The following is a 263,247-nucleotide window of genomic DNA, read 5'->3' as shown; positions in this document are numbered from 1 at the left end:
CGATCGCCGCCGCCGCGCGCCAGATCGCCGCTATCCGGTGCGGCGCGCCCCCCCCCCCCCCCCAGACCCCGAGCGCTGCCTGGCCAATCAGTGCCAGGCAGCGCCGAGGGGTGGATCGGGTCTCCCAATGACGTCCCGACGTCGCTGACGTCGGTGACGTCATCCCGCCCCGTCGCCATGGCGACGGGGGAAGCCCTCCAGGAAATCCCGTTCTTTGAACGGGATTTCCTGATCGCCTATCGGCGGGGCTGGGGGGATGCCGCTGAGCAGCGGCTATCATGTAGCGAGCCCTCGGCTCGCTACATGATAAAAAAAAATAAAAAATAAAAAAAAACTGTTGCGCTTCCCCCTGGCGGTATTTTTCATACCGCCAAGGGGGTTAAATGATGGTATGTGACAAGCATGCCAGCCAAGGCTAATATTAAAGTGATTTTGTATGAGACAGCAGTCTTATTTAAATTGTTTTTGGCTATGAGGTGGTTAAGCTGCTGGCTCCTTGCAAGCAAGTTGCACATTATATCCTTAAAGGGGCGTCTCTCCTGTTCTGTTTTGTAAGTACATGAAAAATTATCTCCTAGATCTCCTAGGAGAAAACTCAGGAGAAAATGTTAATTGCATAAGGGCCAATGTATGGACTTTTACAGAGAGAAAGGAGATTAAGAAAATGGTCCATGTGCAACAAACTTTTTATCCTTTCTCTTAGCAGTTTTTTTCATCTTCTATTTTAAACAACTTTTTAGCACTTTGCAATTGAAAAGGTACCAAAAAGTAGGTGAAGTAGTACTATCAAAATTATTTTGAGTATTTTCTTGCTTGTGAGTGGTTTAACCTCTTGAGGACCAGTGGTTTATACCCCCCAGTGACCAGGTGATTTTAATTTTTTTTTTACAATTCAGCACTTCGCCACTTTAACAATTTATTGCTTGGTCATACAACTTAGCACCCAAAGGAATTTTACCTCCTTTGCTTCCCACTAATAGAGATTTCTTTTGGTGGTCTCTGATTGCTGCTGCATTTTTTTAAATAATTAGAATTGATTTTTTCTTTAAATAAAAAACCCTATTTCTTTTAAATAATCCCCCCCCCCCCTAAATTAGCCCTAGACAGTGATCCATACACTACACTACCCATATATAGGCATCAGCCCATGTATGGGATCAGGTTGTGAGTCGTTGGGAGGGACAGTTAAGTGACAAGGCTGTCCCCATACAGTGCTGCGCTAGACCGCAGCACTGTACAAATGTTTATTGCTTTTTTTCAATCTTTGTTTAAGCCTGCCAGCTCCAATCGCGCCTGGCAGGCCGATTGTGTGGCCCCACTTTGTTTACATCTCGCAAGGAGTGAGATGATGCCATTCGGCATTAAGCGCTCCCCAGAGAGCCATGCTCCCACTGCCGATCGACGTGAGGCGGTCAGGAGCAGGTTAAAATGCATTTTATTAACAGGTTTGAAAATATCACCTTGGAGAACACTCAGGAGAAAAAGTTGATTGCATATGGGTCTACAGTAGTCTATAGATACAGCCCAATATAAGCAGCATTCCCTTCATTTAAACTCCATCTAAACCCTCCAAAAAGCTGAAGTATGTTTACAAAGGTAGGAAATATGATGTCTGATGCTGGCTACACCTGTGCCTTCATCTCTGTAGCCAGGGCTGCAGCACCCCTTCTATTTCCAGTGCATCTTCCTGAGATCCTGAATGACATCGACTAGCAAAGGTGGTGTGTGGAAGGTAAGTCTGAGATGGCACCTTTTTGAGGTTTTAGCTGTGCTTAGTCCTCTTAAAAACATAATTACACTATCTAAAAGCATATGTCATGAATATGGAAGCTGAACCCTGTCTGAAAATAATTGGAATTCCGCTCCATTGGCTACAATCAATTCCTCCAAGTATACAAAATAGGGCCCTTATTCAAATAACTTTTAATCCTGAGTTTTCTTATAGTTAAAGATAATTTGTATTATCCATTTAAAATAACTTGTCAGTACTTTGCAATTGAAAAAGTACCAAACAGTAGGTGAAAAAGTACTATCAAACTTATTTTGAGTATTTTTTTGCTTTCTGGTGGCTTAAAGAGACCATGTAATAAAATTTTGAGCCTTATTTCTTCTATCCTATAAGTTCCCATACCTGTTCTAATGTGGTCTGTCTTACTGCAGCCTTTCCTAGTTGCACAGTGGCTGTATTATCTCTGTTATATCATTTAATCTTCTTTCCTTTGTCAGCTTTGTCAGCCTAGGCTGGAATGTGCTGCTCTGCTTGTGATAGGTAGAAGCTATACACACCCTCTCCAAGCCCCCTCCAGGCTCTGTATGAGTCACAGACTGAGCTTCTCTCAGCCTATCACATGCTGGTTAGCAGCCGTGTCTTTTGTTTGTAAACACTGCCTAAAACTGGCAATTACAAGCCAGGATCACAGCAGGGAGTGGCAAAAACAGCACAGAGGGGCCCAGGAGAACATAATGAATAGAGTGGTATGCTTTTTATTGTAAGAATTTTAGAGAACAGATTCTCTTTAAAGTGCATTTTATTGATGAGGTGTGAAAAGATCATCTAGGAGAAACAATGAATTGAATAAGGGCTAAGGGCCCATGTGCAATATATTTGGATCTGGCGCACAGATCATTCACTTCATTAGTAAACCTCACCATGTGAGGGAAGGCAGGACCAATACCATTCGATCAACAAAACACTTGAGGACCGCCACTCATCTACCAATGCTTAATTTATTAATCACTTAATCAAGAACACAACAGTATCCCTCCAATATCCCCCCACCTATTAAAACCTCCCAAATTCCACGCTAGAACAACAAGGAGCGCTCCTGGTCACAACCATGCTCACACACCCACATTCATCCAACAAGGATTGATCAAACCGAGACCTAGATGAATTGAGGCTGATGTGCCGTTTCTCGGTCTGTGATTAGCAAAAGTCCACTCTAATATTCACTCCGGATTATAGCTTTTAGACAACTACTCCTGTAGCATCAATACACAGTCCAGATTTTTAATCTTCAATGACTGCGGCATTCACCTGCATAGCTATGCTTCTTAGTACTTCCTTATGTGAATGTCTATATACAGCTCATCTTCTGACAAGCATGCCATTAAACTACTTGCTGGTTTCTGCGCAGCTAGATGATTTCCAACAAGTTTTCCCTTCAGCATAAAGGTATTACCTTCTCGCCGCCGATTCTAAAGGCAATGGCTTCATTCTGCGGCGTCCCGCAGTATACAGGTACCTGTACTTGTGACTGTTTGCCGGCTGACCGTAGATCACGCATCCCTCATCATGGACGCCAAAGCTGCTCCTCGTGTCCAGCGTGTAGGCCACGCCCACACCCATGTGCAATTAACTTTTTCTCTTGCGTTTTCTCCTTGGAGATCTTTTGTCATCTTCTATTTTGAATAACTTTTCAGCACTCTGCAATTCAAGAAGTACCACAAAGTAGGTGAAAAAGTATTTTAAGTATTTTCCTGTTTGTTGGTGATTTAAAAGGCATTTTGTTGACAAGTTTGAAATTATCACTTTGGAAAAAACTCAGGAGACAAAGTTAATTGCATTGGGCTCTTGTCAATAAAAATGTCTTTTACACCACCAGCAAGAGAGAAAATACTCAAAATCATTTTGATAGCACCGTTTCGCCTACTTTGGGTACTTTTTCAATTAGAAAGTGCTGATAAATCTATTCTAAAAATAAGTAAAAAAATTATCTTCAAGGAGAAAACTCAGGAATAAAAGTTAATTGAATATGGGCCCTAGGTATATAGACACTCCAGAGCTGTATGTGTGTTAAAGATAAGGCAAGAAAGTACTTAGCCAGAGCATCACCACTGCAACTAGGCAATTACATTAGCTTTTATACGTCTGATATTATGATTAGTGATGAGCAGAAACTTTGCCCAACATGCAAATCTCTACTGACCCTGGACATGACTGAAATGTGGCCTATCAAAGCCAGTAGCTTCTGGACCGTTATCTGGCAGCTAGTTAATTTGCTGATAAATAGAAGCTTTGATTAGATACATTACTGGATACATTTCTACCCTCCTCCAACATACTTTGTCGATGGCAGACTCTGGTTTGCATATTAGCCCCTACTGAGTAAGAAAAGTAGGTAAAGGCCATAAATGCACCAGTTTACTGATTTCAACGACTTCTTTGTGTAAAAAATATATATTTTATATATTTTATTAGGAAAGTATAGTGCTTTCAGAAGTGTTGGAATGGACACATCATGTAAGAAAAGCCTCTTGCTTCAAGTGACTGGCACTGATAAATGACCCAACAACCAGGTGACCTTAATGAATGAATTGATTGCAGGCAAGCTGGCACTGTTCTCATAGCTGTAACTTGTTATCCACATAGCCAGAGTTGAAATGGACAGTATGTGAAGGAGTCTGTCTCCGCTGTACATAGCAGCATCGGGGGATGTTACTGGGCGCCTGCTGTGCAGTCATCATTTGACGGGTGAATCACTGAAGACATGTTCATTTCAGAAGCTGTTGTTTTGCCTAATTAGTAAAACGTTGTACTATAAAGTCATAAGACTCATTTCCCGTGTTTATCAAGTCATTTGTAATCTCTTTAGACTTCAAACCAATTTTCTTGTCAATTTATAATGCGCAGCACAGCTAATATACTCAAAATCAGACCATTAATACTGTGGATTAAGTATCAAAAGGCAAACTTTAATTATTGCTGTTAAAACTCTCCTGTTGCATTGGCTAATTAGCAAAAATGTTTAAGTAAGGGTATACATTGCATAACATTTGTAATAGATTAGATGTGTGATTCATTGATCTGCATGCAAATCTTTAAAAACTAGGTCCTTTCTTACAGAAAACTGAATTAAAATTGATTGGAAAAGGAGGTAAATTATAGATCAAGCAGGGATGTAATTAGAAATCACTTGCCTCCTTACGCCCCTGCATAACTTTGAATGGGCCTCTACTTAAAGGGAACCTAGCGCCACTTTCTTTCCTGGTTTCTAATAGCTATAGGAGCTGCCATGCTCCCCCTCCCCTTCTAGCTGCCCATTATTTATCCAGGGGAAGGTGTGAAGATAGCATCTGTGACTGCTCTAAACTCTTTAACCTCCTTGGCGGTAACCCCGTGTGTGACACGGGGTAAGCCGCCGGAGGGTGCCGCTCAGGCCCTGCTGGGCCGATTTTCATAATTTTTGTTTTGCTGGACGCAGCTAGCACTTTGCTAGCTGCGCCAGCACTCTGATCGCCGCCGGCCCCTGCCCGATCGCCGCTATCTGCTGCGGCGCGGGCCCCCCCCCCCCTCCAGACCCCAGCGCTGCCTGGCCAATCAGTGCCAGGCAGCGCCGAGGGGTGGCCCGGGACTCCCAATGACGTCCCGACGTCAGTGACGTCGGTGACGTCATCCCGCCCCGTCGCCATGGCGACGGGGGAAGCCCTCCAGGAAATCCCGTTCTATGAACGGGATTTCCTGATCGGAGATCGCCGAAGGCGATCGAAGCGGGCGGGGGGATGCCGCTCAGCAGCGGCTATCATGTAGCGAGCCCTCGGCTCGCTACATGATTAAAAAATTTTTTTTTTTTAAAAAAACTGCTGCGCTCCCTCCTGGCGGTATTTTTCATACCGCCAAGGAGGTTAAAGAACTGTGTCCTATCTAACTGCTGAGGAAAGCTTGTGTTTTTGTTTGCATGTGCAGAAGACCCAGACTGAGCCTGACTAAGCCCTTAACAGGGGTTGATTGTGGCTGAATGGCAGACCGCGGGAGGACAGCGTGGGACTCAGATGTGTTTATGGGGCAGGAGGAAGCCCCAGGTAAGTATCAAATCTTTACTTAAAGAGGTCTCTGGTACACTTTAAGTCTGGACTCTGTGGTGTCCAAACCACTGCCCATATTCAATTAACTTTTATCTCAAGTTTTTTCCATAGAAGATATTTTCCCACCTTATTATTAACCATTTCTGCCGCCCGGACGTGAAGCTCACGTCTGGGCGGCTGCTCTGCTGCGGTGCTGCGCTTCGGCGCGCTCTGCCCAATCGCGGGCGCGCACCCGTGGTGTCCCCTGGTAGCCCTGGGATCAGTGAACGGGAACATGGCTCCCAATCACCGATCCGTGTCCCCAGCAGAAAAACCAAAGCGCTCTTACTAGAGGCTTCAGTCTTTCTGCTCATAAAAATTTCCGCCTCCTCTTGTGCTTCCGCTTAGCAAGAAGCACAAGGAGGGGAAAAAAAATTCAAGGTGGCCATCTTGTGGCCAAATAGTAAAACTACATCTACATATTTTTTACATTACAATTTACACATATAATAACATTAAAAATTAACTGTTTATTTCCCACACCAAAATATTACCCAATAAAATTTTTTATGGGAAAAAAAAAATTACAATAAAAAACAAAAACAATATATACACACACATATCACTTCCTGGTTAGCGCCCATGTCTTTTATTTGTAAACACTGCCTAACACTGTTGATTAAAAGCCAGGATTGCCACGGGGAGCAGCAGAAACAGCAAAGAGGGATCCAGGAGATTACAGTGACTCGATTGGTATGGTTTTTGTTGAACAAATTGGACAGTACAGATTCTCTTCAACCATTTCAGCCGCCCGGACATGATTCTCACGTCCAGGTGGCTGCTCTGCTACGAAGCCTCGCGATTTCGGGTGTGCCCCCATGCCCCCATGCTGTCCCCCGGTAGCCCTGGGATCAGTGAACGGGAACATGGTTCCTCGATCACCGATCCATGTTCCCAGCAGAAAAACCGAAGCTCTCTAACTAGAGGCTTCAGTTTTTCTGCAAATAAAATTTTCCGCATCCCCCTTGTGCTTCCGGTTAGCGAGAAGTACAAGGAGAATAAAAAACTCAAGGTGGCCATCTTGTGGCCAAATAGTAAAACTACATCTACATATTTTTTACATTACAATTTACACATATAATAACATTAAAAATTAACTGTTTATTTCCCACACCAAAATATTACCCAAATAAAAAATTTTATGTGAAAAAAAATTACAATAAAAAACAAAAAACAAAAAAGACAAATAGTTACCTAAGGGTCTGAACTTTTTAAATATGCATTTGAAGGGGGTATACTACGAACGTTTTTTAAATGATAAGCTTCTAAATAGTAATGGATGCAAAACGGAAAAAATGCACCTTTATTTCCAAATAAAATATTGGCACCATACATTGTGATAGGGACAAAATTTAAATGGTGTCATAACCGAGACAAACGGGCAAATAAAATACATAGGTTTTAATTATGGTAGCATGGATTATTTTAAAGCTATAATGGCCGAAAACTGAGAAATCATGAATTTTTCCCATTTTTTTCTTATTAATCCTGTTAAAATGCATTAATAAAAAAATAATTCTAAGTGCTGAAAAGTCGACCCTGCCATGCATCAACCTGAATCACAGGTTGCTGATTCAGGGCAGCAGCATGTAGGGGGCAGCACATGAAGCAGAGAATGCAGGACATCAAAGTGGCTGGTGATACACAGCAACAAGCAAGGCAGAGAGAGGAAGAAAGATATAGAGCAGTGTGGTGAAAGACACGACGGCCAGTGGGTGAAGAAGACATGCCCACTGGCAGGAGGAAGCACACAACAGTTACACAGACTCTGCGTGAGAGTCCGATAGACAGTAAGAGAAGGATGTGGCATGGAGAAAGAGAAGGTTAACGGCCATCAGGAGGAGACACTAACAGGAGGGTAAGTGAGTATGTAATTGCATTCACTGAGGTCTGAATGACTGCAACTGTCTGAGCATGTGCAAGTCTGTTCTTATGTGCTCTATGTTATAATCACGTCTCATGCAGAAAGAGGGATATTTCCATGTAGCCCATACTCTGGAGTACAGATTCCAGGCTGGCAAAGAAGTGTATTTTAACCACTTAAGCACCAGCGGTCTCTGGTCACTTAAAGAGAATCTGTATTGTTAAAATCGCACAAAAGTAAACATACCAGTGCGTTAGGGGACATTTCCTATTACCCGCTGTCACAATTTCGCCGCTCCTCGCCACATTAAAAGTGGTTAAAAACAGTTTTAAAAAGTTTGTTAATAAACAAACAAAATGGCCACCAAAACAGGAAGTAGGTTGATGTACAGTATGTCCACACATAGAAAATACATTCATACACAAGCAGGCTGTATACACCCTTCCTTTTGAATCTCAAGAGATCATTTGTGTGTTTCTTTCCCCCTGCAGCTATCTTCCACTGAAGTGTCAGGCTGTTTCTTCCTGCAGAGTGCAGACAGCTCTGCCTGTATGTAATTCCTCAGTATGTGAAAGCCCAGCCAGCTCAGAGGAGGATTTATCCAGCTTGTAAAAGATAAGAGAGAAGAGAGAAGCTGCCCTAATCTAAATAATACACAGGCAGTGTGCAGAGAGGGGCCTGGAGGGGGGAGATGCATCACAGGACCACAACACTGAAGAACTTGGCAGCCTTCCAGACACAGGCTGACAAGTCTGACAAGAGAGAGATAAGTTGATTTATTACAGAGATGATGATAGTAGAACGTGCTGCAGTAAGCCAGAACACATTAGAATAGCTTTTGGAACTTGTAGGATGATAAAAAACAGGATGCAATTTTTGTTACGTAGTCTCTTTAAGGACCAGAGACCGCTGGTCCAATCCCGACGGAATCCCGACGAATCGCCACACATACCCGCCGCAACCGCCATCATCGCCGCTCGCCAGGACCCCTAGGACATAGACTCTGCCGTCTCTATGACGGCAGAGTCATGTGAGCCGGTCAGGAGCTGCTTTCATTGGCTCCTGACCCTGTTTTTCAATGTAAGCCAATGGGAACGGCTTACATTGAAAGACTGGGCCAGGAGCCAATGAAATCGGCTCCTGACCGGCTCACATGACTATGCCGTCATAGAGACAGGGAGAGCCTGTGAGATGCTGTGAAAATCGTCGGGTTTGAGCGGCGTGATCGGCGGGGAGCGGCGGAAACGGCAGATGCGTGCTGCGGACAGTGATTGAGATCTACGCCCTGCCAGCCAAAAGCCCACCAAAACAGGGCATAGATTTCAATCACTGCGGTCCTTAAATGGTTAAAGAGCCGGACAGTGTACACACACCAGATGAAACTCAGCTGCCGAGAATCCAGCATGTGCATGACGGCCCCCCAATGCCTCCCAACCACTTTGCCAGTGATCCTGGTTGATCCCTTTGGTTGAGCAATGGAAGATAGCATTGTTCTCCCCAACTTACCCCGTCTGCATTCAATGTCACTCCTGCGCTGCCCCCTACATAGAGCAGAACATGTTGCTTGCTTGCAAGCAAGGTGTCTGCGCAACCTCTGCCCTGCAATGTCGAGGTATTAATTGAGTGTGTGTCTGGGCATTAGCTTCAAAGTCAGTTTGAATTTCCATAGATGGCTGCAAACTGAAATGGGAAAAATATTTTGTAAAAACAGTAAATTATAAATAGATGTGCAAAGCACCGGTCTATATTTATAGCATTATTATTATTTTTTTTTTACTAAATTGAAATTTCACTTTAAGCAATTGGACTGCTCAAATAAAAGACACTTTCATAAGAAGGTTAATTCTGTTTACTTCAATGTTCCTGCCCTTTAAATGAAAAGGTTAGTTGTGGTGAGGACAACATGTGTGATTTAAGTTCTGTCAGAAAACCCAGAACATTTCCTGAAAATCTTATTCATTCTCTCAAGCCAAGTTTTGTGACAGTAACAGAACGATGGTAACATTAATTTGTTTAATGGGGCTTCTTTTTTCAGTGGCATTCATGTTGTTGCTGTCAATGACTTTCCTGCGTAGGTCTCTGTTTCTAACATCAGTGGTATTTATTTTTAACTGTCGAGGAACAAGGCTCCTCGATCCATATTTCTGCCCGCAGGGACACGCAGCGTCACACGATGGCACACAACGGGGCGCAAACAAGAGTTTAAATGATTGCGGCACTTTTCATGTTGTCGGGGATCTTAAAGATCCGATCCACCATGACAGTCGTTATCACCACACAACACAAAGCGTTGTTCGCCTAACGGTGCACTCGAACACGCCTCACGAGATCACAGAAACGATCGCTCGTGCCTCTAAAAAATCACCATCGTCAGAGAAATCATGTGAAGAAGGGCGACGTGGGTGGGAGCCTTGGGTTTACAAAAACCTGCATGATCTGAGTAATTGTGAAAGTAACATAGAGGAGCATTTGTATGTCTGTGTGCTAATACTAACCCTGCAAGAGTAGGTTCACACTTGTATTAAAAACATATCCGTGGCTCCGTTTTTTGGCCCGGATCAAAAACAGAGCCACGGATAGCAATGTTAACAATAGCAGTAGTCTTCACTCCTAAGAAAAACGGATCCGGCTGCATTCCAGTGGAATGCACGGTCCGGATTTGCATGATTTTCACGGACCCCGGATACATGGAGGGGTAGTGAAACTCAATGGCAAAATGGATCCCCCTCTACACAGGCGAATCCGTTTCTGTGTCCAAGCCTGTGGGTGGGGATGGGGCCGCCATGCTGGAGGGGTAAGCCGCCAGGACGGGGTTGACAGCAGGTGGCTGGGAGGGGGGGTTACTGCCCCTCCCTTCGCTGGTTCCCCCGCTCCCCCTCCAACTATTTGTGCAAAATATGTTAAAATATAATGACCGCAGTGAGGATAAAGGATAAAACCGGAGGGGGGGATTACCTAACCGGATCTGTTTGAAATGGATCCGATCCGTGCATGGACAAGTGTGGACCTACTATAACATGATTTCAGGAAGAAAACTTTATATATGCACTGGGACAGAATAGCCTCTGTGTTTATGACTATACAGAATCTGGCAAGTATTAGAGAACAAATACTGGTATATTTTACTTAGTTTAGTGACATCTGTTTACAGCAGTGTCATCCTATCAATACTGCTCTGTGGTAACTTCTCTCTTTCCACGAAAATCCCAAATAAACTGGCATTTTATGGTTGTATCCAGAAACTATGATGGAGAAACCTCTTTACTTGATTCCTCAGTCAATATAAGAAGCCAACTGGAGAACTCAGATTCCATTTATAACAAATCACCTTTCACTCTTCTGCCTCTTTAATAAAGCAATGACATTTGCAAATTATTCACAAATATCTCATCTAATCTGTCTGCAATAGTCAGTAACCTGAACTGCTATGTTACTTCAATGTTTTAAACAAGGCCAGCCATAGCTCCCCCCCCCCCCCCCCGAGGATTTGGCCATTACACAGAGTCATTAAGCAATACCATCAAATGAGTGAGACATGAGCACACTCGGAGATATTCACTAAGTAGAACTAAAACACAATACTAACAGAGGTATAGAGCGCTCTGCAATTTTACAGTTACTTATGGCAATTGCATAGCAGAACTTACACCAGAAATGCGCTCATTACTTAGATAACACAGGCTGCACTAATACACAACCCTCATAAGTAACAGTGCTTGGACATGGCAATTTTACTGCTATTTTGTAAATATGCCCCATTGTATTTTTGCTTACCCAGCCCCCATCAACCCACTTGTTCCTGTGCCCCTTCTCCTCTCAATACAGGCTGCTCTGGTACAGCAGAGAAGCATGTTTGTATAGCCATTGTGCCCTAAACTGTTGCCCTAACAACTGATGCACGATCATTGAAGGCAAAGTTGCTGTGTATGTGTGCACTACTTTATCGAGGGCCTGGGGGAAAGGGTGAGGGCTGTATTATGGGTGCTGTGGAACGAGTGGGAACAGAGGGGGTTGCTAAGAGGCTGGGGGACGTGGCAGCGAGGCTATCGAGGATGCAAGGGGATGGGCTGGCAGAGAAATGGGCTTATTGAGGGCCTGAAAGGGAGAGGGGCTTACTGAGTGTCAGGGGGAGGGGCTGGGCATTAGAGATCGAGGATGCTGGGGGTAGATGGGGAAAAAGAGAAAGCTTATTGTTGATCTGGTGGGGAGAGAGTGAGGTCACTGAGGATGCTGGGGGGTAGACGAGGAGAAAGTGTAAGACAGTTTTTAGACTTAATGGCCCTCAAGGTGAAATTGAAAATTGAAAAAATGTCCCCCTACCACACACCAACTGGTACACTGTTGTGATATGTCTGCCAGAGGTGCCCCCCAGTGTTAGATAGCCCCCAGTAGTTCATAGCCATAGGTAGCACCTGGTATATATACTTAAATATCGTGCCACCCCACACCTAATGTGAAAGCCACATAAGAATATCATTGCATCGTGTTGCGATATTGTCTGTTGCCCGACAATGCAGCAGACTAGGGGCTTGATTTACTAAACTATAATAACTCATATCACGGCTGTTTTCAGGCGCATTTTCGCATTTGCAAATTTGCGCTCACAATCGCAAATTTTTGCACGACAACGTGACCGTTTTCATCCAAACATTTGCTATTGCGCACAAAAAAATTGCGATTGTGTGTGCATATGCAAAAACGTGTGTGAAAACGGCCATGACATGAGTTATCACGGTTAAGTGAATCAAGCCCTAGGTGTGAAAGGGCCCTATTACTTGAGAAAACACTTGCCAAGTTTCACGTCTGTTTTCTCCTCATCCCATCTTTTCTTCTCTCACCACAGGTAGCCCCTCTTAATTGAGCTATATTTATATAGTACAGGGCTACAGGCTATTTAAATTAACAAGGTTTATAAATAGAAACATCTTTCAGTTACATAACATTGCTGGGTCCATTTAAAAACACAATTTCCCTTATTGATTAAAAACTATAATTTATAACGCGGTAAATTAATCAGATAGTTAATGAAATGCACTATTTTTATTTTCTTTCGTAGGTTTCCAATATTGCAAGAAAAAGAGGAATTTTCTTTTATCCTTAAGCCATTGTTATGCGATTTTGCATCAGCGGTGCTGACATGTAAGGAATGCAGTGATCCACAAATTCAAATGCTCTAAAGGAGATTTACACCATGCGTAATTGCATAAGGTTTCCAGAATAACCATAATTTACAGAGAAGTAGACGGTTTTGATGCCAGTGAGGTCTTATAATAAGTTCTAAAGGATGAGAGAACAACCTATAACCGGGTTCAGAACACATGTTAAAGTGCAGTCGTGAGCAAAAATAAAATGCAGTAAATATTCTGTTTGTCAAGCATTATTGAGTATGTCAGTTGTAGGGATTACATGAAATGAATTCAAACTGATTACATCTCTCTTCACAGTAACTAAGTAAACTACTGGGGCCTGCTGGAAGAAACAATATTTACCTCGAGAGCTGGTGGCTACTAGATTGGGACATTATGGCCTCAATTCACTAAGCTTTATCAAACACTTTATCAAACGTTTGATAATTTACCTCATGTGTCCTCAAATCTAATTTTACCTCATCTAATTTTACCTTTAAATCATTACCTCAAATCTAATTTTGAATTCACTAAGGTGTTATAGATGTATTGAACATTTTATAAACGATAAAACATTCGATAAATCTATAACACCTTAGTGAATTCAAAATTAGATTTTACTCATGAGGTAAATTATCAAACATTCGATAAAGTGTTTGATAAAGCTTAGTGAATTGAGGCCATATAGGTTTTATGAAAAAACTCTTGTAGTTGTGACTGACACCGTCCCTAAATTTGAGGCTATTTGGAACCCCAGAATAGACAAATACTGTGGGGGAAACATGAGACGAAGATTAGTGACCCCGTAGATTGACGTAGGACAGTCTGATGTAGGAAAAATACTGCCATTAGGGGGTGCTAGTGCCAAATAAAATCCAGCTCAGTGTTAACCCCTTTAGATCAAAGTGTCGGATTAAGTAGCGACCCGAATGGCGGCAACAGATGCACAGCAGTGCTGGTGTGACCGGCTGCTACGGACCACTGTTGGACCTCAGTCGGATCAATGTATCCATCTGGGCTATGCTGGAAAAGCATAATGTTTATTTATGTTTTTACAAATATTATTTGTTTATTTTTATAATTAATTTTGCTATTTTTTTTTCTAACACCGCCAGACAATCAGCGCGATCGGCTGTCATAGGCTTCAGCCATGACAGCGGATCGCTTTTCTGCCGCCAAGGGGGACAGCCGTGTCACACGGCTGTCCCCAACACGGCTGTCCCCAGTACAGTGCTGCCGCAGAGAAAATAGATGGCAATTTTGTCTTCTAACAGTCTCCTAGCGGGGATGGCTGCTGGGAGATTCAAGTGGAGATGCACGCGCAAGCCCCGCCCCAAGACTTCACGCCAATTGGCTCCTGGGTCTGCTGCTGCGCTCACGCCAATCGGCATTATGTGGTCGGCAAGGGGTTAAAGAGAATATAAAAATGATCTCCTAATAGATAACTCAGGAGAAAAAGTGAGTTGCATATGGGTCTGGATCTCTTTTCGTACATTGGCCATTATGCAATTCACTTTTTCTCCTAAGATTTCTCCTAGGAGATCATTTTTCATCTTTTGTATAAAATAAGTTTTCAACACTCTGTAATTGAAAAATTAACAAAAAGCTGGTGAACAAAATACTGTCAGATCATTCTAAGTTTTTTCTTGCTTGCTGGTGCTGAAGAAGGCATTTTATTAGTAACTAGTCTACCTAAGCCTGTTTAAAAACAGTGTCACCGCTGCCAGTCAGTGTGCGCGCACGTGCCCACCGCCGCGCGTACACGCCTGCCCTGCTCCCTGGTCCGACCTTCCGTCCCAACGGCTATCTGCACTGCGCACATGCACACTACAAAAAAACTTTGGACGGACAGACAGGGAAAGTGGATGATGCAGGGACACAGTGGTGTCCCTACCATAGAGTGCAGGGGGGTGGGGCGCACCGGGTGTCAGACACCTAGGGGGGTGTCGCCACGACCCCCCACAGCAGCACAGCAGGAGGGGGAAGCAGGGCTAGAAGGAGAGGCTGTGGAGGCAGCGGTGGGGAGGGGGGAAATATCCCCCCTCCCTCACCTGGGACCTCTCCTTCTGCCTCTCTCTCCCCCTCCAGAAATTAGCGGCGACAAGTGCGGGGCGGCCGGAGGCATATGGACAATTACACACCTGATTTCTGCGTTCCAAGCGTGTAGCACAGCGTCATGACGTTACAGGTCTCCGTCTTTAATGCCGCCCACTGTGCTTCCTGATTATCGGAAGCACAGTGGGCGGCATTGGAGGCGGAGACTTGTAACGTCATGACGCTGCCAGCGCTTGGAACGCGGAAATCAGGTGAGTAATTCTCTGTACGCCTCCGGCCGCCCCGCACTTGTCGCCGCTATGCATTTGCTGGATAGGGGAGAGAGAGGCAGAAGGAGGCGTCCCAGGTGAGGGACCCCTCCACAGCCCCTCCATCTAGCCCTGCTTCCCACTCCTGGGGCAACTATACTAGCTTACTGGGGGCAACTATACTAGCTTACTGGGGGCAACTATACTAGCTTACTGGGGGCAACTATACTAGCTTACTGGGGGCAACTATACTAGCTTACTGGGGGTAACTATACTAGCCATACTGGGGCAACTATACTAGCTTACTGGGGGCAACTATACTAGCCATACTGGGGGCAACTATACTAGCTCACTGGGGGCAACTATACTAGCTCACTGGGGGCAACTATACTAGCCATACTGGGGGCAACTATACTAGCTTACTGGGGGCAACTATACTAGCCATACTGGGGGCAACTATACTAGCCATACTGGGGGCAACTATACTAGCCATACTGGGGGCAACTATACTAGCTTACTGGGGGCAACTATACTAGCCATACTGGGGGCAACTATACTAGCCATACTGGGGCAACTATACTAGCCATACTGGGGGCAACTATACTAGCCATACTGGGGGCAACTATACTAGCCATACTGGGGGTAACTATACTAGCCATACTGGGGGTAACTATACTAGCCATACTGGGGGCAACTATACTAGCCATACTGGGGGCAACTAAACTATACTAGCTATACTGGGGGCAACTAAACTATACTAGCTATACTGGCTGGGGCAACTATACTGGCTGGGGCAACTAAACTAGCTATACTGGGGGCAGCTATCCTGGCTGGGGGCAACTATACTAGCTATACTGGGGGCAGCTATCCTGGCTGGGGGCAACTATACTAGCTATACTGGCTGGGGGCAACTATACTAACTGTACTGGCTGGGGGCAACTTTACTAGCCATACTTTGGGCAACTATACTAGCCATACTGGGGGCAACTATACTAGCTTACTGGGGGCAATTATACTAGCTATACTGGGGACAACTATACTTACTGGGGGCAACTATACTAGCTATACTGGGGGCAACTAAACTATACTAGCTATACTGGGGGCAACTATACTGGCTGGGGCAACTATACTGGCTGGGGAAACTAAACTGGCTATACTGGGGGCAGCTATCCTGGCTGGGGGCAACTATACTAGCTATACTGGCTGAAGCAACTATACTAGCTATACTGGGGGCAGTTATCCTGGCTGGGGGCAACTATACTAGCTATACTGGCTGGGGGCAACTATACTAACTGTACTGGCTGGGGGCAACTATACTAGCTATACTGGCTGGGGGCAACTATACTAACTATACTGGAGCAACTATACTAGCTATACTGTGGGCAACTGTACTAGCTATACTGTGGGCAACTGTACTAGCTATACTGGGGGCAACTATACTAGCTATACTGGGGCAACTATATTACCTACACTAAGGGCAACTATACTAGCTATATTGGGAGCAACTATACTAGCTATACTGGGGCAATGGCAGCAACATTCTCTAAGCACCCTTAAAGCACCCCCCAGCGTGAACTGACTTTTGGCGTCTAATAGACGCGGTGTCAGTTCACTGACAGCAGCAGCCCACAGCTGCGGCAGAGCAGGGCTACAGTAAAATGGCATCTGAAGCCCTGCTCTGGAGACTTTGAGTCTGCAGTGCAGGGCTTCGGGCGCCATTTTCCCATAGCCCTGCTCTAAGCGCGGGAGTTTCGGTTGCTGGCTGGCTGCAGAGGATTGTGGGAGCTGCGCCGGATGGAGGCCGGGACAAAGGTCTGCTGCTGCTTCAGGTGAGTAAATGTTTTTTTTATCAATTTATATTAGCAGGTGTATCGACTATTCTGGCCAGGTCTGCTACATGATTGAAGTGTTTTCTGGCCAGGTCGGCCACATGATTGCATGTATTTTCTGGTCAAATCTTCCACATGATTGCATGTATTTTCTGGTCAGGTCTGCCACATGATTGCATGTATTTTCTGGTCAAATCTTCCACATGTTTGCATGTATTTTCTGGTCAAATCTTTCACATGCTTGCATGTATTTTCTGGCCAGGTCTGCTACATGATTGAAGTGTTTTCTGGCCACGTCTGCCCCATGATTGCATGTATTTTCTGGTCAAATCTTCCACATGATTGCATGTATTTTCTGGTCAAATCTGCCGACATGATTGCATGTATTTTCTGGCCAGGTCTGCTACATGATTGAAGTGTTTCCCATCCAGGTTTGCTACGTGATGTATGCATTTTATGGTCAGGTCTGCTACATGATTGAAGTGGTTTCTGGCCAGGTCTGCCACGATTGCATGTATTTTCTGGTCAAATCTTCCACATGATTGCATGTATTTTCTGGGCAAATCTGCCGCCATGATTGCATGTATTTTCTAGGCAAATCTACCACCATGATTGCATTTATTTTCTGGGCAAATCTACTCACTTTATGCGTATTTTCTTGAGAAAACCTGCACAATTATGTGAATTTTCTGGGAAAAGGCTCACCAAAACTTGGGCCCACTGTCTTTGCGTTGCACTTTTAAAGGGAACCCGAGGTGAGGCTGCCATATTTATCTCCTTTTAAGTAATGCCAGTTGCCTGGCTGCCGTGCTGGTCCTCTGCCTCTAATTCTTTCAACCATAGATCCTGAACAAGCATGCAGCAGGTCAGGGGTTTCTGACAATATTATCAGAACTGACGAGATTAGTTGCATGCTTGTTTCTGGTGTAATTCAGTTCACTACTGCAGCCAAATAGATCAGCAGGGCTCCCTATTGTTTAAAAGGAAATAAATATGGCAGCCTCCATATCACTCTCATCCCGGGTTCACTTTAAATTAGTTAGCTCTGCACTCATCTGGTCATGGCCATGCCCATTTTTCACCGCAGTGCGCTTCGCGCGCCGTAGGTTATAGCCACACCCATTTTTTTTTTTTGGGGGGGGGTGTCTATTAATACCCAGCACCGGGTGTCAAATGCCCTAGGTACGCCGCTGCAGGGACAGTTAGATTTTATTGTATAGGATTTGTAAAAATATCACCTAGGAAAAAACTTAGGAAAAAGTGAATTGAATAAGGGCCCCTTGTGCTTTAAAAAGGCCATACTGTTCTTTGTAGTATTTTTTTTCCTTCAGGCAGGGGTCACACTTGAGCAAATCCACAGCATTTTGCAGCGGACAAAAAATGCATGCAGAATCACATATAATGATGGTCTATATGGTGCTGCTGCTGCATGTTCTGGAGGCATATGCAATTCCGCTTAGTGTTAAGAAACAGATACAACCTGCACTACTTTCCCACAAAACGCATGCAGCTTTCAAAATAAATGAATGGCTACTGTGAAAAAGAAAAGCTAGTTAAAATGCTCTGCAAATCGCACAATTGTGCAGCAAACCACTTGCAGGGAATCGTCTGCGACTCCCGCAGATGCAAGTGTGATCCCTCCTTTAGTCTTTAATGCTAGGTACACACCAAACAGTTTTCTGGTAGATTTAGCTGCCAGATCGATTATTTCTAACATGTCCGATCTGAATTTCGATCGATTTTCTGATCAATTTTCCAATCGATTTCTGGAACTTGATCAGAAAATCGATCGAAATTCAGACTGGACATGAGAACAAGGTCAAATAGCTTTGGACCGTGACCACTCTTCAACAATACATGGACGACCAAATCACAGCAGGAGGATTTAGAAAGCATGAAGAACCATTCGATTATCAAGTCGACACCAATTTTGTTAAAAAGTGGAGGACAGCACATTTAAACATGCGATCAACTTACAAATTATCATACCAGAACGGATGAAACAAGAGCATGAAAAGGTATCCAATGATATTGCAGTATTGAGAGTTCAGTACAAGAACCTAGAAAGCAGTGATGAGCGAAAATGCAAATATTCTTTTCGCCGAATATTTTCGCATTAATTTTCGCCTAAAGTCCGTTTTTTTCGCGTTGAATTTCTAAGCCCCCTTACAAGCTAGAATCACCAAATTTGCAGGATATATTAAGGAGATATGTGGGTACAAGAGGAAAAAGAAATTTTTTAAAAAGACCTTATAGTTTTTGAGAAAATCGACTTTAAAGTGTCAAAGGAAAAAAGTATACATTTAAATGCAGTAAATGACAGTTACTGTAGCAAACCTAGCAGTAGTGTAAATTTACTAATATCAAAAGAAAGGGCCAAGTGTAAGTGCCATGGGCTAAGTGCCAAGTGCAAACTGCCAAGTGCAAAGGGCTGAGTGCCAAGTGCAAAGGGCCAAGTGCCAAGAGCAAGTGCCAAGTGCAAACTGCCAAGTGCAAAGGGCCAAGTGCCAAGTGCAAAGGGCCAAGTGCAAAGTGCAAACGGCCAAGTGCAAGTGCAAAGGGCCAAGGGTCAAATGAAAAGGGCCAAGTGCAAAGGGACAAGTGCAAAGAGCCCTTGGCTCTTGGCCCTTTGCCTTTGCACTTGGCCCTTTTCATTTGACACTTGGCCCTTTGCACTTGCACTTGGCCCTTTGCACTTGGCCCTTTGCCTTTGCACTTTGCCTTGGCACTTGGCCCTTTGCACTTGCAATTGGCCCTTTGCCTTTGCACTTGGCCCTTTGCACTTGGCCCTCTGCACTTGGCCCTTTGCACATGCAATTGGCCATTTGCACTTGGGCCTTTGCACTTGGCCCTTTGCACTTGGGCCTTTGCCCTTGCATTTGGCCCTTTGCACTTGGCCCTTTGAACTTGCACTTGGCCCTTTGCACTTGGCCCTTTGCACTTGACACTTGACCCTTTCTTTTGATATTAGTAATTTTACACTACCTCTAGGTTTGCTTAAAGGGATACTGTAGGGGGGGGTCGGGGGAAAATGAGTTGAAGTTACCTGGGGCTTCTAATGGTCCCCGCAGGCATCCTGTGCCCGCGCAGCCACTCCCCAATGCTCCGGCCCTGCCTCCGGTTCACTTCTGGAATTTCAGACTTTAAAGTCTGAAAACCACTGCGCCTGCGTTGCCGTGTCCTCGCTTCCCCTGATGTCACCAGCAGCACACGGCGCAAGCACAGACCATACTGGGCCTGCGCAGTATGCTCCTGGTACCATCAGCGGGAGTGAGGACACGGCAACGCAGGCGCAGTGGTTTTCAGACTTTAAAGTCTGAAATTCCAGAAGTGAACCAGAGGCGGGGCCGGAGCATTGGGGAGTGGCTGCGTGGGCACAGGATATCTGTGGGGGACCATTAGAACCCCCGGGTAACTTCAACTCATTTTACCCCGACCCCCTCCAACAGTATCCCTTTAAAGGGAACCTTAACTGAACGGGGGGTAAAGAGTTTCACTTACCTGGGGCTATTACCAGCCCCCTGCAGCAGTCCTGTGTCCTCGGCGCCGCTCTGGAATCCTCTGGTCCCCCGCTGTCACTCAGTTTCGTTTTTGACGACTCACCAGTCGCCGGCCGCCATGCGTATTATTGGACGCATTCACCAATGCAATTAGCGCTATTGCGGACCGCAGCGCGTACAAAAATACGCGTTGCCGCATTCCGCATGCGTAGATATGCGGCAACGCGTATTTTTGTGCGCGTTGCGGTCCGCAATAGCGCTAATTGCATTGATGTACGCAGCGCATACAAAAATACGCGTTGCCGCATTCCGCATGCGTAGATATGCGGCAACGCGTATTTTTGTATGCGTTGCGGTCCGCAATATCGCTAATTGCATTGGTGAATGCGTCCAATAATACGCATGGCGGCCGGCGACTGGTGAGTCGTCAAAAATGAAACTAAGTGACAGCGGGGGACCAGAGGATTCCAGAGCGGCGCCGAGGGCACAGGACTGCTGCAGGGGGCTGGTAATAGCCCCAGGTAAGTGAAACTCTTTACCCCACGTTCAGTTAAGGTTCCCTTTAAAGAGACTCTGTAACAACAAAAACCTCCCCTGGGGGGTACTCACCTCGGGTGGGGGAAGCCTCCGGATCCTAATGAGGCTTCCCACGCCGTCCTCTGTCCCACGGGGGTCTCGCCGCAGCCCTCCGAACAGCCGGCGACTGTGCCGACTGTCAGTTCAATATTTACCTTTGCTGGCTCCAGCGGGGGCGCTGTGGCGACTTTCGGCACGGAAATAGACGGAAATACCCGATCTCCGTCGGGTCCGCTCTACTGCGCAGGCGCCGGAAACTTGCGCCTGCGCAGTAGAGCAGACCCGACGGCGATCGGGTATTTCCGCCTACTTCGGCGCCGAGAGGCATCAGAGCGCCTGCGCAGGAGCCAGGAAGGTAAATAATGACGTCACCGCTGCCCGGACTGCACGGAGGGCTACAGCGAGACCCCCGAGGGACGCAGGACGGCGTGGGAAGCCTCATTAGGATCCTGAGGCTTCCCCCACCCGAGGTGAGTACCCCCCAGGGGCCGTTTTGGCGTTACAGTTCCTCTTTAAGTAACTGTCATTTACTGCATTTAAATGTATACTTTTTTCCTTTGAAACTTTAAAATCGATTTTCTCAAAAACTATAAGGTCTTTTTGAAAAATTTCTTTTTCCTCTTGTACCCACATATCTCTTTAATATACCCTGCAAATTTGGTGATTCTAGCTTTTAAGGGGGCTTAGATATTCAACGCGAAAAAAAACGGACTTTAGGCGAAAATTAATGCGAAAACATTAATGCGAAATTTCGCCTTTTGAAACGAAAATAGTACTTATTTTCGCGAAAATTCGGCGAAATCGAAAATGGGATTTTCGATGCGAAAATGGCTTTGGCGAAAATTCGCAAGCAACACTGCTAGAAAGTTCAGAATGTTAGAACGACACATTAAAGAGAATTGATCGTAAACTCACAGTTGTACAGGAACGCAAACTCAAGAAATTCCAAAGGGATAAAGAGGACTACCTCCTAAAAAGACATTTTCATGGCAGAGGCAGGGATAAACCTCCTCTGGGCTATTGGACGACAGAGTCTGAATCCAGTGAGAAAGAGACAAAAGTGACCACCCACACCCCTGCCAACCCTCAAGAGAATCCCAAATTGAGCATGCCTGCAGTCCCTCTAGGTAGCATACAAGGAAGGGGAGGAGAAAAGCGAAAAGAAAGATGTGTATTGTGGCAGAACATGAAATATCCCAAATACCAAAAGAGGAAAAAAATAACTACATCCTTGGAGCATTACCAATCACTGGAGGTTTAGGTTATCAACCTATCGGGGAGGAGCTACCTGAAGGAAGCATACCCTTAAGCCTCCGTAGGAGTCATCAGGCTCTCTTCTCCCTGCAACCACTGCATAGTTCGCCAGATAGTGTGAACCACACTTGTGATGTATCATGCATGAGTTCTTCTATGCACAGAAGAAAGCAGTGCTAACTATTCCTTCTTTTGCTGCACTTACAAAAGACTGTTTTCCAGGTGAGAGGATACATGCAGTGTTTATGGAGGGACCTGAATGCAACTGACTCCTCCCACCTCTTCCTCCCAGTGTTAGCTGTAGGTCCAATGCTTCTCTGTTTCTTATAACTAATTGGGATCAGGCTAATTACCAAATTTTTAAACAGGTCTCCTAAATTCAAAGGGCCCGATCCAATTCACTTTTTCTCCTTAGTTTTTTCCTAGGTAATATTTTCACATCTTAACAATAAAATGCCTTTGATGCCACAAGCAAGCAAGAAAAATACTCAGAATAATTTTAACAGTACTTTTTCACCTACTTTTTCAATTGCAGTGTGCTGAAATGTTATTTTAAACAGAAGAGGAAAAATTACAGTATCTCCTAGGAGAAAACATGAGAAAAACGGTAAATTGGATCAGGCCCAGTAACTACGGTAATAAACTTCTCCAAGCTAGTTGAATAGTTATATGTTTTGTAACCACCAAAAAACCCTTTACCAGTTCACAGTAATGAAAGTTTGCACATCACTGTTGGCTAAGTAATTTTTCTTATGTTTATTCTACACGTATGATTGACAGACTGTGAAAGTGATGCAAAGAATGAATAGCCAAAAGCCAGGGTAATACATTGTCATGTCTGAGGATGTGAAATGTCCCTTTTCTTGATGTCTCTCCATTTTACCCAAACAACAAATTAGCTGCTATATTTATTGTACCTCTCGGGACTTCCAGCAAAGTTTTACAGTTCAAACTTGCTATAAAGCAATTCTCTTGGGTTTTGTAGAGCGTTCTCATTATCCATGCCTCCACAGCTATGTATCATCTGAGTAACACAACACGGGGTCTCACAGAAGGGTGACTAACTTACTGCCACAATTATTTATCAAACAGATACTCTCTACCTGCTTGCAATATTTCCCAATTTCATTTACTTTATTCCAGTTACACCGGTGTGTGTGGCATAGGCATAATTTGTAGAGACACGTTCTAAATGAATGAACCTCTGCCTCGTGAACTTGTAAATGCAGCTATTTAATTGACTGTTATCATTGTGCCTGTTGCTTACGTGTCCCTGGCTACAGTGTCAAGAGCAACATTTTTGTAGACAACCATATCTTTCTGCAGAGTTTTCATTAGCATAGAACCAGATAAATCAAAAAATTTCAGCAGCGGTGGCAATTAAATATTAACCATTTATTTATGACATTCTTATAGTATTCTGCACAGCACTGAGATAAAACAGAGGTGAAGCTGGTACACAATGTAAAGATGCAGGTGGTGTGTTTTGGTAGCAATGTCACCGGCTATGTACCCGAATGTTTATAGGAAGGGAAACATAAGGCAAGAGAAATATGGAGGCTGACATTTGTATTCTCTTCCAAGGGCAGGTCTACATAGACAACCAATTTCAGTTTAACAACAGTTTGACCTGAGTTTAAAGCGGAACTTTAGCGAAAAGGGGAAAAAAAGAAGAGAAGTTAAAAAATAGAAGAGCGATCTAGAAATGATTGATAATTGCCATGTAATTTGTTGATCCACAGTCAGTCTGCATGTAATAATTTTTACTACAGCAGATATGAAAAAAACAGACAGCACTAACTGACATAGGTCTCAATTCACGAAGCTTATCTCCTGTCTTTAATAACGTTTCTAGAGTTATCACCATGGTGATCAGGCATGTAGTATTCAGGAAACATTAAAGTTTCCTGAATACATCAAAACTCAGGCAAACCTAAAGTGAGTCTTTAAGTTAACTCTTCAATCCTTAAATTAACTCCAGAATTCTAAAGTTAAAGACAGGGGGGCCATATGCAATTCACTTTTTCACCTGAGTTTTCTCCTAGGAGAAAAATGTTCATCTTTGATTTAAAATAACTTTTTAGTACTTTGCAATGGAAAAAAGTATCAAAAAGTAGGTAAAACATACTATCAAAATTATTTTGAGTATTTTTTTGCTTACTGGTGGTTTAAATGGAATTTTATTGACAAGTTTTAAAATATCACCTAGGAGAAAACTCGGGTGAAAAAATGAATTGCATATGGCTCAGGCTGTTAATTAACTGAGTGTGAAAATAACTACAGAGGAGGTAACTTAACTACGGAGGAGGTAACTTATGGAATGAAGAGATAAGATAACTCTCTCACTATGTGGAGGTAAGTTTTCTCTTGCCTAATTATCTCCAGCATGATCTTAGTGAATTGAGGCCATTATCGTTAACCACACTCCCTAACAATGCAATAGCCTGAAAGGTTTTTTTTTTTTTATATAAATACATATGCACAGAGGGAGATACTGGCTGCTTAGCAGTGGGAAACAGCTGTTATTTCCAAAAATGCAATAAGGCTCACAGACAGGAAACTGTCAGGACATAGGTCCTGACATAACTCTGTGGTAGGGATTCCACCACAATATCAGCCATGATGATCTGTTCGAGAAAAGGTAAATGTTTTTCATGGGAAAGGGGTATCAGCTACTGATTGGGGTGAAGTTCAATCCTTGGTTACAGTTCGCCTTTAAAGTGTAACTGTCGGGCATAAAATTAAAAATCAATTTTATTTTTCTCTGGTAAACAAGTAATAAGGATGCTAACCAGGCAATCCAAACGTTAAAAATCACTATTACTTTTCTTGTTGATAAATGATCATTCCCCAGATTACCTGACCCTTATTTGGTACAGTGCCGCAGAAAGAAAGTTGCAGGGCCTGCTGGGTTGTCTGTTTTGCTTCTTTACTTTCCTCTCAGACTTAACTAATGCAGCCTGATTGGCTGAAGCCAGTGGTGCTCAAATACCCCTTTTTAAAATTCGAGTTTGGTCGAATTCGAATAGTAAATTATTCGAGGTCAGTCGAATATTCGAGTCGAATAATTTTTACTATTCGATTCGACCTCGGACTTCGAGCTGACTATTCGAGTCGGTATTCGAGCTCATTATTCGAGCTGACTATTCGAATTGGCCTTAAATAGCTTCCAACACTTGTTTTGAGGGTGAATGATGCAAGAACCCTCTTTTTTTCCAAGTAACAACAGCAAGTGATTATGTGGGGATGTTCCTTTAAAAAAAAAAAGGTGGAAAGAGAAGTTGTGTCCAGAATTTTGTTCAGTACTGTATATACTTCTTCTTCTTTTTCTTTATCTTCTATATCTTCTTCTTCTATATCTTCTTCTATATCTTCTTCTTCTTCTTCTTCTTCTATATTGTCTTCTTCGTTTTCTTCTTCTTCATCTTCTTCTTCTTCATCTTCTAATCTTCATCTTCTTCTTCTTCTTCATCTTCTTCATCTTCTTCTTCATCTTCTTCATCTTCTTCTTCTTCTTCTTCTTCATCTTCTTCATCTTCTTCTTCTTCTTCTTCTTCTTCATCTTCTTCTTCTTCTTCTTCTTCATCTTCTTCTTCATCTTCTTCTTCTTCTTCTTCTTCATCTTCTTCTTCATCTTCTTCTTCTTCTTCTTCTTCTTCTTCTTCTTCTTCTTCTTCTTCTTCTTCTTCTTCTTCTTCTTCTTCTTCTTCTTCTTCTTCTCCTTCTCCTTCTCCTTTTTCTATAGCGTCTTCTTCTTCTTCACTTATTTCTCTTTCCATTTTTTTTTTAAAGAAATGCAGCTATTTTTGAGCGTAACAAATAGCTGGTGGGCGCACGCATGTTGGAAGCGCCATTGTATGTGCTCCCTGGCAGTGGAAACACACAGACAGCAGGAGGTAAATTCAGCAGCAGGAGAAGGAGGATGAGTGTGTGGCAGCAGGCAGTCAATGAGGCAGGCAGCGTGACATAATAGCCCTGGTACCTAGCGGTGATACCAGGGCTGTAAATAAACACAACAGGAGGTCCCAGACAGCGGTCGTGCAGCCCACATCGTGTCCAACACACAACTGGGACAACACAGTTTTCAACCCGGGCACCTCAGAAAAATTAAACCTTTTTTTTTTAATGGTTTTTTGGTTTCGGTTTTACAACCAATTACACAGATATAGCTATTATTTGACGTAATAGCTGGTGGCAGAGTGGCAGCAGAAGGCAATTCTGTGTACCCTGGCAGTGGGAAACACAGACAGACAGCAGCAGGAGGAATGGAGGAGTAATTATGTGAGCAGCTATTGTTTGACGTAATAGCTGGTGGCATAGTGGCAGCAGAAGGTAATTCTGTGTACCCTGGCAGTGGGAAACACAGACAGACAGCAGCAGCAGCAGGAGGAGGAATGGAGGAGGAGCAGTGTGAGTGTGGCAGCAGGTAGGCAGTGTGACATAATAGCCCTGGTACCTAGCGGTGATACCAGGGCTGTAAATAAACACATCAGGAGGTCCCAGACAGCGGTCGTGCAGCCCACATCGTGTCCAATACACAACTGGGACAACACAGTTTTCAACCCGGGCACCTCAGAAAAATTAAACCTTTTTTTTTTTAATGGTTTTTTGGTTTTGGTTTTACAACCAATTACACAGATATAGCTATTATTTGACGTAATAGCTGGTGGCAGAGTGGCAGCAGAAGGTAATTCTGTGTACCCTGGCAGTGGGAAACACAGACAGACAGCAGCAGCAGCAGGAGGAGGAATGGAGGAGGAGCAGTGTGAGTGTGGCAGCAGGTAGGCAGCGTGACATAATAGCCCTGGTACCTAGCGGTGATACCAGGGCTGTAAATAAACACAACAGGAGGTCCCAGACAGCGGTCGTGCAGCCCACATCGTGTCCAATACACAACTGGGACAACACAGTTTTCAACCCGGGCACCTCAGAAAAATTAAACCTTTTTTTTTTTAATGGTTTTTTGGTTTTGGTTTTACAACCAATTACACAGATATAGCTATTATTTGACGTAATAGCTGGTGGCAGAGTGGCAGCAGAAGGTAATTCTGTGTACCCTGGCAGTGGGAAACACAGACAGACAGCAGCAGCAGCAGGAGGAATGGAGGAGTAATTATGTGAGCAGCTATTGTTTGACGTAATAGCTGGTGGCATAGTGGCAGCAGAAGGTAATTCTGTGTACCCTGGCAGTGGGAAACACAGACAGACAGCAGCAGCAGCAGGAGGAGGAATGGAGGAGGAGCAGTGTGAGTGTGGCAGCAGGTAGGCAGCGTGACATAATAGCCCTGGTACCTAGCGGTGATACCAGGGCTGTAAATAAACACAACAGGAGGTCCCAGACATCGGTCGTGCAGCCCACATCGTGTCCAATACACAACTGGGACAACACAGTTTTCAACCCGGGCACCTCAGAAAAATTAAACCTTTTTTTTTTTAATGGTTTTTTTAGTTTTGGTTTTACAACCAATATAGCTATTGTTTGACGTAATAGCTGGTGGCAGAGTGGCAGCAGAAGGTAATTCTGTGTACCCTGGCAGTGGGAAACACAGACAGACAGCAGAAGGGCAGTACACAGCAGCCCACTGTAGGTGTAAAATGTGTGGCTGCAGGCGACGTAATAGTCAAAGTGAACCAGGCTGGCTTAGTGAGCAGGAGCCAGGAGGTGGTAAAGGGTGGTAAGGCACATTAACGATGGTTCTAAGTTCCGGCAGCCAGTTCATGTCCCCCTCTCGCCGACAACAGGGGCCAGGAACTCGCCTTCCACCCACGCCTGGTTCATCTTGAGAAACGTCAGTCTGTCCACAGACTTGTGAGACAGACGTGAGCGTTTCTCGGTGACCACGCCACCAGCTGCACTGAAGCAGCGCTCGGACAGCACGCTGGAAGGGGGGCAGGACAGCACTTCCAGGGCGTACTGCGCCAGCTCGCTCCAGATCTCCAGGCGCTTGACCCAATACTCCATGGGATCAACAGGGGCATCGCTGTCAAGCCCGCTGTAGGACCCCATGTAGTCAGCCACCATGCGGGTCAGGCGCTGGCTGTGACCGGAGGAGGATGCTGCTGCATGCACCTCCTCTCTAGTCACTGCTGCCGGAGCCTCTACAGTCCTGTAGAGCTCGTGGCTGAGAGACAGCAGGTCTGTGGGGCGCTTGCTGCTGGATGCAGGCACCTGCTGCTGCCTCTGTGCTGGCTGCTGGACAGTGGGGGTGGAAGGCTGGGGGAAGGCTTCCTCCAAGCGCTCAACAAGGGCCTGCTGCAAGCTCCTTATTTGTTGCGCTGGGTCTCCTCCTGCAGGCGGCAGGAACTGGCTCAACTTCCCCTTGAGGCGTGGGTCCAACATCATGCTGATTCAGATGTCCTCCCTCTGCTTCATCTGGATCACCCTGGGGTCCCTGCGCAGGCACCTCAGCATGTGCGCTGCCATTGGGAAGAGGCGGGCCACGTCTGCTGGCACATCGACGGCAGTGCTGCTGTCCTCATCCTCCTCCTCCTCCTCCTCTGCCTCGTCAGCCTCATCCTCTCTCCACCCCCGCACCAACTCAGCTGCACTGTGCTGCTCCCCCTCATCAGCAGCAAGGTCAGGGACCTCCACCAAGTCCTCCTCCTCCTCCCCCTCAGAGGTGGACTGTGCAGCTGCTTGCCGCTCCTGCTGGTCCAAGGCTGCCGCTCCCTGTTCCAGCAAAGCATCGAGGGCCCTGTTCAGCAGACAAACCAGGGGCACCCACTCGCAGACCATAGCATGGTCCCTGCTCACCATGTTAGTGGCCTGCAGAAAGGGAGCCAGCACTAAGCACACCTGCTGCATGTGCCTCCAGTCATCATCGGGGACGATGGACGGGATGTTGCTGGTCTTGTCCCTTCTCTGAGCGGCGGAAACAGTGGCCAGGGCAAAGTACTGGTTGACAGCGTGCTTCTGTTCAACCAGACGCTCCAACATCGCCAGGGTGGAGTTCCAGCGAGTCGGAACGTCAAGGATCAGCCGATGGCGTGGCAGCTCCAGCTCCTTTTGCACGTCTTCCAGGCTCGCACAGGCTGCAGCCGAGCGCCGGAAGTGACGCACAACGTTCCTTGCCGTTTCCAGCAGTTCGCCCATCCCCTGGTAGGTGCGCAAGAACTTCTGCACCACCAGGTTCAGCACGTGGGCAAGACAGGGGATGTGGGTCAGGTTTCCCCTGTCTATTGCGGCAACCAGATTGGCCCCATTGTCGGCCACCACCTCTCCGACTCTGAGGCCTCTGGGGGTCAGCCAAATCCTCTCCTGCTCCTGGAGTTTGGCCAACACATGGGTTGCCGTCAGCTTGGTCTTCCCAAGGCTGACCAAGTGCAGCAGCGCTTGGCAGTGGCGGGCCTTCACGCTGCTGCTGAGGCGGGGGGTTTGGCCAGGTGTGCCGGAGGATGGCAGAGGATCGGAGGAACCTGCTGCAGTTCCCCTGACCCTGCGGGGTGGCACCACCCACTGTGTTGCTGCTGCTGCTGTGCCCGCCTCTGCTCTCCCATCCTCACCCCCTTCCACCAAGCTGACCCAGTGGACAGTGAAGGACAGGTAGCGGCCTGTCCCGAAGCGGCTGCTCCAGGAGTCCATGGTGACGTGGACCCTTTCACCAACCGCGTGCTCCAGCCCTCGCTCCACATTGGCCATCACAAAGCGGTGCAGTGCAGGAATGGCCTTGCGGGAGAAAAAGTGTCTGCTGGGGAGCTGCCAGTCTGGGGCTGCGCAAGCAAGCAGCGCACGAATGTCGCTCCCTTCCTGCACGAGCGTGTACGGCAGGAGTTGGGAGCACATGGCCCGTGCCAGCAAGCCGTTCAGCTGCCGCACGCGACGGCTGCTGGGAGGCAGAGCCCTAACCACCCCCTGGAAGGACTCGCTCAAAAGGCTCTGGCGTGGCCTTTTGCTGGCACGGGAATCAGCAGACACAGCGGAGGAGGCCATTGAGGACTGGCTGCCAGAACATGCCTCAGTGTCGGCGGGAGGAGTTGCAGAGGGGGGAGGAGCAGTGCGTTTCCGCACTCCTGCTGGTGCTGCTGGAGGAGCAGGAGGGCGGGTGGCTGCTGTTGCTGCTGCTGCTGCTGCTGAAGGCTGTGCAGTGATGGGTGTGGTGCCACTGCCAGCACCAGATGCCTTCAGCCTCTGGAACTCCTCATGCTGGTGGAAATGTTTCGCAGCAAGGTGGTTGATGAGCGAGCTGGTGCTGAACTTTAAGGGGTCTGCACCTCTGCTCAACTTCCGCTGACAGTGGTTGCAAGTGGCGTACTTGCTGTACACAGTGGGCATGGTGAAATATCGCCAGATTGGTGACAGAAACATCCCCCTACGGCATGGAAGCGCTGCTGCCTGTCTCCCTGTGGTGGTTGGGGGGGGGGGGGGCTTGGGTGCGGCTGGTGGTGGTACTGGCAGATGCTGCTGCTGCTGAGCCTGAGACACCAGCAGGCTGTGGGACCTGCCTACTGCTGCCAATGCTTGCAATGATGCGCCTCCTTGCAAGGCCCACAAGAGCATCCTCCTCCTCCTCCTCAGAGCTGCTGAGGACGACATCCCCTGGAGGTGGTGGCACCCAGTCTCTGTCTGTCACCGGGTCATCATCATCCTTCCCCTCCTGAAACATGTCCTGCTGGGATGATGACCCCCCAAACTCCTCTCCTGATGCATGGATGGGCTGCTTGACTGTCGCCACAGTCTTGCTGTCCAATCCCTCATCCCCCAAAGTGCCCATCAGCATCTCCTCCTCAAAATCGCCAACAACAGCAGACAATACCCTGATGGTGCCTGGGGTAAAAATACTGCTGAGTGACAGGTCGCCAACTTGTGACGGTGAACTGGCCTCCTCCCCAGACCCTGCTGGGCGGCTGCTGCGAACAGGGGTGGTGGTGGTGGTGGTGAGGGTGGAGGCCTCGGATGCAGAGCTGATGGCGGGCTGCTCATCCTCCGTCATGAGTTGCACCACAGTGTCTGCATGCTTTTCCTCAATGGGACGTTTCCGACCCGGCTGGAGGAAAATCGGAGCAGGTGCTACACGCTGCTGCTGTGTCTCTGCAGTGTGAGTTGCAGATGCTCCTGCTGGGCGGCGCCCAAGGCGTCCACGGCCAGTGGCTATGGGAGGAATGTTAGCCACTGACGCTGCTGCTGCTGCTGCGGAACTGTGCATGGTGGCGCGGCCGCGGCCTGCCACAATGCTGCTCCCTCTCCTCCTGATTCCCTTGCTGCCCTTCCCCTTGCCCAAACCGCGCTGGCTGCCACTTCCAGACATCTTCGATGTTTTGGGCGTATAGACAAAAGTTTTTTAAAAGGGCGGGTGAAAAGTGGGGTACTTTAATGGAGTGGGTTGGTGGGTGAGGTAACTGAGTGAGTGTCCCTAGTACAGTAAGTAAGTAGTAACAGTCAGGAAGTACAACTAGCAGTTACAATAATCAGTAGTAATCACAAGTAAATTTAGTGTGTGTACACTACAGACAGTGAGTGCACGCACGCGCAAACACAGTGACTGAGTGAGTGTCCCTAGTACAGTAAGTAAGTAGTAACAGTCAGTAAGTACAACTAACTAATTATAATAATCAATCAGTTATCAGAAGGAAATAGAGTGTGTGTAGTGTGTGTACACAGACAGTGAGTGCACACACGCAGGAGCTAGTAGCCTATGAACAGTGACTGAGTGTCCTAGACTCCTAGTACAGTAAGAGTAAGTAGTAACAGTAAGTACAACTAACTAATTACAATAATCAATCAGTTATCAGAAGGAAATAGAGTGTGTGTAGTGTGTGTACACAGACAGTGAGTGCACACACGCAGGAGCTAGTAGCCTATGAACAGTGACTGAGTGTCCTAGACTCCTAGTACAGTAAGTAGTAACAGTAAGTACAACTAACTCAGTTATCAGAAGGAAATAGAGTGTGTGTAGTGTGTACACACTACACAGACAGTGAGTGATCACACACGCAGGAGCAGCTAGTAGCCTATGAACAGTGACAGTGAGTGTCCTAGTACAGTTACAGTATATAACTACAATACTAATACAATCAGTAGTAAAGGACAGCAGAAATACTGGTATAGATGAGAGAAATAAACAGAGGACAGGAGAGAACAGCTGCCCACACAGGCAGGCCCTGAGGCCTAAAGCTGTAAGCGTGCAGCAGCTGTCTGAGTCTCTCTCTATGTAACACAAAAGCTACTAACTAAAATACAATGTCTAACTAACTAACTAACAACAATATAGGTGTGTATAGGAGGTGTATGTGAGCAAAAACGCTAGGTAAATGACCACAATAGAGCTCTTGCTAAGCCAAAGCACAAAGGAGCAACTCTCTCTCTGTACAAGTCTCAGGCAAGCACGGAGAAACCTAACATGGCGGCCGCTATTTATAGGGTAGGGGCTGGCCAGGGTCCCCCTCTGTGATTGGCTGCCGTCAGAGGGCCTGGGAGCCCTCTGATTGGCTCTAAGGACATCAATCTGGGCTATGACGCTATTCGAGCTCGGTACCGAGCTCGAATAGCGCCGGTTTGCTCGAATAGCTCGAATAGTGAATGGGCTATTCGAGTGTACTCGAATAGCCCATTCGAATAGCTACAGCTATTCGGAGCTCGAATACCGAGCTCGAATAGCTGAAAAAGAGCTCGAATATTCGAGCTACTCGAATATTCGAGCTCTGCTGAGCACCACTGGCTGAAGCCTCTTTCCCCCCTGTTTTCCCCTGCCACACCTCTGTTCCTCTCTGATTGGCCAATATTCCTCATGCTGAGACAATGCACTTTATATTGCAGAGCTGGGTGGGAGTGCCTGAAGACTGGGAGGAGGACGGGCAATGCATACACAATCAGGCAGAGGAGAGTAAGGGAGGAAATTACATCAGGATTGGCTTCAAGATAGTCACAGTTAAAATGGAGAATCCTAAGAAGGATTTTCTCTTTTTTACTAAAGAAAAGTCACTAAAATCAAAACGTGGACAGTGCAATACACATGTTATGTAAGTAGAGCAAGTATTTATCTACTGTGTTGTTTTTTTCTGAGATAGTATGACTGACAGCTCCTTTTAACATCAGCTGATCAGTTAAAACTGGGACTAAAGTGAAATCAAACTTCAACTTAAAGTGAACTAATATCAGATGACCATTTATGCGGTCCCTTAAATTGAAATGAGTGGCTTTTATTTTGGTCATCAGCAGATTCTGAATCACACACCTCAAAATCGTCACCAATTCATCAGAATCGTCAAAATCAGAATCGTATAATTGGTATAAAATATATAAATATTAATATACTGTATAAACTACACTTATAATACACTGCTAATGGAGATAATGGTACTTTACTGAATTTGCTACTGTTTGCACAGTCATAAATATAAATAATAATCAGCTCCTATCAATGCCTCCTGTCTGCCAATTATCGTAAGAGCAGTGCTAGTGATGTCACTGCTGTCTACCAGAAATAGCAGTGACGCAGATGGTGAGTTTGTTGTGTCAGATGTACATTTCACAACTGTGAGGAGACAGAAGAGGACGCTGACTGGCACTGCATGATTACAGTATACATGCCTGCTCAGGAAGTACAAGGTTTGCTAGTTGAACACCGAGCAACCTTCTCTAAATCTTCTAGTGTTGATGAGATTGTTACAGTCCTCTATAGTAATACCCACAGTGAAAACTGTTTACTTTAAATGTCATATTTTCTCCCCATACGTTATGAAAAGGTGAAAAAAGCCTTTTAATTTTTATTTGCTACTAGTAATTGCTAGAAATATATGTTTCATTTACAATTTCAGTAAACTTTGATAGTTGTCCTTTAACCTCCTTGTCGGTAACCCCGTGTGTGACACGGGGTAAGCCGCCGGAGGGTGCCGCTCAGGCCCTGCTGGGCCGATTTACATAATTTTTTTTCAAACACGCAGCTAGCACTTTGCTAGCTGCGTGTTTGGTCTGATCGCCGCCGCCCGCCGCCGATGCGCCTCTACCCGCCGCGATACAGGCCTTCCCCCGCATACCCCTTGCGCAGCCTGGGCAATCGCGGCCAGGCTGCGCTATGGGGTGGATCGGGATTCCCTGTGATGTCGGTGACGTCGATGACGTCACTCTGTTCGTCGCCATGGCGACGGGGGAAACCCTCAAGGAAATCCCGTTCAGAACGGGATTTCCTTATGGGCAAAGCGGCGCAGGCGGCGATCGGAGGGGTGGGAGGGATAGCGAAGGGAGGGGGGAAGCATGTAGCTAGCGCTAGGCTAGCTACATGCTAAAAAAATTAAATAATTTGAAAAAAAAAACTCCCACGGTCGCGCAGCCGCATTTATCATACCGCCAGGGAGGTTAAGGCTAGGTACCACCTGGGGGGTGCTGTTTCTGTGTTAGAGTGGGGAGAGGTCAGGTCATAGTGAAATATTGCCAATTTTTATTACCAATATTTCACTATATAAATTAAGTTCTAGAATATCTGTATATTTACCAATATTCTACTACCGCTATTTCCTGTGCCCTTTCCACTGTATTCCACTGTATTTTTTTACCTGTCCAACGTTACCAAGGGATAATCTAGAAAGTGGTTGAGTACAGACAAGAAGTAGGTCCAGGCAGCAAACAAAGGGTAAACCAGGTTTAGGCACTAGCTGATAAAGTAAAATTATGCAAATAATTTTAAAATCTTGCATTATTTAAAGAGACCCTGTAACAAAAAAAACCTCTCTGAGGGATACTTACCTTGGGAGAAGGAAGCCTCAAGGTCCCAATGAGGCTTCCCCTTCCTCTGTAGCTTGGGGGAATCCAGCGATAGCTACCCTGAAAGTCCCTCGACAAGGCTTGACAAGGGTGCGCGTGCGCAGGCAATATTTACCTACTGCCAGTGATGCTCGGATAACTCCCAATCACGGATTCGATAACTCCGCCGTGGTTGAAAAAAAAAATCCGGAAATGGCGTGATTAATTTCTGGAATTGAAAGAGGACTCACAAATTGACCTGGATTTTTCCTGTGAATGAGGCAATCATGGAAATTCACAGCCGTGATCACAGAAAAGCGTTTTAGCTAATAGCAAAGCCCCCATACAGTTGTGTTCAAAATTATTCAACCCCCACTGAAATTGAGTGTTTTGACCAGTTTGACATTGATTTTGATCATTTCAGTCATCTTGTTTACAATTAAATCAAAAAGGCACTTGTAAGTCAGATAAATATAACACATTTATAATGAAATAACCACAAACATCTTTTCTCTGCTCACATCATTATCAGTTTTATTCAACCCCCAAGTGACATTCAGGCCCAGTGCACACTGGGCGGATCTGCCGGCCGCATCCGCTTGAAAATCCGCGTGGCTAATGTATCTCTATGGGCTGGTGCACACCGGCGGTTTGAGGTTTTTAGCAAGCTGCAAACGTGCCTCTTGGGGCCCTTTTCCACTAGCAATCGCTAGCGTTCGCACTAAACGCTAGCGATTGCTGAATCGCAAGTGCAGGAAACTTCCCGGCGATTGCGTTCACGATTTTGCTATGCAATGCACTGCATAGCAAAATCGCGGCAAAGATCGCTCCGCGGTGCGATCGCGTTTGAGTCAAAAACGAAGCGCGGTAGTGGAAATTACCTACCGCGATTCCTATGGTAAAAAGTAAACCGTAGCGATTTCAAAATCACTAGCGGTTTGCGACTTTGCGATTCAGCATCGCAAACGTCGCTAGTGGAAAAGGGCCCTTGCTGCACGTTTGCGGTTTGCTTAAAACCTCAAACCGCCGGTGTGCACCAGCCCATAGAGATACATTAGCCACGCGGATGCTGATGCGGATGCAGCCGGCGGATCACATACAAAATCCGCTCGATGTGCACCCGGCAAATATCGGCTCTCTGCTCCCAAAACCACTAGCGTTTTGACGATCTGCTAGCGGTTTTGGTGTGCACTGGGCCTCATTCTTAGTACTTAGTACAACATCCTTTTCCAGTTATAACAGCTTTTAAACGTGAAGCATAGCTTGACACAAGTGTCTTGCAGCAATCTACGGGTATCTTAGCCCATTCTTCATGGGCAAAAGCCTCCAGTTCAGTCACATTCTTAGGCTTGTGCGCTGCAACTGCTTTCTTTAAGTCCCACCAGAGGTTCTCAATTGGATTTAAGTCTGGTGACTGCGATGGCCACTCCAAAATGTTACAGCCTTTAGGTGACGGTGACGGGTGAGGAGGCGGGGAAGACAGCGGGAGCCGGTGGCTATGCATCCTAAAGGACGCATTCTCAGCTATACTAATTAGGTTGGCCACCCCTCCCCCCAGAGCCCCCCATACCATGGACCATGCTGGCCGGTATAGCTCAGGGTGCGAAGCCCCAGTCGGCCAGGGCTCCGCATTCTGGCTATCCCAGCCTGCATGGGGGACTACAAAGGCTCGGGAAGGGGGGACCCCACGTTATTTTTTGGGGGGAAATTTCCCACTATCAGCACAATTTTTTGGTGTTGCTAGGATGTAAGGGGCCTTTGCTATTAACTGCTAAAGTCGGCGGGAATTGTTTCCCTAAGAACTGTCATTTGACGCATTTAAATGTATACTTTTTTCCTTTGAAATTTTAAAATCGATTTTCTCAAAAACGATAAGGTATTTTTTTTGTTCCACTGTTCTACCTAACATATCTGGCAAATTTGGTGTTCCTACCATGTAAGGGGGCTTTGCTATTAACTGCTAAAGTCAGTGGGAGATAATCACAAATTAATTTTGACTGTGATCCCCGCGATTAGGACCGTGATTGCATTCCGAATATTTGTAATCACGGAATTTGCGTGGCCGATTTCTGTGATCCAGAATCGATCACGGCGTTGAATACCGAAGCCGAACAGTGAAAAAATGCTTGTGAATCACGACTAATCCGTGATCACGGAAAATATCTGCCCATCACTGCCTACTGCGATCCTCCACAGGCGCCCTATTGGCTCTTCGTTTGAGTTAAGGCGGAAATAGCCGAACCCGATCGGATCCGCACTACTGCGCAGGCACAAAGGACTTGCACCTGCTCAGTAGAGGAGATCCAATCGGGTTCGGCTATTTCCGCCTTAACCCGAACCAAGAGCCGCTAGTGCACCTGCGCAGGATCGTTGCCGAAAGGCGTCAAATCCTGGGGCGGAGTTTTACAGGGGACCGCGCATCCCTGCTTGAGTGGCGATTGCCACTAGGAGACTCTTAGATGGCGAAACAGTCATCTATTAACCTCTTGGCGACCACGTCACGCCGATGGGCGTGGACGCGGCGGCAGCCCCAGGACCGCCCAATGCCGATCGGTGTAAAGTCCTGGGGCAGGGATTTGCAGGAGATCTCCGCTTGGATGACAGAGCTCCGCCATCAGTCTCCCAGCTGCTAGGAGACTGTTAGACGGCGAAACCACCGTCTATTTAGTCTGTACAGCACTGCGATCTACAATCTACGGCACACAGCTGTCCCCTCTAGAGGCTCAGGAGTGATTGGCTGTCATAGGCTGATGCCTATGACAGCCAATCACGATCACGGTGATTGGCTGGCTGGGGGGAGGGAGGGAGGGACGGAGGTGTATGAAAATAATAAAAAAAAAAAAAGCAAAATGTATTTTAAAATAAAGGAAATAAATATTTGTAAAAAAAATAAACAAACATCCTTGCAGCAAGGCCTTAAAGCTGCAGTGGTCTATTTTGTAAAAAATGGCATGGTCACTAGGGGGGGGGGGGGGGGGTGTTGAGCCTGCATCCTTAAGTGCTGCAGCGCTGTACTGGGGACAGCCGTGTCACTCGGCTGTCGCTTAGAGAGGCTCACAGAACTATTGCTCTCATAGGCTGATGCCTATGAGAGACGATTGCTTGGATTAAATGTCCAAGGGATGTCCAACGGAGTGAGACTGGGCATTTCACCAGCGTGCTAACAGTTAGCATGGCATTGTGAATCAAGCCCCTTGTCTTTAAATGAGTTATCAGGCAATGATAAGGAAAATAAGTGCTACTTACCTGGGGCTTCATCCAGCCCCAAGTTCGCCGCCGCTGCCTCCCAGTCCCCGGCCACGTGGACTGGAGCGTACTGCGCAGGCGCAGAACTACTCTGCCTGCGCAGTACGCTCCAAACCACGTGGCGGTGATTGACAGCGCCGCTCGCGCAGGCCCAGTGCAGGGCGGCCTGACATCATCGGCGGGGACCAGGAGGCAGCGGCAGCGAATGGCTGACGGCGGAGCTGCAGCTTGGAGCTGGACGAAGCCCTGGGTAAATAGCACTTATTTTCCTTATCATTGCCTGATAACTCCTTTAAGGACGGTTTTTCATATGTTTTTCGTTGCACTGTGATGCAATGCTCCTGCCGCATCCCACCGCAACACAAAAATGGACAATTAAATGACCCTGCGGCAGAGTGCGCGTCGACAGGGTTATATGCATAGCGCTGCCCCCTGGTCAGTTAAATACTCCCTGCTGGGCAGGAAGTACATCACTGGGATTCCCGTCGGTCTGCGCATGTGCGCTGGGACTCACCACGCTCTGTCATTTACAATATTTGCGTCACCCATAGACTTCCACCACCCCAAGCAGCATGTATTAAGCGCAGGGCTTGCGGTAACGCACTGCTGCCCTTGCGTTGGCTGGGATATTTCCAGCTCACTGCAGCGGATCACAATAAGTGGGAAAGTCTCCATAAACTTTCATTGCCCTTGCGGTAAAATAGGGTAACGCAACACAGGAGTTACCTGCAAGTGTAAAAGGGCCCTAAAGGGAACCCAAGGTGAGAGTGATATGGAGGCTGCTATATTTATTTCCTTTTAAACGATGCAAGTTGCCTGGCTGTGCTGCTGATCCTGTGTTTCTAATAATTTTAACCATAGACCCTGAAAAAACATGCTTCCGGTGTGTGACTCAAACACTTCTGCAGCCAGATATCAGCCAGACTGCCATGTCACTCTCATTATCACTTTAAAGGACAACTGTAATGAGAAGGTTAAGGAGGCAGTTATATTTATTCCCTTTTAAACAATAACTCCTCCTCCAAGATTGACCGCAATTGGCCACTGAAAATTCTCCAGTCGGGGGCAATTGGCGTAAGCGCAAGTCTGGCCAGTAGCGTTCGGTGACGGGAGTGCGATGAGGGCTTGCATGCGGCCACGCATGCACAGTATGTCCTAGACCTGAGGACTTTATGGGGTCAATTGCAGAGGATCCAGGCGGCACAGAAGTACGGATAGGAAGCAATCAACCTGGAGGGGCTGGAGGAAGCCCCAGGTATGTGTATATTTTTTTCTCCTGCCCCGTTTACTTTAAGTGGCAAGAAGTGAGGTCCCAGGGAAGTGATTTCTGCATCAGGAAACACATTAGGTGTTCTCAGTAGCTATGAGCCTATCATCCTGCACATCTGCCGTACCAGTCTATGACTGGGTATTCCTCTGAGGCATAAAAGTGTCAACAACAACAAACAGTCTCCAGGAGGTATCACACTGTGCACTTGATAATCTTTACCAAAAACCCACACTTAGCCAGCACATTATGAAACTCCACAGAAGACAATACATTTCACATAAAATTGTCTGATCGAGTTACTCTCTCAGCAGGGCCTGCAAAAAAATGATTCATGTTAATTTATTTCCCAGCTTGATTCCAAAGAATGACATACTTCTGAGCATGTTATAGAAAATGAGTGACACTGGAACAAAATATTTGTAGGGAAATTGCTCTTTACTAAACCAATTTTGACAGTTCTGCAATGCCTTTGCTTGAGTTTAAAGGACAACTGAAGTGAGAAGAATATGGAGGCTGTAATATTTATATCCTTTTAAACAATACCAGTTGCCTGGCTGCCCTGCTGATCTACTTGGCTGCAGTAGTGTCTGAATAACATCACAAACAAGCATGCAGATACTCTTGTCAAATCTGACAATAATATCAGAAACGCCTGATTTGTTGCATGCTTGTTCAGGGTCTATGGCTAAAAGCATTAGAGGCAGAGTATTAGAGGCAGAGGATCAGCAGGGCTGCCAGGCAACTGGTATTGCTGAAACAAAAATAAATATGGCAGCCTACATTTTCCTCTTGCTTCAGTTGTCCTTTAGATATCTTCATTCATTTTTAAGTGTATATAAACTAATTGAGTTTAGTTTTTCAGGCCATATAGGAATTTATTTTTGTACCAGTACAATTAATTATATTATAGCTGACATTTTCCTATGTTTTTAAGAGAAAACCATTGCAATGTGCATGCGGTAGAGAGCATCACAATGGATTTCAAAATTGGTATCCTCTGGCAATGTGGGCATCGTATAGTACCTAATCACCATTGATTTGTATTACAGGCGTAGCATGCGGGCTGTCCAGTAGCGCACACCTCCGCTCGGCTTGTGTTATTGTGAATAGGCTCATTGCTGTGCGATTATGCATCACGCATCAAAGCACACAATGGTATATTTTTTTTATTTTTTTAAGCAAAAGTATGTAAATCTTTTGACTTGCCGCCCTCCCAAACATCCCCCCCCCCCAAAAAAAAATAAAATAAAAATAAATTACAAAATTGATTCTTCTATATGTTTTCTGTCCTAAGAATGTCAATTTTACAAAGATTATGATTTTATTACTTACATTGCAGGGACCCTGAAAAGATGAACAATCTGACATTTACAGTAGGTATTATTATTCTGTCAGCTTTAACATTCTCACTGAGGTATTGGACTAGTACATCTCTTAATTTTCCATGACTGAGGTCCTTTACAGCTGACACAAATCCTGCAATAAATCTACATGCTTTCATGGAAGCAGACATATTGTTAACATCCTGTGTTTACAAATTAGCTGCTCTGCTGTGCCAGCCAGCTGGCACAGTTGAGAGATCAAATTACATAAAGTTTGCATTTCATTATGTTTTCGTTTTGTCCAGTGCAAAAGTTAACTGCTTCCAGACCGAAGCAGTATGGATCTATGTCCAGCAGGTGGTGCTGCGGATCTGACTGGACGTAGATTCTACTGCTTTGGCATTCAGCATCCCCGCCGATCTCGCCGCTCTGCACTTGCCGCAATTCACTCGCTCTACCATCTATAAGACGGCAGAGCTCTGTGAGCAGGTCAGGGCCTGCTTTCATTGGCTCCTGACCGCGTGGTCATGGAGAGACAATCACATTAGCTCAGACAGCATAAGGAGCTAATGAAAGCTGCTCCTTACTGGCTAACAGCGCTCTGCCATTGAGAGAGGAGCATGTGATGATTGGACAGTGTTGTGACCAGCGAGAGCGGTGGGTATGTGCGGCGATTCATTGGAAAGCAGCGTTTTATGGTACCAGCAGTCTCTGGTCCTTAAAGAGAAACCGTGACCAAGATTGAACTTTATCCCAATCAATAGCTGATACCCCCTTTTACATGAGAAATCTATTCCTTTTCACAAACTGATCATCAGGGGGCTCTGTATGACTGATATTGTGGTGAAACCCCTCCCACAGGAAACTCTGAGGACCATGGTCCTGGCAGTTCCCTGTCTGTGAACCTTGTTGTGTTGTGGGAAATAGTGTTTATAGCTGTTTCCAACTGCCAAAAAAGCAAGCCGCTGCTACATCACCTGCCAGCAGTAAAAATGTCCCCATGTGATAAATGTCAGAATGTAAATCGGGGATTTAAAAGATTTACAATGGGCAATGGGCACTGACTAAATCATTTATACATAATCATTGTAAAAATTAAGCACTTTTTTTATTATATTATTTTCACTGGAGTTCCTCTTTAAGGGAGCAGTGACTGCTGGTATGGAAATGTTTAAGGTCCACTTTAAGGTAAACAATTGCTTGATACTTTATTTTCTTTTCCAGAATAGTGGTCACATGGCTGTTCTCTCCTTTGCAGCAGGAACAGAGGCATGGTATTCCAGGCTAGGGACACATGCCCTTTACTTACCTGAAATGGCTTCTGGGGCATTGCACAGCCTGGGCTGACAGGAAATCAAACTGTGCCAGGTATTAGGACATTCTTCCATGAGCCTTATTCCTGGAGTTTAGCATTTGGCAGTGGCAGAATGATCACAGAATGTTTACAGGGTGTTTCTGCAGTCAGATAAACTGATCCAGTGCAAAGAGAGATATAAAGCCTACAGTTAACGCGGGATTGTGGGAAAACCACAACTGAGCATATACTGTACACCCTGAGCCACACTATACCCAATAGGCCGATCACACTTTTTATCTGTCTTGTTTGTGTATGCTGCCTCTTACAATGCCATTTCGTAGCTGACTGAAGGACTGTGCAGGATGATGGGGATGCAGTTCTGGAACCTCAGCAACTTTCCTTTATTGACACACTGCTCTAATTGACCTGTTAGGAACATATTTCAGCTAGAAAGTTAAAGAACATGCCTAATTGGAAGTTGGTCTGTGTCAGATGTGTCACGTTTAGTTGCCCTTTTGTTCTGTCTTAATTTAACGTAAAGCCTTACTCACTCAATACTTTGATAACAAAGGAAAGGGCAACAGAGCAAAAGGAAACAAAAGGTTTTTACACTGGCACCTCCTATATAACTGAAAATGAAAATGTCTTTTCTATTCACATTCCAGACAATAAAGTTATATGACTAATTACTTTTTATTGTCCATGTCAACAAGGCATGGGCATATTTTATAAAATAATAACAATGTCACCTCGGTTTATGTCAAAAGGTGGAAAGATTACTTCTGCAAAGACTAGGTGACTGTAACGACCGGTGAAGCACAGAGAGGATATGATTACCGGTGATCTGCAGTATCACTGGGAATACAGATGTATACCAGATTATAAGTGATCTGCAGTATCACCGATAATCCGATATACCAGCTAACCTCTGTACTAGAGTAGAGTGTGGTGTTTGGTGTAACAGTAACACTAAGAGGACTGAGCCTCAGTGCAGTGAGGAGTACTGCACGGCTTCCTTCCGAAGACCTGAACTCTCCAAGGCGGGAGGAGTCAGGCTGACAGTAGGAAGTTTAGTCTGAAAGTGACACTCAGGAGGTAGTGTCACTAACAGGACCGGGAACCGCCTCCAATAGTAAGGTCGGTTCTCGAGGTCAGACAAGCCAGGTTGTAACACACGGACAGATAAAGTACAGAATCAGAAGGCAGAGGCGGAGTCTAGGTACAGGCAGGGTTCGGCAACAGGGTATCAGAAATATCGAGGTACAAGATCAGGAGGCAGAAGCAGAGTCTAAGGGCGAGCCGGGGTTCGGCAACAGAGTATCAGAATGGCAAGGTACAAGATCAGAGTTCAGGAGGATAGTCAGGCAGGCAAAGAGTCATAACAGATAATCACAATCAAACTAGTACTTTAAGCTATCAACAGAATCTAGCTAAGTGTAGGATTACAGCTCCAGCTGGTCCCGGCACACTTAAGGATCTGACTACAGGTCTGAGTGCTCCCACGTATGTGTTTGCAACGCCAGACAAAGAGCAAGTGAACAGCCAGCAGTATATATACACAAGGACCTCTTCAGGACCTCCCTAATTGCTGGACCAATGAGAGTAGTGGAAAATGTCAGCTGACCCGCCTGGTCAGCTGACTCCCTTCTGGCTGTTATTTAAGCTCTGCCTCTGTGCGCGCGCGCGTGTCACTCTGAATTTAGGTGGACTATCAGTCCCAGCCACACCAGTACTGTTTTGCAATGTATCCAGTGAACTGAGTGCGGGAGCTGCCTCTAATGCGGATTCCGCCGTTACCAATGTGGATTCCGCCGCTCTGCCTATGCAGCATGCAGCGTTTTTTCCGCGTTGTGACGCCCTGCTGGACGCGGAAACAGCCGCCTCACCTTGAGAGGCAGCGGCTTTTCCGCGTTTCATCACAGTACCCCCCCACCGAGGAGTGGACTCCGGACAACTCCTACCGGGTTTCTCGGGGTGTAAGGCATGAAACTCCTTCCTTAATTCGTCCGCATGCATGCGACTCCCCGGTACCCATTGTCTCTCCTCAATGCCGTACCCCTTCCAATGTACGAGATATTGTACCGAGTTTTGTACAAAGCGTGAATCTAAAATCTTTTCAACCTCGTACTCAGGTTGGTCATCTACCACCACGGGAGGATGAGGAGTGGGACCCACATGGACTGCTGGCTTAAGCAGGGATACGTGGAAGGACCTTACCCCACGCATGCTGGCGGGAAGATCAACGGAGTAAGTAACGTTGTTGATCTTCTTGGCTACTGAAAATTGACCCACAAACTTGGGGCCCAGTTTATCCGAGGGCTGTCTCAGAGTCAAGTGACGAGTGGACACCCAGACCAAGTCTCCTGGCTGGAACTTCCACTCCAATGAGCGTCTTTTGTCAGCCTGACCCTTTTGACTCTGGAATGCCCTTTCCAGATTACTCTTCACCGTCCCCCAGATATCTTTAAATGCCCTGTGCCAGGTTTCCAGGGTTGGAAACGGAGAAGAGGCAACTGGCAAGGGAGAGAATTTGGGCGATCTCCCCGTCACCACCTGAAACGGAGAAAATCCGGAGGAGGAATTTCTCAAATTATTTTGAGCAAATTCTGCGAAGGGCAAGAATCTGACCCAGTCGTCTTGCGCCTCCGCAACATAACATCTCAACAATTGTTCTAAGGACTGATTTATCCTCTCAGTCTGGCCATTTGTCTGTGGGTGGTAGCCCGACGAGAATGACAGCTTCATGCCCATTAGATGGCAAAAAGCTTTCCAAAATCTGGAAACAAATTGGACTCCCCTGTCTGAAACTATGTTTTCTGGAATGCCGTGTAAACGAAAAATGTGAACAATGAATAATTCGGCCAATTCCTGAGCCGAGGGGAGTCCTTTTAAGGGCACAAAGTGGGCCATTTTGCTAAAGCGGTCGACCACCACCCAAATGACTGACATGCCTTCAGATCCGGGAAGCTCACCCACAAAATCCATGGACAGGTGGGTCCACGGCTCACTCGGGGTGGGCAAAGGCTGCAAGGTACCGACAGATGCCAGCCGGGAGGGTTTGCTTTTTGCACATATCGCACACTCCCTAACATATTCCTTGCAATCCGCTGCCAAGGAAGGCCACCAGGCACATCTGGCTACCAGATCTTGTGTTCTAGATGCCCCAGGATGCCCAGCATTCTTGTGCGCATGGAACATCTCTAAAACCCGGAGACGAAAAGGTAGGGGAATGAACATAACCCCTGCGGGCTTCCCTTCCGGGATGTCTTGTTGGAAGGGAACCAAAGTCTCCTTCAAATCTTCCCAAGTTCCAGTTGCTGCTAGTACCAACCTCTGGGGAACAATGGTCTCTGGAACGGAGGGCTGTGCTGTCTCTGGCTCGAAGTACCTGGATAAAGCATCTGCTTTAACATTTTTGCTACCCGGAGTGTATGTAATAATGAAGCTGAACCTAGAGAAAAATAATGACCATCGAGCCTGACAGGGGCTCAACCTCTTAGCCCCCTCGATGTATTCCAAGTTCTTGTGATCAGTGTAAACCGTGATCGTATGCTCTGCTCCCTCTAACCAATGTCGCCATTCCTCGAAAGCCAACTTAATGGCCAGGAGCTCCCTGTTGCCTATATCGTAGTTCCTCTCTGCCGGGGAGAATCTACGAGAGAAGTAAGCACACGGGTGCATTCTACCCTGCAAGCCTGATCGCTGAGACGGCACAGCCCCCACTCCGACCTCTGAAGCATCTACCTCAACAATAAATGGGAAAGAAGTATCCACATGTCTGAGGATGGGTGCCGAACAGAATAGATCCTTCAGGGTGGAAAAAGCATGTAGAGCCTCAGGAGACCAGTGAGTAGTATCTGCCCCTTTCTTAGTGAGACTGGTAAGTGGAGAAATGACCGTGGAGTACCCCTTTATGAACCGCCTGTAATAGTTAGCAAAGCCGAGAAACCGCTGAAGAGACTTCAGCCCAACTGGCTGAGGCCATTCCAGAACAGCAGAGACCTTGGCAGGGTCCATAGACAGGCCTGTGGTGGAAATTATGTACCCCAGGAAGGCGACAGATGTTACTTCAAAAATACATTTTTCAAGTTTAGCGTACAACGAGTTTTGCCTCAGTTTATTCAAAACAAATTTTACATGGGTCCTATGCTCAGAGAGGTTGTTGGAGAAAATAAGTATATCATCTAGGTAGACTAGAACAAATCTCCCCAACACCTCCCTGAAGACCTCGTTGATGAGTTCCTGGAAAACGGCCGGGGCATTACACAGCCCGAAGGGCATTACCAAGTACTCAACATGCCCGTCCAGAGTATTAAAGGCCGTTTTCCACTCATCGCCCTTCCTTATGCGTATCAGGTTATACGCGCCCCGCAAATCCAACTTAGAAAAGATCTTAGCGTCAGTGATCTGTGTGAATAAATCGTCTATCAGAGGCAGCGGATAGCGATTCTTCACCGTAATCTTATTAAGTCCCCGGTAATCAATGCAGGGCCGCAGGCCTCCATCCTTTTTTTTAACGAAAAAGAAACCTGCCCCAGCAGGCGACCGGGACGAGCAAATGAAACCCTTGGCCAAATTCTCACGAAGGTAATCTTGCATGGCCAATTTTTCGGGTCCCGACAAATTGTACAAATGGCAAAAAACTTAAGGACCGCCACTCATCTACCAATGCTTAATTTATTGATCACAAAGTCAATTCACAACAGTATCCCTCCAATACCCCCCCACCTATTAAAACCTCCCAAAGAACACACTGGAATAACAAGGAGCGCTCCTGGCCACAACCATGCTCATACACCCACATTCATCCAACAAGGATTGATCTAGATGAATTGAGGCTAATGTGCCGTTTCTCGGTCTGCTGTTTGCAAGAAGTCCACTCTAATATTCACTCCGGATTATAGCTTACAGACAACTACTCCTGCAGCATAAATACACAGTCCAGAGTCCTAATCTTCAATGACTGCGACATGCGCCTGCATAGCTATGCCTTTTAACACTTCCTTATGTGAATGTCTGTATACAGCTCCTCTTCTTGAAACCATGCCATAATGTAACTTGCTGGTTTCTACGCAGCTAGATGGTTTCCAACCAGCTTTCCTTTCAGCATAAAGGTATTACCTTCTCGCCGCCGATTCTGATGGCTAAGGCTTCATTCTGCGGCGTCCCGCAGTATACAGGTACCTGTACTTGTGATTGTTTGCCGGCTGACCGTAGATCACGCATCCCTCAGCATGGACGCCAGAGCTGCTCCTCGTGTTCAGCGTGTAGGCCACGCCCACATACGCGTTACGCCCACCAACGTGAGCTTCGTCAGTGTGATGACGCTGTGGCTAGATGGTAATGGGAACATCCTCTTCCTTTTAAAAGACTACGAATGTCCTATATCCACGCCTCTCTTTGGGTTTTCTTTGATTCTGCGCTCTAGATGTTTTTCCTCATTGTATGATCAGTTCCCAGACTTTAGATTAAGGGGGAGGGAATCCATATTTATTCAAACACGGCCGCATAAGATTTAAAATGTTCAATGCCTCATATGTATGCCTCAGACATGTGCATGGGATTTTATACTATTCATGATGTAGTTATTTTTGTGGCTCATGCTTAATAGTTCTATTAATACAGCAGAGCCATCACCCTTTCACATATCAATTTTTATCCATACATACATGGAGCTGCACTTATTCAATTATTCAATCATACACCCTCCATGCATACATAAATGTCTTTTTTCATGATGTTACAATAAGGCATCCCTCTTAACCCTATTTGCAGTTCTCTATGCTTTTCACAATCCTAGCTTGTCATCACTCCTGTCTACATTTTCCAGCATCCCTACGGTCCAGACTCATCTTTATCTGTCAATCAACCTGTACTTTCCCAGTTATATATATATATATATATATATATATATATATATATATATATATATATATATATATATATATATATAGGGGACTGATCTGTATGTGGTCTCATCAGACCTTAGGGGCACCTCTACCCATATTCCTTCAAGAAATGAACCAGATTTAATTCTGAATTCAGTCCTCGTGGGATCAGCGTTCCCAAAGTATATATCCACCTATTCTCTATCTGGTATAGAAATTTTTCAAAGTCCCCTCCCCTTGTGCTCCTTTTCGGTTTAATTATACATTTGTACTTCAGACAGTCTGGATTGCTATCATGGAATACTGCAAAATGTGTGCCCAATGGGCTTTTCTCATCTGCGGCGACAATATTTCCTACATGTTCCCCAATTCTTTCTTTTATCTTCCTTTTTGTTTTCCCTATATACTTCAGTCCACATGGGCAGGTGATCATATAGATCACACCTTCTGAATTGCAGTTCACAAAACTTGTGATGTCATACTTTTTGTTCCCCTTTGCATTCTCAAATTCATTTGTTTTTCTACCCTTTTGGGATGGGGCCCAAGAATCCTCTTCCCCAATTTGGATCAATGCTTTTTGAATGGACCTCAGCCCTCACCAAAGTGTCCTTCAGATTCGGGGCCCTCGTCTGTCTGTACATAGACCTATCTGCCATAAAGCAATTTTCCTGCAGAACCAGCCTCAATAATTCAATTACTGTACAATTTCTCTTATACATCCATCCTCTGTACTGTGCTAAAAAGTTCCTTACTGCTTCAATTCCTACCTCATGGGGGACTGAAGTATATAGGGATTCTATGTCTACACTTACTAACAAATCGTCTTCTTCAATTTGGAATTCTCTAATCAAATTCAGCAGTTCAGTGGTTTAATGAAGGATGGTAATTCTTCCACTAAGCTCTTTAGCACTGGCGCACGGAAGGGGTTGTTCCGGGTGTCTGGAACCACCCCCTTGCACCTAGACCGGAAGTGCCTCCGGAATCTGAGCAGCGGCAGCCACTGAATGTAATAGTGCAGCTGCCGCTTGCTCATGTGTGTGCGCAGTAGGGGGGCCCGGGGCCCGCTAGCCGTGTGGGGGGGGGGGAGCGCTGTCACTCTCCCTATTGAGGGACCCCCCAGCCAGATATGCTGCTTCTTCCCCGCAGCCCCGCAGTCTCCCGGAGGCAGATCAGGGCTACGGCAAGATGGCTGCCGAAGCCCTGCTCTGGAGACTGTGTCTCCAGTACAGGGCTTTGGGAGCCATCTTGCCGTAGCCCTGCACTCTGCCTGTCAGCGCGGGAGATGTGCTGCAGGAGGATCATCGGGGAGCTGGTGCCAGATGCCAGGAGAGGAGAAGACTTCTGTCAGGTAAGTGATTTGTTTTTTTTTTCACAGGTGCATTTTTTTTCTAGTTTCTGCTGCCCACATTACGATTTTCAGGTGTCTGCTGCCCACATTACGATTTTCAGGTGTCTGCTGCCCACATTACGATTTTCAGGTGTCTGCTGCCCACATTACGATTTTCTGGTCACTGCTGCCCACATTGCGATTTTCAGGTGTCTGCTGCCCACATTACGATTTTCAGGTGTCTGCTGCCCATATTATGATTTTCTGGTCACTGCTGCCCACATTGCGATTTTCAGGTGTCTGCTGCCCATATTACGACTTTCAGGTGTCTGCTGCCCATATTACGATTTTCTGGTCACTGCTGCCCACATTGCGATTTTCAGGTGTCTGCTGCCCACATTACGATTTTCTGGTCTCTGCTGCCCACATTGCGATTTTCAGGTGTCTGCTGCCCACATTACGATTTTCAGGTGTCTGCTGCCCACATTACGATTTTCTGGTCACTGCTGCCCACATTGCGATTTTTAGTTGTCTGCTGTCCACATTATGATTTTCAGGTGTCTGCTGCCCACATTGCGATTTTCAGGTGTCTGCTGCCCACATTACGATTTTCAGGTGTCTGCTGCCCACATTACGATTTTCATGTGACTGCTGCCCACATTATGATTTTCTGGTCACTGCTGCCCACATTGCGATTTTCAGGTGTCTGCTGCCCACATTACGATTTTCATGTGACTGCTGCCCACATTACGATTTTCTGGTCACTGCTGCCCACATTGCGATTTTCAGGTGTCTGCTGCCCACATTACGATTTTCAGGTGACTGCTGCCCACATTGCGATTTTCAGGTGTCTGCTGCCCACATTGCGATTTTCAGGTGTCTGCTGCCCACATTACGATTTTCTGGTGTCTGCTGCCCACATTACGATTTTCAGGTGTCTGCTGCCCACATTACGATTTTCTGGTCACTGCTGCCCACATTGCGATTTTCAGGTGTCTGCTGCCCACATTACGATTTTCAGGTGTCTGCTGCCCATATTACGATTTTCTGGTCACTGCTGCCCACATTGCGATTTTCAGGTGTCTGCTGCCCACATTACGATTTTCAGGTGACTGCTGCCCACGTTGCGATTTTCAGGTGTCTGCTGCCCACATTGCGATTTTCAGGTGTCTGCTGCCCACATTACGATTTTCAGGTGTCTGCTGCCCACATTACGATTTTCAGGTGTCTGCTGCCCACATTACGATTTTCAGGTGTCTGCTGCCCACATTACGATTTTCTGGTCACTGCTGCCCACATTGCGATTTTCAGGTGTCTGCTGCCCACATTACGATTTTCAGGTGTCTGCTGCCCATATTACGATTTTCTGGTCACTGCTGCCCACATTGCGATTTTCAGGTGTCTGCTGCCCATATTACGACTTTCAGGTGTCTGCTGCCCATATTACGATTTTCTGGTCACTGCTGCCCACATTGCGATTTTCAGGTGTCTGCTGCCCACATTACGATTTTCTGGTCTTTGCTGCCCACATTGCGATTTTCAGGTGTCTGCTGCCCACATTACGATTTTCAGGTGTCTGCTGCCCACATTGCGATTTTCTGGTCACTGCTGCCCACATTGCGATTTTTAGTTTTCTGCTGCCCACATTATGATTTTCAGGTGTCTGCTGCCCACATTGCGATTTTCAGGTGTCTGCTGCCCACATTGCGATTTTCAGGTGTCTGCTGCCCACATTACGATTTTCAGGTGTCTGCTGCCCACATTACGATTTTCTGGTCACTGCTGCCCACACATTGCGATTTTCTGGTGCCTGCTGCCCACATTGTGATTTTCTGGTGACTGCTGCCCACTTTACGATTATTTTCTGATGACTGCTGGCTGCTGCCCACATTACGATTATTTTCTGATGGCTGCTGCCCACATTACGATTATATATATACACTGGCTGTATGCAGGGGGAACTGGCTATATACACTGGCTATATGCAGGGGGATCTGGCTATATACACTGGCTATATGCAGGGGGAGGCATCTGGCTGCATACAGTGGGTATATGGGTATATACAGGGGGGGGATCTCTGGCTATATATACAGGGGATCTGACTATATACACTGGCCATATATACAAGGGGGATCTGGCGAAATACAAGGGGGAATGTACTAAACGGGGAGTTATCTGGCTATATACTATAAATGGGGATCATATGGTTACTTATCCTAACTGGGGGGGGGCCTCATCTGGCTACCTGTGTGATAAATGGGGGTCATCTGGTCACCTATACTAAAGAGGGGTGGGGTAATTTCGTTATCCATAATAAAGGGGGGTTATCTGGCTACTTAATCACTGCCACATTATATATATTTTGGCGAAACGCTACTGCATCATGTGTATTTTGTAGGGAAACACTGCGCATTGTGTGTATTTTGTGGAGAAATGCTGTGCATCATGTGGATTTTGTGGGCAAACGCATGCGCGGTAGTGTGCGGCTTGCCAAAAGAGACCTATCAGGAACCCCCCCCTTGAAAATCCTGGATTTGCCCCTGTTTAGGTTCTCGTCTATAAAGACCCCAACCTTTTCTAATGGTCCATCTATTGCAGCTACTATGGGCCTCCCCGGGGGATTATCTGGCATGTCCTGAGCTTGGACCCTGACTTATTAAAAATTGTGGGTCCATAACCGCTGCTGACTCCAAGAAGGGCCCCGAATCTGAAGGACACTTTGGTGAGGGCTGAGGTCCATTCAAAAAGCATTGATCCAAATTGGGGAAGAGGATTCTTGGGCCCCATCCCAAAAGGGATGTTCCCGTGTGGATCCTGCAGATATTGCAAATTGGTAGAAAAAAACAAATGAATTTGAGAATGCAAAGGGGAACAAAAAGTATGACATCACAAGTTTTGTGAACTGCAATTCAGAAGGTGTGATCTATATGATCACCTGCCCATGTGGACTGAAGTATATAGGGAAAACAAAAAGGAAGATAAAAGAAAGAATTGGGGAACATGTAGGAAATATTGTCGCCGCAGATGAGAAAAGCCCATTGGGCACACATTTTGCAGTATTCCATGATAGCAATCCAGACTGTCTGAAGTACAAATGTATAATTAAACCGAAAAGGAGCACAAGGGGAGGGGACTTTGAAAAATTTCTATACCAGATAGAGAATAGGTGGATATATACTTTGGGAACGCTGATCCCACGAGGACTGAATTCAGAATTAAATCTGGTTCATTTCTTGAAGGAATATGGGTAGAGGTGCCCCTAAGGTCTGATGAGACCACATACATACATATATATATATAAAACTGGGAAAGTACAGGTTGATTGACAGATAAAGATGAGTCTGGACCGCAGGGATGCTGGAAAATGTAGACAGGAGTGATGACAAGCTAGGATTGTGAAAAGCATAGAGAACTGCAAATAGGGTTAGGAGGGATGCCTTATTGTAACATCATGAAAAAAGACATTTATGTATGCATGGAGGGTGTATGATTGAATAAGTGCAGCTCCATGTATGTATGGGTAAAAATTGATATGTGAAAGGGTGATGGCTCTGCTGTATTAATAGAACTATTAAGCATGAGCCACAAAAATAACTACATCATGAATAGTATAAAATCCCATGCACATGTCTGAGGCATACATATGAGGCATTGAACATTTTAAATCTTATGCGGCCGTGTTTGAATAAATATGGATTCCCTCCCCCTTAATCTAAAGTCTGGGAACTGATCATACAATGAGGAAAAACATCTAGAGCGCAGAATCAAAGAAAACCCAAAGAGAGGCGTGGATATAGGACATTCGTAGTCTTTTAAAAGGAAGAGGTTGTTCCCATTACCATCCAGCCACAGCGTCATCACACTGACGAAGCTCACGTTGGTGGGCGTAACGCGTATGTGGGCGTGGCCTACACGCTGGACACGAGGAGCAGCTCTGGCGTCCATGCTGAGGGATGCATGATCTACAGTCAGCCGGCAAACAATCACAAGTACAGGTACCTGTATACTGCGGGACGCCGCAGAATGAAGCCTTAGCCATCAGAATCGGCGGCGAGAAGGTAATACCTTTATGCTGAAAGGAAAGCTGGTTGGAAACCATCTAGCTGCGTAGAAACCAGCAAGTTACATTATGGCATGGTTTCAAGAAGAGGAGCTGTATACAGACATTCACATAAGGAAGTGTTAAAAGGCATAGCTATGCAGGCGCATGTCGCAGTCATTGAAGATTAGGACTCTGGACTGTGTATTTATGCTGCAGGAGTAGTTGTCTATAAGCTATAATCCGGAGTGAATATTAGAGTGGACTTCTTGCAAACAGCAGACCGAAAACCGGCACATTAGCCTCAATTCATCTAGGCCTCGGATTGATCAATCCTTGTTGGATGAATGTGGGTGTATGAGCATGGTTGTGGCCAGGAGCGCTCCTTGTTATTCCAGTGTGTTCTTTGGGAGGTTTTAATAGGTGGGGGGGTATTGGAGGGATACTGTTGTGAATTGACTTTGTGATCAATAAATTAAGCATTGGTAGATGAGTGGCGGTCCTTAAGTTTTTTGCTGATTGAATAGTGTTGGTCCTGCCTTCCCTCACATGGTGAGGTTTACCAATGAAGTGAATGATCTGTGCGCCAGATCTTAATATATTGTGTAAATTGTACAAATGGCCCGGGGGGGGGGGGGGGCACACAACCTGAACGGAGATCGATGGGACAGTTGAAAGGGCGATGTGGAGGTAACTTATCCGCTGCCTTGGGGCAAAATACATCAGCATATTCCATATACTGTTCAGGAACCCCCTCCACCTGAACCCTGGTTTGGCCCAAAGTCACCCTCCCTAAACAGTGCTGAAAACAACGATCTGACCAGGAAATTAATTGACCAGAGGCCCAATCAATGTGTGGGAAGTGTAGGTGTAGCCATGGCATGCCGAGTATAATTGTGGAGGTGGCCATATGTAACACAAAAAACTGTAACGTCTCCCAATGTAATACCCCTATGGTAACTCCGACCTCTGGTGTTAGAGTCAGCGAATGATTCCTCTGCAGAGGAGAATCATCCACTGCCGTAACCTGCACGGGTGGATCTACCGGTGTGAGCGGAACCCCCAATTTCTTAGCGAACTCGAAATCCATGAAATTTGCCGCGGAGCCTGAATCAATAAAGGCTTCCGTGACCTCGGTTTTATCTTCCCAGGAAATTGTATAGGGAAGAAGCAACCGTCTTTCTTTTAGGGGCGTGAGTTGGGCGCCTAGGGTGTCACCCCTTACAACTCCTAGGCGATAGCGTTTCCCGGCTTATTTTTATCCGGCTTAATGGGACAGTTTCGTACCCTATGTCCCCCTTCACCACAGTATAAACATAACTGTTCAATCATTCTCCATCTTCTCTCTACTTGGGTCAGCTTAGACCGACCGATCTGCATCGGCTCAGGTGGAGGCACGACTGGAGATGATGAGACCGAAGGAGATGGAGTTACCAGGGGTGCTACGGGAGGAGCTGAATAAGATGTTGCCCTGACACGATGACTGCCCCTAGTCTGTCTTTGATAACGTAGCCTACGGTTGATTCGAATGGCCGAGGAGATGGCCTCATCGACTGTTTTGGGCTCGGCTTGGCTTAACATTAGGTCGGAGACCTCATCCGACAGCCCAGACAGGAAATACTCTAACAAAGCATAGGTATCAAACCTGGCCGTAACTGACCACCTACGAAATTCTGCCGCGCAATCTTCGACCGATCCCTTGCCTTGCCGCAAAAGCTTGAGCTTCCGCTCAGAGGTCGCAGCGAGGTCTGGATCGTCGTATATTACTGCCATGGCTTTAAAGAATTCCTCTACTGAGGTCAGAGCTGTATCTGTGGGGGGCAGGTTGTATGCCCAGGACTGGGAGTCGCCAGTCAACAAAGTCTTAATAAAAATGACCCGTTGGGTCTCAGTTCCCGAGGATCGGGGTCTCAACTTGAAATATGACAACACTCTACTCCAGGGCCGGTTCAAGTAACAATGGGGCCCTAGGGCAAAATTAGCCTTGGGCCCCCCAACAAACACCCCCGACCAAAAAGCGTCATTAGAAGCCCTTTGTTGCAGCCAAACTTCCCCCCTGGGCCCCTGAGCTGGCTGCTGACCCTCCCCCAATCACCTCCCAACTTAACAGCCCTTTCCAGAGTCCCTGGGGAGAAACAGTTAAGATGGGGAGGGACATCTTGGGGGCCCCTACAGGCTCTGGGGCCCTGGGGCAGCTGCCTATTTTTTCCTATGGTAGCTCCGGCCCTACTCTACTCTTAAAATTTCGAAAGTCAGATTTGTGGCCGGAAAATTTATCAGGTACTGACATACGTATGTCATCACTAGGAGGGGATCGCACCGAATCAACTGATGTCTGGAGGGTTTGCACAGAGCCTGTTAGAGCATCAATTAAGGCTTTGTGCTGGCCCAGTGCTTGATGGATGTTATCCACCGAAGTGGCAAGCACATTCAGGGGGTCAGCGCGTGCGTCCATCTGTCTTTTGGTCTGGCGTTCTGTAACGACCGGTGAAGCACAGAGAGGATCTGATTACCGGTGATCTGCAGTATCACTGGAAGGTTAGTCTGAAAGTGACACTCAGGAGGTAGTGTCACTAACAGGACGGGGAACCGCCTCCAATAGTAAGGTCGGTTCTCGAGGTCGGACAAACCAGGTTGTAACACACGGACAGATAAAGTACAGAATCAGAAGGCAGAGGCGGAGTCTAGGTACAGGCAGGGTTCGGCAACAGTGTATCAGAAATATCGAGGTACAAGATCAGAAGGCAGAAGCAGAGTCTAAGGGCGGGCCGGGGTTCGGCAACAGAGTATCAGAATGGCAAGGTACAAGATCAGAGTTCAGGAGGATAGTCAGGCAGGCAAAGAGTCATAACTAATAATCACAATCAAACTAGTACTTTAAGCTTTCAACAGAATCTAGCTAAGTGTAGGATTACAGCTCCAGCTGGTCCCGGCACACTTAAGGATCTGACTACAGGTCTGAGTGCTCCCACGTATGTGTTTGCAACGCCAGACAAAGAGCAAGTGAACAGCCAGCAGTATATATACACAAGGACCTCTCCAGGACCTCCCTAATTGCTGGACCAATGAGAGTAGTGGAAAATGTCAGCTGACCCGCCTGGTCAGCTGACTCCCTTCTGGCTGTTATTTAAGCTCTGCCTCTGTGCGCGCGCGCGTGTCACTCTGAATTTAGGTGGACTATCAGTCCCAGCCACACCAGTACTGTTTTGCAATGTATCCAGTGAACTGAGTGCGGGAGCTGCCTCTAATGCGGATTCCGCCGTTACCAATGCGGATTCCGCCGCTCTGCCTATGCGGCATGCAGCGTTTTTTCCGTGTTGTGACGCCCTGCTGGACGCGGAAACAGCCGCCTCACCTTGAGAGGCAGCGGCTTTTCCGCGTTTCATCACAGTGACGCACTGGATTTCTGATTCAGAACTGCCTCATGGGAAAATAGCATCATGCTAGTGTCATGACCTGTGCCTTTAGTCTCCTGCTGGTGGCAGCACTAAAGAATTTCTGTGTGAACTTCCGTTGTCTACCAGCAGATGCCTTTCTGTGCATTTTGGAAGCATGCGTTTCTTCAGCTCACCTGTGCTAATAGCCTTGTGAATCTTGTCACCTTGTTCTTTGTTACTTGTCCCTCATTATCTGACTTCTGGGTATTGATACTCTGCCAGTTGGAATACTCTTTTGCCTGCGGTGTATGACATGATGTTCTGTTTTTTGCTCACTGTATGAGTTGAGAATCCAGGGTTCTAAAGGTTTTATGCAGTAGCTCTGTACACTTACCATTAAGTAATTAGAGAAACAAAATGTATAAATTGGTTCAAAGCAGTGGACAAGGGCTTGAATAAGGACAAAAACTTTTTATATTGGTATGAGGCTGATGATATTCAAACTCTTTCTCAGTCTATATAGCTAAACTTGTGAACTCTGAATTTACGATACCTCTGTGTCAGTCCAACTCCCAGGTCTGTGAGCATGAAATAAACAAGGATCCTTATCTCAGCTAACAACCTCTCACCCCATTTAGAAGTTCTGTTTCACTTAAGGCATCTTAATGACATGTATTTATGCTTGAAAAAAATCGATGTTTTCCCATTTGATGTTGCATGTATAAAGCTGTCTGTACTATCAGCCTGCAAGCAAACAGGATTTAAGCCCGACGAAGGCTGCAAGGCTGAAAGCTTGCTTATTCTTATTCTTTTTAGTTAGGCAATAAATGGAATCATCCTGATTTAAAACTTCTTGCATTAAGTAATTAGAGGTTGTAAACCTTTGTCTGGAAGCAAAAAAAAACACAGTGTAGGAAACAGATAACCAGTTAAATATATTAATATATGTCTGTAGGGAGCTGAATAACATTAAATAAAACTATCCTCTTGTAGCCAAGACACAACATTAAATGTAGAAATTAACTATTCAATGCAAAATCAGACAACAGGATTCCAGGAAGTCCTGTTTAAAATTATTAGAATGATTCGATCTATACAGTAGATACAGTTGTTTATCTAATCAGTTCATTTTACCTCAGGTTTTCTTTACATTCTTTTTTTTTTTTTAACAATTTTTATTGAGAACCTAGGAAATGCAGATCCAGGTACAAGAAAAGAGACAGCATCACATTAAGCTGCATTTTACATGATCTGTACAATAAAGTTGACAGCTGACAACATCTCCTAGTTTCACATTTGTTTAAACAATTCTGCTCAGTTCCCTTGTTAAGATGGCCACATACGATACAATAAAATGATCCAATTTTACAGCAATTCGATAAAAACGATCGGATCTCCCGGCAAAAATGTAAAGCTTTTTTTTTCATTCGACTGAAAAATCCGAACGGATTTTCCGTTTTCTTCGATTTTTATCGATCCAGAATGCCAGATATTTTTCTTCACTCTTTCTAAGGATTGTATGGTGTGTGTTAGATTGTCAATTTATGAATATATACACCCTAGCAATTTTGTCAGAGTTTCCAATCATTTTTATCATAATTGGGGAAAAATTGAACATATGTGTGTGGTACATTGGTCACATTTTTGAAATGTTACAATCAATCAGAAAAATGTATTGCAATTCTTAAATTGAACAGATATTTAAAAAAATTGTTTAGTGTGTGGCCACGTTTACAGTATGTAGGGGTCAGGTCAGCATGGCACCCTACAAATAGACATAACTAGGTATAACCTCTCCCAAAGGTAAGTCTAGGTAGGTAGTATTCACTAATATATCGTAGTAAACTACTGATTCCCTATACGTCCTCCAGAAGAAAAAGGTAAAAAAGGGAGACCTAGTTAGAAATAAACAACATATTATAACTACAAACACATCAAGCTTGATCCTATAACCCAGTCCACAGCCACTCCATCCTTTACCACTCACTACCTGTATATATCCCAGGTCCCGACTCCCATAGATCATCAGCTGATGACTATCGTATACCTCCAAGGCTTAAGCAGACACAAAGGCAAGTGATCCACTTTCTCATTGACTTATCGGACGGTCGCTCACATCCAGGCCACCAATGGACCCCACTAGCAACTATCATGACAAATTTTAACATTTATAATGCATACATATAACATTTGCATTTCTCCCAGAGCAAAAATGCACTATAAATAATTTTTTTCCTATGTTGCTGTCACTCACAGTAGGTAGTAAAAAGCTGACAGATCTGACAGGTTTTGGGCTAGTCCATCTCCTCCTGGGGGATTCTCAGTATTACCTTTATTCAGGCAACAATCTCTGTCCATAGTCTTCATGTGCAACTGGAAGATGTTTCTCAATCACGAGATGACTCACAAGTTACGTGGAAGCTACAGTTGTGAGATGGAAGCTTCCTGGCTGTATCTGATGACTCACCACATCCAGAAACTCTCATCTCTATTGCCAGGATAAAATAACAGTACGTCAGTGATGAGAACATAATAGCTGACTTTTCCATTGGAAGCAAGCAAGGACAAATAAATAAACATACACAATAATGAAAAGCATTGTCATGCATATGTAATATGATCCTAAATGATTGTTCAAATTAATGTCTGTACCCAAACAAATATTTCTTTTTAATTTATTCTCTTTCCGCCCACCTAATACCAAAAAAGGCCTGCTGCCCCTAGACCCCTCTATACTCACCTACAAGAGTTTTAAACTTTGGGGCCATGTGACCTCCCTCCACAAGTGAAATGCACATATCCTCTCTTTGCAGCACCTTCTAGCTGTCCATGGTCCACATTTCCCTCCATAGGGAGGAGCGGGACAGAGGTTAAAGAGTAATTGTCAGCCACAAAGTCAAATTCTATTTACCCACTGCTCTGTGTTATTACTATTTAGAAACGTTTCTGCTGTAATACATATTATCTCAGTCAGCCTGGCTATATTTGGTACATTGCCGACGGTAAGGAAACTTGTCATCACCTCTCCTACTTTCCTGCTTCTCACCGATTGGCTGAGGGCAGTTAAGCAAGCTGCTGAAATCTGATCTATGCTGTGCTCACATGTGTTTACAAAGCAAGCTAGCTCGAGTGCGTCTGAAGACTGATGAAGTCTCCCCAATCCGGAAGAGAGCAGTCCACAACCAATTGGTCATGGGCTGCTGACGGGGGAGCCTACGGGGGATTGCAGAGATCAGCAGCAGAACAGGAAGGCTCTATTTGTTCCCCAACCCTGTCCTCAAGGCCCACCAACAGTGCATGTTTTGTGGAAACCCACACAGGTAGTTAATCAGTTCTGCTGCAACACTTATTACCTCACCTGTGCATGTTTGTGGTTTTCTGCAAAACATGTACTGTTGGTGGGCCTTGAGGACAGGGTTGGGGAACTCTACTCTGTAGGACCCAGATACTTCCCTTTCCTTGGGTAAGTATCTGTTTGTTTGTTTTTTTAATTTGCTTCAGGATTGTTGAAAATGTCCATCAAATAATTTACCAGTATTTAGAGCACAACAGTTGGGTAATGCCCTCAATATTTAACTCATTAAATCATAAAAATTCAAAGCATGTCTAAGGTCATTTGGACCTCTAAACCTCCTACTTTTTATTTATTTTTAACTTTTTTTCAACTAGATACTAAACTAGCTTTCTGTTACATTCTATATATTTAGTGTGATGGCAACTAAAACGTGTCGCCATACTTAAAGTAATTCCACTAGCGTTGCAATGCCTCCCAGACACGGATCGTTTATATTGCGCTTTTCTCCTGGCGGACTCAAAGCGCCAGAGCTGCAGCCACTAGGGTGCACTCTATAGGCAGTAACAGTGTTAGGGAGTCTTGCCCAAGGTCTACTACTGAATAGGTGCTGGCTTACTGAACAGGCAGAACTGAGATTCTTACCCAGGTCTCCTGTGTCAGAGGAAGAGCCCTTAACCAATACACCATCCATCCTCCCGCACAGTGCAGCTAGCTACATGTGCAGAAAACAGTAGTGTTTTAGGAGTCAGTATTTCGCTTGTCTAGGGCCTTTAAAACATGCTGCTAACTAAATTGGAAAGTACTGTAAATCTTTATTAAAATGTAATTACAAAATGACTTGTGCACCACGCATAAATGTTAAAGCAATTTCTTTTAATTTTAAATATGCGGCACAGTGCCATAGTGTCATAGGGTTAAAATCTGGTCTGAACATTTTCTGCATGGAGTTTGCATGTTTAACCCGTGCATGCACGCTTCTCATTCACGTAAACTGGTTTACTTCCACATTCTAAAAACATATCTCAACCCCCCAAAATGGCCTTTGATAACAATAGTAACATAAGATAATGGCCCACTTTAGTAGGATTAGATTTTGAGCTCTCCTGAGAGCTATTTAACAGCAACAATGTTCAGGAGGAGCACCAAAATTTGTCAAAATGTGAGTGTGCCTCGGTCAAGATCTCTGTGCCCACAGAGATCTACAGCAATCCAAAAACAAGTAGGACCGGCACCACTCCAAAAGTAGTATTCAAGCTCTTTTATTCAATAATATAAATGGCTCAGCAATGACTGTCATTGCTGAGCCATTTATATGATTGAATAAAAGAGAGAACCTCCGACTTTGGTTCGCGAACCTCGAATGCGAACACGCAAAAACAGTTCGCGAACCGGCAAACTTTCGAACCTACATAGACTTTGATGGGCAGGCGAACCTTCAAAACTACAAACATTAATTGTGGCCACTAAAGTGATAGAAAAGATGTTTCAAGGGGTCTAACACCTGGAGGGGGGTATGGCGGAGTGGGATACATGCCAAAAGTCCCATGGAAAAATCCGGATTTTACCACCTAACGCCGATTGGCATCAAGTCCTGGGGCTGCAGTTTGCAGGAGATCGCGTGCAGGATGCGCTCGCATATCCTGCTCGGGGGTGGAGCTCCACCGCCTCTTCAGTCTCTGAGCGGCGATCTGTCTCCCCCTCTTCAGTCTCCAAGCGGAGACTGTTAGACGGCGTAATCGCCGTCTATTTACATGTACAGGGCTGCGATCGGCAGCAGCGCTGTACTGGGGACAGCCGTGTCACAGGCTGGGGAGTGATTGGCTGTCATAGGCTGAAGCCTATAGGCTGATCATTTTTATTCAAAAATAAATAAAATAAATATTTGTAAAAAAAATAAACAACTGTGTGGAGTGATCAGACTCACCCCCCAACAGAGAGCTCTGTTGGTGGAGGGGGGGGGGAGTCACTTGTGTGCTGTGTTGCATGGCCCTGCAGCTTGGCCATTGAATAAAAAAAACAGCCTGGTCTTTAGGGGGGTTTAGCACTGTGTCCTGAAGTGGATAAGGGCAGAAATCACATTTTATTGCTAAATTGGAGGCCTAAAGTGCTTTAAAACATCTTGCATGTGTATACATCAATCAGGTAGTGTAATTAGTGTACTGCTTTACACTGACAGAGTAAACTCACTGTGTAACACACCGCAAACAGCTGTTTGTGTAGTGACGGCCGTGCTGGACTGGCGCGCACCATGGCGAGAGTGCGGGCGATGGCGGTTTTCAAGCCCATATGGTCGGGCTGAGGTAGCTCAATGACAGAACAGCAGTAACTGAGTGTCCAGCTGATCAAATTTGATCTGTCCACAATGAAGCAATGACCTTATTATCTTCTTGAGTCAGGTGTGTTATAATTTAAGTAGGCCTCAGTTACTTGGCCTGAGTTTTATGTAAAAGGCTTGTCCGCAGTGTATGCCTTTAAAATAAATAGAGGTTTTGTGATGCAGGCAGAGGCATCTCAGGGTCTGCGTGTAGCAGAGGATACACGCAGATACTGAGAACATGTTCCCAAAAGAAGGCCATCGGCCTATTCTGACCTCCACACGTACACCACAGGAACAGTAAACATCAGCCATATTTACTAAACATCCACAGTCCTGCATATAGGTCAAATGCCTCATTGATTATTAATCAAGTAGGTGTGTATGATGACACCACAAGTGGGTCCACCAATAATCTGATCTAGGGGGTGGCGAAGATGATGTCATATTTAACTCTTTCCTAGTCGGTATTAAACCCGGAGTGAGCGATGGAGAGAGCATTCTGCTCTTTACTTTCACACTAGCTCGCAAGGCTGACTGGGACCTCTAAGTATGCTATTCCTTTCTGTAATCTGATATAATGTCTGCTGTACATAGGTAGTCTAGATGTAACATAGAGTAGATACAAGAAGACCTGGGTATCTTCAGTAGGAAGATACTCACGCCGCTGTAACGCAACATGGAAGTCTGCTTTGCCAGGAGATGATAAACTGTATCTATCTGTATTTCTGTTACTTGAATAAATAACGTAAACCTTGAAGAAGCCTGAGGAAGTCTATCTTCTGCTTGCTGTGTGGAGAGTCAAGTGATCTCAATAGTCTGTGAGACGTAACTGTAAGAAGTTACTGGTGTCGAAGAACAGTTTATAACAGTGGTGCTGAAACCCTTCCCTGCCTAGCAAAACAGACAGACGGGGCTGGGGCCGAAGAAGTTTTCAAGATATTCCACAGCAAAACAAGCTGAATAGACGCGGACTGTTAAGCTTATCAAGCTGAGACTGATAAGCTGGTGTGAGTGTGTGGGAGCCGAGCACACGGGCTGCAATTCGAGGAAACCAGCGGCGAAACTCGTGGATGTTAAACTTTGACTGTAAGTGCACGCAGTCATAGCCTAAACCGGATCGCAGGTGACTGGAAGGCTCCGAGGCCGGCTGGCAGCTGCCGCTGGAGATTGATCCGCTGAGCCAGTGTGGGTACACAGAGATGACACTCAGTAGTTCCAGGGATCCACTCAGTTTCGTGGAGTTGCCAAAAGCTGGTCGAATTGGCAGGCTTACGAAGTCCTCTGCTCAGGCAAGTATGATTTACGTTGTTATATGGCGTTATCTGTGTTGTATTTGGTGTTATAACAAGGAGAGGATAATGTGGTCATATGTATATTCTGTGTTAATTGCAGCGTGGAGGCTGCGTGCTTAATTTTTTTCTTTTTTTGTTCCTCCTTCTATGTTGGTTTTGTTTTTTTTTCTCCCCGTCCAGAGACTGGGAGTGATGCCAGCTGTGTTTTAGCCTAGCAGAGAGCGCCCTGCAGAATGGATGGGGAGAGAGGAGAGGGGAGAGAAGAAAGAGAGAGATAGCTGAGTAGACAGGAGAGGGGAGTTGAGACAGTTGTAAAACTTAGAAGTAAGTTTTTTCTTCGGTGAGCTGGCGTTTTTCCAGAGCCGATCAGCGTGTTTTTTTTCCTCTCTGTCCGTAGTGGATAGCGTAGTGAGAGGTGCAAGCTTATCTAGTTCCAGTCAGGGCCGCTAAAAGTTCTAAATGTATATATAGGTTTAATGTTGTAGTCATGTCAGACTGATAAATGTGCGTCTCAGAAGTATTAGCTGTTAATATGGTTTAGAGTTACGCTGTGCGCTTGAGTAGTTCTGGGTTATGGCGGAGATATGCTGCAGATGATTTGTGAGGAGAGAGAGGTTTCTACGTTCCTGGGTGATGCTAAGATGTAAAATATTTAGCATTGCAGCTGTGACGCGGTTTGTCTCAAGTTTGGCAAGCATCCCAGAGAGTATAGGTAGCGGAAGGCTGACTCTCGGTAAAATGTATCGATGCTGTGTGTAACTATGCATAAAAAAATGTATGTTCTGTGTGAGTTTGTTTCTCTCCTAAGGTATAGGAACGAGAGGCTGCTATGGGAGCAGCCATCTTAGCTGGCAGTCCAGGACTCAAAATGGCGGCAGTGGAGAGAGCCCGCCCCCGAGAGTCATGGCCCCCACACGTCATGGCAGGGGGGAGGAGGGGCTGGGGGATCCACGTCACGTCAGGCTGTGCTCGCGGCTCCGGGCAGAGCAGCTGTAAGGGAGGGGGGTAGAAATACAGAGACATTCTACTGAGTGTCTCGGTTCTCGAAGTATTTCCCCAGAAGCTTTTCCCTGGGTCCATGGAAAAGAATGCCAGAATACGTGCACCAAGCTATTACTGTAAGATTAGCAGGAGCACGGACAGGAAGAGTGTCCCAGCTAGGTGCAGGGACACACGTAGCAGTGCAGGTCAGGAAAGTGTCTGTACTGAGTTGCTTACGGGATTATTCCTGTAAGTGGGGCACCTTAATGGGTGGTGCAGCATGAGTTCCCAATAGAAGGAAAGGGGGACAGTGCATCAGGGGGGTGCCGGAGGTGGAAAAAAGGGAGTTGACCAATCCGGGTTTCCGTCGCCGCTGCTGCAGAGCGGTAACGTTTTTTTCCGGTTTTTGTCGTGGACAGGGCCAGAGCTTGACTGAGAGGTCTATGCTGGGCTGGGGCTGTTTTTTTTGTGCGTTTTTTTTCGTCCACTGATTGGTCAAATATGTTTTTTCCAGCTCCTATCAATTGTAGCACAAAGAACAAAAACTGACCGCAGTTCATGGGGCAATTATACAGATGATAGAATTGCCATGTACAGAGTGACAGTGTATCAGTACGGTGTTTGCCATGTGACTACCTACCACGTGGGCATTCAGGGATCTGCATACGGGCATGTGACGCTGGTATGCTTAGCCCTGCACCCTGTGTTGTTTAAATGCTCCTTCCTACAGGGAGGCATCCATTTTTTTTGTTAAGTCTGGGGGTGGTGGCACGGCAAACATCGATCAGAGGGTACAACACACAGAACTTCTAGCAGAGCTGGTATCACAATGAAGTTCTAGATAAGTTTATGCGAAAACGAGTAAGAGCATTGCAGGCTCACCTGCAAAGCAGCAACAGGTGTGGCATCCGTAATCTGTGCATGCGACGGCCGCGCATGGACAGATGGGGGGGGATGTGGAAGGAGCTGCAATGAGGTGAGAGCTTCCAAAGGTGAAGTCTGCGGGAGCATATGTTAAACAGGTCAGTACTGAGGATAGTACTGAGGTAGGGGGGTGAAGTTTAACTCCAATCTACCAAAAAGAGTAAACAGAGTTCATGAGAACCATAAAGCAACTAGATCAATTACGATATATATTGATCAATTTAAAGTGTACAGAGTACAAGCCGCAGGGCGAATCCCAAATCATTAATAAGAATTGATTTGTTTGTATTTCGATTTCAGGAGTTGGGCAATATGGAATCGAGACAGCTGCAGTGCTGGCAGCAAAGCTGGAGATGTCAGTCGGATAAGCGAAAGGTTCCAGATGCCAATCTAAGTTTGGAGAAACACGAGATTCCTGAAATTGGAAAGAGACTAAAACACGAGATTCCTGAAATTGGAAAGAGACTAAAAACCGAGGTTCCTGTGTAACCCTGTGTGTGTGTCATTGCAACAGACACACACACACCAAGGGTTACAGATGCATTTACTTTTTGTGGAAAGTGCTGCTGTAAAGGGAGCCTGCAGGTGCCGCCAGGGGGAGCCAATGAGCCGGAAAGAGGAGAGAGAAGCTGGGCATGTGCAGGGAGGAAGTAACAGTTGAGTTTGACAGTTGAAGGCTAGTGAGGGGGAGGAGCAAAGTAGCCGTGGAGACTGAGCTGATGATGCAGCAGAAATAAATTGTGTCACGATACTACACTGTACTGCAGCAAGAAATACGCTTGATTTGCGAGGAAATTGAGGAGAGACACAAGAAGAGACCAGCCATTGGTGAGACAGTCTGAGCAAGGCAGAGCCACAGACAAGTGAGCACTACTGAAAACTAAACTAAGGAAGAGAAAGAGAGCTGCAGACATTACATGAGAGGAGAGAGACCACTCACAGCTACAGGCCAGTAAAGAGCAGCGACACTGGAGAGATAAGCCAGAAGAGAAACAGTAAGCAATAAGAAAGAAAGACAAGGACATTAAAATGTACCTGTAACAGAGAAAGAGAACAGAAAACAGCAGAGACATTACAGTGACACAGAGACAACAGGAGTCAGGACAGCAAAGCATACAAGAGTGAGACAGAGAAACAAGTGACAGGATTAAAGAAAAGGAGTGAAGACTGCAATGCAGTGTCTGAAGAGATTTGTGATAACAGCTGGCAGACAAAATACAGAGGAGACAGCAGTGCGTCTTATATGTTAAGTGATCATTCACAATCATCAATTTCACATATTCTGTCCCATCCTGGATGTTGCTAGGTAACCGCCAGACATTTCTCTACGTTTCCTTCTGTCCTGTGCAAGAATTCAGGTCCACTTTAAAAAGACAGCTGTGAAGAAGTTGCAGACAGCGGAGTGTTGTGTAAGGAAAATTCTGGCAAGTTAATGCTAATAAAGTGTATCACATATATGTTTCCTGAGCTAGCCCTGATCCTAGCAGGCGGATGTATACAAGAGGCTTACCTATACTCATCTGCTAAGAAGAAGTTTATGAATGTGTTTTGTCACTGGACTTTTTTATCCATATGATTTAATACAAATATTTCTTAAAAAGAACCTGATTGGTGTCTGGAGGATTTCTTTACAGTTAAAGCATTATAGAGGTGTTACATTTTGGCGTACAGTCGGCAGGATATTACCTAAGTGCCTTAAAACTGGAAGATGGAATCTCAGCCTACACTATCCACCAGAAATGATGCTTCAGCTACTCAGGCTGCAGGAGAATGGTCAGCAAGCTACACATCAGTGTTTAACATGACTGCTATTGGGATGTTAGCTGCATATCTACCAAGGTTCAATGGTTATAATATGGCCCTGAGAGAGTGGAGTGAAAGAATAGAGAGTGCTGTGCAGGCTTATAAAGTGCCCAGAGAGCTGCATATGGAAATAGCGGTTATAACTTTGGAGGGAGATGCTCAACGAACAGTAATTAATGCTAAACTGCCCACACCAGTATCGCTGAAACAAATTATCGAGGTATTGGAAGACATATATGGAGATCCTACAGAGCTGCATTTGTGGAGAAAGAGATTTGTTGACAGAATTCAGAAGGATAACGAAAATATTCCTCAGTTCGCCAATGCCTTACAAGAAATAATGAGTGGACTACAGATAAAAGAGGAAAAGGAAAGAGGACAAACTACCACAGATTCTGCTGTGTGGCTGAGAGATCAGTTTATATGGGGATTAAGGAGCAACTTTATTAAAAGATCCTTAAAACAGAAAGTAGAATATTATCCAAGTTTGAATTTCCGGAAACTTCAAAGCTTAGCTATCAAGCTCAGTCAGGAGGAAGAAGCCAATCATCTGGGAACACTGCAACAAAACACCACTATGATTACTCATAAAAATTCAGCAGTTGAATTCATAACCAATAATGCTGAGGGGGAATTTAGAAAAATAAAAACAACACTCAAAGAACTAAGTGAAGAGTTAGCCAAAATGAAACAAAACATGGAGAAAACTGAACTCAGAACAGAAAATCCAAGGTGGAGATATAGAAACACAGAGGAATCAGGATGTTGGATCTGTCACCATAGTGATCACACTGCAAGAGACTGTGGAAGAGGCTTTCAGAGAAAATCAAGGAATTCTGCAGTGGTGGTCCGCATGGCAGGACAAGACAAGAAGGCCTCAGAGAAATGGAAGGAAGATAAGCTAAAGATAAAAAATAAGGTAATCGCAACCAAAGTTCTAGGCATTGTCAAATGGTTTCATGTGCGAAATGGATATGGATTTTTAAATCGGAATGACACCAAAGAAGATGTGTTTGTGCACTGGTCTGCCATAAAGAAGAACAACCCCAGGCATTATCTTCACAGTGTAAGAGATGGAGAATTGGTTGAATTTGACGTTGTGGAAGGAAGGAAAGGTACAGAAGCCACTAATTTAACTGGCCCTGGTGGAACTCCAGTTCAAGGTAGCAAGGATGCAAGATGTTGGAGACCATATAAGCCTCAGGGAAACTATGGTGATTATCAAGTGAAGAGCTTCTTGTACAGCCAGAAACAAGGAGGAGCAAAATACCCTGTACAACCTACTTTATATGAAGAATTTAGACAGAGGTGTGATCAGGACTCATCTGTTCCTCAACCAGGAAGAACAACAAGTGATACTGGAAGATTTCTGGAAGCTGGAACTAATGAAGGAAAGAAAAATAAGACTCCAGAGAAACCTATTATTCATGCTCAGAGTAGAGCACCAGAAGATTTAGGCCATGAGAAGGCTGAAGAAAGCAGTCGGATAAATAAAGAAATACCAGGACCTAGTCAGAAAGTAATGATTAATGACTTCTTAGTAGGAGATGAAGTATTACAACATAGAACAGATACTTCTCAAAGAAAGGAAGTGGAATCGTATTGGCAACCGATGCCACAACCTCAACGGCTCAAGCGTTCTAAACGAACACAGTGTTCATTGGAAACCATTCAGCTTACAAACGTCAAGGTAGCTCAAGACAAAGAGTTTGAGAAGTCAGAGAAGGGAGAGCAAAGGTGCTCTACACAAACAGAACTAGACCACGAGTCAAAATGGAAAAATACTCAACATTCCCCGCTTCCTGAACAGTTCGGATTATATGTAGACACTTTGACTTGGTTTAAAGAAAAATTGTAGGGACTACAATTTGAAAAAAAGGGGGTGAATGTAACCCTGTGTGTGTGTCATTGCAACAGACACACACACACCAAGGGTTACAGATGCATTTACTTTTTGTGGAAAGTGCTGCTGTAAAGGGAGCCTGCAGGTGCCGCCAGGGGGAGCCAATGAGCCGGAAAGAGGAGAGAGAAGCTGGGCATGTGCAGGGAGGAAGTAACAGTTGAGTTTGACAGTTGAAGGCTAGTGAGGGGGAGGAGCAAAGTAGCCGTGGAGACTGAGCTGATGATGCAGCAGAAATAAATTGTGTCACGATACTACACTGTACTGCAGCAAGAAATACGCTTGATTTGCGAGGAAATTGAGGAGAGACACAAGAAGAGACCAGCCATTGGTGAGACAGTCTGAGCAAGGCAGAGCCACAGACAAGTGAGCACTACTGAAAACTAAACTAAGGAAGAGAAAGAGAGCTGCAGACATTACATGAGAGGAGAGAGACCACTCACAGCTACAGGCCAGTAAAGAGCAGCGACACTGGAGAGATAAGCCAGAAGAGAAACAGTAAGCAATAAGAAAGAAAGACAAGGACATTAAAATGTACCTGTAACAGAGAAAGAGAACAGAAAACAGCAGAGACATTACAGTGACACAGAGACAACAGGAGTCAGGACAGCAAAGCATACAAGAGTGAGACAGAGAAACAAGTGACAGGATTAAAGAAAAGGAGTGAAGACTGCAATGCAGTGTCTGAAGAGATTTGTGATAACAGCTGGCAGACAAAATACAGAGGAGACAGCAGTGCGTCTTATATGTTAAGTGATCATTCACAATCATCAATTTCACATATTCTGTCCCATCCTGGATGTTGCTAGGTAACCGCCAGACATTTCTCTACGTTTCCTTCTGTCCTGTGCAAGAATTCAGGTCCACTTTAAAAAGACAGCTGTGAAGAAGTTGCAGACAGCGGAGTGTTGTGTAAGGAAAATTCTGGCAAGTTAATGCTAATAAAGTGTATCACATATATGTTTCCTGAGCTAGCCCTGATCCTAGCAGGCGGATGTATACAAGAGGCTTACCTATACTCATCTGCTAAGAAGAAGTTTATGAATGTGTTTTGTCACTGGACTTTTTTATCCATATGATTTAATACAAATATTTCTTAAAAAGAACCTGATTGGTGTCTGGAGGATTTCTTTACAGTTAAAGCATTATAGAGGTGTTACACCTGAGATCGGAAAACGTCTAAAAAAACTGACTGAGCAAAGCATAGTGCAAATTGCTAATGTTTTTCTTTCCCAAGGTGGTGCTTTTATAATGAAGAGTACCGTGCTGATGGTGATCCTAGGTTGCCATTTCGTCCTAGGAGAACGAAGAGAGGACATTCTCATGTATAATAAGGGGTTAATGAGAATGCAAGGCCCAAACATGTTGATGTTGGGTGACAAAGGTACTGATCCTTTCACACCTCCCTCTGATTGGCACAGATGGACCAAGCAGGGATGGAAGAAAAGAGCACTTGTGCCAGGAGAAAACAAATTTCATGGCACAATGTGGGTGAAAGGTCTGAAAGGTCAGGTGTGCTGGCAGGGTGACTGGAAAGGCAGTGTAAATCTGCTATTGAAGGTCACACTCCCAGAATCGACGCACCGATCCAAAGGTTTGTTAAAAGGTACATTGCAGTACAATGGGTACGTGCAAAAGGTGGAGTGTGTGATTCAGGGGTACCTTGTCTTGGTTATGCAGAGTGAGATGGTTCCAGATTGGAGAGGAACGAGTAGGAGGCGTCAATTCTCCTGCCGGAGAAACGCGGGGGACAACATCACACTCTGGAGCTACCAACAGAGAGTGCCTCTGAAACAACTATACACACATAAAGGCTGGAAAGCCGAGGGTGGGTGGTTCTCGAAACAAGAAGTAAAAATCGAGATCAAGCCACATTTCCAGGTGACAAAGAGGGTGGGGAGAGCGGTCCCGGGGGAGGGAAAGCCAACACAGGGAACCCCATTCACACCACACGGGTCACCACAGGGGACGATATTACACAGTCCATATGCAGCCGCTTATCCTCATGCTAGGTGGGTAAGTGAAGAGGTACTCTTAATTGAAAGATTGCAGAGAGTACTGTCTTCCCGACCTCAGGTACATATTGTGCCTCAGGACGTAAGGGGGGAAGAGGTCCAATCAGGACAGTTGGGGGCATATGTTGTCAGGGAGATGCTTAAAGATCCTGTCCAACTGAGATTGGACAAGGGGAGGTATAGCGATTTTTCTGGAGAAGGATCTTTTGCATGGCAGCTTCGAGATGTTTGGGTTAACAAAGGGAAACGGTGCAACATTCCTTTAGGCACCGCCACTTCCTTAGTTCCCACCTCAACCCGTGTCTCACACCAGGACCTGAGAGGTCAACCTTTTTTGGTGCTAGACGGGGAGGTGAAGCAAGTAGAGTTGTCCTCATGCGGGCAATTCTTGCAGAAGTACCTGCGTTGGCCGGGGCAAGTCAAATTTAGTGAAAAAGCCTGCAGGCTCAAGAACGCAGAATGCGAGGATACCATTCAAAAGATCCACCCTGAAGCCCAACCGATAGTTCCGGTGGCTGAAGGAAAGGTTTGTTTTTTTAACATAGTGTCTAAGGATACATTCAAGGTATATTCTCATAATTGTTCCGATAAGGGAGATTTTCCAAGGGGAACATATTGTGGGAGCTGAGATCCCATATGGATCCAGTCATCCAGGTTGGATGACGTTGTTTCTCAAATTGTTAAAAGAACTCTAAAGTGCAAAGTTTCACGGGTAGTTCCCGTCCTAAAAGAGAACACGACATGGGACAAAGGGGAACAGGGTTTGATCCAAGACGACCACAATTTGTTACAAAGGTTAAACAAACAGTACACTAAGTTAGAGGTAAGATTTCACCATGATACAGGTGATCTTAACGAGGTAGAACACAAAAATGAGCAGGTGAGTGCCAGTCTGACCTGGTGGACAAAGGTTCCGGTGATGTTCCAGGGACACTCGGACTGGGCCTCTGCAGTTCCAAAGTTCTTTCTACACCCACTGGTCGTCTGGATGGGGATGACAACTTTAGGCATCATTATCCAGGTGAGGTTGCGTGTTAAAATTACGTAAAACAAATTAACCTGGTCCAGAGATTGGTGCCTCATAAACAATCTCCTGAACCGATATTTTCAAATTAAGGGACATACAGGGTTATGGGTATAGGTTTAGTAGTACCTGTGATGGAGCTGATTGTATAAAGGCGTTCTTTTAGAAGGCACCTGGCACTGCTCCCTTGAGTAACAACCAAACGAGTTTCACTTTTCTGTGGTCATGCAAGTTTGTGAGTGATACGCAAGTGACGCAAATGCTGAGCATGTGGTATAGAGGGATTTAGAAGTAGGGCCTCCCCAGAGAGCCTGGTTACAGGAAGACCAAGAGGTCGTGCTCTCTCTCTTCGAGGGGTAACCACCGAGAGCAGAGAAGTTGTGTGAGCACGAACATCGAAAAGTGAAACATAAAAGAAAAAAAACCAGGTACTGGGAGGTTCAGACGCTGGGATCTGCGGGTCAAGCCGTTTTAGGGGGGGTTGTTATAATTTAAGTAGGCTTCAGTTACTTGGCCTGAGTTTTATGTAAAAGGCTTGTCCGCAGTGTATGCCTTTAAAATAAATAGAGGTTTTGTGATGCAGGCAGAGGCATCTCAGGGTCTGCGTGTAGCAGAGGATACACGCAGATACTGAGAACATGTTCCCAAAAGAAGGCCATCGGCCTATTCTGACCTCCACACGTACACCACAGGAACAGTAAACATCAGCCATATTTACTAAACATCCACAGTCCTGCATATAGGTCAAATGCCTCATTGATTATTAATCAAGTAGGTGTGTATGATGACACCACGAGTGGGTCCACCAATAATCTGATCTAGGGGGTGGCGAAGATGATGTCATATTTAACTCTTTCCTAGTCGGTATTAAACCCGGAGTGAGCGATGGAGAGAGCATTCTGCTCTTTACTTTCACACTAGCTCGCAAGGCTGACTGGGACCTCTAAGTATGCTCTTCCTTTCTGTAATCTGATATAATGTCTGCTGTACATAGGTAGTCTAGATGTAACATAGAGTAGATACAAGAAGACCTGGGTATTTTCAGTAGGAAGATACTCACGCCGCTGTAACGCAACATGGAAGTCTGCTTTGCCAGGAGATGATAAACTGTATCTATCTGTATTTCTGTTACTTGAATAAATAACGTAAACCTTGAAGAAGCCTGAGGAAGTCTATCTCCTGCTTGCTGTGTGGAGAGTCAAGTGATCTCAATAGTCTGTGAGACGTAACTGTAAGAAGTTACTGGTGTCGAAGCAAGGTGATAAGAACAGTTTATAACAAGGTGTGCCCCCCAACCCCAACACACTCATTTAGCCGGTTATTGCTTCATTGTGATACGCAAGCCCCTTCACCGTGGCAAGGTAACAATCACGAAGGGGAATTGACACATGTACATGCTTTTTGTTTTGTTTTGTTGTTGCAGTCTCAGTGTAGCCAGATAAATTATGCAGGCTTGTACACGCACCAGAATTTTTTTTATAGCGGCCGCTGCTGTCCTTAAAAATTCAGGAATCCACCTGGAGTCCTGGACCCTGTTGGTGGGTGGTGGAGAAGGCAGTCAAGCGGCCTGCAGGCAGAGATGCTGTGTGGGGACCGACTTAGTCTTAGGGCAGGTAGTCACATGGCGTGCAGGCAGAGATTTTGTGTGTGGGGACTGTCTTCAGGCAGGCCTGATCATGCTTTGCAGACCAAGCATCCGTGGTCAGATGGACCCTTGACCCAATGCTGTGTGCCAGAGATGACACCACTTGCCTTTCAACATCACAGTACAGTTTGGGTATCGCCTTTTTTGAGAAATAATTGTGTAATGGTATCTTACACTGCGGTGTGTGTCTTTGCTTTTGTGTGCTGCTTTTCCTCAGGTGGTCATCCCATTGCAGTTTGTGCTTTGTAATCATGTGCCTTTGTAAGGTAGTTGTCCCTATGCAGGTCTTGGTCTTTCCACTGCTCAATTTTCGGTGGCAGAGAGTACTGATGGCATTGCTCTCATCTGAGGCAGACACACAAAAAATGTCCACACCGCTGAGCCCTGGGATGATGGCACTTTGGTGATGGCTGCCAACGGAGTGTTAAGTGGGGTGCTAGAATCAGAGCAGGAGGAGGAAGATATGTCACGCTTCCGTTCAGAAGCTGAGGAAGATGAGGTGTTCTGTGTTAAATAGTTAACTACGTCCTGACAATACAGGGAGTGCAGAATTATTAGGCAAGTTGTATTTTTGAGGAATAATTTTCTTATTGAACAACAACCATGTTCTCAATGAACCCAGAAAACACATTAATATCAAAGCTGAATATTTGTGAAAGTAGTTTTTAGTTTGTTTTTAGTTTTAGCTATTTTAGGGGGATATCTGTGTGTGCAGGTGACTATTACTGTGCATAATTATTAGGCAACTTAACAAAAAACAAATATATACCCATTTCAATTATTTATTTTTACCAGTGAAACCAATATAACATCTCAACATTCACAAATATACATTTCTGACATTCAAAAACAAACCAAAAACAAATCAGTGACCAATATAGCCACCTTTCTTTGCAAGGACACTCAAAAGCCTGCCATCCATGGATTCTGTCAGTGTTTTGATCTGTTCACCATCAACATTGCGTGCAGCAGCAACCACAGCCTCCCAGACACTGTTCAGAGAGGTGTACTGTTTTCCCTCCTTGTAAATCTCACATTTTATGATGGACCACAGGTTCTCAATGGGGTTCAGATCAGGTGAACAAGGAGGCCATGTCATTAGTTTTTCTTCTTTTTTACCCTTTCTTGCCAGCCACACTGTGGAGTACTTGGACGAGTGTGATGGAGAATTGTCCTGCATGAAAATCATGTTTTTCTTGAAGGATGCAGACTTCTTCCTGTACCACTGCTTGAAGAAGGTGTCTTCCAGAAACTGGCAGTAGGACTGGGAGTTGAGCTTGACTCCATCCTCAACCGGAAAAGGCCCCACAAGCTCATCTTTGATGATACCAGCCCAAACCAGTACTCCACCTCTACCTTGCTGGCATCTGAGTCGGACTGGAGCTCTCTGCCCTTTACCAATCCATCCACGGGCCCATCCATCTGGCCCATCAAGACTCACTCTCATTTCATCAGTCCATAAAACCTTAGAAAAATCAGTCTTGAGATATTTCTTGGCCCAGTCTTGACGTTTCAGCTTGTGTGTCTTGTTCAGTGGTGGTCGTCTTTCAGCCTTTCTTACCTTGGCCATGTCTCTGAGTATTGCACACCTTGTGCTTTTGGGCACTCCAGTGATGTTGCAGCTCTGAAATATGGCCAAACTGGTGGCAAGTGGCATCTTGGCAGCTGCACGCTTGACTTTTCTCAGTTCATGGGCAGTTATTTTGCGCCTTGGTTTTTTCACACGCTTCTTGCGACCCTGTTGACTATTTTGAATGAAACGCTTGATTGTTCGATGATCACGCTTCACAAGCTTTGCAATTTTAAGAGTGCTGCATCCCTCTGCAAGATATCTCACTATTTTTGAATTTTCTGAGCCTGTCAAGTCCTTCTTTTGACCCATTTTGCCAAAGGAAAGGAAGTTGCCTAATAATTATGCACATCTGATATAGGGTGTTGATGTCATCAGACCACACCCCTTCTCATTACAGAGATGCACATCACCTAATATGCTTAATTGGTAGTAGGCTTTCGAGCCTATACAGCTTGGAGTAAGACAACATGCATAAAGAGGATGATGTGGTCAAAATACTCATTTGCCTAATAATTCTGCACTCCCTGTATTGAGGGCTGATGGCACGTGCCTTCTTCTGAACACTGTACTTTGGTCGACGAGGGCCGCATGAAATCACGACAGTGCGACCTTGAACAAGTCTTCCGAGTGGCCTGCCTCTGACTCTGCCTCTTGTTTTGTCCATATTGGGGGGGATGAAATGAAAGGTATGCACTGACTTGACTAATACGATGTGCAGTTACACAGGTGCAGTGATAAGGTGACTGCTGTGCTGGTACAACAATGTGCGGTTACACAGGTGCAGTAAAAGGTATGCAGTGGCTGCTGGTATATAATACAATGTGCGGTCAGTCACAGGTGCAGTTACAGGTATGCACGGACTGGTATTACAAAATACAATGTGCAGCTGTCACACACATAGGTCCAGTGAAAATGAATGCACTGACTGGAATTATATAACACTGTGTGCTGTAAGGCAATTGCAGTGAACATAAACTGGTATGCACGGTCGGACTGGTATTACAAATGTGCAGCTGTCACACACAGGTGCAGTGAACAGTTATAAAGTGACTGGTATTATATAACACTGCGCGCTGACACACAATTGCAGTGAACATGAACAGGTATGTACGTTCGGAGTGGTATTACAAATGTGCAGCTGTCACACACAGGTGCTGTGAACAGTTATGCAGTGACTGGTATTATATAACACTGCAAGCTGTCACGCAATAGCAGTGTACATGAACAGGTATGCACGGTCGGACTGGTATTATAAATGTGTATCTGTCACACACAGGTGCAGTGAAAAGGTAGGCACTGAATGTGCTGGGCCTTGCACAGTATAGCAATTAGCAAGGGCCAGCTGTGACACACATGGCTGTATAATGCAGTGTCAGTGGTACACACACACACAAAAAAACTTCACAAGAACATTAGCTCTGACAAGAGCTCTTTTTGTGGTGCTTTTCAACAACAAATATCAGATAGGAGCAGCTACAAGAGCCTAACTAAGCTTTCCCTATGTCTACAGCAGGTTCCTCTCCCTTCTCTCAGTATTGCAGCAACACCGAGTGACATAATGGCCGATGCAGCTGCCTTATATAAGGAGGGGGGGGGGGCTCCAGAAGGGAGTGCAGCCTGATTGGCTGTCATGTGTCTGCTGATTGTGAGGTAGAGGATCAAAGTTTAGCCCAGTGATGTAGTATAGGGGCGGGTCGAACTCACCATAAAGTTTGCATTTTGATGCGAACGCAAACCAGCGATGTTCGCGGCCAAACCATTCAGGACAACTCTATATATAAGGCATGTAAGGTGTTGTGGATGATATCAGCACTATATACATATATAATATATAAGTACAAGATAACAAGATAATATCAGCAAATTACAGTGGTGCAAGAAATGCACACATAACTGAACAGCAATTGTTTTGAATTTCCTGTTCCTTGTATTCTAAGGGCTCTTTCATTTCGGCGCCTATTTTCTGCGTTTTTAACGCAACGGCAACATGTTGCATTAACCAAGGTAAAATAATAGTCCACAGACTTTCATTTTACTTTTCACACCTAATGCAGCGTTTTGGTGGATTGCAGTTCAACGTACCTGGGAGCTTTTAATCGTCCAGCACCAGCGTTTTCCCGTTGGGTATATTTAGATCTACCTCCGCCAATCAGCGTCGCACTGCAACATCCCGACGACACGCCGCAGATCATAACGCTTGCAGGAAATCGCCTCCTGCAAGCATTATGTAATGTGAAAGAAGCCTAAGACCACAGAGAAAGAGTGACAAACTACTTCTCTGCTATATCTTGCCTGGTTTGCGATGGCATTTGTCTTATAATTAATCGCAGGAGACCCTAATTATCCAAAGTGCTCATGAGCTCCGTGAAAAACTAATGAGAGGAAAATGTGAGGTGTTTACAACCTAAACTTGAAACTCTTCCAGTTTGTGCTGATTCTTGTATCCCAGAGGTCTAGGCAAGTGTATGGAAATCAGTGGTGTAGCCGCTTCTCTGAGGCTGCACTGGGCTCGGCTTATTAGAGTCTCAGCTTGTGTAAAGAACCATTATAGTGTCGGAATGCCAGAGCTTGTTGGATTATACTTGGCTTCATTAATTCACGCGTTACAGGATCTCACTTCTAAGGGTAGCAATCATTCTGCAAAAAACAAAATTCCTCTGTAGTGATTGTATTTATTTAGTATTTATAGATACATCGCTGTACCAGAAACAGGTCCTCTAGATGTATGTAAAAACCAGCCAACCAAGTGACATATTTATATTGGAAATGGCGAAAAACTCAGAGGTGGAAGGAGACAGTAAGGGTAAGTTCTCAGTGTATAGGGATGGAGGAGGCGCCCCAATGAAAATGACATTTATTTGTTTAAAAAATACCTGAAGGTACGAGGAATAGTTCATATAAATGAGATACAAAACTTTAAAGTGATAAGTTATTTTATTAAACAGCGCAATTCATGAGTCTTTGAACACTTCCCCGGGTCAAGTGATTAGTGTCTAAAAACAGAAAAAACCAACAGCAGCAATAACAAAAACAAAGCATACAGAAGCTCATACTAGGATTTTAAAAAGATATTTTTACTTTCCACTTTGTATTTTTTAATGCTGGTGGTAAGTATGTCCTTTTTCACACTGATGTATACCTTAGCACTTTGTAAATAAACTTTCCATTTACAGTACTGTATATAAAAAGCACACAATGGCCTCAATTCTGGTAGCTATGTGCGGTACATATTTTTTTGTCGGTACAATACCTCACGTGGTATTTTCCAGGTAATTTTGCAATTCTGAAAGAATTGCTGTTATTGGATCTCGGGGGGAGGGAGCGTTGGAGGGATAAATATGAAAAAAGGTGAATTTTAAGAAAATTAACAATTAAATTATTTAAACTAAACATAGCAGCAGCAATCAGATGCCACCAAAAGAAAGTTCTGTTGGTGGCAAGAAAAGGAGGCAAGATTCATTTGTGTGCTAAGTTGTATGGCCGTGTAGCACACTGTTAAAGCTGCAGTGTGCTGAATTGTAAAAAGTGGCCTGGTCACTAGGGGGGTGTAAGCCTGTGGTCCTCAAGCAGTTAAAAAAGCTGAGTCTCTAAATATTTTTCTTTTTTGGGTGGGGGACTTAAGAAGTGATTCATTTTATTAATTTTTAATTATATATGTGTGGTGTGTGTGTATGTGTGTATTTGTGTGTATATTTTTTCTTTTTCACGACCATTTACCAGGAAGTGTTCAGGTTTTGTTTTTTTTTACATTTTAACATTGCTTTTACTACCTCCTTTATTATGAATGAACATGACCCCTGATCGGGGTCATGTCCATTAAGTCCTGTCCATTCAGTCCAGGCACTGCGATTAGTTTAGGGAACACCTGGAACAAAGGAGGTAAGTAATTAATAGCACATTTTACTCAGGGAGAAATGTACTTTTCATGTATGTGTTTTCATGTATTTTAAATTTTACGTGATAGTGGTCCTTTAACCATTTCAGCCCGTGGGTATTTTTCACTTTATGCATCAGAGCAATTTTTATCTCCCATTCATATGCCAAAAACTTTATTACTAATTATCACAATTAATTGATCTATATCTTGTTTTTTCCGCCTTCCAATTAGGCTTTTTTTGGGTGGCACATTTTGCTTAGAATTATTTTTTTCTAAATGCATTTTAACAGGAATATTAGGAAAAAATGGAAACCATTCATTATTTCTCAGTTTTCAGCCATAATAGCTTTAAAATAATACATGCTACCATAATTAAAACCTATGTATTTTATTTGCCCATTTGTCCCGATTATTACAATATTTAAATTATGTCCCTATCACAATGTATGGGGCCAATATTTTATTTGGAAATAAAGGTGTATTTTTTCAGTTTTGCGTCTATTTACAAGCCTATAATTTAAAAAAATGTTTGCAATATACCCTCTTCACATGCATATTAAAAGTAGTTCAAACCCTTAGGTAACTATCTGTTTTTTTGTTTTGTTTTTTTTTCAACTGTAATTTTTTTTCATGAAAAATTTTATTTGGGTAATTTTTGGTGTGGGAGGTAAACAGTTAATTTTAAATGTAATAATGCGGGTTTATTTGATTAAAAAACGTATGTAGATGTAGTTTTACTATTTGGCCACAAGATGGCCACAGTGAGATTTTTTTTTCTTAGCCCTGAAGCATGTAGAGGACGGGTAACTTTTATTTTGGCAGAAAGACCGTGACCTCTGACAAGAAGTCGTTGGTTTTTCTCACAGGGACTTAGATCAATTAGAGGGAACTATGTTCCCATTCATTAATCTCCGGGCTACAAGGGGGCGGCACGGGCACGAGCAGGCGGCACAGGCATGCGCAGAAGCGCGCACCAGCTCTACAGCAGCCACCTAGATGTGATAATCACGTCCAGGCGGCATAAATGGTTAAGCAATCTCAAGTAACTGTATTATAATTAGAAACAGTTTGCTTTTTAAATGATTTCTAGCATGTACTTAGTAGTCTTAACAATAATTAGGAAAAGTATATAGCTTGTGTAATGTATATCTTAATGTTTGCATTCTGTATAGACTTGTTTTCTTGAACTCCAGTAAATTTTAGAACACAGTTGCACCTGTGAGCAGAGACAGGGTACATCTTGTAACTCAGGTTCCCGATGTTGATAAGAAGAAATACAAAAGACATAGCCTAGAGGTCCAGCAGAGAATATCTGCCCCTGTATTAAGAGACATGGGGCCATATGCAATTAATTTTCACCTGAGTTTTCTCCTAGGAAATCATTTTTTCAACTTCAATTTAGAATAACTTGTCAGCACTTTTTTTATGTAAAAAGTACCAAAAGTAGATGAAAAGTACAATCACAATTATTTTGAGTACTTTTTTGCTCATTGGTGGTTTAAAAGGCATTTTATTGACAAGTCTAAAAATATCACGTAGGAGAAAACTTTTTCACTGAAAAAGTGAATTGCACATGGTCCATGGTACGTTTTGTACCTCATGCACCAAAGGATCAGCTGGATAGCACACTGGTAAGGCCTTTGATTTGGGATTTGAGCCTTTGACCAGGGTTCTAATCCTGACTCAAGCCAGTATGTAAAACAGTGGAGTCTTTGGGCAAGGCTCTCTAATGATCCGGGTCACCCCTGGAGCTTGCCTTAGGTAGTTGCAGCACTGGTGCTTTGAGTACACTAGGAGAAAAGCGCAATAAAAATGTTCTGTGTCTTGTCATGTGTTGTCTTCAATCCAAGACTGGGAAACATGCTCCCAATGGGGCAGTTCTTGAGATTCATGTGAATACCAATCATGCATGCGAAAAATCTGTGTAGAAATTTGGTCTCTAAAAGCTCAGTAGGGACACAATCATAAAAATATCCTATATTGTATTTCTCCGGTTAATGAGAAGTTGGTAATGTTATGGACTTTAATTTTATGTACCGGGTGCTTCAGATGACCAATACTTATAAAAGCTTTATTTGCATGCTGATTATAACACTGTTCTATGTAATTTTTGGATATTCTTTGTGTATAAATACAATACATTTTTATATAAATAGATTCTGTCCTAGAACTTGAGTTATTTCATGATGTGATCCTACAAATACATATTGTTGGCATGACAGTGGCTGAGAGCCCATCTGACTGACCCTAGGAGGGCTGTGGTTTATTTGAGTTTAGTATTCTCCACAGTTGGTTCCCTTCTTTTATGTAGGCATTAACAGCATGACATTTGTATGCAAGACTGAATTATTTGATTCTTACTGACCACCTCTACTATCCAGTAGTAAGGCTGCACATTAGACAGGCTTATTACCTCAGCAGCACTGACTTCTGGCACAAGCAGTCCTCTGATCTAGTTTGATAAAAAATAATTCTGGGTGCCAATGTACACTGGCCATATTGATTGGTCTATAGACTGATGGGTCTGTAGGTTTGTCAGCAATAATTGCTCTGATTTCACAGATACATAGTTGCTTGGCAACCACAAGAATTGGTACTGTTGGTCGATTCCATAGTAAATGGCACGGGACCTGGTATCACCCCTCCTCCTCTTGGATGCTACACACCACTAGTATTATTCAATGCTACACACTTGGGTGATCTGCCTGACCTCATTTACAGTAGAACAGAAGATCTGTGGCATCATGTCCGCTGATATCAGTCAAACAAGGATGGACATCACAATGCCTAATGAAGACCATACACATTTAGATTACCACCATAAAATCTATTGAAAATCTATCGAACTGCAGTGTTGCACTGTTCGATTCAGTGCAACCTTATGGCCATCAATCTACATCCACTCTCCTGCAGCATCCAGCTGATTAAAATTTACCATCCAATCATAACTTCTATCAATACTTTTTCCATGGATTTAAATTATCATCAATGCAGCTTGTTGCATTATAGTTTCTATGGCCAGCTTTACTGATTATAGGTGAAGATCGATTTGAGAGTAACTTCAATCCACTGTGAGTTGTGCACTGTCTGTGAGGTGTTCTCATATGCTGGCAGATTTCAGCATTGCATTATGTATCCTTTGTTATGGCAGAAATGTGATATTATACTGACATCAGTTGACACTTCACTTATGCTTTACAAATATCCTGAGATCATCGAGAGAAAGGTATCCTTGTGTGGCCCTGAAACCTTAAATTGGAATTCTAAACCTGCCCATGAGGCAATAAATTGCTTTCAGCATCTTCAGGAGTGTGCAGAGTCTTAGTACCTGTGTATCTATCTATATACATATCAAGGATTCATCCCAGCCTGTGCCTTAGACCATGGCCGTTTCAGGTTAAAAACCCTGCGGTTGGCTTCATCCGTCACATGTTGATCTGTTCACTTTTGGCATCATAGATTGACATAGTTGTGTATAATTTGTATGCATGGTGGCATACCATATAGCACTCTCGCAGCGCTGGTTCGCAACCCAGCCAGAGCACTAAGGGTGTGAGCTCGATTCACAAAAGCGTTATCACGCGATCTGCAGGTGTTTTTTGTGCAGGTAAAGGATTACTCCGCGTGATAAACTAACGTTTGCGCGCGATCACCCGTGTGTTTCACATGTATGATCGCAAACATTCGTTTATCATGCGGAGTATTCCTTTACGTGCGCAAACCACCGCGCGCAGCAGATCGCTTGATAACTGCTGTGATAGCAGTTATCACACGTTTGTGAATCGAGCCCATTGTACGTTCTCCCTGTGTCTGTGTGGGTTTCCACCAGGCACTCCAGTTTCCTCCCACATCCCAAAAGCATGCAGCTAAGTTAATTGGCTTTTCTCTAAATTAGCCCTAGATTACAATGGAAATTTGACTATAGTGGGGATTAGTTTGTGAACCCTTCTCAGGGACATTTAGTGACAAGACTATATACTCTGTAAAGCTATGTGAAAGATGTTGACACTATATACCATATTTCTCGGACTATAAGACACACTTTTTCTTCCTCAAAGTTTGGGGGGAAAGCGGGTGCATCTTATAGTCCGAAGACACGATAAATAGATGCAGATTGCGCAGGGAGCACTTAACCATCCAGCGCTGCGCTTCTCTCCCCCTCGCTCCAGTCATCTACAAGTAAACAGGCTTCTCTTCTCCTCCTCCTATGGCCACCTCAGCTTCTCCGCAGGGGCGTAGCAATAGCCATAGCAGCTGCTATGGGGCCCTGGAGCATAGGGGGCCCTGGAGCATAAGGGGCCCTGGAGCATAAGGCGCCCAAGCGAATCCGATAACAAGTAACTTGTCTATATATCTTATCTAAAGTTTAGATAGTTTACACAGAAAATTTAGCTGCAAACAGCTTCAACTGTTTATGATTATTTATTCCTGTGATGCAATGAGAGCAGCCATATTCTGTTTGTCACATTACACACAGGCAAGATGATCTGTATCTCCAGCCCTCAGCCTGTGAAAACTTCACTCCCTTCTTCTCCTCAGGAGGAGGGGCAGGTGGCAATCTTTTATGCTTTTATGCTTCCTGCCAATGCCACCGCCCCCCCCCCCCTTACCCTCTCATGCGGTCTTCAGTACAGTGAACAGGCTCCTCTTCTCCTATTGCGACCTCCTCAGCTTCTCTGGTGGTCTTCAATAGGCTGCTCTCCTGCGTGTCGTGTCGTGTCGTGCATATGTGTGTGTGTGTGTGTGTGTGTGTGTGTGTATATGTATATGTGTGTATGTGTGTATGTATGGTGTGTGTGTGTGTATATGTGTGTAGGTGTGTGTGTGTGTGTGTGTGTGTGTATGTGTGTGTGTGTATATGTGTGTAGGTGTGTGTGTGTGTATATGTGTGTGTGTGTGTATGTATGTATGGTGTGTGTGTGTGTGTGTGTATGTGTGTGTGTGTGTATATGTTTGTATGTATGGTGTGTGTGTGTGTATACATGTGTAGGTGTGTGTGTGTGTGTGTGTGTGTGTGTGTGTGTGTGTGTGTGTGTGTGTGTGTGTATATGTATGTATGGTGTGTGTGTGTATATGTGTGTGTGTATGTGTGTATGTGTGTTGGTGTGTAGTATATTTCTTTTGCTATTTATAGCACTGTGAAATAGTAAGATTAAGGTTAACGATAAACATCCTCCCCATAGCAGTTTCTAACCCGATGTATGTTTCTGCTTTGTAATGTAAGTAAACAAGGTTAGAGAGGATATAGTTTTTCATGACAACCACAGCAGTACACACACGCAGCTAGACAAGTATGTTATACAATATACAATAGAGTAGATGATTCTTCACTATCAGACGGGTACAATTTAGGTGAAATACACCAACACCTTAAGGCACACAGTCACTAGTAAATAATCACTGTTTAAATCTTTTTGTCACTGCTTGAAGCACTGTAACTACAAATAGTTCTACTTCAGTACATTAATCTTAACACCTCTCCCTTATTGCTGGAGAACTATTGCAGTTTTCCATTTGAAGATTTGGCTTCTCAAGGCTTCTTAAAGGACGCATCCGAGAACACTAAAAATAAAAAAATCCACTTACATGGGGCTTCCTCCAGCCCCTGCCAGCCGTCCTGTGCCCTCGCCTCAGCTCCGCTCCCTGCTGGTGGCCCGGTGTCTGCTCCACTGCAAGATGTCCACTGTGTCTGCGCGTTGACGTCATCCGTACTGTACTGCGGAGGTGCAGTAGTTCTGCGGCTGCGCAGTACAGCCCGGATGACATCAGTGCGACTTCGTGAGCCGCACGCTGGAATGCATCTGCACTGGAGGGAACCGGGAGCCACAAGAGCTGTGGCGAGGGCACGAGACGGCTGCCAGGGGCTGGAGGAGGCCCGAGATAAGTGGATTTTTTATTTTTTGTGTGCTCTGACCTTCTCTTTAAGGGAACCTGAAGTGGAAGGGATATGGAGGCTGCCATATTTATTTATTTTTATTTTTAAAACAATACCAGTTGTCTGGCAGTCCTGCTGACCCTCTGCTTTTAATACCTTTAGTCATAAACCCTGAACAAGCATATACAGATCAGATGTTTCTGACTGGATTAGCTGCATGGTGGTTTGAAGTGTGTGATGCAGACACTACTACAGCCAAAGAGATCTGCAGGACACCTGGGAACTGGTATTGTTTAAAAAGAAATAAATATGGCAGCCTCAATAGGCCTCTCTTTTTAGGTTCCCTTAAACTGCTACACAAACTACAATGCCATAGAAAATATATTTGTCTGTGTGAAAACAGAAATGGAATACCATGTGTCACAAGGCCCCTAGTGGCTGGACCGCAAAATGCCTTCCAAAATGCCTTCCAATCGGTTTCAGCACACAGACCATGTAATCTGTGGTCGCAATCGGTGTGCAGAAACCGCTGGAATTTTGGCAGCAGACCGACTAGAAGGGAGGCTGTGAGTTACTGTAATACAAATTACACACTATTTCAGGGTATAACTGCCACCACCTCTGTTACCATTGGACAGAGGAGCTCACTAACCGACTGACTCTAGACCTGCAAATAAAACGGTTAAACACAAGTTATTTTATCCAGCTATCAACAATAGTAGCGACTCTTCAGAGACCAGGGTTCAGTTTGTGCGGCTGAATAATAGGGTAGCTGAATAAATAAAGGACGTTAGCGTCGTTTATTAAATATGCAATATGAATAATTAATATATACAGAAAATGGTTAAAATCAACAACTATAGAGACAAATAATAGCACAGTATGAAAAAATAGAATAAAATACTTAGGTTCGTGGAAATATGTCCTTTCTGGGAAAACTCGTAAAGTTCCTCTGTTTCAGTTCAGGAGCAAAGTTCAGACAAGATGGCCGCTAACCACATGGTCCTCTGGTTAGCAGCAGCAGGCTCTTGTGAAGATGGAATTTGGAGGACTGAGGGAGGAGTCCCTGGCAAACACTTTTGACTGATCCCCATCTTTGGGTGGAGTCTCAGGTCCAGCCCAGGGGATGGACAGGGTGCGATCAATAGCCTGGGTGGGTTCCTGGTGGCCACCAAATATGACTTTTATATATCCCGGCTTACATTTCCTGCACACACTTAACGGACACAAATTCATGTTCCTCAGAATATGACAGTTCATATGACATCAATCTTGGGTGCTTTCGCACGCTCGGTTACGAATAGCAGAATACCTAGGGTTCTGGGCATGTCAGTGGCCTCAATTTAATATTAAAATATTCACCAGACTCGGACCAGCAGCATGAGATAACTTTCATACCTCTCATATGAACGGTATTCCTAAACATGCTAAAAATCATATACAGCATTCACTTTCTCAATGCTGCTGACGGTGCCAGGCAGTCTGGCCTCCTGCTGAGCTGATCCTGGCTTCTTCAATCGTCAGTGACACTTTCCATTTGGTTGCTGCTGGGGCTTTCACACCTGGTGTCACTGGCCAGGAAAGGGACTCTTTGTGCTCAATTAGCATCTGAGTGAGATCAGCTAGGACAATCTTTGACACCTCTGCTAAGGCCCAGATTCCAGTCACATGGCTTCATGAAAAGACTTTCCTAGAAGCTATGAAAGTTAGATTTCCCAAAAGAAGACCGCAGGCTTGACTGCCTGGTATCCACAGACAGACGATTCTGATCTGACACGTCAATGGCAATCGGTGCAGTAAACCGATTGCGATTGCGTTCTCCTTTCTCACGGCTCTTCTGTGACACCATGTTTTCTCAAAATAAAGTCAGCATGTACTTTAAGCTGAACCCTTAACTTTTGACCCCTTAAAGAGAACCTGAACTGAAAATAAAAAGTCAAAATAACCATACACAGGTCATACTTACCTCCTGTGTAGTCTACACCTCAATCTCTTTCTCCTCTCCTGTGTCCCATTTGTCCACTTTGATCAATTGATTTCTCCATCCTCCATTTTAAAAATGTCCATTACCCCACAACAGCTTCCTGGTCAGCACAATGTTAAAATGTAATATCAGCCACTTGAGCCATAGGGAAACATGGACATTACCTTGCACATTCAGTTGTAACTGACAGCTGCTGATATATAACTGACAGCAACTGGTATATTTCAGTTCTGACAAAATCTTGTCAGAACTGGAAGGGATCACTGTAAGAAGAAAATGGTGAGCTTCTGAGAGGAACTGACAGTGAGGTTAGTATGTAATATTCATTTGCAGCTACGTCATGTGTTTATTTTAAATAATTTTACTCGCTTCAGGTTCCCTTTAAGTTGTGTAGCCTCAAGCATAAAAAAGTATAGTCAAAAGCAAATACAAAGTTAAAGGCAGAGCGGCGGCAGTTAAGCATTATACATTACCTGCTCCCGGTGGTGTGACAGGTCCTCCTCACTCCACTTCTGTGTAGCCGCCCGCCTGGCAGGAAAACACAATGCAGCTCACGATGCCTGTCACATGGTGGAAGCCGCATATTCATTGGCTGCGCAGTACGGAGCTACACAGAAGAGGGGAGTGAGGAAGACCTGTCCTGCCGCCAAAAGCAGGTGATGTATAACAGTTTGCTGCCACCACTCTGCATTTAACTCTGTATTTGCTGACAGGAGCAGGCCCCCTGTAGCCCTCTGGGAAGGGAGAGGCAGGAAGATGAGGTCTGGGGGCCCAGCTGGCAGTTCTCTACTAGGGAGGCCCGGGAGCTTGTTGTTACTTCCCTGGTAGAAAAGGAAATACACAACTCCCACCAAACAGATTTGCCTCATGGCAAATTATTGCCTCAGGTTTGCAAGGATTCCACCTTAAAGACACATTTACCACAAATCTGACTTTGCAAATTTTGCCTGCTCAGTCCCTAATGACTGATATTTTTAGTGCTTTACCACAGTGCTTACTCAGTAGGCTGGATGAGAGCTTAAAGAGAATCTGTATTGTTAAAATCGCACAAAAGTAAACATACCAGTGCGTTAAGGGACATCTCCTATTACCCTCTGTCACAATTTCGCCGCTCCCCGCCGCATTAAAAGTGGTTAAAAACAGTTTTAAAAAGTTTGTTTATAAACAAACAAAATGGCCACCAAAACAGGAAGTAGGTTGATGTACAGTATGTCCACACATAAAAAATACATCCATACACAAGCAGGCTGTATACAGCATTCCTTTTGAATCTCAAGAGATCATTTGTGTGTTTCTTTCCCCCCTGAGGGGGGAGTTCATAGCAGAACCACAACACTGAAGAACTTGGCAGCCTTCCAGACACAGGCTGACAAGTCTGACAAGGGAAAGATACATTGATTTATTACAGAGACTGTGATAGTACAAAGTGGTGCAGTAAGCCAGAACACATTAGAATAGCTTTTGGAACTTGTAGGATGATAAAAAACAGGATGCAATTTTTGTTACGGAGTCTCTTTAAACAGCCAAGAATTATCAGTTTGGAGAATGATCATGGCCAGATTTTCCATAAGGCACTGTAGGCTTGTGCCTACATGCGTCTTATGTGGGAGAGGTGCCCCCCCCCTTTCCCAAATATCCCCACAGCGAGTGTCACTTGAGGTGTCACTGCTGTGCTACCCCATATGCTAGATGACCCCTCCCTTGCTCTGATGTATGTTGCAGGCAGCAAGCATATCCCTCATCTTTCATCCTCTGTCCTGCTGCGGCTTGCTCTGCGTTAATATTGCATTAACACCGGTGGCGTTCTTCTGTATTGTAGGTCCTTGCTGTAAGCAAGGACGCTCAAAGGATGGGCGGCGAAGAGCCAGGGGTGATCTAGCAAATGAAGGGGAGCACGGCACATAATATAACCAGGAAGTGGAGGAGACACGATTGCCGGTAATGTATAATAAAGCCCCTGCCTACTCTTACAATGAACCATCCCTCTACCTACATCTAAACCTAAGACCCCACCTGGTGCCTAACCCTTAACCACTCAACCCCTGCTGCCTAACCTTAAACATTCAACCCCCATGCCTAACCTTAAACACTCCACCACCATGCCTAACCTTAACCTTTCCACCCCCATGCCTAATTTTAACCTTTCCACCCCAACTGCCTAACTACTCCACCCCTGTTGCCTATCCTTAACCGCTTCATCCCCATGCCTAACCTTAATCACCACCCTGTATAAACTTTACTACCCCCATGCCTAACCTTCAACCACCCAAACCCCCTCCCCCCCGCCTAACTTTAAGTCCCTAAACTACCCCCTGCCACCATAGGCACAATTAGTCCCTGCCCCATTAGCAGCCTTTATTCATTGCCTCTAATCCTGGATTTTATAATTGCCACCTACGGTGGCACCATCTTAATTGCCACATGTCCAGCGCAACTTTTATCTGCTCTGACTGGGTCCCCCCCCCCCCCGACCCCTGAGCCAGCTGCCCCCCCCCCCCCCAGGTGATCTCCTCCTGACTGCTCCCTGGAGCCCTTGCCTTATTTGGGGCTTCATTTAATTCACCTGTCCCAGCACACTGCTCCATTCATGCTCCATCTTCAGCTCCGCTGCCTGCCTCTTCTCCACGTGGTGCATGTTATGCGTAAATAACCTCCGCGGGGTCATGGAGAAGAGGTAGGCAGCGGGGATTAAGATGGAGCACAGAGGGAGCAGTGTGAGTTACAATGCAGTCACAAATCAAGGGCCCCAGGGAGCAATCGGTGGGATACCTGGGGGGTATGGTGGTGTGGAGTAGGCAGCAGAGGTTGGTGGCCCTGGAGCAATTTCTCCCTTTGCCTTTGCCCTAGCAGTGGAGTTAGAACACCTGGGCCCATATGCAATTAACTTTTTCTCCTGATTTCTTTATCAGACTGGTCAGTTTCATGGGCCTCAATTTCTAAGGTAGTCAATCTAATATTGTTGAAGACACAGCTGTTAAGCTCCTTTTTCAGTGGTATTACATCCCAGCCAAATTACATAAATTGTATCCTGTCGTTCTGATGGTACGCTTATACACATTTTTTGGGAATGCCCAGAGGCTATTAAATTTTGGGATAACTGGAAAACTATGGCCCACCAGGTTTTTGATTTCCGATTTTACTAGCAGCTTCCTAAGGTCTTTAATATATTCCCATTGACGATGTACCTGGTATGATTCGCATTCTGTATAGATATATGCCTCTCGCTGCTCAATGGAGTATTGCCTTCCAAAGAATTAATCTACCCTTGACATCTCTTTGGTTGCTCAGAGATTGGACATGATTATGTTATTTATTTTTTTTTACTTCTCTTAAAACCTCTTTTAGTTATCAGGACAAATATTTGATGCTATTTGACATGACATGGTTTGTCCTATTTTGTTGTTTCTTTCCTTTCTTTTTCTTTTTATACAGATTTGGTGAGCTTACGGACTTTATTGGACTTTATATTTGAAATAATCCCTGGAATCTCAGTAGGGTGGTTTTAGTCCCTCATTTTCCAGGTGGATCAGATTTGTACTTTTTCTTAAAGTGAACTTTCAGACTAAAAATCGACTCAGCAGCACTGAAAAGGCTTGGTGTTTCTTTAACAGTTTCACAGCATCAGAACTTTGTTTCTCTTATACAAGCCTCATTTTTAGCTGCACAGAAGAAAACTGCCCGTGCTTTTTTTCCCTGATGCTGTGCAAAGCATGATGGGATTTCTGATGTTGTTGTTCTCATTCTGCTGTTTTGGTGCAATTTTTTTTTTTTACATTTTGAATTTGACATTTGAAGCCTAGCGCATGCAGCTGGGCGGGGTTATCAGGACAAAGGACCGTTGGAACTGTGTCTTATGCTCCTTGTCACCTCCTTTCAACCAAAAAGATGGCTGCCCCCATGACAAAGATGGCAGCCCCCATGAATCACAAACATTTGCCTGTTCTTTTAAAACCGGGTGGGTAAGAGATTATATTACCTATCTATTCTAATTAACATAACTAATGTAACTTAATGACAGTATGTTTGTTTAGGCTGAAGTTCCCCTTTAAGCAGTATGTGTATCCTCCCCCTGATGTTTTTTTACATCTCTATGAATATTATACTGTTCATTGTTTGTTTGTTGGTATATCAGCTTTCTCTTTATGCGGTAATAAAGCTTGCTTTAATAGAAATCACTTTTTCTCCTGAGCTTTCTCCTAGGAGATAATTTTTCATCTTCTATTAAGAATTACTTTTCAGCACTTTGCAATTGAAAGAGTGCCCAAGGGTAGGTGAAATAGTAGTATTAAATCGATTTTAAGTATTTTCTTGTTTGCTGGTGGACTTTTATTGACAAGTTTGAAAATATCACTTAGGAGCAAACTCTCCTAAATTAATTGCATATAGGCCCTGATGTTCATAACTCTTTTGCCTCCTATTAGTGACTTCAGGCACTTATAGTCTAATTCCTACCTAATATCACTGACCTCAAGAGCTTGCAATTTAATACTTGTCTCATGTCCCTAAGGATGATATGAGACAGTGATTAGAGTGTAAGATTCTAAGGACAGTTTGTGACATGAGGCAGGATATTTTCAGAATATTTTTACTTGGGGGCATGGCCTGTGTTGAGGGGAGGAGTTTAAGGCACCAAGAACACCTGTGCCTACAGGCTCCTGAGTTGTAAATCTGGCCCTAAGAATGATGACGTCTGTGGTCTGTTCCATGGAGGAAAAAAACAAAAAACCTGCTGATTTAAATTATAACTAATCTTTTAAAATGTGTGAGATTGAAGAGCCTGACTGCTGTATCTGCTTCAGGACGTAATATGCATGCTGCCTAACATGCAGTGAAATCCGACAAGGAACTTGCTCTCCTGTTCTCTGCCTCCCAGAGGAGATACAGTATTTCCAGTGACAGATTACTTGCATCTCATTATGTTATGCTACAAAACTATTTTTGAGACCTACGAGACAAAATGTCATGACCTTTCCAGATAAGTAGAAATGGCCAAATCCGGGTGCAGCATAGATGAGAATATTCAATTTTTAGGTCAATCACAGACACTAATGAGCAGAAGAAACAAAAAGGTACAATGCAAAATGCCTTTAGTTATTTTCAGAAATCTTTCACATATTTAATCATATTACTTTATAGAATAATGACACAGGTTTGCTGATAATTACTTAGACTGAATATTGTAAAAGTTCACTTTTTAACTGTGAGTCCTGAAAACAATGGTGGATGTGTGGCTGATGCAGGTTCCGTAAATGCCTTTGTAATTCATTTTTAAAGGATAACTGAAGTGAGAAGAATAAGGAGGCTGCCATATTTATCTCCTTTTAACCACTTCACCTCCAAGGGTTTTCCCCTTAAAAACCAGAACAATTTTCACCTAGCAGCAGGGTTTTTTGCCACCAATTAGGCTTTCGTTAGGGGGTACTTTTTGCTAAAAAATATTTCATTCTTGCTGCATTTTAACAGGAAAAAATAAGAAAAAAATGTAAACAAATTAATTATTTCTCACTTTTCAGCCATTATAGTTTTAAAATAATACATGCTACCATAATTAAAACACACACATTTTATTTGCCCATTTGTCCCGGTTATTGCAACGTTTAAAATATTTCCCTAGTACAATGTATGGCGTCATTCCTAAATAAAGGTGCATTTTTTCAGTTTTGCGTCCGCCACTATTTACAAGCCCATAGTTTAAAGATTAACAGTAAGGCTAGGTCCACACTCCCCCCCCCCCCCCCATTTTTTCCAAAAATGCTTTTTTTGCAGCATACGTTTCCAGTCCATGGAAACCTATGCCCAGCCAGGGGGGGAGAGGGGGTGACCATACTGGAGGGGGTAACAGCCAGGACAGGGGTGACAGCGGTCGGTGGGGACCCCTCACCTGAGTCCCCCGTCCCCGCTCCTCCTCCAGCTACTTGCGCAAAACCTAATGTATTGTATAGCGGCAGTGAGCTGGGAGCTTACCTTCTTCCTGCATACTTCGGAGGGCGGCATTGCAGGAAGTGATGTGGCGAGCGGCGAAAGAAGGTACATTCCGCTTGCTGCCACTATACAATACATTAGGTTTTGCGCAAGTAGCTGGAGGAGGAGCGGGGATGGGGGACCCAGGTGAGGGAGGGGGTGGAAACCCCCCTCCCCGCCAACTGCTGTCACCTCCGTCCTGGTTGCTACCCCCTCCAGCATGGCTGCCCCCTCCCCACCCAAAGGCTGTGACAGAAACGTATCCGTTTCTGTGTCCAAAACTGCCTGTGTAGAGGGGGATCCGTTTTCATATTCCCCTGCACTACCCCTTTCGTGTATCCGAATCCATGTGCTGTCTGGGAAAATGCAGCAAATCCAGACCATCCATTCAGGTTTTTAAAACGGATGCCCCTGAACGCAGACGGATCTGTTTTTTTCTAGCCAGGTCAAGACAGCTGCTATTTTTAACATTGGTATCCGTGGCTCCGTTTTTGATCCAAGCTGAAAACCGGGGTCACGTATATGTTTACAGACCAAGTGTGAACCGGCCCTAATATAATGTCTTGACATAAATATTTAAAAAGTTCAGTCCCTAAGGTAACTATTTATGTATTTTTTTTTAATTTGTAATTTACTTATTTATTTTTTCAAAATGCAAAAAAAAATAAAAAATGAAAAAAAAGTGATTATGGGATAGTGTGGGAAGTAAAGTGTTCATTTTAAATGCATTTGTTGGTCCTTTTTAAAACATAATTGGTGTAATTTTACTATTTGGCCACAAGATGTCCTCGTGCATTACTTCCTATTGCGTACCTATAGTACGCTAAATAGTAAGTAACGTAAACAAATTATTGCTGCATCTTACTGATGCCTGCGATCATTTACACGGGGGCAAAGATTAATGAATGGGAACTGTGTTCCCAGTCATTCATCTCCCGTCTAACGATCAGGTATAAGTCATGCGGCCCCCCCAGCAAAACTTTAATGGGGCCCCCAATGTTCACACCCTTTCCGTTGCCAACCCCTTGTGACCTTCACAACCTGGGGGCCGATCATAAAACAAGTGTGGACATTATAATCTTCACACCAATTAGTGTAGCCACAAAACAACTGAACTGAAGATTTGGGTCCCTTTATCAGAAGGAGTGCAGTAGTAGTTGGGGCACCCTTGCAGCTCTGGGCTGCCCTGCTGCTTCCCTGTAGAGATGGTCCGAACGGTTCACCGGCGAACGGTTCCAGGTGAACTTTGGGTGGTTCGCGATTGCATGCGAACGCAAACTTTCCCGGAAGTTTGCCCCTATAGTGCACCATTATGGTCAACTTTGACCCTCTACATCACAGTCAGCAGGCCCGTTGTAGCCAATCAGGCTACACTATCTCCTGGAGCCACCCCTTATATAAGGCAGGCAGCGCCGGCCATTATAGTCGTTCGTGTCCCTGTAGTAATTAGTGAAGGGAAAGCTGCTATCAGACTCTCATAGGGAAAGATTAGTTAGGCTCTTGGAAGCTTCTTAGCTTGCTCCTGGCTGATTGTTATTCCTAAAATAGCACCCCACAACAGCTCTTTTGAGAGCTAATCTTGTTCTTGTGCTTTTTTTTTTTTTACCTTCCACCTTCCTCCTCCTCTCTTGTCTTGTCTTCCAGCGATTTGTAGGATGTCAAAAGCCAGCTTACATACATTGGCCGGGAATCAAACCCAGGTCAACTGCTTTGAAGGCAGCTATGCTCACCACTATACCACCAACACTACATGCTGAAGCCAGCCTAGCATGTACCATTGTGATATACCCAAGAGAAAAATGAGATTGCTTAGGGATTTGTAGGATGTCAAAAGCCAGCTCACATACATTGGCCAGGAATCGAACCCAAGTCAGCTGCTTGGAAGGCAGCTATGCTTGCTCACCACCTGACCACCAACGCTACATGCTGAAAATTCTTGGAGCAGACTTACTTCCTCCCTCCAAAAGACACACATACATCCCCATAAAATAATTCAAAAGCAACTGTATGAACAGTCTCTGTGGCACAATCAGTTAGCGTATTCAGCTGTTAACCGAAACGTTGGTGGTTCAAGCCCACTTAGGGACAGCCTTGCCTTTTGCATTCAACAGTTGTCCAAAGAAAACCCCAGATAGCCATGTAGAATCATCTCTTTCTCTCTCTGAGCTTGAACCACCAACCTTTCGGTTAACAGCCGAACACGCTAACTGATTGCAGCACAGAGACTGTGCACACAGTTGTTGCTAAACGATTTTATGTGGATGCGTGTGTGTCTTGTGGAGGGAGGAAAAAAGTCTGCTCCAAGAAGTTTAACGCCACTTTAAACAAAACCTGTATATATCAAATTTCTACATATATTTCTATGATCCTTTCGTGATGACAATGGCCAGAAAGAAGTAGGCAAAGGAGTGCCCATTTTTCCGTACGGCTAAGCGGTCTCACTCACTTTCTCCTACAATGAAGCATCTGCTACACAGCGGCAGAGTGGTGCAGCAGAAGCGTGCTGAGCCCATAACCCAGAGGTTGATGGATCGAAACCATCCTCTGCTAGGCGTTCTTTGGCTTTTACACCTAGCTTTACCACATGGGCCAATCGGTGGCCATAGCCCCATAAGAGAAAGTGTCATTAGGGCCTTGCTGTAACATAGATAGTAGTGTAACTATTTCAACTAATGTACCCTTCTTAAACTTAAAGGTTATATACAAATGTAAGCAGAGTGGTGCAGCGGAAGCGTGCTGGGCCCATAACCCAGAGGGTGATGGATCGAAACCATCCTCTGCTAGGCATGATTTCATTTTTGCACCTCGCTTTATCGCATGGGCAAAACGGTTTCCATAGCCTTGTAAGAGAAAGTGTAATAAGGACCCTGCCGTAACATAAATATTAGGGTAGCTAAGACTACTCCTGGGGCCTTTCTTGTAGTTGAAGAGATGAGTGAACTGTGACACCACACTTTAAAAAACAGCAGAGAAGCTTTTCCATATCGGAGCATTGGATTTGGTAAAGTCTTAAGCCAATGTGTTGTAAGACACAAGTAAGCTTTAGGTTAGCAGGAATGGTTGCATGGCCACCTAGCTTTTCATCTTTCCCACCCTTGCCCTGGAATCCTCCAGACTTCAAATTGCTGTCCTTTGCTGTGTGTGTTACACCAGCATTATCCAGGGGGGCACATGATCTTTCTGAAGTCTTGAATTGAAGCCTGTAAGCAGTATCACCATGTGTCCCACTGCTTTCATCTAGCAAATTAGGCAAATAAGCAAGCTCATTTTTCTCTTGGGTATATTGCAAGGGTACTTGCTAGGCTGGCTTCAGCATGTAGCGTTGGTGAATATAGTGATGAGCATAGCTGCCTTCAAAGCAGTTGACCTGAGTTCGATTCCTGGCCAATGTTTGTGAGGTTGCTTTTGCCATCCTACAAATCACTAAGAAAGCTCATTTTCTCTTGGGTATATCACAATGGTACATGCTAGGCTGGCTTCAGCATGTAGTGTTGGTGGTATAGTGGTGAGCATAGCTGCCTTCAAAACAGTTGACCTGGGTTCGATTCCTGGCCAATGTATGTAAGCTGGCTTTTGACATCCTACAAATCCCTGGAAGACTGTAATGATCTGCTCAGCTGCCTGTGCACGCAGGCAGCTTTTTGACCATTGTTTAGATTTGCATGCTGCAGGACTCTGGAAAGAAGAGCTTCTGTCAGTTTTGCTGCTTGTGCTTGCTGAGGAATTTGCATACGTTGTCATGCAAATTGCCTGGCCACATTCATTGGAGGCGTGTACTATAAGTACTATGTCTTTCCCACAATGCTGGGCTGGTCATAAGGAGTCTTCCTGTGAAACACTCTGGAGAGTGTCAGCCATGCTCTTTGTTTGAGGATCAGCTTAGAGTAATTCATGGAAACTGTGCTAGGCAGATTCCCTAATGCAGTTAGGATTGTTTATCTGTTTGTTTGTTCTGTTGCTGTTGTCCTGTCCTAGCGGTGGTCGACAGGAAATGGTTCTGATCTCTGTTCTTGGAGTATAGCTGGTGCAGCGGTTGCTACCAGCTATCTCTTCTGTTCTGTCTCCTGGGATCGCGCTAGCCACTTTTCGCTAGCGCTGTGGATCCTTCTGTTCTGTCTCCTGGGATCGCGCTAGCCACTTTTCGCTAGCGCTGTGGATCCTTCTGTTCTGTCTCCTGGGATCGCGCTAGCCACTTTTCGCTAGTGCTGTGGATCCTTCTGTTCTGTCTTCCTAGATCGCGCTAGCCACTTTTCGCTAGCGCTGTGGATCCTTCTGTTCTGTCTCCTGGGATCGCGCTAGCCACTTTCCGCTAGTGCTGTGGATCCTTCTGTTCTGCTACTCTGTATCTGGGTCGCGCTAGCCACTTTCGCTAGTGCTGTGGATCCTATCTCTCACTTGTCCCTGTTTTCGTGTGTCTGTCTTGTCTGCTACGACCGCTTGCTGAAGGCTCGGTGAGGTAACCGTTAAGCAAGCACTCGCGTCCTCTGTTACATGTTGTCTGTCGATGGTTAGTTAGGCGTGCTTGTCTCTATTGTGCATATCACGTGGAGACCGCGCATAACCGCGTGCACTGTTGCGAATGAGTGCGGTGTTCGCGGTTAGCTAGCGTTTGTTATTTTCTGCACCTCCTCATTGTATGATTTGCTGTGCCTTTGCTAACCTCGTATTCTGTTCTGATCTGCCTTGTGTCACTTCTGGCGATCGCACCTCTCGCGATCGCGTTGCTACTTCATACCTGCTGTGGTGTGTGCACAGTCGCGGGTTGGCGACTGGTTTTATGCACACACACACAATCTGTCTCTGTGCTCACTCTCAATCGCTTCTCTTGCGATTACGGTTCTTCCCTTCGTACAATTCCTGTCTGGCGTGTGTGGTAGGGCAGAGGAGCTGTTCCTCTGCACTCCACAGCTCCACCTGCCGACGGGAATTTCCCTCTGCAGGTGCATTGCACCCACTGCTGGGTTCTTGCAAATTTATACGCTTGTGGAGGAAATCCGCCGTGTCAGCGCACGTCTGGTGCGCTGACCACGGAGACGATTCCGCAACCGTTACAAAGACAAGAGAGGAGGAGGAAGAGGATCGTGGAGGGTAGGAAGAATTACACTCCCTGATTGATGTATACACATGCAAGATGTTATAAAGTAGTTTAGGCCTGCAATTTAGCATTGAATGTGATTTCTGCCCATAAAACACTGCTTTGCGTCAAAATTAAAACAATTTCTGGGACTTTTGACGTCTATCCCACTCAACCATGTCTCTCTCCAGGTGTTAGACCCCTTGAAACATCTTTTCCATCACTTTTCTGGCCAGCATAATTTTTCAAGTTCGCCTCCCCATTGAAGTCTATTGCGATTCGCAAAAGTTCGCTCGAACCGAACTTTCGCGGTAGGTTCGCGAACCGGGTTCACAAACCTAAAATCGGAGGTTCGGGGCCATCTCTACTCCCCTGTAGTTACACCCCTGATATAAAAGTGAGACTGAGATTCTTACATTTTCGATTATAAGACCATGGGAAGGGAGAGAGGAGGTTGGATCCTTTTATGTATAATATTTTATGGATCCATCTCAGACGTGTAATAGCTCATGTACTGTATGTAGTGTGCATGAAAAAAAGAACAAAAAAACCTTAACTGTGGTTTTTGTATTTTGGCAATAACTGTAATCTAACTGGTACCAATTCATCTAGATAAATACAAAGAGACCAAATTGACTTGAATGATTCTGGAGTTCATGTTTAATCATTCCTTATTAGATTCTTTGCTAAGGAGGGAAACCTGCGGTCACAAAAGCTGGCCAGTGCTGCAATAACTTATTTAGTTGTATTAAGTAATTTAGCACAGTACAGACACAGTGTCAGGAAACTGGACAGATCAGGCAAATAACAGGAACCCATCTGTCAGGCAAGCAAAGCGCTATGCCCCGTTATTCTGACTCTAATTTGTCCCTTCATGCCTGACTGTAGAATATTGGGGAAGATTTACAAAGGTCCTTGTATAAGCTATCAGCCAAATACTGTACATAAGATCAGTATGCCTAGTTCCATGCATGTTAGAGGAAGATAGTGATCAATTTGATGCAGTTCTTAAAGGACCACTATCACAAAAAAAATGTAAAATTTAAAATGCATGCATACACATACTTACAGTATAAGATGTACATTTCTCTCAAATTAGATTGTAATATAAATTACTTTTCTCCTATGTTGCTGTTGCTTAAAGTGTACCTGAGATGAAGAAATAGAAAAATAATTATACAAACCTGGGGCTTTCTCCCGCCCCCTTCAGGCTTATCGGTCCCTTGCCACCCCCCTCCACCACCTAGATCCTCTGGTAGATGCCCTGTTATCTTCGCCAGTCGGGGCATACTGCACAAGTACGGCCCGGCCAACTGGCCCTGGGAGGCGCAGATAACGGGGCATCTACTGGAGGATCTAGGTGGTGGAGGAGGATGGCAAGGGACCGATTAGCCTGAAGGGGGCAGGAGGAAGCCCTAGGTATGTATAATTTTTTTCTATTCCTTCATCTCAGGATTACTTTAACCACTTAAGCCCGAAGGGTTGAAATTTTTTTACATCCGAGCAACTTTCACCCCCCATTCATTTGCCAATAACTTTATCACTACTCATCACAATTAATTGATCTATATCTTGTTTTTTCCGCCACCAATTAGGCTTTTTGTGGGTGGTATATTTTGCTAAGAGCCACTTTACTGTAAATGCATTTTAACAGGAAGAATAAGAAAAAAATGGAAAAAATTCATTATTTCTCAGTTTTCAGCCATTATAGTTCTAAAATAATACATACCTCCATAACTAAAACTCACGTATTGTATTTGCCCATATGCCCCGGGTATTTCACCGTTAAAATTATGTCCCTATCACAATGTATGGCGACAATATTTTATTTGGAAATAAAGGTGCATTTTTTCCGTTTTGCGTCCATTACTGTTTAGAAGCCCATAATTTATTAAATCATATTGCTATACTCCTTTGACATGAATATTTAAAAAGTTCAGACCCTTAGGTAACTATTTATGTTTTTTTTTTTTTTTTTTATTATTGTAATTTTTTTTTTTTTAATTTAAACTTGTATGTGGGTATTTTTTGGTGTGGGAGGTAAACAGGGTTTTTTTTTTATATATTTATATGTTTATCTGTAAAACTTTTTTTTTTAGGTGTAATTTGCTATTTGGCCACAAGATGGCCAGAATCAAAAAGTCCTGGGATCGATCTCGCTCCCAGGCAGAAGAAAGGAGCCCAGAGCTCAGAAAAGCCGCAGCGTCTGAAGAGACGCTGTCGGCTTTTCTCCGGGGGGGTCCGATCAGCGAAAGGGATTTATAATCCCTTTCACTGATCGGTGGGCTAGCGGGCAGCAGCGGGGGCGCGCAGGGCTTAAGTGGTTAAATTGAACCTGAGACAATGGTCCATATGCAATTACCTTTTTTCTGCTGAGTTTTCTCCTAGGAGATAATTTTTCAACTTCATTTTAAAATCACTTTTCAGCACTTTATATTGGAAAAAATACCAAAAAGTAGTAGAAAAAGCACTTTCAAAATTATTTTAGAGTATTTTCTTGCTTGCTGGTGGTTTAAAAGGTGTTTAATTGACAAGATGTGAAAATATCACCTAGGAAAAAACCCAGGAGAAAAGGTGAATTGCATAACGGCCAATGTATTATGGTTGTGACTGTCTCATTGACCTTCTTACTGAAGTGAGGGCTTACCAAAGCACAGTATCCAATTGACCACGCCGCAAGGGATGATAGGCTGCTGCCCCTGACGGGCAACGGACTACTTTGCTGTTTAGCGCCCTCCAGGTTATGCCCTGAAAGAATCCTAAATGTAGGTAAGAGAACAAACGACACCACAGTTCGGAGGATGAGACAATTCATAATACATAGGCAAGCCGAGGTCAGGGCAGACAGCACAGGTTCAGTACAGTTATCAGGAAGAAGGTTGGTACAGGCAGCGTTCAATCAGAATTGGAGAACAAGCAAGGACCAGGACAGGCAGACTAGGATCATCAGCGGAAAAACAGGCCGGGTCAGTAACAGGAAAAGCTTACCAGGTAGCAAGGCAACTGGAACAATCATCACAAGTTGAAAGAACGATCGGAAGCAGTAGATTTGGGCGCATGAGACAAGTGGACAAAAAGGGCGCCCCATTCACTTCCATTATAAATATCGTTTAATGGGCGCCGAGCAGGGAAAAAAAGGCGCCGGACATTATTAACGTTTTAACAAAGGCGCCCGGAGATTTTTAAGAATTTATAACTATGTTTGTGATGATTTAACTTTACAAAATGAGCCCGTGACGAATAACGTTTATGAAGATACTAAATCACTATTTCTAAAACATTTCTAAAACATTATTATCCACCCAAAAAAATTATTTACATTTTTTTATTTACATTTTTTATTTATTAATGTCTGTAAAACATTATTATCCATAGGGGTCTTAGGTTTAGGCACCACCAGGGGGGGTCTTAGGTTTAGGCACCAACAGGGGGGTCTTAGGTTTAGGCACCAACTGGGGGGTCTTAGGTTTAGGCACCAACTGGGGGGTCTTAGGTTTAGGCACCAACAGGGGGGTCTTAGGTTTAGGCACCAACAGGGGGGTCTTAGGTTTAGGCACCAACAGGGGGGTCTTAGGTTTAGGCACCAACAGGGGGGTCTTAGGTTTAGGCACCAACAGGGGGGTCTTAGGTTTAGGCACCAACAGGGGGGTCTTAGGTTTAGGCACCAACTGGGGGGTCTTAGGTTTAGGCACCAACTGGGGGGTCTTAGGTTTAGGCACCAACAGGGGGGTCTTAGGTTTAGGCACCAACAGGGGGGTCTTAGGTTTAGGCACCAACAGGGGGTCTAGGGGTTAGGGATAGGTACAGGGAGGGTTTTTAATAAACGTAAATATAAGTTTCACTTTACAAACAGGGAAGATTAACGTTTTAAGAATTGCCGATCTCATACACATTATTTAGTGATTTATAAATTCTTAAAACACTATTTGTAAACGAAATTCTACACAATATTTCTATAAACGATATTTCCATTTAACGTTTATACCACGCGCCCTTTTTTCCCGACGCCCTTTTCGTACGTACGCAGAACGATCAGCACTGTGTGTAATTCCAGGACTTTGTAAAGAAACGCAGAAAAGCCGCCGCTTCTACTCAGAGCAAGGCGGCTGTTTCCGCGGATGGCATGGCGGAACGCGGAAAAACTCTGCTAGTACCTGAACTCTGTATTTGCCTTCTGACTCTGTACCTCGCTACCTCTGATACCCGTTGCCGAACCCTGCCTGTCTATTGGATTACGAATCTGTCTCCTGAATCTGTACCTTATCTGTCTGTGTGTTAACGACCTGGATTGTCCGACCTCGAGAACTGGCCTTATTGTTAGAGGCAGTTCCCAGATCTGTTAGTGACACCCCCTCATTGGTGTCACTCACGCTCTGTCCTTCCTACTCTTAGCCTAGCTCCTCCCCTGGGAGAGTCTCGGCCATAGGAAGGAACCTACTTCTGGGCAGTACTCCTTACTACTCCTGCACCTCCCCCTGAGGTGCCGTTCTTGAAATATTTTGTCACATCAATACTACTCAGGTGTCCAGAGGTTAGTAGATATATCTGATTATCGGTGATACTGCAGATCATCTATAATCGGGTATATTCTGCATTCTCGGTGATACTGCAGATCACCGGTAATCAGACCCTCTCTGTGTTACACCGATCGTTACAGTCTCCTTATATGGTGCAAGACTGATAAAACTTGGTGCGGAAACTCATGCAAGCATGCGCAAAGTCCGTGCACACAGGTGCAAATGCTGAAACCCAGGGCATTACACATCTAATAAAAGATACAAAAGCACAGCCTGCCTTTCGCGCACGAACAAGACGCCAGTGAGAGCTTGTGTAAATATGACACAATGCTAGCAAAAGGATTTATTCTTATGTGGGGCTTACTCCAGCCCCCTGTAGTCAATTAGCTCCTTCCATTTACTCCTTTCTATTCTGCTCAGTAAACAGCAGAAAATATAAAAAACACTCCTTCAAGCCTATGAGCATTTCAGTGCATGTTTTTCACCCTCCTCTTTGCATAACTAGGGTTATACAGGTGGCAGCCATTAGCAATTCCTCCTTTGCTGGATACCATCTACTCCACCAGTTTGACTGATTATTTGCCGGCAATATGAAAGGAAGGGAGGGGTTCCTCCAATAAATGTAAAATATTTTATATTTGTCATCATGCAGCTGAAAAAAGGCTTCTATTTATTATTATAATTTGGAAAATAGATTTTATTTCTGAAATCTTGTATTTTTAGTTTGGGTCCACTTTAAGGAAAATGTAATTTTTTTTAGCACATCATTGGAGAGAACACTGACCACCAGGAAGCCCATACCATTTACAGTATGTTGCAGAATAGATGGATTTTGGAGCATTGTTGTACTGAATCTAAACACAATGGAATATATACGGTATGTAAATGTATAGGCTGTGCCAAATGGCATGAGAAAAGGGATTGAAAAGGGCATACAGGATGCGTGTTCCCACAAAGATATGAATCACACATGGAAAACCTAAAGAAGATAGTCAATGCCATTAGTGACACATAAATTAGCATATTAGTTTATGACAGAGAGAGATTACAGGAAAAAGAAGCTAAATATTAGCATACTGGCCAGAAACACAACACCCGTAATTAAACATTGAGTGACTGTTCTTTGTAATGATTTGATGAAATTAATATTATGTAGTTTACAGAAATAATGCACTTCCTCATTACGGTTCTATTTCCAGTCGCAGTGATTTTGGAAAGTCAACCCATGGACTCCTATTTTAGGGTGGTCTCTTAGCTGGTATCATTTCCATGTATTTTTTACTTTCAAACTGTATGAGGCTGTGTTTACAAAGGAGTGTCATAACAACCCCTCCTTAACCTTCTGAGGACAGTGCAGCGTAAATCCTACGGCGCACTTGTGACTGCCTAATTCTGATGCGGCGTAGGATTTACGCTGCCTGCTTATAGCGCTCCCGACACAATCGTGCATACCCAACCGGGAAGATTAAGCTGTCATATGACAGCTGACATCTCCCCTCAGTGATCAGGAGCTATGGCGATTGGCTCCTGATCACGTGATCACTACAAACGCCGGCCGATCATAGTGTTCAGCGAAAGCAGCGGCTGTAGGAAGGGAAGAAGAGGACGGGGACTCACCTTCCTAACGTTCCCCCAGCGATCGGCATTCCCCTACGCTCTTGCCGGCATCCCCGCTCGCTCTGCCTTGAGAGTCGGGTCGTGGCTTGATGATGTCATCAAGCCACGACCCGGAACTTAGCAGCAGTACGATACATTTAATACAAATGTGTTTTCCTACATTTAATTACCCATATTTTCTTTTGTGCACAAGTAATATTGTCCATTTACAAATTTCAAGTTTCCAAAGTACAGTTTATGCGCTCTGAAAGCTGACATAGCATTTTATTCATAGCTGCTTTTACTATAAAGTAAAACATTCTAGTGAGCTCTTCTCACAGGTGCCTGGTGCACCAGGCTGACCAGGCGGTCGACTGGAGAGTTGTGCGAGGGGGGAGGCACTGCCACAGGGAGGAGGGGACCATGCCCACTCCCTGCCAGATTATGGGACCCCCCAGGTGGTGAACTGGCTTGCGGCACCTAATAGACGCCATTGCAGTTCACCGGCTGCAGCTCGCAGCTCAACTCCTGTGGGAGTCTATAGTTTCCGGCAGGCAGAGTAGGGCTACGGGAAAATGGCATCCGAAGCCCTGCACTGGTGACTATTTGTGTCACTGCGTGCCGGAGGGAGGCTGGGAGAGGAGTCTTCTGTGGGTGATTAAATGCTTTTTTCTTTACAGGTGCAGCACCAGGCCTGTTAGGAGGAACTAATGGGAAGGGGGGGGGGGAGAGGAGCCCTGCCCTAGGTGTATTTTCTAATGAAACATTGCTGCATTACGATTATTTTCTGGTGAAACGCTGCCACATTACGATTATTTTCAGGGGGGGGGGGGGGACCACAGGTTTTCTCACCTGGAGTGACAAAATGGCTAGAGGTGACCCAACAGAGTGCAGGTTACCGTAGGTGGATTATAGGTGACTGCCTCAGAAACATTTGCTGAGCCCCTTGAGAAAATATTGTGGATAAAACTGGTCAGGGAATGGGTAGTGAGTGTGCTGGGTGCGAGCAGCTGTTCCACATGAAGTGAACATTTGGGTGGTAGATTCTTTGGAGAAATCCTTGATGCTTGGAAAAAAAATTGAGGGCACAAGAAGAAAATGACAGAAATTTACATGGAGAGACAGCACATGTGATGCTATGAACCTGCCTATGCAACAGCTGAAAGAAGCAGTGATTGACAGCAGGGGCGTAACTAGAAATCCCCGGGCCCACCTGCAAAAAAAAAAAAATCCAGTCCCCCCTCCTTCAGGGCCTTTTGGGGGGGGCAAGAATGGTTGCAACAGAGGAGGAGAGCGTGGCACAGATAAGCGGGGACATTGCCCCCCTACCTCACCTCGGGTTCTCCTCTCAGTGCTCCGTCTCCTGCAATCATTAGTGGCAGCGGGCGGGCGATGGCAGGCTGAACACATACCTCCATTGTGGCGGAGATCTCCGATCTCTAAGAGCTTCATGCTACTTCCTGTTTACATAGGAAGTAACATGAAGCACTTACTGATCAGAACCTCCGGTGCGATGGAGGTATGTGTTCAGCCTGCTGCTGCCTTTCCGCTGCCACTAATGATTGCAGGAGCGGGAGCGCTGAGAGGAGAGCCCAAGGTGAGGGAGGGGGGAATGTCCCCCCTCCCCGCAGATCTGTGCCATGCTCTCCTCTTATGTTGCGACCACTTCTGCCCCCCAAAAAGGCCCTAAGCGGGCCCTAGGGGGGCCCAAGCCCCCCTCCCCCGCGGGGGCAGGGGTTGCATCCCCTATTGTGACGCCCCTGATTGACAGAGACATCTGGCGTGCAGAAGTACATATGGTTATGAAGAGTCAGAGTTGACTGAACGAATGTGGAGAAGGAGGCACTTTTACTTTGTACTGAGAAAATAATAAAAATAGTATTTTTAATGGCAAATATCAGGTTAATGGGGAAGTTTAATTCATAATTTTATTATGTGGAGGGAATGGTCTTAAAATTGAGTGTGGTCTTAAAAATGGGCATGGTTAAAGAGTATATTGTTTTGTAATCGTTTTCTAGTTTTCACTGCATTCCCATTCTTAGGTTTTATCCAATTACATTTCCCCATTTTACCTGTGTCCCCATTGTACATGGGTAATCTAGTGGATTCCCCCTATTTGCTTTGCTGGAAGGGCCGGCCAAGGTTCTCAAGCACCAGAGTTTTCAAAGGCTGCTAAATCGTGTTTGTGCAGCGGCACAGCTACAGAGCCATGGGGCCCAAAGGCAAGTTGTTCACTCAGCCTCCTCCACCAGCAGTGTATGTACAATAATCACACAGTACAGACCACTCATAACTGGCTTTCCAGGTACAACTTTTCTGTGAGAGAGGTATAAGCAATGGAAGGGGAATTTTTTAATGATTCCCACTACTCATATTACATACAGAGGTAACCATTGCCACTACAGCAATAATAAAAAGTATAAAGAGCTAATCCAGTGACTGGTGAAGGGCCCCAGGTCTAGAAAAACTGGTGCACTCGCAACTTCTGTATCACCAATTAGTGGTTGTGTGCTTACAATCATTTGTAAACACCCACGATTATATGGATTAATTAACATAGGTTGCCCTATGAATTGTAGGCTTGTGCCAAGTGGTCTTCAGGAAGAAGCAGGGACTTAACCACTTAACGACCAGCTAACGCCCATAGGCATCGGCAGGTCTTAAGTGGATTTACATGGTTTCCATGTCAGTTCACGGAGGGCGTCTCCGTGAACAGTGTGCGAGCCGCCGATTGCGGCTCGTACGCATAATGTAAACAAGCGGGGAAGAAATCCCTGCTGTTTACATCAAAACGGCACTGCTATGCAGCAGCGCCGTAGGGCAGATCGGCGATCCCCGGCCTCTGATTGGCCGGGGATCGCCGTCATTTGATAGGCTGAAGCCTATCCTATCAGGCGCAGGACGGATATCCGTCCTGCGCACATCAGAGCCAGAGCGAGAGGGCGGAAAACGCTGCGGAGGGGGGCTTTGAGGAGCCCCCCCGCTCTGCCACACAGAGCGGCGGCGATCAGACCCCCCCAGCAGGTCATCCCCCTAGTGGGGAAAAAAGGGGGGAAGTCTGATCACCCTGCCGTTAACACGATCTGTGCTGCAGGCTGCAGAGCCCACGCAGCACAGATCTACAAAACATAGCCCGGTCCTTAACTACAAATGATGGGACCTCCCAAAAAACTTTGACTGTGTCTTCTCCATTGGCACCCCCAACTCATAAGTCCCTGACGCGACTGAATCAGTTACTGGGGCTGAACGGCAGACCATGGGAGGACAGTGAGGGACTCAGATGTGCTTATGGGGCTGGTGTATTAGCCCATCTCTGGTTTACTTTAAAGGATCTCTGAGGTGGCTAAATGAATATATCCTTACTTTTCTAATGCTGGGAATACACCATACAACTTTCTGTAAGATTCTCTGTAAGATTTACTTCCATGTTGGAAGTTATCTATCTAACCATCTATCTGCCGAGCAATTAGGCATTGTTCTACTCAGCAGGAGATAAACAGAAGACAATGCACCAGAGGTAATGACCATTCTCTACAGAAAATAATCTAATTATGCATTCTAACAGAAAATCTAACAGAAAAATGTAACAGAAGAATCTAACAGAAAATTGTATGGTGTATTCCCAGCATTATGCAGGGAATACACGGTACGTTTTTGTACCGTGTGTTGAGCCAGCGGCTCGATGCCGGGGCGATCGTCCCCGCAGCCACCCGGATCGATTCCCGCTCGGTATAGAGCGGGGAATCGATCCGCGCGGTGATCAGACCTTTTGGAATTTATCAAACGAGCCATCAGCGGCTGGATTGATAAGATAAAAAAAACGACCCGTGTATGCCCAGCATTAGGCTTCTTCCAACCCCTAGAAGTCACATGTGTCCCTTGTTGCACTTCTGGTCTCCTCCTGGGTCATACTGGCTGCCTCTGAAGGATCGTCGACCCCCGATGGTTCAGTGTCTTCTGTGTGCCCATTACCAGGAGAAATTAAAGTAAAAATAAAATGATGTAAGTCATCAGTTTTGTTGTTGCAGCTTGTTAGTTCTTTAATAAGTTTTCTTAATTTTTGAACGAGCAGGTCCAAAGAACACACATTTACCTGACAGCTTATTATACTTACATCATTACACAGCAAAGAGGGATAAGCTTACCATCACCTCTCAGGAGCAGCTAAAAACAAAACAAAACATTAGAACTAAAGGAGGTGTGATGTATTTGAGGAAAGTCTCCATGACCCCTGTCTTATCCAAGAATGTAGCATGTGTACAAGTGGTCTCTAAGCACAGTGGATCATTAAACAAACCTAAACACATTGTTTCCCTCCTTTTCTCCCAGTAGCAACAATATGTGCTGCTATGGTATACCAGTGCAATACATTTGTACAGCATTAATTTCTTCACAGTGCCTCCAACAGGATGGATCAAATACTTCATGTAAATGCAAAAAAAAAAAAAAAAAATGGTAGCAATTATAAAATCCTTAGCAGTGTTAAACCACACTGTTCACAATAGTACAATATTCTGTACAGCCAAATTATATCTGTTTAAATAGCAATCAATAACCTGATTTGGAAAAAATCTTATCCCATCTGTTTATTAGCGTAAAAAGTATTCAGTACAAAAATTCTGAAACAGGATCGATATATCTCTTCCTATAGGGGGTAAAAAAAAATACACATTTCCCTGGGTTGGGTTCAACAGGTCCTGTTTTCGCTGGTCACTGCCATGAATGGTTGTCCTTTATTTATTGGGGTCTTATATCGGTATAGATTGACATACGCATTTGAATTTAGAGGAGTTTTCTGATTAATACAAATACTATGCACTTCTGGGTCACATATTATTGATGTTCTTCTGGGCCTGATGAAGAGTCGTTGACTCAAAACAAGCTGGCAATGTCGCCTACAATAATTGCAGCTCGTCATCATGCTGTTCGTGACCTTATATGTGTATTCTTGCCCTTTTTTGGCTTTTATCGAGAGACAGTTTTGTGAATATACCCCGAAGTGACTGTACTTACTTCCTAAAGCCATACTAGTGGTAGGTTGTCCTCACCCTATCATTGGCTGCACACTGCAATAGGAATATTATACCGTAATCTCTGACAGTAACATGAACTGCTCAATATCATCTGCAAACTGCTGCATAAAATGTGCTCAGGGGCACAGCTAGAAATCACTGGTCCCCACAGTAAGATTTTGGCTGGGCAACCCCCCCCCCCCCCCCGGAAAAAAAAAAGATCTTTGGTAGCCAGAAGTACCCCCCATTTCTCCAGTATGAGGAGCCCCTTAGCATGAGGTAGCCCCAGGCAGCCCTTCCAGTAATAGTAGCCATGACTGGATGGGCATATCAGTTAGCCACCAGTATAGGTAGCCAGAGGTGCCCCCAGTAGTAGGTACCCCCATTAGTTGGTAGCCTGAAGGGCCCCCAGGATAAGGTTAAATGCAAAATAAGCAGCCAGAGGGAGCCCCCCATTCACCAGTATGGGTAGCCCCCCAGTATAGATAGATAGAGGGGCTTCCAGTATCAGGTAGAATACTCCAGTATAGATAGCCAGATACAACCACCAGTATACGTAGTCAAGGGTACCCCTAACTATTAGGCACTCCAAAGAAGTTGGTAGCCAGAGGGGGGGACCCCCCCTCCCCTCAAATTAGGTAGACCCATGACCAAAGATCCACCTTCCTCCACAGTAGTCACCGTCTTTATGGTTCCAATGCTGTCTCTCTTCACAGAATCTACCAGAATGTGCAGCGGGTCACATGATTAGAGAGGGTGCTGGAGTCATGGAGACAGAAAAGACTAGGAGCAGGTAGATCATCGGTGGTACCTTGAGATTGTAGTTGCTTGCCTCCCCTGCTCCGCTTGCTACTCTGCTCTACTGCTGCTGGTGTCCTTGAGCCCCGCCATGGTCCCTCTTATCACTGGCCATTGAGACAGGCAGCTTTGGCTAGGGGCCGGATAGCAACCACTATAGCTCCTATGGTGATCACTATGTCACTATCAGCACTCTATAAATACATAATAACAGGTAATAAACGATTAGAAACTGCCCGCTCCTTCTGTTGTTTTAGAAGTGCTTCTCACAGCCACACATAAGTTTAATGACCTCTTATCATGTATCACAAAGAGAAAACTCAGTGAATAATCTAAAGTGCCTGATTTACTAAAGGTCAAAAATTGCAATCCTTTGGTTATTATGCCCCAGTAGCTGCGATTGCCTGCCGAGATATAGGCAGTTGCGTCATACATAGGCAGAAATGTAGAGAGAGCCGTGGATTAGGTTGGCTCTTTGCACATCAGAGCTGTGATCAGTTAAATAAAATGAGAAAGAAATAGAGCGTTTGTGCGTGTTGCTTATTCATTGCAGCGCAATGAATTGGCTGTTTGCATCATGTATTAACAAAATAAATCTGCAGAAATTCTGTGAGGTTCAGTTAAGTAAATACCTTTATTAAAATGCATGTACATGCTTGCACATAGGCAAGAGCAGGGTATTAAAGCAACAGTTAGGGCAGGTGTTGTGTCCCATTATTTCATTCAAGTGAATGGAGGTGTGGGTCACCAATATTGGGTAATTACAGTACTGGTGATCTTGTGGTAAAATATGATTGGCCTCTTATAAATATAGCATTATTATAAGTGGGAGTCTTTTGCACAACCCTAATGCTGGTCCATGTCATACTGGGCCATTACCAACCTGTTTATGGCTAGCATCATGGCTAACATGAAGCCTCGTACATACATTAGATGGTTCTTGGCTAAGGCCGTCAGTCGGGGCCCTCTCTGCCGAGAATCTAGCATGTGCATAGAGTACACTGAAAAAGTGGTGCCTGGTAAAATGGACACGAAGGAGTATGGATATTGTCCAGTTTTGCCAAGTGATCTGGAGTGCAGGGTCATCTTAGCCGAGAGCCTTATTCCTCTCTTTAACCCTCACCAGATGCATTGCTAGGATTCTGATGCCTGTTTGAGACTGGAAACCGAAGTTATGGGAGCGCTGCGGTGCGACGATCGCATCCCTCCACAGCGCTAAAATAGCCTTGGGGAATTACTGCTGAAATGCGCGGTAATCTCCCTTCTGACTGCAGGCCAAGCAGGAAGTAAGGCTCTCTAGCGCTCACTTCCTGTGGCCTAAATTTGAATTCCGCGTAATTGCATTGAAAAAATATGCTTCCGTGCATGTGAGCCACAACATGGACGCCAAACATTTTAAAATCTCTGCGTCTTCATAAACTCACACAACTTCCGGTCGCCGCATCCAGGGGCGTAGCAATAGGGGGTGCAGAGGTTGCAACTGAATTGGGGCCCTTGGGCCAGAGGGGGCCCTCCCTCAGTCACAGTATTAGCTCTCTATTGGTCCTGTGCTCATAATAATCACTTCTATACTTTGAATAGTGGCAATCATTAACACACTGTTCCCCATCCTCTTCTTCCACCTCTGACACTGTAGTTTCCATTGGCAGGATTTGCTGCGTCGTATCAATTGTTATGTATAGAGTGCTTGGGGGGCCCCATTGTAAAACTTGCATCGGGGCCCGCAGATCCTTAGCTACGCCACTGGCCGCATGTCACTGCGCAAGTTGCCCGACAATATGCTGTTGATTTCACATTAAATCGGGCTCTTCCTGTGGATCGTGCCGCGCCAGGTATGAGATGCCCCATAGACTTTCATTGGTGTAGAGTTACCCTGCAGCAAAACATGGTAAAGCACCGCTCCAGTGTGTAAGGGACCTGAAAGATCTGGGGCACCAAGGATAAGGATAGAGTATGGTATTGCTGGGTATATATTTTTCTTGCCATGTGCCGCAGTTCATCCCCCCCCCCCCCCCCAAAAAAAAAAAATTAAAAGAATAAATAAAATAAATCTGAAACTGTGTTTGCACTGTCTGAGGTCCTTCACATCACATGCTGCGCCAAGTTGGTGAAATCCGTTCATGTTTGCCTGTTCAAATCTGTTCCATTCAAGCCTTTCGTCATCTGTGTGGAAACTGTAAAGTTAAGGTGGCCATACACTGGCAGACGACCACCAGATTTGACCAACAGATAAATCCCTCTCTAATGGAAATCTGAATTCCTGCCACACACTGCAAATATATTTTTAATAAATTTGGCCTAGAGTTCTATTCAAAAATCTTTGCTGTTGCTTCCACCAGCCACGTAGCTAAGAAGCTGTAGGCCCCAATGCAAGTTTACATTGGGGTCCCCCAAGCACTCTAAACATAACAATTGATACGGCACACTAAAACCTGCCAATGGCAACCACAGTGTCAGAGGTGCAAGAGGGGGATGGAGAGCAGTTTGTATATTATTACCACTATTCAAAGTATCTATAGAAGTGATTATTATGAGCACAGGACCAATAGAGAGGTAATAGTGAAGTTGAGGGAGGTCCCCTCGGGGCCCCTCTGGCCCAAGGGCCCCAATGCGGTCACAACCTCTGCACCCCCTATTGCTACACCCCTGGCTTCCACTGCTGCACTACAGGGACAACTTCTCCGGCCCGTGCAGAGTGTAAGCAACAGAGCCCACACTCACCTGTCGGCCAGCGCACTGCTCCCATGTCCTCTCTCCATCCCCTCTGGCAGTCTGTGCCCTGTGGCCCAGCAACATGTACATTACATGACTCCATACAAGCTGTGAGGTCACGGGATACAGGTGTCCCCACCATGGATGAAGACAGGACAGGTGAGTGCGTGCTCTGCTGCCAACACTCTGCATGCATAGACCAGGGAGAGCACTGTTTAAGATGGGGGAGACCAGCTGGGGGTCGAGTCCGTTGATTGGCCCTAAAATGTACCGCTACGCACCGGTCCCCTTCAAGGTAAATTTTTCCATCCATCCGGAGCGATTGAGAGTCGGAAAATGATGAAAACTATCATCGGGCAGCCATGTTGTGGCATCAATCTAAGCGATCGAATTTGCCAGGGAAAATCGGCAAGTGTATGGGCACATTAATGTACCCATGAACCGATCTGATGATTGTGTACTGCTGCACTGTGTGGAGCAATGTGACACTTGTTTGATGCTCAGTAGATTTCAGCCAAATTCTGTAGGGCTCTTTCACATTAGACAACGCATGCAGGAGCCGTTTCCTGCAAGCGTTGAATAGGCTGCGGCATGTCGTTGGGAATCTGCGGTGCGACGCTGAGTAGCGGCGGTAGTAAATAATTAACCTGACCGGAAAATGTCGATTCCCGACAATAAATTGATCCCTTGTGTGTCGTACCGCAATGCATCGAAACGCAGCATCGGGTGTGAAAGTTAAAGGGACTCTGAGCAGTGCAGTAACTATGGAAAGATGCATACCATTTTGAAGCTCTCTTTCTCCTCTTTCCAATGATGTATAAACCGCCACCCTATGCCTTTTAGTTTTCGTTATTTTCGCAATCGAATTTGCGGCCACCATCTTGGATTCCTTATTCAGCATTGTATTATGCAGGACGACACTTTCCCCAGTGTCGGCAGCTCCATTCAGCGTAATGCAATGAAATACAAGGAACCCAGGGGGATATAATTACAAACATCATGCTGGTAGGTGTGAGGATGTAATTAATTAGTTGTGGGTATGCTTAAAGGCATACCCACAGGCACTGCTCGGAGTCCCTTTAAAATGAAAGTCTATGGACTTTCATTTTACCTTGGTCAATCAATGCAAAGTTTTGACTTTGCGATGAAACAATGAAAAAGGGCTCTAGTGTGAAAGAGCCCGTAGAGATTAGGAGTGCACTGATCACTGTCCAATCAACTTCCATTTCAGAAAGATGGGCATTACTAACCCTTGCATGCATGCCTGACTTAAGGTGCCCATACATTAGAACAAATATGGGCAGATGCGACCAAGAGATAAATTTGTCTCTAATCGAATCTGACCATACACTACAGGCTGATTCCCGTCCGATTTCAGCATGAAATCATCAGGAAATCGGCTGAGCCGCTGCGTCCGCCCCGTCGCTGCCCCCAAAATGTATAAATGTATGTAATGTAGTGCATTTATACATTACCTGTCCTGTAGCAGCTCACCAGGTCCATCCGTCCATTTCTCCGAGTAAGCCGCATACACGCTAGCGGCACATAGAGTCTGACGTCAGCCGCTATGCCCCTATGTGACATCAGACCAGAGCTGGAACAAGGTCCTCCAGCACCCAAGGCTGAGACTCCAAAGTGCGCCCCATCCATCCCTCCCACCCCAGCCGTCACACACTGATTGTTATTAGACTAAGAGGCACCCCAGGGCACCCAATCCTCCCAACACCTTAATCTCTAGTTATCTGGCTTGCAGTCACTGCCATGTATCCCCTTTTCTTATTTTTCTCTGCTTCATACACAATATGGGAATGGTAGCTGAGTGAGTTTTGCTCCCCCTCCTACACTGCGCCCTGAGGCTGGAGCTTCTCTCGCCTCTGCCTCGGCCCGGCCCTGCATCAGACATAGCCCCGCCTGTGTGTATGCGGGACTCGGCGAGATGGACGGAACACGCGTGGAGGCTGACACCGGACAAGTAATGTATAAATGCATTACACACATTTATACATTGCGGCGGAGGTTTCGTGGTCTCTTCACTCGTTCGCAATTCGGCCGCCGTACCGCCGCGCACCCGACCAACCAACCTCGGCCTGACATTTTCCAACATGCGCGATCGACTGTGCGGCCAATTTCTGTTCCGAAATTGGTCGCTTTGTTAGTCGGGCATGCACTTGGCAGCATCAATTTTCATCCAATTAGATTATAATAATCGAATTGGATGGTCGATTGGTTGGTTGGCGCCTAGTGTATGGCCCCCTTTAATTAACACATTTGCCCAGTGCTGCTGTTCCTTTGAATATTTTTGGTAGTTCCCAGAAATGTTTAGTTTTGTAGGGCATATTATATTTCAAGAGTTACTTGACACAAAGTTGATAGTTGCGTGATTCCAGTGTCGGGTAAATAACGATTGAAGGGAGTATTTTTAGCATTTGCACCGATGTGGTGTATGATGCGCTGTGCAGAGGGTGGGAGGTGGATACAAGGGGCCGATGACGCGAATCCTGCCTGTGCTTACCGCGATCTTCAGCGCTCATCAGCCACAGGCACCCTCTATAAAAGTGCGGAGCAGGCAGGGAAGCGCAGGATTGCGCAGGCAGGAAGACGAGTTCGGGACTTCTCAGCAGGTGCCGCCAGGAAGGATTCTCTACGTTCCTAAGTTTGGGCTGCGGTAAGAAGTGATGCTGAGCTCCAGCAACTGTCAGAGGCAACTGGCTATGCAGAAGAACAGTGAAGAGGGGGCTCACAGCAGGCACCAGCTCTGCAACTTCAGGTGGCAGCCACCTTACGGGCTGCTATTGATTCTCATCATGCTAGCTTCATGGACTGGCATCTGCCAAGGTAATCAAAACTGGGCATCACTTTGTGCTGCGTTTCTCAAAGCAATTCTCTATAATAAGGATATCACTAATATGCTGTGAGTTTTTATATTACATTTATCTCTAGATATTTCCCTTTATTTCTGTGTTTGTGCTTTAACTGTAAAGCTTCTGACAATCTACACATTTCTTGGACAATATTTGCCAATATTTAAGATTTATAGCTTACATTCCGTAGCGGTGGATTTCTTTTGCGTGTCTCAGAACATGAATAAGCGGTGAGGATTTGTAAGGGGAAAAGTTAGGAGGCTGCCATTGCTGAGCTAGTAATGGAATGCATGGAATGCTAGATGCTTGGCTGTAACGGCAATCTGTGTGTTACTTATCTGGAACAAGTATGAAGATTAAATCAGTATTGGTATATCTTCCAAATTCCAAAGTCTTCAATGATCCTGGCTGCATACTTGTTCCACAGAAGTTAAGTTATTATAGAAGATGTGCAGTTAAAGGGTATTTAAAGTGAACACAGAGTCACATCCTTGCTTAAAAAGGGAACCAGAGAGGATGAAATATGCATACCTGGGGCTTCCTCCAGCCCCATACGCACGGATCGCTCCCACGCCGCCGTCCTCCGCTGCCTGGATCCGCCGCCACCGGGTCCCGTCATTGCCGCGAGTCGGCCAGTCGGCCGGCGGACGCGGCCAATTCTCCGCAGTACAGGGTGCTCTCTCCATACAAATACGCATGTGGCTGCCTACTGCGCAGCCGCATGCGTACGGGTATGGAGGGAGTCCCTGTGATGCGGACAATTGGCCGCGTCCGCCGGAAGTGACGGGCCCGGTACCGGCGGATCCAGGCAGCAGAGGACGGCGGCGTGGGAGCGATCCAGGCTTATGGGGCTGGAAGAAGCCCCAGGTATGTATAAAATCATTTTTTATTTTGGCTGGCCATTCCTCTCTGGTTCCCTTTAAAGGACACATCCAAGCTTGATTAAAATAAAAGGACCAAGGACTTCCTCCAGCCCCTGCCAGCTGTCCTTTGCCCTCGCCGCAGCTCTGCTCACCAATGGTGGCCCATAGTCCCCTCTGGCGCACGATGCCCACTGCGCCTGCCCGAGTGGCTGTAAGAGTCGCACTGACATCATCTAGTCTGTACTGCGCAAGCTCAGTACTTCTGCGCCAGCACTGTACAGTCTGGATGACGTCAGCGCTACCAGTGAGCCGTCCGCTGGAGCGCAGAGGAAGCCAACCCAGCTGGAGGAAGCCCCAGGTAAGTGGATTTTTTTTATTTTTACATTGCTCGGACCTTCGTTTTAAAGTGCACCTGAATTGAGATGGATATGGATATATTTATTTCATTATAGCTAATACACATTGCCTGGCAGTCCTGCTGATCATCTGCCTTTGATACATTTAGTCAGAGACCCGGAACAAGCATGCAGATCAGATGTTCCTGACTGAAGTCTGACAGAATTAGCCACATGCTTGCTTCAGGTGTGTGATTCAGACACTATTGATGCCAAGCAACTTGCACTGTTTAAAGAGACACTGAAGTGGAAAAAAAATCATGATATAATGAATTGGTTGTGTAGTACGGATTACTAGAGCATTAGTAGCAAAGAAAATATTCTCATATTTTTATGTTCGGTTACATAGTGTTTTTTTTTATAACATTGCATCATTCGCTAATATTTGCAGTTTATACACTACTCAGCATTCTAAATGATTTTACAGAGCAGCCCAGTGAGCTATTGAACTGTCCTCTGGAGAGAAAAAGAAAATACAGTCACTGACAGTTGAGATAACAAGCTTCGGAAGACAGAGCTCTCTGTGACTTTCAAAGTCATGGAGCTCAATGGCTCTTTTGCATAGATAACTGGAGTTTCTTAACTGTTCCTGTACTGGAAACAATATTAGACTTATGTCTCTGCTCCTAATGTTTTATTTCTTAGCTGTACTACACATACACACATTCCACTTTAGTGTCTCTTTAAAAGGAAATAGATAGGATATAAATATGGCAGCCTCCATATTCCTCTCACTTCAGGTGCCCTTTAAGAAAACCCATGTGAAGCTTTCTTCACTTTAAATACCCAATCATGTGAGTGGTAGTTTACATGTAATCTGAATATGATTGGATGTTCAAAATTGTACACAGTTTTGCTTCAGCCTCAGAGCTTGCACCTCCAAAAGCAGCCTTATAGTGAATGGCAAAATACAGGATGCTGATGTATATAAATGTCTGGGATGGGGCATGTCCAGTGCCTGGTGTTGTCAGGTAGTCCAGGATTAGTTGTTTACTACCCTTTCTAATGCAGCATGATGATTGCTTTATGGCGACGAGTTAACAAATATCCTTTCTCAAATTCTTTACTTTATATGATTGTAACGAGCTTTTTCACTCTTCAGCGTTTCCTTCCTGTTACCTGTTGGGTTAGCAGTTGTTCCTGAATTAGACGATTGACCCCATTATTTTTTATTCATTTTTTTCACAAATAATTTCTGTAGAAGTACGGACAGCTTAGAATTTTAAGGCCTTATCACTATGGCAACTTGACATCTCGCAACGTTTGTAAGGTCTGATTTTTTTTGCTACTGATTTCCCCACACAGAGTAGGGAACCTTGTTTCTCTCTTTAAAAACCTGGAGATAAAATTAGAGCAGGCTGGTACTCCCGTTTAGCACCTAGTATCAGGAGCGTTTCACAATGGCTGGTGTTTGTAAAGTAAAACCAAGTTAAGAATCAGAAATAATGTTAGGTAATATCATGGTAAGTTACAGAGCTGATTTGGAGGGAATCACTTTTTTTTCCTCACTTAAAGAGGAAGTTAATAAAATGTTATGTCTGAACCAATTATTGGAGGTCACATTTGGATTTAGCGGTGCACCGCCTGTTTTAGCACAAGCGTTTGATGGGAAGGATGTCAGCAACACATTTGTCTTCGTTTTCCTTTAGTGCATCTCCCCAGATCCCCTAACTGGCCCTGTTAACACTAAATACCCATCCTGAGCCCTAACCCTAATCTCCTCCCTAGACTTTAACACCTTCCTAACCACCACCACCCCCAACAGTGGAACATTCCTGATGCCAAACCTATGTCTTCTAACCCCAACATTTAAAACCAACCTCCCCTTACCCAATCCCCTAACCCTTATCATTGCCTTCCCCAACCAATAGCCCTAATTGATACACTCAGTACCTGCAGTTGTCCGCTTCAAAAGTATCTGATCCCTGATCACCAAGGCAATGTCCATTTACTGACACTAGCCAATAAAGCCTCATACTCACCTTAGATGATTCTTGGCTGAGTCAGCCATTGGGGGCCCCCTCTGCCGAGAATCTAGTGTATGTACAGTGACCCCAAATCCCCCCAATTTATCAGCAAGACTGCCGAATCATCTAATCTCTGAGCCTTGGTAGACTCCATTGTTCCCCCTAGTTACCCCTCCCACTGCGTGCCATTCCATCATGCTCTGCATGTCGTTCCTCTGCCCTAGTCCATGGTAATGGAATGTGTTGCTAGCCTTGTTCTTGCAGGTGACATTAGCTGAAGGTGTGTACATAGATTTGCTTTGTTATCAGGTGTGCCAAACCCACCGGCTTCTCTTCTAGTACAGTAGCTCAGCCTCACACTGTGTAGGGCTCTGAAGCTACAGAGATCAGCCCATTATTTCGGAGGTAACATATTGAACTTTTATCCCTACATTCAGTTAGTGCCATTAAACATAATTGGTTCATCCCGAAATACTGAATATAGTGGTACGTTTTATAGATATTCTACCATCAGGTATTTTTTCTTTTTCACAACATTGCAGACAGATAAGATAAGCCAGAATTTTATAATGGTCCATTTGCGGTTGGTTATTATCTCTAGTGAAGGCTAAGGAGCATCTTTAAAAAAAAAAAGGGATGCTAAATATGCTCCTAGATACTTAGCTGCACGTTTCACATGAAAGCTCGGCTCCTCCCATTGCGAAGTTTGCATCACTGTGATGTGTTTTTCATCTGTCATCACCGACAAAGTCATGGATTTTGTACTCTACTGTGGTTTGTATACATCACGTGATGCAGAACAGCCAATGGTATAGGGGAAATCCATTTTCCTCTCAGTATAGACATGATAGGAGGATATGGGGTAAAAAGAGGTCACTCCTTTAGAAGTAGCTAGAGCTCCAGTACAACCCAATGGCTGCTGGTTAATAGAGATGGTCAATAAGATTCTAATAATTCTGGTTTGCATGCAAATGTAATGGAAATTGTATGTAGCTTGGCACTGGGCCAACGAAAATCATCAGGAGCGGCGTTTGATTGGGCCAGTTTCAAGCTGCAAATATAGAACTTTGGTCCGGCACTCACATCCACCATCAGAGCCCATAAATTATCCAACCATCATTACATGAAAGAGCATTTAGAGAATGTATTGTTACAAAACAAGTTACAGAAGCCTCCGGATGAATGAGTGGTGAATGTTGGTGGGTACCACTGGGGTACTGGCTTTCCTGCTCCCCACGTTCCATCTCTGACCACTGATGATGTAGCTAGGGCTATGAGATGCTTGTAAGGTGGGGGGAGTGCATAATTCTCTTCTGTTTTGCAGCAATAAAAGGCCAATCTTAATTTACCATCCTGAACCCACTATTTTGTTCTACATGTTCCAAGCTGCATATACTTGCATTAGGTGCACTATTAGAGTTGTGGTGAAGCATACTTCTATGTACAGTTTGCTTCTATGCATGAGACTGAGTACCATTGCGATCCTATTTTTCATTAGATGCAACACAACACGCATAGTGTGAAAGTGCACTTAGGGTCCTTTTACACTTAATGTATTGGTATGCGTTAGAACGCATTAGTAAGCATTGGTATGCGTTTTTCTCTCCATAGCAGTGCATTATGAAAAAGCTTTCAGTTAAAAAGGCATATAGTGGGAACTGAGCCATAGGGAAACATGGGAATTACTTTTAAAGCCAGTTTTCTTTCAGTTACAACTGAGAACAACTGATTGAAGAGAACCAGAGACAGGTATTTTGAATCTTAAAGAAAACCTGAACTGAAAATGAAAAGTCAAAATAAACATGCATAAGTCATACTTACCTCCCATGTAGTCTACTCCTCAATCTCTTTCTCCCGCATCCTGTTTGTCCACTGTGAATAAGGAAATTCTCCGTCCTCCGTTTTAAAAATGGCCATTACCCTATAACAGCTTTCTGATCAGCACACTGTTAAACTGTAACATTGCCTATTTGAGCCATAGGGAAACATAGACATTACTTGGCACATCAGTCGTCCTCTCAGCTATAACTGACAGCAACTGATAAATAACTGACAGCAACTGATATACTTCAGTTCTGACAAAATGTGGTCAGAACTGGAAGGGATCATTGTCAGAAGAAAATGGTGAGCTTCTGAGAGGAACTGATGGCAACATTACCATGTAATGTTAATTTGAAGTTACCTCATGTGTTTATTTTAAATATTTTTACTCAGTACAGGTTCCCTTTAAGACAACAAAGAGGCATGTCCTGTGCATAATCACATGCCTCTGTGTCTCTGTATTGCCGTCTCTAGTCCCCCTGGGGTCTGCTGTGCGCCCCTGAAAAAAGCGCTAGCTAGCGACAATCTGCCACTAGCCTTGTATTTACCTGCAGCCTGTCATTCTATATCGGTTCCCCCGCCTCTGTCCCCGCCGCTACCCACCTCCTTGAGGGTCCTGCAATCGGAAGCTAAGCAGTACCTCCCAGGTCGCGGCTCAGCTTCCGATTGGAGGAAGCTCATGGAGGCAGGCAGCGGCGGAGACAGAGGCGGGGGAGCCAATATAGAATGACAGGCTGCAGGTAGGGGGGGGGGGGGACTAGAGGAAGCAATACAGAGACACAGAGGCATATGATTGTGCACAGGACATGCCTCTGTGTACTCTTAATATTCAAAATACACGCCTTGGGTCCTCTCTAGGTGTAAAAAGACCCTAACTCTCTTAAAGGACCACTATCGCGAATTAAAACAAAAACAAAAAAAAACAAAAAAATATTTATACTGAAGATATTGCTAGAAGAAGGGATAGTGATGGGTTAAGAATTAGTAAAAAAATAAATCACTCTGCTGTTTCCACATTCATGACAGCGCGAATGTCAGAAAACCTTACCTAAGGAGGCTGTACTCTGGCTGCGTGTATCTGCCTGGCTAAAATTATGATGACAGTCTTACTAGCAGCTAATATGCAGCCCGCAGTTCAGTCTCCCGATACCCCTTGGTAAGGTCCTCTCACTTTAAGGCTGTCATAAATGTGTAAACAGGAGGGTGATTTATTTTTTTAGCTAATTCTTACCTCAATAGAGGGAAGCCTTTGGATAATCCCACCTCGCCGTTCCAGTGCTCAGGTCCCCCAAACCCCGTCGACTTGTTCGTGACTAAGTGTGGCTGCACTGCGCATGCGCTCACGCCTATGCAGTAGTATGGAGCAGCTCTGGCTTGGCATTTTCTGCGGACCATGAGATTCTACTGCGCAGGCGTGAGCTGTCCAGCGATTGCACAGTATGGTTGCGCTTGCTCACAGACAATCGTGTGGCTGCAAAGTTTCAGAGGGTCCCGACTAGAAGCCTCTGGAGCCTCTACTGAGGTAAGTATATGATTTTTCTCCACTTTAAACTCGCAGGTTTACTTTAACATGACATTTCTAGGGAATGTATGAAACAGCATTATTGTGTGTTTAGGTTTTGTCATTTTGCTTTTACTTTGGATTATAGTTCATCTACAATGTGATGTTTCCTCCCGCTATTTCCACCTGTGAGTCCTTTGTTCTGCAGAATAATGTGGTGTGGAGCGAGCAGGCTGGCTCCTCTTCTCTTGTCTGCAAATGATCTTTTATTCCCGTGTTCGGTAGTGTATAAAGCAGTCTATTGCCAGACTTGTAACACCAACAACTACAGGTTGACTTCAACCATGCAGCTTCTAGATCCAGGCGGAATGTACTCTGCTTGTCACTGTGGCTTGCCAGAGCTTCACCTAACCCATTGACCTCTTTATAGACATACAGAGAATTCCTTTCCTGTCTGTTGTTGTAATTTGGTTTCCTCCAAATATTGCTCATTAAAATGCTATGCATTAGAGAAAGTAGGAACTGACAGCAGGGTAAATGAGATTATTAGGGACATTGTGTAGTAATGTGGCTCAGTTGTGGAACTAAAGAATCTATGTGAATTCTATGGTTTAGACATATTCTGTGCCATCCTTGCTTAAATGAGTTTTATTAGTGTCTTTTCAATGTTTAGAAATGCTGTTATTGTCATGATTTTGTTCTCTATTAGAATTATTGCCTTATTGCTTTTATTCATATGTGCAAACCTTGCAACTACTCAGATCAGTAACCCTTTGCAAATGCATACATGCAGTCTACTCAACATTTACTGTCTATCCCTTACAAACTGAGGACAGTGTAACTTACGAAAATTGTCTTTCGGTCAGGGTTTCCTCTTCTCAAAATCCCATGTATTTTCCCACGTGCAAATTTGTGTTAGAACTTACAATGTTGATCAATGGGTTTGTTCACACTTAAATGCGAATTACACATGTGAGAAAAAAAATCTACAACTCCCCAGCATAATTTTGAGCACTGTGTACACTTTCTCATTGGCAATCATTAAGCTACTGTAGCAAAACGTACGTGTTCAAAACATTGCATGCGTAAATACACGGACATGAGGAATTTCACCAGTTCAAAACCTGTCAGATCTTTACTTTCTACTCACAGCGACATATGAAAAAATGATTTATGGTGCATTTTACTCTGAGTCAAATGTACATGTTACAGGTACTGTACTGTATTTGTATAATGGTCCTTTAAAAATATAAATATACATTCATAAATACTTTGAGTAGCAGCTTGGCCACTCACCCCTCCCTCATCTTTATAAGGAGCGTTGATGAATAGCAACTTGGCACCTCCCCCCTTTCCCCCAATGTGGAGCAAGATAACCCCCTCCATTACCAGAGCACCTGCAGCAAGGTAAGCCCTCCATTACCAAAGCACCTGCAGCAAGGTAACCCCTCCATTACCAAAGCACCTGCAGCAAGGTAACCCCTCCATTACCAGAGCACCTGCAGCAAGGTGACCCCTCCATTACCAGAGCACCTGCAGCAAGGTAACCCCTCCATTACCAGAGCACCTGCAGCAAGGTAAGCCCTCCATTACCAGAGCACCTGCAGCAAGGTAAGCCCTCCATTACCAGAGCACCTGCAGCAAGGTAACCCCTCCATTACCAGAGCACCTGCAGCAAGGTAACCCCTCCATTACCAGAGCACCCGCAGCAAGGTAAGCCCTCCATTACCAGATCACCCACAGCAAGGTAACCCCTCCATTACCAGAGCACCCACAGCAAGGTAACCCCTCCATTACCAGAGAACCCGCAGCAAGGTAACCTCTCCATTACCAGAGCACCCGCAGCAAGGTAACCCCTCCATTACCAGAGCACCCGCAGCAAGGTAACCCCTCCATTATCAGAGCACCCGCAGCAAGGTAACCCCTCCATTACCAGAGCACCCGCAGCAAGGTAACCCCTCCATTACCAAAGCACCCGCAGCAAGGTAACCCCTCCATTGCCAGAGCACCTGCAGCAAGGTAACCCCTCCATTGCCAGAGCACCTACAGCAAGGTAACCCCTCCATTACCAGAGCACCTGCAGCAAGGTAAGCCCTCCATTACCAGAGCACCTGCAGCAAGGTAAGCCCTCCATTACCAGAGCACCTGCAGCAAGGTAACCCCTCCATTACCAGAGCACCTGCAGCAAGGTAAGCCCTCCATTACCAGAGCACCTGCAGCAAGGTAACCCCTCCATTACCAGAGCACCGGCAGCAAGGTAACCCCTCCATTACCAGAGCACCGGCAGCAAGGTAACCCCTCCATTACCAGAGCACCGGCAGCAAGGGAACCCCTCCATTACCAGAGCACCGGCAGCAAGGTAACCCCTCCATTACCAGAGCACCTACAGCAAGGTAACCCCTCCACTGCCAGAGCACCTGCAGCAAGGTAAGCCCTCCATTATTAGAGCACCAGCAGCAAGGTAACCCCTCCATTACCAGAGCACCTGCAGCAAGGTAACCCCTCCATTACCAGATTACCTGCAGCAAGGTAACCCCTCCATTACCAGAGCACCTGCAGCAAGGTAACCCCTCCATTACCAGAGCACCTGCAGCAAGGTAACCCCTCCATTACCAGAGCACCGGCAGCAAGGTAACCCCTCCATTACCAGAGCACCTGCAGCAAGGTAAGCCCTCCATTACCAGAGCACCCACAGCAAGGTAACCCCTCCATTACCAGAGCACCTGCAGCAAGGTAACCCTTCCATTACCAGAGGACCAGCAGCAAGGTAACCCCTCCATTACCAGAGAACCCGCAGCAAGGTAACCCCTCCATTACCAGAGCACCTGCACCAAGGTAACCCCTCCATTACCAGAGCACCTGGTTTAACCCCTCTACTGTCAGGTCACCAGCAGCAAGGTATTCCTTGATACACAATATATAGCAAGAAATACCTTACTTAAATATACTTTAATAGCTTACCCCTCAATTTATATTTTAAGTGTACCTGAAGCAAAGAACGTGCCCCTAGGAGGTATTACCTGAGGAAGGGGAAGCCTCTGGATCCTAAAGAGGCTTTCCCCTTCCTCCTTAGTCCTTGTCGCCGCTTGTGGGGAAGGCACTAGTGCTCCTGCAAGCACCGCGGCATGCAAATATTATGGTCAGTGATGCTGTGGGGGAGCCAGAGGTGGAATGAGCTGGCTGTGAAGGACAGCGGAATCATCATTAGGATCCTGCGGCTCCCCCCTCCTGAGGTAAGTCCTTCCCAGGGGCACTTTTTCCTTACAGCTTTACTTTAACCACTTGCCGACCGCCCACAGCCCATGGGCGGCGGCAAAGTGGACGCCTAAAGGACCGCAATACGCCTTTAGGCGGCGCGTCCTTTAGGCATGCCGGGGGAGCGATCGCGTCATTGATGACGCGCGCTTCCCCCGGCAACTGGCTCCGCCCACCCGCCGTAACATCCCGCCGGCCATACGGAAGCGCCGGCGGGATGTTAACCCCGCGATCGCCGCTACAAAGTGTATAATACACTTTGTAATGTATACAAAGTGTATTATACAGGCTGCCTCCTGCCCTGGTGATCCCAGTGTCCGAGGGACCAACAGGGCAGGCTGCAGCCACCCTAGTCTGCACCCAAACACACTGATCTGCCCCCCCCCCCGCCCACTGATCGCCCACAGCACCCTTCAGACCCCCCCCTGCCCACCCCCCAGACCCCTGTTTGCACCCAATCACCCCCCTAATAACCCATCAATCACTCCCTGTCACTATCTGTCAATGCTATTTTTTTTTTATCCCCCCCCTGCCCCCTCCTGATCACCCCCCCCCCCTGTGTACTGTATGCATCTATCTTCCCTGATAACCTGTCAATCACCCGTCAATCACCCATCAATCACCCATCAATCACCCATCAATCACCCCCTGTCACTGCCACCCAACAATCAGCCCCTAACCTGCCCCTTGCGGGCAATCTGATCACCCACCCACACCAATAGATCGCCCGCAGATCCGACATCAGATCACCTCCCAAATCCATTGTTTACATCTATTCTCTCCTCTAAACACCCACTAATTACCCATCAATCACCCATCAATCACCCCCTATCACCACCTGTCACTTTTACCTATCAGATCAGACCCTAATCTGCCCCTTGCGGGCACCCAATCACCCGCCAACACGCTCAGATTCCCCTCTGACCCCCCCTTATCAATTCGCCAGTGCATTAATTACATCTGTTCTTCCCTGTAATAACCCACTGATCACCTGTCAATCACCTGCCAATCACCTATCACCCATCAATCACCCCCTGTCACCCCCTGTCACTGCCACCCATCAATCAGCCCCTAACCTGCCCCTTGCGGGCAATCTGATCACCCACCCACACCATTAGATCGCCCGCAAACCCGCCGTCAGATTACCTCCCAAATGTATTGTTTACATCTGTTATCTTCTCTAAACACCCACTAATTACCCATCAATCACCCATCAATCACCCCCTATCACCACCTGTCACTGTTACCTATCAGATCAGACCCTAAGCTTCCCCTTGCGGGCACCCAATCACCCGCCCACACGCTCAGATTGCCCTCAGACCCCCCCCTTATCAATTCACCAGTGCATTAATTACATCTGTCCTTCCCTGTAATAACCCACTGATCACCTGTCAATCACCTGCCAATCACCTATCACCCATCAATCACCCCCTGTCACTGCCACCCAACAATCAGCCCCTAACCCGCCCTTGCGGGCAAACTGATCACCCACCCACACCAATAGATCGCCCGCAGATCCGACATCAGATCACCACCCAAGCGCAGTGTTTCCATCTATTCTCTCCTCTAAACACCCACTAATTACCCATCAATCACCCCCTATCACCACCTGTCACTGTTACCCATCAGATCAGACCCTAATCTGCCCCTTGCGGGCACCCAATCACCCGCCTACACGCTCAGATTGCCCTCAGACCCCCCCTTATCAATTCGCCAGGGCATTATTTACATCTGTCCTTCCCTGTAATAACCCACTGATCACCTGTCAATCACCTGTCAATCACCCCCTGTCACTGCCACCCATCAATCACCCCTGTCACTGCCACCCATCAATCAGCCCCTAACCTGCCCCTTGCGGGCAAACTGATCACCCACCCACACCAATAGATCGCCCGCAGATCCGACATCAGATCACCACCCAAGCGCAGTGTTTCCATCTATTCTCTCCTCTAAACACCCACTAATTACCCATCAATCGGCCCCTATCACCACCTGTCACTGTTACCCATCAGATCAGACCCTAATCTGCCCCTTGCGGGCACCCAATCACCCGCCTACACGCTCAGATTGCCCTCACACCCCCCCTTATCAATTCGCCAGGGCATTATTTACATCTGTCCTTCCCTGTAATAACCCACTGATCACCTGTCAATCACCTATCAATCACCCATCAATCACCCCCTGTCACTGCCACCCATCAATCACCCGCTGTCACTGCCACCCATCAATCAGCCCCTAACCTGCCCCTTGCGGGCAATCTGATCACCCACCCACACCAATAGATCGCCCGCAGATCCGACGTCCGATCACCTCCCAAGTGCAGTGTTCACATCTGTTCTCTACCCTAAACACCCACTAATTACCCATCAATCACCCCCTGTCACTGCTACCTATCAGATTAGACCCCTATCTGCCCCTAGGGCACTCAATCACCCGCCCACACCCTCAGAATGCCCTCAGACCCCAGCCCTGATCACCTCGCCAGTGCATTGCTTGCATCTATTCCCCCCTCTAATCACACCTTGAGACACCCATCAATCACCTCCTGTCACCCCCTAGCACACCTACCCATCAGATCAGGCCCCAATTTGCCCCGTGTGGGCTCCTGATCACTCGGCCAAACCCTCAGATCCCCCTCAGACCCCCTTCCGATCACCTCCCCAGTGCATTGATTGCATCTATTTTCCCCTCTAACCACCCCCTGAGACACCCATCAATCACCTTCTGTCACCCCCCTAGCACTCCTATCCATCAGATCAGGCCCAATACAACCTGTCATCTAAAAGGCCACCCTGCTTATGACCGGTTCCACATAATTCGCCCCCTCATAGACCACCTGTCATCAAAATTTGCAGATGCTTATACCCCTGAACAGTCATTTTGAGACATTTGGTTTCCAGACTACTCACGGTTTTGGGCCCGTAAAATGCCAGGGCGGTATAGGAACCCCACAAGTGACCCCATTTTAGAAAAAAAGACACCCCAAGGTATTCTGTTAGGTGTATGACGAGTTCATAGAAGATTTTATTTTTTGTCAAAAGTTAGCGGAAATTGATTTTTATTGGGTTTTTTTCACAAAGTGTCATTTTTCACTAACTTGTGACAAAAAATAAAATCTTCTATGAACTCGCCATACACCTAACGGAATACCTTGGGGTGTCTTCTTTCTAAAATGGGGTCACTTGTGGGGTTCCTATACTGCCCTGGCATTTTAGGGGCCCTAAACCGCGAGGAGTAGTCTAGAAAACAAATGCCTCAAAATGACCCGTGAATAGGACGTTGGGCCCCTTAGCGCACCTAGGCTGCAAAAAAGTGTCACACATGTGGTACCGCCGTACTCAGGAAAAGTAGTATAATGTGTTTTGGGGTGTATTTTTACACATACCCATGCTGGGTGGGAGAAATTTCTATGTAAATGGTCAATTGTGTGTAAAACAAATCAAACAATTGTCATTTACAGAGATATTTCTCCCACTTAGCATGGGTATGTGTAAAAATACACCCCAAAACACATTATACTACTTCTCCTGAGTACGGCGGTACCACATGTGTGGCACTTTTTTACACCCTAAGTACGCTAAGGGGCCCAAAGTCCAATGAGTACCTTTAGGATTTCACAGGTCATTTTGCGACATTTGGTTTCAAGACTACTCCTCACGGTTTAGGGCCCCTAAAATGCCAGGGCAGTATAGTAACCCCACAAATGACCCCATTATAGAAAGAAGACACCCAAAGGTATTCCGTTAGGAGTATGGTGAGTTCATAGAAGATTTTATTTTTTGTCAAAAGTTAGCGGAAAATTGATTTTTATTGTTTTTTTCACAAAGTGTCATTTTCCACTAACTTTTGACAAAAAATAAAATCTTCTATGAACTCACCATACTCCTAACGGAATACCTTGGGGTGTCTTCTTTCTAAAATGGGGTCATTTGTGGGGTTCCTATACTGAACTGGCATTTTAGGGGCCCTAAACCGTGAGGAGTAGTCTGGAAATCAAATTTCGCAAAATGACCTGTGAAATCCTAAAGGTACTCATTGGACTTTGGGCCCTTTAGCGCAGTTAGGGTGCAAAAAAGTGCCACACATGTGGTATTGCCATACTCGGGAGAAGTAGTACAATGTGTTTTGGGGTGTATTTTTACACATACCCATGCTGGGTGGGAGAAATACCTCTGTAAATGACAATCTTTTGATTTTTTTACACACAATTTTCCATTTACAGAGTTATTTCTCCCACCCAGCATGGGTATGTGTAAAAATACACCCCAAAACACATTGTACTACTTCTCCCGAGTACGGCGATACCACATGTGTGGCACTTTTTTGCACCCTAACTGCGCTAAAGGGCCCAAAGTCCAATGAGTACCTTTAGGATTTCACAGGTCATTTTGCGGAATTTGATTTCCAGACTACTCCTCACGGTTTAGGGCCCCTAAAATGCCAGGGCAGTATAGGAACCCCACAAATGACCCCATTTTAGAAAGAAGACACCTCAAGGTATTCCGTTAGGAGTATGGTGAGTTCATAGAAGATTTTATTTTTTGTCACAAGTTAGTGGAAAATGACACTTTGTGAAAAAAACAATAAAAATCAATTTTCCGCTAACTTTTGACAAAAAATAAAATCTTCTATGAACTCACCATACTCCTAACGGAATACCTTGGGGTGTCTTCTTTCTAAAATGGGGTCATTTGTGGGGTTCCTATACTGCCCTGGCATTTTAGGGGCCCTAAACCGTGAGGAGTAGTCTGGAAATCAAATTCCGCAAAATGACTTGTGAAATCCTAAAGGTACTCATTGGACTTTGGGCCCTTTAGCGCAGTTAGGGTGCAAAAAAGTGCCACACATGTGGTATCGCCGTACTCGGGAGAAGTAGTACAATGTGTTTTGGGGTGTATTTTTACACATACCCATGCTGGGTGGGAGAAATAACTCTGTAAATGGACAATTGTGTGTAAAAAAAATGAAAAAATTGTCATTTACAGAGATATTTCTCCCACCCAGCATGGGTATGTGTAAAAATACACCCCAAAACACATTCTACTACTTCTCTTGAGTACGGCAATACCACATGTGTGGCACTTTTTTGCAGCCTAACTGCGCTAAGGGGCCCAAAGTCCAATGAGCACCTTTAGGCTTTACAGGGGTGCTTACAAATTAGCACCCCCCAAAATGCGAGGACAGTAAACACACCCCACAAATGACCCCATTTTGGAAAGTAGACACTTCAAGGTATTCAGAGAGGGGCATGGTGAGTCCGTGGCAGATTTCATTTTTTTTTTGTCGCAAGTTAGAAGAAATGGATTCTTTTTTTTTTTCTTTTTTTTTGTCACAAAGTGTCATTTTCCGCTTACTTGTGACAAAAAATAATATCTTCTATGAACTCACTATGCCTCTCAGTGAATACTTTGGGATGTCTTCTTTCCAAAATGGGGTCATTTGGGGGGTATTTATACTATCCTGGAATTCTAGCCCCTCATGAAACATGACAGGGGGTCAGAAAAGTCATAGATGCTTGAAAATGGCAAAATTCACTTTTTGCACCATAGTTTGTAAACGCTATAACTTTTACCCAAACCAATAAATATACACTGAATGGTTTTTTTTTTTATCAAAAACATGTTTGTCCACATTTTTCGCGCTGCATGTATACAGAAATTTTACTTTATTTGAAAATTGTCAGCACAGAAAGTTAAAAAAATCATTTTTTTGCCAAAATTCATGTCTTTTTTGATGAATATAATAAAAAGTAAAAATCGCAGGAGCAATCAAATAGCACCAAAAGAAAGCTTTATTAGTGACAAGAAAAGGAGCCAAAATTCATTTAGGTGGTAGGTTGTATGAGCGAGCAATAAACCGTGAAAGCTGCAGTGGTCTGAATGGAAAAAAAGTGGCCGGTCCTTAAGGGGTAGAAAGACTGTGGTCCTCAAGTGGTTAAAGGGAAGATGCGTGGTAAAAAAAAAAAAATCCAAATCCACTTACCTGGAGCTTCCTCCAGCCCGTGGCAGGCAGGACGTGCCCTCGGTGCCGCTCCGCAGGCTCCCGGTGGTCTCTGGTGGTGCACCCGACCTGGCCAGGCCGCTGCCAGGTCGGGCTCTTCTGCGCTCCAACGTGCGCCTCTCGAGGGCGCGCTGACATCATCGGCCGTCCTCCGGGCTGTACTGCGCAGGTGCGGTAGTTCTGCGCCTGCGCAGTACAGCCCGGAGGACATCCGGTGACGTCAGCGCGCCCCGTGAGGCGCATTTTGGAGCGCAGAAGAGCCTGACCTGGCAGCCGGCCTGGCCAGGTCGGGTCGGCCACCGGAGAACACCGGGAGCCTGCGGAGCGGCTCCGAGGGCACGTCCTGCCTGCCACGGGCTGGAGGAAGCCCCAGGTAAGTGGATTTGGATTTTTTTAACTGTGTGAACCTTCCCTTTAAAAAAAAGAACATTTTTCCTTATTTAAAACTCAATCTTTTGAGGCAGTCGCCTTATACTTGAGGACAAAGCATGCAAACCGCCACTGTATTTGATCTTGTTTCTTCCTATGGCACGGTATACATGATTCTTGTTTCATACTACTGCACTATTGTACTGCCCTTCTCTTTCTCTCAAACAATAACTTGCTTTGACAAGAAAAGGATCTGAAAGAAGCTGACAGCTGCTATACCTAGGGAAGTAATACGGTATTTCATTACTGAAAGGAACAGATAAATGACTGAATTACAGGCAGCACTTAGTAATCTGCTAGGATAATCTAAAGGTAGGCCATGTAAAAGCAATTTTCTTTCTGTGATGTAATGGCTTTGTGCTAAATAGTGTTAGGTGTAGAATGTAAATCTTATGAAAAAGTTTTGACATATTGCACTCTGAGATGTTTCTTTTTTACAGTATGTGACATTTATATGGCAACACTTATCTGACTGTCAGTTTCAGTATACAATATAATGTATGATACGCACAGGCCATGATAATGGTGCAAATAATGAGGTACAGTGCAGATTATGGTATTGCAATTCACAACAATGATAATCAACATTAGGGCAAAACATATATATAGGCAGTGAGTCAAAGGTTCAATGAGCAAAGATGGCATGGAGGCAGATGAGGGAGGCTAGGGACTTTTACGGGGGGAAGGGGGCTAGTGTTCAGTAGAAAGACCGCCTTGGGGGAAGAAGGTGTTCCTGTGCTTTGAGGTTCTGGTGGGAATGGTTCTGTAGTGGCAGAAAGGCTGACAGGGCTAGAGGGCTTGTTCAATATGTTGATGGCCCTGGTCCTCAGACCAGAGGTGTGGAGGAGGTCCAGTGCTGGAAGGAGAGAGTCAGACCCAATGATCTCTGCAGCGTTGATTATGCTTTGACTACTGTACCTATTGATTTCAGTTGTGCCCGTGTACCAGACGATAATGAAGGAGCAGAGGATAGATTTGATGGTGGCACTATAGAAGCTGGTCATCAGTTCACACAGCATTCCACACTTCTTCATTTGCTTGAGGAAAAACAGTTGTTGTTGGGCCTTCTTCTGGTGGTGTTCTCACCCCATCTCAGATCGTTGGAGATGGTTGTGTCCTGGAAACGCTTGGAACCCTGGTGATATTGATGCCTTTGATGGAGACCGGATTGAGTTTGGGTGGGTGCCTGTCGCTTGAAATTGTGCCGGCGTACCAGATAAAAATGAAGGAGCAGAGGATATATTTCATGGTGATACTGTAGACGCTGGTCATCAGTTCACATGGCAGCCCAAACTTCTTCAGTTGCTGAGGAAAAACGGCCTTTGCCGGGCCTTCTTCTGGGCTTTGGTTTTCTCATCTCAGATCATTGGCGATGGTGGTTCCCTGGAACCGAATGCTTGGAACCCTGGTGTCATTGATGTCTTTGATGGACACCGGATTGAGTGTGGGTGGGTGCCTTTGGAAATGCACAATCGATTCCACAACTTTTGCTGTATTTAGGAGTTCAGGAGAAGAAAAGCTTGGGGGAAGAAGGTGTTCCTGCGCCTGGAGGTTCTGGTGGGAATGGCTCTGTAGTGGTGACCTGAGGAGGAGGTGTACACATTGTAGTGCCAAGGCTATACCATACCAGCTCTAGGCAGAGGTCCAGTGGCACTGCTTGGATTTGCCTTTGTACAATTTTCTTCTAAGGGGGTTTTCATCCTATATGGTACCGGTACCCCAGGTTACACAAACTGTGACATCCACAAAATTGAAATTCTATAGTATAAAATAATAATACGATGCTACAATTACTTTTCCCAGTACATGAACCATGCAATGCAAAGAAAATAGTGAGTGTGGCCACAGCATATTGTGAAGAGCCAAATAGTAGGCATAACAAAAAAGCACATGAGCTTATATTGCATGCTGTAGGTACTTCGCAATGTGCCACATTTACTTTACCAATAAATTGCCGAGCCCCAAACAAGCATCACTGCTCCTCATGCCACAGTGTCACACATCAAGACGTAGACATAAAAATGTAAGTAGCAAAAAAAACCGCACAAAAGTAATTTACTAAGCAAGGAACAAAGGCAGGGGCGGAACTAGACTTAATAGGGCCCCTCTGCAAAAATGTCCATGACCCCACGTGATTGATTGGGAGCCGGTGAATGGCAGTAGAGTGTTCTGCTGTGAAGCAGCCTCTGGAAGTAGGAAGAAATTACACACACTCCTCCACATGGTTGTCCTGAGTGAATGGGGACTGACTGGCTGCACTTGAGGTTGGCGAGAGGGAGGAGGCAGGGCCCCCAAAGCCTCAGGACCCCCCTGCGATGGCAGGGGTCGCAGGGGTGATTGTTACGCCCATGAACAATAGATAGATATTATCAATATTATCATGAACAATAGTGCAGATATTACCAATGAGAGGCAGATATAATAATATCTCACCCTGACTACTGTAGTCCCCTGCTCTGTGACCAGGCGCGGAGCTAGGGGGGGTCGGGGTAGGACAAGTGCCCCAGGGCGCCTGGTCCCCGAGGGCGCCCTCAGCCTGGCTGAGCTGCGGGTTTTTTTTTTTTTTTTGCGGCGGAGGGGAAGGGGGCCAGCGCAGAGAAGAGGGAGAGCTGTGCGGACGGTGGGGAAGGGGGGCCATCTCCCCCCTCCTTCGCTCACCTTAGGTGCTCTCCCTCCCTCGCTGTCCCCTCCAATGTCCTCCGGGTGGCTGGCCTGGCAGCGGCGGGCGGAACTCACCTCCGTCTCGCTCCAGTGCCGGCCGGAAGTTCGGGTGCGCAGCCGCTGCTCTGGTCTGGACCAGACCAGAGTAGTGGCAGATCCATCCGGCGCTGCGATGAGACGGAGGTAAGTTCCGCCCGCCGCTGCCAGCCTGAGCCACCCGGACATTAGAGGGGAGAGCGAGGAAGGGAGAGCAGCTCTTCTCTGCGCTGCTCCCCTCCTGCTGGGGAGGGGGACACCTGACCTGGCTACCTACTCTGGGCACATATACCCCTAACTACATATACTGGGCATATACCCCTGGCTACCTACTCTGGGCACATATACCCCTGGCTACCTACTCTGGGCACATATACCCCTGGCTACCTACTCTGGGCACATATACCCCTGGCTACCTACTCTGGGCACATATACCCCTGCCTATATATACTGGGCATATACCCCTGGCTACCTACTCTGGGCACATATACCCCTGGCTACCTACTCTGGGCACATATACCCCTGCCTACATATACTGGGCATATACCCCTGGCTACCTACTCTGGGCACATATACCCCTGGCTACCTACTATGGGCACATATACCCCTGGCTACCTACTCTGGGCACATATACCCCTGGCTACCTACTCTGGACACATATACCCCTGGCTACCTACTCTGGGCACATATACCCCTGCCTATATATACTGGGCATATACCCCTGGCTACCTACTCTGGGCACATATACCCCTGGCTACCTACTCTGGGCACATATACCCCTGGCTACCTACTCTGGGCACATATACCCCTGCCTACATATACTGGGCATATACCCCTGGCTACCTACTCTGGGCACATATACCCCTGGCTACCTACTCTGGGCACATATACCCCTGCCTACATATACTGGGCATATACCCCTGGCTACCTACTCTGGGCACATATACCCCTGGCTACCTACTCTGGGCACATATACCCCTGCCTATATATACTGGGCACATATACCCCTGGCTACCTACTCTGGGCACATATACCCCTGGCTACCTACTCTGGGCACATATACCCCTGGCTACCTACTCTGGGCACATATACCCCTGCCTACATATTCTGGGCATATACCCCTGGCTACCTACTCTGGGCACATATACCCCTGCCTACATATACTGGGCATATACCCCTGGCTACCTACTCTGGGCACATATACCCCTGGCTACCTACTCTGGGCACATATACCCCTGCCTACATATACTGGGCACATATACTCCTAACTACATATACTGGGCATATACCCCTGGCTACCTACTCTGGGCACATATACCCCTGGCTACCTACTCTGGGCACATATACCCCTGCCTACATATACTGGGCACATATACCCCTAACTACATATACTGGGTACATATACCCCTGGCTACATATACTGGGCACATATACCCCTGGCTACATATACTGGGCACATATACCTCTGGCTACATATACTGGGGACACATACCCCTGCCTACATATACTGGGCACATATACCCCTGGCTACCTGTTCTGTGGACATCTCTACCCCTGGCTACCTGTTCTGGGGACATCTATACTGCTGGCCACCTATTCTGGGGACACCTATAGACCTGGGGCTACCTATTTTTGGGCAAGCACTGCTGTCAGATTGAGTGCATTTTGGGGAACTGCTGCCAGGTGAGAGGTGTCTACCATATTAAGGGGACATTCTGCCTATTTATGTGAAATGCTGTCTATTTATGTGCCTCATGACTGCTGAATTTGTCTTGTTGGGGGCCTCATGGTTACTGAATTTGTCTTGTTGGGGGCCTCATGATTTGTTGGGGGCCTCAAGATCGCTGAATTTGTCTTGTTAGGGGCCTCATGATTGCTGAATTTGTCTTGTTAGGGGCCTCATGATTGCTGAATTTGTCTTGTTGGGGGCCTCAGGATTGCTAAATTTGTCTTGTTGGGGGCCTCATGTTTGCTCATGATTGCGGAATTTGTCTTGATGGGGGGGGGGGGCTCATGATTGCTGAATTTGTCTTGGAACATGCTGGAAGGTACATACTGAGGGAGGGTGGGTGAGCGTGAGCCTGCTAACCTCCATGTACATTTGAAGGGGCGTGACCAAGTGTGGAGTACCCATAACCACGCCCACATTTGGTCACGACCCTTCACCTTAGGGGGCGCATTAATAGTCTTTGTCCCCGGGCGCTGAAAACCCTAGCTACGCCTCTGTCTGTGACCTACCAACTAACTTACTTACATCCCTCAAATATATGCTGAACCCGACCACTAGACTTATCCACCTCTCTTTTCACTCCTCAGTGGCTGCTCCTCTGGCAAGCTTTTTTTTGGCTGACAATCAACCAGATGATCCCCTTCCAACTCCTAATATTTACTTAGGCCTAGTTCACACTACAAATCGCAAGCGCAATCACAAGCGCTAAATACTTTGTGAGCAATTGTGTTAAGCAGTTTCTGGCATTTTTAGAGTGATTGGAGTTTATTTGAAAGTGATTTTGTATTCCTTTTCGTTTTACGATTTGCGATTTTGTGTGTGCCGACAAACAGGAAGTGCACTCTGACCCAGAACTGAATGCCTTTTAAAGCAAATTTGCTTGTAAACCACTTACAAAATCACTGTCCAAAGCACTTTTAAAGCGATTTCCGAATTTTCCTATACTTTGCATAGAAGCGCAATTGCCCAGAAAATGTTGCAAAACTCATCGCTCATGTGAGAACACTCACATAGGATTTCATTACACAAGCTCTTTTACAGCAGTTTTAGAAAAGCTTGATTCATTAAACCGTGATAACTCAAATATTACACCTTATCAAAGATATCACACCTTCTGAAAAGATATCATTCCTTATCAAAAATAGCACAGCTTATCAAAGATATCACACCTTATCAAAAATAGCACACCTTATCAAAGATATCACACCTTATCAAAGTTAACATGCCTTATCAGAGTAGCACAGCGAGCGCTACAAACCCTCAGGGACTCAGGGATGAACGAGTGCCATTGCCAATTAGCAGGCATAAGTTTGTAGCGCTTGCTATGCTACTCTGATAAGGCATGTTAACTTTGATAAGGTGTGATATATTTTCATAAGGTGTGATATCTTTTCATAAGGTGTGATATCTCTGATAAGGTATGATATTTTAGTTATCACAGTTTAGTGCAGGGGTCCTCAAACGTTTTGGGTTGAGGGCCAGGTCAACATACTGCAGGCAGCTGGGGGGCCGGAGTATACATTAAATAATGTAAAAGTCTTTGCGGGCCAGACAGTGAAGCAAACCCAGGTGACAGCCTGCAGTGGACAGCAGTGTCACCTGATGTGGAATTTCATTGGAAACCAGCGAATTACTGCTTTCTGGCTTCCATGTGGATGGGTTTATGCCAGCACTGCTATTCCATGTGTGGATCCCCAGTATTTAAAGATGTAGCAGTAATACATTTTGTGTGTGGGGGCCATTAAAAAAAACATCAGGGGGCCACATTCGGCCCGCGGGCCTTCGTTTGAGGACCACTGGTTTAGTGAATCAAGCCCATAGTGTGAACCAGCAATCATGCTAACTTTCAAAGCTTTCTATAATCTCTCCGCATGTCTTACTTTCGTACATGTCCTAGTTTCTGAATACAATTAAGGACGAGGCGGATACAGGAGACGATAAGAATACTCGGGGAGCTTTAATAACTGCAGAGATGAGCCATAATGACATAAGATTATACTGAGGAAGGATCAGGCCTGATGATGGGGCAGAGAAATTATGACCTTGAGGTCTACACTCTGGGATCCAGAGGGTGTGAGAAAGTGGAAGAGTCCATTACTATCATTCAGGATGCAAACTCTCTCAATATGACTGCTAGAATTGTGTGGCAAACATCTTCCTGTCTTTACTTTCTAGTTTGCAGATAGGGAAATGTACCAGATTACAGAATTAGGCAGTCATTTGCTGAGGCATTACTCTCATGAGAAGCTTCATGATGAAGCGACACATCCAGAGTATACAATTACTTTAATGTTAAGATGTATGTTAACAACAGTTTACATTAGGCAGAGTGGAGTGGTTTGGGTGATATCAAAAGAGTCTGGGTTATAATATTCTCACTACCTGACTATGAGGCAGGGAACACACTTGACAGTTTTCGTACGCGTTTTCTGCACAGAAAAACGGAGAACTCGTGTTAATCAATGGGCTAATGTGTTTTTCACGCAGGTAAAAACTGACATTCTGCATGATGATTCTGCACATTTTGTCAGTTTTCTGTATTAGTTACCTTAGCTGCTGTGAAAAAATGTGTGCGTTTTTCTGCACAGAAACACACTTGTGCAGAAAAACACACACAGAAAACTGAAAGACAAGTAGACAAGTGTATTCCTTGCCTAAGATTCCTTGTATTAAACTGAACCCGACAGCTACCTGACATAAACTAAGCCAAACCAAGCTAAGTGTCTTCCGATGCCAGCATAAGATGCTTGTACCTCTAAAAAACATCCATTAGTGGACCTGAACTCTTGTGAGGACGCAAGGAATATAGAGATAAATGCACCCTGTGTGTTTTTGGAGAGAAGAGCCTGTCTAATTCCCCCTCATCTATATGTAATCTCAAGTGTAATTTGAGCTCTCCACTGTGTCAGCACAAACAGACAATCGTTGGTCCTGGGCAGACACAGCTAAGAACAAAATGATAAAAATAATAAATTAACAAATAAACACAGTATGTTGTTAACCCTTTGTTGGCTTCCATGAAAGCAGGAAGTAGACACATTGTAGATTAATTGCAGGAGTTCTGTAATCTGTAACAAATAAATGTTTTTCTTTAAAGGTTTTTATGCTGTTGCTTAGAGCAGAGAGGAAGGTCTTAGTTCAGGTCTGTTTTAATGACAACAATATTCTGTCCCTCTCTGACCTGAAAACATGACCCAGTATAAGATGGTTTGCAGTAAAGCTTGATGCTTTGCATTCTTTGCACACACATTACAGATAGGTACAGCAGCTTACTGCACAGCAAATAAAAAAGAACAAAAACGATTGACTAGGCAGCCATGTTGCGTCATCGATCTCTGCCGGTTTCTATCATTGTACTGGAATTGGCCAGACAGCCTTTAGTTGAGTGGAAAATCTCAGAGAGGATGTACTTTCTCCAGAAACTGGAGATAGGAGACTGCAAGCAATGTGGGGAGAAGCCTACTTCACAAGACAAGAGACTCGTACAGTAATAATGGCCGCTGATGAAGACAGTGGTCCTCAAAGACTTTAGAATAAAATAATACAAACCTCTGTGTGTTTTATTATCAGGAGACCCCTATACACAATTGGTGGAGCGATTCTATCACCAAATTTGATCTGAAACGACTCAAGCAGGCATGGGTTTTTACCCAAAGAGACCCAGTGGTGGGGACAGCGATCTGGAACTGATAGGAGTCATGCTTCTCCTCTATTTTTGAGCCACGACCCCCCCCCCCCCCCGCTCCCTGGGCACGGCACTTTTTAGAGTTGTAGGGGCCACACTGCTTTCTCTCCCATAGTGATCCAGGCAGTAGCAAGCCACTGAGGAGTGCAGCAGATTTGCTTGCTGACTACCAAGAAGTCCTGCTGATCCACTCCCTAGCACCAGTTAAAGTAAGGCTACTTACACACCAAGACGTTGCGTTTTAGGGGACGTTATGGTCGCATAACATGCCCCTAACGCAACGTATGGTGGTGTTGAAGTTGGATGTCAGATTGAGCTGCGTTATGCAGCTCTCAAAGCAGCCGCTCCAGGTTAGTGATAGGAAGTCCTTATCTTTTTAAGGATTCGGATCATTTGAATCGGATCATTGAAAAGATCCGGATCTTTGAGCCGAATCATTTGAATCCTTTTACTAGGGAAGCAGACTGGGTGAAATGACTAGCAGGACAGGACTTTCCCTGCACTGTACATTCTGTATGTTCCTGTTTCTTCCAGACAGACATCCACTGTGAACCGAATCTTTCATTGTGATGATCCGGATGATTCGACTCACAAAAAAGATCCAGATCAAATGAACGATTCGTTCATGATCCGGACAACACTACAGTCCTACCAGGAGTCTCTGCAGTGCAGTGAATATTAATTAGCCATGTGGCTGGCTGCTGCTGCGGAGGAGGAGGAGGAGGAGGAGGAGGAGGAGGAAGGGAGACCTCCTCCTCCAACATTACTGAGCATGTGCAAGCAGTCTAACGTTGCTTAGACCAGTATAACGTACAGCATGCAGCACTTTGTTTAAACGTGCTGCGTTACTATATAACGCAACGTGGGCACTGTGAACAGCACAATTGATTTTACAGTGCTGTGAGTTAAGCTGCATTAATGGCTGCTGTAACGTGGGACTTTAACATCCCACTGTGAAACCAGCCTCAGAGCTGTTACCTCCTGCTGTCAGTTTATGTCATCTGGTGTCACAACCTGCTGTCTTCCTTCATCACTTTCTGCTGTCTGTGTACATGATATTCTGCTATTGTTCAGCCTCACCTCCTGCTGTCGGGTACATCAAAAAAGGGCGTCGGGGAAAAAAGGGCGCGTGGTGTAAACGATAAGCAGTATTATCGTTTATAAAAATATTGTGTAGAATTTCGTTTACAAATAGTGTTTTAAGAATTTATAAATCATTAAATAATGTGTATGAAATCGGCAATTCTTAAAACGTTAATCTTCCCTGTTTCTAAACTCAAACTTATAATTACAATTGTTAAAAAAACCACCCCAAAGCCCTCCCTGTACCTATCCCTAACCTCTAGACCCCCTGGTGGTGCCTAAACCTAAGACCCCCCTGGGGGTGCCTAAACTAAGACCCCCCTGGTGGTGCCTAAACCTAAGACCCCCCTGGTGGTGCCTAAACTTAAGACCCCCCTGGTGGTGCCTAAACCTAAGACCCCCTATAGATAATAATGTTTTACAAACATTAATAAATAAAAAATTTAAATAAAAAAATTTAAATAATTTTTTTGGGTGGATAATAATGTTTTACAAATGTTTTACAAATAGTGATTGTAAAAAATATATTGCAATTTACGTTACGTACTGATCGCTTTATTTTGTGAATAATGTTTTACAAACAGTAAGGGTTAAAATGTTAAATAATGTTTTAATTAAATAGGATAAATATGTTTAGTATTTTTATTATCGTTATTCGGCACAGGCTCATTTTCTAAACGTAAATCATCACAAGCACAGTTATAAAACATTAAAAATCTCTGGGCGCCTTTTTTAAAACGTTAATAATCTCCGGCGCCCTTTTTTCCCTGTTTGGCGCCCATTAAACGATATTTATAATGGGAGTGAATGGGGCGCCCTTTTTGTCCACTTGTCTCATGCACCCAAATCTGCTGCTTCCCCTGCTGTCTTTCCTCATCACTTCCTGCCCTTCTCACTTGTCACCTTTTGCTGTCTTTGCTCATCTCCTCACAATGCCGCAGAACATAACATTTTTCCAGGTGTGTGATTCAGATGCAACTAATACCAGAAAGATCATCAGGAATGCCAGGCAACTAGTATTGTTTAAAAGGAAATAAATATAGCAGCCTCCATATGCCTCTCTCTTCAGGTTCTCTTTAAGAGTCCAGAGGTTAGAATGTTTGATCTGCATATTGAGGGCGTAAAGAGGAGTAGACATTGGGAAGTAATTTGGATCACCAACTTTATATGTATGTATACTGGCCCATGAATATATAATTATATGTGACCACCAACTGTATTTGACTTAGTACTCTGACTTTATTGGCATGATGAAGATATTTAAATCATTATACGGTGGTTAAGCTCTTGGAGCCTTCAGTAATACTCTATGACTGAGCTTAGTCTGCAGCAGTACAGTTTTGTAACTAAAGCGTACATTACACCAAAACTAAAATTAGCATTGGGGCGACCTATTATTAGTAACTCTTCACTGTAATTGGTTGAGGTGGTCAAAAGGAAAGTTTTGTTTTCCAGAATACTGCTTTGTGAAACAGAGCTATGGCAGCTATAGATTATCTGTGTAATGTTTATTTGACATGTTTGATTATTCTCACATATTTGGATTCAAATACAAGAACAACTTTTTACATAGTATGTAAATAATGTATGTATATACAGTGCTGCCCATAAATATTCATACCCCGGCAAATTTTGAATTAGTTACTTTTATTCAACCAGCAAGTAATTTTTTAGAAAAAAAAAAAAATTCTCAGAATTTATTTACATTTGAGCAAAAAGTGTCCAGTAAAAAATTATTCATACTCTTCTGGCTATTACAGTAATCAAACGCTTCCTATAATTGCAAATGCTTTTTGCATGTCTCCACAGGTATTTTTGCCCATTTATCTTTAGCAATGAGTTTCAAATCTTTCAGGTTGGAGAGTCTTCTTGCTATCACCCTGATCTTTAGCTCCCTCCACAGATTCTCAATTAGATTCAAGAGAAGACTCTGCCTGGGCCATTCCAAAACGTTAATGTTGTTGTCTGCTAACCATTTTTTCAACAATTTTGCTGTGTGTTTTGGGACATTGTTATGCTGAAATATCCACTGGTGCCCAAGGCCAAGTTTCTCTGCAGACTGCCTGATGTTGTCATTGAGAATCCTCATGTATTGCCCTTTTTTATGGTGCTGTTTACTGTGACTAGGTTCCCTGGTCCATTAGCTGAAAAACGCCCCCAAAGCATAAGGTTCCCGTGTTTGACAGCGGGGATGGTGTTCTTTGGGTTGAAGGCTTCTATTTTTTTACGCCAAATGAAGGAAACATCATTTGATCAAACAATCCAATTTTTGTTTCATCTGACCATAACACAAAAGACCAGAAGTCTTCTTCTTTGTCCAGATGAGCATTTGCAAAGGCCAAGCGAGCTTTTGTGTGCCTTATCTGGAGAAGTGGTGTCCTCCTTGGTCTGCATCCGTGGAACCCAGCAGTGTGCAGTGTCCGTTGGTTTGTTTGCCTTGAGACATTACCACCAGCAGAGCTCAGATTCACCAGGATTGCCTTGGTGGTGATCCTTGGATTCTTTTTCACCTCTCTCGCTATCCTCCTGGCCAGCACAAGTGTCACTTTTGGCTTCTGACCACGTCCTCTGAGATTTTCCATAGTGCGGAACATCTAGTATTTTTTAATAATACTTTGCACTGTAGCCACTGGAACTTGAAAACCTCTAGAAATGGCCTTGTAGCCTTTTCCTGACTTGTGAGCAGCCACAATGCGCAGCCGCAGGTCCTCACTGAGCTCCACAAACCAACTGGAGAGAGCAGCTGTTTTTCACCTGTTGAGTTAATTAAAACAGCTGTTCCCAATTAATCAGGGTAATTAGGATGCTTTAGAGCAGCTTGGACTTTTGGAATGGTATACAACTTTGGATTTTCCCAAAGACTGACAGTTTGTGAAGGGTATGAATAATTTTGGACCTTATAACCTTTAAACAAAATAACCTTTAAACAAAACCTTATATAACCTTTAAACAAAAAAAAATTATTTGTTACACCTGATACAAAATCTTAAAATAAATATTCACTGTTTATACTTCATGAAAGCAGACATATTGTTAACCTCCTGTGCTTTTAAATGTCCTTATCTGCCATCTCTGCAATAGGCAGTCATGTGACACAGGGAGAGATCAGATTACAACTGGTGATTAGACACAGATGAGGGGGAATTAAACAGTCGAAACTCTCTGAATAAATACAGGATGCATTGCTCTATGTATTTCTTCAGTTCTGTGCAAGAGTTCAGGTCCACTTTAAATGTAAATAAAAGCTGAGACATGTTTTTTTTTCTCCACAATAATGCCTCTTGTACATCATCTTATTATCTTTTGGGAGGCACCTATGTCATTTCCCGTCAAAAAATTGCTTGCTGGTTGAATAAAAATAACTTTAAGTAAAACATTTCCAGGGGTATGTATAATTATGGGCAGCACTGTATGTATTGTATTTGTCAGTGTATAAGATGCTCCAGAATATAAGACACACATTGGTTTAGAGGGCAAAACCCAGGCAAAAAAAAATAGACTAAGCCTGGTGCATCCATATTCCAGGAGTGTCTTGTAGATGTACTTTCCCAATTATTGTGTGCTCCTCTGCCCCCCATGTGCTTCCCTCTGTCCCCATGTGTCCCCTTCTGCCCCCAGTGTGTTCCCTTCTGCTCCCCATGTCCCCCTTAGTGAATTCCCAGTGTGTCCTCTTCTGTCCCCAGTGCATCTCCTTCTTTCCCTCATGTGTCCCCAGTTTGTCCCCTTCTGTCCCCAGTGTGTCCTTCTCTGTCCACTGCTTCTCTGTCCCCGTCCGTGTCCCCCCTCCGCTCTACCCCGTATGTCCTTCTCAGTCTCCCGTGTGTCTTCTGCTCCCCCTTGTGGCTTCTGCTTCCCCGTTTGTCCTCCGCTCCCCCTTTACCCCCCCTCCGTGCGTCTCCTACTCCCCCCCCCCCCCCCGTGTCTTCCTGTTCAGTAACTCTGCTACTGCCTACTGAGCGTGCCCTTGCGGCTGCAGCTTAAAGAGGAACTTCAGTCTAAACAAACATATTGTCATTAAATTACATTAGTTATGTTTATTAACATTTTTTTCCACATTTCGTCATATTACTGCCACAAACATGAATCAATTTTATTGGAATTCCACGTGAAAGACCAATACAAAGTGGTGTACATGTTAGAAGTGGAACGAAAATCATACACGATTCCAAACATTTTTTACAAATCAATAACTGCAAAGTGGGGTGTGCGTAATTATTCAGCCCCCTGAGTCGATACTTTGTAGAACCACCTTTTGCTGCAATTACAGCTGCCAGTCTTTTAGGGTATGTCTCTACCAGCTTTGCACATCTAGAGACTCAAATCCTTGCCCATTCTTCTTTGCAAAACCGCTCCAGCTCAGTTAGATTAGATGGACAGCGTTTGTGAACAGCAGTTTTCAGATCTTGTCACAGATTCTCGATTGCATTTAGATCTGGACTTTAACTGGGCCATTCAAACACATGGATATGTTTTGTTTTAAACCATTCCATTGTTACCCTGGCTTTATGTTAAGGGTCGTTGTCCTGCTGGAATGTGAACCTCCGCCCCAGTCTCAAGTCTTTTGCAGGCCCCAAGAGGTTTTCTTCCAAGATTGCCCTATATTTGGCTCCATCCATCTTCCCATCAACTCTGACCAGCTTCCCTGTCCCTGCTGAAGAGAAGCACCCACAGAGCATATTGCTGCCACCACCATATTTGACAGTGAGGATGGTGTGTTCAGAGTGATGTGCAGTGTTAGTTTTCTGCAACACATAGCGTTTTGCATTTTGGGCAAAAAGTTCCATTTTGGTCTCATCTGACCAGAGCACCTTCTTCCACATGTTTGCTGTGTCCCCCACATGGCTTGTGGCAAACTGCAAATGGGACTTCCTATGCTTTTCTGTTAACAATGGCTTTCTTCTTGCCACTCTTCCATAAAGGCCAACTCTGTGCAGAGTACGACTAATAGTTGTCCTATGGACAGATTCCCCCACCTGAGCTGTAGATCTCTGCAGCTCGTCCAGAGTCACCGTGGGCCTCTTGACTGCATTTCTGATCAGCGCTTTTCTTTGTTCAGCCTGTGAGTTTAGGTGGACGGCCTTGTCTTGGTAGGTTTACAGTTGTGCCATACTCCTTCCATTTCTGAATGATCACTTGAACAGTGCTCCATGGGATGTTCAAGGCTTTGGAAATCTTTTTGTAGCCTAAGCCTGCTTTAAATGTTTCAATAACTTTATCCCTGACCTGTCTGGTGTGTCACAGAGCACCTGTAACTGACATTAGATTACACACAGGTGCACTCTATTTAGTCATTAGCACTCATCAGGCAATGTCTATGGGCAACTGACTGCACTCAGATCAAAGGGGCTGAATAATTATGCACACCCCACTTTGCAGTTATTTAATTGTAAATAATGTTTGGAATCATGTATGATTTTCATTCCACTTCTCACGTGTACACCACTTTGTATTGGTCTTTCACGTGGAATTCCAATAAAATTGATTCATGTTTGTGGCAGTAATGTGACAAAATGTGGAAAACTTCAAGGGGGCCGAATACTTTAGCAAGCCACTGTAGATAGGTAATATAATCTCTTATCCACCCTGTTTTAAAAGAACACGCAAATGTTTGATTTCATGAGGGCAGCCATCTTTTTGGTTGAAAGGAGGTGAAAGGGAGCATGAGACACAGTTCCAACTGTCCTGTGTGCTGATCACCCCTCCCAGTTGCTAGGCAATGTGAATAAAAACATAGGAAATCCCATCATGCTTTGCACAGCATCAGGAAAAAAAAGCCCGGGCAGGTTTCTTTGATGGGTGGAGCTTAGCTAAAAATGCAGCTAAAAATGATGCTTTGGTAAGAACAACAAAGTTCTGATGCTGTGAAACTGTTAAAGAAACACCAAGCCTTTTCAGTTCTGCTGAGTAGATTTTTAGTCCAGAGGTTCACTTTAAGCGCTTTGAGTCGGCCAGGAGAAAAGCGGGATATAAATGTTGTTTGTCTTGTCTATATTACAACAATTCAGTACTATCTAGGTTCTGCATACATGATGATTATTGAGATGCTAATAGTTCTAGCTTACATACAAATTCCATGCAAATCGTATGCGGTTTAGAAATAAGTCAGTTGAACCAGCAGAAAGTGTTTTTGATTGGCCCAATTCCAATCTGCATATGATTTGCATGATTTTTTGGGGAATTATGAGCATCTCACTGACCATGTCTAATGATGAAGAATAGGGAGCTGTGTCCCTAAGAAACCCTTTGGTCCAGGGGTCTAGTCCTGGGAAAAGAGGTGAGTAGACTCACCCTAAAAACCCCTGTGCCGCTGGGCGTGGTTAAGCAGAATGTGGGCACAGTCATGGGTGAGGCCAAATATACATGACCTTAGCAGTGGTGTAAAAGATCTGCCAGGGAAGTTTAAGCTCTGCCGTAGTGTATCCCCCAAAAATAGATATAATCTGACAGCATTTCACCAAAAAGACACGTAATCTGGTAGAAATTCCTCCAAAATACAGATAAGATGCCAGTGGTTCCTACAAAATAGACAATGTTGCAGCAGCAGTTCCCCCAACATACACATAATCTGGAAGTAGTTCCCCAAAATACGCAAAACCTGGCAGCGGATCGCCCAAAATACACGTAACACCCAAAATACATGTAATCTGGCAGCAGTTCACAAAAATACATGTAATGTGGCAGCAGCCGTTCCCCTAACATACACATAATCTGGCAGATGTTCCCCAAAATACACTTAATCTGTCAACAGCGGTTCCCCAAAAATACAGATAATCTGACAGCAGTTCCCCCAAAATAGGTACACCCAGCATATGTAGCCAGGTCTACAGGTGTCCCCAGTATAAGAAGTCATGAGTATAGTTGTCCCCAGAATAGGTAGCCAGGTGTATAATGTCCCCAGAATAAGTAGCCAGGTGAATAAATGTCCCCAGAATAGGCGGCCAGGTGTATAGGTGTCCCATAATTAGCCAGGTGTATAGATGTCCCCAGAATAGGTAGCCAGGAGTTTATGTGTCCCCAGCAGGAGGGGAGGCAGTGCAGGGGGGGGGGAAGGAGCGTTGGGCACAGCAGTGGAGAAGGGGGGGAACGTCTCCCCCCCTCCCTTCCCTCACCTTGGGGCTCCCCCTACCTCACTCTCCCCTCCAGAACTAAAATTTGCGGGCGGGACTTACCACCTCCTCGTTCCGACACAATAGGAAGCTCTCCATTGCCACTAGTGTGGTCTCGTCTAGACCAGAGCAGCGGCACACAGAACTTCCCTGGCGCTTGGAACGAGGAGGAGGTAAGTCCCACCCGCTGCCAGCCACCCGCAAATGTTAGTTCTGGAGGGGAGAGTGAGAGAGGGGGAGCCCCAAGGTGAGGGAAGGGGGGGAGACGTCCCCCCTTCTCCACCGCTGTGCCCAACGCTCCCCCTTCACTGTACTCTCTCCCTCCACACATACTAGGGTGGACAAAATCCACCCTCTGAAAAAAGCAGGTGGACGTCGTCCACCCGCGTTCACGCAGGACTCGACCCCCTGCTTTGGTCTCTGTGTCTCAAACAATTTACTGTTGTTTCAGACACAGAGACCACTGAAGCTGTGCATAGGGATGTTCAATGAGATGCAAATAGTTTCTCCTTGCATTCAAAATTCATGTAAATTTTATGCAGCTTGACATTGGACCAGTCAAAATTGACAGGAAGTTATTCTGATTTGTTTAATTTCAAGCTGCATATAATTTGAATGAAATTTTAATGCAAGGAGAAATGATTTGCATCGTATTGATCATCCCTAGTTGTGCATGTAGATGGTATATAGCCTTGATGAAGATTTCATTTTCTAAGTGTTGGATATCAGAAAAGGAGTGAAATTGGGATATGTGGATAGAAATGCTGATTATGGATCTTTTTATCCTCTCTATGGCATTACATAATGCCTGTCACTTTCCTCCAGAAGCCTCAGTACCATGCCTGGAGCCTGCTTGGTTGAAGCTGCCAGTATACATAACACTCACCCGGTCTGACCATTAATTAAAAGAAAATTAAAGTTAATGCTTTCAGCAATCGGAAGCTAAATATTCTGGTTTCTGTAAAACAGGCACGTATAGACCGACAGATGACCCAGGTTTTGCATTTTGCAAAATTTGGTTTATCACCACACATGTATTTCTGCTTTGCTTGCATGCTTTGTTTTTACACTTTTCTTTGTATTTATTATTTGCCTTCACACTATTTCTCTGACACAAGAGGGCAAACATGGATTTTCAGACTTCAGTCCATCCTTGTCTCACTATGCTTTCCTAGGGCACTGCTTCGCTGTGAGCATCTCCACCAAGAGAGATCAGCAAAACCATTGGGCTATCAGATCCGTTCCCAACCAAATACGACACATGGCCTAAATATGTAAAGCATGTCCCTTTGCACACACAGCAAAATGAATTTAAATATCATAGGAGTTAGCGTGAAGTTATAATCAGGGCCGGCACTACATGGAAAGCAACCTAAATCATTATTCAGGCAGTAAAATCTAGGGGCAGCACCGATTACTGAATATGAGGAGAGGCCGCAGTGGAGCACAATAACCTAGTCCAGTCATGCGACATGTATCAGGAGCCTATGGAAAGGTGCTGGTGATAGGCTGCAGTGAAGAGGAGATGACCCAGTGCTGAACTATGTATTTGTGTTAGGAGGTAGCTATGGATATTTAGATTGGGGGAGGGGGTGGATATAGAGAGGCGGGCCACGGCACTTCGTATACTAAGGTGGAGAAGGGGGACACACAGAATCTGGCTGCACTTCCTCCAAAGAGGAGGGAGGGATCCAGATACTGGCTGCACTTTTAATTGAGGGAGGTGTAGTAAGCAGAATGATTACTGGCCACACTTATGGGGGGGGGGGGGGAGGGGGCAGGTGCCGACTGCATTTCTACAGGGGGAGGGGGAAAGCTACTACCCAGCCTTCAAACTAGGAGGTATGGGGGCACAACGTATACCTTCCAACCAAGGGGGGGGGGGGCATACTGTGTGCAGCTAGTCTGTTTTACCCCCTTCCTGGGAGCACACATAATGCTCATCACTTGAAGACACAGTCCCTCGAGACTCATGGAGACTCATGAAGTATTATGCTTCCCCTACAAATTGTCCATAGTGGTGCCATAGTGCAATGGGCCACTCACTGAATCAGTAGGAGGATGTCCCATGTCTAACCATTTGCAGCACTTTGCTGTGCATGCACTAGAATCCATGTCATACCATAGTGAGCACTGTTGCCATGACAGTGCATCAAAGAGCAGGGAGTTAAGGGAAAATATGGGCAGTCCAATCACATTACAAGTATCATTGTCAATACATATGAAGGCAGTTCATAGTAGAAGATCATTCAATTGCAGCAGTCAGTGGTAGATATGTGTATCAGTGAACTCATGTAAGCAGAGGACATTGTATTGGTCTTTTCCTGGAAGCATCGGGGAAGCATAACTAGATCATGAGCAAAGCATGATGTGCCTGTACACCATTAGGCTTTACATTCCCTGTCACTGGTGCCCACACAATTATTTGTGGTTAATCAGACTGTGAGTCCACAGGCAGAGCGAAAATGTAATCACAGTGCAAGAAACTCAATGGATTTACCATCTACTCCCAAAATAAGAATTAAATAAGGGAGTAAGGTAAGAAGCATGGCTAATGAGAAGGGAAATTAAAAATACAGAGGGGAGTAAGTGAGTTCTAATCAATCAGATCTTTAGAAATGACTGTGCACAGAGTAATTGGCTTAAATGCCTCCTCCTGTATATTTTATTCCTGTGACTTTCCCCACCTCTGTATGGTCTTGGTATCTGGTTGATGACCATGTAAGTCATATATCTGGTGATGTGTCTAGGCAAAGTGGACCACTTCTGGTTCTGTGAGAACCAATGGGTTACCCTTGTCACTTGCTGTTATTGCAAGGTGCACATTGCTCCTATGACGTTGAAACCTTATTTTTTTTAAGGGTTCGATCATTGTAGGGCTGTGGAGTTGGTGCAAAAATCATCCGACTCCAACACTGACTCCTCAGTTTATGAAAACCCCAACTCCAGGTACCCAAAATGGCTCCGTCTCCTCGACTCCGACTCCTTAGTCTAATACTTTCCAGGGCTGTCGATTTTGTACAAAAATCATCCGACTCCGACTCCAACTCCCGACTCCGACTCCTTGGTTTATGAAACCACTGACTGATTCCAGGTACCCAAAATTGCTCCAACTCCTTGATTCCAACTCCGACTCCACAGCCCTGGATCATTTGTCCAACATAAGCCAGGCTACATGGGCATTTTAGCATATGTACACAAATTCCTGTATTGTAGTGTAATACCCCTTGATTTCATACCTATTTACCCTGCTTAGAGAGAAAATGTGTAAGCCCAAGATCAATGTAAACTAAAAACATCAGGTTTTCTTTGGCCATGTTTCTGTATTTAGGCTGAATATCTGCTTTCAGGAGCTGATTGAGCAGAGTGGAAATTGATTTACTGACAAAGATCAGTTTCTGTTGGATAATTGGTGTAAGATCATGTTTTGACTGCAAGAATGGTAGATTGAGGCAGGTTTTCAAAGCGTGACTGAGGTTTCCACCTGGAAAAAAAGGCCCACTCTAGACCTCCAGGGAAACTGTATTGGAGGTAGAACACCAGAGAAGCCATATGGGGAGGTAGGGGGAAAGCACTAAACAATAATGAACTGTATAGGGAGGGAAGACCACTAGACACCAGGGAACTGTATAGGGGTTGGAGGGGGCCAGTAGACACCTGGGAACTTTATAAGGGAGGAAGGTGGCCAGTAGACATTGAATTTGGCCCACGACTAGGTCCCAGTGTACAATTTCAGCCCACTTTGTATTTGAGTTTGACACCCCTGCTGTAATCCAAATGTAAATGGAGGATAAACGATGCACGTTTGCATTTGGATGACAGTGTTAAAAAAGGTACCACGATTACTATGGTCAGTGCTACAGTGCTTTTGTGATTGATGTGATTTTGTGATTGAAAATCTAATACAAGCGTACGCAGTGTGAACGGACTGTTTTATAGTCATTACTTTGAACCCTAATTGGTCCTTTATGTGCTCTTGACATTTGTCAGTGCTGTTCCCATATACATACTTTAGTACTGTATTACACAGGAAGTCTGACATTATGGTAATGCTGTAGATTTAAGGGCTAAGTTAGGTAATTTATTTTACTAGCTGTCATATCACTGTATCAATGACTATCAAGATTTAAATGCATCAACATCTTAATTAATTGCTGCATATTTATCCCACCGAGCTGGTGCTCACTGTCATCAGGCTTGGAACGTCAACGACATCAGGGTAGATAATTATTTCAAAGCTAAATTTCAAGCAATTAAGTTAATGAATTAAAAATCCAGGTGCTATTTTATGTCAAGGTTTAGCTAGATAAATATCATGTGTCTGGCCAACACCAGCCTCAGAACAACATACAGAAGCTCCAATGGCTGCTCAGCTGCATTAACTGAGAAAATGGTTGCGTTTGTTTTTAGGCCTGTGCTCTGTTTTAAGTTATGGTGAAACTAAAACCTGTACAAGGCACACAGCACACAACAAAACCACTTAAAGTAAGCCTGAACCCAGTAAAATTATTTAAAATAAACACTTGATGTACCTGCAAATTAATATACTTACTTTGCCGTCAGTTTCTCTCAGCTCACCCTTTTCTTCTTACAACGATTCCTTCCAGTTCTAACAAGATTTTGTCAGAACTGAAACATAACAGTTGCTGTCAGCTATATATCAGTTGCTATCAGTTATAACTGAAAGGATAACTGACGTGCAAGGTAATGTCCATGTCTCCCTATGGCTCAAGTGGAAGATATTACAGTGTAACAGTGTGCTGACCTGGAAGTTGTTTCTGAGCCATGGCCATTTTTAAAATGGAGGACAGAGAATGTCATTGATGACAATGGGCAAACAGGACATGCAAGAAGAGAGAGAGATTGATAAGTAGTAGACTATGCGCGAGTTTAGTATGACTTGTGTACATTTATATTGAATTTAACATTTCAGTTCAAGTTTGCTTTAAGGTAGATGGGGTCAGTAGGAGAACAAAGTGCTCGGGGGTTAGGCGGGTGTTGGACATCTCAGACATGTTTTTCCTGCATTTGCAATTAAATTAGGCCCCATTTGTCCTCCTGTACTAACCCATGTCACAGTGTTCAGGGCATTGGGCTTTTCCTCATATCCGTGCACACAAAAGCAAGAGGGAACCTTATGATATGGAAAAAGTGCCGCGGGGGGGTACTTAAACCACGGAAGGGTGAAGCCTCTGGATCCAATATAGGCTTTGCCCGTCCTCCTCTGTCCCACTGTGGTCTCGCTGGGCCTCTCCGAAGCCACAGCCGACAATTTGTAGTAGCGCCTGCAATATTTATCTTCCCCGGCTCCAGCACAAGCGCAGTAGCGGCTCCACGATAGGTAGGGCAGAAATAGCCGATCCTATTCGGGTCCACTCTACTGCGCAGGTGCAGGCGACTTGTGCTGAGCTGAGAGCCACTACTGCGTCTGTGCTGGAGCAGGGAAGGTAAATATTTACATGGCCACCATTCTGAGGGGATTATCCGTAAAGGAAGCTATGAATAAACTTGTTTGTTTTCTTGGTGTGTAACAGCCTAGAGCCATTAGCCATGAGATCTTCTGAATAATATCGGTTTCTCCTGCATTCTACATTGCTGCACACTAAGAACATAGAATAAAATAGCCTTTCTAATACTCTTGATAATGGAGGCCTTCTAAGTTGCTGGAAGAATCTTGTCAGCTTGCTTGCTATTGGCAATCCTCCATCTTGCTTATAGCTTTCTACATTGAATGATAAGATGTTGGCAGAAGCGTCGGTCCTCTTCTAGCACCCATGCTCTGCCTGTATTATTTCACCAGCCCCACCTCTGTTTTTAGACTTGACTTAACCCAGCTTCAGAATAATGCGACTGGAGTTAGGTCAGTGGCAATAGAAAATTCTGAGATGTACATATGCTTGCCTGTACAGCTAAGGTAAACATACTCGAAATTACTATACCACAACAGAAACATGTGGGTTAACTACTGCAGGGCACAGCAGTTCCGTTAGTTTAGACCCTTCATGTTCTGGCAAGAAGGGCCTGTTCTAGACTCTGCCTGAAGCAATACATATTGTGAGGACACCCAACCCCCCGCCCCCCGATGTGTGTATGTGCAAAGCACGACCAGAGAGGAGAGACACATCCCTTTGCTTCCTCCAAGACAGCATCTTCTTCCTGCTGACCCACAGCATCTGATCCCCAGGATGCCGGGTATGTGCTGCACCGGTGCCGCATCACTCACCTGCTCTCAGCAGATTAGTGATGAATCACCAGCTACACATGAAGTCCTACTTCCTCTCTGACTACAGCGGCACCTCATGTGACCCGGCAGCCTATAACAGGTCACATGAGGCACCTCTGTAGCCGTGGATACAGGATGCTGGATGGGCGAATGGAGATCCCGTTGCTGAGAGCAGGTGAGTAAAGTAGCGTAGTGCATCTAGGGAGGGGGACATTTGGGAAATGGAGCTGCCTCTTGCAGCCCTCTAATTGCTGCTGCTCTGAAGCATGTGATTCACATTGCCTCATGGAAGAACAGCCCCTGCTGGCAAGCAGATGCAATTTGCACATACTGTGCCATTAATTGTCAATAGACATTTCTGTGGCCATTATAAGCCAAATGCTGCTTGGTCCGAGCACACAGCTCTGTATCTCTTATGCAATAAACATACTTGAGATCCAGGTCGAGATGCTTGCCAGGCGTTCACCACATTACTAATGATCAGCACTATGTAAATGTATTACACGAAGCAGTGTTAAGCTGTTATGCATGGATTTATGCTGGTTCTTTCCAGAGTAATAGTCCTAGTGCTCAAAATGTAACCCAGTAACTATATAATGCAAAAAAAGTGATAAAAATAAGAAAATGAACAGATAAGAGATGTTTCTGAGTTATCTGCTTATTATTCTATGTGTCGTATTGAAAATATCACTGTGTCTGCATGGGCTTCCTCTGGGCACTCCAGTTTCCTCCCACATGCAAAGAAACATACAGATGAGTTAATTGGCTTCCCCCTTAAAGAGAACCCCAGGCGGGTATTTTCAATCTTAAGAAGACACAGAGGCATGGTCTGTGCATAATCACATGCCTCTGTGTCTCTATATTGCTGCCTCTAGTCCGCCTCTGTGAGCTTCCTCCAATCGGAAGCTAAGCCGCGACCTGGAAGGTACTTCCTGGGTGGCGGCTTAGCTTCCGATTGGAGGAAGCTCACGGAGGCGGACAGCGAGGGGGACAGAAGCAGCGGAGCACAGAATGAATGAAAGGCTGCAGGTAAATAGAAGGTTAGCGACAAGCAGATTGTCGCTAGCCTGGCGCTTTTTTCAGGGTTGCACAGCCGACCTGGGGGGGGGCCTAGAGGCGACAATATAGAGACACAGAGGCGAGTAATTATGCACAGAGCATGCCTCTGTGTCCTCTTAAGATTTAAAATACCTGCCTCGGGTTCTCTTTAAACTATAATAGGGATTAGATTGTGAGCCCCTCTGAGGGACAGTTAGTAAAAAGTCTATATACTCTGTACAGCACTGCGAAAGATTGTCAGCACTATATTTATACTAAGTAATAATAATGGTGACAACCACTTACACTATGCTATAATGGATCAGCCAGTCTGGTGGCTTCCTGCAGCCCATGGCAGGCAGGAACCATGCAAACCTTTTATCAGTGATCAGGACCAAGGTTGTAAATTGCTGACTTTACAAACAGAATAGGGTGCATTATGCAGCACAATAGGCTTCCAGCGACACAGCAATGTGAGTCAGGATTTGTCAAATGCTATTTTCTGCTTTTGGCTTCTAGAACCTGGAATTGGTATAATGCATTAATTCCAGGAACAGAACTAATCACCACAGTAATAAAATCAGTATGCACTTATGTAATTATATTCAAAATGATCTGGGCAATAAACTGTAACTGAATCAATTAATTAAGAGTAACTGTGTAGGATTTATACCTCCGCTTTAGCTTAGATAATTACTCCCATAAGACTGGCAGCGTGCCACATATGAGAGAGTTACTGATTCCTCCAGGTAGGCAACAAAGGAATCAGTTATACTACAGTAAACACAGTGTGCAATAGGAGATGGAATCAGGTAATAATATACTATTTTAGGGCCTTTTTCCACTAGCCTGCGATTTGCGATTTGCTTCTGATCGCAAATCGCAAGGTACATTAGACTAATGGAAACTGCAGCAGCAATTTCCATTAGTGCGATCCGATTGCGATGCGATTTTGGTCAAAGCGCAATCGTTGTCCTGCCGCGTTTTGTATGCGATTGAGCTGGACTATAATGAGTATAGTAGCTCAATCGCACTCGCAATCGCATGGTGGAAATTGAAACGCGATTGCGATCGATCGCATTTCATAGTGGAAAAGAGCCCTAACTTCTTACTGTGTTAACTATATTGTCAAATTTAAAACACAGGTAAATTGTCTTACCTGTTGCAAAATCTGCTAATCAAACGGTTTTACAACCAGTTTGCATAAAAAATAGAGTAATTAAAAAAAAAGCAAAGCCAAAACACCAATCACTGACAGTTTATCCCCAGCCCCATGAAAATGAGAAAATACTGTACTGTAATGCTCACCTGCCAACACTCCTGCCAGCATCCATGCCTTCCTGTGCATGGGTGAGTTGCCATCTGAAGGCTTATGCCCTTGGATGGGGGCATGTGTAAGTATGCACAGAATTTGTTGCATGTGGCTGCACAGAATAGTTCTAAAATATGAAGTGCCTGCCTACAAATGCCCCCTTATATCAGCACTCATTTCAGATAGTCCTGTTAACTAACATGTTTGTGCCTGACCTAGTGCTTTTACTTGGCCAACCCAACTACCTCTAATCGTTACTCCTGTTCTGATCCAGTTTGCCTGATCGATGACTATTAATCTGCTCCTCTAATCTGACGTCAGCCCATTATCTCCAATGACTGTTCCGCTGCCTGCCCTGACCACTGCCTGTGACTCCACTCCAACTACATCTGCCTTCTGTCTGCCCTGATCTCAGCCTTGATACTGGCTACATGTGCTTGCGCTGACCTACATCTTATTTACTTTGGACTGTGACCTCAACTGTACAATTCTGTCATCAGTCCAGACTCCTTGTCATCTGACTTGGATTAACTTCACACTATGGTATCACCTATTCTCCCTGCCACTGATTCCTGGGGCTGTGAACTGGTGGTCATCAGTGGAAGGTGAGTTAAGCGCTATGCCCACTCTGGCCGTCGCTGCCTAGCCATCTATACTTGCTGCACCTCTTCCCGGCTTCCTATACTGGGGCATCTATTCCTCACTACCTATACTGCAGCCACCTATGCCTACCTACCTTTACTGGCTGCACCTATTCTTAGCTACCTATACTGGGGCATTTATTTTCTGCTACCTATAGTGTGGTCCCCTATACCTACAGTGGGTTGCAAAAGTATTCGGCCCCCTTGAAGTTTTCCACATTTTGTCACATTACTGCCACAGACATGAATCAATTTTATTGGAATTCCACGTGAAAGACCAATACAAAGTGGTGTGCATGTGAGAAGTGGATCGAAAATCATACATCATTCCAAACATTTTTTACAAATAAATAACAGCAAAGTGGGGTGTGTGTAATTATTCGGCCCCCTGAGTCAATACTTTTTAGAACCACCTTTTGCTGCAATTACAGCTGTCAGTCTTTTAGGGTATGTCTCTACCAGCTTTGCACATCTAGAGACTGAAATCCTTGCCCATTCTTCTTTGCAAAACAGCTCCAGCTCAGTCAGATTAGATGGACAGCGTTTGTGAACAGCAGTTTTTTAGATCTTGCCACAGATTCTCGATTGGATTTAGATCTGGACTTTGGCTAGGCCTTTCTAACACATAGATATGTTTTGTTTTAAACCATTCCATTGTTGCCCTGGCTTTATGTTTAGGGTCATTGTCCTGCTGGAAGGTGAAACTCCACCCCAGTCTCAAGTCTTTTGCAGTCTCCAAGAGGTTTTCTTCCAAGTTTGCCCTGCTTTTGGCTCCATCTATCTTCCCATCAACTTTAACCAGCTCCCCTGTCCCTGCTGAAGAGATGCTGCCACCACCATATTTGACAGTGGGGATGGTCTGTTCAGAGTGATGTGCAGTGTTAGTGTTCCGCCACACATAGCGTTTTGCATTTTGGCCAAAAAGTTCAATTTTGGTCTCATCTGACCAGAGCACCTTCTTCCACATGGTTGCTGTGTCCCCCACATGGCTTGTGGCAAACTGCAATCGGGACTTATTATGCTTTCTGTTAACAATGCCTTTCTTCTTGCCACTCTTTCATAAAGGCCAACTTTGTACAGTGCATGACTAATAGTTGTCCTATGGACAGAGTCTCCCACCTGAGCTGTAGATCTCTGCAGCTTGTCCAGAGTCACCATGGGCCTCTTGACTGCATTTCTGATCAGCGCTCTCCTTGTTCGACCTGTGAGTTTAGGTGGATGACCTTGTCTTGGTAGGTTTACAGTTGTGCCATACTCCTTTCATTTCTGAATGATTACTTGAACAGTGCTCCGTGGGATGTTCAAGGCTTTGGAAATATTTTTGTAGCCTAAGCCTGCTTTAAATTTCTCAATAACTTGATCCCTGACCTGTCTTGTGTGTTCTTTGGACTTCACAGTGTTGTTGCACCCAATATTCTTTTAGACAACCTCTGATGCCCTCACAGAGCAGCTGTATTTGTACTGACATTAGATTACATACAGGTGCACTCTATTTAGTCATTAGCACTCATCAGACAATGTCTATAGGCAACTGACTGCACTCAGATCAAAGGGGGCCGAATAATTATGCACACACCACTTTGCAGTTATTTGTTCGTAAAAAATGTTTGGAATCATGTATGATTTTCGTTCCACTTCTCACTTGTACACCACTTTGGCTATCATTCATGAACAGGCTGTCGGTAAAGAGAATCAGTGCGGGAAAACACCGCTGGCGGATTTTTAGACTTCTGGGTGGGCATTCATAAAGATGTATCCGTGTGCGGAAGCAGTGCGGAGATTCCCCGAGCTAAGCTGGCGGTAGACAGGAGGTAGGCTTGCGGAGACACGGAAGCTGCCGAGTTGATACATTTCTCCGTGTTCCGCTCTGCTGCAGCTGCCTGGGAGGTCTGTGTGTCTCCATTCATTTACATTGATATCGCCACATCAGAGGGAGCGGAACTTCCTGACCTCACACCGCTTGCGGTGATCTTTATGAATGAACATTTTGCTACATTCGTACCGATAATCACCGCACAAGGCGGTGATTTATCACTCTGCTCGGTAGTGTAATTTTTCCATGCGGAAAGAGGCTTTATGAATGCTGACTTTGCCGAGTGGTCGGTAAAGTCAGCTGTTTTAAGCATTTCCGCATGCGGAAATGCTTTATGAATGATAGCCTTTGTGTTGGTCTTTCATGTGGAATTCCAATAAAATTGATTCAAGTTTGTGGCAGTAATATGACAAAATGTGGAAAACTTCAAGGGGGCCGAATACTTTTGCAACCCACTGTATCTACCTATTAGACTGTACCTATTCTTGGCTACCTATACTGGGAGCACTTATGCCTAGCTCCCTATACTGTGGCCACCTATGCCTACCTACTTATACTGGAAGTACCTATGCCTAGCTACCTATACTGCTGCCACCTATGCCTAGCTACCTGTACTGGGTGCATCTATGCTTGGCTACCTATGCTGGCTGCACCTATGCCTGGCTACTTGTACTGGGAGCACCTATGCCTAGCTAACTATACTGGGAGCACCTATGCCTAGCTACCTATACTGCGGCCACCTATACTGTGGCCACCTATTCCTGGCTACCTATACTGGGGGAACCTATAACTGGCAACCTATACCGGTCGCACCTGTAGCTGGCTACCTATACTGGGGGCACCTATAGCTGGCTACCTATACTGGGGGACCTATACCTGGCTAACCTATACTGTTGGCATCCATACCTGGCTAACTTGTACTGCAGGCACATATACCTGGCTTCATGGGGGGGGGGGGGGGGCAATTTTTACACTCTTGCCCTCTGTGCAATTCAGCCTAGAAACTACCCTGCCTACACCCACTTTTTGCAAAAGCCACCAAAATTCCAGAAAATTACAAAGCAAAATTCATGCACTCATGTTGCAATAAGTGTGTGCTAAGTCACTAAGTAAAGTATAGCTCAAGGAATATGACCAAAACAGCACCACACCTATTTATAATCAATTATCAGAAAACATTTATTAAACTTCACAAGAGCACCATCATATAAAAACATCTAAAAATACACTGGACATCTCATATCATAATAATATTGTATCATATATATTATAGGTTATATAAACTCTATTGGAGCATAAATAGTCGAGTACAGAAATCACCTGGGCAGCTCAGTATGAGAGCTGCCACAGGGATAGAACCCGGGTTCAGATTGCCTAATCTCAATTAAAGTGCATACGTGATCCAAAAGTGCATAATCAATATCTCATAGCAAAAGAATTTGAATAAATATCATACAATAATGCATAAATAAAGCATGTGATACAGTGCTAAGTGCAGTATGCTTTGTGCGTACATTACGCGGTTATTGGCTTGAATGGACTACCTCATGTTTTTTGGGACTATACTCTCTTGCAACAATATGGATTTATGGACTTGTGGTCACCTAATGAATCTATGACAATTGTGATTTCATGTATTGGATATAGAGTTTACTGTCTTGGCTGTGGCTCATTTATGTATATGTATTATGTAATTGGTTGGATTTGTGTTAATACCTTTTTCCCTTTAGGAAATAAACTTTTGGGTTAGTCCAAACATAAATATGGATGGTTGACGGAATAGTGAATGATGGTGTTATCCATCTGTTTATATATTTCCCATCTTTTTGCCAAATTTACTAATCCTTGCTGCGCCTATATATTTTCTATGCCGTTACATGGCTTTGTAGCTCCCTTCAATATTGTCCTAGGATGCCTTCCATACTTACGCACTCTGCGCTCCAGCGTGGTCTGCTCATGTATCCGCATTCCCCTACAACTTTGTCTCTTTGCGCTTTCCGTACTTACGCTCTGTGCGCTCCAGCATGGTCCACTTCCGGCTCTTTCCTCCTCTTCACCGCATTGGGTGGCGTATACTGGGCGGGTCACGTGGTGCGCGTCTGGCGCCCACGTGACCGCCGTACAGGCACTATATCTGGACGGCTTTTCAGCCGGAATGACACGGGTCCCCCCACTCTTGACAAAGCGGCATGACTGCCGCGATACCGGTAGAGTAGTCTACCGGGGGATTATTCACAGCATTGGACACTCCATTGGTTCATCTTTACCTGGGTCACGTAAGCCTCGCTCCATCTGTCACTTAATATTGCTGTGTGGGTCTCAGCATTAAGTCACTTACTTTACTTCAGCATCCATGTTTATTTAGGGGCTGATTATTTTTAGCACAATTAGCACTGTATCACATGGTTTATTTATGCATTATTGTATGATATTTATTCAAATTCTTTTGCTATGAGATATTGATTATGCACTTTTGGATCACGTATGCACTTTAATTGAGATTAGGCAATCTGAACCCGGGTTCTATCCCTGTGGCAGCTCTCATACTGAGCTGCCCAGGTGATTTCTGTACTCGACTATTTATTGTAACGTTCGGTGAAGCACAGAGAGGTCTGATTACCGGTGAACTGCAGTATCACGGGAAATACAGACGTATATCAGATTATATGTGATCTGCAGTATCACCGATAATCCAATATACTAGCTAACCTCTGGTCACCTGAGTAGAGTGTAGTGATTGGTGCAACAGTAATACGGAGGACAAGCCTCAGTACAGTAAGGAAAACTGCACAGACTCCTTCCACAGGTCTGAGCTCTCCGAGACGGGAGGAGTCAGACTTACAGTGGGAAGGAAAGTCCGAAAGTGACACCCAGGCGTAAGTGTCACTAACGGGACAAAGAACCGCCTCCAATCGTGAGGTCGGTTCTCGAGGTCGGGCAAGCCAAGTCGTTAACACACTGACAGATAAGGTACAGAAACAGTAGGCAGAGGCGGAGTCTAGGTACAGGCAGGGTTCGGCAACAGGTATCAGAAATATCGGAGTACAAAATCAGGAGGCAGAGGCGGAGTCTAGGTACAGGCAGGGTTCGGCAACAGGTATCAGAAATAACGAGGTACAAGGTCAGAGTTCAGACGGATAGTCGAGGCAGGCAAAGGTCATAACATATAATCACAATCAAACTAGTACTTTAAGCTATCAACAGAATCTAACTTAGTGTAGGATTACAGCTCCTGCTGGTCCCGGCACACTAACGGATCTGACTAACGGATCTGGGTGCTCCCACATATGTGAACGCAACGCCAGACACGGAACAACTGAACCACCAGCAGTATATATACCCTAAGTGCCTCCCCAGCACCTCCCTAAGTGGAGGACCAATAGGGAGAGGTACTGGAGTCAGCTGACCAGCCTGGTCAGCTGACTCCCTTCAATGTGTCATAAATGATTCCCTGAGTGCGCGCGCGCGCGTCACTCTAAAACCCGAGGGACTACGAGTCCCAGCCACAGCAGCCCTGCTCTGTGCCCCCAATGCGGAGGCATGCGGCCCAACCGCCGCGTCTGACGCGGCGGTTTCTATGCGCTCCGCATGCCTCTGCACGGGGACAGCCGCCCCACGCTGAGAGGAGGCGGCTGCCTCTCCGTGCATGAGGCTACTGTCTGCGGGAGGAGCCGCCCGCCGCTGGCTCATGGCGGCGGCTCCTCCGCGCTTTCTCACAGTATCCCCCCCCCGAGGAGTGGACTCCGGACAGCTCCTTCCAGGTTTCTCTGGGTGTACAGCATGAAATTCTCTCACTAACTCATCTGCATGCATGCGGTTCCCAGGTACCCATTGCCTCTCTTCAATGCCATACCCCTTCCAATGTACGAGATACTGCACCGAGTTCTGAACCATACGTGAATCTATGATTTTTTCTATCTCATATTCGGGTTGAGCATCGACTAAGACAGGAGGAGGAGGAGTGGGACCCCCCTGGACTGCGGGTTTGAGAAGTGATACATGAAAAGACCTCACTCCCCGCATGCTGGTGGGGAGATCAATGGTATATGTGACATTGTTGATCTTCTTAGTCACAGGGAAGGGGCCCACGAACCTGGGACCAAGTTTGTCAGAGGGTTGTTTCAGAGCCAAATGACGTGTAGAGACCCAAACCATGTCTCCAGGTTTGAAGTGCCACTCTACTGAACGTCTTTTATCAGCTTGACCCTTCTGATTAACAAAAGCTTTTCGTAAATTATCCCCCACTGTGCGCCAAATCTCTTTGAAAGATCTCTGCCAGGCTTCCAAAACTGGAAACGGAGAGGAGACCACAGGTAATGGTGAGAACTTGGGCAATCTTCCAGACACCACCTGGAACGGAGAGAATCCGGTGGAGGAGCTTTTTAAATTGTTCTGTGCGAACTCCGCGAAAGGCAGAAATTTGACCCAGTCGTTCTGTGTCTCCGCAACATAGCACCTCAAGAATTGCTCCAAAGACTGATTGATTCTCTCCGTTTGCCCATTGGTCTGTGGGTGGTAGCCCGATGAAAATGACAGCTTCATACCCATTAGTTGGCAGAATGCCCTCCAAAATTTAGAAATGAACTGGACTCCCCGATCCGACACTATGTTCTCCGGAATACCGTGCAGCCGGAACACATGTGTGATAAACAAATCAGCCAATTCCTGGGCCGAGGGGAGACCTTTCAAAGGCACGAAATGGGCCATTTTACTGAAGCGGTCGACTACCACCCAAATGACCGACATGCCTTCTGACTTGGGAAGTTCACCTACAAAATCCATGGACAAATGGGTCCATGGCTCACTCGGGGTGGGCAAAGGCTGCAAGGTACCCACAGGTGCCAGCCGGGAGGGTTTACTCTTGGCACAAACCGCACATTCCCTCACGAATTCCTTGCAATCAGCTGCCAAGGAAGGCCACCAAGCACATCTGGCTACCAGATCCTGTGTTCTAGATGCTCCAGGATGCCCAGCATTCTTATGTGTATGGAACATCTCTAGAACCTGAAGACGGAACGGTAGCGGAATGAACAACACTCCTGCGGGCTTTCCTTCTGGAATGTCTTGTTGGAAGGGAATTAAAGTTCCCTTCCAATCCTCCCAAGTCTCTGTTGCGGCCAGTACCAACCTTTGGGGAATAATAGTCTCTGGAATGGAGGACTGTGCTGTCTCTGACTCAAAGCACCTGGACAAGGCATCCGCCTTAGTATTCTTGCTACCCGGTGTATACGTAATAATGAAAGAGAATCGAGAAAAAAATAATGACCAGCGAGCCTGGCGTGGGCTCAACCTCTTAGCTCCCTCGATGTATTCTAAATTTTTATGGTCAGTGTAAACCGTGACCGTATGCTCTGCTCCCTCTAACCAGTGTCGCCATTCCTCAAAGGCTAACTTAATGGCTAAGAGTTCTCTGTTGCCGATATCGTAGTTTTTTTCCGCAGGGGAGAATCTGCGGGAGAAGTAGGCACATGGGTGCATTCTACCCTGCAAGCCAGATCGCTGAGACAGCACAGCCCCCACCCCGACCTCTGAGGCATCCACCTCAACAATAAAAGGAAAGGACGTATCCACATGTCTGAGGATGGGTGCAGAACAAAATAATCCCTTCAGGGTGGCAAAAGCCTGTAACGCCTCGGGAGACCAGTGAGTTGTATCTGCACCCTTCTTAGTGAGGCTGGTAAGTGGAGAAACCACCGAAGAGTACCCCCTTATAAACCTCCTATAATAGTTGGCAAAGCCAAGAAACCGCTGAAGCGATTTCAAGCCTACCGGCTGAGGCCATTCTAACACAGCGGAGACCTTGGCCGGATCCATGGACAGGCCTGTAGTAGAGATTATGTACCCCAGGAAAGCGACAGATGTTACCTCGAAGATACATTTTTCTAACTTTGCATACAATAGATTCTGCCTTAGTCTGTTCAAAACGAACCTCACGTGGGTTCTATGTTCAGAGAGACTGTTGGAGAAAATCAGGATATCGTCTAGATAAACTAGAACAAATCTTCCCAACACCTCTCTGAAGACCTCGTTGATGAGTTCCTGGAAGACGGCCGGGGCATTACATAACCCGAAGGGCATTACCAGGTACTCGTAATGCCCGTCTGGTGTATTAAAGGCCGTCTTCCATTCATCGCCCTTTCTTATGCGTACCAAGTTGTACGCACCCCGCAAATCCAATTTAGAAAAGATCTGGGCGCCAGTAATTTGTGTAAAAAGATCGTCTATCAAGGGTAGCGGATAGCGATTCTTTACTGTAATCTTGTTGAGACCGCGGTAGTCAATGCAAGGCCGCAGACCTCCGTCTTTCTTTTTTACAAAGAAGAAGCCTGCCCCAGCAGGTGACCGGGACGGCCGAATAAAGCCTTTGGCCAGATTCTCCCTAATGTACTCCTGCATCGCCAATTTTTCGGGCCCCGACAAATTGTACAACCGACCCCGGGGGGGTACACAACCAGAACGGAGGTCAATGGGACAGTCGAAAGGGCGATGTGGAGGCAATTTATCGGCAGCTTTAGGGCAGAAAACATCCGAATATTCAGCATACTGGTCTGGAACCCCCTCCACCTGAATTCTGGCCTGCCCCAATGTTAGCTTCCCCAAACACTGATGAAAACAATGGGGAGACCAGGAGGTTAACTGACCCGTGGCCCAGTCGATGTGTGGTGAATGGACTTGCAACCACGGTATGCCTAAGATAATAGTGGAGGTTGACATGTGCAGTACAAAAAATTGTAGCTCTTCCCCATGCAGAACCCCTATGGTAAGTCTCACCATCGGAGTCTGTGACAGGGAACGATTCCGTTGCAGAGGGGAATCGTCCACTGCCGTAACCTGAATGGGGGGTCTCACAGGAGTGAGTGGGAGGCCCAACTCCTGAGCAAATTCGAAGTTCATAAAATTAGCCGCTGAGCCAGAGTCAATAAAGGCTTCGGTGGCTACAGATTTATTCTCCCATGTAACCGTACAAGGGAGAAGTAATTTCTTCTCTTTAAGGGGTGCAATTTGCGTGCCCAGGGTGTCACCCCCCACTACTCCTAGGCAAACTCGTTTCCCGACTTGTTAGGGCAGTTTCGCACTCTATGTCCTGCCGCTGCACAGTACAGGCACAGCTGTTCTGTCATTCGTCGCCTTCGTTCTACCTGGGTCAGTCTTGACCGACCAATCTGCATTGGTTCGGGTGGTGGCAAGACCGGGGAGGGTGTGATAGGCGGAGACGGTGCCACTAGGGGTGTAGCGGATGGTGCCGCGTATGATGTCACCCTGACCCGGTGACTGCCCCTAGCCTGCCTCTGGTGGCGCAACCTGCGATCCACTCGAATGGCCGAAGATATGGCCTCATCAACCGTCTTGGGCTCAGGCACGGTTAACATTAAGTCAGAGACCTCCTCCGACAACCCAGACAAGAAGTAATCCATTAAGGCAAAGTTGTCAAACCTAGAAGTGACTGACCACCTGCGGAACTCCGCCGCATAATCCTCGACCGAACCTCTGCCTTGCCGCAAAAGTTTGAGCTTCCGCTCTGAGGTCGCAGCAAGGTCAGGGTCGTCGTAGATTATGGCCATGGCCTTAAAGAACTCGTCTACCGAGGTTAGAGCGGTATCGGTGGGACGCAGGTTATATGCCCAGGACTGGGAGTCCCCAGTCAACAAGGTTTTAATAAAGATGACCCGTTGGGTCTCAGTCCCCGAGGATCGGGGTCTCAATTCAAAATATGACAACACTCTACTCCTGAAATTCCGGAAGTCAGACTTGTGGCCGGAAAACTTATCAGGCACAGGCATGCGTATGTCATCACTAGGAGGGGAACGTACTGAATCCACTGACGTCTGAAGGGTTTTCACAGAGCCTGATAAGGCATCGATTAGGGCTTTGTGCTGGCCCAGTGCTTGATGAATGTTATCCACCGAAGTGGCAAGCACCGTCAGAGGATCAGCGCGTGATTCCATCTGTTTTGTGGTCTGGCGTTCTGTAACGTTCGGTGAAGCACAGAGAGGTCTGATTACCGGTGAACTGCAGTATCACGGGAAATACAGACGTATATCAGATTATATGTGATCTGCAGTATCACCGATAATCCAATATACTAGCTAACCTCTGGTCACCTGAGTAGAGTGTAGTGATTGGTGCAACAGTAATACGGAGGACAAGCCTCAGTACAGTAAGGAAAACTGCACAGACTCCTTCCACAGGTCTGAGCTCTCCGAGACGGGAGGAGTCAGACTTACAGTGGGAAGGAAAGTCCGAAAGTGACACCCAGGCGTAAGTGTCACTAACGGGACAAAGAACCGCCTCCAATCGTGAGGTCGGTTCTCGAGGTCGGGCAAGCCAAGTCGTTAACACACTGACAGATAAGGTACAGAAACAGTAGGCAGAGGCGGAGTCTAGGTACAGGCAGGGTTCGGCAACAGGTATCAGAAATATCGGAGTACAAAATCAGGAGGCAGAGGCGGAGTCTAGGTACAGGCAGGGTTCGGCAACAGGTATCAGAAATAACGAGGTACAAGGTCAGAGTTCAGACGGATAGTCGAGGCAGGCAAAGGTCATAACATATAATCACAATCAAACTAGTACTTTAAGCTATCAACAGAATCTAACTTAGTGTAGGATTACAGCTCCTGCTGGTCCCGGCACACTAACGGATCTGACTAACGGATCTGGGTGCTCCCACATATGTGAACGCAACGCCAGACACGGAACAACTGAACCACCAGCAGTATATATACCCTAAGTGCCTCCCCAGCACCTCCCTAAGTGGAGGACCAATAGGGAGAGGTACTGGAGTCAGCTGACCAGCCTGGTCAGCTGACTCCCTTCAATGTGTCATAAATGATTCCCTGAGTGCGCGCGCGCGCGTCACTCTAAAACCCGAGGGACTACGAGTCCCAGCCACAGCAGCCCTGCTCTGTGCCCCCAATGCGGAGGCATGCGGCCCAACCGCCGCGTCTGACGCGGCGGTTTCTATGCGCTCCGCATGCCTCTGCACGGGGACAGCCGCCCCACGCTGAGAGGAGGCGGCTGCCTCTCCGTGCATGAGGCTACTGTCTGCGGGAGGAGCCGCCCGCCGCTGGCTCATGGCGGCGGCTCCTCCGCGCTTTCTCACATTTATGCTCCAATAGAGTTTATATAACCTATAATATATATGATACAATATTATTATGATATGAGATGTTCAGTGTATTTTTAGATGTTTTTATATGATGGTGCTCTTGTGAAGTTTAATAAATGTTTTCTGATAATTGATTATAAATAGGTGTGGTGCTGTTTTGGTCATATTCCTTGAGCTAAAATTCCAGAAAATGCAACGCTTTCCTGAAAGCTGTTAAAAGCCTTCAAGAGACATTAAAAGTTTAGCCGTTAAATGCTGGCATTCTTGAAAAAAAAAAGCATGGCGTTTGAATGAGATGCTGAGCAGAAGCTCAACAGAAGCCCATGTGAACCAGACAATGTGCAAAATATAGCTTTATTTCAAAATTGAATACTGTCACCACACTATGGCCTCGATTCATAAAGCATTACTGCATACGGTAATGCAGAAAACAGCTGACTGTACCAAGCTGAAATTACAGAGCAGTGAGGTAAATTATCGACTTGTGTGGCAAATGTCAGTAAGTGTCAATTTATAAAGACCACAACATGCGGTAAAGTCCAGAAATTTTACTGGCACCTCTGGTGTTGTAAAAGAGTGGAGACTGTGGGAAGCCAGCTGTGACTCACACAAGCAGAGAGGGATAATGTATTACTGACAGGAGCTGAAGCCAATAGAAACAGCCCCTGTCTCCTGCAAGTCCCAATGATCAGGTGTTGATAAGTTGCGCAGGCTTCTCGGGAGCTTCCAGCTTTTCTACCCCCCCAGGCAGCGAGCAGAGAGATCGGAACAAAAGAGGCTTCCCCTGCGGCTATTCAGCCCTTTAACCCTTTTCAGTCGTATGTCCCACATAGCTGGACATCGCGAAATCCGCATTCCAGTCATATGTCCCACTATGCGGGACATTTTTTCAGCGGCGGTATCTCTGGCCCTATACTTAGTGGGCATGTAAACCACATGCCCACACAGGTGGTACCCCCCCTCCCCTACACAGGAAGTGGGCGATCAGCGCTGGCAGGAAGTAGCAGCATCAACTCTGCTTTGTTGTTGCTGATTGTTCCTGCTTTTCTGCATGGCCTTTTTAGCAGATTCCTGGCAAATTACTTCTGGTCAATTCCTGGCTGATCCCTTGCAGGTTTTTTCATTCACATTTCTTGCAGATCCATTGCAGATTCTTGGCAGATTACTTTTGACAGATTCCTGGCAGATTACTTTTGACAGATTCCTGGCAGATCCTTTTCATGTTCCTTCTTGCAGATCCCTTCTGGTTATTTTTTTGAAGATTCCTTGAAAATTCCTTACAGAGCGGAGCAATGGCATCCTATGCAGCACGTAAAAGAAAAATGACAGCGTTTGAGGTGGCACAGCGGATTATTAATGACAGCAGCTTAGAATCAGATGTGCAGGATGGTGGTGATGACAGTGACTATACTGTCACTGATGATGATGATTATTGCTACAGTGATGACACTGATAATGACGAGGCTGATGAAGGTGGGGAATCTGCTGAAAGTGGGGAGACTGCTGAAAGTGGGGAGGGTGATGGTGATCACAGAAAATGGGCAAGCTTCTCTCCTACCAGTGACTGCTTGCTGCATAATTTTCCCTTTACTGTGTGTAATGCAGGGGTACAACTGCCTGCAGCTAATGTTCCAGAAACTGTCAGTGGGTCACCCAAGCACAGGGGTGCCTCTAGCCATTCTGTCACTCCAGGCGAGAAAACCTGTGGCGCCCCCCCCCCCCCCCCCCCATGAAAATAATCGTAAGGCAGCAATGTTTCACCATAAAATAATCGTAATGCAGCAAATAATCATAATGCAGGAATCGATCACCATAAAATAATCGTGATGCAGCAATCTATCACCATAAAATAATCGTGATGCAGCAATCTATCACCATAAAATAATCGTGATGCAGCAATCTATCACCATAAAATAATCGTGATGCAGCAATCTATCACCATAAAATAATCGTGATGCAGCAATCTATCACCATAAAATAATCGTAATGCAGCAATCTATCACCATAAAAGAAATCGTAATGCAGCAAATAATCGTAATGCAGGAATCGATCACCATAAAATAATCGTGATGCAGCAATCTATCACCATAAAATAATCGTAATGCAGCAATCTATCACCATAAAATAATCGTAATGCAGCAAATAATCGTAATGCAGGAATCGATCACCATAAAATAATCGTGATGCAGCAATCTATCACCATAAAATAATCGTAATGCAGGAATCGATCACCATAAAATAATCGTAATGCAGCAATCTATCACCATAAAATAATCGTAATGCAGCAATCTATCACCATAAAATAATCGTAATGCAGCAATCTATCACCATAAAATAATCGTAATGCAGCAAATAATCATAATGCAGGAATCGATCACCATAAAATAATCGTGATGCAGCAATCTATCACCATAAAATAATCGTGATGCAGCAATCTATCACCATAAAATAATCGTAATGCAGCAATCTATCACCATAAAATAATCGTAATGCAGCAATCTATCACCATAAAATAATCGTAATGCAGCAAATAATCGTAATGCAGCAATCTATCACCATAAAATAATCGTAATGCAGGAATCTATCACCATAAAATAATCGTAATGCAGGAATCGATCACCATAAAATAATCGTAATGCAGCAATCTATCACCATAAAATAATCGTAATGCAGCAATGTTTCTCCAGAAAATGATCGTAATGTGGCAATGTTTTACCAGAAAATAATCGTAATGCGCCAATGTTTCACCAGAAAATAATCGTAATGCAGCAATGCATAACCAGAACATAATCGTAATGCATCAATCTAGAACCAGAAAATAATCGTAATGCGCCAATGTTTCACCAGAAAATAATCGTAATGCGCCAATGTTTCTCCAGAAATTAATTGTAATGTGGCAATTTTTCACCATAAAATAATTGTAATGTGTGCAGCGTTTCACCAGAAATTAAATCGCAATGTGGGCAGCGTTTCACAAGCACCCCTGGGTACAGGAAAGGGAGAATGGGAAAGAAAATAAGTACATAGGAGGGAGAGATGGTCCTGTTTGAAAGGGGCATGTTGAAGCACTGGGGGGAATACAAGAGGAGGGAGGGAGAGAGGGGGAGGGAGATGGAGTAAATGGGAACAGATTCCATCAGGGAAAAAAAATCACACAGAGCAGCCACAGACACACGAACTTTACAGCAGCTATTACCTTCTTCAGTGTGTCTGTGTCTCTGCTCCTGTCATCAGGGGGGGGGGGGGGGGCTGCCTCACACAGCTCTGTCTGCTCATGTGAGAAGTCCTGTCGCTGAGATGTCCTGTCAGATAACACTGCTGCGCTGGTGCTTCTGACCTTCTTTTCCCTCTGGCTGAAGCTGGCTCACTCTCTCTTCTCTCCCGCTCTGCTGTCCACCAGGGGGGATGCAGGGGGGCACAGACTGGCCATCTTCTAAAGTAAGGGGCCAGAGGTCAGCAGCAACATCGAGCCTGGCATCTACGGTAACTCCAGGCATGACTGGCGGTGGGCGGAGTTAGGGGCGTGGCCACACACAGTAAACACTGCGTGTATGGCTGGTTAGAGGAGGAGAGGCGTGGAGCAGAGCCTTCCTCCCTGTCTATTGGCCGGCCAGCTCCAGGGGGCGGATGGGAGAGACGTGAGTGCGGTAGCACGCTGCACTCACGTGTGTCATCCCACGGATGCTGGCTGCCGCTGCTGACAGGAGGACAGGGACATAAATAAAATGTAGTTGCTGCAGGCAGCCGCAGCTGCGCCTTGTGATTGGACTCCGCCCCAAGCGGCTGCCTATATTGCCTATGGCAACAGGCGCCCCTGCCCAAGCATGGCATGTGTAATGTTTCCTGGAAGTTTTTCTCAGCTGTGGCAATTAAATAAAATGTTAAGACTAATAGATTCAGAGCGAGCAGATGCAGTATAACAAACGTATATCTAAAGGGATGTTGGATTGCCTCTTACTATTGTAATGCCCTCACTGCACGAAACAGCATGTAACGACACAGAGACACGCCACAATACTCTGCTGTTACCGAACACGTTTTTGTCTATTGAAGCCGGTAAATTACCGAACTTCTAGGTAGCAGTGTTAGGAAGCCACTGGATAGGAAAAAGGGGTAGATCTTCTGCCATATTTTAAGGGCCACCTGTGTTACAGTATATTGCATTTTCCGGTGTAAAAAAAAAGTGCAGGTGTATATCAAAATGTTTCACTGTACACAATCACACCGATGTGCGGTGTTAAAGTGCAGTTTTTCTCAACATTACTAAAACAAATACCCCTTTATGAAATATACAATCTTTGCCAAGTACCCCTATAGTGAACAATATGATATCAAGTACTCCTTGACATAAATATTTGTTATATATTCTCTTTATTTTAACCGATAAAACTACAGTACAATCCATCATAAAGAACACAGGAAGATAGCAGTGTTCTCCCCAGGCTGTTTTAGCCAGGTGGTCCACCCGGCTAGTTTTGGTGAGCACCCGGCTGTCATCAGCTCGCTCCTTCCTCTGCTGTAAGCAGAGTTGTGCAGAGAAGCACCTGCCCTGCATTCTCTCAGCAGAATTTTTTTACAGCCGGGTGGCATGAAAAAGTAGCCGTGTGGCATGAAAAAGTAACCGGGTGGGGGGAGATGAGAGAATGCAGGGCAGGTGCTTTGAGCTTTAAACAGCCTTTGAGCTTTTAGTGGTCAAGACATATCCCAAGATATGCTCTTATTCCTCAACACAAGGGTTCCAAACTTTTTTGAATTTATTAGAGCAATTACGGTGTACTGTAAGTAAGCAAGTTTGTACAGAGTTAGAGAGTGATTTACTATATAGAGGTGATTGCTTATTTCAGTTCAGGATTATAACCTTCCTGATGTAAAAACAACGTAAGCTCAACAACATTTGTGGGCAGTAAAAAAACCTCCCTCAACAACCCCCAGAAGGAGAAATTTAGGAGTGACAGGGACAGCTCAACCCAGTATCTTGCCCTGGACCTCTCCAACCCGAACTATGAGGGGATAGGTTCTAGAACATGACCACCAAACATATGAAAATAGGAACCAACCAATTATCAAATCGGATGAAAATAGGTGCTGCCAAAAGCATGCCCAATTGACAATGCGACCAATTTCTGGGCTGTAATTGGTTGTATGTATAGATCAGATGTGCTGGAAAATCTCAGGCTGACATGCTCGATCTGATGCATGGCAATAATGGCGTGTGATAATTGTAAATGACGAACGCAATGGAAACCTGTGCCCGTGTCCCCCGAAATGTATATGTTCCACTCCCCCCCCCCCCCGCATTAATACGTTACCTGTCTGGTGTCTGCTGCTGTGTCTGCACTCCTCTTCCAGATTCTTGCCCCATGTGGTTGCCAGCACATTGCACACAAGGTGCGTTTGTGATCACACATGCGCCCCACATGCTATAACACTGTCAGCCATGAGGGGTGCTAATCCGGAGGAGGAGTGCGGAGACAGTGAAGGACAACGGACAAGTAAAGTATTAATGCAGGGGCACCAGGGTGGTACATCCATATTTTGAGGGACGTGGCTGAGGATGGTGTGGCAAGGAAGAGACATCACAAGGCCAGAGACATCACAAGGCCAATTCTTGAGAAATTTCATGCTGAAATCGATTGGGAATAGGCCTGCAGTTTTGGTGGCCAATAGATTTTCTGTTGATGGGCCCGAAGATGATCAGAAGATTGATTATTCAGGAAATTGTACCGTTAGTGGCCACCTTTATGCCCTGAAATTCCAGCTCCATTTCCCAAAGAGAGAACAGGCATGGGATGCATAGAGGTAGCACCTTCTTGACTCACCAGCGTCCAAGTTCTGATTGGGAAGTTCACTGATACATGACATAAAGCCATAGTTGAGAATATTTAAATCCCAGACTTAGTGACTGCTGACAGCCATTAAGCTGAGGTCTGGCAAAGCCAGCTTGTCAGTGACCCACAGCTGAACTGCACATCCCCTGATAGAAACATGAATGTTTTTATCTTGATCATGAATAGTTATAGACTGATTGTATATTCTGAATCCTTGCATCCCCCAGGTCAAACCAACATGAAGAAACAGAGCTATAACCCTTATTGCTCTGGATTCTTAACCCTTACAGTAAGAAAAGGAACACTGCTTAGTTCTAAGTAGGATTGGAAGTTTAGATATTTATGTTACTTGTCATTTCAGGTACCCTCTGAAAACATTGGAGGCAGAAATGTGTGTATATGGGCAAGAGGTTAACAATTTAGGGCAACTGAAGTAAGAAGAATATGGAGGCTGCCGTATTTATTTCCTTTTAAACAATACCAGTTGCCTGGCAGCCCTGCTGATCTATTTGGCTGCAGTAGCTTTCGAAAAACACCAGAAACAAACATGCAGCTAATCTTTTCAGATCTGACAATAATGTCAGAAACAACTGATCTGCTGCATGCTGGTTCAAGGTGCATGGTTAAAGGTATTGAAGGCAGAGGATCAGCAGGATAGCCAGGCAACTGGTATTGTTTAAAAGGAAAATAATATGGCAGCCTCCATATCTCTTCCGTTACAGTTGTCCTTTAACATTTCCAGTGGCAACTCCGCTCAAAGTTGACAGGTGCTGTCCAAAGCTGCCCAAAGCACTGAAAGATCTTTGTGCGAGAGAGTGTGAGGGAAGATTAGGAGGGTACAATTAGATATCAGGAAAGGAATTAACACTCAGAAATTAAATTAAAGTGAACCTCCAGACTAAAAATCTACTCAGCAGCACTGAAAAGGCTTGATGTTTCTTTAACAGTTTCACAGCATCAGAACTTTGTTTTTCTTACCCAAGCCTCATTTTTAGCTGCACAGGAGAAAACTGCCCGGGCATTTTTCCCCTGATGCTGTGCAAAGCATGATGGGATTTCTCATGTTGTTGTTCTCTTTCTGCTGTTTTGGTACAATTTTTTTTTTTTAATTTTTAATTTGAAATTTGAAGCCTAGCGTGTGCAGCTGGGAGGACAGAGGGCAGTTGGAACTGTGGCTCATGCTTCCTGTCACCTTCTTTCAACCAAAAAGATGGCTGCCCCATGAAAAAGATGGCTGCCCCCATGAAATCAAACATTTGCCTGTTCTTTTAAAACAGGGTGGTAAGAGATTATATTACCTATCTATTTTAATTAACATAACTAAAGTAATTTAATGACAGTATGTTCCCCTTTAAGCTTAGATTTCAGGAAGAGTGTTTTAGCTAAGGAGGGATTAAAGTTAGAAGTTATCCTAGCAATACACATATGCTTCTTTGAAACTACATTACAGATATCAAAACACTGGAGAAGTGAACCTCCCACCACTGTACTGCTACATACACACGCTGGTATGAATTCAGCTGCAGCGGAAAAATAAAGATTGCCTCAGGCCAAGAATCATAATTCCAGTGTGTGCACAGTGGCCACCCGACATCTGCTAAAGATCCAGTATGCCAGAACTTTACCGATCCTCGACACTCGAGCACTGCCCGATTGCACTGTTCTGCCTGCTCCCTTGCCCGTGGGAATCCGTTCTGTCATGCGCTGCTCGTTCTCCCTCCGCCCCTCTACACTGCAACAGATGTGTTGCTAGCCTGGAGGCTAGTGAAGCATCTGCACAGCAGAGCACTGTGGCCCAAGGGATCATCTACCGATCCTTGACAGGCCTCAGTGTTTATGAGATACAGAAAACAGAATGGTGTTTTTGTTCGGGGAGGCAAGGCTACCCGGCTACACGTCAAAACCCGGCTAGTAGTGTTGGGCGAACAGTGTTCGCCACTGTTCGGGTTCTGCAGAACATCACCCTGTTCGGGTGATGTTCGAGTTCGGCCGAACACCTGATGGTGTTCGGCCAAACCGTTCGGCCACATGGCCGAACTAAGAGCGCATGGCCGAACGTTCCCCGAACGTTCGGCTAGCGCTGTGATTGGCCGAACGGGTCATGTGGTTCGGACCCGAACGCGCTCTGATTGGCCGAACTGTCACGTGGTTCGGGTAAATAAATACCCGAACCACGTCATATCTCTGCCATTTGTCTGTGGGTTTAGCTTTGGGTAGGCAGGCAGGGTAGTTCGCGCTCCAGCCACGCTAGCCAGGGTTCCCCCAGTCATTGTGTCGCTGCTGGGAATAGTAGTACACCGCTCGCTCAGCCACACTATATAGCATTCTGTTTACTGCCACTCTGTGTCTGCTGGGAATAGTAGTACACCGCTCGCTCAGCCACACTATATAGCATTCTGTTTACTGCCACTCTGTGTACCTCGCTCAACCACACTATATAGCATTCTGTTTACTGCCACTCTGTGTCTGCTGGGAATAGTAGTACACTGCTCGCTCAGCCACACTATATAGCATTCTGTTTACTGCCACTCTGTGTACCTCGCTCAGCCACACTATATAGCATTCTGTTTACTGCCACTCTGTGTCTGCTGAGAACAGTAGTACACCGCTCACCCGCCACTGTATAGCATTGTGCTCTGTGTCGCTGCTGGGAATAGTGGTACACCGCTCACCCGCCACTGTATAGCATTGTGCTCTGTGTCGCTGCTGGGAATAGTGGTACACCGCTCACCCACCACTGTATAGCATTGTGCTCTGTGTCGCTGCTGGGAATAGTGGTACACCGCTCACCCACCACTGTATAGCATTTCTGTACTGCCACTGTACTGCTGCCAGTCAGCGTGTACTTTAAGGATAAGTGAAATGAGGAAGAAATCCGGTGAAAGAGGGAGGGGCAAGGGAAGAGGTGTTTCCCCTGACGGTTCACGTACAGGCCACAGGGGAGCACCCAAGAAAACCCACTCAATACCGCCCATGTTGTCCAGGACAACAACCCTCACAAATCCAAAAGAACAGGACCAGATAATTACTTGGATGACGTAAAAAAAAAAAGCGTGGCCTTCTCCTCCTGCGCCTCCTCCTGTTCCATCACGTGTGCTGCTGCTGCTGGCCTGGGTTACCGTTTCCGGTCCCTGTTTATTGAACCTCTCATCTGTATTACATTTATGACTGCATGGCGGCAAAAAGCATTGCTATATCCGCACGCTATTTGTCCTCATGCAAGGCCTGGGATGTTGTGTCTCAAAAAGCGTGGCCTTCTTCTCCTGCGCCTCCTCCTGTTCCATCACGTGTGCTGCTGCTGCTGCTGCTTGGTTAGCGTTTCCGGTCCCTGTTTATTGAACCTCTCATCTTTATTACATTTATGACTGCATGGCGGAAAAAAGCATTGCTATATCCGCACGCTATTTGTCCTCATGCAAGGCCTGGGATGTTGTGTCTCAAAAAGCGTGGCCTTCTCCTCCTGCGCCTCCTCCTGTTCCATCACGTGTGCTGCTGCTGCTGGGTTAGCGTTTCCGGTCCCTGTTTATTGAACCTCTCATCTTTATTACATTTATGACTGCATGGCGGCAAAAAGCATTGCTATATCCGCACGCTATTTGTCCTCATGCAAGGCCTGGGATGCTGTGTCTCAAAAAGCGTGGCCTTCTCCTCCTGCGCCTCCTCCTGTTCCATCACGTGTTCTGCTGCTTGTGCTGGGTTAGCGTTACCGGTCTCTTTTCCTGGAACCTCTTCTCTGTATTACATTTATGACTGCATGGCGACAAAAAGCATGTTACCTGTGCAAAGAAACATGACATTTTCCACATTTAAAAGACAGTTTTTCCTTTGAAACTTTACAATCAATTTTCTCAAAAACTATAAGCTCTTTTTCAAATATTTTTTCCTCTTGTACCCACTCCCAAGGTGCACATACCCTGCAAATTTGGGGTATGTAGCATGTAAGGAAGCTTTACAAAGCACAAAAGTTCGGGTCCCCATTGACTTCCATTATGTTCGGAGTTCGGCGCGAACACCCGAACATCGCGGCGATGTTCGGCGAACGTTCACGAACCCGAACATCTAGGTGTTCGCCCAACAGTACCGGCTAGTTCGGGGGCTTTGGGCATGGGCTTGCCGGAGAAGACACCGCAGGTAGTTATAACTTAATCAGACATAACTACATAATGAAAAAACTTGCATCACATACGTTTGCGGGTTGTAGAATATACTGTTTCTTAAGAAGCATTGAGGGATGGCTACAATGACTGCTCTGTAACTTAATGTACTAAATAAGACACTTGGCTCATTATGTGCAGTGCATGCAAAACTGATGCCAGGATCTCTATATTGCATTAATACATTTTTCGTTTTTATGTTACTATGCCTCTACCAATTAACCAATTGTTAACTCAATTGTATTTTGCATTAATAAAGTTCACTTTTGACAGAAAAACAAGAAGGGTTTAAGAGTGCAGGCTATGGTCAGGCATCAGGAAGTGGTCAGTGTGGAGGCAGAGGTTACAGGAAATGGTCAAGGGGGCATCCGCAGACACTCTACTACCTGACTCTGTATGCCTGTCTGACGGGCGTTTTACATTTCAGAGGCTGCATCATAGGCTTATTCCATATAAGTTCCCACTTATTCATAAGACACAGATGTACCAATCAATCAAAACAAAACAAAAAACAAAACAAAAAAAGCATCATCTGTTGTATGTAACCCAACTGATGGGCAAGGGGTGGAAACAAGTGACCTTTGAAACCAAATCAGAAGACTGCAACTCTTTTTCTAACATGCCTGAATATCGCTTTTGTGACCTGCAGTTGATTCTACCACTATCAATGTGTAGTGATCTATACATATTCACTGACTTCCACTGCAATGTGTAGTGGATATACACATACTCCCTGACTTCTAGTGTTGGTCAGTGAATCCATCCATCACATAGACCAGTGATGGCTACCCTTGGCAATCCAGCTGTGACAAATCTACAAATCCCATCATGCCTCTGAGTATTGCAATGCCTCATGGGACTTGTAGTTCCACCACAGCTGGAGTGCCAAGGTTATCTATCACTGACATAGACCATCAATGAAGGTCCGAGGGTATGCACACTTAACACCTAAATCTGTTTTTCCCTTACGGACTAGAACCGTTTTTATGTTTTAGTTATGCCCCTATTTTATCCAGACAAACTAAGCTTACTTTGTGTGCTTTTTCCCCTGCAATTATTTTATTTCCCATGCTTTTTTTTTTTTTTAAATAAAGGGCCCATAAGCAATTAACTTTTTCTCCTGAGTTTTCTCTAAAGTGATATTTTAAAACTTGTCAATAAAATGCATTGTAAACCACCAACAAGCAAGAAAACACTCAAAATAATTTGGATAGTACTTTTTCAACTACTTTTCGATACTTTCTCAGTTGCAAAGTGCTGAAAAGGTATTTTAAATAGAAGATGAAAAATATCTCCTAGGAGAAAACTTTGGAGAAAAAGTGCATACCCTCGGACCTTCATTGATGGTTTATGTCAGTGATAGATAACCTTGGCACTCCAGCTGTGGTATTATAATCAGAAATGGCAATGGGAATCGCCTCTGCAAAGTTAGTACAAACATTCCAAGGAGGTAGAATTTCTTTCAATTCTATATTTGTGCTAGATGGGGATATCTGTATGGAGAAGAAAGAGGAAAAACTATTGCTTAGACATGTTTTGACTTCAAAATTAGTACTTTCATTTAAACCAGGCATGTCCAAAGTCCAGCCCAGGGGCCAAATGCAGAACTTTGCTTTTTCTGGTGGCCGCTAAAGCTCGCTACAGTTGCTAATTCTATGTGGCTCACAGGCTGTAGCTGTGGCGCCGCATGCAGGGGCCACCTTATATTGCTGCTCACCTTTAGGTTATCAGCCACCACTGTAGCAGTAGCAGCCGCCACTATGCCAGCAGCAGTAACAGCGACTGATTAGCAGCTGTCACTGTGCTAACTGCAGTATGTGGGTTATTTCCCATGGAAATGTTTTATTTGCATGAAGTGCATTTAAAGGGACGTTGTTCACAACATCAAAAAAATGTGCCTGTGCAAAAATACAGCATAGACTAGTGTACAAGTATAGACTAGCAATACAGTGGGATGCGAAGTTTGGGCAATATTGTTAATCATCATGATTTTCCTGTATAAATCGTTGGTTGTTACATTAAAAAAATGTCAGTTAAATATATCATATAGGAGATACACACAGTGATATTTGAGAAGTGAAATTAAGTTTATTGGATTTTCAGAAAGTGCGCAATAATTGTTTAAATAAAATTAGGCCGGTGCATACATTTGGGCACTGTTGTCATTTTATTGATTCCAAAACCTTTAGAACTAATTATTGGAACTCAAATTGGCTTGGGAAGCTCAGTGACCCCTGACCTACATACACAGGTGAATCCAGTTATGAGAAAGAGTATTTAAAGGGGTCAATTGTAAATTTCCCAAATCTTTTAATTTTCTCTGAAGAGTAGCAACATGGGGATCCCAAAACAACTCTCAAATGACCAGAAGACAAAGATTGTTTACCATCATGGTTTAGGGGAAGGATACAGAAAGGTGTCTCAGAGATTTCAGCTGTCTGTTTCCACAGTTAGGAACATATTGGGGAAATGGAGGACCACATGCTCAGTTCAAGGTAAAGTAAACATCCAAGCAAAAAATAAAATCAAAATCCACTTACCTGGGGCTTCCTCCAGCCCCTGGCAGCCGTCCTGTGCCCTCGCCGCAGCTCCGGTGGCTCCCGGTGTCCTTCGCTGTAGAAGCCGACCTCGCCAGGTCAGCTTCCGGGTCGGCTTCTTGAGGTCAGTACAGACCTGATGACGTTGGCGGGACCATGTGACTTGCGCCGTGGAGAGCACAAGAAGCCGACCCGGAAGCCGATCTAGCGAGGTTGGCTTCTGCAGCGAAGGACACCAGGAGCCACCGGAGCTGCGGCGAGGGCACAGGACGGCTGCCAGGGGCTGGAGGAAAGTGGATTTTGATTTTTTTTTTCTTTTGCTTGGACCATTCCTTTAAGGCTCGAAGTGGCAGACCATGAAAAAACTTGGACAGAAGCAACGATGGTGAGAACAGTCAGAGTCAACCCACAGACCAGCACCTAAGACCTACAACCTCATCCTGCTGCAGATGGAGTCACTGTGCAACGTTCAACCATTCGGCGCACTTTACACAAGGAGATGCTGTATGCGAGAGTGATGCAGAGGAAGCCTTTTCTCCACCCACAGCACAAACAGAGCCGCTTGAGGTATGCTAAAGCACATTTGGACAAGCCTAATTTTGAAATAAGGTGCTGTGGACTGATGAAACTACAATTGAGTTATTTGGGCATTAAAAGGGGCATTATGCATGGAGGAAAAATAACACAGCATTCCAAGAAAAACACCTGCTACCTACAGTAAAATATGGTGGTGGTTCCATCATGCTGTGGGGCTGTGTGGCTAGTGCAGGGACTGGGAATCCTGTCAAAGTTGAGGGATGTATGGATTTCACTTAGTATCAGCAGATTCTGGAGACTAATGTCCAGGAATCAAAGTGCTAGCTGCGTGTTTGAAAAAAAAAATGTGCAAATTGGCTCTCCAGGGCCTGAGCGGTGCCCTGCGGAGTGACTGGACGAGCTGAGTTTGTCCGTAACGCCCAGGAGGTTAAGGAGATCATCCCGAATTACAAGAAGATGATAGATTCTTGGAACCTCCCCTGTTTTAATAGCATCTGAAGAATAGAAATCGTAAAAATGAAAATTTTACCAACAAATACTCTTCCAATTACTAAATATTCAGATTGAGCTTCCTAATGAATAGTTTTCAATCATCCATGTTTCAGAGTTTTATATGGTATAACAGGCCTTCAAAGATTACATGTAAAACTCTAGCAAAAGAAAAAAAAATGGGGGAATGGCTGCACCTGATATATAAGGGTATTTAATGCAGCAGTTCACTTAAAGTGAACTTAAAGTAGAAGCCCCAGGTAAGGTAAACTTTTATTTTTTTAGACCTTTCAGTTCTGCTTTAAAAAGAATATTGGAATGGAATTGATCTGATACGGTTACTAAATGGATAGTACTTGAACAAGCTTGCACAGACCTAACTCAGATTCTTAATTGGAACCAAGCAATAATGTTCATGGAGATATAAGAAAATCGATTGAACGACCATTAACTAAAGCATCATAAACAGTTCTCCAAAAACTTTTGAAATTAGAATAAAGGTATTTCACCCATACTGCCACTGAATAGTTTTGAGGAATTTAGTCCGGCACAAAACCCCAAATTGATTTAGTTTTAATAATTAAGAAACAAATACCAGAATAGCTCAATAGCTCAATAGCTCAATAGCTCAAAGAAAATATCAATAAAAAAAAGACTAAATTGTTTGTTTAAGGTAATTATATTAGAGAAATAACCTTCAGGGATTGTTTGTTATTTTGCAAAAACAATAAGAGAATGAGCTTCAAATAGAACTAGTTGAATCAGAGTTGCAAAATATCATTATTATTTAGCCACTTTAACCCCGCCCGTACGAATTTCTCCGTCCCTTTTTCCATCCTTTAACCCCCAGGGACGGAGAAATCCGTACTTCCCGCGCTCCCGCCGCTGCCCGCGCTCCCGCTCGTAAACACGCCGCATGCCGCTCGCCCGGAGATCAATGAACGGGAAAATCCATTCCCGTTCGTTGATCTAAGCCCCGCAATAATCCGCTGCTCTCCGATGAGCAGCGCGATCATTGTGAAAAAAAAACCACTTATCCAGCCTCCTAGTACTTCCTCCAAGAATCCGGAAGGACGCTTGGAGGTCGCATTAAACAAAAAGTTACTGTGGCCATCTTGTGGCCAAATAGTAAAACTACACCCTAAACATTTTTCACATACAAATAAATTACTTTTACAGAAAAAATTAACTCATTACCTCCCACACTCCCAATTTTTTTTTTTGTAATTAAATTTTTTAAAAAAAATTTACAATAAAAAAAATACATAAATAGTTACCTTAGGGACTGAACTTTTTAAATATTTATGTCGGGAGGGTACAACACTGTTACTTTATAAACTATGGGCTTGTAATTAGGGATGGACGCAAAATTGAAAAAAATGCACCTTTATTTCCAAATAAAATATTGGCGCCAAACATTGTGATAGGGACATAATTTAAACGGTTTTATAACCGGGACAAAAGGGCAAATACATTTCATGGGTTTTAATTACAGTAGCATGCATTATTTAAAAACTATAATGGCCGAAAACTGAAAAATAATGAATTTTTTCCCACATTTTTCCTATTTTCCCATTAAAACACATTTAGAATAAAATAATTCTTGGCATAATGCCCCACCTATAGAAAGCCTAATTGGTGGTGGAAAAAAACAAGATATAGTTCATTTAATTGTGATAAGTAATGATAAAGTTATAGACGAATGAATGGAAGGAGCGCTGAAAGGTGAAAATTGCTCTGGTGCTCAAGGGGTAAAACCCCTCAGTGGTGAAGTGGTTAGTATTTATATAGCGCCGCCATCTTACACAGTGCTGTACAGAGAATATAATCTTGCCACTAACTGTCCCTCAGAGGAGCTCACAATCTCATCCCTACCATAGTCCTATGTCTATGTATGTATCATGTAGTGTAAGTACTGTAGTCTAGGGCCAATTTACGGGGAAGCCAATTAACTTATCTGTATGTTTTTGGGATGTGGGAGGAAACCCACACAGACACAGGGAGAACATACAAACTCCTTGCAGATGTTGACCTGACTGGGATTCGAACTGGGAATCCAGCGCTGTAAGGAGAGAGCGCTAACCACTATGCCACGTGCTGCTGCAATATCAAAATCCAACTGGTACAGTATAATCTTTCAATAAGATGGTATTTAACACCTGAAATCGGAAATATTTTACACATCATATGGTCTTGTAGCAACATACAACAGTTTTGGAGTCAGATTGCAGGTTTTCTCAAAAACCTCCTTAGTTTTGAAATCATACTCAATTCTAGGGTAATTGTCTTGGGTCAGGACCTAGGGCATACTAAAGAACAGAACAGCATAGTATTCATGCTAACCCTAACTGCACAAAGATAAATGATTACTCAATGGAAAGCAACAGACGTCCCCAAGCTAGACGAGTGGATAGTGTGTACTTGGTGGCTGGACAGTGTAATGGTTAAGGGCTCTGCCTGTGACATGGGCGACCAGGGTTCAAATCTCGGCTCTGCCTGTTCAGTAAGCCAGCACCTATTCAGCAGGAGACCTTAGGCAAGTCTCCCTAACACTGCTACTGTCTATAGAGCGCGTCCTAGTGGCTGCAGCTCTGGCGCTTTGAGTCCGCCAGAAGAAAAGCGCGATATAAGTGTTTGTCTTTGTCTTTTTTACTTTCTAATTTCTCCAGCTAGAAGTAGGCGATAAAGATAGTTTAACCCCACCATCTAAGGACTTAATAAGAATAAAAAAACAAATGGGATCAAGCTTCAAAGTTAACCTGTAAAAATAAAACTCTCCCCTAGGGGGTTCTCATCTTAGGAGGGTAAAGTCTCTGGATCCTAAATAGGCTTTCCCCATCCTCCTCCTCCATCCTCTCGATCCTAGGCTTGGACCTCCGAAGTGTGGCCTCCATACACATGCACACTAGCTCCATCCCGCTTGGGCTCCTGCGGAAACAGCCAAGCCTGTTCAGGACTGTGATACTGCACAGACAGCTCGTGACTAGCAGGGACCTGATCCAGCCCAGCTTTTTTCCGAAGAAGGCCGAGCAGGACAGAGTTACTGTGCCAACAAGCCAAATTACAGAGGTCCCAGTGCTGGAATGGAGGACAGAAGAGGACAGGGGAAGCCTCTTTACGATACTGAGGCTTCCCCCTTCCAAGGTGAGTACCCCATAGGAGAACTTTTTTTTCATTACAGGTACACTTTAAGTAAATATATGGGAAGAAAATAGAACTTACATTGTATTAGAAGTCGGCAGTCCATGTGGGAGAATGTGGTTGAGTGAATTTAAGTACAGTAGGTTTTATTTTTTCTATTATTATTATTCTACCATTGCTGTCTATTGTTTCACTTTTTTTTTTGATACGCAGTCTAAGGCAACACATATTCAGACATAATACATTGTAATTGATAAAATAACGAGAAAACTCAAACAATGTTGCAAATAAAACACCCGTGGGCAAAAGAGCGTGCCGATGAAGCCACCAAAAACCGTCCAGGCTGATCGAATACGGCTGAGGTCTGCAAAAAAAAAAAAATAAAGAATAAAAAATAGGTCAACACAAAGGAAAGTAAGTGGCTATGTATTGTATACCTTAGAATGTTTGCACTGAAAAATTCTAATTGGTTAAGCCAATAATTCCTGTATAGGGATTAATTGCCAGCCACTTGTTATAGTTATCAGGTGACTTGCTATTCTGAGCCCAGGGAGGAAGAAACAAGAATCAACTCAGGTACAGTTTATAAAAGTAAAAGTCTTATGCACTCATCTTGTTCACTTTTTAATGTATCTCTGTTTTTTTAAACAATAACTGTATTTATTAAATAATACGTTTTTTTCAGGCAATATACAATATCACAGTTAATAGAAACGTAGAAAACAGGCGTCATGGCATGACATGGTGTCAAACTGCGGCAGAGTAAAAAAAAATAACCGTCCGTGCAGCAATACAGCAATCAGCATCATGTTTGACATCTGCATAAGGTTATGAGGCTCAGCAGACACCAATATTGCAACAGCTGGAATGAGATTTATTTGAACAGTGCATGCATGTTCTCATTAATGTTTTGCTAACATTATTACCATAAAGAGCTCTTATGCTGGGAATACACCAAGAGATTTTTTTGTCAGATAGATGGTTCGATAGATAATTTCTGACATGTCCAACCTGATTTTCGATCGTTTTTCTGATCGATCTCTCATAGAAGTGACTAGAAATCATTTAGAAAATTGACCGGAAAACGATCGGACAGTAAATATGCTGAAGAATCTCATTGTGTATTCCCAGCATTATACCTTGATTCTATGTCTGGCTCTTCCGCCTATCCCAGATCAGATGGTTTCTCCCCTATGGGTACATAGCAACTTTCCAGGTATCCTTATCATGGAAAATATAGACTACTCGTGCTCATTTGATCTGAAAGAACAAACACTGAATATTCTATCCACTAGAGGGTGTAAAGTACAAGATAAGAGTGTCTCTCCATTCATTATCTTAGTGACAATGTTTCTTAGCACTAACTACACCCTCTGGTACATGGAAGACAAGGTTCATGTACGGTCACATGCGATTTGCGATTTTCAGAAAACATGATTACCGCACATGTAATGCATTTAAATGACATCACATTCTTTTAAGTGTTCACAATTTTTTAACATTTTTAATTTGTGCATTTTGTACGAAAATTTACAATTATATCAATTTTCATGTAAATTAAAGAGGCACTTCATATGTCTATACAGTTTTTGTACTTCTCGGACAGCACTCCTATCTTGCTTCGATGGCTGTGCAAGGTCTAGTCCGCGTGGCTAGCACAGACTTGATGTAGGCTACGAGCAAAAAATGACCAGCACTTGCCGATTCTTAAAAAAGCAGGTTATTTATTCACAAAAAATGTGAACAAAGCATAGCCAAGCATAGCCATGACATCCGGACTTCCAGAATGTAACTATAGCTCAGTAGTAGTAATAGCTCTTAGCTGCATACAAATGCATGAAGATCATTGCAGCCCAATTCTGCTCACAACGGACTGTCGCCGTTTCGAACGGATCAACGTGCTATCACTTGACAAAGAACGGTTGATCCGTTTGAAACTGCGACAGTTCGTTGTGAGCAGAATTGGGCTGAAATGAATGCGTAACCTATCCTTGAGGAGATCTTCATGCATTTGTATGCCGCTAAGAGCTTATTACTACTACTGAGCTATAGTTACATTCTGGAAGTCCTGATGTCATGGCTATGCTTTGTTCACATTTCTTGTGAATAAATAACCTGCTTTTTTAAGAATCGGCAAGTGCTGGTCATTTTTTGCTCGTGATATGTCTATACAGTGGGATGCGAAGGTTTAGGAAACCTTGTTATTACGATTAAAAATGTCAATTAAATATATCATATAGGAGACACACACAATGATATTTGAGAAATGAAATGAAATGAAGTTAATTAAATTTACAAAAAGTGTGCAATAATTGTTTACACAAGATTAGGCGAGTGCATAATTTGGGCACCACAAACAAGAAATGAAATCAATGTTTAGTAGATCCTCTTTTTGTAGAAATTACAGCCTCTGAACGTACCCTGTAGGTTCCAATGAGAGTCTGGATTCTGGTTGAAGGTATTTTGGACCATTCCTCTTTACAAAACATCTCTAGTTCATTCAGGTTTGATGGCTTCCGAGCATGGACAGCTCTCTTTAACTCACACCACAGATATACAATTATATTCAGGTCTGGGGACTGAGATGGTCATTCCAGAACATTGTACTTGTTCTTCTGCATGAATTCCTTAGTGGATTTTGAGCAGTGTTTAGGGTCGTTGTCTTGTTGAAAGATCCAGCTCTGGCGCAGCTTCAGCTTTGTCACCGATTCCTGGACATTGGTCTCCAGAATCTGCTGATACTGAGTGGAATCCATGCGTCCCACAACTTTGACAAGATTCCCAGACCCTGCACTGGCCACACAGCCCCACAGTATGATGGAACCACCACCATATTTTACTGTAGGTAGCAGGTGTTTCTCTTGAAATGCTGTGTTGTTTTTCCGCCATGCATAACACCCCTTGTTATGCCCAAATAACTAAATTTTCGTTTCATCAGTCCACAACACCTTATTCTAAAATGAAGCTGGCTTGTCCAAATGTGCTTTAGCATCCCTCAAGCAGCTCTGTTTGTACTGTGGGCGGAGAAAAGGCTTCCTCTGCATACAGCATCTCCTTGTGTTAAAGGTTAAACGATGCACAGTGGCTCCATCTGCAGCAAGATGATGTTGTAGGTCTTTGGTGCTGGTCTGTGGGTTGACTCTCACCATTTGTCGCTTTTGTCTATCTGAGATTTTTCTTGGTCTGCCATTTCGAGCCTTAACTTGAACTGAGCCTGTGGTCTTTCATTTCCTCAATATGTTCCTAACTGTGGAAACAGACAGCTGAAATCTCTGAGACAGCCTTCTGTATCCTTCCCCTAAACCATGATGGCGAACAATCTTTGTCTTCAGGTCATTTGAGAGTTGTGTTGAGACCCCCATGTTGCTACTCTTCAGAGAAAATTAAAAGAGGAGGGAAACTTACAATTGACCCCCTTAAAATACTCTTTCTCATAATTGGATTCACATGTGTTTGTAGGTCCGGGGTCACTGAGCTTACCAAGCCCATTTGAGTTCCAATAATTTTGTTTTAAAGATTCTGAAATCAATAAAAGGATAACAGTGCCCAAATTTATGCACCTGACTAATTTTATTTAAATAATTATTGCGCACTTTCTGTAAATCCAATAAACTTCATTTCACTTCTCAAATATGACTGTGTGTGTCTCCTATATGATATATTCAACTGACTTTTTTTTATCATAACAACCAACGATTTATACAGGAAAATCATGACGAATAACAATGTTGCCCAAACGTTTGCATCCCACTGTATATGCCCACTTTCAATACAAATTGAACATGCAGCAATGTAGACATTGTTCCCATTGTCCAATGATGTAAATCACATCTGCCACAGTTCGGTGATGTACTCCAAGTGCTCCCATGACAATTAACAAGGTTGCCCAAGCTTTTGCATCCCACTGTATTTAGTAGATCCTCCTTTTGCAGAAATCACAGCCTCTAAACACTTCCTGTTGGTTCCAATGAGAGTCTGGATTCTAGTTGAAGGTATTTTGGACCATTCCTCTTTACAAAACATCTCTGTTCATACAGGTTTGGACAGCTCTCTTTAAATCACACCCAGGGCCGGATTTGTACTTTTTACTGCCCAAGGCCAACTGTCACCAGCCACCCCCATTCCAACAGCATCTCAACTAAGCCCCCCTTCCCCTTAAGTAGCCAGATGCTTCTCCTTCCTCCCCTATAGGTAGCCAGATGCTTCTCCTTCCTCCCCTATAGGTAGCCAGATACTTCTCCTTCCTCCCCTATAGGTAGCGAGATGCTTCTCCTTTCTCCCCTATAGGTAGCCAGATGCTCCTCCTTCCTCCCCTATAGGTAGCCAGATGCTTCTCCTACCTCCCCTGTAGGTAGCCAGATGCTTCTCCTTCCTCCCCCATAGGTAGTCAGATGCTTCTCCCCATCCCCTATAGGTATCCAGATGCTTCTCCCCCCCATAGGTAGCCAGATGCTTTTCCCCCCACTATAGGTAGCCAGATGCTTCTCCTTCCTCCCCTATAGGTAGCCAGATGCTTCTCCTTCCTCCCCTATAGGTAGCCAGATGCTTCTCCTACCTCCCCTGTAGGTAGCCAGATGCTTCTCCTTCCTCCTCTATAGGTAGCCAGATGCTTCTCCCCATCCCCTATAGGTATCCAGATGCTTCTCCCCCCCCCATAGGTAGCCAGATGCTTCACCACCCCTATAGGTAGACAGATCCCTTTCCCCCACCCATAGTAGATGTTTATCTTCCCCCCCCCCCATACATATCCAGATGCTTCTCTGTATGCAAGCAGAGGTGAGTGACTGATGTGAGCGGAGTGACAGGCATCATTGTCTTACCAGCGCTGTTTCTTGTCAACGGCACTGCCGAAGTTCTCCTGACTGCCAGATGTACACAGGGAAGCAGCACAGGGCACAGACACAGGTAGCTGGCAGAAGAGTACCGTGTCCTCCTGCCCATCCGCCCTTACTCCTTTGGTGCCCTTGGCCATGGCCTATGTTGCCTTGGCTTAAATCCGGCCCTGCTCACACCACAGATTTTCAATTATATTCAGGTCTGGCGACTGAGATATCCATTCCAGAATGTTGTACTTGTTCCTCTGCATGAATACCTTAGTGGATTTTGAGCAGGGTTTAGGGTCGTTGTCTTGTTGAAAGATCCAGCCCCGGTGCAACTTCAGCTTTGTCACTGATTCCTGGACATTAGTCTCCAAAATCTGCTGATACTGAGTGGAATCTATGCGTCCCTCAACTTTGACAAGATTCCCAGTCCCTGCACTGGCCACACAGCCCCACAGCATGATGGAACCACCACCATATTTTACTGTAGGTAGCAGGTGTTTTGTTTTTCTTGGAATGCTGTGTTCTTTTTCCTCCATGCATAAGGCTCCTTGTTATGCCCAAATAACTCAATTATAGTTTCATCAGTTCACAGCACCTTTTTCCAAAATTAAGCTGGCTTGTCCAAATGTGCTTTAGTATACCTCAAGCGGCTCTGTTTGTGCTGTGGGCGGAGAAAAGGCTTCCTCTGCATCACTCTCACATACAGCATCTCCTTGTGTAAAGTGTGCCGAATGGTTGAACGATGCACAGTGCCTCCATCTACAGCAAGATGATATTGTAGGTCTTTGGTGGTGGTCTGTGGGTTGACTCTGACTGTTCTCACCATTCGTCGCTTCTTTCTATCTGACATTTTTCTTGGTCTGCCACTTAGAGCCTTAACTTGAACTGAGCCTGTGTTCTTCCATTTCCTCAATATGTTCCTAACTGTGGAATCAGACAGCTGAAATCTCTGAGACAGCTTTCTGTATCCTTTCCCTAAACCATGATGGTGAACAATCTTTGTCTTCAGGTCATTTGAGAGTTGTTTTGAGACCTCCATGTTGCTACTCTTCAGAGAATGTAAACTTACAATTGACTCCCTTCAATACTCTTTCTCATAACTGGATTCACCTGTGTATGTATGTCAGGGGTCACTGAGCTTACCAAGCCAATTTGTGTTCCAATAATTAGTTGTAAAGGTTTTGGAATCAATAAAATGTCAACAGTGCCCAAATTAATGCCCCTGCCAAATTTTGTTTAAACAATTATTGTGCACTTTCTGTAAGTCCAATAAACTTCATTTCACTTCTCAAATATCACTGTGTGTCTCCTATATAATATACTTAACTGCCATTTTTTATCGTAACAACCAACGATTTATACAGGAAAATCATGAAGAATATCAATGTTGCCCAAACTTTCGCATCCCACTGTATATGCCCACTTTCAATACAAATTGAATATGCAGCAATGTAGACATTGTTCCCATTGTCCAATGATGTAAATCACATCTGCCACAGTTCGGTGATGTACTCCAAGTGCTCCCATGTCCATCACATTATCTTCTTTACTAGTGGCGTACCTAGGGGGAGGTGTGGGGGTGCGAGATGACACCATGGCAGGGGTGACATCTGGCCAGGAGTGCAGTGCTGGCGGCAGGGTAAGATTTATATTTACCTGTATTTCCAGCGCCGCCCCTTCTATGTGTAATTAATTGCAGATATTAATATTTAGCAATATTCGGAACTTTGTTTTCAAGTAGCTGTAAGAAAAGTAGTTAAGCCCTATTGCATTGCAATAGAAAGTGCCTGGCTCTCACTGCTTCCCCATACCAGATCTGGTCAGGTGCAAGTCTGCAGACTGCATGCAGCTGTTGTAGGGGTGGCAGGGTGCTCTTGGTGCTTGTGTTGTCGAGGAGTCAGAGCAATTTTGGGTACTTGGAGTCGGTGGTTTTATAATCTGAGGAGTCGGAGTCGGATGATTTTTGTGCCAAATCCATTGCCCTGGTAAGTATTGGACTAAAGAGTTGGAGTCGAGGAGTCAGAGTCATTTTGGGTACCTGGAGTCGATGGTTTTATAATCTGAGGAGTCGGAGTTGGAGTCGGGTGATTTTTGGCTGCGGTGCCAGCATTTATGCTTGCAGTGGTCTCTGTGCAACTCTTGTCTGGCCTCTACAGTCTGAGGATCAGTTTAGCCCTACACGTCTGCTTGTTGCAGCTTCCAGCTCAGTCAGTGAATACCGTGGAAACCTGGTGACAAACTCTGCTTGTCTAGGCTTAAAAGGGATAGGATTGAGAGGGATGATTTTTCATGGTGTCTTAAACCCACTGACCAAACTGGCCAATGCCCATCTCTAGAGATGCTGTTTGTGCTTCAAGATATCTGTAGAAAGCACTGATAGCCTATCATCTCCTCCCCACATCATGTCATAGCCATGCCCATTTTTCACAGCGGTGCTGCACTCACTTTTTTTTCAAATAGTTTGACCACAATGCACTTAGCGTAACCCCCCCTCCCCAAAGTGCTTGATGGTGTGTGGTGGGGGGTCTGTAATTAAACAGCACTAGGTGTCAAGTACCCTAGGTATGCCACTGGGGCAACCACTCACAGATCTGTATTCGCAATGCTCCCACCGGAAACCTGAGACTCAATGGCCTTTGTTCAGTTCCCTTTTTTTGCGAAGTTTTCTCCTAGGAGATCATTTTTCATCTTCTGCTTAAAATAACTTTTCAGCACTCTGCAATTGAAAAAGTACAAAGAAGGTGAAAATGTCCTGTCAAAATTATTTCCTTGCTTGCTGGAATTTTATTGATACGATGTGAAAATATCAGCTAGGAGAAAACTCAGGAGGAAAAATTGAATAAGGGGAAATGACTTAAATGTAATAGTAAGTGTATGTGGCAGTTTGTGCCACGTTGTGCCATGTGGGCTGGTATGGTTAGTATGAAGGAACCCTCTGCAGGTTGACTCTAGCATCCGGATTCCCATTGGTCCACCTAATGGACTAATGGGGAGTGACAGTGCCACGAGAGCCTGGCATGCAGTAGCGGACGTCGGGTGACAGCAACAGGTGGACACGCATCTCACGGAGGAGCGAGGAAGCAGGGCCATGGTACTGAAGGACAGTTCCACAGCATAAATGCTTCGCTCCCCATCACTCAGCACACAGGAGCAACGAATAGTAGCTATGTTATGCTCTTTATGCTCGGATATTGCTCAAGTGAATCTGGCAATTGAATTTGCCAATAAAGCCTGAGTGATGTCAAAAGATAAGAAGTTTGCACACTGCAAGCTTTTTATCACCTCGTAATTCATATGGACCCAGGGATGGTAATAGAAGAGCTAGGGTTGTACGCCAGTGTACGCATACTGGAACATGGAATTTGTGTTTTTCTTTGGATCAAAATGTATTATTGCCATGGTTGCAAATAAAGTGCCTGCCTGCATTAAGAAACTATGGTAACATAGGCAAACACAGGGGGGGGGGGGGGGGGGGGCTTGTATTACAGCTGCCCAGAATCCCCCTCAGACTAGTGCCAGTGCAGTGTCTGGGGACAGGCACAAGTTGAAACACCAGAATATCTGCAGGCATCCTGCAGCTCACAGCACTGCCCTCTTTCTTTCCTTGCTGCTGTTGACTTTGGATGTAGCAGCAGCGTGTGTACAGAGCATGGAGCAGCAGCGTGTGTACAGAGCATGGAGCAGCAGCGTGTGTACAGAGCATGGAGCAGCAGCGTGTGTACAGAGCATGGAGCAGCAGCGTGTGTACAGAGCATGGAGCAGCAGCGTGTGTACAGAGCATGGAGCAGCAGCGTGTGTACAGAGCATGGAGCAGCAGCGTGTGTACAGAGCATGGAGCAGCAGGCAGCAGCGTGTGTACAGAGCATGGAGCAGCAGCATCTGTACAGAGCATGGAGCAGCAGCGTGTGTACAGAGCATGGAGCAGCAGCGTGTGTACAGAGCATGGAGCAGCAGCGTGTGTACAGAGCATGGAGCAGCAGCATGTGTACAGAGCATGGAGCAGCTCTCTGGAACTTAACAGAGTCAGGAATGAGCACAGCCCTGTGCCCTGCTGTGTGAATGCTTCACTTTCCCCTTCATTACCAATGTCCGCTGTCCTCATTATTATCTGTATCCAAAATGCTCCTGATCTATCTCATAGTCGGTCGGTTTGGAAATTGCATTGTGTGTGCCCAGCATGATGTCCTACCATATTATTATTCTGTATTGTGCGTGGCTAAAGGTTACCTTTCAGGAATCCCCCCCCCTCCCCCCCCCCCTTGAAAATCCTGGGTTTTCCCTTGGATAACATGAAATGTAAAAATGGTTTGGATTGTACTGATAAATATACTATAGTATAACTTTATGTTTTGCAGGTGCACCATTCTCATCTCATGTGCTCCAAGCAGAGCAGGAGCTGCAGCTGTGGGATGGGGTAAGTCTATGTGTTTCCAATTTTTGTAATTATGAAACTCCCTCTTTTAAAGCCTAGCTAAACCTTGGCAGTGTACATATTACTGGGCTTACTAATAGACTTCACAGACCTGTTCTTTGTGCTATTGGTAACACACACACTACTCAGAAAACACCCAAAGTCCCCTCTTCCTATATGCATATGTGGTTAAACACAGCAGACTGTCCTGCAACTCAAATGCGATCTGTTCAAAACAGAAAACTGACGCGCAAAGTACACTGTTCTACAGGAAGTTGAAAGCTCTGCATGTTGTTGTCTCTGTACATATAAATAAAACCAAACCAAGAAATGTATAATAAGGGGGGCGATTCACTAGCCTATGGTAAAACTGTGCACAGCACATTTATGGGTACTCACATCACTAGGTTAGCACACATTGCATAATCAGTGTAACCCCGCGGTACATGGGTAATGTTCACGTTGCTATGGTAATGCATGTTACTGTAGCAACTTGAGCATCAGACCAGGGAATGGAGGAAAGAATGAAAAACTACTGTGTTTACTTAGGTGCTGTCAAATGTAATGCTTAAAGACAAGAAAGTGGATTACAGCCTGATATAGCATACAATGAAAGTCTTTCTCCCTTATTGCCCATAAAATTAGTTTGCCTGCCTTTATGTCAAAATAATGCCTTCTGTCCCAAAATCACAGTCTCTATCTATTTATTGAAAATAAGCCGTAGCATTGCACTGTTTCCTGCGGTGCACTGCCATGGCCTGCACACCTACATTTTCTGTCTTGTCTGATCAATATTGGAATTGGATCGATTAGACATAGATTTGATCATTCTGATCTGAATCTGTGCTGTGTTTTAAGCAAACCTGAAGCGAATTGTTTTTTTTATTATATAATGAATTGTGTATGGTGGATAAAGAATAGAACATTAGTAGCAAAGAAAATAGTCTAATATTTTTCTTTTCAGTTATGTAGCTTTTTTTTAATAACAGTGCCTCATTCTATCACACTTGCAGTTTTAAAGAGACACTGAAGCGAAAAAAAAAATATGATATAGTGAATTGGTTGTGTACTATGAATAATTACTAGAAGATTAGCAGCAAAGAAAATATTATCATACTTTTATTTTCAGGTATATAGTGTTTTTTTCTAACATTGCATCATTCTATAATATGTGCAGATTACACAACACTCAGCATTCAAAATGAGTCTTTCAGAGCAGTCTGTGAAGTAATGACCTCTCCTCTAGCAGAGGAAAAGTAAATAGTCCAGGAACAGTTGAGATAATAAAAGTCAGATAACATCCCTCTCCAGGACTAACTTAGTCGGAGAGCTTAATGGCTTGTTTGCATAGAGATAACAACTGGAGTTTCTCAACTCTTCCTGTACTGGAAACAATTAAGGTAGCCATACACTGGTCGATTTGCTATCAGATTCGACCAACAGACAGATCCCTATCTGATCGAATCTGATCAGAGAGGGATCGTATGGCTACCTTTACTGCAAACAGATTGTGAACCGATTTCAGCCTGAAACCGTTCACAATCTGTGGTGGTGGTGGTGCTGCCGCCGCTCCCCCCGCCCGCATACATTACCTGCTCCGCCGGCACGACTCCCGGGTCTCCACTCTTCTTCTCCGCTCTGGTCTGCTCTGGTCTCCGGCATGCTTCCCTTCTTCCTGTCTGGGGGAAGTTTAAACAGTAGAGCGCCCTCTACTGTTTAAACTTCCTGCCGGGACAGGAAGAAGGGAAGCATGCCGGAGACCAGACCAGAGCGGAGACGGAGAAGAAGAGCGGAGACACGGGAGTCGCGCCGGCGGAGCAGGTAATGTATGCGGCTCTATTGCGTCAGTCATCGGGCACTCGAACGCCGCTAGCGATGCGCTCTTTACCCGCGGGCGATCGACGGTTATTTTCCGCACGGCGTGATTGACGGGATCGGACGGAATGGATCGAAATTCGGCGTGTAGCGTGAACGATTGGCAGCAGATTCGATCCCAGTGATCGAATCTGCTGTCGAAACAGCGGCAAATCGGGCCAGTGTATGGCCAGCTTTACACTGATGTATCTGATCTTAATGTTTTATTTCTTAGCTGTGCTACACATACAAATCATAATATCATCTTTTTTTTTTTCGCTTCAGTGTCTCTTTAAAAACACCTTCTGTCTTTTAAACTACAAAACAAAGCAGAAATAATGACCCTTTGAACTTTCCTGCAGTAAAACCTTATCTCAAGCTATTTCTCATTGTTTCTTGGCTGTTTAAGTTCTTCAGAAAACAGGACTGTATTCGACCCAGTGGGTCAAACAGCTCAGAGAAGCTCTAGCATAGATAACAACTGAAGTTTTTTTTTAACTCTTCCTATACTAGAAAACAGTATGAGACTCTTTTCTTTGCTACTACTGTTCTATTTCTTAGCTCTACTACACATACAATTCATTATATCATAAGTTTTTGTTTCACTTCAGCTTTGCTTTAAATATCCAGATAAGCTGGTCCAAAGAGTAATGTTTTTGTTCTTCTTATTCAACTTCTTGTGAATGTCTCATGTATTTTGCTTTGTAAAGGTATGTGCAATAAATAGTAGTATCTTAAGCACATAATGACTAAATAAAATAGCAGGCATTGCTATAGCCTGCTGACAAGCGGCTGGCATGACTAACGGCACACCGGTGGCTCTTGTGCTGCTTTATTCAATAAACCCAAATCAGGAAGTTGCTTTCTTTATGGAAGTCTATATATGACATCCTTTTTGTTGACTGGCTTACTGGAAATAGGCTTTAGCCTTTAATGGTAGATAATAGATAGATATATTAAAGCAAACTAGATAATACGGATGCAAACAATTTTAACTTTAACTGCCATGCTATAGAAAAACATCTATACATTCTGATTATTTTAATATGTCATTATTAAATTATGTTTTATTTTGGGCAAAATAATCCTATAATTTGCTGATTATGGATATTGTATACAACTTGACACAGGAATATACAATCCAGCCATAACCCCTAAATAGCCATGGGATTGGTTAATCTCAGAGATCATTTCTGTTTTGTACTTTGTTGAAGTCACCAGAATTAGGTTTAAAGTCACACTGAAGCGAAAAAAAACCCTTATAATATAATGAATTTTATATGTAGTATGGATCATTAATCGAAGATTAGTAGCAAAGAAAATAATATCATATTTTTATTTTCAGTTATATACTTTTTTTTTTTTTTATAACATTGCATCATATTTGCACTTTACACACTAAACTCAGCATTTTAAATGATTTCACAGAGCAGAGCTAATGACCTTTTCAACTTTCCTCTGTAGTAAAAGCTTAAACAAACAAGATACAGTGAGAGACAGTTGAGATAAAAGCTTCAGAAGACAGAGCTCTCTGTGACTTTGCAAGTTAAGTCACAGAGCTCAGAGAAGCTCTTTTGCACAGATGAAGTTTCCTGTACTGGAAACAATATGAAACTCATATTTGTGCTGCTAATGTTTTATTTCTTAGCTGTACTACACATACAAATCATTATATCATAAGTTTGTTTTCACTTCAGATTCCCTTTAATGGTACATAAACAGTATTTTTTTTTTAATAATAAAAAATCTCCTGTGCTCATACGGTGCATCAAATAATTCACCTCTTATAATAACACATATAGTATGCAATAAAATCATAAACAAGAGAAAAACATATATAAAATATGCAATAAATGCATATACATATTAGCTATGATCAAATGCAATGGTATGCTGATTAGCAATGATCAAGTACCACCAATAGCAAAAAAGACAGAAACATATACAAAATGTGCAATAAATAAATGTGTATGCTGATTAGCAATGGTGCAAATGCTGATTAGCAGTTTTTTATATGCTTTAAATTGAATGTACAGGGTTTTTGTTTTAAAATGCTAGTTTTTCCCCAGAGAATTTTAAATAGCACAAATGAAAATGTAATATTCATGCCAAGCATCCTCTGATGGTTTGACTGGCAAAGTGCAAGAAAAACCTCACTTGCTGCACAGAAGGAAAGCTAACATAGTTTCATGCAATACGAGAGCGCCTAGCTATCAGTTACCAAGTCTGAGGACTTTGTTGATATTATGTTAAAGAAACAGTTACTGAAAACAGTTAAGCAACACTCTCCTGCTCACAAAGCATTAAAATATGGTGGTACATTACTACATAGTGCTCATTAACTCCTCAGGGAAGGACTTGAGCCTTATTGTAAATAGTACGGTACTTAAAAAGAAAGGGCCAGCTGCAACAGGCATTGAGCCAGAACTAGCTGGTTAAATGATCCCATAACCACAACAGTCCACTGTAAATAAATCTAGATCTGAAATGAGAGGACTATGGAACCTGCCATTGTTACCACCTTTTAAAATGCTGCTGGCTTGATCTTTCAGCTTCAGCAATTTCCGAGGCCTACCCCTACAACAAGCATGTATTCAATAGCCTATACAGCTGCTTTGCTTACTTATTCTGAATTGATGAGAATCAAAATGTTAAAACAGACCTAAAGTTAAAAGGGTGACTTGAATAGCCCCTTAAAGAGACTCCGTTCAAAAAAAGCCCCCCTGGGGGGTATTTACCTCGGTAGGGGGAATCCTCTGGATCCTATCGAGGCTTCCCCCATCCTCCTCCGTCCCACGGTGGTCTCGCTCTGGCCCATGGAATGCACAGCCAGCAATTTGTCAGGCTGTGCAATATTTACCCTTCCCTTTTCCAGAGGTGGCGCTACTGCAGCTCTCGGCTCAGAAATAGGCGGAAATAGCCGATCTCAGTCAGGTTCGCTCTACTGTGCAGTAGAGCGGACTGGACTGGGATCGGCTATTTCCCAGCTACTGCACTGGAGAGCCGCTACTGCACTGGAGCCGGGAAGGTAAATATTAACATGCCGACAGTTCGGGAGCCCTATCGCTGCCACCGTGGGACGGAGGAGGACGGGAACCCTCGATAGGATCCAGAGGCTTCCCCCTCCTGAGGTGAGTACCCCCAAGGGGCATTTTTTATTAATACTGATTCTCTTTAAATTCATGTACATGTGCTATTCTGCCAAATACTTATCTAAGCCAGGGATGTCCAACTCCAGTCCTCAAGGGTTGGGGTCTTCACACATTTTTGGCAACTTGAATTGATGGGACTGAATCAGAAAAGGTGTGGCTTATCAAGTAGAACACATTTCTCCATGGACGGATCTAGGGGGGGGCAAGCGGGTCTTTTGCCCCAGGCGCAGTTTGTTGAATTCTTAAAAAGGAGGCAAAATGTGGATGGGGAATGGCAATTTAGGCGCCAAAACCTGACCTTGCCCCAGGCGCAACTTGGGGCAACTTGGTCTAGATCCGTCCCTGTGTCCATCCTGAACACTGTATGTAGAAAGCTGAGACCGGCACCATCATTTATTTAAGAGTATTTAGCTCTTCGTTTATTATAGACACACAGCCATTCTGCTATATAGCATCAGCAACGTTTTGAAGGAAACACCGGCATGAGTATGGCCCTTAAGGACTGGAGATGGACATCACTGATCTAAGCAAAATGAAAATGTTCCCTTCATTTCCAGGCCAAACAAGTTTGTAACATTTTGTCACATGAGCACCAAAACGATTTGTGCAGATTTGAGCTGTTGGGAGCACAGGATGCTTTGGCAAACAACAGTTGTCTATTTAAGCTTAATTACTGGAAATGAGATGATTTGTGTAGATTTGGTGCGTGAGCTCAGAGATTAAAATTATGTACAATGGCATCTTATAAGTAAACCCCGTATTTCATGATACCCTGTATTTCATGCATATTTGTGTGTTTCAGCGTAAGGACTGTGTGCATTTCTCTTTCTGCATGTATGTTTGCGTGTGGTGACATTTTGGAGTCCAGAAGTATGCCACAAATCCCTAGTGCCAAAGAATAAGGCAATTTCCTACAAGGGGGTATTGTGAGACATGTGGGTAAAATAAACCGTGGGAAAATTGCTTTAAGATAATGAAGGAGAAAGGAAGGTCACCGTTTTGCTAGAAAATACAAATGCATTAAGTGAACCGTACAAAATTCTAAAGTAACATCCCTAGTGATAACCTAGGATTATAGATACCTCCCCATCAGCACATTAAAAATATATGGAAGACTAAAAAGTATGCCTGGACTATGAGCCAGTGAGTGCAATTTACAGATCAATAACTAGGAACTACACAGCAGCAGTGATATACCTTTGGTCAGATGTTTTGAAACATAGGCAAGGTCTCAATCACACCTTCACACTCGCTTACCATTCACCCGTGCTGGTGGACAAGATGGTAAATAAATTCGTAGGCTAGGAGACCCCCTTTCTTTGCTTTTAAGCTTATTTTTTTGGGTCCACCTCCAGTTTGGTGATTATGCAAATCAAAACAGCAAAAACAAAAAATGTTGGGTCACATTCAGGTTAATCAATACCACCAACAGCACAACAACTGAAGGTTGCAATGAAGGTAATGGAAGGCAAGCCCAGTTTCACAGAACCAGCTGTGGCAGAACACCTGACCATAGCTGTTAGGTTTCTGTACTTGCTAGGCCATTATGGGAGATCCACAGGGTGGAAACTGTTTCACACTGCAGCTGATACTGCAAAAATAAAACACTGGGCAGCTGAGATGGTGGGATGACTGTTGAGCTTTTGTCCTTCAACCATTTCTCATGTACAGCAGTGTTTTGATGTTTTAACTCAAGTGTCAGAAAGACTCATCTGATATGCCTATGAAAGACCTCTTATATGGGCCCTTTTTAATGTTGGTATATTTTTTTTTCATTGGCCAAGAGTTTATTGAAACATTGACAATACAGAATCAAGTAGATATACATAACAGTTATAGGCAAATGAATTAGTATAACGGGGGCTAAAAGTGCAATACAGAAACAGTGTATTTAAAGTCATACATAAGTACATATAGAGGGGCAACTGAGGATAACCAAACCATAGCCTGATCTGACAAAGTATGAATGTAGCTATATATTGGAATTGTCAATCCATCTGTCCCAAATTTTATTAAATATCGGACCGTCTCTGTGCTGGAATACTAGTTTTTTGTATGGAAGACAATGCTTAATTTACAATTTCCAGTCTTCCAGAGTTGGACAAATGGGTGAAAGCCATCGAAAAGCATCACATTGTTTTGCAGCAAAGAGCGTTTCTATAAGGAAGGCTTTATCAAATTTGGGTGTATCTTCATCCATCAGATTAATTTACAGGTTTTGATATCCAATGGAAAAGATGAGCCCATACAGTCATGTAAAAAATCCACAATCTGTTTCCAAAAACCCACTATAGGGGGACATTGCCATAAGTGTAAGAATGAAGGGTTGGACAGGTCGCATTTAGGACATGAGGTGGAGGCATTAGGGACAAATTTAGAGACTTGTGAAGGAGTAAGATAACTCTGGTGCAAAACATATAGTTTGGTGAGGTGGTCGCGAACACAAGGGGACACTTGCCTAGGGGTGAGTACTTCTTAATGTTCTTTAATAACTTAATTTTCTGACAAGGACAAAACTGTCAGGTTTCTAAACAGGTACACAAGCGCGCAAATAAACTGAAGTTACAGTGGGAGTCATTTTTAATTTTACGAACACAATAAAATGTTTGAAGAGAAAACTACATCATTCATGTCTCTTCACTGCACATCTCCTTTGGTAAGCAAGCCTTAATGTGTTGCATAATGATTCTGGTAAGCCAGACCCTCAGTCATTTTGAGTGCAAGTTTCTGCACCACTGTGAAATACATCGGGAATGTTTGAATAATTTACACTTTTGCCCAAACTGTGTCCTCCAGCATGTGAGTATAGCATCAAGAAGGACCATTCACTGCTAAATGGATGTGCTGCTTTACTGTACAAGGTGGATATTGTGCGACAACATAGCTATGCATTTTCTGAACTATGTCATTTACAGAAATGCTGACAATCATCTGGCTGCATTTTTACCATCCTTTGTGATTTTCTGTCGACAGATAAGTGATGCTTGCTCAGCAGTGTTGTCAGATTCTCAGCCTGTGGTGAGTTTCTTCAAATTATCTTTTTTATACACTAAGGCATAAAAATAGCTCCATGACTTACCGACTTTTCTTTGTTACAGGTATCCAGTACTTTAGAGGAACTTTGCTTCATGGTAATGGGAATGCTGCAAAAATCTCAGGTAAGGCAGATATTTCTGATAATTAAATATGGATGTTTTGCAATGTCTTACACTATAAACGGTATTTGTTCAGTAAACAGTGCACAGTGTGGTAGCTCACAGCAGCCAGTTAGAGCTCACTTTACTGAACGCAGGAAAATACAAAATGGAATCTGACTGGCTTCCAGGGGTACTACACATTGATTCTCCACTCAAACGCAGGTTTGGAGGCACTGACTTATTTTTTGGCTGAATGCTATCCAGAGAGCCCAACCCATAACCAGACAGTGGCCTCAATTCACTAAGCTTATCTCCTGTCTTTAATAACGTTTCTAGAGTTATCACCATGGTGATGAAGCATGTAGTATTCAGGAAACATTTTACCTCAGGCAAACCTAAAGTTAACTCTTCTGTCTTTAAGTTAACTCTTTAATCCTTAAAATAACTCCAGAAGTTAAAGACAGGGGCCCATATGCAATTCACTTTTTCGCCTTAGTTTTCTCCAAGTTGATATTTTCACACCTTGTTAATAAAATGCATTTTAAACCCCTAGTAAGCAAGAAAATACACAAAATTATTTTGATGGTACTTTTTCTACTGTTTTTGGTGCTTTTTTTAATTGTGAAATGCTGAAAAGTTATTGTAAAGAGAATATGAAAAATGATCACCTAGGAGAAAACTCAGGAGAAAAAGTGAATTGCATAATGGGCCCAGCTGTTAATTAACTGCGTGTGAAAATAACTACAGAGGAGGTAACTTAACTACAAAGGAGGTAACTTAACTACAGAGCAGGTAACTTAACTACAGAGGAGGTAACTTAAGGAATGAAGAGATAGGATAACTCTCTCACTGTGTGGAGGTACGTTTTCTCTTGCCTTCTTATCTCCAGCTTGATCTTAGTGAATTGAGGCCAGATGGCCTCATGTGCGCAGCATTCACCAGATAATAATTGTTATGTGCGCAGCATTCACCAGAAAATAATCGTTAAGTGGGAGCATTCACCAGAAAATAATCACAATATGGGAGCATTCACCAGAAAATAATCTTAATGTGGGGAGCAGTCACCAGAAAATAAACGCAATGTGGGGGCATTCACCATAAAATAAATGCAATGTAGGGGCATTCACCATAAAATAAACGCAATGTAGGGGCATTCACCAGAAAATAAACGCAATGTGGGGGCATTCACCAGAAAATAAATGCAATGTGGGAGCATTCACCAGAAAATAAACGCAATGTGGGGGCATTCACCAGAAAATAAACGCAATGTGTGTGCACAGGCAGACAGCTGTTTGACCATTCTTTAGGTCTGAGTGCTGCAGGTCTCTGGAAAAGAGACCTGTTTTCACTTTGCAAGTTTCACAGTTGCTCTGCTGGTGAGGAATTTGCATCTACTTGTCATGCAAATTGCTTAACTGCTTCCTTTGATGGCTTGCAGTATAAATACCATTCACTCCCAGAATTCCTTGCTGGTCATGATGGTTTGTTCCTGCTAACTTACCTGGAGTCTCAGCCTTTGCTAACTGTTTGCTAAGATTATCTTAGAGTAATTCCTTGGGAGTGCACTAGGCATTTCTTCTAGCGTAGTCAGGTTGTACTTATCTGTATTGCCTTGTAGTGTCTATCTGTTGCGATTGTCTTGTCGCCAGCGGCGGTCGACAGGAAATCGTTCTGTCTGTGGTTATCGCATTCGCTCTAGCGGTAGTGGTGGTGGTTCCTTCTGTACTCTGTCTGGGAGTGTAGGCCAGAGCTGCGGTTGCTACTGGCTACTCCATCTGTCTGTCTTGTCTGTCTTGTACTTCTACTCCTTCTGTCTGTCTTGTTTTCGTGTTACATTGGTTAGTTAAGGTTGGCGTGCTTTGTCTCTGTTGCGCTTTTCGTGCGGAGACCGCGCCATTAGCGTGCTTTGTCGCTGTCGCGCTTTTCGCGCGGCGACCGCGCTTAGCGAGTGCGTTTGTTATTTTCCTTGGCGTTCTGATCATTGTTATTTGCTGTGTCTTTCTTGCTACAATTGTGCTCTGTCTTACTTGGTCTTGTGTCACTATTGGCAATCACTACTCTTGCGATTGCGTTCCCACTTGGTTTCCGCTGTTGTGTGTTCACCGTCGCCGGGTGGCGACTAGATTGGTGGACAAGTCCGCTTGGAATTGCACACCACTGTCGAGGTGCTGGATCGTAATAGTATACAAAAAACATCCAGATGATCCGCACACTCTGAATGAACCAAGTTCAATGTTTTAATTCAAGTAAAGTGACACATGCCATTCCATAAACCACCTAAGGTGGTTTATGGAATGGCATGTGTCACTTTACTTGAATTAAAACATTGAACTTGGTTCATTCAGAGTGTGCGGATCATCTGGATGTTTTTTAGATTGGTGGACACACATACATTCTGTCTCTGTGCTCACTTTCTCTCTACAGGTGCATTGCACCAAAGCTGGGTTATATCATTTTATACGCTTGTGGAGGACTTCCGCAGTGTCAGCGCACATCTTGTGCGCTGACCACGGAGATAATTCTGTGGGAGCATTCACCAGAAAATAAACGCAATGCGGGAGCATTCACCAGAAAATAAACGCAATGTGGGAGCATTCACCAGAAAATAAATGCAATGTGCGGGCATTCACCAGAAAATAATCGCTATGTGGGGGCATTCACCAGAAAATTAACCTGTACAAATAAAAAAAAATTAACTCACCTGGCCAGCACAAATAGTCTCCAGTGCAGGGCTTCGGCAGCCATCTTCCCGTAGCCCTTCTCTGCCTCCAGAAGCCAGTCCCTGCAGTGCGCTGCGGGGATTTCAACACCTGGGAGATAGGCCCAGTCGCCAAGGCGACCGTTGCGACCACGGGCCCTACGCCCGTGCACGGCAAGCCTGTCTTTAACTTTAGAATTCTGGAGTTATTTTAAGGATTGAAGAGTTAACTTTAGAGATCTCACTCTAACTTAAAGCAGTATTGTCACCATAAAAATCAAATTTCAACAGCAACTGGTATTTATTAAGTGATAAAGATGCTAATCCTGCATTCAAAATATGCAAAACTTTTTCTGCTGTTATGGTTTGTAGTTATCACATACTTTAGGAGCACTGGCCCTAGTGCCAAACAGTGCCAGTTGAATGCTGGGAGTTCTTTTTATCTATAATATATTCCTCCTCTTCCATTTATTTCCCTGCCTAGCTGCTTATCAGAAACACCCTCTGATTACTTGTGTTTACAAGCAAGGCCGAGGTGACTCAGTGATTGGATGTGTAAATAAAAAAAAGACAGTGCAGTTGTTAGTATACACATCAGTGGCAGTGTCTGAAGACTCTGAGAGGAGGGCAGCTAATGAAGAAAATGTGGGAAGGGGAGAAAATGTGTTTTTTATTTCTAGGTTAGCATGGGTGTCGCTTGTTCTTTAAAGACAGAAGAGTTAACTTTAGGTTTGCCTGAGTTAAAATGTTTCCTGAATACTACATGCCTCATCACCGTGGTGATAACTCTAGAAACGTTATTAAAGACAGGAGATAAGCTTAGTGAATTAAGGCCAATGTTTTTTCTTCAGTTTTTCAGACAGATCCTTTAGCACCTCGATGGGGGCGGCATGAGCTCCAACTTACGCTTGCCTCCATCTAAGGCACTGAGAACATAAATGAGTGTACCCCACCGAGGCCTATCGATGTAAACTATTCAATAGCTCTGGGTCTCCTTTATTGAATCCATCATCCAATATACTGTATCTAAGCTAGTGTAGCGCTATATGATAGAAACAGAATGACTTAAATAGAATCCAAGGTGGACACAGAAACATTTGATAAAGATTAGAGAGTAATGCTAGAAAAAGAAGGGAAGGATAAGTAATGGATAAAGAACACTAAGTATATTGTGTCTATGACCACTGGGATAAGGGGGGTTGATAAGCACTTGTTGCAGGAAGTAAGCAAGAACAAGCTATTAGAAAGGGATTTATGGGTACCCATCACATAGGACTATGGGGTACATGGGAGAAAGAAGAAGTTAGACTATACACTGTAAGCATGTTTACAATCAGAATAATACAGATTGGAAGATAACGTTTTAGAACTGGTGTTACAGAAGCACAAGTCAATTTTAAAATGATGACTATGGGCTCGATTCAGTAAACAGTGCTAACCCAGTTAGCACGCCTAAAGGTTTTGGGCGTGCTAACTAGGGTGCTAAGTAGTTAGCACATACAAACTACTTAGTAGTTAGCACATGCAAACTTAGCACCGTAGTTAGCACATGCAAACTACTTAGCACCGTAGTTAGGACATGCAAACTACTACTTAGCACTGTGCTAATTAGGGTGCTAAGCTCCATGGTTAGATACCCCTGGTCTTGCTAATTATGATCTTGTAAAAGATAGAATATTTGGAAATTTAAATTCAATCTGAGCTCTATACATTATGTGACGATCATTATATTATTGCTAACAATACCTCTCATCTTCCACAGTGATAATTGATGCTGAAGCTACAGTTGGAAAAGTTAGGAGGCGCACTGCTACACTGCATATTCTGTCATATGTTCCTTTTCTTTGTTGAATAAACACTGATTTTTTTAAAAAAAAAAACTAGGTGCTAAGTAGTTTACATGTGCTAACTACGGTGCTAAGTAGTTTGCATGTGCTAGTTACTTAGCACGTGCAAAGCATGTTAGCACATGCAAAGTGGCTTTTCACTGGCGTGCTAACACTTAGCACCCTTTTCTGTGGCTGGATAGTGTAATGGTTAAGGGCTCTGCCTCTGACACAGAAGACCTACTGAATAGGTGCTGTTGAGTAAACCAGCACCTATTCAGTAGGAGACCTTGGGCAATACTCCCTAACACTGCTACCGCCTATAGAGCGCGTCCTAGTGGCTGCAGCTCTGGCGCTTTGAGTCTGCCAGGAGAAAAGCGCGATATAAATGTTCTGTATTCTATGTTTTGTTCTGAATCAAGCCCTATGTCCTAAACTATGTTCAACTGTATAAATAATAAAATGGAATCTGGTTTATGGCTGAAACATCATATTAATGAACACTGAATATAAGTCAGTCTTCATATACTGACTTAAATGGGAACTATGGCACAATGGTAACATGGACTTGATTCACAAAAGCGTGATAACTGAGTTAGTTGCAAACTACGTAGCACCCTAGTTAGCATGTGCAAAGCATGTTAGCACCTTAGTTTGCATGTGCAAACTACAGTGCTAAGTAGTTTGCACGTTCTAACTAGGGTGCTAAGTAGTTTGCACATGCTAACTATGGTGCTAAGCAGTTAGCACGTGCAAACTACTTAGCACCCTATTTAGCACATGCAAAGCATGTTAGCTCGTGCAAAGTGGCTTTTCACTGGCGTGCTAACACTTTGCACGCTTTAGTGAATCAAGCCCAATGCACCTAAAGCCCCATCTACACCATACAATTTTTTGTGTGATTCGATTAATCGATTCGATTAAATCTGACATCTCCGATCGGGATTCGATCGGTAGTGTGATCGATTTGCCATTGTTTTGCAATGACATTCGACCACACTATTGAATCAAATCGAATCCCGATTGGACATGTTGGATTTAACCTAATCGAATTGCACAAAAAAATTGTATGATGGAGATGGGGATTAACATTAGGAGCATAAGATGCTAAGCAGATACTCTCTCTCTGGTAATGCTGTATGGGGACATGCAGGCTGCATGCTGGGCAAGATCATAGCACTGGAAGCAGAAGGAGCCCAGTGGGTGTAAAACTGAGTGTAAAGTCATATTTCTTGCTTATTTGTTTATCTAAGATCTTCCACATTCCACAGAGATAATTTGTTCTCTGCATCAGTTCTAATCAACTATAGTTTTGTATTGTTAAATGTTGTATTGTTTAATTTCTATTGTTATACCCTGTATTCTGTTGTACAGGACCATGGAAGATGCTGGCGCTACATACATCTATAATATTAATAATAATAACTTATTTGCCCATTACAGCAAGCCATACAACATGGTGTGTACAACACTACACTGTATAGATAGGAAAGAAGCAGGCATGGCTTCTGGGCTGGATGATGGAAAAGAGAGTGAACTGTGATAGTAGTTGGGACTCAGGCTCAGGAGGAACGTTTTTATACTGGGGAGGATCGGGAGTCACTACCGGGGAGGAGGTGTGAGCTGCCTCTACAGAGGAGTTAATTTTGAGGGGGCAAACTATCAATGAAGGCTGCAGACAGGGATGGCAATTTGCTATTAGAGGAGAAGGAGGCTAAACTCTGTGGGGGGAGGTGGTGGTGGGTGGGGGAGGAGACATGGCAACACAGCGCTATAGAGTATATGATTTTAATGTGTTGCTTTTTGATATGTGCAGGGGCTAGAAGACAAAGAAGAGTCAAAAAGGGTGAGTAATGTGTTCCAGACTGACTGTCAAAATATCTTAACTCATTAGCATTTCGGAAGTAAAATAGCGTCTTAATTTCTTTTCTGCGCAGTTCTTATTTCATTATTCTAAGAGTCATGACAAAGGAAATTCTGACATCACGGTAAGTCGCCGTTTTTGGGAGACAAAATGCAAACTAAAAGTACAGCGTTAGCCCTCACTGCTGCTATGCCTATACCTGTATAGCTAATGGTATAATAGATACTGGTGTTGTGTCACCACACCATGGCATACTGCTGGAAACCTGTCAGTGTCATTGTACTGTATGAGCAGTATCAATACATTCAGCAACGCAAAAATCACAAGGAGAGATTCATATCTGAGGCTAGGTCCTCAACACACAGTACCCGTATCCCAGGGGCATACAATTCAAAGTGCTGCGGGGTAAAATGGGTGCAAGGTATTGCAGATAGAAGGAAATTTGGATGTTTACCAATATTCTATCACCTGTTATCATTAGTAGAATATCAGTAATACTATCTATATTCTACTATGGTTTATCTCAACCTATTCTCACATTAAGGTTAACTGCATCTATGCCTAATACTAACCTACCCCCTATCAATACCTCATACTAATATATCTCCTACCTACACCTAACACTAACGTATCCCCTACCTACACCTACCTCTTACACTGCCGCTATCCCCACCTGTAGTGGATCTGTGTAGTGGATAAAACAGCAAGGGGGTTACACTGTACTGGCTGAAGAGAGGAGTGAAGGGGACAATGTCATTCGCTCATGCCACGTATTGTATGTATGTATGACGCTTGCCCGTTTCCACTCTCTGATTCTCATGACAGCTGAGCCCCCCCTTGTTTTAAGGGAATCATGCAGATTTGCAGAGGTAAAACAATCAATAAACTATCTTTCTTTTCATATTTTATTTCCTTCATTCATTGCATAAGTTCTGCTTTAGTAGAAGAACTTTTTTACATGTCCCAAGATGTGGTCCAGTTTAGTGAAGTTCTGTCCCCTCGAGGTGTTACAGTAATTGTTCCTGCTCTGAAATTCATTTTGTGCGCTTACTATCTATATTTTGTAAGAGTCATAGGGGTTGATTTATGAAGCTGCGCTCCATGAAAGCACCACAAGCTAAATCCAAGGCTGCTCGCTACGGTCGCTCTTGCAGCGTGCCTTCCTTAGTTAATTGCTTTATATGCCAGCCGTTGCTGTGAAGTATCGCGGTGGCGATAATTCACTAGAGCGGCCGGCCGCGACTATGTTAATCAACATAGTTACTATGTAATCTCCATAGTAGCTCATAGTAGTCAATTAACATAGTAGCTGCTGCTTTAGTGAAGTATTGCAATCGTGATACTTCAGAGCAGCGGACGGCATTTAAAACCACTTAAGCCCAACTGGACAAACATTCTCGTCCAGTTGGGCTGCGTGCACTCCCGCGGGCCGGGCACTCCCACGGGGGCTCCCGTGCGTGCTCCCGCCGCCGGCCGTTAGCCCAGTGAACAATGAAAGGGATTGTAGATCCCTTTCATTGGTCGAAGTCCCCCGCAGAAAAGCCGACAGCGTCTCATCAGACGCTGCGGTTTTTCTGAGTTCAAAAAGTTCCCCGTCTTCATTCTTCTTCCTGGGAGCGAGATCGGTCGCTCCCAGAACTTTTTGACTCTGGCCATCTTGTGGCCAAATAATAAAACTACACCCACATCCACTTTTTATTAAATAAATACATTTTCTAACATTTAAAATGAGCTGTTTACCTCCCACATCAAAAAATACCCATATAAAAATTTTTATAAAAAAAAAATTACAATAATAAAAAAAAAAACACAAATAGTTACCGGTACCTTAGGGTTTGAACTTTTTATATAATTCTTTAAATTATGGGCTTGTAAATAGTGATGGGCGCAAATTGAAAAAATGCACCTTTATTTGCAAATAAAATATCGGCGCCATACATTGTGATAGGGACATCATTTAAATGGTGTTATAAACGGGACAAATTGGCAAATAAAATACATGGGTTTTAATTATGGTAACATGTATTAATCTCAAACTATAATGGCCAAAAGCTGAGAAATAATGTTTTTTTTTTCTATTTCTCTCTTAATATTCCTGTTAAAATGGATTTAGAATAAATTAATTCTCAGCAAAATGTATCACCCAAAGAAAGCCTAAATTGGTGGCGGAAAAAACAAGCTATAGACCAATTCATTGTGATGAGTAGTGATAAAGTTATTGGCAAGTGAATGGGAGGTGAAAGTTGCTCAGATGCAAAAAATAAACAACCCTTCGGGCTTAAAAAGGAAAGCGCGTTGCTTGGTAAGCAGCGTGTGTAACTAAGGAAGGCACGCTACGCTGCACGACCGCACGTAGCTTGCAGCCCTGGATTTAGTTTGCGGTGCTGTCATGGAGCTTGCTCTGCTATAGCAGCACAGCTTTATGAATCAGCCCCAATAGAGAGTAAATTAATATAACCACAAAATATGAAGGATCACAATGCTTACATTGTCAATTGGAAGGAGAACCTTCTCTGCAGTAAATAAACATTTTTCCTGTAGGAGAACGAGGCAGCCAAATCAACAAATTCTGCATTGCAAGTAAATGAAAGAAACTGTCCTGCTGGAAATACAATACTCACATGACATTTCTCTGCGATATGCCAGCATGTTTTAGAATCTCAAATATTAATATACTCTACGGGATTTCTGGCCTATCTGTGGTGATTGTATTTTATTGTCCCTGTAAGAACCTAGCTTTTTTTTTTCTCGGAGTGGTGGAACAATAGTAGTTTTTCCTGATGTTTATATGAGTTTTGAATGTCAGTTTATAATGTTTAATAATGCAAGTCCTGCCCAACAGCCGTATAAACAAGAAATCAGAGTATTCTGTATAACTGTATCCTAGTTGAGCAAAATGTGACAAAGGGAACTTGAAGTGAGAGACGTGGTGGCTGCCATATTTATTTTCTTTTAAACAATACCAGTTGCCTGGCTATCCTGACGATTTCTTTGGCTGCAGTAGTGTCTGAATCACACACCTGAAACAAGCATGTGACTAATCTAGTTAGATTTAGAGTGTCCAAGCAAAATTAAAAAAAAAGATCCACTTACCAAGGGCTTCCTCCAGCCCGTGGCAGTCGTTCTGTGCCCACACCACAGCTCCGGAGGTTGCAGAACCCAACCCTGCCTGGTCGGGTTCCGGGTCGGCGTCTTCTATGCCTGCGCAGTACCGTCCTTCTATGCCTCCGCAGTACCGTACTCGCACGGTGGAGCGCAGAAGACGTCGTCCCGGAACCCGACCTGGCGAGGTCGGGTTCTGCAGCGGAGAAGACCGGGAGCCTCCGGAGCTGCGGCAAGGGCAGGACAGCTGCCACGGGCTGGAGGAAGCCCCAGGTAAATGGATCTTTTTTTTTTTTTACGTCTGCTTGGAAATTTCCTTTAAGGGTTGGGAGCCACTACAGGCACTTTGTGACAATTGCAAAGCGCCTACAATTTTGCATTCATGATTTGGCCAATGTAGCCGTTGGTGCAATCGCTCTGGGATCGCTCACAAAATGTTGCAATCAGCATTTTTTGATCGCCACTAGCATAGCGCTGTACCAGTAACTGGCTGGAAAAACATTTTTTGTGTGTGTCCCAGCCCTTAGTCAGAGCACCTTATCTGCTTGCTTGTTAACCAAGAATTGTTAAATAAAGTTTTCTCATAGAGCAGGGAAGAGAAAAAAAAAGTGAACAGTGACGTGTTCCTGAGAGACATCCAAGCATTGAGTCTGTGTGCAGTTTATTCTACATCAGAGATCTGCTGTAACACACAAGATAAAATTAGAAAGTAGCAACAGGCCAGTTATCCCGCCTGTTAAATCAAAATGGCAACAGATCTGCTGTGTGATGAAAATGCATGCATAAGTGTGTAGTGGGCTGCAAAAAAATGCATTGCCATTACAACGTATTGGCACCACATGTGGGCAACATTCACTAAGAACTTGCTTTAAGTGTATGTGCTGTTGCAGTCACATGCATGCAACCTCAGAAAGAACCAGTGGTTTAAAAAAAAAAATAGTGTAGCCTCTAAATAACTAACCTGTCAGCAACTGCCAGAGTTTCAAAATTCACTTAAACTTCAGTGCATTACTAATGTTTTCAAGTGTTTTCCAATATACTGCAGCTTATGGGAACATTACTATAAATGCGTACCACTGCTAACAGTGAGATTGCTGTGCCAGTTGAAATTACAAATCACCTGGCAGTCCGGCAAGAAGAGTCACACGTGCATTCTGGAGCACATAACAACTGGGAAACCAGAAAAACCAGAGGCGTCCTGGTAAGAATGGTGCTGCAATAGGCGGCAATGATAAAAGCCGTGATCAGCAGCATTACATGGAAATTTGGACGGCTGATAAAATAACGTGCGCCAGGGCAACCTGCTATGCAAATTACAGCTATAAATAGTGGGCATTTATAGCCACAATTTGCATAGTGGGTTTCTTTGTTATGCTGCTAATCACAGCTTTACAAAAGTGGGGTTAAAGGTTTAGGCCCCACCAGGTGGTTAAAGAAAACCTGTATTAAGAAAAGCATCCCCTGGGGGTACTTACCTCGGGAGGGGGAAGCCTCTGAATCCTAACGCGATCCTGCGCAGGCGCACTAGCAGCACTTCCTTCGGGTTAATACGGAAATAGCCGAACCCGATCGATCCGCTCTACTGCGCAGGTGTGAGTCCTTTTGCTCCTGCGAAGTAGAGTGGATACGATCGGGCTCGGCTATTTCCGCCTAGCCTGAATACAGCACCTGGATCCCAGAGAGGTAAATAAATCAAACCTTGTCAGGCTTGTCGGGGGAGGATTCAAAGGAGCCATCGCTGGACTGCCTGCAGCTACAGGGATGGGGGAAGCCTCATTGGGATCCAGAGGCTTCCCCTCCCGAGGTAAGTATCCCCCAGGGGACTTTTTTTTTTTTTTTTTAAACAGTCTGAACTGAAAATTAAAATTCAAAATAGGCATACACAAGTCATACTTACCTTCCATGTAGTCTACTCCTCAGTGTCTTTCTCCTGTCCCGCGTCCTATTTGTTCACTGTGATCAAGGGAATTTTCCGACCTCTATTTTGAAAATGGCCATTACCCATAACAGCTTTCTGGTCAGCACACAGTTAAACTGTAACATCGCCCTCTTGAGCCATAGGGAAACATGAACATTACCTGGTACATCAGTTTTCCTCTCAGCTATAACTGACAGCAACTTATATTGTACTGACAGCAACTGATATACTTCAGATCTGACAAAATATTGTCAGAACTGGAAGGGATTATTGTAAGAAGAAAATGGTGAGCTTCTGAGAGGAACTGATGGCAAGGTAACTATGCAATGTTCATTTGAAGTTACCTCATGTGTTTATTTTAAATATTTTTACTCAGTACGGGTTCTCTTTAAGGGTTAGGCCTCACCGGGGAGCCAAGGGTTAGGCATCACCGGGGGTAGGTAAGTGTTAGGCCCCACCAGGTGGAGGGGTTAAGGATTAGACATCAGTAGAGGAAGAGTTAAAGGATACAAGAGGTCAAACATTTTGGAGAAATGGGCGGAGCAGGCATATACTATCACCATTCCTGATGCCCACCGCTCCTCCTATTCACTCTGCCCCCGTAGCTTGCATAACAGCCCCCAGGATCCAATTCTGGTTGGCCGGGGCGGTATCCAGTGCGCAGACCGGGCTGTGTGTCCTACAACGTACTGCGCATGCATATGACGTCATGCGTATGGCATATTGACCAGGGAAATTCAGCTAGGTTTAAGATGTACATAGTGTAAATTGTCTCCAAGTCCACATTTCAACTGCAGGAAAGCAGGACGACTCACCAAATACCAGTACTTGGTGCCGAGCTGTCAAAGCTGAATTATGAGAGGAGAGTGTAAAAGGATGTCCACATTGGGGCATTTCAGATGCCTGGTATTAATCACTGTTCTCATTGCATACAAGCCACTCTGGTCTACATATAAATATAACCATGCATAATGTATGTGGAAGGAATTGCTGATACAAGCACTATGTGAAATGTGTAAAACAAATATAATTGCATAAGGTATGCCTGCAGGGCTAGCATGTACCTGTTATTCAACAAAAAGATAACTTTTTATATAGTTATTACTGAGTCTATTACTACTAGAGCTAGTTATGTACAGCTGGTGCTCAGCTAAAGTCACAGTGAGTGTAACTGTGATCAAATATTTGGACTGCTGTATATAAGGTGGGTATATATGGATTTGGTACAATTTGGCAGTAGCTCCTGATTAGCTGAGTATTTGACAAAGCTATTGCTGATACTTCTGTTATTTCAGGCTTGTAATGATATTCTCAGCCGTGTTTCAGCATATCTCCTTGTCAATCATCTAATCCTAACCAATCCCACGAATGCTAAATCCACTTCCTGACTACAGATGATCAATGATATGCAAATACTTCCGTGTTTATGCAAATGTATGTACATTTTTATGCAAATATATGCAACTTGAAAATGGACCAATCAAGTCATACCCAGGTTTAAATTGATTGGTCCAATTTCAAGCTTCATGTACTTGCATAACCTTTACATAAATTTGCATGAACTTGGAAGTATTTGCATATCATTGATCATCCCTATTCCTGACCAACATTTACTCCTCCATGACACCTAACCCTAATCTCTTTGCTAACAATAACCACTTCTTTATACCTAACTCTAACCTTCCCCCAACATTAATCACTTCACCTCGAAGGGTTTTTCCCCTTAAAAAAAAACAGGAATTTTCACCTGTCAACGCTCCTTACATTAATTCCCCTATAACTTTATTACTACTTATCCCAACAAAACAATCTATATCTAATTTTTTTTTTACCACCAATTAGGCTTTCTTTGGGGGGTACTTTTTGCTAAGAATGACTTTATTATAAGTGCGTTTTAACAGGAAAAATATAAGAAAAAAATGATTTAAAAAAAAAATCATTATTTCTCAGTTTTTGCCCATTATAGTTTTAAAATGATATATGCTACCATAATTAAAACACACACATTTTATTTGCCCATTTGTATCAGTTATTGCAACAATTACAATTTTTCCCTAGTACAATGTATGGCGCCAATATTTTATTTGGAAATAAAGGTGCATTTTTTTCAGTTTTGCTTTCATCACTAATTACAAGCCCATCGTTTAAAAAGTAAGTTATATACCCTCTTGACATACATATTAAAAATGTTCAGTCCCTAAGGTAACTATTTATGTATTTTTTTTTAATTGTATATTTTTTATTTTATTTATTTATTTTTTTCAAAACATTTTTGGGGGATAACTATTGAGGAGTGGGGGAGGTAAGGGGTTAATTGTAAATGTTTAAAAAATTCTGTTAATGGAAAAAGTGTGTAGATGTAATTTTACTATTTGGCCACAAGATGTCCTTGCACATAACTTTCCTACGCGTAGTATTACTACGCAAACAGGAAGTAATGCATGGACGTGCAAGTATCGTTTTTCGTGAATGACGGCACCATCTCATTGATGGCGGGGGTCATTCACACGGGGACTTAGATCAATGAACGGGAACGGTCTTCCCATTGATCAATCTCTCGTCGATTGGCGGTATGAACAAGCGTGGGGGCTTATGGGGGGGGGTTGAGTGGGAGTGCGCGGCAGCAAGGGACGTAGTAGCTACGTCCCTGCGAGAAGATATGAGGAAATGCAGGGATGTAGTTACTTTTCCCGGGGAAGGGGAACTGGTTAAATCCTCCCTGATGCCTAAGGGCCGTTTTTAAATCAGATCCGGCACCTGCACTATAGCTGTGCCATGCACTTGGGGATTCAAATGCGGTCTACAAAAAAATTGCACTCAGATATATATATAGATAGATATATAGATATAGATATAGATATAGATATAGATATATATATATATATATATATACAGTGAGATGCGAATGTTTGGGCAACCTTGTTAATCGTCATGATTAATGTATAAATCATTGTTTGTTACGATAAAAAATGTCAGTTAAATATATCATATAGGAGATACACACAGTGATATTTGAGAAGTGAAATGAAGTTTATTGGATTTACAGAAAGTGTGCAATAATTGTTTAAATAATATTAGACAGGTGCATAAATTTGGGCACTGTTGTCATTTTATTGATTCCAAAACTGTTAGAACTAATTATTGGAACTCAAATTGGCTTGGTAAGCTCAGTGACCCCTGACCTACATACACAGGTGAATTCAATTATGAGAAAGAGTATTTAAGGGAGTCAATTGTAAGTTTCCCTCCTCTTTTAAATTTCTCTGAAAAGTAGCAGCATGGGGGTCTCAAAACAACTCTCAAATGACCTAAAGACAAAGATTGTTCACCATCATGGTTTAGAGGAAGGATACAGAATGCTGTCTCAGAGATTTCAGCTGTCTGTTTCCACAGTTAGGAACATATTGAGGAAATGGAAGACCACAGGCTCAGTTCAAGTTAAGGTTTGAAGTGGCAGACCAAGAAAAATCTCAGATAAACAGAAGCGACGAATGGTGAGAGCAGTCAGAGTCAACCCACAAACCAGCACCAAAAACTTACAATATCATCTTGCTGCACATGGAGCCACTGTGCATCGTTTAACCTTTCGGCGCACTTTACACAAGGAGATGCTGTATGCGGGAGTGATGCAGAGGAAACCTTTTCTCCGCCCATGGCACAAACAGGGCTGCTTGAGGGATGCTAAAGCACATTTAGACAAGCCAGCTTTATTTTGGAATAAAATGCTGTGGACTGATGAAACTAAAATTGAGTTATTTGGTCATAACAAGGGACGTTATGCATGGAGGAAAAACAACACAGCATTTCAAGAAAAACACCTGCTACCTACAGTAAAATATGGTGGTGATTCCATCATGCTGTGGGGCTGTGTGGCCAGTGCAGGGACTGGGAATCTTGTCAAAATTGAGGGACGCATGGATTCCACTCAGTATCAGCAGATTCTGGAGACCAATGTCCAGGAATCAGTGACAAAGCTGAAGCTGCGGCGGGGCTGGATCTTTCAACAAGACAACGACCCTAAACACTGCTCAAAATCCACTAAGGCATTCATGCAGAGGAACAAGTACAGCGTTCTGGAATGGCCATCTCAGTCCCCAGACCTGTTATAATTGAAAATCTGTGGTGTGAGTTAAAGAGAGATGTCCATGCTCGGAAGCCATCAAACCTGTATGAACTAGAGATGTTTTGTAAAGAAGAATGGTCCAAAACACCTTCAACCAGAATCCAGACTCTCTTTGGAACCTACAGGAAGTATTAAGAGGCTGTAATTTCTGCAAAAGGAGGATCTACTAAATATTGATTTCATTTCTTTTTTTGTGGTGTCCAAATGTATGCACCTGCCTAATTTTGTTTAAACAATTATTGCACATTTTCTGTAAATCCAATAAACTTCATTTCACTTCTGAAATATCACTGTATGTGTCTCCTATATGTTATACTGTATGTAAATTACATTTTTTATCGTAACAACCAACGATGTATACAGGAAAATCATGATGATTAACAACGTTGCCCAAACTTTCGCATCCCACTGTATATATTTATTTTTTTTGCTGCACGCGATATGAGTGCAGCCTATTGATTTCAGTAGTTTGCGATTCCACATCCGAAATCGCATGCAGAAAAGGAGGCAATTCGCGGCTAGTGGAAATAGTCCCTAAAGCTAACGTCTCACCCAATATTAACGATTTCCTTAAGCCTAAATCTCTTAATCGTAACTTACCCACTAACCCTAACCGATATTCACCTTCAGTTACCTGGTTCAGCTTCCCAACAGCTCAGGGGCCACAATACAGAAACCTGCCTAAAACTTAGTGCAGACCATGCACCCTTTACTAATAAGTTTGTGTGCTGTTTTCTCAGGCACAGTGCCTAATCCACCTTCTTCCATATATGCCATATACTAAAGTTTAACTACCTTTAGTAGCAGATAGATTCTTCTATTTTTTAAAGGTGACAGGTAAGTATAAGGACACAATGACAATCATGGCATGTAAGGCTTTACCTGTCATTGGAAATTCCATAAAAAATAACTGTTGACGGCAGCTTGTCGTGTTGCTTCTATCCTCGGGGCACAAACATTGCTAAATATTAATGCTGTCTGCAATCAATAAATAATGTCTGCCTTTCTGACAGCTTTTGATTTTTATGCTGTCTGTGTTATTTTTTTCCTTATTGTTAGCAAACCGTATGAGCCAGTATACGGCACCGTGGAGAATAAACTGACAGTTTAGTAAGAGATGTGTGTTTAATAACGTGATGTGTAAGTGTAGTATTTCACTGCAAACACTTTGGCTTCACCTTTCACAAGCTGAGAAGAATCACAGTAATGAAAGTGCACTGCCTTCTGTGGGTTACTAGATATTATAACTGCTGATTGTGCCATATTTGTAGATAATCCAGAAACTGTCCTGAATCATTACAGATAGTTCTAGGCTTTCCTCATAAAGCATAGTGCAGTAACTTGCTAATTTGGGGGTTTTGCCAACTCAGTCTTAGATATCAGGGCTGTGGAGTCGGTACAAAAATCATCCAACTCCTCAGTTTAATTTAATAAGTCATTTAACCTATGTTAACTTGGCTGGCTACAGAAACGCACAGCCTGGCTGGGAAACTGTGCAATGTAAGGCCGGAAGAATAACCACATACTCCACATGCTGGCCAGCTCGGTTATTAATGGGAAAGAAACTAATCAGTTGCTGCACAGAATGTACATATTATATATATATATATATATATATACACAGTGGGATGCGAAAGTTTGGACAACCTTGTTAATTGTCATGATTTTCCTGTATAAATTGTTGGTTGTTACGATAAAAAATGTCAGTTAAATATGTCATATAGGAGACACACACAGTGATATTTGAGAAGTGAAATTAAGTTTATTGGATTTACAGAAAGTGTGCAATAATTGTTTAAACTAAATTAGGCAGGTGCATAAATTTGGGCACCACAAAAAAGAAATGAAATCAATATTTAATAGATCCTCCTTTTGTAGAAATTACAGCCTCTAAACGCTTCCTGTAGGGTCCAATGAGTCTGGATTCTGGTTAAAGGTATTTTGGACCATTTCTCTTTACAAAACATCTCTAGTTCATTCAGGTTTGATGGCTTCCGAGCATGGACATCTTTCTTTAACTCACACCACAGATTTTCAATTATATTCAGGTCTGGGGACTGAGATGGCCATTCCAGAACATTGTACTTGTTCCTCTGCATGAATGCCTTAGTGGATTTTAAGCAGTGTTTAGGGTCGGTGTCTTGTTGAAAAATCCAGCCCCGGCGCAGCATCATCTTTGTCACTGATTCCTGGACATTGGCCTCCAGAATCTGCTGATACTGAGTGTAATCCATGCGTTACTCAACTTTGACAAGATTCCCAGTCCCTGCACTGGCCACACAGCCCCACAGCATGATGGAACCACCACCATATTTTATTGTAGGTGGCAGGTGTTTTTCTTGAAATGCAGTGTTCTTTTTCCTCCATGCATAATGCCCCTTGTTATGCCCAAATAACTTAATTTTAGTTTCATCAGTCCACAGCATTTTACTCCAAAATGAAGCTGGCTTGTCCAAATGTGCTTTAGCATCCCTCAAGCGGCTCTGTTTGTGCTGTGGGCAGAGAAAAGGCTTCCTCTGCATCCTTCCCCTAAACCATGATGGTGAACAATCTTTGTCTTCAGGTCATTTGAGAGTTGTTTTGAGACCCCCATGTTGCTACTCTTCAGAGAAAATTAAAAGAGGAGGGAAACTTACAACTGACCCCTTAAATATTCTTTCTCATAGTTGGATTCACCTGTGTATGCAGGTCAGGAGTCACTGAGCTTACCAAGCCAATTTGAGTTCCAATAATTAGTCCTAAAGGTTTTGGAATCAATAAAATGACAACAGTGCCCAAATTTATGCACCTGCCTAATTTTATTTAAACAATTATTACGCACTTTCTGTAAATCCAATAAACTTCATTTTACTTCTCAAATATCACTGTGTGTGTCTCCTATATGATATATTTAACTGACATTTTTTTATCATAATAACCAACGATTTATACAGGAAAATCATGACGATTAACAAGGTTGCCCAAACTGTGTGTGTATATATATATATATATATATATAGAGAGAGAGAGAGAGAGAGAGAGAGGGGGAGAGAGAGAGAGAGAGAGAGACGGCGTATGTATCTGATGTGCATTCATTCCAAACAAAAAGTCAGCTATCCCCCTTCGAAAGCCCACTGTGGTGTCATACTGCTATGGCTGCTCTGCGCACACAATAGAACTGATCCCTATTGTCACTCTAGAGAGCTGGTGCTGCCATAAGGGAAACCTGGGCAATTGCCCCAGGGCTCTCGAGTTCTGTCAGCCTTCCCACTTATCCCTCTGACCTGTGCTCCCTGGGGCCCCTGCAAAGTTTTGGGCAGCATAGCAACTCGCCTGTCCCAGTGGGCAGGCTGCTCGATTAGTCCACATGCTCTCATCTTCGTTCTCGTCTGGCCGCAACTTTTCAGTGACCCGGCGCATGTCATTAGGTAACAACGTGCTGGGTCTCTGAGGAGATGAGAGCACACAGACTAATGGCCGCTAAAAACTTTGCAGGGCCCCAGGGAGCACAATAAAGTTGGCCGAGTTCCAAACTGATCATAATTTGCATTCTTTTTGCAAGGAAGTTGGACTTATTTGCATCTCATTGATTATCTCTACTATTGACATGTACAGTTTTTGCAGATCAGTCAAAAGCCATAAAAGGCAAGTGGAATTGTAAACTGATGTCGGCTAGAGGGAGTATGTGGTACATCTGATGATAAGAGATGTGTACTGGTGGGAGGGTTGGATCAGGGGACTTAAAGGATGCATGAGGTGAAGTGAAATGAAGAGATAGAAATGTGTATGCACAGTGCCAAGCACACCAATAACTGTGCTATGTTCCTTTTTTCTTTCCCTGCCTAAAAGAATTAAACATCCGGTAAGCATGTGGCACTTTCTTTCTGGGTCAGGACTAGGTCAGACTGTAGTGTAACCTTCACTGATATGGAATTATAGCCTTAAAGTGGATCCGAGATGAACTTTTACTCATTCCATAATTGTGTTCTTTTCAGATTGTTTATAGGGCATTCCTCAAGCCAAATACTTTTTTTTGTGTTTGTTTTAATATTCTAATTTCCTGTAAACTAAGCAAGCCTCGCCCACAGCTTTTTAGAGAGCCTTAGCATTTTCAGACAGTAGCAAGGGCTCATGGGAGCTCAGTCTGGGCAGGAGGAGGGGGAGGTATTACTAGCCAGAGATTTCAGAGGTAGAGGGTAGGAGAGAGGAGAAGGGGGGATTAGGTATTTTTTCACAGGCTGAGTGCTGAAGATGCAGATAAGCTTTGCCTGTGTGTAATGTCTACAACCAACATGGCTGCTGTCATTGTATCACAAGAAGAAATAATCATATTTTATTGATGCTGTTTGCAGCTAGATTTGCTGTGTAAAATCTAAAATTTAGATAAGATATATAGACAAGTTACTTGTTATAGCTAGTTTTTAATCTCGGATCCGCTTTAACATTATCCTAGCAGAAAATGACTTCTAAGAGCAGGAAAGAGATAAGATGGGTCAATAGTTCATAGATTTTAGCTCTGGCATACTTCACTGAATGTGTCATTTAGCAGAGACAATGAAACAGTCAAATCATAAAAAGTAGATTGAAATATAAAATAAAACAGCAGGATATCTAAAAATAAAACCCTCATTTTTTAGGAGAAGGAGGATAGAAACAATTGGTTATCTCATCAGTTTATTTTCACCTTGTGTTTCCTTTACCTTAATTTACTTTCAGGTTATAGGACTCAACAGCAAGCAAAACTGATAACGCATACAGGTGGTGCATACTCTGGAAATTTAACGGGAAATAATTGACCAAGAAGATGTGCAGTGGAGAATGGATGTTATTAGCTCAGCCATCCCTTTCATCTGCACTGTTGTTTTTAAAATCCCTTAAATGTCTTCTTTAGTAAATACAGTACCTTGAATGAACTTCAATGAATAGGTTTAGATTCAATGCACTGTTGTACATAACATGTAGGAAGTTATTAAGCTAAAAGCATAGGAGCATGATTCATGTCATGCGTTCAGCGGTTGTTTTTTACTTGTTAGGACATAGCAGGTGCATTTTTACATGATCTATTATAGCTTGCTTTGCAGAATATTCCAGTTACAATCCAGTGTATTTTCTTATGCATATAATATATTAAAGCTCAAATATAAAAACGGAGTAAATAGCAGCCTTCAGTGAATTCCTTTTCTCCATACAAAAGGAAATAAATGGCATCCAAGCTGGCTAGTAACATTACCTAATACTAGCCAAACAGAGCCTGGTGATTTTATTCTGGTCCTCCAGCTGAAAGATATGTGCGTTATAGAGGCAATGTGCACATTATGTAGATAATGAGAGTTGCATTATGTGCACAACATGCAGTACATTATTTTCATAAATACCGGTAAAATTGCTGTGTACTTTCTGCAATTTTACCATTGTTTAGAGAACCAACCCCTTATCTGTCTTAACTTATGAATGAATGAATGAATGAAGCCAGGGACGTAACTAAAAATCATGGGGCCACCAGCAAAACTTTGATGGGGCCTTCTTAATATTCACGACTCCTCCCATGCCTCCCCTCACAGCCTGGGGGTCCATCATACAAGGGTCATAACACAACTGTGGCCATCAGGATCTTCACACCCATAACATGTTTAGCCGCAAAAACATCTGATCTGGAGTGTCAGAGAAAGGGAAGGTTAGTAGGTTAGTAGTTAGGGCCCTCCCACACTTCTGGGCTTCCCTGCAGTCCCCTCTAGTCACATCCCCCAATGAAGCTCATGGTTGGCTAGATTACCTTCTCCTGAGTGTCCTCTTGCTGCTTGTTGTCCTTGAGCCCCATCTCTTCTAAGTATTTGACTAGATCTCCAAGTCAAATACTTTTGCAGCAACTTCTCCCAAGCAGAGCTGCGTGATTCAGAACTGCGCAGGTGCAGTTCCAAACTGCATCTGCACAGTGAAGGCAAGCGCTCATTCAACAGGGCTTTCTTTCATTGCGCATGCACAGTTTGAAACTCACACCTGCACAGTTCAGAATCACTTTGCGCCACTTGGAGGAACTTCTGGAAGGCTTCAGCGGTAAGAGTACCAGGGACAGGGAGCGGGAGGGACGACAACAAGCAGTGTCAGGACACTCAGGAAAGGGTAATCTAGCCCACTATAGGCTTCATTCAATAATTTGTTCCCAAATTCAGGGAGACTTTAACACATGATTTATCTCTCCTCAGTTCATCTTGTGATTTATCCCTCCTGGGCCCATATGCAATTAACCTTTTCTCCTGAGTTTTCTCCTGGGTGATATCTTCACAACTTGTCATAAAATGCCTTTCAAGCCACCGGCAAGCAAGAAAGTACTCAAAATAAGTTTGATAGTACTGTTTCGCCAACTTTTTGGTGCTTTTTCAATTGTAAAATGCTGAAAAGTTAGTTTAAAACGAAGATAAAAATTATCTTCTAAGAGATAACTCAGGTGAAAAAGTTAATTGCATATGGCCCCTTATCTGTTTATCTTATGAATTAGCTCTCCTTATAGTTGAGTTGAAAAATAATTAAGGTGCGATAATTTCTAGTGAAAAGTTTATTGAATTAACCCCATTCTTACTTACCTGCTAGAAGTAGAGCGCCACACTCTTCAAAAGCCCGGCTCCTCCACACCAACATCTTCCAGTCATTGCCAACCTACTAATAATAGGTCATGTGGGATGTAAATATTTAAGAGTCATATTAGCATTACATGATTTTAATGCCCTGTGATGTAGTCAATGCTAATACAGTAGTGGCAGAGGAGGTGTTCTGACACCATTATCAACATTGACGTATCACCATGTCACCAGAAGATGCCAGGTTCTTATAGCATCTCAGAGGAAGCATTCATTAACTGTTAAAGGGTTGTTTTTCTCTATTACCAAATCAAGTAAAAAAAATGAAAAAAAACACATAAGTGCTCTGCTAATACACTCACTGGAGCACAAATTCATGTAAAACATATAATGCCAATTTTTGGCAAAAAAATTGGCATACCCATTGAGGAGCAGAACAGCTAACATGAAAGTATTACCATTGAACATGATTTTTTAAAAATATTGTAGCTGAAATGATAAGTGGAGGTTCTTGTAAAAATTGCCTCTAGTTTAATATATGTGGAGGGCCATGTGTACGGGATGTGTTCAGTGTTTTATGTCCATGTGACAACTAAGGGACACCGTGTGTACCCAGATGTCCTTTGTTGTTCATTTGTCTGTCTTCGTGTCCTCTCAGTCGTCTGTCCTGCATCCTTTGCTGCAAATCGTTCCTCAGCTTCATGACAGAAGGATGAAGAGGTTCGAACCTGACGTACGTAATCTAATTTTATGCATTTTCACACTGTTTACCATGCGTGCTTCCGTTTCATTTAATCCATGGTGTCATTCTGTTATCTTAATACCCGATGGTTATTTACTCTTCATATACAATTCAGAGATTGTAATTATGTTCATTCAGGATACACAGGGGGGTTTGGTTTATTTTTCCCTACATGAGAGTTGTTAGGAAAATGGTGAAATGTCATCATCAGATTTATATGCATCTTGATAGCCTTACTTTACAGCTGTGTGCAATCTTTGGAAAAAATGAATTCTGAAGGTAATTAAAGGATTAGTTGTCACTGTAAGTCTACACAAACAGCAGAAAGCACCGAAAAATACAAAATATGTATTTGGGGTTCTTTTGTGAAGGCAGTGGAAGCATAGGCCTACATAGCTCAATGTATGCAAGAGGTGCAACTGATTTTTAGCTTTATCATTTGCTGGGCCTGTCATGATAGCAGCAATCATTAGTGCTAAAAGCCAAAGATTTTACAACAATTTGGAAAGTCTTTGTAATAGCGCTGCAATTTTCCCCTGTTCCCAGTAAGAACATGGTGTATTTCTGGCAGGTATGCTGTGTCACTGGCCATTACACATTCTGACAGCTTTTCCCATGTCACGCCTCATCTCTGTAGTCACTTAAAAGGAACCTAAACTGAGAAGGATATGGATTTTTCCTTTGAAAGTAATACCTGTTGCCTGACTCTCCTGCTGATCCTGTGTTTCCAATACTTTCAGCCACAGTCCCTGAACAAGCATGCAGATCAGGTGCTCTGACTGAAGTCAGACTGGATTAGTTGCATGCTTGTTTCAGGTGTGTGATTCAGCCACTACTTCAGCCAAAGGGATCAGGACTGCCAGGCAACTGGTATTGATTAAAAGGAAACATCCATATCCCTCACAGTTTAGGTTCCCTTTAAATAAAAGTCAATAGGTTTTAGTAATACCCAGTTGCACCACAAAGTTTAACCTGTGATAGATCTTAAAATGAACCCGAGATGAAAATATACTAATGAGATAAACAATTGGATCTGTCTTTCTTCTACTCCTAAAACTACTTTTTTTAGATGTCTCAAGGTTTTATTTTATGTTTAAACATTTACAAATCAGATTTAATATTTTATAGTCTCTGCTCAATTGCAGTGTCTCAAGAGTCCCAGAGTGAAAATAAATGAACTTTTGATCTTTCCCTTGCAGTCAAATGCCCAGTTATCTGCTTGGGAATGTGTTTTATAGCTGTAATTTGTTATCAGTGAGCCCAGCTGGGTTCGGACTTGAGAAAAACCAGTCAGTTCCATAGCTGAATATTAACTCTTTCAGACAGGGAAAAAGAAAAACAGCACAGCTTAAGTGTCTGTATGCTTGCCACTATATATACACATGTCTATCTCATCATGCCACATGTCATCTCGGGTACACTTTAACTAATCTTATGCCCCCTGCTAACACTACAAACTCAAACATGCATACACTAATTCTAAATTTAGGATTTTGTAATTGGTGTATGCTTTCCAAACCCCTAATAATTGGCTGAGTATTACTAGGTGGGAGGGAGGTAAAGCCTGCAATAATCAATCAGGAGGCAGAGCAGCAGGTTGAACATGTAGAAGTGGAGGACATGAAAGTTGGTACTGTATACATTGCAGCCCCACCTACTGAAAACATTTGCGTATTGCAGCATCCTTAATCAGGAAACACCAAACTTATGCATACACAGCATATGTGATCCCTTTCAGAAGATGCATTTGAGCATATGAATGCTTATACTAGCATGCAGTGGTTACTCACAGTGTATCCAGTGTATATACTGTATATACATATATATATTTCCTTGTGTGTTGTCCTCAGTTTGTGCTCTTTTGTCTCATGCTACATTTTCATTCTCTATGTACACAGTGCGTGTTTGTTTCACAGGTGCATATAGATATATTCATCAAGTGATCCATTTGGATCCTGTTGAACATTTGCTATTCAGATCATGCTGGGGAGTTTATTATAATTTAGGGAATTGGCAGCTATTCCCTGTGACCATACTGTTTTTTGTTTTTTTTTGAATTTTCAGTGTCAAATGTGATCAAAATTAGTATATCAAAGCCAGAAAAGATTGTTGGCTTACACAAGGAAAGATGCCACTTCAGAGCTCTAAGTTAGGGCTGCCGCCAGTATCAATATTTCTGGTGGAACTGGTGAAGGTACAGCTGGGTCAGATGACGCTTGATACTAAAGTAGCACAGAAACAGGCATACAATGGAGCATTGGTTTATGTAGACCTAACGTAGTTCAGGCACCATGTGAGTTTCATTTGAAAACAGGTGGCACCATGGCAAAGAAGCGTGGAAAAGCATGAAACAACAAGGATGTCTCAGGGTTCATATTTGCAATGAACTGACATTTTCCATAAAACTGATTTTGCAACAAGCTTATATTTTCACGTTAAGAAAAAAGTGTAAATACAAATATTCTGTATAACTGAACACTGCTTAAAGGGTCATTTATAGCCAGGGCTTCCCAACCCTGCCCTCAAGTACCACCAACAGTGCATTTGGATGAAATCCACAGAGGTAGTTAATCAGCTCTGCTGAGACACTAATTTCCTCACCTGTGCATGTTTGTGGTTTTCTGCACAACATGCACTGTTGTGGGTACTTGAGGACAGGTTGGGCATCCCTGCCCTATGCAGTGCTTCCCAACTCTGTCTACAAAGCCCACCAATAGTGCGGGTTTTGCAGAAAATCACAAACCTTCACAGGTAGAGTAATTAGTGTCTCAGCAGAGCTGATTAACTTCCTTTGTGGATTTCCTCAGAACATGCACTGTTGGTGGTACTTGAGGACAGGTTTGGGAAACAATGCCGTATAGCATGCATCACAGTATTTTAAGTGTACCTGTAGTCATTCTACAAACTTGCCTTTTTTTTGAAAAATTAAGGACTCCTTAAGTGAGAGAGATATGGAGGTTGCCATATCAGTTGTCTTTTAAACTATACAAATTGCCTGGCTGTCTTGATGATCCTCTGATTCTAATACTTTTAGCCATATCCCCTGTACAAGCATGCAGATCAGATGTTTGACTCAAGTTTGCTGCATGCTTTGTTTCAGGTGGGTGATTCAGATACTATTGATGCATTAACCTCCCTGGCGGTAATCCCAAGTGTAGCTGTGGTTAGTTACCGCGAGCTCAATGCAGAGTGTAGAGCGCAGCGGGCGCTTTTACTCACCTCCCGGGGCATCCAGACATCGTTAGATGTTCGCCTTCCTGTCCTCCGAAGTTCTGAATCACTCTGGTGAGATCACTGTCATCGATCTCACTACAGTGTTACAGCACCACTGGGAGGACAAAGGTAAAATTGCAGCGCTGGAGCTCAGGGAGGTGAGTGAGAGCAGGGGCTGCTGCAGAGACACTGACGGCAACATTTTAAGGTCTGAAACATTTTAAAAAGACCCTAAATCCCAGAAATAATCATACGGCCAGGGAAGTTAAAGATCAGCAGGATAGCCAAGCAACTGGTATTGTTTAAAATAAATAAATATGGCACCCTCAATATCGATTATATTGATTTAAAGAAAACCTGTACTGAAAAAAAGTTCCCCTGTAGGGGTACTCACCTCAGTACAGGAAGCCTCTGGACCCTATCGAGGCTTCCCCCATCCTCCTGTGTCCCACGGCGGTCTCGCTGCAGCCCCCGTATCGCACAGGCAACAAATCTGACAGCCTGTGCAATATTTACCTTTTTGGTCCTTAGCGGGGGCGCTGTTGAGGCTCTTCCCACGGAGATAGGCGAAAATAGCCGATCTCCGTTGGGTCCTGCGCAGTAGAGCGGCCCGACGGAGATCGGCTATTTTCGCCTATCTCCGTGGGAAGAGCGGATACTGTGCCTGCGCTGGAGCCAAAAGGTAAATATTTACAACGCCGCCGCTCCGGGAGGATTTTCTCCTCCACCGTGGGACCGAGGAGGACGGGGGAAGCCTCAATAGGATCCGGAGGCTTCCCCCACCCGAGGTGAGTACCCCCCAGGGGAGTTTTTTTCATTACAGATTTTCTTTAAAAAGAATTGAAAGAAAAATGTGTTTTGTTAAAATGACATTTTCCCACGGCAAACTATACTATATAGACTTCTGTGAAATGAGCACATTATGGCCATCAGTAGGACAGAAGGAGGCACGAAGGGGGACAGAGGTGGTACAGAGGGACACATTGGAGGCAGAAGTGGCACAGAGGGCGACACTGAAGGCACAGAGGAGGTACAGGGGACAGAGATGGCACAGTGATCCGACTTAAGAACAGGTTCAGGTTAAAAACTAAGCTACAGCCCCTATTTTGTTTTTGAACCGACACTACCTGTACCAGGTTGGCTGGGTCATCTAGCTCCATTTCCTGTTTAGATACAATTTAATTGAACAGACTGCTATCTAAACTACTAGTTTAGAGAGTAGTCAGGGTGGAGCTTAGATGGGGCAGCAGCCAGACTTTCTTGTCCACCAAAACTTCAGAACCTATAGGAAACCTGTGTTTTCTTAGAAGTTGGCCTGCCAAACTTCTTACCCACTGGCCACAAACGTATCCATTCTCTCTGTATTCCCAGTGGCAGTGTGGGGGTTATGGTATTAGTCCATATACCACTTCCTGGGCTTATAACTATAGGCATTGATGTCTGCATATAGATCCGTAAACAAGGGGAATGGCCTTACTGACATACTGTGGTATCCCCAGGACAGTACTGAATCTGGAAGTACTGGCTCAGCTGGATGGGGGGATGTATTTATCCGCAGCATGGGCCATCTCACCGCTCACCCTGCTCCTGTACAAACATTGGGGCCGCGTTGATTACTATTCCCCCTCCGAGTTGTAGCAACTTGGGGTGGACACGGAATTTGGGCACCGGATAAAATTACTCTTTTGCTATACTAATTTGTGCAGCGCCCGGCTGAAACGCCAGTAGCCCAAATCGCGCAGCTGTGCCAAAATCGGCAGGATGGGTGCTGGCCACCCAAGTTTACCAGGAAGGCATCCAAGTAAGCAGTGAGTTTATTAATAATATGGAGGCATTTTATCAGGTCCTTAAATTCTGCTAAAGGTTTAAATTCACTTTAAATATTGCTGTGTCTACAAATTGTAGGGGAAAATGTAACCCTATTAATACCAGATTGTGTTTTGGTAGCTGATGAAACACTTACCCAGTTTTTGTTTCCTATGTTTCAGCAGGAAGTCCAGGGCCCAGGAGGAGTTTTAAGCAGAGGATACTTTTTGTTCAGGGTAATTAATAAAATGTTTTATTACAAATACATTTCTGAAGTAAAAGAGAGTACATACAAAGGATGGTGCATAGGCTACAAACATGCAACATATCTTTCTCAGCCTCCTAGTACTTCCGGACGCTTGCAGGTCGCATTAAACAAAAAGTTACGGTTGCCATCTTGTGGCCAAATAGTAAAACTACACCCTAAAGCATTTTTTACATACAAATAAATCAGTTTTACACAAAAAATTAACTCCTTACCTCCCACAGTCCCCAATTTTTTTTTTGTAATTAAAAAAATAAAAATGAAAAATTACAATTAATAAAAATACATAAATAGTTACCTTAGGGACTGAACTTTTTAAATATTTATGTCAAGAGGGTATAACACTGTTACTTTACAAACTATGGGCTTGTAATTAGGGATGGAAGCAAAACTGAAAAAAATGCACCTTTATTTCCAATTAAAATATTGGCGCCAAACATTGTGATAGGGACATAATTTAAACGGTTTTTATAACCGGGACAAATGGGCAAATACATTTCATGGGTTTTAATTATAGTAGCATGCATTATTTTAAAACTATAAAGGCCGAAAACTGAAAAATAATAAAAAATGTTCCCACATGTTTTCCTATTTTTCCATTAAAACACATTTAGAATAAAATAATTCTTTGCATAATGTCCCACCTAAAGAAAGCCTAATTGGTGGTGAAAAAAACAAGATATAGTTCATTTCATTGTGATAAGTAATTATAAAGTTATAGACAAATGAATGGAAGGAGCGCTGAAAGGTGAAAATTGCTCTGGTGCTCAAAGAGGTAAAACCCCTCAGTTGTGAAGTGGTTAATGGACCACTATCGCAAAAAAAATGTAAAATTTAAAATACATGTAAAGACATACAAATAAGAAGTACATTTCTTCCAGAGTAAAATGAGACATAAATTACTTCTCTCCTATGCTGCTGTCACTTATAGTAAGTAGTAGAAATCTGACAGAACCGGCAGGTTTTGGGTTAGTCCATCTCTTCATAGCCTTTATTCTTTATAAAGACACACCCTGAAAAAGGCTTTATAAAGACACACCCTGAAAAGGGTTTATAAAGACACACCCTGAAAAGGCTTTATAAAAAGATGCTGGCCAGCCTCCCTGCTAGCTTCAAACTTTTTTGGCAGCTGGACAGAACAACCGCCATTCGCTAGGTGATTTTGAAGTTAAAGAAGGTGGGCTACTCCAAAACCTGTCAGTTCAGGCAGATTTCTACTACCTACTATAATTGACAGCAGCTAAGGAGGAAAGTAATTAATTGCTAATTTTACACTGGGAAAAAATGTACTTCTTCTTGTAGTTTACATGCATTTTAATCCTAACTTGTTGAACCACTTAATACAAAATGGACATTTCCAAACATCCTATTTTTTCAGTAATTAAAGGACCACTACAGCGAAAAAAGTAGGCAATTAAAATCTGACAGGACCGACAGGTTTTGGACTAGTCCATCTCCTCATAGGGATTCTCTGGGTTTTCTTTGTTCTCAAAAGCATTTCCTGAACGGCAGTTGCTAAGTCTAACTGCCAAAATAGTGAGTAGGGAGGCTGGCTGGTATCTTACTATTTTGGCAGTTAGACTTAGAAACTGCTGCTTAGGAAATGCTTTTGAAAACAAAGGAAACCCTGAGAATCCCCCATAAGGAGATGGACTAGTCCAAAACCTGTCAGTTCAGTCATATTTTAACTGCTTTCTTTTTTTCAGTACAGTGGTCCCTTAATGCAAATAGGACATTTTATAAACATTCATTTTGCTGAAATGCTCATGCACTCACGTGCAAGCATGCCATGGGCAGGCCTGTACACCTGTTTTACAATGTCAATGGAGTGGCTGGAAGTGGTTAATGATATGTAGTAATATCATAGAATATTCTATATTATTATTTATCATTTATCTTTGCCTGGTGGTGGGTGCAGAGAAAAGATACAACTTCTCACACCTTGGTATCACTTTTGACAGATTAAAAATCCCTGAATATAAATCTGCTCATTAGAGAAGATATGGATGACATATGAGCTTAGTTAACATGCGTGTCATATTTTCCATTTATCTGACCCAATCTCATGTTTTTCAGCCACGCAACGGAAGGAGATCATCAGGATTCCGTTAAGAGGTATTTTCATCTTGTCGTTAATTGGGATTTTATATCCTAGTCATCCACCAGATGACGTGAAATGCTGCGTGTTACATACAGTGTAGCTTCGCTTGTCTTATGAATATCAGATACATGTTATCATCAGCGGAATAACTTCTTGTGAAGGCTAATGAGATGTGTGTGCAGAGTTGTGAATGTAGTACCTATGGTAAGCACTGAAAATGTGCCCATCCAGACATCTGACACCCATCTTATAGATGAAGTTACCATATTGTCAGCTCAAAATACAAGCCAAACTCATTAGTCTTTTACTTAATTTATAGCATGTGAAAATGTTTATGCCTCCCTTGCTTAATCTATGTACATACGCTGATTTGAACTCAGCTGTACAGGACAATAAAATCCACCTTGGGCGAGTATCGTGATCCAATCCAGTGTGTGTTCAGCATCCATCTCATGCCTGCTAAAGATCCTTCATGACAGATCTTAAGGCATCTTCAACGCCTGAATGTCCTTGAGATTGGAATTTTATAATGCAAGATAGCAATGTATAAGTACCTTGAATTCCTGGTGTCCTTGACCTCTTGAGGACCACAGGCTAAAGGTAGCCATACACTGGTCGATTTGCCATCAGATTCGACCAACTGACAGATCCCTATCTGATCGAATCTGATCAGAGAGGGATCGTATGGCTACCTTTACTGCAAACAGATTGTGAACCGATTTCAGCCTGAAACCATTCACAATCTGTTGTGGTGGTGGTGGTGCTGCCGCCGCTCCCCCCGCCCGCATGCCCGCATACAGGGCCGTGCAGAGGGTCCTCAAGTGGGGGGTGCTTAAATTTAAAAAAGGGGCCTGGCAATGCCTTCTCCCGCATGCCCCCCCTCCTCGTTTCTGGATAGGGGGGTATTGATTGTCATGCTACTGAATGCAGATGCTGGGTGCCATGTGGGTTCTGGGTGTAAGTACTGAGTGTCATGTGGATTCTGGCTATGGTTGGGTATCGAGTGTCATGCGGGTGTTGGTTGCAAATACTTCGTGCCATGTAAGATCTGGATGCATGTCCTCGATGTCATGTGGGTGCTGGGTACAGGTACTGGATGTGACATAGGTGCGAATACTTGGTGCCATGCCTGTACTGGGTGCTGGCGATGTGTGGGCTTTGGGCATTATGTGGGTTTTGAATGCAGGTACTTTGGGAGTGGGTACAGGTTAAGTGGGTGCGTGGGGCAGATAGTGGGGGCCATGTGGAAGCTGTGTGCAGGTGTAAGTACTGGGTGAAATTTTAGACCTGGGTGCAGATACTTGGTGTCATGGGAGTGTGAGTACTGGGTGCCAGCTATGAGGGGAAGGGGTGGGTGCTGGTAAAAGTAGAGGTCAGTGTGGGTGCTGCAGGAAGGGGCAGGGCCGTGCAGAAGATCCTTAACCATTTCAGCCCGCAGGGATTTTTCACCTTATGCATCGGAGCAATTTTCACCTCCCATTCATTCGCTAATAACTTTATCACTACTTATCACAATTTATTGATCTATATCTTGTTTTTTCCGCCACTAATTAGGCTTTCTGTGGGTGGTAAATTTTGCTAAAAGCCACTTTACCGTAAATGCATTTTAACAGGATTAATAAGAAAAAAATGGAAAAAATTCATTATTTCTCAGTTTTCAGCCTTTATAGCTTTAAAATAATCCACGCTACCATAATTAAAACCTATGTATTTTATTTGCTCGTATGTCTCGGTTATTATACCATTTAAATTTTGTCCCTATCACAATGTATGGCGACAATATTTTATTTGGAAATAAAGGTGCATTGTTTCCGTTTTGCGTTCATCGCTATTTACAAGCTTATAATTTAAAAAATGTTTGTAGTATACCCCCTTCAAATGCATATTTTAAAAGTTCAGACCCTTTGGTAACTATTTATGTCTTTTTTTTTTTTTTTTATTGTAATTTTTTTTTTTCCATTAAAATTTTTATTTGGGGAATATTTTGGTGTGGGGCATAAACAGTTAATTTTTAATGTTGTTATCTGTGTAAATTGTAATGTTTAAAATGTGTAGCTGTAGTTTTACTATTTGGCCACAAGATGGCCACCTTAATTTTTGTTTTCCGTCCTTGTACTTCCTGCTAAGCGGAAGTACAAGGGCGATGCAAAACTCTCTCCGGGCAGAAGAACTGAAGCCTCACAGGTGAGCGCTTCGTTTTTTCTGCGGGGGAAAGGGATCGGTGATCGGGAACCATGTTCCCTTTCACTGATCCCAGGGCTACCGGGCGGCACAGCGGGGATGCGGGGGCGCGCCCGCGACCGCGGGCGGGAGCGCGCCCAAGCGCGGGAGCGCTACAGAGCTGCCGCCCGGACGTGAGCTTCACGTCCGGGCGGCGGAAATGGTTAAGGGTGTGGTGCTCAAATTTGAAATTGATAAATAGTGCTAAATTGTGTCTCCAGAAAGCATAAGGCAGTCTTAGTGGGTGCCATGTGAGTGCTAATTGGTGCAGGGAGCCATGTGAGTGTTGGACATGAGTGAGTGCCATGTGCGGTCTGGATGTGTGCCATGGGAGAGTACTGAGTCTCATATGGGTTCAGACCAAGGATGGGTACTGGGTGCTATTTGGGTGCTGGCCATGGACGGGTTCTAGGTGCATATAATGGCTTTGGAAGTTGGTGACATGTGAGTACTGTGCCATCTGGGTGTTGATTATGGGGGTATGTGGGTCTAAGGTGCAAATACTGAGTGCCAAGTGGGTACTGGGAGTGAGTACATGGTGACATATGGGTGATGGGTGCTGGCTAGCGGGGTATTTATTGTCATGTGGGTGCTAAAGGCAGATGCTGGGTGTCATGTGGGTTCTGGGTGCTGGCACAGGGTGTCATGTGGATTCTGGCAGTATGGGTGGGTATCAACCATCATGTAGGTGTTGATTGCAGGTACTCAGTCCCTTGTGAGTTCTGGGTGCATGTACTGGATGTCATATGTGAGTGCTTGGTGTGGGTGCTGGGCACCAAGTGGAGGCTTAGTGCAACTGGAACTCCTGCAGATGAAACATGTGGGTGTTGGGAGCAGGTACTGGGTATCACATAGGTGCAAACACTCTGTGCCATGCCTGCACTGGGTGCTAGTTATTGGTGGGCATTGTGTGTCATGTGGGTTCTGAGTGCTGGTACTTTGGGTGCTAGTACTAATTATGTGAGTGCAGATAGTGGGTGCCATGTGAAGGCGGTGTGCAGGTGTGAATAGTGCCATGTTGGGGCTGGGTGCAAGTACTGTGCCATGTGGGTGTGAGTACTGGGTGCCAGCTATAGGGTGAAGGGGTGCAGGTATTGGGTGTCATGTGGCTGTTTGATGCAAGTACTAAGTGCCATATTGAGGCCGGATGTGAGCACTGGGTGCAGGGTGCTTGGTGCAAGTACTGGGTGCTTGCTATAGTGGGGGTTACTGGTTGAGTGTAATGTGGGTGCGGAATATTGGTGGGATTGCTGTGGGTGCAGGGGGTGGGAGATCACTGTGGGTACTGCTATGAATGGCATAGTTGCTGCTAGGGGAGGTAGAGGTCAGTGTGGTTGCTGGGGGAGTAAAGCTCAGTGTGGGTGCTGGGGAAAGGTAGGGTACTGTGGGTGCTGGGGGAAGGGTAGGTTACTGTGGGTGCTGGGGGAAGGGTAGGTCACTGTGGGTGCTGGGGGGAGAAGTAACTGTGTGTGCTGTGGAAAGTAGAGGTCAGTATGGGTGCTGGAGGAAAGGGAGGTCACTGTGGGTCCTTTGGGGGAGGTCACTGTGGGTCTCGGGAGGTAGAGGTCATTTTGGGTGCAGGGGGTGGGAGGTCACTATGGGTTTTGCTATGAATGGCATAGTTGCTGCTAAGGGAGGTAGAGGTCAGTGTGGGTGCTGGGGGAAGGGTAGGCCACTGTGGGTGCTGTGGAAGGAAGAGATCAGTATGGGTGCTGGAGGAAGGGGAGGTCACTGTGGGTGCTGGGAGAAGTCAGTGTGGTTACTGGAGGAGGGAGTGGATGCTGGGTGTTGGGAGAGGCCACTGTGGGTGCTGGCAATGGGAGAGGTCACTATAGGTGCTGCTTTTGGGATGGGAGGTCCCTGTGGGTGCTGCAGGGGACAGGAGGGTATCCACTGGGGTAGGGAAAAATCACTGTAGGTGCTGGGGGAGGGATAGGTCAGTGTGGGTGCTGGGGTAGGCAGGATCACTGCTAGAGCTGGGGAGGGAGAGGTCACTGTGGGTGCTAGGTGGAGGGAGAGGTCATTGTGGGTGCTGGGGGAGGGAGAGGTCACTGTGGGTGCTAGGTGGAGGGAGAAGTCACTGTGGGTGCTAGATGGAGGGAAAGGTCACTGTAGGTGCTGGGTAAGGGAGAGGTCACTGTGGGTGCTAGGTGAAGGGAGAGGTCACTGTGGGTGCTGGGGAGAGAGAGGTCAGTATAGGTCCTAGGTGGAGGGAGAGGTCAGTATGCCACACTAGGATTCCTGTCTGGGCCTCTTCACTTGAAAGTGTCCCAGATGGGGGTGGGGCTTCCCGCGGGTGGGTGGGGCTTATCGCGGCTGGGGGCGGGGCTTATTTTGCGCAGCGAGAGGGGCCTTTTTTTGAAGATTTTAAAAAGGGGGGTGCCTGGGCACCCAGAGCACCCCCCTGTGCACGTGCCTGCCCGCATACATTACCTGCTCCGCTGGCGCAACTCCAGTCCCCAGGTCACCGCTGCTCCGTCTCCGCTCTGGTCTCCGGCCCCGGCATGCTTTACTTCTTCCTGCCCGGCAGGAAGTTTAAACAGTAGAGCGCCCTCTACTGTTTAAACTTCCTGCCGGGCTGGAGGAACTGAAGCATGCCGGAGACCAGCGCGAACACGGAGCAGCGGTGACCGGGCGTAGACGTGCCGGCGGAGCAGGTAATGTATGCGGCTCTATTGCGTCGGTCGTCGGGTACTCAAACACCGCTAGCGACGCGCTCCCTACCCGCGGGCGATCGACGCTAATTTTCCGCACGGAGCGATCGACGGGATCGGACGAAAAGGATCGAAATTCGGCGTGTAGCGCGAACGATTGGCAGCAGATTCGATCCCAGTGATCGAATCTGCTGTCGAAACGGCGGCGAATCGGGCCAGTGTATGGCCACCTTTACACCCCCTAGTGACCAGGCGATTTTTAGAATTCAGTGCTCTACAGCTTTAACTGCTAGCTGCAGAGCCATTCAACTTAGCACACAAATCAATCTGCCCTCCTTTTTTGCCACCGACAAAGCTTTCTGTTGGTGGCATCTGATTACTGCTGTGATTTGTATTTTTGTTTTTTAAATTAATTTTATTCTTATTAAATTTGTAGTAAATATGTGTATTTTATTTAAATTATTACTTCCACCATCCCTCCCCTCGGAGAGCCAATAATCATGATCTCCTCTCATAGGTAACAGCAGGGGTCGAGAGGGGCGTGGACGCGGGGGGACGGCGTCCACGTACTATTTCCCGAGGGTGGGCGCCGTCACCCCTGGCATTTGTGGAGGGGAGCAGCGGAGTGGAAGGAGAGCTGTGAGCAGCGGTGGGGGAGGGCGGACATCCCCCCCCATCCCTCACCTTGGGGCTCTCCTTTCCTCGCTCTCCCCTCCAAAAGTAATGTGCGGGCAGCCGGCAGCGGGCAGGACTTACCTCTCCTCGTTCCGGCGCCGGATCTGCGTGCCGCTGCTCTGGTCTGGACCAGACCAGACTTGCGGCACGCAGATCCGGTGTTCCGACAACGAGGAGAGGTAAGTCCCGCCCGCTGCCGGCTGCCCGCACATTACGGAGGGGAGAGCAAGGGAAGGAGAGCCCCAAGGTGATGGGAGGGGGGGGGAGATGTCCGCCCTCCCCCACCGCTGCTCACAGCTCTCCTTCCACTCCGCTGCTCCCCTCATGCTGGGGGGACACATGACTACTTACTCTGGGGACATATACCCCTGACTACATATACTAGGCACATATACCCCCTGACTACATATACTGGGCACATATACCCCTGGCTACATATACTGGGCACATATACCCTCTGGCTACATATACTGGGCACATATACCTCTGGCTACATATACTGGGCACATATACCCCTGCCTACATATACTGGGCACATATACCCCCTGGCTACATATACTAGGCACATATACCTCTGGCTACATATACTGGGCACATATAACCCTGGCTACATATACTGGGCACAAATACCCCCTGGCTACATATACTGGGCACATATACCCCCTGGCTACATATACTGGGCACATATACCCCCTGGCTACATATACTGGGCACATATACCTCTGGCTACATATACTGGGCACATATACCCCCTGACTACATATACTGGGCACATATACCCCCTGACTACATATACTGGGCACATATACCATCTGGCTACATATACTGGGCACATATACCCCCTGGCTACATATACTGGGCACATATACCCCCTGGCTACATATACTAGGCACATATACCCCCTGGCTACATATACTGGGCACACATACCCCCTGGCTACATATACTGGGCACATATACCCCCTGACTACATATACTGGGCACATACACCCCTGGCTACATATACTGGGCACATATACCCCTGACTACATATACTGGGCACATATACCCCTGCCTACATATACTGGGGACATATACACCTGCCCTGCCTACATATACTGGGCACATATACCCCTGACTACATATACTGGGCACATATACCCCCTGACTACATATACTGGGCACATATACCCCCTGACTACATATACTAGGCACATATACACCTGCCTACATATACTGGGGCACATATACCCCTGGCTACATATACTGGGACATATATACCCCTGGCTACATATACTGGGGACAAATACATCCCTGGCTACATATACTGGGGACACATACCCCTGGCTACATATACTGGGCACATATACCCCTGGCTACATATACTGGGCACATATACCCCTGGCTACATATACTGGGAACATATACCCCTGACTACATATACTGGGCACATATACCCCTGACTACATATACTGGGCACATATACCCCTGGCTACATATACTAGGCACATATACCTCTGCCTACATATACTGGGACTACTATACTCATGGCTACTTATACTGGGGACACCTATAGACCTGGCTACCTATGCTGGGGGTGCCTATTTTGGGGGAACCGCTGTTATGTATTTTGGGGAACAGCTGCCAGATGATGTGTATGTTAGGGGAACGTCTGCTGCCAGATTACGCGTATTTTGGGGAACTGCTGCCAGATTGTGTATGTTTGGGGGACCACTGCTGCCAGATTATATGTATGTTGGGTGTTACGTGTATTTTGGGTGATCCGCTGCCAGGTTTCGCATATTTTGGGGAACTGCTTCCAAATTATGTGTATGTTGGGGGAACTTCTGCTGCCACATTGTCTATTTTGGGGGAACCACTGCCATATTATCTGTATTTTGGAGGAACTTCTACCAGATTATGTGTCTTTTTGGTGAAATGCTGTTAGATTGCATCTATTTTGGGGGGATACACTACGGCAGAGCTCAAACTTCCCCGGCAGACCTTTTACATCACTGCTAAGGTCATGTATATTTGGCCCCACCCGTGACCCCGCCCACATGCTTGACCACGCCCATTTTTGGCGTGTTTTTCAAGGTGAGTCCACTCACTTCTTTTCCCAGGACTAGACCCCTGGGTAACAGCCTATGAGAGGGATCGTCCTGTGAGCCAATTGAGGGGACAGCTCAGTGACAGAGCTGTCCCCTGTACAGCGATGCAGTAGATTGCAGCACTGTACAAGTAAATAGTGCCTTTTTTATTTGTCTAGCAGCTTGCCAACCCGCGAACACTCCGTGTCTCTGCAGAGAACGATCGCTCATTCCCTGCTAATCCACACCCACCGCTCTTGTAAATCGGCGTTAGGTGGTCCTGGGGGAGCCACTCTGCGGCTGCCAATCACCGTTAGGCGGTCACAGAGTGGTTACAGTGGGATAAAACTCTGACATAACATTCAATAAAAATGTCCTACTTTTTATTACCCATACAATTATCATATTTGCTTTTGTGCACAGGTAATATTGTCTGTTTGCAAATTAAAAATTCCCAAAGTCCAATTTATCTGCACTTAAAGCTGCCATTGCATTTTATTGCATAGCTGCTGTATTTATATATTAAAATCTATCTGGTGATCACTTCTCAGCCTCTCAGCTCAGTACCGCTCAGTTTCTGCAGTTTGCTAATGTTTACTAAATGTATCTGACAAAGGAAGATGCCTACTGAAGTAAGAAGCTTACCAATGAAAAACAAAGTGCTGTGTTTAAAGGAAAACCAGAGACAAAAAAATAAAAAAGGTTTATACATACCTGGGGCTTCCTCCAGCCCCATGCGCACAGATCACTTCCACGCCACAGTCCTCCGCTGCCTGCAGCTCCAGTACTGGGTCCCGTAACTTCCTCCAATCGCAGCCAGTCTGCGCAAGAGGAAGTGTGCTCTCTACATATCTCTCCGGGGGGGGTGCACTTCACTCCAGAAGGCGCACTTCTCTTGTGCAGACTGGCCGCAACTGGAGGAAGTTACGGGACCCGGTACCGGAGCAGGAGAAGGCTGAGGATGGAGGTGTGGGAGCGATCCGTGGGCATGAGGCTGGAGGAAGCCCCAAGCATGTATAAACCTTGTTTTATTTTTTTATCTCTGGTATACTTTAACTGTTTGAATGCTGTTCTGCTACTTTTTTTTTATATATTTTTTGTCATAGTAGATGTTATGCTGTGAATAAGCTTTAAGAGCAAAGAGGAAATGGCTCTTACCACTTTAATATTAAGTGTGGCCCTTCACTATCTCTGGGTCTAGTTGCTCACCAGCATTGTTTATATTGGTCTCAAAGTTTGCTGCCAGTGTGAGTACTTCTGCCACTTCCTATATTTTTTTGCATTTATACCGTCAGGCAGGAGACAGACATTATAATCTGTGATTTGTAAATTACAAAGAGTTCCCCTACCGCTATACATTGCAAACAATTATGAATTAGTTAGTTTTCCCCTTTAGTAAAAAAAATACTGTTAAGCAATGCGGCACTCACCACCCAGTCCTTTTCCTTGTGCCTGTGCTGCTGGGTTAAAAATAACCTAATAAAAATGTCCCCAATGGCATCTGATCTTTGAATTTGCAGTGTGTCTTGCATCCAGGATGTAGGGTGTCATTATGCTTAGTACAGTGGGCCATTTAAGCTTCTTATTTAGATTAGCGCACAGCAAAGCCTAGACACTCTGTCTATATCAAGCCAGATAGTGGTGTTCTGTTCAGCTGATTATTGAGGGCTGGTCACCAGAGAACTGGCTGCCACCGTCTGTCTGGAACCCACGCAAAGATTATGTTCTAACGGTGACAAGTTGTGTTTAAAGTTTCTTTTAAATTCAATTTCAAGTTTTGACAAGAAAAAAAGTAAACAATTCAATACATAATAAAACGTAAGGCATCCAGATTGCAACCAATCGTGTAAGTGGGAATAACAGCCCACTCCAGCACCTAAGATGACAAAGAAAACTCCTCTTGTAAGCCAGTACAATTTAAAGTGGTATTTAACTCCAAAAAATGAAAATCTAAAAAAAACCAAACACTTATTTTGTTATTTAAGTAATATCTGTAAGACACCGCCCCTAGTAAGTTTTTCTTGTAAATATTCAAGTGTAAAAAACATTTTATACTGTACATTTTACACTGGTTATTTTTTGTCTTTGCCGACGAGGCTGATATCTGAATTGTGCTGCTGATAAGATATTACAGTCCCCGCACAGAGGAAGGAGCTTCAAGCAGTGCCACCCTGATATAGTCTTTCCAGGAGACAGCAGGAACAGCCCTGCTTTGAAGTTTAAAAACTTCACCAGTACCCTCCTTTCTCCATGCAGTGACTGTAATCATATCTGATCAGCAGCACTATTAAGATAACAGCATTTTCGGCAACGGCAAAAAATAACCAATGTAGAATGTAAGGAATAAAATGTTTTTTACACTTGAACAATTAAATAAAAGTGATTGTAAGGCAGGGTCTCGTAGATATTATTCTAACACATTAAAGCGTTTTTTTTTTCTTTAGCTTTTCATTTTTTACAGTTTTTTACCACTTTAAATGTGGCATATGCAGTTAAAAACATTAAGACACTGTGGCCCATATGCAATTATTTTTTTCACCTGAGTTATCTCCAATGAGATAATTTTCATCTTCTCTTTAAACTATATTTTTAGCATTTTACAATTGAAAAAGTACGTAAGTAAGGGTTTGTGATAAAGTACTATCAAATTTATTTTGAGTATTTTTTTGCTTGCTGGTGGCTTAAAGGGAACCTTAACTCTAAACAAAAAATTAGTTTTACTTACCTGGGGAATCTACCAGCCCCCTGCAGCCATCCTGTGCCCTCGCAGTCACTCATGGCTCCTCTGGTCCCCCGCTGCCAGCTAGTTTCGTTTTTGCCAACTGGGAGTCGGCCGGCCGCCATGCGTACGTTTTTACGCATTCCTGCTGGTGCAGGAAGCTATTGCAGACATCAGCAGGGGGCTGGTAGATGCCCCAGGTAAGTAAAACTCTTTTTTTTTTTTTTTACAGTTAAGGTTCCCTTGAAAAGGCATTTTTTAACAAGTTGTGAAAATAACATGTAGGAGAAAACTGTGGAGAAAAAGTGAATTGCATATGGGCCCTGTGAGTTTAGGTAACTTCCAGCTTCTCAAAATCTGACACAAACAACCAATAATACATTCCCTGGGAATTCTTATGAAAAGAAAGAGAGAGTAGAAAAGAGTGAAAAGTGGATAGGGGATGGGAAGGGATTCATTTGCGGGTTTGGGGATTTTCATAAGTGTAGCACTTTAGGCAGGAAAAATGGGGAAGATATTAATCACCAATTAATAATAATTGCAATTTGTGTAAATGTAAGTGCGCTACCTGGGCAGGCAAATGTTATCGTATTTTACTGAATATACCCCACTAACACCTAATAGAAAGCACAAAAATGAAATCATTACGGTTTTGTTTGATTACTTTGAAGTGTACAAGACCTGAATAAGAAGAGCAAAGCCTATAGATCCTGCAGAGGCGTCCCACATCCTCCTGGCCCCCACCGTTACCACGAGACAACCCCCAGAACATATCCGAGAAGAGCTTTTCATTCACAGTGCTGCTTGTTCATGAGTGGCTTCATGCTACTGAGCAGGCGCTGCCGTGCTTCTGCATCAAGAGGAACTTGGTCATGAAAGGATCTCAGGTAGTGGCGCTAGCAGGGGCGTTGCTAGCCACAAAGATCAGTGGCACATGCCCCAGACCTATTCTGGGCATGCTCCGGATATCCCCCAGGCAGCGGATGGCAGTATTCACCTCTGGCCGCTTGATCTCCAGATTCTGCATACTTCTCTTCCAGGCTTCTCCCCTTAGTGTCTGAGAATGAATCATAGGCTAGAGCTCCTAGTGTCTGATTCTCAGATTCTATGGGGAGAATCGTCAGCTACACAGGATGTCTGCAGACTAGGAGAGCGGATAGAGGAGATGAGTAGTTCCTCCTGCTGTGCTACTCTGCTGGGGAAGGGGGGGGGGGGTCAGGGGGAGGAACAGTGAGAACACACACAATGATGCATGCTCCCTAAGGAGGCTCCAGGCACCACAGCTTCCAGCAGGTCACCACAACACCCAGTATGCCCCATAGAGGTACCACAGCGCCCAGCATGGCACCACACAGCACCCAGCATGTCCCATATGTTCACATAACACTGCCTATTTCTGTGATATGCTGCATTTTATTTTTTTCTGTATTAATGGAGAGAAGGGCTTCATTCAACATTGTGCTGGGCAGTCCCACATAGAACGCTGTTAAGTTCATGTAAATTTGGTCCCACCCATGACCGCACCCACATTCGGGTGCAGGGCCACACCCATTTTTTGGCTGGAGTGCCAAAAAGTGCCCCGGATCTCTTAGGATCCTAGCAACGCCCCTGGGCGGTGGTCTGTAGGATGACATGGGAGGCCTCTGGAAGATCTAAAGCCTTCCATTTTCTTAGGTAAGCATCTGTTTTTTTTTATAGGTTCTCCTCTGGTTTTGTTGTCTGTTGTTCTCCAAGTCCCTGTTCATACAGAGAAGTCAGTAGTCAGATGCCCCCATTTTCACCCTGAATATAATGTCCTGTGCAACTGTTATGCAGAAAGGACTATGTGGTGTGTACAAAAACTTCTGTTTTTCTTACAGGTTGACTGAGCCACACAGAAAGATGATGCGGAAGACCTTACACCATGGCTTGGATACCCCATACTCTACACACTTCTAACAATCTTTCTTTGTAGAATGTAAAGGCTACTATTATAAATTATTTTTTGGGCAAATTCTGCCAAATGAGCTTAATTTATCACTGTATTAAAGCATATTAAAAATGGCATTGTTTTTCAGTGTTCTAGTGTGTGTTAATATACAGTGTAATGAACAATGAACGATAGGGGCAGCTGGAGAGCTGTGCATGCTGGGAGGATTACTACATGCATCTATTTTGTCCTGTAAATAAATTCACTCAACAGAGTTATTTATAAAAGTCTTCTCTATATTGGACTGGTTCTTTCATTTGTATAAATTGCAGGTGAATATGTGTTCGTAGCTTACAGTGTAATACAACTCTTCAACTGTTTTTGTCACCTTGTTGTCATGACTCTTGCAGCAAAATAAAGGTACATTTTGATAACAAACAGTCGATAATAAGTTACTTTACAGGAATTCAGTAAGTTTTTATACATCCAAAGCTTAGTCTGGCGGTTATGTCCTTTGAAGTTGCTTTGTGTGTCCTGGGTAATTTACAGCCCAGTGAATGCGCTTAGCATGTTTTCTCAGGCAAACTGTGAGGGAAAAAAGTGCCCTAAAGGGTCACTTACCTCAATAGAGGGAAGCCTTTGGATCCGCCAGAGGCTTCCCTTCTCCTCCTCCGCTGAGCCATTTCCATGATGTTCCTGCTGCAAAACCGTTGGCAGAGAAAGCCCAGCCAGATCGCATCTGCACGACTTGGCTTTTTCCGCCAAAGCCCGATGGGTGCTTGTTACTGCGCAGGCACACTGCATCCGTGCTTCGGCGGTCCTCGTACCTGAATGGCTTGGTGGAGGAAGACTGGGGAAGCCTCTGGAGTATCTCATTTTTATCTTCCCTAACCTCACAGGTTTCCTTTAGAGAGCCTGAAGTGGGCTCATAAAATAAAAAAACTATGCTACCTGATCCGGGGGGCTGATCGGATCAGGTAGCCACCAAAACTGCCGCTCTCCTGAGGGCCGCACTGGCCCACTCTCACTTTCATTACCTCTGGGTCAATACGCTGGAAGGAGAGAGATTTCTCTCTCACAACGTGCAGGAAGACGGGGGAGCAGTAGGGGGCGTGGCCAGGGAGAGAGCTACCCAATGGCAGCTCTGAAAACCTTGCAGTACCACCCCTAACGGGAGTTTTTATCAGGGAATCCTTCTCCTCTACTTACCCTCCGAGATAGCAACAAATATTGTCCCTAATTTCGGGGGCTATAGCGCGGCGGTGGGGAGTCAGAGAGTGGCAGTGTGGGGACACAGAGGCATGTCATGAGGCAGAGAACATGCCTCTGTGTCCCATCTGCCCCCCAAGGAACCGCCTTGGGTTCTCTTTAAGGTGCGGACATGGAGAAAGATCTACCTAAGGCTACAGTCTCACAAGACGTTCTGTTTCTATGAAGGAGGGATGACAGAGTGGTGCACCACAGAGCGGTTTCCAGCAGGAGGTGTAAGGAGGAAAACAACGTGCTCACCCAAGACTTTCCAGAACTTTGCATCTCTAGGTAATCCATTGAGGCAGCTGTACGCATGCTAGATTCTTGGCAAAGGTGGTTTAAAAGAAAATACCATAAAGGTTTACATATGACCATTCCACACCTACTGTTGTAACAGGAAATACTAAAAAGATTAAAACTAAAACTAAATCTGTACACAACTTACAGCCAGGCATGTCCCAGACTGCCCCAGGGCATTCCTCCACCCATTGTACATCATACGTTTCTGTCTTAGGGCTGGTTCAGACGGACGCTTGCGTTTACTGCCAGCGTTCGGGGCTTTGCGTTAAACGCTCCCATTCAAGTGAATGGGAGCGTTTGTACCAAGCTTTTACGCGCGTTTGCACGAACGCGGCGTTTGGGTCCCGATTTTCACTGGTGTTCAAGGAGCCCCTGGAAGCTACATGTTGCTTCCAGGGGCGGTTAACCGCGACGGGTAATGTCCCCCTAGGGGAAGAAAAAACGCGACCGCATCCAAACGCTGCTTAAAGCCCGAACGCGTTGCCGCCGCGACGCCAACGAACGCGACGCCTCCAAACATCCATCTGAACCAGCCCTTTTATACAGGACTCCATTCCTGGAGTAACACTTGTGAATTGTATGTGAAGTACAGCTACGAAATAGAACAATAGTAGCAAAGATATGAGTCTCATTTTTTTTCCAGTACAGAAAGAGTTGAGAAACGTCACTTGCTATCTATGCAAAAGAGCTTCTCTGAGCTCTCTGGCTAATTTAGTCAGCTACAGTGCTATTTTCTGAAGCACTTACACATCAAAGAAACAGTGAAACGTTTTAAGCAAAAAAAAAAGGATGGATTACCCACAAAATAGCACCACTCTGGATTCAAAAATAATGAATACATTTTATTATATCCAAATAACATTCCATATGAATACTAGACAGTTAAAAACAACCTCAATCACTGATCCAACCGTAAGCCGATAACTAGCAATATATAATTCAGATTGTATGAGTAGACCTGGTGTATCAATATACAGTATGTAGCCTGCACACAGTCTAATTAGACTGTGTCGGTGTATGAACCCGGGTTCAGACAGGTGCAAAGAGCAGTATATAAAAGTGCAGAGCAGAATACTGTACAGTGAGAGGAGGGTTTTATATATGGTAATACATTTGATGTACTGCCTCACACTTTATTTACTTATCTGACACAGACAATTAGACAATTATAGAACCTCCGATTTTTGGTTCGCGAACCGCGAACGCGAACTTCCGCAAAAGTTTGGTTCACTCGAACCTTTGCGTACCGCAATAGACTTCAATGGGGAGGCGAACTTTGAAAACTAGAAACACTTATGCTGGCCACAAAAGTGATGGAAAAGATGTTTCAAGGGGTCTAACATCTGAGTTTTTGCATGGATGAGTGGGATAGACGCCAAAAGTCCAGGGGAAAAATCTGGATTTGACGCAAAGCAGCGTTTTAAGGGCAGAAATTACATTGAATGCTAAATTGCAAGTGCTTTAAAACATCTTGCGTGTGTATACATCAATCAGGGAGTGTAATTAGAGTACTGCTTCACACTGACACACCAAACTCACTGTGTAACGCACTGCAAACAGCTGTTTGTGTAGCGAAGGCCGTACTGGACTGATGCGCACCATGGCGAGAGTGGAGGCCGTGGCGGTTTTCAAGCCTATATGGTCGCCGGGCTGTGGTAGCTCAATGATAGAACAACAGTGACTGTCCAGCTGATCAAATTTGGTCTGTCCACAATGAAGCAACGACCTTATTATCTTGGGTGTGCCCCTACGGAGACACTCATATAGCCGGCGGTCATTGCTTCATTGTGATGCGCAAGCCCCTTCACCGCGGCAAGGTAACGATCACGAAGGGAAATTGACACATGTACATGCCTTTTGTGTTGTTGTTGCAGCTGCAGTGCAGCCAGAGAAATTAGGCAGGCATGTACACGCACCAGAAAAATTATTATAACGGGTACTGCTAGCAGCGGCCTTAAAAATTCAGGATTCCGCCTGGAGTCCTGGACCCTGTTGGTGGTGGCGGAGAAGGCAGTCAAGCGGCCTGCAGGCAGAGATGCTGTATGGGGAGCGACTTAGTCTTGGGGCAGGCAGTCACACGGTGTGCAGGCAGAGATGCTGTGTGTGGGGACTGACTTAGTCTTCGGGCAGGCAGTAGCCCTCCGGGATCCATGCCTCATTCATTTTGATAAAGGTGAGGTACTGAACACTTTTGTGACCTAGGCGACTTCTCTTCTCACTGACAATGCCTCCAGCTGTGCTGAAGGTCCTTTCTGACAGGACACTTGAGGCAGGGCAAGCCAGAAGTTGGATGGCAAATTGTGACAGCTCTGGCCACAGGTCAAGTCTGCGCACCCAGTAGTCCAGGGGTTCATCGCTGCGCAGAGTGTCTACATCCGCAGTTAAGGCCAGGTAGTCGGCTACCTGCCAGTCGAGGCATTGGTGGAGGGTGGATCCAGAAGGGCTAAGGCGAGGCGTTGGACTAAAGAATGTCCGCATGTCCGACATCATCATGAGATCGCTAGAGTGTCCTGTCCTTGCCTGCGTGGACATAGGAGGAGGAGGAAGATTACTGGCAGTGGCACCTTTATTCCGTTGTGCTGTGACATCACTCTTAAATGCACTGTTGTAACGGTCTTGTGTCGTAGCTCAGATGTCTGATTATATGGTGATCTGCAGAATCACCAATAATACAGACGCTATACCTGATTATGGGTGATCTGCAGAATCACCAATAATACTAGTATAGCAGACAAAGAGCTGAGTGTATAGTGATTTGGTGCAACCGTAACTTTAATAGTTGAATGAGACCTCACCAGAGGGGCTGGTGAGGTACTATCAGTACACTGAGCGTGCACTAGAGTACATGCTCCAGCAAGCTAGAGAAAACAATATCGAGAAGGCCGAATCTCCCGTGGAGCGGGTGATTCAGGAAGTACTGCAGCCAAGTGATCACCCATGGAGCGGGTGAGTCAGACTGTACTGCAGCCTAGTGATCACCCAAGGAGTGGGTGAGTCAGACTGTACTGCAGCCTAGGAGACACAATAAAACTACAATGACAGATTACCCAGGGAGCAGGTAATTAAGGCTGTACTTCAGCTTAGCAGAACTGCTTCACCAGAGGAGCTGGTGTAGTAACACCTCACCAGTGGCGAGGGCCCACTGATGAGTAGAATGGTCAGGCAGGCAAGGTTCGGCAACAGAGAGGTAAGTATCGGTACAAGATCGTGAGACAAGAGAGTAATCGGTAATCAGGCAGAGGTTCAGCAACAGGAAGGTACGTATCGGTACAGAATCGTGAGACAAGAGAGTAATCGGTAATCAGGCAGAGGTTCAGCAACAGGTAGGCAGATAGGCAAAAGTACAGGATCAGAAAGCAGGATCAGAGTCAGAGAAATCGCTAAGAATCATACACAGGAGATCAATACAATAAGCAATATCCTAGTCTAGGTGTGAAGTCCTTGGCATCAACACCCGGGAACTAGTCTAACAAATAACAATAGCAAGGTAGCAATATCCTAGACTAGGTGTGAAATCCTTAGCATCAACACCTGGGATCTAGTCTAAGGTCTGAGCGCTAACACGCAAGTATTCACGACAGCAGACAGCGTGAGAATGAAGCCCGGAGGCTTATAAGGCAGAGGAGACCCCACTGGCATGCCCCTCCTGAATCAGCCAATCCTGGGCGCCGTGGGACTCCTCTGACGTCAGCCGACCAGCAGGTCAGCTGACGGGCTATCTCCCCGCATAAAGGTCCCGTCTGTGCACGCGCCCGCACGCTAAGGCGACCCCCGGCAAGTGAGAAGGCTCCGTCCTCGGCGTCCTGGACGCTGGACGGACGGATAGCTGCATGGAGGCAGCTGCGGCGGTGGTGCAGTTTGCCGCAGCTGCCTCGTATATTACAACTGTAAAGCATAGTTGCCAAATTGTGTTGCAAGTGCTGCATCCTTTCAGCCTTGTGGTTATTTGGTAACATCTCCGCCAGTTTGTGCTTATAACGAGGGTCTAGTAGCGTTGCCACCCAGTACAGGTCATTCCCCTTGAGTTTTTTATACGGGGGTCCCTCAACAGGCTGGACAGCAGGAAAGACCCCATCTGCACAAAGTCGGATGCCGACGTACTAGCCATCTTGTCTTGCTCTTCCTCAGTGATGTCAGGTAAGCTCTCCTCCTCCCCCCAGCCACAAACAATACCACGGGTAAGGTGAGCAGCACAAGCCCCCTGTGATGCCGGCTGTGGTTGTTCTTCCGCCTCCTCCTCAAAAAATCTGCCTTCCTCATCTGACTCCTCTTCCCCGGATGACGACTCCTCCTCCTCCCCCCTTCAGATGTTGATGATGCCGCAGGTGATGTTTCCCACAACTATTCCTCCTCTTCCTGATCACGCTCCTTTACTGCTTGATCAACCACTCTAGGCATGGCACGCTCCAGGAAGAAAGCATATGGGATCAAGTTGCTGATGGCGCCTTCACTGTGACTCACCAGGTTTGTCACCTCCTCAAACAGACGCGTGAGCCTGCAGGCATTACGCATGAGTGTCCAGTACTTCAGCCAGAAAAGCCCCAGCTTCCCAGAGCATGACCTTTCACTGTAGTTGTACAGATACTCATTGACGGCTTTCTCCTGTTGTAGCAGGCGGTCAAACATGAGGAGCGTTGAATTCCAGCGAGTCAGGCTATCACAAATCAAGTGCCTCGCTGGCAAGTTGTTTCTTCGCAGAATATCGGCCAAGGTAGTCGTTCCCCCAAAATAGACGTTATCTGGCAGCAGCGGTTCCCCCCAAATACACATAATTTGGCAGCGGCTCCCCAAAATATGCGTAATCTGGCAGCGGATCACCAAAAATACATGTAGCAGCAGTGGTTCCCCCAAAATACACAGAATCTGGAACCAGCAGTTCCCCCATTATACACAATCTGGCAGCGGTTCCCCAAAAATACACATAATCTGGCAGCAGCAGTTCCCCAAAAATAGTTAATCTGGTAGCAGTTCCCCCAAAATAGGTGCCCCCAGTATTGGTAACCAGGTCAAAAGGTATCCCTAGTGGAAGTAACCAGGTCTATAGGTTTTCCCAGTGCAGGTATCCAGGTCTATAGGTGTCCCCAGTATAAGTAGCCTAGTCTACAGGTGTCCCCAGAATAGATAACCAGGTCTATAGATGTCCCCAGTTAAGATAGCCAGGTCTATAGTTGTCCCCAGTATAGGTAGCCAGGTCTACAGGTGTCTCCAGAATAGGTAGCAAGGTCTATAGGTGTCCCCAGTACAGATAGCCAAGTCTATAGGTGTCTCCAGTATAGATAGCCAGGTCTTTAGGTGTCCCCAGTATATGTAACCAGGTGTATAGGTGTTCCCAGTATAGCCAGGTCTATAGGTGTCCCCAGTATATGCAGCCAGGTGTATAGGTGTCCCCAGTATAGCCAGGTGTATAGGTGTCCCCAGTATATACAGCCAGGTGTATAGGTCTCCCCAGTATAGCCAGGTCTATGAGTGTCCCCAGTATATGTAGCTAGGTCTATAAGTACCCCCAGTATATGCAGCCAGGTGTATAGGTCTCCCCAGTATATGCAGCCAGGTGTATAGGTCTCCCCAGTATATGCAGCCAGGTGTATAGGTCTCCCCAGTATATACAGCCAGGTGTATAGGTCTCCCCAGTATATGCAGCCAGGTGTATAGGTGCCCCCAGTATATGCAGCCAGGTGTATAGGTGCCCCCAGACAGTATATGCAGCCAGGTGTATAGGTGCCCCCAGTATATGCAGCCAGGTGTATAGGTTTCCCCAGTATATGCAGCCAGGTGTATAGGTCTCCCCAGTATATGCAGCCAGGTGTATAGGTCTCCCCAGTATAGCCAGGTCTGTAAGTGCCCCCAGAATATGCAGCCTGGCTTGTAGGTGTCTCCAGGAGGGGAGACAGCCGGTGAAGGAGGGCGATGGGCATAGCAGCGGAGAAGGGGGGAAAGTCCCCCCCCCCCTTCCCTCACCTTGGGGCCCCCCTTCCTGGCTCTCCACTCCGGAATCTGTAAAGTGTCGCACAGCGGGCAGCGGCTGACAGCGGGCGGAGACTTACCGCTGTTCAGCTACCGGAGGGAGAGCTGATCTGTGTGCCGCTAATGTGGGCTTGAGTAGACCACACTAGCGGCACACAGATCAGCGGTCCCTCCCGTGGCTGTAACAGCGGTAAGTCTCCGCCCGCTGTCAGCCGCTTCCAGCTGTGCGACACTGTTCTGCCCGTCCTTCCTTGCCTTCCGCCGGTGCCTGTCAGAGACAGGCGCCTGGGTGCAATGCACCCGCAGCACCCGCCCAGGCGCGGCCCTGCCCACACACCTTCCTGGACTGCTTCAGGACCTCCTGTAAGCCTGGGTACTTAGACACAAATCTTTGGATTATAAGAGTCAGCACATGTGCAATGCAGGGTACGTGTCAACTTTCCCAAACTCAAAGCCAAAATGAGATTGCTGCCGTTGTCACGCACCACGTTGCCGATCTCCAGTTGGTGCGGGGTCAGCCACTGAGCCACCTGTTTGTTCAGAGCAGCCAGGAGAGCTGCTCCAGTGTGACTCTCCGCTTTGAGGCAAGAAATGTCCAAGATGGCGGGACACTGCCATACCTGGCATGCAGCATAGGCCCTGGGGAGCTAGGGGTGTGTAGCTTTAGAGGAGATCACTGCACCAGTAGAGTGGCACTGCCACTCAGCCGAGGAGGAGGAGCACGACGACAGCGAAGAGGATGTAGCAGGAGGAGTTGGAGGAGAAGGAGAGGAAGTGGCAGCAGGCCTGCCTGCAAGCCGTGGAGGTGTCACAACTAGGTCTGCTGCACCTTCCAGTGAGTAAATGGCTTCTGAGAGCAGGAAAAAGATAAAAAGAGTCAATTGTTCATAGATTTGAGCTCTGGCACACTTCAATGCATGTGTCATTGAGCAGAGACAAAGGAACAGTAAAACGTAAAAACTATATTTAAATATAAAATAAAACTGTGGGATATCTTAAGAAGTCATTTTGAGGAAAAGGAGGATGGTTTATTTATCTCATTAGTTTATTTTCACCTCAGATGTCCTTTAAAAAGTAAACCAATGTCACCATTAAGACCTGAAGTCTGCTTAAAATGAATTACAAAGTGCAAATTTTATCATCAAAGGAAGACCAAGAAATTGAGTGAAATCTGTATTTTGTTGCTAGATGTTAGTGGTTTTAAAGCTGCCAATTAACAGCACGCATTAATTACGATGGTAAAAGGTGCCTGTACATTACTCTATTTGCAGCATCGATCTCTGCCAGATTTAATCATTATGATAAAATCTGCCGGAGACCGATAACACATTGTAGCCACCTGATCGTAATTTTGATTGATTTCCATACCAAGTTGATAAAAAATGATTGATCAGGCATGCCGGAAAGATCTCAACTGAGAGGGGGCGGTCGGATGTGCGTTGGTGGTGCTTGATTTGCGGATGATTGACGGACCCCACAGACCCCCGGCCGGTGTTCCCTCATGTGTAATGTGTTCCCCCTGGGATTGTGAACCTGGCAAGTACAAACAAATAATGATTAAGCACAGCAAACCATTTGATTTTACATTGTCAGTTCAGAGTAGCAAGGGTAGCAAGAAATTGTAGTAACAACCCTCTCTGCTTACTACAAAACTCAAATAATATTCACAAACTACTCTTTGTGTTACTTTTATTGCAACTTTTATTTGCCATTTCCCCTTAAATGTAAAATTAAGTACTGTAAACAGCTACTGTACTTATCCATTCCCCAATCCCCTATAGTCTATAAGCAGTACATTTGCTACATTATATTCTCGAGATTTTGCATGTTTACACTGCCCTCTAGTGTTTAAAATATAAATCAGCATGCCACAAAATCACTGTACAGTATTTCCCATACCACTAGCTGTACACCTATATCTCATTTAAAAACAGACATTAAGGTATCCATTTTAGCAGGAATATGTATATTTTGTATGGTAGATTTTGGGAGTGATGCTTTAGCCACTCCAAGATTGTTCCAGTTCCTGGCTATTTTGTGAAATGTCATAATGTTAATGGAAACATATAGTTGCGTATAAAATTGATGCAGATACAGATATTGATGGTTTATTTAGCATTCAGAAATTCAGATTTTATGCATTTCACCTTGTACAGCATACAATATACAAAAAGCATTTTTTTTCCTGCAAACAGATGTGGAGAAACATTACAGCAACTGCACAGACAGATACTGCACACATATCCCGCTCTAATGTATCTAAAGTAGTTACAGTGGATTAAATGTGACCAACCTCTGAACATTCTCATTTATTGCATTATAAAGGATAAAAAAGTAAACATTCTTGCCCCACCTTAAATGGAATGTTTAGTAATTTAGCTATTTTTATTTTACTAATAATTCTGTTAAAATTATAAATGAAAACATAGTGAAGAATAAAAAGCAAACATCTTGCATTTATAGCAATTTAGCTATTTTTATTTTACTGGTAATTCTGTACAAATTAAAACATTAGCTTTCTCATTTACTTTGAATTAGATAATATATTATCAAATATTAAATAGTTTCTACTATACCTAAGGTATCCTTCACTAGACAATGAAACCTCAGACATCATATATAACTAACAGGTCAAAGAAATCAGAAGGGGAGATTTGCAAAAGTCAGCCGAAAACTATTCATTTCTTTCAACCTCTGCCATGTAAGTTTTGTTTTTCCTATTTACTTTGTCATTCAAGTCTCCAGCCTTTTCTGATTCACCTGTGCACTTTTACATTGGTGTAATTTCTCATATTAGAGATCATTTGATCCTTTTCCTCTCCTATACTTTTTCTTGCATCTTGGATGTTGTGCAATATATTTATAATTTTGATACATAATTTTTAGTTTGTTTGCATAATACTAGTTAGTTGTTTTATATAAACATAATTTTCCCCTTTGCATTTTACCTGGGTGTTGTGCATTTTGAATAGGTGTTTTCAACACAATTATTATTCAATTGCTGTGCAACATTGGTGTATCGCCTTTGGCAGGATATACTATGGTATTTGATCTGTGATTTTCATTATTTATATGGCATATATTTGAGGTTGGCTTATTACTGTAATGAATAGCGGAGATGCCGCCGCGCGGTCTGGCGGCGGGGTGGCTGTCTCCGCGTTCAGACCGGCGGTTTCCGCACAGCAACATGTGTCTGGTTTGTCTGGACCTTCTAGTGCACACAGATGGAGAGCTACGCGTGGGCGCGCCAGGCGACAGGACATTTATACCAGCAGAAGGGGAATCAGCTGATCAGGCCGATCAGCTGTTCCCAGCTGGACTCTAGATTGGCTGAGTGGCTCGGGCGGAGCTGCACAGCACTGCAGGTATATATAGCTCTTGCTTGTCAGTTGCTGGTTGTCTGCGGTTGCGAATACTTACGTGTGAGCACTCAGACCACAGTCAGATCCCACAGTGTGTTAGAACCAGGTGGACCTGGGAATTCACACTTAACCAGATTACGCTTGTGTTATACTTTAGACCAGTTCCGGGGTGTTGTGACCAAGGACCTCACACCCAAGCTTAGGATTACTGTGTCATTGCTGTGTTATACTTTTGACCAGTTTTGGGGTGTTGTGACCAAGGACCTCATACCCAAGCTTAGGATTACTGTGTCATTGCTGTGTTATACTTTAGACCAGTTCCGGGGTGTTGTGACCAAGGACCTCACACCCAAGCTTAGGATTACTGTGTCATTGCTGTATTATACGTTAGACTGGTTCCTGGGTGTCGATACCATGGACCTCACACCCCAGACTCTGCTCTATTTCTGTTATGACTATTTGCTCTGTCGACCTCTCTATTGCTTTCTGATTCGGTACCCCTGCATATCTGCCTACCTGTTGCCAGACCCTGCCTGTACCCGGTTACCGACTCAGCCTTCTGTCTCTGTACCTTATCTGCTCGTGTGTTGCCGACCTGGCCTGCCCGACCTTGCAAGCTGTCACTCACTCCTTGAGTGCTCAGTCTATCTGTACTAGCAGTGACACAATTCCACCTAGTGTCAGTTGCAACTAGGACTCCTGCTTCTCAGAGAGTCCGGCCTGTTAGCAGCCAGTGGCCTCTTCTCCTGGAGTCCCCTGGCTGCAGTACAGTCTATATCTGATCTCCAGATATCCCTGGTTGCCAGGTCCTCTCTAGTCCCTGCACTTCCCAGGGCCACCTGCCCCTCAGGTGGTTCTTGGCCAAGCTGCCTGTATCTCCCGCCTCACGGGAGATAGCCTAAAGTTACACCAAACACTTACACTTTATTAGGTGTCCAGAGGTTAGTCATACTTGTATTATTGGTGATTCTGCAGATCATCCATAATCAGGTATACATCTGTATTGTTGATGATTCTGCAGATCATCAATAATCAGAATTTCTCTGTGTGCTGACACCGAGCGTTACAATTACTCTTATGTGTACCGCTGCAATCACCGTTTGGTGATTTTTAATTGATTTTACAATTTGTTTACTATTTACCAATAAAGTTTATACATTTTTTTAAATAATTTTGGAGTGGTTTGGTGCTGCTTATAGTGGGTACTTTTCTCTTGTTTGGCTGCTATATACTGGTAATTGCCCATTCAGCACATACCTCTCTGTATAATCCCTTAAATCCTTTTATTAGTATCTGTGATGGTGCTTGTCCGCAATTGCTGGTATATTTACGTTTTGGCAGTTGGTCAGTAATGGTGTGGGGTGGCATTTCTTTGGGTGGCTGCACAGCCCTCCATGTGCTCGCCAGAGGTAGCCTGATTGCTATTAGGTACCGAGATGAGATCCTCAGACCGCTTGTGAGACCATATGCTTGTGCGGTTGGCTCCGGGTTACTCCTAATCTAAAACAATACTAGACCTCATGTGGCTGGAGTGTGTCAGCAGTTCTTGGAAGACAAAAGTATTGATGCTATGGATTGGCACGCTCATTCCCTGGACTTGAATCCAATTGAGCACATCTAGGACCTGTCTTGCTCCATCCACCAATGCTACGTTGCACCACAGACTGTCCAGGAGTTGGTGGATGCTTTAGTCCAGGTCTGGGAGGAGATCCCTCAGGCAGGGTTGCCAAGCGTCCGTATTAGTACGGACAGTCCGTACTAATGACCCTGAAAATCCACTGTCCGTTCCTGTCCGTATTTTGTAACAGGCGTCCGTCCAAAAGTGCAGTTTCTGCAGTGCCTCTGCCTCACGCGCATGTGCGCATCGCTATAGAGAGCTGCTCATCACCGTGCGGCTGAAGCAGGAGTCCTCATCTTTTCCTCCTCCCTCCAATCTCTTCCAACCATCTCTCCAACCAATAGAAAGTGAGAGCCTGAGGCAGCCAAGCTAGCGTCACCCCCACAATACCCGTCATTCATTGCTTCCTGGAAAGGGAAAAAGCGCCAGGCAGCGGCCATGCACTTGAGTACTGCTAAGTGCCACGTGGGGGTCCAGAGAGATTCCAGGAGCTGCTGGACGCTCACCCTGTGTTCTCCCCAGCCTCTCTCCCTCCAGCATGACACAGAGCACTGCTAGTTGCTACAGCCAGTTGAGCCATGTAACATGTGTGGCTCAGTCAGGACGGCTCCGTTACTCAGTACAGCCGCTGCTCGCTGACTCTCTGACTGCTCGCTGACTCTCTCGCTGAGGATAGAGAATGAGTGTGATTTCATGCTTGAGAGGTCTTTCAGTCAGGGATGGAATGTGTGCCTCAGCTATTCACTGTATTCTCCTAGTCTCAGTTAACTGATTTATTAGCTTAGCAGCTAATAGAAGGGGAAACTGGGTAACAGTAAAAAAGGGCGCAGGAGGCTAGTGGACAAATCGGGCGCCGCCATTCACTCCCATAATAAATATCGTTTACTGGGCGCCGAACAGGAAAAAAGGGCGCCCGAGAATAATAACATTTTCCAACGGCGCCCGAAGATTTTTAATGTTTTATAACTGATTGTGATGATTTACGTTTCCTGTTTGAATAAAACATTATTTTAAATGTTATCCCTTACTGTTTGTAAAACATTATTATTCACAAAATAAAGCGATCAGTACGTAACGTAAATTGTAATATATTTTATCCCTTACTGTTTGTAAAACATTATTCTACACACAATACAGTGATCACTAAGGAGGGTCTTAGGTTTAGGCACCACCAGGGGGGTCTTAGGTTTAGGCACCACCAGGGGGGTCTTAGGTTTAGGCACCACCAGGGGGGTCTTAGGTTTAGGCACCACCAGGGGGGTCTTAGGTTTAGGCACCACCAGGGGGGTCTTAGGTTTAGGCACCACCAGGGGGGTCTTAGGTTTAGGCACCAATACGGGGGTGTAGGGGTTAGGGGTAGGCACAGGGAGGGTTACTTACTAATTTTTTTTAAACGTTATTATACATTTTATTTTTTAAACGGAACATTAACGTTTTCACAATTGCCGATTTCATGCACATTATTTAATGATTTATAACTTTATAAAACATTATTTTTAAACGAAATATAGTACATTATATTTGTAAACGTTATCCATGTTTATCGTTTAAAAGCCCGCGCCCTTTTTTCCCAGCGCCCCTTTTTAACGTACTCGGGAAACTGAGCCACCACTCCAGGCATGAATACAACTGCTGAAGGGAGAATCCGAGCAGGAGTCAGGACAGCTGTCACAGGGCACTGCACTTTTTTCACTTTGGAAAATAATAATAATAACCCCCCCCCCCCCCCCCCCCCAAAAAAAAGAAAAAAAAATCAGTGCACAGCATGCTGCGTCAGGGACAGGCAGCGCCTGCAATGTTTCTGCACTGAAAGGGAAAACGTACAGTGCTGACTGTGACAACAAATCACCTCTCCTGACTAGTGACTACAGCTCTGTTTCTCCCTTTAGCTAGCTGCTGGATGTGGCAGACAGTGTTTTCCCTTCTATTGGCTTCAGAACTCACCTGTACTTCTATTAAATATTATTAAAAATAACTGTTTTATATCCCCTCAGATCAGGGTTGATCAGTGATCACATTAATCAATGACAACCTCATTCCCTGATATAAAGTAATACCTATGTATATCGCCTTTAATACATTTTTGGTCATGCTGATCTACTTTAGGGGACCCAACAGGATAATTCATATGGAGATGCAGCTAATATTATTGGGTGGATGGCACCCGCTTGAACTGCTACATTTCTAATAGGTTGTAGTAAACTAAGTCCACACTATTCCACCAATCACAACTCTTTGTGCTGTAGAGGCTACTGTGATTAGAGAACTGTTCCCAATGAGGTTTCCTGCTGGTTCTTTAAAGTGTGCAGCGCTTTTTTCCTTAATCCATGCAGCTTAAAAAAAAAAAAACTTTTAAAAATGTGACCTTTCCTCGCTGAAAAAGTGCGCTGTTGACTCCGCCCCCCATGTCCGTCCAAAAGTTTGTGTGTCCTGCTTTTTTGGACCTTTTGTCCGTAAAAAAATGGAAATTAGGTTGGCAACCCTGCCCTCAGGAGACCCTCCGCCACCCTCATCAGGAGCCTGCCCAGGCATTGTAGGGAAGTCATTCAGGCACGTGGAGGCCATGCACACTACTGACCCTCATTTTTACTTGTTTTAAGGACATTACATCAAAGTTGGATCAGCCTGTAGTGTTTTTTTTTCCACTTTAATTTTGAGTGTGACTCCAAATCCAGACCTCCATGGGTTGATAAATTTGATTTCCATTGATATTTTTTGTGTGATTTCCTTGTCAGCACATTAAACTATGTAAAGAACAAAGTATTTAATAAGAATATTTCATTCATTCAGATCTAGAATGTCTTATTTTTGTGTTCCCTTTATTTTTGAGCAGTGTAATTCTAGTGGTTCACAATTTAACATTCACTTTGTTAAATATGACTTTAAACATTTTTAAACAAATGTCATTAACCTCTTGACGACCAGCTAACGCCGATTGGCGTAAACTGGTCGTCTGCGTGTTACCATGGAAACGGCCGCTTTCCATGTCAGTTCACGGAGGGTGTCTCCGTGAACAGCCGGAGAGCCGCCGACAGCGGCTCGCCGGCAAAATGTAAACAGGCGGGGAAGAAATCCCCGCTGTTTACATCATACGGCGCTGCTGCGCAGCAGCGCCGTAAGTCAGATCGGCGATCCCCGGCCTCTGATTGGCCGGGGATCGCCGGCATATGATAGGCTGAAGCCTATCCCACAATGCGCAGGACGGATATCCGTCCTGCGCAGCCCAGCAAGGGAGAGGGAGGTAAGGGGAGGGAGGGAGCGCACAAAACGCTGCGGAGGGGGGCTTTGAGGAGCCCCCCCCCCCCCGCTACCCACTAATGGCCGGCGGCGATCAGACCCCCCAGCAGGACATCCCCCTAGTGGGGAAAAAAGGGGGGTAGTCTGATCGCCCTGCTGCACTGCTGATCGGTGCTGCGGGCTGTAGAGCCCACGCAGCACCGATCAGTGAAAATTCCCCTGGTCGGCAAGTGGTTAAGGTATGTAAGTCTTTTAGACAAATTAGATGATTACCTTCTGAAAACTAGTTAGCCTACCCAAAGTAAACATGTGGATATATGTTAAGATCTACTATCAAATTCACTGCCTCTTAGTTTGACATAATGAAAAAATGAAAAGAAACCATCCAAAAATCATATTAAAAAAATCCAAAATCATATCAAAATAATTTTGGACCTCCATAAACCTGGTTCATTCTTAAACATAATTTTCAAACACCTGAAAGTTCCACATTCATACGTACAAACAATAAGGTGCAAGTATAAACACTACTGGATCACACAGCCATCAAAGTATTAACCACTTAATCCATCACTAGAGTATATCTACGTCCTCTGTGACTTCATCTAAGCCACGAGTCAGTAGATATACGTCTTGTAGCAGAAGCAGTGCTGTGCAAAATTGGGCTTGCTACTGTGCACATTTCTGGCACTATCTGATGCAGCACTAATTCGTGAACGGGAATATATGTTTCCTGAGCTAATGAGATTGATTTTTACCATTCAAAATACTTTTATTTTCTTAGTTCATAGTGAAAAATACACACTGCAGCCTTATTTCAGAATCAAATATCTTCACCATAAATTATGACAGGAACATAATCTAAGTTTTGTGATAAGCGGTAAGAATAGCCAAACAAAATTTTGTTTTTATCTACAGTAGCACTTTTTATTGTTAAACTGGAATTGGTAAAACTGAGAAATAATGTGTTTTTTCTATTTTTTTCCTTTTTTTTCCATTAAAATTCATAAAAAACAAAATTGTTCGAGGGAAAAAAATGGCATACAATGAAAGCCTAGTTTGTCTTGAAAAAAACAATATATATTTCATTTCTGTGTCATAAGTAGGGATAAAGTTATTTCTGATTAAATAAGGACATAGCTAAACTGTCAAAACTGCTCTGGTCCATAAGTGGGAAACAAGGTCTGGATGCGAAGTGATTAAGAAAGTATGGAATGTGCAACTCAAACCTGGAACCACAGCAAAGAACCTTGTGAAGATGCTGGAGGAAACAGGTAGGCAAGTATCTAATTATATAGTAAAACAAGTTCTATATTGACATATCGTAAAAAGCTGCTCAGCATGGAAGAAGCCAATGCTCCAAACTGCAGTTATTATTGATTTATAAAGCGCCATCATTTTCCATGGTGCTGTACAAAGTAAGAAACGAACATGGGGTACATAATGATACAGACAATGGTGTACACCAATATACAAGATACATAATTAGTGACAAAATACAAAAATGATACAAAATACAAGATACAGAATTGGTAATGACAATGACAAAAGTAACATGATGAATAAAATGTATAATGAATTTCAGGACACAAAAGGGGGAGAGAGCCCTTCCCTTGTGAGCTCAGAATCTAAAGGAATGGGGGGAGGGGGGGGGGTGTAGTATAGAACAAACATATAGAGGCAGAGTGTTTTAGGATATCTAGTAGGAATGCAATTTGGTCAGGCACATGAGATTAAAGATCTTACATTCTGGACAACTATCCAATGGTATAATGAATCCAAGACCTAGCTGTGTAGCCATAACAACCATGGTTGTGTTTGGAGGAAAAAGGGCTTGCAAGCCAAAGAACAGTATTACAACTGTCAAGCATGTAGATGGGAGAATCCTATGGATGGATGCACTTCATAAAATGGATGGTATCATGAGGAAGCAACATTATGTAGAAATACTGCAGCAACATTTTAAGAGCTCATGAAGGAAGTTGAAACTCCAAATGGACAATAAACCCAAGTGGGAAAATGGGTTACAGACCCCCTGACCTTAATCCAACTGAAAAAGTATGGGCAGAACTGAACTGGCGTCAGTTCACTAAGGGCCTTTTGGTAAATCAAAACCGTTTTGGAAAATTGTTACTTCAGTTTTTTTTTTATTCAATAAGAAATCTAAAAATGCGGGTGACATTCAGTAAAATAGGTCTAAAATTGTTTGGTAATCATTTGGTAAGGTAGTCTAAAGTATTCGGTAAATGCGTATTTTTATCAAATTAACTTGTACAGTAATTCTCTGGATGTTTGCAAAGGCACTTGAACCTAAACTATTTTTTTTTTGGGGGGGGGGGGGGGGTTGCATAAAAAAAATATTTATGGCTATAAAGTCTATTTGTGCTGCACCTCATGTAATATGAAATAAATGTTATTACATTAGGGGTAATTTTCCATGACTATAACTTGCCGACAGGGGCCAGTTGGTCTACTCTCTGTTGGGAAATACCAACTGAACATGCCCATTTTCACTTTTGTGAATTCAAAGTTCATGTTATAATTTCCAATCATGGAA

The 263,247-nt window shown here is 44.5% G+C and overlaps 1 protein-coding gene across 5 annotated transcripts; it reads left to right on the top strand.

Moving 5' to 3' along the window:
- Positions 1–115,481: 115,481 nt before the first annotated feature.
- On the top strand, positions 115,482–245,373 carry NMU (neuromedin U). Of its 5 annotated transcripts, none has more exons than XM_068268543.1 (10): positions 115,482–115,748; positions 194,303–194,361; positions 202,338–202,382; positions 202,463–202,522; positions 208,842–208,871; positions 208,963–209,013; positions 225,245–225,319; positions 230,533–230,583; positions 232,689–232,727; positions 244,909–245,373. In XM_068268543.1, the coding sequence occupies exons 1-9, from the start codon at positions 115,589–115,591 to the stop codon at positions 232,722–232,724; spliced, it is 567 nt and encodes a 188-aa protein (XP_068124644.1). In that variant the 5' UTR covers positions 115,482–115,588; the 3' UTR covers positions 232,725–232,727; positions 244,909–245,373. The 5 variants fall into 5 exon arrangements, with proteins under 5 accessions (XP_068124644.1, XP_068124635.1, XP_068124650.1 ...); XM_068268534.1 differs by having other exon boundaries at positions 230,530–230,583; XM_068268549.1 differs by lacking the exon at positions 208,963–209,013 and having other exon boundaries at positions 230,530–230,583.
- Positions 245,374–263,247: the final 17,874 nt, after the last annotated feature.

The sequence above is a fragment of the Hyperolius riggenbachi genome, chromosome 1 (genome assembly GCF_040937935.1).
Source record: "Hyperolius riggenbachi isolate aHypRig1 chromosome 1, aHypRig1.pri, whole genome shotgun sequence".
Classification (NCBI taxonomy): Eukaryota; Metazoa; Chordata; class Amphibia; order Anura; family Hyperoliidae; genus Hyperolius; species Hyperolius riggenbachi.
The sequence above is the reverse complement of the archived record's forward strand: the minus strand, read 5'-3'. Positions and strand labels throughout refer to the sequence as shown.

Excerpts from the sequence above, each read along its gene's own strand:
- NMU (XM_068268534.1), top strand. The coding sequence starts at position 115,589 with ATGCTGAGCTCCAGCAACTGTCAGAGGCAACTGGCTATGCAGAAGAAC. Across the intron at positions 115,749-194,302 it reads ATGGACTGGCATCTGCCAAG|GTGCACCATTCTCATCTCAT; the intron begins GTAATCAAAACT and ends TATGTTTTGCAG. Across the intron at positions 202,383-202,462 it reads TGTCAGATTCTCAGCCTGTG|GTATCCAGTACTTTAGAGGA; the intron begins GTGAGTTTCTTC and ends TCTTTGTTACAG.